At 46.2% G+C, this 288,358-nt stretch overlaps 2 protein-coding genes across 3 annotated transcripts in view; one reads left to right on the forward strand and one right to left on the reverse strand.

Moving 5' to 3' along the window:
• Positions 1-48,057: 48,057 nt before the first annotated feature.
• Positions 48,058-222,460, forward strand: ADGRD1 (adhesion G protein-coupled receptor D1). Of its 2 annotated transcripts, XM_065904023.1 has the most exons (26): positions 48,058-48,646; positions 48,732-48,768; positions 57,441-57,524; positions 59,696-59,791; positions 61,639-61,761; positions 76,316-76,495; positions 80,182-80,436; positions 83,649-83,713; positions 84,428-84,583; positions 87,968-88,027; positions 90,958-91,075; positions 92,308-92,418; positions 94,264-94,339; positions 106,371-106,512; positions 163,928-164,001; positions 168,009-168,132; positions 187,710-187,813; positions 189,414-189,525; positions 192,061-192,214; positions 197,844-197,910; positions 200,209-200,275; positions 211,845-211,936; positions 215,764-215,890; positions 217,147-217,188; positions 218,791-218,883; positions 220,270-222,460. In XM_065904023.1, exons 1-26 carry the CDS (start codon positions 48,581-48,583, stop codon positions 220,363-220,365), a joined length of 2,721 nt encoding a protein of 906 aa, XP_065760095.1. In that variant the 5' UTR covers positions 48,058-48,580; the 3' UTR covers positions 220,366-222,460. The 2 variants fall into 2 exon arrangements, with proteins under 2 accessions (XP_065760095.1, XP_065760096.1); XM_065904024.1 differs by lacking the exon at positions 59,696-59,791.
• A 53,464-nt stretch (positions 222,461-275,924) lies between these two features.
• The window catches only part of LOC136145470 (uncharacterized), a 15,860-nt gene continuing 3,426 nt past the window's right edge, over positions 275,925-288,358 (reverse strand). The window contains exons 2-4 of the mRNA XM_065903794.1: positions 277,352-277,708; positions 276,651-277,179; positions 275,925-275,939 (exon numbers count right to left, since the gene is read on the reverse strand). Coding sequence (XP_065759866.1) covers positions 275,925-275,939; positions 276,651-277,179; positions 277,352-277,708 — 901 coding nt within the window. The remainder of the gene's footprint in view (positions 275,940-276,650; positions 277,180-277,351; positions 277,709-288,358) is intronic.

Genomic DNA, 288,358 nt, shown 5'->3' on the forward strand with positions numbered 1-288,358 from the left:
GACAGGAAACACAGAAATGTATAAACGTGAACCCAAAACAACAAAGTAAATGGCAACGGGACCACACCTATCAATAACTACCTTAAATGTAAATGGGTTGAATGCCCCAACCAAAAGACAAAGACTGGCTGAATGGATACAAAAACAAGACCCCTATATATGCTGTCTACAAGAGACCCACCTCAAAACAAGAGACACATACAGACTAAAAGTGAAGGGCTGGAAAAAAATATTTCACGCAAATGGAGAACAAAAGAAAGCAGGAGTTGCAATACTCATATCAGATAAAATAGACTTTCAAATAAAGGATGTGAAAAGAGACAAAGAAGGACACTACATAATGATCAAAGGATCAATCCAAGAAGAAGATATAACAATTATAAATATATATGCACCCAACATAGGAGCACCGCAATATGTAAGGCAAATGCTAACAAGTATGAAAGAGGAAATTAACAGTAACACAATAATAGTGGGAGACTTTAATGCCCCACTCACAACTATGGATAGATCAACTAAACAGAAAATTAACAAGGAAACACAAACTTTAAATGACGCAATGGACCAGCTAGACCTAATTGATATCTATAGGATATTTCACCCCAATACAATCAAATTCACCTTTTTCTCAAGTGCACATGGAACCTTCTCCAGAATAGATCACATCCTGGGCCATAAATCTAGTCTTGGAAAATTCAAAAAAATTGAAATCATTCCAGTCATTTTTTCTGACCACAGTGCAGTAAGATTAGATCTCAATTACAGGAAAAAAATTGTTAAAAATTCAAACATATGGAGGCTAAATAACATGCTTCTGAATAACCAACAAATCATAGAAGAAATCAAAAAAGAAATGAAAATATGCATAGAAATGAATGAAAATGAAAGCACAACAACCCAAAACCTATGGGACACTGTAAAAGCAGTGCTAAGGGGAAGGTTCATAGCATTACAGGCTTACCTCAAGAAACAAGAAAAAAGTCAAATAAATAACCTAACTCTACACCTTATACAATTAGAGAAGGAAGAAATGAAGAACCCCAGGGTTAGTAGAAGGAAAGAAATCTTAAAAATTAGGGCAGAAATAAATGCAAAAGAAACTAAACAGACCATAGCAAAAATCAACAAAGCTAAAAGCTGGTTTTTTGAAAAAATAAACAAAATTGACAAACCATTAGCAAGACTCATTAAGAAACAAAGAGAGAAGAACCAAATTAACAAAATTAGAAAAGAAAATGGAGAGATCACAACAGACAACACTGAAATACAAAGGATCATAAGAGACTACTACCAGCAGCTCTATGTCAATAAAATGGACAACTTGGAAGAAATGGACAAGTTCTTAGAAAAGTATAACTTTCCAAAACTGAACCAGGAATAAATAGAAGTTCTTAACAGAGCCATCACAAGCAAGGAAATCGAAATGGTAATCAGAAACCTTCCAGCAAACAAAAGCCCAGGACCAAATGGCTTCACAGCTGAATTCTACCAAAAATTTAGAGAAGAGCTAACACCTATCTTACTCAAACCCTTCCAGAAAATTGCAGAAGAAGGTAAACTTCCAAACACATTCTATGAGGACACCATCACCCTAATTCCAAAACCAGACAAAGATACCACAAAAAAAGAAAACTACAGGCCAATATCACTGATGAACATAGATGCAAAAATCCTTAACAAAATTCTAGCAAACAGAATCCAACAACATATTAAAAAAACCATACAACATGACCAAGTGGGCTTTATCCCAGGAATGCAAGGATTCTTTAATATCCACAAATCAATCAATGTAATACACCACATTAACAAATTGAAAGATAAAAACCATATGATTATCTCAGTAGATGCAGAGAAAGCCTTTGACAAAATTCAACACCCGTTTATGATTAAAACTCTCCAGAAAGCAGGAATAGAAGGAACATACCTCAACATAATAAAAGCTATATATGACAAACCCACAGCAAGCATCACCCTCAATGGTGAAAAATTGAAAGCATTTCCCCTGAAATCAGGAACAAGACAAGGGTGCCCACTCTCACCACTACTACTCAACATAGTGTTGGAAGTTTTGGCCATAGCAATCAGAGCAGAAAAAGAAGTAAAAGGAATCCAGATAGGAAAAGAAGAAGTGAAACTCTCGCTGTTTGCAGATGACATGATCCTCTACATAGAAAACCCTAAAGACTCTACCAGAAAACTACTAGAGCTAATCAACGAATATAGTAAAGTTGCAGGATATAAAATTAACACACAGAAATCCCTTGCATTCCTATACACTAACAAGGAGAAAACAGAAAGAGAAATTAAAGAAACAATACCATTCACCATTGCAACAAAAAGAATAAAATACTTAGGAGTATATCTACCTAAAGAAACAGAAGACCTATACATAGAAAACTATAAAACACTGATGAAAGAAATCAAAGAGGACACAAACAGATGGAGAAACATACCGTGTTCATGGATTGGAAGAATCAATATTGTCAAAATGGCTATTTTACCCAAAGCAATCTATAGAGTCAATGCAATCTCTATCAAGCTACTGACAGTATTTTTCACAGAACTAGAACAAATAATTTCACAATTTGTATGGAAATACAAAAAACCTCGAATAGCCAAAGTAATCTTGAGAAAGAAGAATGGAACTTGAGGAATCAACCTGCCTGACTTCAGACTCTACTACAAAGCCACAGTCATCAAGACAGTATGGTACTGGCATAAAGACAGAAATATAGATCAATGGAACAGAATAGAAAGCCCAGAGATAAATTCATGAACATATGGACACCTTATCTTCAACAAAGGAGGCAAGGATATACAATGGAAGAAAGACAACCTCTTTAACAAGTGGTGCTGGGAAAACTGGTCAACCACTTGTAAAAGAATGAAACTAGAACACTTTCTAACACCATACACAAAAATAAACTCAAAATGGATTAAAGATCTAAATGTAAGAACAGAAACTATAAAACTCTTAGAGGAGAACATAGGCAAAACACTCTCCGACATGAATCACAGCAGGATCCTCTATGATCCACCTCCCAGAATATTGGAAATAAAAGCAAAAATAAACAAATGGGACCTAATGAGACTTAAAAGCTTTTGCACAACAAAGGAAACTATAAGCAAGGTGAAGACAGCCCTCAGATTGGGAGAAAATAATAGCAAATGAAGCTACAGACAAAGGATTAATCTCAAAAATATACAAGCAACTCCTGCAGCTCAATTCCAGAAAAATAAATGACCCAATCAAAAAATGGGACAAAGAACTAAACAGACATTTCTCCAAAGAAGACATACAGATGGGTAACAAACACATGAAAAGATGCTCAACATCACTCATTATCAGAGAAATGCAAATCAAAACCACAATGAGGTACCATTACACGCCAGTCAGGATGGCTGCTATCCAAAAGTCTACAAGCAATAAATGCTGGAGAGGGTGTGGAGAAAAGGAAACCCTCTTACACTGTTGGTGGGAATGCAAACTAGTACAGCCACTATGGAGAACAGTGTGGAGATGCCTTAAAAAACTGGAAATAGAACTGCCATATGACCCAGCAATCCCACTTCTGGGCATACACACTGAGGAAACCAGATCTGAAAGAGACACGTGCACCCCAATGTTCATCTCAGCACTGTTTATAATAGCCAGGACATGGAAGCAGCCTAGATGCCCATCAGCAGACGAATGGATAAGGAAGCTGTGGTACATATACACCATTACTCAGCTATTAAAAAGAGTTCATTTGAATCAGTTCTAATGAGATGGATGAAACTGGAGCCCATTATACAGAGTGAAGTAAGCCAGAAAGATAAAGAACATTACAGCATACTAACACATATATATGGAATTTAGAAAGATGGTAACGATAACCCTATATGCAAAACAGAAAAAGAGACACAGAGGTATAGAACAGACTTTTGAACTCTGTGGGAGAAGGCGTGGGTGGGATGTTTCAAGAGAACGGCATCAAAACATGTATATTATCTATGGTGAAACAGATCACCAGCCCAGGCTGGATGCATGAGACAAGTGCTCGGGCCTGGTGCACTGGGAAGACCCAGAGGGATCGGGTAGAGAGGGAGGTGCGTGGGGGGATCGGGATGGGGAACACATGTAACTCCATGGCTGATACATGTCAATGTATGACAAAACCCACTACAATATTGTAAAGTAATTAGCCTCCAACTAATAAAAATAAATGAAGAAAAAAAAAAAAGAAATATAACAGAGCTTTCCTGGTGGCTCAGTGATAAAGAATATACCTGTTGATGCAGGAGACATGAGTTCGATCCCTGGTCTGGGAAGATCCCACATGCCTTAGAACAACTAAGCAACCAAGCCACAACTATTGAATCTGTGCTCTAGAACCCGGGAGCTGCAACTACTGAAGCCCACAGCAAGAGAAGCCACCACAATGGGAAGCCTGCTCACCGCAACTAGAGAGCAGCCCCCGCTCACCGCAACTAGAGAAAAGTCCAAGCAGCAACCAAGACCCAGCACAACCAACATAAATAAATAAAATTAATTCTAAAAATATAACAATGTTTCCAATACTGTATTAAGAATAGGACTATAATACTGTGGGCCATAAAAATGTTATAATGACTCATTCATTAGTGTATAGGTTGAACTACCATAAAGCAATCACATTGATCACACTAGGTGACCATAAAGCATATTGTGGCTTCTTCATTATCAAAGCCGGAATTGTTATATCTGTAAATAAGTGCAATTCCTTTTTCACATTATCTTTTCATTTTCGATGTCAAGTGTTGGTAACACGTATCACATCTATAGTGTTTTGTACCAAACAAAGCAGCATTGTATACTGGCAGATGGACAATTCATTTCATAAACAGATGGTGTAACTTTAAGGTTAGTTCACACAGTCAGTACCATAAATGCATTTTCTCTTCCTTATGATTTTCTTAATAATATTTTCATTTCTCTAGCTTCTTTTATTATAAGAATACAGTATATAAAAAAAAGAATACAGTATATAATATGCATAACACACTATGCATTAATCAACTCTGTGTTTTTGGTAAGGTTTCTGGTCAACAGTAGGATATTAGTAGCTAAGTTTTTGAGCAGATTGAAGTTATATGAGATTTTCAACTGTATGGGATAGTGGGGTAGTGGGGAGGTGGAGGGTTGGCACGCCTGACAAGTGTCACCTGTGATTTTCTTTTCCTGTCATTTCCTTGTCTGGCTTCATTTTTTGTAGATTTTTTTTTGATGTGGATCATTCATAAAGTCTTAATTGAATTTGTCACAATATTGCTTCTGCTGGATATTTGGTTTCTTTGGTCAGCATGTGAGATCTTAGCTCCCTGACCAGAGATTGAACCTGCATCCCCTGCATTGGAAGAAGTCTTGACTACTGGACCACCAGGGAAGTCCCTCCTTTTCTGGCTTTGATATCAGAGTAATACTGACCTCATAAAATGAGTTTGGAAGTGTTTCCTCCTATTTTTTGGAAGTGTTTGAGAGAAATTGGTGTTAATTCTTCTTTAAGTGTTTGTAGAATTCACCGGGGAAGGCATCTGGCACTAGACTCTTCTCTGTTGGGAGAAAGGTCTAGTTTTACTTTTTTAATTGCTTTTTATTGGTATATAGTTGCTTTATAATGTTGTGTTAGTTTCTGCTGTATGTTGGAAGGTTTCTGATTACTGATTCAATTAATAACCTTTCTTATCATTCGTGTGTTCAGATCTTCTATTTCCTTTCTTTTTTAATAATAAATGTATTTGTTTATTTTTTTTGGTTGTGCTGGGTCTTTGCTGCTGTAGAGAAGCTTTCTCTACTTGCAGTGAGCAAGAACTACTCTTCATTGCTGTGGCTTCCCTTGTTGCAGAGCACAGGCTCTAGGCACATGGACTTCAGCAGTTGCAGACAAAGGCCCAGTAATTGCAGCTCATGGGCTCCAGAGTGTGGGGTCAGTAGTTCTGGCACATGGACTTGCTCTGTGATATGTGGAATCTTCCCGGACCGGGGATCGAACCCGTGTCCCCTGCGCCTGCAGATGGACTTGCATCCACTGTCCTACCAGGAAATTCCAGACCTTCTGCTTCTAAGTCACTTAGGGTATAGTTGAATGGGTTTCCCAGGTGTCTCAGCAGTAAAAAATCTGCCTGCCAATGCAGGAGACACAGGTTCGATCCCTGGGTCTGGAAGATCCCCTGGAGGAAGGCATGGAAACCCGGGTATTCCAGTATTCTTGCCTGGAGAATCTCATGGACAGAGGAGCCTGGCGGGCTACAGTCCATAGGGTCAAAAGAGTTGGACACAACTGAATTGACTTAGCATGAACGCATGCATAGTTGAATATAGAAATCCCTGGACTTCACCCCATACTTAGAATCTTCAGAGAATGGTCTGGTAATCTGTTCTTTTAAAAAGTCCCCCAGAATTTCCTTACCATCAATCAAGTTTGGAAAATCACTGAGATGGTTCTCTTCTATCCAGAATGATGAAGTCCTCATTTCATCAGTTTGCCAGGGGCTGTGTACACCGTCAGGCCTGGGCGTGGTGTCCTTATGGGATAAACCTGTTCAGGGCTGCAGCTCTGCCTGTTTCATAAACAGATTCAGATCCACCGTGTCTCCCAAGGCTGAGAAAAAATATTCTGTTAAATAAAAGGAAGGCCTTGCCAAAGATCTCTGTAAAGTTTAGAAGATCTATGTACCTACACTACTTAAAGCTGCCCCCAGCCGACCCCCTGCCCTAAGAGTGAAACCCAGCCTTCCCAGATTGGCCCTGCAGGCACATCCTGACTTTCCTGACTTGGCAGGTGCCTCCCTCCCCCAGCTCGCTCCCGCTCTGGTCTGGTCCCAGGTGCTCACATATGCCGGCCTCCTGGACACCCGGCGCCTTTGTTCTGTTGTTTTCTCTGCCTGGTCTGTGCTTCCTGGGAATCTCTCTCTCTCTCTCTCTTTAGTGGCTTAAAATAAATTTAGTCTCCTACGTTCTCGAGGTCAGAAGTCAAAGGTTAAGGGGTTTCCGGTCTTCTGGAGGCTTCAGGGGAGAAGATTTTCTTGACTTTCCAGCTTTAAGAGGCCGTCCGATTCCTTGGCTTGTGGCCGCCCCTCAAGGCCCCCTGACTTCTGCTGCTGTCCTCACCTCTCTGACTCTGATCCTCCTACTCCCTCTCAGGAGGACCGGGTGATGACACTGGGTCACGTGGGTGGCCCTGGACTTTCTTGCATCCGGAGCTTCTAGCTCAGTCCCTCTACCCTTCGAGGGTGAATCCCACAGGTTAAATCAGGGTGAGGATGCAGGACCTCTTTGGGAATCCTTACTCACTGGGGCACAGCGGGTGCCTCCACGGCTTGCACTGCACCCCCAACCTCCCCCCAGCAACTCCCAGCCCTGAAAGGCTTCACACTGGGCTCCTCGGATCCCCGTCTCGGGTCACGTGGCATCTCAGAGCGGCGCCCGGGTCACACTCTGCGCTCGGCCTGCTTGGGGGCTTTCACTGTGGTCCCTCCTTGTCTCCTTATTCATGTATCCGTTTAACGCTGTGTATTGAGCACCCGTGGCAGGGCCTGTTGCAGACCCTCAAGACCATCGGCAAGTAAAGCGGAAGCGCCAGGCCTAAGGGCCTGGTTTGGACTGTCAGGCGTCCAGCGACTCCCTCCAAGTCCCCACTGCCCTATCCCGCAGGCGCAGGGCCCTTCTTGTTCAGTTAGGAGTCGCTCAGGCAGGTTCTGGATGAATTCCCAGAAGAGCCACCAGGGGGCACTCATGCCCCACGTTTGTGGCCACACACGCGATTTTAAAAAAAACACACAACGATCCACGGTAATCACACCTCCAGTTTACATCCGGATAGCGGATGTGAATGAACCTCCTGTTATGAATGACCGCAGAAGGGATTTGTAAGTCATTAGGGAAAGGAGGCCACCTGGTGCGTAATCAAGCGGAACAAGTGCGGTTTGGCTGCCCGGGCTGGGCCAGAGGACCAGGCTCGCTCTGATGTCACTTTCCTTGGTTCTTGCCCAGGGATGTTTATTCGTTGCCAGGGGGCCTTGTTAGCGCTCCAGAGCACTGGGACTTGGGGATGGTGGTGGACAGGCTGGTGTGTCTTCTGAAACGCCAGGAAGAGGCACGGGTGACTGGAAACCCTTTACATATGTCTACTTGAGCCGATGGCCTCCTGGGAGGGAGGATGTGAAGCTCGGGGACCTGAATGCAAGCTGGTAAAGCGACCCTCCCGCCCCCACGCCCCACCGCCGCAGCAGTGATGCTGGTGGGCAGCCTGGTCAAGCCGAGGAGGCAGGCGCTGCACCTTTGATGCTCAATGTCACATCATGTCATGGTGGTGGGGAGGGGGTGGTTTAGGCAGATGATTATGCCCTTTGACCTGCACCCGGACATAATTTAGTGTTCTAAGCCTAAATGAGATTGAGTCTCTGGCAGACTAAGAGCTGAAAATAAAAAGTCCATCCAGAGAGCTAGACTTCGCAGCAGTGTTTGCTGGGGAGGGCTTAAGGGGGCGAGTTAATGTGGGGAGTTAACGTGGGAAGCACCAGGCGTCTTTTTGAAGCTGGAAGATGCTTTGAGGTGTCAAGGTGCTTTGTAGGACGACACAGCTCTCTCTGCCAAAGACTGCTGCTTTGGGGATTCCTAAGATCTTAGAGGATATTGGATGCTTGGGAAGAAGAAAGTGGTACAGTTTTAGCAAAAGGATTCAGAGATAGAAGTCACAGCTTTTTCCTTGTTTACCTGTGTTTTCTAAGGAGCCCAAGTATCACCTGGGAGCCTGTTCAGCCACTGACTCAGCAGGTCTGGAGTGACCCGAGGGTCTGCATTTCTCACCAGCTCCCAGCGGTTTCTGAGTCTGTGGTTCTCGGACCACACTTAGTGTTGAGACACAGTGAGGAGAGCATGTTGGGGAGATGATTTCACAAAGAATGTTGGCCAACCTCACTCCATTGGCCATCTACCCTTTTAATTCCCTTCTTTCATTCAAAAATGCTGAGTGCCCACCACATGTCCCAGGGACTGGAGGGGAATGGTGAGTAAACTTGAACTTGACCTCTAACTTTTTGGGGTTATTATTTTCATTTGGGAGACACAGAATCGCTGAGATGGGCGATTGCTAGCTTTCAAGGCCACAAGCAATAAAGCGCAGCAGAAGGCCATGGACATACGTGAGCTTGTGAGCTGGTTTCAGAAGTCAGGATGGAACCTTAGAGCTGATGTCTACAGGTTGAGTGGTGGTCTGCTGAAGGTGTCTTAGGCGGTAATGGGGGCTGAGGGAGCTGCGTGTGCAAAGCTCTGGGAAGGAGGGACTGGGGTCTCTTTGAAGAGAGGGAAGTTCCCCGAGGTTGGGACACAGTGAGAGGGGAATATCTGTAGCCAAGGCTGGAGGAGACAGCAGGACTTGGTGGGATGCTCTTCCTGTTGGACTAGGTGGTCCTGCCCAGGAAAATCAACAAAAGGCTACTGCATACTATGGTTTTTCCAGTAGTCAAGTACAGATGTGAGAGTTGAACCGTAAAGAAGGCTGAGTGTTGGAGAATTGATGTTTTTGAATTGTGGTGCTGGAGAAGACTCCTTAGAGTCCCTTGGACTGCAAGGAGATCAAATAAGTCAATCCTAAAGGAGATCAGTCCTGAATATTTATTGCAAGAACTAATGCTGAAGTTCCAATACTTTGGCCACTTGATACGAAGAGCCAACTCATTGGAACAGACCCTGATGCTGGAAAACATTGAGGGCAGCAGGAGTTGGTATCACCAACTAAATGGACATGAGTTTGAGCAGGCTCCAGAAGATAGTGAAGGACAGGAAAGCCTGGCATACTGCCGTTCTTGGGGTCGCAAAGAGTTAGACACAACTGAGCCACTGAGCAATAACAACAAGGCGTCCTGTCTCCACAGTAAGTGCAGCCTGTCTCTATCCGAAGGACTTACCCCTGCAAAATGTGAGCTCAGAACTCGCGGCCCAGGGAACGGAGAGGCGTGAAGGAATCTCCACATGAGGGCAGCAGACAAGCGGGTTTGCCTTCTACTCCCAGGACTGAATCTGCATTGCCTTCGAGTCCTCCTGCTGAGATTCTAGACATCTTGGCAGAAACCCTCACAGACAGTCCATATGCACTATATCCCCACTGTCCAACTTCACTTCTTGTCAATTTCCAGGTGAAAATGACAGATGGAGAGAATGAAGGGCACCTGCTTCCTCCGTCTCTCTTGTCTCATCTGGAGCGTGTGACGGACACCTCCCAGCGCCGCCGTGGATGTTAATCCCCATCCTGACACGTTGCAGGGGTCCCGGCGGACACACAGAAGCTTTGCCAGATGGTTAAAGTAATTAAATCCTGAATTAGCTCTGAGGGGGAGCAGAAGAAGCCATTCACTCGAGGGGTGTGGGTGGTTTGGGAGACAGGTGGCCAAGTAAGCATGTGCCGTGGTTCCTCCGGATCTCAGAGGCATGAGGCTGCCCATCGTTTCTAATTTGGGGAAAGAAGCAGCTGGCAAACAGCCCTCTAGAGAGAAGGAAGAAGGCAGTCTTCAGGTGAGACAACTTCCTGCTGGTGTCAATGTCACAGTGGTGAAGGGGACTGTTTGGGCCAGTGCGTGAGCATAGCTGTTTCCTTTCTTACACTTTGGGTGGAGACAGTGAGGGAGGCTCCGATTTCTCCATAATCTCAGCGCAGTGGGGGTCAGCCGGCTTCCCAAAGGGTGTGGTTGATCGAGGTGGACACCATCGTGTGAGCATCCCAGTGGTTCATCCTCTGGCATCTTAAAAAAAAGGCGTGAATGTTTCCTTGCACTGAAATCAGAGCCATCAGTTGGAGTCACACAACTCTCATCCTGTCCTGGGCTTGGCTCCGAGGGGTAAGGCAGGTGGCCACGAACATGTCGGTCCTGTCAGACACATGGTGCTGAGGCTGGGTGCCCGGGGAGTGACTGGCGGGCTGCGGAGGGCGGAGTGTTGCTGCTCCTGTCTCTCCTCTCCTCAGGGGCCCAGGGTTTGCTGTTCTGGCTTCCCGCGCATGTGGGTGTGGCTGATGGAAGTGAGTGGACCGAACGTGATGCTTCCACTCTTGACCTGGGAATCACCCCACAGCAGCAGCCGTTTCCTCGAGGGCCTGTCTGCTGGCTTGAGGGAGGTCAGTCGGGTGAATGTACCTGGGTCCCTGGTCACCACACAGAGAGAAGCTGCCTGCTGCGTACGACTGCCGTTTGGGGTCTGTGTGAGCGAGAAATGAATACTGTGTGTGGGCATTGGTGATTCTGGATTTGCTCATTCCTGAAGTTGGCCTTGTCTTCCCTGACACAGAACTAGGCTGTCTTTTGGGCTTCCAGGTGGCTCAGTGGTAAAGAATCCACCTGCAATGCAGGAGATCCACATTTGATCCCTGGGCCGGGAAGATCCCCTGGAGGAGGAAATGGCAACCCACTCCAGTATTCTTGCCCCTGGGAAGTCCCATGGACAGAGGAGCCTGGTGGGCTACAGTCCATGGGGTTGCAAAGAGTAAACCACAACAAGGCTGTCTTTCAGATCAGGGGCTGAGGGGTAGGAGGAGAACCAGCTGGTGGGGTGAGGGGTCATCCAAGCTGCCTCCGGACTCGTGTTGGTAACACCAATGCAGGGTGATCCATGTAACGAAACTGGAACAAAATTGGCCATCGAGGGGTCACCAAGGCTCGCTTCCATGGCTGCCATCTTCAGAGTGGTGATGTGAGCTCCCCTGACCTTTCTCCTAGTGGAATCAGGTCTTATCACTGACACTCAGAAATCAGACACTGCTCGTGGAATTCAGCACCGCCTTCACTGGCCCTTCTCTGCCAACGCTCACTTCGTGGCCAAATGATGACCAGGCCAGGCTGTTTGGACTGTCGTAAATTCACAAGCCCGTGTTTCTGCCAAGGGCGTGCCGCTTGGCCACAGCATCCCATCGAGTTGCAGGGAGGAGGGGTGGCCGGCTTGGCTGACAACAAAGTATGTGTAAACATTTTTCCCCTGCTGATATCAAGCGTATTAGTCAGGGGTCTTGGTGGCAAGCCAGAGACCGCCCCTGGCTCTCTTGTGCAAAAAGGAAAGTTTTGAAAAGGATGTTGAGGGTTCAGAGTCACTGGGGGGATGGAGGGTGGGGCTTGGAAAATAGAACTGACTGAAGGGGCTTGGGAAGGCTGGCTTGCAGGAAAGGCAGCAAGCCCAGGGTGTGGGCCTGCACTAGGCTTTGTTCCCCAGGACGAGGAGGCCAGGGAAGAAGACCACACTCAACAGATCCTGGGCCACGGGCTTCCCACAAACCTGCTGTGGTGGGGAAGTAGAGGATTTGTCCTCTTCAGGCTCCAGAGTAGGTATGATGTCGCCGCCTACCACATTCATGTATAATGACAAATTCCTCCAAAACAATTAAGAAATTTTCTTTCTGAGAAATACCGTATGACATCTGTTATATGCAGAATCGAAAAGAAATGATACAAATGAACTAATTTGTGAAACAGAAACAGACTCACAGACATAGAGAAGAAATTTATGGTTGCTGGGGTGAGTGGAGGGAAAGGATAGTTAGGGTGTTTGGGATGGATATGTACACATGGCTATATTTAAAATAGATAACCAACAAAGGGGCTTCCCAGTGGCTCAGTGGTAAAGAATATGCCTGCCAATGCAGGAGGTGCAGTTTTGATCCCTGGGTAGGGCAGATCTCCTGAAGGAGGGAATGGCAACCTATTCCAGTATTCTTGCCTGGAAAATCCCATGGATGGAGGAGCCTGGTGGGCTACAGTCCATGGGATCATGAAGAATCGGACATTACTGAACACACATACATATACACATACACACGCAATCAACAAGGACCTACCGTATAGCACAAGGAACTCTGCTCAATGTGATGTGGCAGGCTGGATGGGAGGGGAGTTTGGGGGAGAGTGGATACTTGTATATATATGGCTGAGTGGCTCTGCTGTCCACCTGAATCTATCACAGCATTGCTATATTCTCCAATATGAAATAAAAAGTTTAAAAAAACACACACAAGACATTTTTTCTTTCTTTTCCACGGAAAAGTCTAGATAAGAATTGGTGATGCTCTTCCATGAGGAGTTTCAGGGATGTAGGCCCTTACAACTTGAGGCTCAGAATTCTCTGTCTTCAAGCAAAGAGCGCAGAGAGGAACCCCAGAAAGGCTTGGCCTGGATGGGGGCAGGGGAATGTAGGACATGCGTCTCTTCTGATCATCAGAGTCACAGAATTGGTGATGTCACTCAAAGAGATGCTAGGAAACAGAAGCAAAAGGATGCAGGTGAACACTGTCAATTAAATAAATATGTGCAACCTAAAAGTTGAAAGTTAGATTAGGAGACAGTATCTCAGGTGACCCCAAGAGAGTTGACTCCAAGGAAGCCGGGGAGGAGACAGACTACATACAAGTTCTCAGGGAGGAGCAGGTTATCTGAACGCTAAAAGATTATTGTTAATTAAGAGAAAACTAAATCTCTCACAGGCTTCCCCAGTGGCTCAGTGGGCAAAGAATCTACCTGCAATGCAGGAGACACAAAAAAACTAAGATCATGGCATTGGGTCCCATTACTTCATGGCAAATAGATGGGGAAACAAAGGAAACAGTAACAGACTTTATTTTCTTGGGCTCCAAAGTCACTGCAGATGGTGACTGCAGTCATAAAGTTAAAAGACACTTGCTCCTTGAAAGAAGCTCTGACAAACCTAGACAACATATTAAAGAGCAGAGACATCACTTTGCGACAAAGGTCCATATAGTCAAAGCTGTAGTTTTTCCAGTAGTCATGTATGGATGTGAGAGTTGGACCTTCATAAAGTCTGAGTACTGAAGAATTAATGCTTTTGAACTGTGGTGTTGGAGAAAACTCTTGAGAGTCCCTGGGACTGCAAAAAGATCAAACCAGTCAATCCTAAAAGAAGTCAACATTGAATATTCATTGGAAGGACTGATGCTGAAGCTGAAGCTCCAATAATTTGGCCACCTGATGAGAAGAGCAGACTCATTGGAAGAGACCCTGATTCTGGTAAAGATTAATGGCAAGAGGAGAAGGGGCGACAGAGGATGAGATAGTTGGATGGCATCACCAGCTCAATGGACATGAGTTTGAGCAAGCTCCAGGAGATGGTGAAGGACAGGGAAGCCTGGTGCACTGCAGTTCATAGGGTTGCAAAGAGTCGGACATGACTGAGTGACTGAACTGAACTGAAATCTCTCACATGAAGAAATTTAGTGATCTTCTATTTATGGGAAGATGGAAACGTCTGGGCTTGCTGAAATCATTCCTTTCACATGCGTCTAGCTACCTGGGGCCAACCCGTCTTTCTTTATTGCTCACATACTAATTCCTTGTTTACTGTAAGAGATGGCAAATGTAGTGGTTGGCTGCCTCTCACATCCCCTCTAGCTCCTCAGTGCTTACTGGGGAAGAAGTAGCTGATGGCTTCCAAAGAGCCGGCTCAGTTTTACCTGGGCTCAGAAATTTACATTTGGAAAAGGCTTGTTTACTGGTAGAGCATAAGGCAGAAAACCTTTCATTTCACAACACCTTTAGGCCCTGCTCGAGGGGGCCCTCAGAGAAAGGATTAAAAAAACATGACCAGTATCAGCTCCTGGATTCCCAGGTGGTGCTAGTGGTAAAGAACCTACCTGCTAATATAGGCGGCTTAAGAGACTAAGAAGGCAATGGCACCCCTCCAGTCCTCTTGCCTGGAAAATCCCATGGACGGAGGAGCCTGGTAGGCTGCATACAGTCCATGGGGTGGCTAAGAGTCGGACATGACTGAGCGGCTTCACTTTCACTTTTCACTTTGATGCATTGGAGAAGGAAGTGGCAACCCACTCCAGTGTTCTTGCCTGGAGAATCCCAGGGACGGGGGAGCCTGGTGGGCTGCCGTCTATGGGGTCGCACAGAGTCGGACACGACTGAGGTGACTTAGCAGCAGCAGGAGCAAGAGACTAAGAGACCCCAGTTTGATCCCTGGGTCAGCAAGATCCCCTGAAGAAGGAAACGGCAACCCACTCCAGTATTCTTGCCTAGAGAATCCCAAGGACAGAGGAGCCTGGAGGGGCTACAGTGTCCGCAAAGAGTTGGAGCGACTTAGCACATATCAGCTCCTGGGGCCAGACATGAGCATGTGGTACCCTGGGCGTTAGAGGAGAGGGGGTGGGTACCAATGCTTATTGAGGCGCTTATCGGACATGAGGCATTTTGCTAATATAGTCTCACTTAATTCTTTGGAGTAAACATTCACTACATAGGCTGCCGTGGTGTTCCTCAGCTAGCAGGAAGCAAGAGCTGGGACTCACATCCAGGTCGACCACCGCAAAACCTTTCCATCACGACCCAATATAAGGGTCACTGGGCTCTGGCCTTCAACCTGTAATATACCTGCCTCTTTACCAGGAGGGTTTGGAATGAAAGTCTAGATTGGAATCAAGATAAGTCATAGGCAGTCAAAGTAAGCAGCAGGGGTCAGAGTTTGAATTTCCCCAGGGAGACACAATTTCGGGAAAATCCGGCAGGGGTGGAGGGATGTAGAAGGGAAAGGGGAGAGCCTGGCTCAAGTGTGGGCGGTTATCATCAAAAATTTCCCTAATTGCCAAAAAAATGAAGGACTGGGGGATGCCAAGGAAATAAAGTGCTAGTGTACTAGGCGTTGGCTTTTTTGGCAAAGTGGATTTGTCTGAAATCACTTTCAAAAGATATAAAAGGAATTGCCTCACACAATGTGATCACTCCAGACTAGCTTTTATCTGTTTCTTCAGAAACATTGCATTTGAAGGAGCCGCATTAGCTGAAGATGGTGGATTGTCTGTTAATTGCTTTCTATTATAAATCGCAGGAACATTTAACTCCATGGGGGGAAGGCGGAATGATGGAGAAAGCTAAAAGTAGAAATGGTCTTTTTCAGAGTTGACAGTTTTGTTTTCCTAGTGAGGATGGATGTTTTCACATTCACGGAACACCATTTTGTATCACTTAGGGTAATTACGGGAGCAGAAATTATAAAGCTGTAAGAATCTCAGATGCTTGATAGGTTGAAAGAAGTGTCTGAGGCAGGTCACTTGACCAGTTACTGGGCAAGGTCTGTTCATCAATACTCAGCTCTAATAAAAAAAGCATTCGATCTTGATCCTGGAGTGGGGGAGGAGAGACATTGTCTTGCCTCTCTTTTCTTTAGCATTTAAACATCTGTGATGGTCTTTGTCCCAAGTGGTAGTCTTTTCTTTGTCAAATCCCTATTGTTAATTTGTCAATAACCTCTCTTAAAGAGATTCAAACTGGTAGCCCTGGAGCCTTATTTGGCCTGCACACGTCTTTTTAGAATATGTGAATTAGTTGGCAATGTTGAAACATCAAAGACTTTTACATAAAATTTAGAATTTCCAGCTTCTCCAAAAAATCCATAAAAATCAGAAGATCTTGCAAACTTAAGCCTTCATTTCTACCTGGTAGAAAGAACTGTATCCTCAAGGTTCCCCAGGAAAAGTTGCATAGCTTCCAAAACAGGTGCCAATTACTTTAAAAAATATATTTATTTATTTGGCTAGGCCGAGTCTTAATTGCAGCCCTCGGTACCTTCAGTTGCAACATGTGGTATCCAGTTCCCTGACCAAAGGCTGAACCCAGGCCCCCTGCATTGGGAGCTTGGAGTCTTGGCCACTGGACCGCTGGGGAAGTCCCCATATATTTGTTTTATTTATTTTTTTATGAATTTTATGATTTTTTTTGTGCTGATTCCTTTTTGGCTGCCCAGAGGTCAACCACTGCATCTTCCTCCATCCATCCCTTCCCTCACCTTCCCAGCAATGTGTGGGCGTTCAGACTCCTCCATATCCAACACTGGGGGGTAGCCAGTCTGGGTGTGTGGAGTGGGAAGTCACGGTGGTTTTAATTTGCATCTTCCTAATGACTAATGGGGTTGAGCAATCCTTCATGGGCTCGTTGGCCCTTTGCATCTCTTGTGTTTTGAAGGGTCATCGTGCCAGAACAGGCTGTCTACCACAAGTTTTCCAGTTGTTTCCTGCCCTCCCAGAAGCATTTCGTCACATGCCCTCAGGGATACCAGTCCCAGCTGGGCAACTCCCATGCTTGGAGGGCTGACTTCAGCTCCATGGGGACCCGATGGAAATCAGACACCTTGATCCCTTGGGGTAGCATCTTTGGAGGTCAACCTCCTTTCATGTAGAGCCTAGGAGAGTTGGAGCCTTATCATGATTTTGCATCAGGTGACTTGAGACTTTGTGTCTGGCCTCGGGGCAGGGAGCGACTTAGAGAGATCACCGCACAGGTGAACAAGTACTTGGGGGTGGGGTACAATTGGCGAGCGGAGAGAACCCCCAGATGAACGACACAGATATCATCCCACCCGGTGTGCGCCCTCTTACTGAGTCGCTTCAGTTGTGTTGGACACTGTGCGAGACCCCAGGGACTGTAGCCTGCGGGTCTCCTCTCTTCACGGGCTTCTCCAGGCAAGAATACTGGAGTGGGTTGCCATGCCCCACTCCAGGGATCCTACCTAACACCGGGGCTCATTTATCCAGTGAAATCCTCTGCTGATCTCTCATCTAGAAAGCAGATAAAGAGTACCATTTTTCAGCATTTGGGAATGTGTATGTTTCAAGGCTACTTTCTCAATTCGTCCCACCTTCTCCTTCCCCCTCTGTGTCCGCAAGCCTGTTCTCTACGTCTGTCTCTGTTCCTGCCCTGCAGATAGGCTCATCAGTACCGTTTTTCTAGATTCCATACATATGGGATGGGGTCGGGGGCAGATGGAAGGAAGGTTCAAGCGGGAGGAGACATATGTATACTTATAGCTGATCCAAGTTGTTATATGGCAGAAACCAACTCAACCTTGTAAAGTGATTACCTCCAAATAAAAAGAAAAGAAAAAGATTAAAAAAAAAGAAAAAAGAATCGCCTTTGCCTGCCCCCACTGCCGTTACATCATCCTCCTTGTACAGAGGATATGTCATGAGCAGAGATGCTCTTAGATTGATGGCTGCTTATTTCTGGCTGCTCATCACACACCACCTTCCATGGTCTTTTCTTTCATTCCCGTGGGTCCACTTTGTCTTTCCAGCAGGACTGTGAATTCTTTGAGTCAGGAGTCATCTGTCGTATTAATCCGTGTTCCTTCTAGCACTTAACAGTGAGCCGTGTACCAGCCTCGTTTTCCACAGATGGCTGATTCCAACAAGTCCAACCAGGCAGTAAAAAGTAGGGACTGTGGTTTTCCAAACATAGACCAGTTTCTTACTAAAGAAGGCAGACACTGCACCAGGGCTGCTGACGTTGCCCAAACAAACAGTTATTCATCTGAAGAAGCTCGAGCTAAATATAGAAGTAAATAGAGGTCAGAAGCTTTGAGAACATATGGCATTCTTTCATCTGCTATTTTAAAGTCTTCGAATTGGTAAAGAATATTCTTTATTTTCTACTTCTGAGAGAAAGTAAGGGATGCGTTTGGTTTATGTGGTTTGGGAGGAGGTTTGTTTCTCTGCTGTTGATGGATCTCAGGTTCTTGAACATCATATGGGTGAATTTTATATATTTGGAAAACAAAAGATGAGTGAAGAAAAGAAGAATGCAACAAACTGTTTTTTTTAATTTTATTGAAGTATAGTTGATTTACAATGTTGTATTGATTTCTGCCGTACAACAAAGTGATTCAGTTATATACATGTGTACATTCTTTTTCATATTCTTGTCCATTATGGCTTATCACAGGATATTGAATATAGTTCCCTGTGCTATATAGTAGGACCTTGTTGTTTATTCATCCTATATATAATAGTTTACATCTGCTAATCCCAAACTCCCGATCTATCCCTCCCTCAGACCTCTCCTCCTTGGCAACCACAAATCTGTTCTCTAGGTTTGTGAGTCTGTTTCTGTTTCATAGATATGGTCATTTGTTTTATATTTTAGATTCCACATATAAGTGATATGGTGTTTGTCTTTCTCTTTCTGACTTACTTCACTTGGTACGATAATCTCTAGGTCCATCCATGTTGCTTCAAGTGACATTATTTTGTTCTTTTTCATGGCTGAGTAGTATTCCCTTGTGTGTGTGTGTGCGCGCGTCCGTGTATACCACATTTTCTTTATCCATTCACCTGTCAGCGGACATTTAAGTTGTTTCCATGTCTTGGCTATTGTAAACAGTGCTACTATAGACATTGGGGCACATGTATCTTCCCAAATTATAGTTTTGCTCAGATGTATGCCCATGAGCAGAATTGCTGGATGATATGGCAACTTGGAAAAGACCCTGATGCTGGGAGTGATTGGGGGCAGGAGGAGAAGGGGATGACAGAGGATGAGATGGCTGGATGACATCACCGACTCGATGGACATGAGTTTGAGTAAACTCCGGGAGTTGGTGATGGACAGGGAGGCCTGGCGTGCTGCGATTCATAGGGTCGCAAAGAGTCAGACACGACTGAGTGACTGAACTGAACTGAACTGATAGCAACTCTATTTTTAGTTTAGTTTTTTTTTTTTTTTTTTGAGGAATCTCTATACTGTTCTCTATAGTCAAGCTGGTTTCTCCAAATGAGAAATCCCCCTATGTGGTCTAGACTTCTATGACACAGGATTCAGTAAAGTCATATGTGGAGTCATTCTTGTAACGATATGAAATGTTATGTATGAGACTAGATGACCTTTTTGACTTCTGGCCCCTTTATTTCCAGAGGTACATTCTTTTCTGAGTTTGCTGCCTATGCTTCCAGAACATTTTCTATGCCTTTATGTACACTTATGTGTTCTGTGGCAAATTATGTCACCTGCCACTACAGTAAACAAAGGATTTGCAGTAATAAAGCCATCATCCATTGCAACCCTGAGGGGATTTAGGATGGAGAAAAGCAGAATGCTGGCCCTACACTGTTAAAATGCATATCAAAGGAATGATTTCAATAAGCCCAGACTCTTGCATCTTTGCATATGTAGAAAAATTCTAAAATCATTGACTTGAGATGTCTGTTTTTTGTGACTGGCAGTAATCTTTTTAAAAAATTTTATTTATTTGGCTGCATACAGGATCTTCATTGTGGTACATGGACTCTCTAGTTTGGTCTATGGGCTTAGTTGCTCCTAGACATGTGAGATCTCAGTTCCCCAGCCAGGAATTGAACTTGTGTCCTTTGCATTGCAAGGTGATTCATTGGACCACCAGGGAAGTCCCCTAGCACGAATCTTTTGATGTTTGGCTGCATTTTTCTCCTCAGCAAATCACCTATGTATCTTGGCCCCTCCCTGACTTCATTGGAGTAGTCTCTCAGAGCGATCTGACAGGCTACCATCCCAGGCTAAAGTCCTCAGTAAGGCCACCAAGTAAAATATAATTCTCAACTTTAAGGCTGTGAATGTTTTTTCATTCAGAAGTATCTAGAGAAAAATGATGGTATGTGTGTGTGCATGTACTTTACATAAATGCATGCAGGCTTGGTCGCTCACTCAGGTCCTACTCTCTGTGGTCTCATGGACTGTAGCCCCCCAGGTTCCTCTGTCCCTGGGGTTTCCTAGGCAAGAATACTGGAGTAGGTTGCCATTTGCTTCTCTGGGGGATCTTCCTGACCAGGGATTGAACCCATGTCCCCTGCATCTTCTGCATTGATAGGTGGATTCTTTACCACTGAGCTACCCGGGAAACCCACTTTACATACATAGTGTCAGTTCAGTTCAGTTCAGTCACTCAGTCGTGTCCGACTCTTTGTGACCCCTGGACTGTAGCATGCCCGGCTTATCTGTCCATCACCAACTCCTGGAGCTTACTCAAGCTCATGTCCATTGAGGTGGTGATGCCTTCCAACCATCTCATCCTCTGTCATCCCCTTCTACTGCCTTCAGTCTTTGCCGGTATCAGGGTTTTTTCCAGTGAGTTAGTTCTTCACATCAGGTGGCCAAACTATTGGAGCTTCAGCTTCAGCATCAGTCCTTCCAGTGGATATTCAGGACTGATTCCCTTTAAGATGGAATGGTTGGATCTCCTTGCAGTCGAGGGGACTCTCAAGAGTCTTCTCCAACACCACAGTTCAAAAGCATCAATTCTTCAGTGCTTAGCTTTCTTTATAGTCCAGCTCTCACATCCATACGTGACTACTGGAAAAAACATAGCTTTGATTAGACAGACCTTTATTGACAAAGTAATGTCTCTGCTTTTTAATGTGTTATCTAGGTTGGTCACAGCTTTCCTTCCAAGGAGCAAGCATCTTAATTTCATGGCTGCAGTCAGCATCTGCAGTGATTTTGGAGCCCGCCAAAATAAAGTCTCTCACTGTTTACATACAAGGGTATGGTTCTGCATCAATGGTTCTATAACTTTTTTTTCATGCAGTATTTCTTGGACATCTTCCTAGACTGGTACCTGTAGATCTTAATCATTCTAAAGATCTAAATCTTGAATCATTTATTTAGCTACTTCTAAAGCATTTGGGGTAATATGGGACCTCTAAAAATTCATATAATCTGACTTGCTTCCATTATCAGGGAATGAGTAATCTTGGATATTTTTAAGCTTCCTCAAAACCCCAATCATTTTGAGGATTTCCCCCTTAAACATCTGCAGCAAGTTCAGGGTTCCTTTTGGGAAAAATGGTAGAGTTCTCCTTACTTAACTCAGGTTTGACTGCTCGATGCTTGAAAGCCAATACTTGAGAGACAAGCGTTAGTTGGAAAGGCAAGTTTCCTTTATTCAGGAGACCAGCGACCTGTGTTAGTCACTCAGTGATGTCTGACTCTTTTGCGACCCCATGAACTATAGCTCACCAGGCTCCTCTATCCATGGAATTTCCCAGGCAAGAATCCTGGAGTGGGTTGCCATTTGCTTCTCCAGGGGATCTTCCCGACCCAGGGATCGAACCCATGTCTCCTGCATCTCCTGCATTGGTGGGCGGATTCTTTACCACTGGGCCACCTGGGAAGCAACCTGGGGAGGAGGCAAACTGGTGTCTAAAAGCCAAGATGGAAGATTCTGCTCAAACGGGAAAATTTTTAAAAGGAGAATCATTTGGGGAGCAGGGTCAGAGTTTCTGTTATCTTCTGCTGTGTGCAGGCTTTTTCTGATTGGTGGGTGGTGAGGCAACAGGGTGGGGCTCCAGGAATCTTGCGCTCAGCCTGAAGTTACTGTCCTCCACTTGGGTGGGGGCCTTAGTTCTTGTAGAAGAACTCAAAGACTTCGTTATATATCTTCCTTGATGAGGAACTGGGACCCAGCCCTGTTGCTTCTTGACCGCTCCTCCTCTCTGCAATCCCTTCCTCCCCTGATTAGCAATGGTTGGTTTGAATCTGCCCTTTGAAACTCAGCAAGGTCAAGGAGGCTGAATGAAGCCTATTTCCTACAAACGAGAAATAGGGAACACAGAAAGAATTTGTTCCTGGGAGGGTCCCACAGAGTCCTGCTCCCCTTCATTCTCCCCCGTGAGGCTCCTTTGTTCTCCTATATGTTTATTTCAGGAAGGGGACCCTTCCAGGGCCCAAGAGTGAGCTCTTTTCTAACACCCAGAAATGAATTGTTCAAGGATTCACATGTTGATAAAGCATGAGCCTATTGGGAAGGGGTGCCTTGATAGAGAGCAGCAGGGTAAAGTAACCCAGGAGGACTGCTCTGTCATGCGGCTCACAGGCTAAGGTTTTATGGTGATGGGGTTGGTTTCCAGCTTGTCTCTGGCTGATCACTCTGACTCAGGGCCCTTCCTGGTGGCACGTGCATTGCTCAGCCAAGATGGATTCCAGCGAGGAGGATTCTGGGAGGTTGGTTGGACATACGACCTGGCATCTCCCCTCTCCTTTCGGCCTTTCCTGAATTCTTTCAGATGGTGGTAGCTTGTTAGTTCCGTGTTCCTTACCAGGACCTCCTGTTTAAGATAACTCATGCAAGTGGTTACTGTGGTGCCTGGCCAGGGCTGGTGGTTTCAGCCGGTGGTTCCCCTAACATGTTGACTTGCCTAGATTAACTGCTTGCTATGCTCTCTCCCACTCCTTGTTAACCGAGGTTTAAATGGTCATGATTTCTCTGTGGTCTTTGTCAGAAACTGGTCTGAAGACAGAGTCACAGTGAGTCAGAGAGGGAACCCGGCCTGGAGCTGCTAGCATCTTCCCACAGGTCTTCTCCACAAGGACAGGGTCTCAGGACACAGCTGACACGGGGAGACAAAACTGCAGAACGCGATGCCATTCATGTTCCTGGATTTAGTTGTGTCTGCAGCCAGAAACCTCCACTGGCCATCTCTTCCTGTGGACCAGTAGTACATTTTCCTTTTGCTTTCATCAAATGGGTTGGCAGCAGGTATGGAACTCACTGGCAGAGCTTCTATGTCAGACTCTTTTTATTTGGGGTGTTTCATTTTCTGCTTGTAGCATCTTCCATGATGCCCTTTCTTCACTATTTCTCTCAACCTCGCAGAAGACCAAAAAGGTTAAATAGTCTGTATACAACTTTAATCGCTACAGTAAATTCCCTACATACAAACGCATTCCATTCTGAGAGCACCTTTATAAGTCCAATTTGTTCATAAGTTCGAAAAAGTTAGCCGAGGTACCCAACTGACACAATTGGCTGTAAGTAATGTACTGTAATAGGTTTATAATACGTTTCACACAAATAATGCATAAAAAAACACAAAAAATAAAAAAGTGATCTTTTTGGTTTGTTTCTTAAAGTTTCTACTTTGTATTGGCGTATAGCCCATAAACAATGTTGTAATAGTTTCAGGTGAACAGCCAAAGGACTCAGCCATACATATATATGTAACCATTCTCCCCCAAACACTCCTGCCACCCAGCCTGCCACGTACCATTGAGCAGAGTTCCATGTGCTATACAGTAGGTCCTTATTGGTTATCCATTTTTAATATTGTAGTGTGTACATGTTCATCCTAAACTCTCTAACTATCCCTTCCCTCCTATTCTTTGCTCCCTGCCCCCAACAGCCATAAGTTCATTATCTAAGTCTGTGAATCAAAGAAAACCGTTTTTTAATCTCACAGTACAGGACCTTGAAAAGCACAGTAGTACAGAACAACGGCTGGCATCCAGGGGCTGGTATCGAGTGAACAGACAAGAAAAGTTACTGAGTGGAGCGGGGAGAGGAGGTGAGAGATGGTAGAGCTGAAGGATCGTCAACAATAGGAGACGGAGGGCAAGTTGCAGTTTCACTCACGATTGACATTGATGGACTTTTCCATTTTGAAAGTTTGAAACTTGAAGGTTCTTATGTAGGGGACTTACTGAACTTGCTTGACTGCATCATGGTTACTATGGGTACTGTACATTAGCTCATATTTGGCTTAGGTAACATGGCCAAAAAGAAAAAAAAAAACCCTCAAAATCTAGCAAGAATTCTTTTCTCTGAAGCTATAGCGTAACCTATTTGGCAACACATTTTACTGGGAAAGTAACATATGGAGAAGTTTTGCCGCCTCCTCATTACATTTATGTTTCCTTGTATTTATCATTCTTGAATTCTTTCCAAAATTTACGTCTAATTGCTGCTATATCACATTTCCCCCCATCAAACAGAAAAAAATTGCCTGCCTTATAAATTGTTATAAACACGTTCACTGCACATTGATTTTGTTTTCTTGTTCCACAAGGACTCACAATTTAAAAATTCTTCGTAAGGCGCCTCGGACTTTATTTCAGGCAGAGCGAAGTGTGAGTGGTACTATTTCTCCTCTAATGAGAGTCCTGCTGGGCATATTGGCCAGCTATTTCCATGCTTTATTATTGTGGCAAATGGGGAGGGACAGTTGTTAAAAGGCTCAAGCAGGGATGGAATATGAAGGCTTTTTTTTTAATAGGTTAAAGAAAGAAGCATTCTCCTGAGAGGAAGATGCTATGAGACTGGGAAGGTTTCCAAAGTCTTTGAATCACTGCACATGAAATCACTGTGAAAAATTTAATCCCTTCAGTGGTGCATGTGAATGTGAGCCTGTATGTATATTTGAGAAAGAACAAAATTGAGGCAACCGTATGTTTTGTGTGTGTGTGGTTGTGATAACTACATATTTGTGCACTCATGAATAGAATACCCAGGTAGTAGTAACCTTGAAAATTGTGCACGTCATTTTTATGAAACATTTTTCTTTGGGGGTATTTCGGATGTAGAGACGCTGCGCAGTGTAGTGGTTAATAATGTGGGTGCCAGAATAAGACTTCCCTGGTTCCAGTCTTTATACCCCTACTCATAAACTGTTTGATCACCTCACCTCTTTGGGCTTCAGTTTCTCATCTGTAAAACACGGATAAAAAATAAATCTCCAGCACTCCACTCCATGGCATATTTTCAGAAAAGATAAAACTTCTAATTCAAAAAGATACATGCACCCCAATGTCCATTGCAGCACCATTTACAACAGCCAAGACATGCAAGCAAGCCAGGAGCCCACCAACAGATGATAGGTTTAAGAAGACGGAATATTACTCAGCCATAAAAAGAGTGAAATGTTGCCATTTGCAGCAACATGGATGAACCCAGAAAATATTATACTTAGTGAAGTAAGTCGGACAGAGAAAGACATTTTATAATGTCACTTACATGTTGAATCTAAAAATAATTGAAATGAATCTGTATACGAAACAGAAACAGACTCACAGACACAGAGAACAAACTCGTGATTACCAAAGGGGAAAGGGAGGGGAGGAATGATAAATTAGGAGTATGGGATTAACAGATACAAACTGCTATCCCTGAAACAGATGAGGGGCAAGAATTTACTGTATAGCAGAGGAATGATATTCAATATCTTATAATAACCTATAATGGTAAATAATCTGAAAAGAAATGGAATCACTTTTCTGTAGACCTGAAACTAACAAAATACTGTATATCAACTATCCCTCAATTTAAAAAAGAGCATATGTTTCATTAGGGTTGTTGTAAGAAGTCAATGAACTATTATAGGCAGGCACATAGAAGGAGGTCTGCACAGGGTTATTACTCCCTAAGCGTCTGCTTTGAGGAGGAGGATGAAGGTGATAATGAAGAAGATGCTGATGAAGGTGATAAGGATGAAGATGTTGATGAAGAAGATGATGTGACCTACCATGGTGGTGAGGAGGAGGGTGTCTATGATGATGATGGCTGCAAGAAAGGGATATGATCTAATCTACTTCTGCCAAGACTTTGCACTGTCTAGTAGTCCACTTGATGGAGGAGCTCCTTATGAGTGCTGAGAAAACAATGTCAAAGGAAACTAAGGATATGCTTGTTAAAAGTCTCAAAAAGGTCATTGTTTCAGATATATTTTCTCATTTTCCAAGATGAATGAAAACTTCATTATGCCACTGCCTCTTCTTCTGCTCTTAGATTCTGGGTTCCTCTGGATATCCAGTTCAGCAGTTGCACAGATTTGAGGAAAACAAGATTGGTTATAGACACAATCATGCTTTTGGAGCAGGGCCACATGCAAGGATTTTTTTTTCCTCCCTCTTTGATAATTGCTGTTTCTATAGGTCTAAGTAAGGTGTGTGACAATCTGCACACTTCAGGTCAATCTGTCTTTCTGATTTATAAGCAATGGTTTATTATTTTCCCACACAACACCCTTCGTGTTGCTTTAACATCTTGGAAGTAAGCTTCATTCTGAACTTTGAAATGATTTTTTGCAAATGATTTTGAGAGGATTTTCCTGACATCGTGAGTGTATAGATCACGACATTTTCGCCCTATGTTATACTCCAGTTTTCAAATGGACTTTGGCCAATCCACCATTTCTCATTACAGGATATAATTTGGAATCTAGATCAACTGCTCTCAGAAGAATATACTGTGGAGTAGTTTAATATGATTAATTTAGATAAATTAGAAACAATATGATTTTCCACATTGACAATTTTTATGTGTCATGTCTGATTGGAGAAGGGAATGGCAACCCACTCCAGTATTCCTACCTGGGAAATCCCGTGCACGGAGGAGCCTGGTGGGCTACAGTTCATGGGGTCGCAAAGAGTCAGACACGACTGAATGGCTGAGCACATGTCTGATAATCTCTGAGTACACAAACAAGGGAAATAAAGAAAAAGATAGTTCCTGCCATTATAGGAATCATTTAATAAAAAAGACAGAAAAGAAATGAAGTGCACAAATGATGCCCACGCAGCCTGCACAATAACATTAATAACAGGAATTGACTAGTTTGAAACAACCTGTAGGAGATTAGGTCCGGGATTCAGGTTATTGGACCTTTAATGATTGCAGAAAGAGTATATTTTTCTTCAGTGATGTGGAACAATTTGCGACTGTTAAATGTGAGACAAACAAATGAGTTCAGGGCATAAAAACTTTGTAATTTCAAAAATTCTTCATGTTCTGAGGCAATTTCTTAAATATGGCTTAGAGGCATCCAAAATTTAGGGTCAAGGAAATAAAAATCATTCAGACTGGGACACACGAGCTATTTAGACATCTGAGTTGTATGACCTGGGTTACCTTACTCTGTGGCAAATGTGAAAATGTCCAGTAATTAACATTAGTGGTTACTGGGCAGATGTTTTCTATTGCCCCTTGACCCCCTGAGGCTGAGGGGTTGGACACTATTTCAAAAGTACAATTTGAGCAGTGGATGCTCACACTCTTCTTGCCACATCCATCTCCCCTATACCCCAAATCTATAAATGTTACTGTGGCCTTCAGTCCTCAAAACCATCTCCCCATTAGCAAAATCATTCCAGTAACACCATCTTTGTAAACATTCTTTTTATTACTTTTCTCATGAGAGTAGTGTCAGACCCATTAAACAGTCAATGGCAGTCATCACTTTATTTTAGGAACACTGCTGAGTGAGATAACCCATCTTCTCTGAAATTTTTAGTGGGTTGTGAGTCTTCATGGGAAATGCGGTTGACCAGGAATGAAATGGAACGGCTGGAAGTATGTTCAAATCTTTTCTCCCAGGATTTACGAAAGATGTTAGGACCAGCAATACATAGAGCCCTCTTGGATATATTACCAGATAAATCCCAAGTAAATTTGTCTTTTTTGATTTTCAAAGATAAAATGATAAGAGTATCTTCTTTGGGGCAACGTGAGATTACCAAAAAAATAAAACAAATAAAAGCAAACAAAAAAAGCCAGTGAGCAAACGCCAAAACACCCTGATGAGGTTTCTGTTGGCCACAAAGGGAGAGTTAGTCAGTTCGCTTTCCTCTCCTCCTTGACATACCTAGTAGCCAAAATCACATCTAATCTACTGAATTCCAAGTCATTTCATTAAAGAACAGGGTTTGGTTGGGGTTTGAGCGCTCTGAGGTTGATATTGGGTCTAATCATGCTCTAGGGTCTCAGAAGAGAAGATTGAAGGAAGGTATCTCATATTCTGGAAAGGTCTCTGATAGCCGAGAAAGGAAGAGAAGCAGAGAGGGTGCTTCCTCCTTGTTTTTTTTCTAACGTTACTTTTAAGGAATTGACTGTAGTGTCAGCTGCCTGCTTTCCCGTTCTGTTCCAACTCAGTTGGCAAGGGAGGAACATTCCACGGACACTTAGCAAAACACCACATTGAAAACAAATAAATATGGGTGAGCCCCCTAAGAGGATCCTAGGGAGAGGTCTACGGGGCCATGAAAGGTTCTTTTGTTAACAACTCCTGCCGCTGGGGCCCAGGGAGGGACGCAGTGGGACCACTCCGCTGAAGAGGAGATTAATGCCCTTCAGAAAGCAAACTGAGCCCGAGGGTGCTTCCACCCCTTAAAATTACAAGCCAAAGAGTCAAGAAGGACATTTTTAGTTACACAAATAGTTCCTAAAGTGGTTCTTGTGGGCAGTGTGTGAATTCTCAAGAGCTCCACCAGCCCATGCTGTGGAGCAGACCATGGAGCTGTGATGCGTGATTCAATGCTGAGATGTGGGGATGCCAGGAGCTCTCGGGGGTCCCCATGTCCCTTCTTCTGCCTCATAGCAGAAGTTTGCTCTTGGGTCCCAGCTGGGAAGCTTTCACATTCTCTGATGTTCTCACAAGTCTCCTGGTGTCCAGGCCACTCCTTGAGGACTTCCAACATGGTGAAAGGGGGGAGGATGTGCTCTAGGCAATCTGCCTTCACACTGGGGCTCACAGCTCACATCAGTCACCACCGAAGGCCCACATGGGCCCTGGCAGAATGGGGGCCCCCTTGGAATCTGGTTGTCTTCCTGATTCTGGATTTCCTGTGGTCTCCCATGGTGGCTCAGAGGTAAAGAATCTGCCTGCAATGCAGGAGACCTGGGCTCAATCCCTAGGTGGGGAACATCCCCTGGAGAAGGGAGTGGCAACCCACTCCAGCATTCTCGCCTGGAAAATGGACAGAGGAGCTTGGTGGGCTACAGTCCACGGGGTTGCAAACAGTTGGACACAACTGAGAGAGTAAATAACAAACAAATAAAGTGGGTTCAGTATTGCCTCCCCCTTGATTCCAAGTCTCCTGCTGCCACCAGCCAGTTTCTGTTCAGGGTCCTTCTTGGTTTCACCATCTACTTGGTTGCTCAAATCAATAACCCAGGAGTCAGTGTTGACTTGTCAGAGTCTCTTCTTGGCCTTGTCCAATCCATCATCAACTCCCACCAGCTTTATTTCCAAAAGTACATCTTCATTCCCATTACCACCACCCTGTCCAAACCACCATTACCTCCTGGCTCAGTGTCCCCCAAAGCTTCTAAACTAGATTTCCTGTCTATGGCCTTACCACATTGGATGTGTCTGATCTCATGTAAACTAGGTGTCCTGCATCCAACGGTGCCCTACCCCCCAAGTGTTTAGCATCTACACAGCCTCTGGAGCAGTCTTTTAAAAATATCAAGTAGCCCATCTTCTGTCCTCTTCAAAACTTTCCAGTGGTTTCCCATTCTCTGTTGAATCCAGTCCAACCTCCTTTCCATGGTCTACAAGAGCTGTTCACGAACTAATCCCTGCATCTCCCACCTTCCTTTTGGACCATTCTACCCCTTCTTACTGTGTTCTAGCCATGTCAGTTTTTCTAATTCTCATGGATATCAGGTCACTTTTGCCTTTGGGAATTTGATCTTCTCTTCATCTGGCATGCTCTTCCCTCAAGAGTTGTACATGCCTGGTTCCATCAAATCATTCAGGGCTCAGCTCAAATATAACCTGTATAGCAAGGAAGGTTCTCCCGGATCATCACCTAGAGTCGTACCTCCATTCCCTCTCCCCAGTCTAGGACACCAAACAGTGTTTTATTGTATTTAGAATACTTTTCATAGTTTTCTTATTTTTTGTTTACTTGTGTCTTATGTGTTTCTTCTATCCACCCCCTCACCACCAGAATATATGTTCCTTCAGGGCAGACGTTTATTTTTCTTGTTCACTGTTCTATCTCCAGTAACTGGTGTGCAGTAGATGCTCAATAAATACTTAATAATAAACAAATCCTCTGAAAAGGTAGTGACAGAGGGACTGCAGATGATGAAGTGTTTTGTCCAGGGTCTTCTATGATGCTGGCTTTATGGGTAAATGTGAAGCTTATCCACATATCACTTCTCCTAGCTGAAGCTTCTGTGAGAGTGTTGATGCATTAAAAATCAGTGTTTTGGGCGAAGGGAGTTAGTGGATGCAAGAGAAAAGGCTGATGCTTAGCCTTATCTGAAGACTTCTTTAGCTTCCATAATCACATGAGCCAATCCCTCAAAGTAAATGAATTTTTCTCTCATGTCTCTCCATCTCAATACATATCTGTTGTTGTTCAGGGGCTCAGTCTTGTCTGACTCTTTGTGGCCCCAGGGACTGCAGCATGCCAGGCTTTCCTGTCCTTTGCCATCTCCTGGAGTTTGCTTAGACTCGTGTCCATCAAGTCGATGATGCCATCCAACCATCTCATCCTCTGTCATCCCCTTCTCCTCTTGCCTTCCATCTTTCCCAGCATCAGGATCTTTTCCAATGAGTCGGTTCCTCACATCAGGTGGCCAAAGTACTGGAGCTTCAGTTTCAGCATCAGCCCTTCCAATGACAATTCAGGATTGATTTACTATATATCCATACATATATACACTTATGTATGTAGAATATACACATGTATATTTATTTATTCAGTTTACCTAGAGAACACTGACCAATACACCTTCTCTCCCTCCATCCCACAAATTTGTATTCAGCTTGAATTCTATTTAATAGAGAGTAGACATGACCTGGGGAGAAGGAAATGGCAACCCACTCTAGTGTTCTTGCCTGGAGAATCCCAGGGACGGGGGAACCTGGTGGGCTGCCATCTCTGGGGTCGCACAGAGTTGGACACAACTGAAGCGACTTAGCAGCAGCAGCAGCAGAAGACATGACCTGGTCTTTGTGCTCTAGGAACTAATAATCTAATAAGAGAGTTAAGGACACAAACACTCAAAATTCAAGGCAGGGTTTAATTGTTGACACAAGACAGGTGTAGACATAATACTCTGAAGGTTCAGAGACGAGAGACAGACCTACAAGTGGTTGAGAGGATTAATTCAGGAGCCAGGCTGTCTGAGCTCAATTACCTGTTCCCCTTTTTATTACCTGTGTGATCTCTGGCAAGTTACTTAATGGCCTGTGCCTCACTTTCCTTACTTACAGAATATAGAAATAATCAGTATCTATCTCATGGAATGACCAGAAATAGTGGGAAAATAAAACATATAAGACAGCATCATAATAGTAGAAGCATTTTAATGTAGGACTGAGAACGGGGCATTTTATCCTAAAGTTGGGACAGTTTAAATTTGAGGTGAAGATTGGAAAGGAAGTTCCCAGTGGAGTCTTGTGAACAAAAGGAGCTGGAAAGTGTGAATGACAATGGCTGAAATATTCGATTTGATTGGAAAACAAGAAGGAGAAGAAGATAATATTGGGAAATGATGTGGGAGCGTAATAGAGAAGGACATATTAATAACCATCCTCTCTTTGGTGAGTAATTATATATCACCGAAGATCGTCAAGCAGAGAATTGTTGAAATGCCTTAAATTTCTGCAACAATTTACTGGTTCAGAAATCTTTGGTGACCTATGATATCTTAGCAAGGGCTTCCCTGGTGGCTCAGTTGTAAAGAATCCGCCTGCAATGCGAGAGACCTGGGTTTGATCCCTGGGTGGGGAAGATCCCCTAGAGGAGGGAATGGCAACCCACTCCAGTATTCTTGCCTGGAGAATCCCAAGGGCAGAGGAGCCTGACAGGCTACAGTCCTTGGGGTCATGAAGAGTCGACATGACTGAGCTTCTAAGCACAGCACAGTGTCTCAGCAAAACATTTTTTTCCTTTTGCTTTATTTGGGTTGATTTGACTTTCTTTTCTAGTCTTAACATGGCAGCTTAGTTTATTGATTTGGGATCTTTCTTTCTTTATTTTAACATACTCATTTCATGCTATAAATTTCCCTCTAATCACTGGGTTAGCTGTAGTCCACATTTTATATTGTGTTTTTCTTTTTGATCTGTTCAAAATATTTTCTAATTTCCTTTGACTGCCCCTCTTTTGCCTGTGGATTAGTTGGGAGTCTGCTGTTTAATTTCCAAGTGATTGGAAGGTTATCTGTTCCTTTTCTCTTACTGATTTCTAGTGATAAAGAATCTGCCTGCAAATGCAGGCGATGCTAGAGACAAGGCTTCAATTTCATTGTGTCCAGAGAGCATACTCTGTATGACTTCACTTATTAAAATTGGTCAAGATTTGTTTTATGACCTAGGATTTGGTCCATCTTGGTGAATACTTAATGTGCACTTGTGTATTTTGCTGTTATTGGGTGGAGTGTTCCATTAATGCCAATTAGATCCAGATGGTTGATCATGTTGCTTATTTCTTCTAAATCCCTTCTAACTTTCTGCCTCCTAGTTCTATCTGTTACTGAGAAAGTGTTGAAGTCTCCCCATCTTACTCTGGCTTTGTCTATTTCTCCTTTGAATTCGTCAGTTTTTTCTTCATGTGTTTTGAAGCTCTATAGTTAGATGTATACACATTTAGTATTGTTCTATCCTCTTGATGAATTGACCCTTTTATATATGTGATATTCCTCTTTATCTTTGTTAATTTTCTTTTGATGTCTATCTTGTTTGATATTAATATAACCAGCCCACCTTTTTTTTTTTTTGAAGGGAGTTAGTGTTTGCTTGCGTGTCTTTTTCCACTCTCTTACTTTTAACTTATTTATATCATTATGTGTGAGTAAGTTTCATAGAGCTAGCATATATTTAGGTCATCATATGAAATCTAATCTGACAGTTGTCTTTAAAATTGGTGTGTGCTCAGTCACTCAGTTCCGTTCGACTCTTTGTGACCCCGTGAACTGTAGGCCATCAGGCTCCTCCGTCCATGGAATTTGCCAGGCAAGAATACTGGAGTGGACTGCCATTCCCTACTCCAGGAGAACTTTCCAGGGATTGAAACTGCATTTCTAGCTTCTCCTGCATTTGCAGGCAGATTCTCTATCACTTGTACCACCTGGGAAGCCCAAAATTGATGTGTTGCGTATAATTTACCATTTTATTATTTTTTGTTTGTTTAATGCTTTTGTCTCTCTATTTCTTCTTTCCTGATTTCTTTTGGTTTGTTGGATTGTATCTTAGCATTTCATTTTATTTATTATTTTCCTTTTGACTATGCCTATTTGCTCTAGAGATTACAAAATGCATTCTCAACTCTTCACAATCTGTTTAGAATATTACTAATTCAATTTAAATATAGATGTTCTGTCCCTCTAATGTTCTTTCACCCCAAGTTTTTTTTTTTTTTTTTTGCCACATTGCATGCAGGATCTTAGTTCCTCGGCCAGGGATCAAAACTATGCCCCCTGAAGTTTTAATCACTGGACTGCCAGGAAAATCCTACTCCTCTCTCTTTATGCACAATTGTCTTACATATTACATTCACATATGTTAATGACTTCATCTGTCAATATTGTTGTTGCTATTATTTTTATATTATTTTGCTTTCAGCTGTTAACATGTTTAAAAGAACTTTCGGGAAAGGGAAGTATAGTATATGATATTTAACCATATATCCACTTTTCCTGTTATTCTTTCTCTATTTCTAGAGAATTGGGCCAACAGAGAGTAAGTGGAGACTGACAGTATAACCTAAATTTCTGATGACTTTGACTGAGTTCTGAATAAGGCTGTGTTATCTTCTGGACTTTTCACAGCTTTTTTTCCCTTTTGTTGAAATCTGTTTTCAGTTTGATTTTCTGTCCTTTCTAATGGAGGGCAGCCTGGTTGACGCAGTCTTAAAGGAGGAGGTTTTGGGGAAAGGGTACTATGATAATTATTTGGTTGTGGTTTAAGTTATTAACAGGCTAACAAATCACAAAATTGCGGGTGTAATTCAACTCGATTTCAAATCCAAATGTCTTTAAAATTTTTCTAGTTTAATTTCATTTGTAGGGTGTTTAAGAAAGTCTGGATTAGAATATTTGTTGTTGTAGTCTCTCCTGGAATAAATCCCTTGAAATGCAATTCTACCTTTGAAGGTTTTTATGGATCTTGACATTGTTATTCACTGAGACAGACAGTAGAGTATTAATTAATTGCCAGTTTCACTGCAGTGGTCCAGCATGATTTTCTAAAAGGGGCACAATGACTGGCCTTTTCTCTGCGGCTGATTTCACTTCTAAATAGCAAGTCATATTGTTTGCAGGAGGATATGTTAATTGCTCATATGATGATGGTGGTGATAATGACGTACAATTATTACTTAGTGATTCATTGGCGCTGGTCCCATCTGTTAATATCTAGAGTTGTTTATCCCTCAATTTCAGGTAGATGAACATGAACATGGATTTGTAGGTAGGTACCCATGACTGTTTAAGTGGCCGAGTTCCGAACAAAGTGGAAAACTCACTGTGGACTGAGAAATCACTTAAGATGAGTAATTATGATGAGGTCAAAATTAATTTGTCATTCTGTATCAGTTGGAGATTATTTTCAAGTACATGTAACTGAAACTAGACACCACTGGCTTAGCCAAATAGAGGGACAGGTATGATAGTTCATGATGTCATCAAAAGACCCAAGCTCCTGCTTACCCTCGTCTCTGCTGTTATTAGTCTACAGGACTTTGGGGACAGGTATATAATTTATATGTAGGAAAAAATCAGCCCCTTTAGAGTATAGTTCTATGAGCTTCGACAAACACATAGGGTCTTGTGTCCACCACCATAGCAAGATATGGAACAAGCTGAACACCCCCTACATTTTCTCTTGTGTCCCTTTAGAGCTAGCATCTCCTTTCACCCCTACCCTGACAACCAACGATCTATTTCCTGTCTCTACTATTTTATTTTTATAAGAATGCCATATCAATTAACTCATTCTTTCACTTGGGATAATGAATTAGAGCCTTACGCTGCTGTGTGTGTCAATATTTTTCCTTTTTAGAAGAGGTGATTTTGTGGATATCCCTTTTATGGATAGAATTTGTTGATCCATTCACTAGTTGAAGCACATTTGGGTTGATATGGTATCAACATCTGCATGCAGGCTTTTGTGTGACCATGTTTCATTTCTCTTGGGTACATACCTAGTAGTGAGATTGCTGGGTCATATGATGGGTATGTGTTTGCTGGTGGTGGTGGTTTAGTCACTAAGTCACGTCTGACTCTTGTGAATCCGTGAACTGTAGCCCACCAAGCAAGAATATTGGAGTGTGCAGCCATTTCCTTCTCCGGGGATTTTCCCGACCCAGGGATTGAGCCCTGGTCTTCTGGTCTTCTGCACTGCTGGCAGATTCTTTACTTATTGAACCACCAGGGAAGCTTCAGGGATGTGTTTAGATTTATACAAAACTGCAGACTTGTTCTTCAAATGGCTGGAACATTCTCAGCAGTAATGTCTGAGAGCTCCAGTTGGTTTACCTCCTCACCATCACTTGGCCTCGTAGTTTCTTTCCAATATTATATGGGTGTAACAGTATCTCCTATTTAAAAACTTTTAGTTTTTTAATTGTTGTTTTGTATTTGGCTGCATCAGGTCTTAGGTGCAGCATGCAGGGTCTTTGATCACCCTGTGGGATCTTTTGTTGCAGGGCAGGGACTCTCTCTAGTTGTGAGTGGTGCACTGATTCTGGAGTGTGGGGCTCAGTAGCTCTGATGCCTGGGATTAGTTGCTCTGCAGCATGTGGGATCTTAGTCCCCTGACCAAAGATTAAATCCATGTACCCTACGCAAAGGATGCTAATTTTCCATCAAAATGTGTCTTCCTTGGTGAAGTGTGTCCTCAAGACCCTTTATCCGTTTTGTACTGAGTTGTTTTATTGAGACTTGAGAGTTTTTTATGAAAATATGCATTTTGCAAATATTTTCATCTAGTCTTCTGTCTTCATTTTCTTACCACTGTCTTTCTGAGAGTTTAGGTTTAACGTTTAATTTAGTTGGATGAAGTCCAGTTTCTCAGTTTTTTCTTTCATGGTTTGTACTTTTTGTATCTTTTCCAGTAATTCTTTGCCTTACTCAAGGTCACAAATATTTCCCCCATATTTTCTTCTAGAATATTATATGTTTACATTTTATGTTTAGAATTATGATTCAATTTGAGCTAAGTTTTTGTTGCATGACAAGGCTTCAGTTGAGTCTTTTTTTTTTCTCTTAATGTGAATGTCCAACAGTCCCAGTCCCATATGTTGAAAAATCTATCCTTTCTCCACTGTGTTCCCCTTGTTGAAAATCAATTAATAATGAGTTTGGGTCTACTTCTGCATCCTCTTGTCTATTTCATCTATTTAAACATATAATTTTTTTCTAATGCTATGCTCTATTGATGACTGCAGGTTTATAGTAAGTCTTAAAGCTCTCCAATTTTGTACATATGTTCCAAAATAGTTTTGTCTAATCCAGTTTCCTTTGTCTTTCCATATTCATTTTAGAATCAGTGTTGATTTTATATATATATATATATATATATATATATATATATATATATATATATATATATTTAAAAAGTGGGATTTTTGTTGGGGTTGTAGAATTGAAATAGGAATTGGATTATTTGGAGAGAAAATAGACATTTTAGCACTATTCAAGAATACAGTGCATCTTTCCATTTATTTAGGTAGTCTTTGTACATATTTTGTTAATTTATATATATTTCATTTGGCAGCACTATATTATTAATGACATGTTTATATTTTAATTTCTAATCATTCCTTGTTAGCATATCAAAATACAATAAATTTTTTATGTTGACCTTGTTTCATGTGACTGTGGTAAGCTCACTTGTTAGTTCTAGTAATTTTTATACTCTAAAGTTCATTGATTTAAAGTGTACAATTCAGTATTTTTAGAGTATTGACAGAATCATGTAACCATTACCATTATCTAATTTTAGAACATTTTCATCACCTCCAATCCAGGTAGCTCTCTTTCCTTTGGATTTATATTCTAATTCCATTGATTACAAACCATACTTTATATGATTTCAGTATTTTATATTTGTTGAGGTTATTTTTATGCTCGACTTTGGTTAATGTTTTATGTGCATTTGAATATGATCTATTTTGGTTAATGCTTTATGTGCATGTAGAGGGATATCATTTCTCTGTTGTCAAGTGGAGTGTTTTGTAAATGTTATTATATACCCCAGCAACGTACGTTGATAGATCTGTTGGTGTTGGTCAGGTCTATATCCTTAGTGATTTTCTGCCTACTTATTTTATTGATTACTGAGAGAGGAGTCTCCAGATATAACTGAAGGTTTACCTCTTTCTTCTTTCACTTATACCAGTTTTTGTATTATGTATTTTGTGGTTCTTTTGTCCGTTGAATGCATATTTAGAATTGTTATGTGTTGTTGCTGAATCCATCCCTTTGTAATGTAATGACTCTCTTTATCTCTGATAAAATCCCCTGTTCGGAAATCTACTTTGTCTGATAATATAGCCACTTCAGTGTTCTTTTGTTTAGTGTTTGCAAGATATACCTTTTCTGTCTAATTTTTAACCTTGCTGTGTATTTATATTTAAAATGTGTTTCTTATAGACAGTATATTTTTTGATCTTTCTATTTTATCCAGTCTGAGAATCTCTGTCTTTTATTTGGTGTGTTTGGATCAACTAGATTCAATGTGGTGACTGAATAAAATCTACTCGCCTTGCCAGTTTTTTCTTTATTTTGCTAGTTATTTTCTATTTGTTGCATTCGTCCTTCCTTCTCTTTTTATCCCTCATTTTTGGTCTGCTTCTGGATGAATTCAGAATTTACTGTGATTCCATTTTGTGTATTATTGGAGTGTGTGTATGGTTGCCCAGTTGTGTCCAACCCTTTGTGACCACATGGGCTGTAGTGAGCCAAGCTCCTCTGTCCATGGAGTTCTCCAGGTGAGAATACTGGAGTGGGTTGTTATTCCCTTCTCCAGGGGATGTTCCCAACCCAGAGAATGAACCTGAGTCTCCTGCTTTGCAGGCAGATTCTTTACCATCTGAGTCACCAGGAACACCCTTTTGTATTATTATTAGCTTATTATTTGTATCTCTATAAAATTTTTTTCTAGTGGTTGTCCTAAGGTTTACTGCATTTTCTCCCAGTGGTTATCGAAGGATATATTTCTTACTAGGTTACATGCTACTGTTAACTTAAAAAATGCACAATGTTAGAGTTGTGAGTCAAGTTTCATTTGGGGGCAAAATGAGGACTGCAACCTGGGAGACAGCACCTCAGATAACTTTGAGAACCTGCCCCAAAGAGGCCAGTATATATGTGATTTTGGTGAAGTGGGAATACATGCAATCAAGCACATATTTCTCCAGAAGATTTCTGCTAGTCTGATGAATCTTTTGCTAGTCATGAGGAACAGTTGTCACCATGAAGGATTTTAACGCTTTTCTAAATATGAGGCAATATAAGAATTGGGCCCATACAACCTGCTCCTGAAAATATCTAACTATCTGAAGACCTGTCCTGCCAGATTTCCCAGAGCACAATGTGCCTCATTTCTGCTCTCCACTCTGAACTCCTTTCAGGGGCTGTTGAAGGTCAGCAGTTGCAGCAGCATATGACTTAATCCTATAGAGATAGATGGTAAGTGCCAATTTGTAGTTGACACTACCTTCCTATCATATTATACCCCTATGTGTAGGGCAGACCCTTCACAATTATATGCTCCCACTTTCTCCCTCCCTTCTTCTCTGATACTTCTCATACATCGTTCTTTTACACGTTATCAACTTACAGCATGTTCTACTCTTTTTTTGACAATTCAATTTTTACAGCAATTAAAAATAAGAAAAATATTCTTTCCTATTTACCTCAATTGTAACCATTTCTGGATATCTTGAGGGCTTCCCTGGTGGCTCAGCTGGTAAAGAATCTGCCTGCAATGTGGGAGACCTGGTTTCAATCCTCTAGGTCCATCCAACTCACTTTTTTAAAGTGCAAAATTCAATGACTTTTAATATCAAACCATGATTTGTGCAACCATCCCTGCTTTCTAATTTCAGGACAGTTTTATCATCTCTCAAAAGAAACGCTATACCCAGGATCAGTCACTCCTCACTCCCCTATTCTCAGTCTCTTCTTTCATTTTGAAAAATACTATCATTAGGTATAGAATTTTGAGTCACAGTTTCCCTCTTCCTATCATCCCAAACTCCAGATGTTTCACTTCATTGTCTTTTGACTCACATAGTTTCCGATAAGAAGTTTATTGTAATTCTTTATTTTGCTCCTCTGTATGTAATGTGTATTTTTCTCTTATTTCTCTTCTGATGTCACATGTCTAGGGGTGTGTGGTTTGTGTGTATGGTGTGTTTATCTGGTGTGTGAGGTGTGTGTGCATGTGTGTGTACATTTGGCATGAGGAATATGCACATGCAAATGTGTGTTCTGTATGTGTGTGCATGTGTGTGTAGGTGTACATGCATCTCTGTGTTGTGTATATGTCTGTGGCATGATGAATGTGCACATCCATATGTGTGTTGTGTGTGTGTGTGTGTGCATGTGTGTGTGTGCATTTGTGTGGTCTGTTTGGGATTTATCTTTTTTGGGACTGTCTGCACTTCTTTAATTTGTGGTTAAATGTACCCTATTATTTTCCAACATTCTTAGTTATTTGCTCTTCAAATATATTTTGTTGTCTCAGTTTCTCACTTCTACTTCTGGAATTTCAGTATACACATATGAGAATATTGTGACACTGTTCCTTCATGCTCTGGTTTTTAGAAGTTCCTTTTTTCACTTTGTGGTTTAGCTTGGATAATTTTAATCGACCCATCACAGGGTTCACTGATTCCTTCTCTGCCTGTATTGCATCTGCTTATGAGCTCTCAGAAGGAGTTGTTTGATCTGTTATATGTTTTTAGTGGCAGCATTTCTATTGATTCCTTCCTATAATTTTCATCTCTCTGCAGAATTTTCCCTTCTGTACATGAATACTGTCACACTTTCCCACTAAAGCATTTAACATATTAGTCAGAGCTATTATTTAAAACTTTCTGATGTAGTTTTGATGGTTTTATCTCTAGACATGGTTTTCCCTGCTTTTTTGTGTCATACTTTTAGAATAAATGCTGGGTATCAGGTGTAACACAGTGAGGACTGAGGTCAACAGTACTGCTGCTGGGAAAAGGGTACAGCTCTTTTCTGCGGGGCATTAATGTGTGTGTGTGCAGTAGTGGACACATGTGCTTATGCATGTGTGTAATGCATGCATGCATGTGTGCACACATGTATAAACATGCATATTAACTAATGACTGTGCACTACACATCTATGCATGTTATGTGTGTGTGCCTATGTGTGTGCATGCATGAGCACGTGTTTGCACATGTATGTTCATAATATATGCACACGTGTGAATGCATACATGCATGTACACACGTGCACACACATGTATACGTATGTGTCTGCACATGTTCACGTGTATGTGTGTATGTCTCTCTGTGCATGCATGAGTACAGGTTTGCTTGTGTGTGCATGCACACACATGCATGTATATGTGTGCACATGCTTGTCCACACACATATGTGTGTGCATATGCCTGTTTGCATGTATGTGCATGTTAAATCCATCTGATGGGGAGTGCAGCTGGCTTGGGTTCTGTCGCCATGGTTACCGTCAGCACTGCACTGGCTTCAGTCTCCTCTGGCATAGCCTTGCACTTGGGGTGGGGTTGGTTCAGCAGAGGGAGTTCCTCACTGTTCCTGCTCCACTTTCAGTTCCAGGCCTTTCTCCTCAGCCAAAACAGCTCCCCATGCTCTCACCTCTCCCGTTCCTAGGATGTTGAGTCCAGCTGGCCTGGAAGTGTGATGGTGGGAAGTCCATTTCCCTGGTCAGCCCCAGGCTCAGGTTGCCCAAGTCCCTGCATTGTGAGTGGGTGTCCTCAGTGGCTCTGCCCCTCTTTGGGTACAAGGGGACCTCTCTGCCCCTCTCTGGGGACAGAGAGTGGTGTCTCGCCTTCCTCCAGCCACGGAGGTTCTTCCCAGCACCCTGGGGTGCAGTGGCAGCTGTCCTTCCCCAGCGATGTCAGGATTTTGGTCCCTGGGGGCGAAGGTCCAGGCAGGTGTCATGCCTGCGCCATGGTGGCCACTCACTTCTCCTGTGAACCCTGCTGAGAGGCTGCCTCCCGGCTCGCACCACCACCAACTTCTTCTTAGCACCTGCTGGTCAGAGAGAAGGGCCTGGGCTGGGGTGTGAACTCCCCTCTGTCTGCAGCAACAAGGGGCTTTATGCTCTCATCTAGCTCACACCCTCCTTTCCAAATTCACTGCAGTTCTTTTGCTGAATTCTCCTTACCTGTGTGGGCCCCATTTCCTCATGCCGCCTCTCACTTGAGCCAAGACTCATGCACACCTCTCCTTAGAGGAGTCTGTCTTCCTCACATTTCAGGCCTGGTGGGCACCCTGACCTCTGCATGCTAGTGGACTCAAGAAATTCTCACTTTTGTAGATGTGGAGGCTGCTCTTGTGGTGAAGGGGGTAGTGCTCTTTCCAGCCTTCCATGTCCTTGGAGAAAAAGTTTGGGTTTCCATGCCCCCAGTCACAGGACAGCTGCTCTGTCTCTTCTCATCACTTCTGTGCTTGGGCCAGAGAAAAGGTCAAGGTCAGCAGGCTTCAGAAAGAGCAAAGATCAAGAGTGTTTTCTTGGAAGGCTGTGCCACAGGCATCTGCATATATCTCACTGTGTGTGGTCCCCTGATCACCCCAACTGAAAAGGCAGTGACCGTTTTTAACTGAGTTACAGGCACACTAATGCACTTATTATTATTATTCTTTGGCCATGCATGATCTTAGTTTCCCGACCAGGAATTGAACCCATGTCCTTGCAGTAGAAGCACAGACTCTTAACCACTGGGCCACCAGTGAAGTCCCCCCTGCCACCCCATGCACTTGGGATTCTGCCTGGGGAGAAGGGAGAGACTGGATTTGGGGCAGGCAGTTAGCCATGTCTTCTAGGCAGTCTTCTTAAAACCCTTCTCCCCAATCTCAACAATTTCTTAAGCTCTAACCCTCCCCTCCTCTTTGGAAATTGGATGAAAGCTATGGAACACTCTCTCCTCAAATGTTCACGTGTTTGCATTCAAACAGAATTGTGCATGTGACCTCAGGATGTTCAGTGACTCTATGAGGCTCTGCCTGCATGTCAGGACCTATGGGACCGTCACCCCTGAGGTTTAGTCTTTTTCTTAAAAAATTTTAAATTGGAGGATAATTGCTTTACAGTATTGCATCGGTGTCTGCCATACAACACAAATCTGCCGTAATTATATATACATATCTCCTCCCTCTCGTGCTTCCCTCCCCCCCCCCCCCCCCCACCTCTCTAGGTCATCACAGAGCACTGAGCTGAACTCCCTGTGTTATATATATAGCAGCTTCCCACTAGCTATCTATTTTACACGTGGTAGTCTAGATATTTCAGCGCTAATCTCCCAATTCATTCTACCCTCCCCGTTCCCTGTTTGTCCACAAGTCCGTTCTCTCTGTCTCTCCATTCGTTCCCCGAAAATAGGTTTGTCTGTACCATTTTTCTAGATTCCATATATATGCATTAATATATGGTATTTGTTTTTCTTTTTCAGACTTACTTCACTCTGTATAACAGGCTCTAGGTTCATCTCCCTCTGATGGTCAATCTTATCCTGGGTTGTCCAGAAGCAGAGCCTGGGGTTGACAATGTGTGTGTATAGTTTTCTTGGAGATGGATTTCAGGCATGAAGGTGTTTACAGGGAAATAAAACAGGGCGGTGAGAAAGTCAGTTCAAGGGGTTGTTACTGAGTTGCCAGCCCTGGAGTAGAAGAGAAGGAGGAGGTGTTATCTGCTGGGTCCTGAGCCCGCTGGGCGGGGCTGCTCCCTGTCAGTAAGCGCCCGGTTCTGGGTACTGATGCATGTGGCCACGTGGCCCCCCACCCCCACATCTCATCTGCCAGGTGGGAGGGGCCCCAGGCTGGCGAAGGCACACTGTGGGGAGTGAGGCTGGCAGGGGCTGCTATCAGGAAGATCATCCCAGTGCCTGGGACTAAGGAGTGAGGCTGACAGGACCAGCAGTGACGAGCAGGAGGGTCTGGGATGCCAGCAGCCAAGCTCCACCTCTCTCTCCGTCCTCCCTCCCCTCCTGCCCCTTCCTTTCTGTGCCTACAGGTCATTGAAAGACAAACGACTGCAGCTTCCCAGATCCATCCCTTTCGCCAGGACTCTTGCTCACAAGGGACAGAAGCCAAGCTCAAACTTCCTCCAGGGAAACGTGAATTGATTGGTGCCTCTCGGGGAAAACTGGCTTCAGCATCGCAGATCCAGGAGCTCAGCGGACACCATCGAATCTCTTAGTTCAGTCTGTCCATTCTTTCCACCATAGTAACTCTTTATAGTGGAAAAGCGGGTACGAGCGGCCTTAATTTAAGATCCTTCTGGGTTCTAGCAGCTCCAGGTGGGGTGGGAAGCCTGTTTCCTTCCAAGGTGCTGGTCTGGGAAGATTGGAGCCTAGTAGTAGGATGCATGACAATCACAGGCCTGGGGTGCAGAGGTGCTGCGGGGGGTTCCCCCCTCCCCCAACCACCTGCCCTCCTGACAGAAGCACGTGGGCTGATGGAGGACGCAGCCTCCAAAGGAAGACCACTCACTTGTAGCCACAGAAGGGGAAGGGGGAGGCTGGGCTGGCAGAAACAACACAGGCCCTTGGTACACCCAAGAGAGAGAATTCCCCAACTCCCTCCCACCATTTCTGCAGTACATTCATCTCTCAAACTCTAGCCCTGTGGATTTCTATGGTATCTGTGTGTTGCTTGTACCCCTAACACTGGCTGGGCATCACTGTTCTTCCTGGGGTGGGGGGCATCTCCACGGGACGCAGTGGGATGGAATCAGCACTGCCCAGGCAGCTCCTTACAAATGTGATGGTGTGTTGAAGGCTGTGTGGGCGGGGAGGTGCGGCTGAGGGAGGGGAGGACCAGGCCCCAAGAATTCATCACCCTGCCGGTGTCTGGGAGGCTCTAAAGGACTCTTCATGAACTCCACGCTGTCCTCCTGCTCAGCAGGAGGACACCTATCTAGTTGTGGGTGAATAATCCAGTTAAGCCCCTATTTTCAGTCGACTTTACACTTTGTTTCATCCCTGTAAAACTGTATTGAATAGAACCTAATTGGAATTTAAGCTTCCTTTGATTTGTTTCAGCTTTATCACAGTATAATCGACAAAATTGTAATATATTTAAGGTGTGCAACGTGATGATTCGATATACAGGTACACTGTGAAAGAACTCCCACAGCAGAGCTAATTAACACATCTGTCACCTCACATCTCACGTATTTATCTTTTTGGGGGGGAGTGAGAACATAAATTCTACTCTCTTAGAAATGTTAATTACACCATATAGTCTTTTCCACTAGAGTCACCATATTATATATTAGATCTTCATCGTATAATTGAAGGTTTACACTCTTTTACCAACCTCTGGTAAAAGGGTTCACAGGGATGGGATTCCAGATCCACACTCCATCAGTATCTTTTCTGAAATTCCCCCAGTGTGGGAAAGGATGCTTTACGTGGAGATGGGCTCATTTCAGCACCTGAACGGGAACCGAGAAAGGTTAAGAGATGTAAACGAGCACAAACCTGCTATCTGGGGTTGAGATGAAAAGCAAGTCCATGGGGAGTGAGAGCAGTTTCCGCTGACTTTGATTACATGAAAAGATGCTCAAGATCACTCATTATCAGAGAAGTGCAAATCAAAACAACAATGAGGTACCATTACACGCCAGTCAGGATGGCTGCTATCCAAAAGTCTACAAGCAATAAATGCTGGAGAGGGTGTGGAGAAAAGGAAGCCCTCTTACACTGTGGTGGGAATGCAAACTAGTACAGCCACTATGGAGAACAGTGTGGAGATTCCTTAAAAAACTGGAAATAGAACTGCCATATGACCCAGCAATCCCACTCCTGGGCATACACACTGAGGAATCCAGATCTGAAAGAGACACGTGCACCCCAATGTTCATTGCAGCACTGTTTATAATAACCAGGACATGGAAGAAACCTAGATGCCCATCAGCAGACGAATGGATAAGGAAGCTGTGGTACATATACACCATGGAATATTACTCAGCCGTTAAAAAGAATTCATTTGAATCAGTTCTAATGAGATGGACGAAACTGGAGCCCATTATACAGAGTGAAGTAAGCCAGAAAGATAAACAGCAATACAGTATACTAACTCATATATATGGAATTTAGAAAGATGGTAACAATAACCCTATATGCAAGACAGAAAAAGAGACACAGATGTATAGGACAGTCTTTTGGACTCTGGGAGAAGGCGAGAGTGGGGTGATCTGAGAGAACAATATCGAAACATGTATCAAGTGTGAAACAGATCACCAGTCCAGGTTGGATGCATGAGACAAGTGCTCGGGGCTGGTGCACTGGGAAGACCCAGAGGGATGGGATGGGGAGGGAGGTGGGAGGGGGGTTCAAGATGGGGAACACATGTAAATCCATGGCTGACTCATGTCAGTGTATGGCAAAAATCACTACAATATTGTGAAATAATTAGCCTCCAACTAATAAAAATAAATGAAAAAAAAAAAAAAAAAAGATGTGAATGAGCACAAACCTGCTATCTGGGATTGAGATGAAAAGCAGGTCCATGGGGAGTGAGGGCAGGTTCCGCTGACTTTGATTTCTACCCAGTTTTTATTGCTGTTATTGTACTGAGATGCCTCCTGTTATCTGATGGTGATTTTTAAAAAATGTTTATTGGAGTAGAGTTGACTCACAATATCATGTTGATTTCTGCTGTACAGCAAAGTAAATCAGTTGTACATATACACATACCCACTCTTCTTTAGATTCTTCCCCCATGTAGGTCATTACAGAGCACTGAGTTGAGTTCCGTGTGCTATACAGTAGGTCCTTGCTGGTTATCTATTTCATTTATAGTAGTGTATATATGTCAGTCCCAATCTCCCAATTTATCCCTCCCCCTTTCCACCCAGTAACCATAAGGTTGTTTTCTACATCTGTCCCTCTGTTTCTGTTTTGTAAATAAGTTCATTTGTACCATTTTTTTTAGGTTCCACATGTAAGTAACATCATATGATATATATATGTCTGACTTTCTTCACTCAGTATGACCCTGGGTGAAAAGTGATTTTTGGGTTGATGGTGATTTTTATGGTTAAGAGAAGAACACACCCAGTGTGGTTCAGTCTCAGTGATGGGGCAGGCCCATTTAATCAGCAATCTGCCTAATGTTTCATAAATTAAGAACTGGACTAAGGAAAGTCTGCATTGGCTCCCCCTCCTCTTGCATCTTTCTCTTTCTTCCAGAGGGTGGCGGTGGGAGGGAGAGAAAGCAGATGAAATGCAGAGATAAAGGCTGTAAGTTTCTGCTGAGGCCATCAGCCTAGGCTACAGGATAAAGGTGCAGTTACATCTGCACAGTGGCATCTGCCATTTTTTCAAGTGGGAAGAGATGGAGAAACGTGTGCTGGAATTTTCTGGAACCCTGCTGCCGCCATGCAGGGACGTTCAGGCTATCAGATCATCTGAGAGGTTGTGGGCTACAGGTGCAAGTTGAAAATAATCACTTCACAGTTTTGACATCACTTTTTTTTGTTCTCCCCCATGGAGACTGGAGGTCATTTTCTCATCCTCTTTAGGAAGTACTTGGACTCTGTTCCCATTTAAAGTCAGGACAAAGGAGTTAATAATATTAGTTAACATTTAATGAGTGCTATTTTCTACTTTATAATAATAATCACAGCTAACATTTATTGAGTGATATTTTTTTTCCTTGCAAAAAACAGCTAGCATTTATGGAGTGCTACATATTTTCCAAGCACTGCTTTGAAAGCCTTATATATGTCATCTCATTTCTTGTTACTTTGGAGCTGAAACTATGACCTCCATTTTACAGATGAGGAATTTGAAACAGAGAGGTTCAGTGACTTGCCTAAGAATACACAGCTAGTTAAGTGTTGGAGGTGGTACAGGGAGGTATGTACTAGTTAATTAAGTATGTGTTAGTTAGGGGCTTCCCTCGTGGCTCAGACAGTGAAGAATCTGCCTGCAACGCAGGAGACACCGGTTGGTATTTGTGCAGGTTAATGGTGTGTGTGTGTGTGGACATATATGCAGTATAGATTAAAGTTTTAGTTTCTAGTAAAGTAAGATGAGGCTGGCTAAGGTTCCCTGGATGCTGTGGTGGGGGAGAGATGTGGGGTTTGGTGTAATGGCCCAGTGCACCTTGTAAAGAGTTTCATTCATCTCTGAAAGGGTTAAAGAGAAAAGTGGCCAGCATCCTGTGGAGGGCACGAGCTGGGGATGGGTGCGGTTCTTTTTTTTTCTATCCCTAGATCACCTTACTTTTTCCTATGGGCAAAGAAGACTTAGCTCTAAGCAGAGTTTATCATCTGTTGTACGTTTTGTATTTATTAATATTTACTCTGACTTTGAGGGTGTTAAGGGAAGGCAGCTAAGGTATGTCCACACCCTGGCTCTGTCTGCTCTGCTTCAGAACTGCAGGTCCTGAAAATAATTCCCAGTTCTTCTTAACAGACCGGTGTTAGGACCCAGGAAGGATCCAGCAGCTGTGGGATATAAACAGAGGAGCAGAGCTGAACAAAGTTTGAGGAGAGAGCCTTACATCACTCACTGCCTCCACCCCGAGCTCCGGGGGGACAGACGGAGGTGTAAGCCTGAGTCACACCAGAAGAACTTAGGCAGTGACGCTCTGACCGAGAGCCCCAGGGAGCTCCAGACACAATTCCTCCCGCTTCCAGGAAAAAGGGCAACGTCCAACTCCGGACCTGAATGGAGACAAATGACGGTTCTTGACAGAAAAAGAAAACCGTGAGGGACCCACGATCGCCCGCTGAGCCTCGCCCCTGCAGTCCCAGCCCTGGATCGTGTCTCAGGAGTTTAGATCGGAAGCTGTTTTCTCCTCCACTCATCCCAGGGACAGTTGGTCGCTCCAATGTGCTTATTGATCACCGAAGACTCTCAAGTTTGGAGACAGGCAAGAAACACCTATTAAATCTCCACGACTCTGCCCTCACTCTTCAGTTCACAAACTCTAGCTGAACAGATGGTGTTCTTCTTTCTGGAACCTGTGACAATGTCCCTTTCCCAAAGAACTGAAAGTTAAAGGCAACTCTTTGTCACAGACCCTCAGGAATTCCACTCGGATCATATTTTCACCTCTGAAAAAAACCATGAAGAAGCTGCTGCCTCTTTGCTGCTGGCACTCCTGGCTGCTGTTATTTTATTGTGATTTTCAGGTAACGTCCCCGGGCGGTGCTGAGACGGTAACGGATTTCTGCTAGGAGGTTCCTTATGTCTCACAGTGTGATGTTTTGTGTGCAGGTGCACGGTGCCAACGCCAGGTCACAAGTCCACCCAGGTAAGGCAGCTTCCCTCATCTTCTGCTCACCACCTGTCCTCCCTGTCCAGTCCGGGGTCTGGAGGCAATTTGCTTGTGTGTCCCTGAGGCTGTTGGAGAGGGAGCCCTTCTTGGGCTCCTCTGGCCTCACCAGCTGTCCTGACACCTTGTCCCCTGGGTCACTCATCGTCCTCCACCTCTGACTTGGAGAAGCAGGTCTCTCTGTGCCCCGAGCCTCTCGCTTTGGGGCATCTGAACACCTGTGATTCAGGAAATGGGATGTTAGCAGGTGAAGCATCTTCTGTCCTTGACTCATGTCGTGCGTCTCCAGCGCAGATTCACGTGAGCTGCCTTAGAGCAGCTTTGGTCCCCATCCTTTTGCCCCTGCCCGCTTTTGTCCCCATCCCTCCGATGGGAGCTGGACTGCTCCAGCCCCTCCGAGGAAACCCCTCGCCCGCCCCCGGGTGGGTTCGCTTTCCCTTTGCCATCGTGAGTCCTGTCTGGACGCATCACCATGAGGCTTTCCTTGGGGAGGACGGAAGAGGCGAGAAACTTTTCCCTGCTCCTTCCCAGAGAAGGAGGCTGGTGGCACCATGGCGGGGTTGCACTTACTGGCCCTTGTTCCCATTTGCTGTTTGGCTGGTACATGCATGGTGGAGGGGACCTCACACTAAGATCCCCAAGTCTTTGCCTGGGAGCCGTGAGAGCAACACTGGCCTGGGGGTGAGCGTGCTTCTGGCCATGATTATTGTCTAGAGCAGCCTGCTGCCTCCACAACCCACCAGAGGTGTGAATCCAGGTCCCAGGAGACGGACCCTGGTCTGGTGGGAGCACCAGCGCGGTGCTGGGTGAAGGTGGACATGGGGTGGGAGTCTGTCCCCTTTGGAGTGATGCAGCCCTCACGGTGGGCGCTGGTGCATCCTGTCATCTCCCTGTCTCTGCCTGCAGGTCTCACAGGGCTTGCTGCTTCTTCTTTTCCTTTCTTTCTTTTTCTTCTTCGTCTTTTTTTTTTTTTTTTTTTTTTTTACAAAAGTTTATCCTTAAATGTACAACAAGTTCCAAGACAACACTTACTCCTGGCTATGGGTGGCAACAGACATTATGACAGAGAATCCAGATGTTTAAGCAGAAATGGGATTAAGGATTGTCATTGCCTCAGGCACCAGGGCCAGCAGATTTTTCGCCAGATTTCTTTATTCCACCTGTGGCCAGGGGCGTTTCCCTGGCAGCCTTTGCTGTTAGTTTCGGGTTTCTTCTGCTCCTCCTCCTGTTTCGGCTTGGATGTCTTATCTTCCTCATCCATCTCCTGCGCTTCTTTTTGGGCTGCTTCAGGGGCTTCTTCTTGCTACCTTTGCAGCTCAACGTAGCACCTGCTGCCCCTTTCCCAGGCCCTTCCAGGTTGTGCTGCTGTTTCTTTTTATCTGCACATTCAAGTTCAATTTTCTGTTGAAAAGGATGTGAAGGTGGTACATTTTCGCAGGCTCCCCTATCCTTGGCCAAAATGCTGAACGATCTGGGGATAAATAAATCATCTAGCATCACACTAGAGGGAGGCTGTGTGAGTCCTACCGCTAACCCATACCTCAGAGCTCACGCTGATTTCCCAGGAGATGAGGGGGTGGGGGTCTGGCCAGAAACATCAGGCAGAGCGAACAAAGCGGTCCTGGGACCCCAGCCCCGTCAAGGAGGAAAGAGAGCTGCAGGGGGTTCCCACATTGTGCCTTTGGCCACATCCACCCACATCCACTCACATCCACCCACATCCACTCACATCCACCCACATCCACTCACATCCACCCACATCCACTCGCATCCTCGGCTCTCAGCTTCAATGATCGGCTTGAACCTGGCCTTGGTTTTACAGAGAGACTGTTCCTCTCACATCCTAATTTAGTGTAAATGTTTTTCTGTTGGTCAACTAACTACCTTAGAGAAATCATACTAATACTGACGATCACAGACATGTTACTAAAAAGAAGCAATAGACATTGAAACCTGGGTGGGGAGAGTTCAAGTTCAAAAACCCAGATTTCTGACACATACATGTACACACACACACACACACACACACACACACACACGCACGCACACACGCACACACCAGGCCTTGTTTTAAGCAACCGGGATATGGTGCAAACAGAACAGTCTGCGCACTCAAGTTGCAGAGTCTGATAGAGGAGACAGGCAACAAATATACTAACAAACAAAAACTTTCAAATTATAGTGTAAGTGCCATGAGCAGACAAACAAGGGGGTTGGTAGAAAGAGTGGATGTTGGGTGATAAAAGGTGATCAGGGCAGGCCTCTCAGAGGGTGGGTCCCGTGGACTGAGGCTTGAAGGACAAGCTGGTTATACGCAGCAAGAGAGCAAGGAGACTTCTGGGCAGAGTGACTGGAGGGAGTCCTGCTGCGGAATGAACCCGGCGTGTCATGGGCCAGCAGGAGGGGACCATGGTTGGCACGGGATTGGCAGGGACCGGTTTTCCTCTGGGTGGTGTAGATTTCTGTCCAGTGAAGTCAGGGGAACCCGGGAGACATATTTTCCTCCACACATTCAAGGGGTGAGGGCTTCTCTCTACTGACACAGAGTAAGTAACAGGGAAAGGATGGAATAGAAAAATCTGGAAGAAAACCTGAAAAGGAAAAATGAAAGCTTTTGTTAACTTTCTTTCTGAATATTGATACCCCTCCCTCCCTCCCCGTCTCACCAAACTGGATCAATGAAACTTTAAATATGGATGAGAAATTATTCCTGAAGAACTGATTTTTTAAAAATGTGTTTTATTGAAGTATAGTTGATTCGCAGTGTCGTGTTAATTTTTGCTGTACTGCAAAGTGATTCAGTTATACATACATATATGTGTGTGTATATATATATATGTATATATATATATATATATATTCTTCATCATATTCTTTTCCATTATGGTTTATCACAGAATATTGAATATAGTTTCCTGTGCTATACAGTAGGATCTTGCTGTTTATCCTTTCTATGTGTAATAGTTTGCATTTGCTAACCTCAAACTCCCAATCCATCCCTTCCCTCACTACCCTCCTTCCTTGACAATCACAAGTCTGTTCTCTATGTTTGTGAGTCTGTTTCTGTTTCATAGGTAAGTTCATTTGTGTCATATTTTAGATTCCACATGTAGGTGATATCATATGGTATTCGTCTTTCTCTGTCTGACTTACTTCACTTAGTATGAGAGTCTCCTGCTACATCCATGTTGCTGCAGATGGCATTATTTCAGTCTTTTTCATGGTGGAATAGTATCCCACTGTTTATATATACCACATCTTCTTTATCCATTCATCTGTCAATAGACATTTAGGTTATTTCCATGTCTTGGCTATTGTAAATGGTGCTGCTGTGAAATAAGGGTGCATTCATCTTTTTGAATTAGAGTTTTCTCTGGATATACATCCAGGAGTGGTATTTCAGGATGGTATGGTAACTCCGTTTTTAGTTACTGGAGGAACCTCACGCTATTCTCCATAGTGACTGCACCAACTTACATTCCCACCAACAGTGTAGGAAGGTTCCTTTTTCTCCATGCCCTCGCCAGCATTTATTTAGTTGTAGACATTTTGATGATGGCCATTCTGACTGGTGTGAGGCGATACCTTATTGCAGTTGTGATTTGCATTTCTCTGATGTTTAAGTATCTTTTCCTGTGCCTGTTGGCCATCTGTGTGTCTGAAGAACTGTGTTATAGTTGTGGTGACATAGGCTGGAATTCTGTCTCTCTTAGTTTATTTTTTAGGACCTGGGAATGTTTTGAAAACCCTGTGTGAACCGTGTTACCCATCAGCTGTTGTCTTATAGACATTTAATCTGTTTATTTGGTGAAAACCAGGGTGACTGTACAACCCGAAAATTCCATATCACCTTCTTTTTGGGAAAATAGCTGAACTGTCTAATTCACAAAAGAATGAGACCCTTTTCTTCTGACACTTTTAGGGTCATAGATTGTTTACTCTTTAGGTTGTAAAAGGGAATCTATGTGTTCAGTTCAGTTCCTATATACGTCTTGTTAATACCACACAATGTTTTAATTAAGAAAAAAACTTAAATTGTTGACACTAGCATGTAGGGAGATTTCAATTTAAACAAATATGGATTTCTGACTTAAAAAAAAAGTTTATTTAGTCTTTATATATTTGGCTGTTCTGTGTCTTAGTTGTGGCATGCGGGATCTTTAGCTATGGCATGCAAACCCTTTGTTGTGGCCTGTGAGATCTAGTTCCCCAACCAGGAATTGAACGTGGACCCTCTGCATTTGGAGTGTGGAGTCTTAGCCACTGGACCACCAGGGAAGTCCCTCTGACTTCTTTTTGAAAGTGGGAGACCTGGCAATACTGGGCTTATCTTCCTACAGAGGTGGGATGATTGGCTTGGGAAGAAGTCACTTTCCTTGGACAGGACACTCATTTTCCTCCCCGCCCAGCCTCCCCCACCCTGAGACCTGGCAGTGGGGAACTCGGAGGTGGTCCAGGTGCTTGTTCCCGGCACCTTTTCTGATCACCTGTGCCTTCCAAGTTGGAAGCCACAGTAAACATCATCCCTGGCCTCCCTGCAGGTAATTCCTCATGCCCCTGGCCCTCATGGATATTTCAGTTTGCACCCCCTTCATGACTTCCTGGACAAACTCAGTGTTAATAGTTACATCTGGGCCATTTGGTGGGGAGCATGGCAGGCCTTCTCCTGATCACAGAAGCCTCCTCCGCTCCCTGCAACCAGTGATACTTCCCATCCCTGGGCACTGACTGGCAGGCGGATGGGTGGCATCTTTCTATGTGAACAAGACACGATCCCTTGATTCTATGAGCCTTCCTGCCCAGGATGGACATGGCCATTTGTCAGTGGAGCTAATAGGGAAAAAGATTTATTACCCACAGGCTTTACTTTATGAGAACGAAGATTCTGAAGATATAACATCTGTTCTTCGCTCAACAGATGTTATTTCCTTTTCCTATATTTTTTTCCCCAGATGAGTTGAATGTCAAGTCAATAATGTCTTCTCCTCTTCAAAATGAATATCCCACATTTTAGAAAAAAAAATCATGGTAGAAATGAAGATGAATATTTTTGATTTTTGCATTTCATATTCTTACTGTGGAGGTCCTGGAATAGAACCACTCATTTCCCAGAGGACATCAACTCCCTAACATGTACAAGAGAGTTAGGTGTGCACACAGCTGCCTCTCTTTGGCCCCTATTGTAGAACTAGCTAGGTTCTTGGCCTCCATTTTTGATGCATGTACGTAACCCTGAAGGGACAGCCTCACAGATGCAAACTGGAAAAAGAACCCAATGATCTGGACCTGGGCACATGTTTGGCATCCTGATGGAAATTGAGATGTTAGATGGAGTGCTTCAGTTTTCTCTGAAAGTTTCATATTGACATTATCTACAGTCATTTTAATTGTGAAAGCAAGACTTAAATGGTTGTTAAAGGAATACAGGTCCTAACATTCAATAAAACAGAAATGCAAATCTTGCATCTTACACCCCATTTCTCAATTTTGTCACCCCAAACTAATCTCAGTTTCTAGAGTACATAGCCAAGCACCCCCCTCTTTCTCTTTTCTCTGCCCTCTGAAACATTATATTTTACACAAAATAGTTCACAATATACATATTTTTCTCACCTTGATTTTTTTTAACTTAGCAATATGACTAAAGAATATTCTATGTCAGTACATGTAAATCAGCCTCATTATTTATCCTAGCTACACCCTAGATCATTATATAGATGTTCCATATTTATTTAGCCAGCCCTCTGTAAATGAGCATGTAGGCTGTTTGCAGGTTTTTGTTACTATTTTAAAAATTCTACAACAAATACCCTTGTACATAGGTCTTTCATCATATGCATGAGAATATGATAGATCTTTAGAATAAGTTTCTAGGAATTAAATTGCTAGGTCAAACATCATGTGAGCTTGAGATTTTGATAGATATTGCCCTCCAGAAAGGTGAACTCCCACCAGAAAAGGCTGTAGAACTTGCCTACTTCAGTATGTTGTTGTTCAGTCGGTAGGTCCTGTCTGACTCTTTGCCACCTCATGGACGGTAGCATACCAGGCTCCTCTGTCCTCCACTGTCTCCTGGAGTTTGCTCAGATCCATGTCCATTGAGTCAGTGATGCTATTTAACCAACTCATCCTTTGCCACCCCCTTCTCCTTTTGCCTTCAGTCTTCCCGGCATCAGGGTCTGTTCCAATGAGTTGGCTCTTTGCATCAGGTGGCCAAAGTATTGGAGCTTCAGCTTCAGTAACAGTCTTTTCTAATGAATATTCAGGGTTTGTTTCCTTTAGGATTGAATGGTTTGACCTCCTTGCAGTCCAAGGGATACTTAAGTCTTCTAATAAGTGTAACTTCTCATTTGCCAGTCTGATAAGTGAATAGGCTAGCTCGCTGTAGTTTTAACATGCTTTTTAAAATTATCAGCAAAGCTGAACTGCTTATATTTCTAAAAGTAATTTGCATTTTTTTCCTTGAACTGTCTATGTCTATTTTGTGTATAGTAGTATATATATTTTAATCCCAAATTTGTAATTTATCCCTTCCCCTACTTTCCCTTTGGTAACCATGCATTAATTCTCCATGTTTGTGAGTCTATTTCTGTTTTGTAAATAAATTAATTTGTATCATTTTTTTTTTAATTCCACATATAAGTGATATCATTTAGCATTTGTCTTTCTCTGCCTTGTTTACGTCACTTAGTAAGATAATCTCTAAGGTCCATCCATGTTGGTGCAAATGGCATTATCTCATTGTTTTTTATGGCTGAATGGTACTCCATTGTATATATGTACCACATCTTCTTTATCCATTCACCTGGTGATGGACACTTAAGTTGCTTCCATGTCTAGACTATTCTAAATAGTGTTGAAATGAACACTGGGGGTGCATGCATCTTTTTGAATTAGAGTTTTCTTTGGATGTATGCCCAGGAATGGGATTGCTGGGTCATACAGTGGTTCTATTTTCAGTTTTTTAAGGAACTTCCATACGGTTTTCCATAGTGACTGCACCAATTTATATTCCCACCAACAGTGTGGGAGGGTTCCATTTCCTCCACACTTTCCAGCATTTATTGTGTGTAGACTTTTTTATGATGGCCACTCTGGTTGGTGTAAAGTGGTACCTCACTGTATTTTTAATTTTTGATAATTAATGTTGTATTTTTGATAATTAGAGATTTTGAGCATATTCAGTAGATATTTTTTGATTTTTGAGTTTTCTTTATTAAGAATAGGTCAAGTCAGCCGGTGTCTCCTGCATTTCAGGCAGATTCTTTACCAGCTGAGCTACCAGGGAAGCCCGTCATTTATTCAAGGGTTCTTTTACATCCTTCAGTATGAATTGATTGTTTTCTTCATGAGAATGTTGTGTAGTTCTTATTCTTTTGTTCTTAAATGTCTTCTCTTTATTGATTGCATTTATAAGTTAAAACCTTTCTTCTATTTTTTAGCATTATTATATGAATACAAGAGAGTTATTCACATTTGCATATTTAATTTGTATCAGCCTCCTTACTAAATTCTTTTACCATTTGTAATAGTTTTTTACTTACTAAATTCTTTTCTTATTTGTAATAGTTTTCATTTTCATTATCAGGCATACATCATTTGAAAATAATGATCATATTATCTCTTTTTAAAAAATATTTTTTACAATGAACAACACAAAGATTACTTTGGTAATTTTAACTTTTCTGGGACCTGGCAGACATTGAAGGCAGTTGATTATTATTTAGTCATCTGGATCTTTATTTCCATTTCTGGGAACTGTTCACAGAGAATTAATCCAAAAGAAGATTCAAGTTAGGAGAACAGTTGAGTGTGTGATGGTGCAGCCTCTCCAGGGACTGTTACCCAAACTCCATTATGAGAGTTAGAGAGAAAAAAAATAAATGAAATAATTCGTATGATATTAAGTGAGAAGAGCGGAATAAAAAAGAACATGTCTGCACAAAATGATGTCTACTCAAAGCACAAGGACCCTAAAGGAGACTTTTAAAGGATTGATTTTTAGTATGGAGGAAGCAGAGCAATAATAGAAAGATCAAGACCAATTCAGGAGATGTGTATGGAGGACTGTATCTAAAACCAGTTGGCTGGGTGACTGCTGAGGTGGCATTGTATTCCATGTCTTAACAGATGGCTAGAAGTACAATTATTTTATAGATTATTGTTAGACTGAAATGAGGGCGTATTTGTAAAGAACCTCACATGATGTCTGCACAGTGTAGCTGCTGGCTTCCTCCTCTTTTTCAGCCTTATTTTTTCTCTCTTGTCCGATTGCATCAGCTATTTCTCTTAAAGCATAGGAACTAACGGTGGGATAATGGACATTCTTCTCTTTTTCTCTGAAATGTGTGGGCATGCTTTGTGTGTTGTGCCATTAGGCAGAATGGCTTTTATTTTCTTTTGGTTAAAAGGTATCTATTCCTATTTAGTATGTTTTATTCTGTAAAAATATTCATTTATTTTTAATTTATTGAGTTTTTGAAACCTGGGCGTGTGTGTTGAATATATTCAAATACCTTTTGAGTACCTCCACAGTCACTCTGATAATTAACTCTTCCCCCAATCCCTGATACAGGTAGTAAGTAGTTCCTTATGTCCAGCTCTTTCTTTGCTAATAGTGATGTAACATTTTTATTCTTTCTTCCCTCAAGGGTTTGAGGTCCTGGCTTCTGCTTCCCATTACTGGCCATTGGAAAATGTGGATGGGATCCACGAACTTCAGGAGACAACTGGAGGTAGACAGGGGTGGGAGCAGAAACTGGGGCCCCAGAAATGTGCATCTCTCAGGAATCAGGGGCAGTCCAGAGAGACAGGGAACAACAAGCAGCATGAGCTGTGAAGCCAGGATGACAGAGATGAATAGACATTTGTGTTGCTTCCCCTTAATAATTGTTATTGCAAAGCATTTTCACTAGAACTTTTGTATGTTTTAATGATTAAAAGACAGCATTTATGTTTTGAAATATTAAGATGTGTATTTTCTCCAACAACCTTAAAACAAAAGTTTTCAGCTTTAACCTGTACCTGGTGGATCAACCTCTGTATGAGTCAGGATGTATGTTTTCTAGGTAGACACAAGTGGCATAATCTGCATGCCTGCCAAAGCAGGGGCCCATTTGAACCTAGGGCCAAAGGTAGTGCCAGTGAAGACTAATGCCCTGTTTGTGGGGTCACAATCTGACTTAGCAAAGGTTCAGATTCGCTTACCCATCAGCTCTTCCATACTTCACTGACAGCCCCCCACCCTCCACCCCCATTCCTTGAGGAGATCAAACACCACCTAAGATGCTTCCAGTGGTCTGCAATGCCATGGAAAATAAAGTTTCTATCTGACTCAGTTCAGACTTTGACCAGAAGGAGAAACTCCAGACAGCCCTGAGTACTTTTTCCATTCCAATAAGTAGATTTTTTAAAGTGTAAGTTTTGAGTGATTCGGAATGCTCTGACATTTTAATTTTTATTCCTCTTGATTATGTCCAATGACTGATTACAGCAGGAGGTTTATGTACAATCCTAGCACATGCTCAAATTGTCTGTATTGGTTCTTTGTAATGGATTAAAAAAAAACCCCACATTGCTGCTTATTAAGCATCTCACACCAGCATACTGATTTGTTCCTTATTCCCAGGACTTCATGTGCTACCATAAATTGTCACCTCAGATTCTAAAATGTCTTCCTCAAACTTTGCAAATCAGGAAGTATTACAGTGGATGTCTCTACTGCTGGCATCCTTAGAGGCACTCAAAGAGCAGGGCCCTCCGGAAGGATGCTGTCCTCCTATGCAGGGCTAACCAAAGCCCTGCCTTCATCCGGCATTATCTCTTACTTGCCTGTGTGTTGGGCAGCAGTGGTGGCCATGATGAAAATTTACATTGAGCCATTGCGGTTTCATATATTCTCCAAATAGTCTGTGCTATAGGGATGGACTGTTCCTGTGGCAGTTCATTTTGTGACTATCTCGGGTCAAAAGAAATGGTTTCCCCTTGTCATAATCTAATTTTCTCTTCTCAGGCTTTTATTTTAAAGCCTTTGAAAGGAGATCATTCCAAGTGGAAAATGCATTGTCAAAATAGCTCCGTGTTTAGGACCTGGGTGATAACATTTCCGTAATTACTTTAAACAAGTGTTCAAATAATGATCCATATAGTTCTCTCCTCACCCTGTCAACTCATCTCGTTGTCATAGGTTATCAGATACAATTACATTGTGGTTGGATTTTGTTCACCCAAAATATTAATTTCCCATAAAACTCAAACTATATGGGTGTTTGTCCTGAAACACTCGAATAATGAAGGTTTCACTGCCCTTTTCCACTGGGTCTATTCTTTATGTTATAGTGCTCTGCTGGCATATTTCAATTTGATTACAGGTTTCTTAAGGCAAAAAGAGAAAGGAATAGAATCCATCAGCACGTTTCACTGCTGGGGACGGTTGAATGGTGTTGGAAATCATCGCGTGGATGCACTGCTTTGTTATTTGTCGCTGAGTAAAATCTCTGTTGTTTCGTCCATTTGTCGTAATAACATGTAGTTGTTTTCATGCTGTGCTTCTGTTTCATCAGTTCTCCTGACATCACAACCGTTAATCCTTTTTGTTAAGGCTACCTTGTGGCCGAGTTCAATTTCATATCTCTCAACTAAGTATCTGGATGGGAGTTGGGGCCAGCACATTGGGACCAAATACAGCCACCACAGCACCCTGGCTTTGGGACAGCATGGGGCTGCTGGAGGTGCCATAGTGTTGACTGAGTAAGTAAGGGGGAGGTGGGGCCAGGAGAGAGGACCCGAGATGTTCGTGGGACGACAGCACCCTTACGGATGTGTATTATGTTGAGAGATATGTCAGTTCCGTTTGTTTTCTGTGTCACTCATTCATTGTGCTTTTTTCTTTTGTTGTTTCACCCAGCATCACGAACCCACAACCTCACTGTGCTCCCTTCTCATAATTCTACCTTTGTTTATACCAATGACTCTGCCTACTCAAATTTCTCTGCAACCGTAGGTGAGCATGTGTTCCTTCTGTGTTAAGTTTGGATCTGCAATGAATTGAAAGGCCAGTCTGATCTGGTTCTATGTGAATTCACTATGTCTTGACTAGCAAATGAGTGAATATCCCCCCAAGAGCCAAAGATTCAGGGTATTTGATGGTAAGCACCTAAGACCATGACTTACTTCTAAAGGAAATATCACAGACTGAAGGATAGTAGAGGGTGGCTGTGCACTTTCAAGAAACCAGGGTCTTCCAAACCAGCTGCTTATTTTCAGAACAATACAGACATAAGATGAGATAGTTTCCAAAAAATAAACCTTGCTTGGATTTTTAAATGGATTATCTTCTTTTGGGAAGGAAAAACATGCCCTTGAAATGGAAAATTAAAGTCAATTTTAAAATACCTCATCAAAAATTTGATATCTTGCAAACGCTAAAATCAGCATTTCTTCTGTAGCTGGAATTTTTTTTTTTTTAAATCATTAGAAGCTGTTTTCTAAAAGACACACCCACAAGAGTCATGGGTAAATGATTATCTTATTTAATAACCTCCAAGGCCCACATGTTTCAGATTTTTCTTAGGCAGCACAGAACAGGACAGATAGTAGCAATTGGGCAACTTTCCGGTCAGTATGGAAAGTTGGCTCAGATAATTTAGGTCTTGCTCCTGACCTTTTTTTACAATATATAACTGATTGTTCTTTCTACTATGGGATGATTCACTTCCGAAATTAATTTTGCCAAGCAAATAGTCTGATTCAGGGGTTTACACAGCCTCATTCAATCCTGCAACTTCAAGTTGCCCATTTTAACTATGTAATATATAGATTCCCCACCCCCAGCAATAAACGAGATAGATTAAAAAAAAAAGAATTTAAAACAGTAAGGAAAGACGTTGAAGTCCTTCAGGTTGGTCTCCACATGTCAATGGTTGTTAGAGAATCTGCCCTGGGGTAGTGGTCTAGTCAAAGGGCTCCTAGTGCTTCTGTCCATCTTCAGCTGGACCACCAGCTCCGAGGGCAGGACGCAGCTGCCACAGGGCAGAGGAGGCCTCTGGGTGGCTTTGATCCCAGTCAACAATGTGTGACTTCTCAGCCTTGGCTTTTATAGTCTTCCCTTATCTATTCTGTAAACCATTTACATCACAATGACACCATCAGAGAGGTCTGCTATCGGACTGGGACAAACAGAATGATGGTGGAGCTGGCGTCCCCGCCAGGATGACTGGCCCTGTGATCAGGTCATTGGCAGGCTCTGCTGGGATGACTTGAAGTGTGGCTCTGAGTTTCCCTCCTAGAGCCTGAAAACGAATTCTCTTAAAATCATGGGTTCCCATGTGTCAGATCACGGGCTTTCAATGAGAGAATTCAGAACGAGAAAGAGTGCAGGTGTAGTTTTACATTTGAACTTGAACTCCAGGGTTTCACCTGGAAGGCCTCATGTGAAGATGACAGAGAAGGACTCATGAAGAGGTGGATGGCATGAAAATTTAGGACAGTAGGAGATTCTAATCATACGGCTCCTGGTATCTCAACTGTTGACAAATACAGTACTTATAGTGTGGTCATATTACACTGCATATTATACACTGGTGTGATATTAATTACTAGGATACAATATTAATAATATAGAATGTTATTTAATATTGACACTAATATATTGCTTATATATGAATTATGAAATGTTAAATACCATTAATATTAAATAATATCTGTAATGTCATTGAAAAGAAATATTTAATTATAAATAGAAATAATACAGCAAATTTAGATCAAAGTTGTTTGTAAGCCTGACACGTCTCCAGACTTTTCATCTCCTGCAATTATTAATCTACAATGTTTGCCATTCTTCTTACTTAGATATTGTAGAAGGAAAGGTCAACAAAGGCATTTACCTCAAGGAGGGAAAAGGAGTCACCTTTCTCTATTACAGAAAGAACAAAACTTCCTGCATCAGTAATCCGGCACAGTGTGGCCCTGAGGGTGAGTGATGCGCTCCATTCTTTTCTTTATTTCTTTTAAGTTCATTTTGTTGCCAGGTGGCATCTGTTCCTCTGGGCTGTGGCAGATGTGAAGACAAAGTTCCGCTGCACCATGCATGCATACAGACTTGAGGGGAGAAGTGGGGATGGGGATGCAGAGACTGGTCCTGGAGACGGAATTAAAACACCATTTCACAGAGGCATGAGAGCAAAGTATTTAATCTTGCAAAGCAAAAAGAAACAAACAACAACCAACCCCCCCAAGAAACAGACAAAAAAGAACCGTCCATAAAAAGCAGACATGGTGATGTTGCAGTGGAGTTTGGATGGGACCATGGTGTTTGTGGGCAGGAAATTGATGGTGTGGCTCACGGGACGTTATTTCTGGCTCCAGGATGTTGGCCATGGGACTGGGCGGGGCATGCCTTTTAAGACTCATGCCATGGGTTCGCTTCTTTTATATCCATGGAGATTGGAGGGGGCAGTGGTGAGAGCTGTCCCAACGAAAGGTTGTAGGCCTGTGGTTAAAATAATACCATGGGTGAAACACATAGGTACAAAAGAGAAGTTAAGAATCTGTTCCTTCTTCTTCTTCTTTTTTTTTTTTTTCTATGAAAAGTAATCGGCTCTCTAGGATCTGAGCTTCAGAAAATGAAGATTTGAGCCACATTTCAAAACATTTTGGGAAACTGTTCTCTGCCATCCAAATCACTTTCAAGCCTCCAAGTTCCCTTATCCTAAGCAACTGAAAATTTTTCTTTCTAGGAAAAAAAAAAAATATGTTTAATGCAAGCGGGTCTGAAAGCCCTAAGTCTTTTTGGACATCCAATGGGCTCATCAAAACTGCCCTGTGATGAATTCATTGTTTTCCACCTCGCTGGGCCCTATGGGTTACATTCCAGTAAAAGTAAACAGAGCTTAACAAGGTGATAACGTGTAGGAGGATACATTTTGGACTTTGCAGAACCCAGAATTTTGAGAAAGGGATTTGAGGTCTAAAACCACAGCCAGGTTTACAAATCCACAGTTCAAGCTGTTCCTGAATTCAAACAGCCCTATAAACACAGCAGAGTTGTTTATTTCTCTAAATTTAAAACAGCCCCGCCTCAGCTACAAGGACTAAGAGAAACAAGAGGGCAGCGGGTGCCTGCCTCACCCTTCCCCTGTCTTGGTCAGGAGGGCGGGGGAGGAGGAGCAGGGTGGGGGTGTGTTTCTGTCCAGTTTGTCTCTGGGTCTGAGACGGAACAGCCTCTCTTTGGAAGAAAGGTGTCTCTACAGCCCCAGCTATCAACTGGAATTGACTCAGGTGGGAGGGGAAGGCCCCAGGAATTCCAGTAGCTGGGCACCATCACAGATAACCAGCCTTTGAGTGATGACGATGATGGGACCAGTGGTGACTATGATAGTGACCAGCTACTGGAAATCAGAGCTATTGGAAAACTTTACCTGAATTCTGAGGTCGTAAACTAGAGACCTCTGAGCTCACTCACCCTGCCCTGTGGTTGGGCCTGGTTTTGCAGGCATGGAGTTAAAATTTTTTGATTAGCTGCCAACGTTGAAAAAGAGGACAATTTCACATAAAAATACAAATTCCCAGTTTCTCTTGAGAAATCTCCCTCCCTTATCCCGATCTTGTGGGGTTGAATGGAGGGGCCCTCTCTTGTGTTGGACATTGCCCTTCAGCTCATCACTGACTTCTGACCCTTTGATCATTGGACCTGCTGGACATAGTGCATGTTAATGGTTTGGGATCCAGGCCTGGGTTTCAGTGGTGTTCTAATCCTTTCTGTGGTGACCTTGGGCAACCACTTAACTTCTGAGTCCAAATTCCTTACCTGTAACACGGGTCAATCAAAGCCAGATTTTAGTTCCCTACTCATGGGGTTGTTCTGAAGACTGGTACGTGGCTGGTCCAACACCGAGAAGCCCCTGGGGTCCTATCCTGTATGGGTGCCTCCCAATGTGCCTCCTGTCCCCAGGATCTTGGTCCTCACTCTGTCTGCCTGCTCGGATGTGACCCTATGGCAGGGGCCGACATGGTTGGACCAGTTGTCATAATCACCCACAATCATGCATCATTTAGTTGGTACCAGTGTTCTTGGACAGCAAAGAGATCAAACCACTCAATCCTAAAGGAAATTGGTCCTGAATATTCATTGGAAGGACTGATGCTGAAGCTGAAACTCCAGTACTTTGGCCACCTGATGCGAAGAGTTGACCCACTGGAAAAGACCCTGATGCTGGGAAAGATTGAAGGCAGGAGAAGAAGGAGACAACAGAGGATGAGGTGGTTGCATGACATCACTGACTTGACGGACATGAGTTTGAGCAAGCTCCGGGAGTTGGTGATGGACCGGGAAGCCTGGCATGCTGCAGTCCATGGAATCACAAAGAGTTGGACACGACTGAGTGACTGAACTGAACTAAACTGAGTGTTCTAATCCCATTACATGTACTAACTAATTTCATCCTTCAAAAAAATGAGACAGACAAGAGCTCACGTGGTATAGAGAGCTGTAAACTTTGGCTTCATGTTTCCACCCTGTTGATACATTCTTATGTGTCCTGGTTAACCGAAGCCTTTGAAGGTATTTTTTTGGGTGGCCACTTTTCTAGAATATAGCCAGATATGTGGTGAAGCCAGGAAACCTCAAGTCAACTTTGGTCCCCTGAGACCATGCTAGCAGGCGTCTTAATGTGGCAGATGCTGAGGGAAGTTGGGTATTTCTTGCTCCATATACCTCCCTCAGTTTGGACTTCAGACAGGACCACTGAACATGGGTGTCATCCTAAGGATCACTGTAAGCATTTCTCCATTTTATTGACCATACCCTTTGCTCTGGGGGGGTTTCCCTGGGGCCTCAATGAGTTTGCATTTCTATGTTTAAGGAGAACAGGATTTGAACAGGAAAAGTCCATCCAACATTTTTCAAATCAAACTCCACATAGCTTTTGAAGTAGGTGAGATGATTTCAAGTGCGCTTTTAGTAATTAAACACATTTTTTTTTTTTTTGCTTTGCTGGGTCTTTGTTGTTGCTTGAAGTCTTTCTCTAGTTGCAGAGAGCAGGGGTTACTCGGTAGTTGCAGAGCTGGGATTATATATATATATGTATGTATGTTTGGCTGTGCTGTGTGGCTTGTGGGATCTTAGTTCCCTGACCAGAGATTGAACCCAGGCCCTGGAATGAAAGCACAGAGTCCTAACCACTGGACCACCAGGGAATTCCCTCAACACTTAAAGAGAGAAACACTTCCCACACCCAGTCGAGCAGGTCAATTGTTTTCATATTTGTGATTTCCCAATTCTCTTGTGGTCTCTGTTCATATTTTTTGGCTGATTTTTTTTTTTTTAAGACCGTTATAGGAGACAGGGTTGAGGTTTGAACTTTTCAAAAAAGGATAAAACATCTGAGCAATTTAGCTGTTCCCTCTCCGAGTTCTCAGCTAGAACGTGGGATCTTCCTTCTCTGCCAGCTGCTCACTCTGAGATTTGGATCCCATGACCTGCTTGTCTTAGGGCTTTTCTCCACCCGCTTGGCCAGTGTCTCTCGTTTCTCTGAGCTGACTGAGTGACCTGCCTTTTGGCAAACTGTGACTCCTGGGAAATTTCCTCATGGGCGTTGGGTGCAAATGCGAGAGAGGCTCTGGAGGATCCTTTGAGAGAGAAAGTCTATTTGAACATTAACCAGAGGAAGCACAGTCTGTGTTCTTTCAATACTGAGACAACTCTCCTCCACCTCCCACGGCCAGCAGGCACACAAGGCAGAAATCCACATGAGGAGGGAGTCCTCCTGGACTGTTCCAGCACCTTGTTTCACTCCCCTGTAAACCTTATTTTAATTTTATCGTTTTATTGGTTTTATCAACTGGGTCTTTGTTGAGGCACGTGGGCTTTCTACAGTTGCTTTGCACAGACTTAGTTACCCCTCAGCATGTGGGATCTTAGTTCCCCGACCAGGGATTGAATGCACATCCCTTGCATTGGAAGGTAGATTCTTAACCAGTTGGAAAGTGGATTCTTAACCACTGGACCACCAGGGAAGTCCTCCCTATAGACCTTGAGGACTCAGCTCCAGTGTGGCTTTTACAGAGATGAGTCCCACACCAGTTGCGTTCCTCTTTGCTCTCACAGGTCCCTGAATGTCCCCCTCTGTCCCTTGCATCTTTGGTGATGACCTGCTCATTATGTGTCCTCCTTCTTGGACATTTAGCTCTGCAAGTGCAGGGACTCTGTCTTAGTCACTGTTGTGTTTTCAGGGATGAATATCAGAATGATAGATGCTTGATCCCTATCAATTGAACAGATACATCGAGTCTGTCTGATGCTTAAATACCTTTGAATGCTTCCCCAGCGCATATTTGATGGACCGTCATTTGCATATCACTTGTGATGCGTCCTTCTCCATCCTGAATGGGCCAGTCCCGTTTTTGCACCCCTCTGACTTTTAGATACTTCTTTCTGATATTGTACTAAATTCCATTTTGAGTAATTACCTCTAATTCCACTTCAACTCCCAATCACCTTGGATGCCTGCCAGAAAGAACTTCTTCCTGTTTTACTTGTTAATTTTTCCTCCCTCTGGAAATGTACCCTTCTTTTTTTCCCTCTTGTGCATTAGAGCTTCCTCTGCTTATAAACACCAAGAACCTGCTACAGCTCTATAGCAGCAGCTGGAATATCTCAGCATCCACATTCTCTTCTCAGCATCGACAGAACTTTTTAGACCCTTTGCATTAGGTTACTAACTTCAACTTTGCATTAGGTCACTAACTTCAATGCCATCAACAAAATGGTAAAATATTCTGAATGGTGTTTCAGGAAAAAAATTTCCAGAAGGGCCCGACAGTTCAACACAGATTCAACTTCTGTCTTCCTTAGATGATTGGGGTTTTAGGGATGTTTGAAAGCCTGATGGAGCTTCAGAGAGAAGTATTCATTCACCACGTCCATTTCACAGATGGGGAGACTGAGGTCCAGAGAAGGCACAAGATAGCCTAGAGCCACAGGGTGATTTAGTGCCAAGTTTCTTGAAGTATTGTTTCCAGACCATCAGCAGAAGAGTCCATTGCAGAGACTGTTAAAAATGAAACTTCTCAGACTCTAGTCCAGGACCCACTGAATCCAAATCTCTGTGGACAGGGCCTGAAGATTTGAATTTTAACCCAGGCCCTCTGGGTGATTTTCATGGACTAAATCTCAAAACTACTCAAGGCTGACTCTAGTCCATAAATGTGTTTTGTTTGCTGGCATTACGTCGGTTCTCACAAATCTTCTATTTTAACAAGTTTTCTAAATTGTTTTTTGGCAGAATGTGTGTGCATACTAAGTTGTTTCAGTCATGTCCAACTCTTTGCAACTCTGTGAACTATAGCCTGCTAGGTTCTTCTGTCCGTGGGATTCTCCATGCAAGAATACTGGAGTGGGTTGTCATGCCCTCCTTCAGGGAAATCTTTCCAACCCAGGGATCGAACCCACATCTCTTCACATCTCCTACATTGGCAGGCAAGTTCTTTACCACTAGCACCACCTGGGAAGCTTTTGGCAGAATGGGTGGGTTCAAAAAGACTGTCTAACTGCATAAACAAAGCCTCTCTCACGGTACTTTAAATGTTTTTTTTAAATTAATACTCAACTCCCCTGAAAGATAAAATTCCATTAAAAAATCTCTACTTCTGCCTTCTCTTAAAAAAATCAGAAAATCCCACAGTGTTACCTGCCCACCTGCCATCAGTTGGTTAGAGCTAAGGTGACTGTCCAATGGTTTCCAGGTTTCTTGAGTCCCTTGGACTCTTGCAGCTTTCCTGGTGGCTCAGCTGGTAAAGAATCTGCCTGCAATGCGGGAGACCCTGGTTCATGATTCCTGGGTCAGGAAGAGATCCCCTGGAGAAGGGATAGGCTACTGACTCCAGTATTCTTGGGTTTCCCTGGTGGCTCAGCTGGTAAAGAATCCATCTCTGATGTGGGAGACCTGGGTTCAATCCCTGGGTTGGGAAGATCTCCTAGAGAAGGGAATGGCTACCCACTCCAGTATTCTGGCCTGGAGAATTCCATGGACTGTATAGTCCATGGGATCGCAAAGAGTCAGACACGACTGAGCGACTTTCACTTTCACTCTGGACTCAGCGCCCTGCTTGATGAGACTGAAGGGAAGTGTCCACTCACCTGTGGCTTTCTTAAAATAATATTGAGGAGAGAAATGGTGAGAGTGAAAGAGAGTCCTATAGCACCAGATATTTCTAGAAGAAATGAGAGAGCCTTCTGGGGAGGCAGGAAGCATACGCATGAGTAGCATTTCATATGCAGGGCTTGATCTGACAAAGAGTGTGTCTGCAAGTTGAAAAATATGGCCTGAGCCGCCTACAGGAAACATGCCGGCTCTCTTATGGAGTCAGTGCCCATGGAAAGACAGGCTTTGGAGTTTATGGCCTCTGTCGTGTATATTAAAGTCAGAGAAACACTATCCCTCTGGGTCTCGATCATCTTTTTCTCTGCATTTCATTGATCACTTCTCCTACCATTGCAAACTCAACTATGACTGAAAACGCAATTCCTCATCTTTCACTCAGTGTCTCTTCTGTTAACCAGGTTCTCCACCACTATGACATTTAGCTTTTTTTCTCTCCAAATTTTGTTCTTCGTTATATCATTTCTCCCACCCTATTTTGGTTATTACTTCCTTGTAATCATGGAGCTGAGGGGAAAAAAAAAATATCTAAGGAATAGTGTAGAAGCTTCAGCATCTTTACCACTTCTCTATGTCAAGTGAGAATCAAGTTAGGAAAGACAATGAATTTTGGGTCATAGACTTGATACCTTGTAACATTTCTACTTTAAGAGTAAGGTCTCTTGCATTTACTTAACCATGTACTGAATTGAACTGAACCATGTATATATAGCCTCACACTTTGCTCCTCAATTGTTCTGTGATTTTTAGGATGAATAAGAAAGTCTTAGGAGCCATTCTCTGTGTTTTTTAGCACCTGGGTCTCTGCACTCTTGAGAACAGGTAAGAATAGATCACTTGAAAGTTTTACCGAGGAAATTTACACAGCCAGACATAATTCTATCCTTACGGTCCTAAAGTGGACAAATAAATAAATAAATAAATAAAAATAGCATGTCATCCCCTTAACTCAGCTTATATAATATAGACTACGAAGGCAGCAAGGCAGGATGTATTTATGCCAAGGAAGTCCAAGGGTGGGTTATTTACTTTAATTGGTTGAGGTTGAATGATGCAATTATCTAAATTTCCAGTCAAGCTAGGATATTTTTAAGACAGCTTTTAAGATTATTAAATTTTTCTCACTTTTAAATTGCTTTTATGATATTTTTGGTTCTTCTTTTTTTTTTTAACCATATACACGTAGCACCTGAACTATTAAACTTGGGCTTCCTTGGTGGCTCATCTGGTAAAGAATCTGCCTGCCATGTGGGAGACCTGGGTTCGATCCCTGGGTTGGAAGATGCCCTGGAGATCCCCTGGACAAAAGAACAGCTACCCACTCTAGTACTCTAGCGTGCGTTCATGGAGAATTCCATGGACTGTATAGTCCACGGGGTCACAAAGAGTCGGACACGACTGAGTGACTTTCACTCACTCACTAGATTCAGTTGAAAAGGAAACTTATCATCTCCAAGAAATGAAACCCAATCATCATTTTCTTAAGTAGAAGAATCCTGTGTTGTTGAATTCCATGTGGGTACCATTGCCCACCAGAGGCTCTGAATTCGAGGTGTGGCATTTCTTTGTTAAAACAAGGATTAGCAATTGTTACTTACACACAAACGGACCTTCTTCTCATCACAATCAGAACTGAAAGATGACGGAGAAGGGATTAGCGTCTCATACTGTGATTCCTGGTGTATAAAGGCATGAAAGTGAAAGGGTTAGCTGCTCAATTGTGTCTGATTCTTTGCGGCCCCATGGACTGTAGCCCACCAGGCTCTTCTGCCCATGGAGTTCTCCAGGCAAGAATACTGGAGTGGATTGCCATGCCCTTCTTCAGAGGATCTTTCCCACCCAGGGGTCAAACTCAGGCCTCCTGCATTGCAGGCAGATTCTTTACTGTCTGAGCCACGCGGGAAGCCCATATAAAGGCATGCCGATATGCTAAATTCTCTTGGAGAATCTGTCCAAGACCAGAGTGACTGAAACTATCAACTCTTAGAAAGAAGAAGAGTAGGAAGAAATCATTGTATTGACCTGTACTCTGCTGAAATGGGGAAGTACAGATTGCATTTTAGGGTCTTAAGAAAAATCAGTTAGGAATCTGATTCGACGGCAGAAGCTTGCTAGTTGATTGCCACAAGGTGTCTGGGTCTTTTCCCAGCTTAGCCAGAAAACCCAAACCTCCCCATCACTGTCTCCCAGCCTGTGCTCTTTTAGAAGCACTCAATAGGAGGCCACTCCATAGAGATGCTCTGTTATCAGAACCCTGTACATTCCACTCCTCCTGCAGTGGCCACACAACACGGAAAACCCGCTTAGACTCCTACAGTTGGTAGATTCCCTTGATGTCTTCTATTCTTTCTACAAATAAAGAAACCAAGGCCCCAGTTCTGGAGACTCTCTTGACCAAAAACTGGGAGAACATCCAACTCCCATGCCTGAGATACGCTGTAATAAAATTGGACGTTGAACCAGCCAGATCAGATTAAAGGCCTTCCCGACCGAGCAAAATCTCTTTTATTTTCTTTTATGAGATCCTTTTTATTTTGAGATAATTGTAGATGAACAGGCAGTTATAAAAAATAATGCACAGTGATCCCATGTACTCTTTACCCATTTTGATGAAGTTGAGTGGTTAAGTTGAGGAACTTGAGATGGGGACTGTCCTGATTGTCTGTGTGGGGCCAGAGACATCACAGGAGTCCTTATAAAGACAGAGGGCAGAGGGGTAGAGTCAGAGATGTGGAGACGGTTTAAAGATGGGGGAGGAGCTATCTTCTTTACCCATTCATCTGTTGATGGACTTTTAGGTCGTTTCTATGTCCTGTCTATTGGAAATAGTGCTGCAATGAACCTGGGGGTACATGTATCCTTTTCAATTATAGACTTGTCCAGATATAGACCCAGGAGTAGAATTGTTGGATCCCATGGCAATTCGATTTTTAGTTTTTTGAGGAACCTCCATACTGTTCTCCATAGTGGCTGTACCAGTTTACATTCCCACCAACAGTGGAGGAGGGTTCCCTTTTTTTCCACACCCTTTCCAGCATTTGTTCTTTGTAGACTTTTTAGTGGGGGCCATTCTGACTGGTGTGAGATGGTGCCTCAGTGTAGTTTTGATTTGCATTTCTCTGATAATCAGCAATGTTGAGCATCTCTTCTTGTGCCTGTTGGGATGGCCTTGGTTTTGATGCCCTCAGCTCCCCACTCCAGAACGTTCTTGAGCCTGCTCTGCTGGCTCTGGGTGGTTCTCATGGAAACCTGCTTTCAGGCGGCTGTCATAGCTGACAGGTGTGGATGAGCTCATTTCATGCCATCACATTGTAGGTGGATGTCTGTCTCACACAGCCTCTGTCTTGAACCAAGTCCTCTTGGAAACAGAAAAGAATAGAGCATCTCCTTACTCCCTCTTCTCTGGTGGCTCAGATGATAAAGAATCTGCCTGCAATGTGGGAGACCCAGGTTCAATCCCTGGGCCAGGAAGATCCCCTGGAGAAGAGCATGGCTATTCCTGCCTGGAGAATCCCCATGGACAGAGGAGCCTGGTGGGCTACAGTCCATGGGGTTACAAAAAGCTGGACATGACTGAGTGACTAACACTCACTTTGCTCGCTCTGCTCACCCTGCAGCAGCTTCCCCAGCACCCTCCCCCCGAACCTGTCACCCGAAGTGGTGGTCAGGAAGGATGGAGGAAGCCATGTGTACATCCTTGTGGTGGACTTTGGTGGAATTCAGGGTCAGGAAGGGGACTCATCCTCTGTGGGCAGTCATAGTCAACTGAAAGTTTGTAAGCAGTGGGAATTCAACTCAGCTAGGCTTGGGAGATTATTGAGAGGCTCCAAGTAAGACTGTGTTCTGGTTCTCGACTGCTGCATAACAAGCACTCCCAAACTTAACAAGTGAAACACAATTTAGCATCACTTCTCACAGTTCTGGGGTTTGGCAGGGCTCTCTCATGGCTATAGCTGTGGCAGCCAGGGCTGGGTCCTCAGAAGGTGCCCCTGAGCTGGTTTCTCAACACCACTTTCTTCACTCACATCTCTGGCACCTCCGGCTCCTCTCTGTGGTTTCTTTCTCTACCAGCAGAGCCTGGACTTGTTCCGTGCTCCAAGAAGCCGAAAGCTGAAGCTTCTGGAGGATTAATGGCTGTCCCTGGAACCTGGCCAGGGCCACTTCTGTCATCTCCTCTTGGTCAGATCTGACAGAGGGCAGGTGGAGGCACTGGCCTAAGTCTTGGTGGATAATGGGAAGGTCACAAGGCATGAAAGCAGATGGGCTGGGAGATGGTGTGGCTTCTTCGGGAGATTCAGTCTGCCACAACGAACTGGGTCCAGGTGCTTAGATGACGTCACCGGAAGCTCGTATCTCCATCACTTTGGCTCTGTTCTCAGGAGGGCTTTCCAGGTGTGATAGCAATGTCGGCTCAGAGCCTCCAGGAGTCCCTTTTATCAGCTGATGCATGGCGATCCCTGAACCAGTCACTGTGATTCTGACTACTCCAGCCCGCGTGAGCCTGGGGCTGTGTAATCAGTCCCACCTGACCTAGAGGACACAGAGGTTGGAGGGGGGGGAGCGATTCTCCCCAAGAATGCTGTGCTGGGTGAGGAAGGATGGATGTCCAGGCTGCTACATCACTTGCGGGTCTCCTCGCCCTCCCCGCTGGCCACCGCTCTGGTTCACCTTGAGTTACGAACATGCAGGACATGGTGCCGAGTCTGTGGGTCTGGTCCTCTACCTGGAGAGATTCCCTACCCATTCCTACCTGCTGCTTCTGCCCCACTCACCACAGACACAGAGGTGATAATGCATAGCAAAACTTTCACATCTGTAGGCACTTTTCTCCTCCGTGGAATTCCTGAGAATCTTTGTTGTCTAATTCAGTGAGTGAGCCCTCTCCCGAAGAACGTCATCTCCAAGAGAGGATAGAGAGATGACAGGCGCAGATTCCAGAGCCAGACTGCCTGGTTCCAGTGCTGACTCCATCACTGGCTGTGTGGCTTTAGACAAGTTACTTTACCTCTCTGGGCTTCAGTTCTCTCACTTGTAAAATGGGGACCACATTAACCCCTACTTCCCAGGGTTGCTGGGAGGATTAAAAGAGTTAACTCATGTAAAATTCTTGGGACGTTTGATCTTGCACAATGTAAGTTCTTAAACAGTATAACTTACTTTTCTTTTTAAAGAGTTCTTTATATAGTAAGGACATTTATTTCTTGCCTGTTAAATGTTTTACAAATATTTTTTTCCTGGGTTGTCATTTTTCTTTTGACTTTGTCATGGCTTTAAGTTTTTTGGCTTGCAGAATTTTATAATATTTATGCACTCAAATGTATCCATCTTTTCTTGGGACAGCTGGAATTTTTTTTTTTTTTTTTTTTTGTCTTATCAAGAAAGAACTTTCCTCTGTTAACTTTTGGGATGGATGAGGATTTAATGCTCATAAGAAGAAGAAAAGTGCTGAGTCAATTTGTCAATACTGCACTTCTTTTTCCTTTAGACTTTTTCTTCTTTGTATTGACAATTCCAAGTGCAAGAAGCAAAGTTCCTGAGAGTACTTATATTAGAGGACTCATTGTGAATCTTTGAAGACTCAATGAAGACGTAAATTGATATTTAAATACAAGCTGTTCCTCAGAGAGAAATGATTATTTTGTCGGCCGAATGAACCAAAATGAAAAGCTTGGTTTATAGGAACCATCATCTGCTTCGATCTTCCCTTACCTAAGGCCAAATTGAATGTTTTATGTTTAATTTTTCTTCCTGGACAGAAAGACATTCCGCCAAGACAAGATTGAGCGAAAGGAATTTTTCAACGCAGCAAAGTGTTTGGGAAAAAATGGACTTTTGTGAATCCCACTGGGACATCGTTTCATAATAGAAGTTTCACAATGTGCTATGTTCGTGTCCCTATGAAATTGGTTGTTTCTGAGTGGAGAGGCAAAGCAGGGAGGCTTGGAGTTTCGTTTCCGGACTCTGTGCCCCTGCAGTGGACAGCAGACGGAAGCCCTGGGGGACCTCGGGCCCAGGACTCCCCTCCACCTGGTGCCTTTGCAAAGGCAAAGAGGAGCAGTGTCTGGGACAGCCCAGCCGCTCTCTGGACAACCTACCAAAGTCCTGTCATTTAATTGCAGTGACCCGTGTCCCAGGGCACTTTTGAGGACTTTTTTCTTTCCTCAATAGCACTGGGAACGTACTCCTGGTGACTTGAATCTCTGCTCTGCAGTCTCCCTGAGCCTCATCCATTATTTCAAGTTTCATTTTTTTTTTTTAAAAAAAATGCGATAATGTTTTATGAATTTTTTAGAGACACATGGTATTATGCTGTACATATTACTTTATTAGCTTTTAAAGCATATTTATTTATTTATTTTTGGCTGTGCTGGGTCTTCATTGCTGCACATGGGCTTTCTTTAGTTGCGGCAAAGTGGGGACAACTCTCTAGTTGCGGTGCGCGGGCTTCTCATTGAGGTGGCTTCTCTTGTTGCGGAGCTCAGGCTATAGGGTGCATGGGCTTTAGTACTTGCCGTGTGGGCTTAGTTGCTCTGTGGTATGTAGTGTCTTCCTGGACCAGGGGTTGAACCTGTGTCCCCTGCATCAGCAGGCAGATTCTTAACCACTGAACCACCAGGCAGTTCCAATCTTGGGCCTGTTTTGATCAACCCTGAGTACCTCCTCTCTCAGCATCTCTGAAGCCTGGACTAGGCTGAGGCGGGTGAGGCTGCCAGATTTATTTCCAGCTATTACAAGCTGTGCCCGGCAGGTTGCATGCATTCTCTCTATCTCACACTCACACAGTTTACTCACGTGCAAAGAAAGGGTAAATGCTACTGGAGTTGGAGAAGTGGAGTGGGGGTGATCGGGCTCCAAAAGGGCAATGACAGGAGCCTCTAGCTGGTCCCGCCTTTGTCCGGCCTCCCTGGGGAGCCTACCCCTCTCCCCTTCTCCTTGCTCCTCCCTTGTCTGCAAGGGAATCGTGGGTCAGGTCTTCACCATTAAGAGCTGGACTTGGCTGTCTTGGATGCCAGGGCCTCCATGGGCCCTGCTTTGTTGAAAATGAACAATTGTAAGTTTCATAACCTTTCAAAGTGGGCTTCCTCTTTGACTAAAAATGCTCTACTGGGAATCTATTGTAAAGGCATATAATCTGAGATGTGCGGAGAGGTTTAGTTTCCAGTTCGGTTTGGGAAATTAAAAGTTGGAGAAAACTTTAAGACTTAGTCACGGGGAGGTTGCTGTTTAAAAAAAATCTACGGGACTCCCCTGGTGGTACAGTGGATGAGATTCCTCCTGTCAATGCAGGGGACATGAGTTCAATCCCTGGTCTGGGAAGATTCCACATGCTGAGGGGCAACTAAGCCTGTGAGCTGCAACTACTGAAGCCTGCGAGCTTAGAGCTGGTGGCTGCAACAAGAGAAGCCACTGACATGAGAAGCCTGCACACCACAATGAAGACTAGCCCCCACTTGCCGCAACTAGAGAAGCCCTCGAACAGCAGTGAAGACCCAGTGCAACTAAAAATAAAATAAATTTACAGAATTTACAGTTCTTGCTTACTTATTTGTTGCTTTACTTATTGGTGCACCAAGCAGTTTGCAGGCTCTTAGTTCCCCAATCAGGGATTGAACCTGTGCCCTCCGCAGTGAGAGGAGAGAGTCCTAAGCACTAGGTCTCTAGGGAATTCCCTACAGTAACTGGTCAGAATGTCACGTTGTGCAGTTAAAAACAAAGATGACATCAAGGCATATTTATGAACATTGGAAGGGGTCTATGATACCACAAGTTTAAAAAATGTGGCTTATAAACCAGTATGTATAAATTGTTTCCTTTCTTTGTAAAATGTTTATGGAAGAGGTTTTGGAAGGACCTACCTTATTAGATGATGTCTGTGCATCAGATTTTTTGAATCTAATCAGTCAGTCTCTAGTTTAGGGACCTTTGGGCAAACCAGCCTCAGTTTTTTCATCTGCACAATGCGGGTGATAACCTCATTTTGTAATAGTAAATTTTTAAGAGGTATATGCTCAGTGTTTAGTCGTGTCTGACTCTTTGCAAACCCGTGGGCTGTAGCCCACCAGGCTCCTCCATCCATAGGATTTTCCAGGCAAGAATACTGGAGTGAGTTGCCATTTCTGTCTCCATATTTAAGCGGAGAGCATTTGTTTAAAACCCTTAGAAAAGTGTCTGGTACCCAGTGAGCTCTTAATAAATATTACCTGTTATTATTGTCTGTATTTTCCGCATTGAACATACATTGTCTCTAGAGTGAGAAAAAAATTACCTTTTGAATGAAAATCAAAAAGCAGGGAGACCGACCTGCCTCTGTGAGGTTAAATCCCATTCACTTTTCATTAATAATAACCGCACGTCTTTCCTGTCCTCAGGGGTCTCCTTCTCTTTTTTCTGGAAGACACAAGGAGAACAGTCCACATCAATCCCTTCTGCCTACGGAGGACAGGTCATTTCCAACGGGTTCAAAGTCTGCTCCAGTGGCGGCAAGGGCTCCGTGGAGCTATACTCGCATAACAAATCTGTGACGTGGGAGGCCAGCTTCAGCCCCCCAGGTAAGGGCGCCACTGGCCTGAGAGATGCTCTGGGATGTGGGGGCGGGGGGAAGGCGGGAGGAGGCCCGGTCCCCCACCGCCTCCACCTCCTGATAGGAAGCGGATGAACCTAAAGGATGTCGAGCTCTGGAGCCCGCTGTCTTCGGGGCATGCAAGCTCCTTCCTGGTCCAAGGGGCTGCTTGGGAAGACTTACTGGAAAGGGTGAGATAGCATCCTTTGCTTAGATGTCTGCCTGGTTAGTTAAGGGCCAGGATTCTGCAGCCAGGCGCTTGGACTCCCTCTGACTGCAGACAGTGTTACTGCGTCACGTTACTTAGCACACTGGAGCCTCAGTTTCCGCGCAGTGAAGATAATAGCGATACTTCGCTCACAGGCTGGAGTATAGCTCCCGGCCCAGTGCTTATTGTTTCTCTTTTTCCTGGCTTCCCCCCCTCTCTCCTGCATCTTCCATTTGCCTTCTCCTCCTCCTCTCCTCCTTTCCTTTCCTCCTTCTCTGGCCCTCCTCCTTCTTTTTAGTGGTGCAAACCTGTAAATGTTTCGACTTTGATATGAAAAAGCCTTTGGAAAAGAGGGGCTGCTGATTGAGGGAAAGAAAGGATGCTGGAGGAGAGGCTAGGGCACCAGGCAGGGAGGGGCCCTGGGATGCAGGAAGAATGCTCCAGGACCGGGGAAGGGTTGGGGGGCGGGGAGCTGGGTGTGTGCAGATGTGTCTGAGACCCTAGGTGGATGTCGGGAGGCCACATGGTTCTGTTCCACAGATTCCTGTTTTCTCTGGGCACAGTGTGATCCTAGCTGACTGGCCAGGAGGGCAGAGGTGTGGGGCAGGCAGCAGGGGGAGGCTGGAGGTCTGTGAACTAAGATGGGGAGAGGTGACCAGGGACTCAGAGCATCTTAAGGTAGCATGGAAGGGGCATCCAGTCCAGCCTGGAGTCTAAGAAGGGAATCTCGCAGGTGGAAGGCAAACTGAGAGTCTAGAATGGTCTCCTCTAGGAGGAACTGACATTCCTGACCTAGTTAAGGAAAATTCATTTTCTGGACCACTTCAAGGAGGGCTGTGTGTCTACATTTTTTTTTTTTTAAACATGGAGCCAAGCAGCCTGGGTCAGGTCTTGCTCTCTGCCAGCTGTGTGGACCCGAGTGCCTTACTCACCCACCCTGTGTCTCAGCATCCTCATCTGTATCGTCAGCACAGTGACAGTATTAGGTCAAAGGGCGACTGAGAGTGAAGTGAGTTAACACGCAAGGAACCTAGAAGAGAGCGGTGCCCAGGGAATACCAAATGCATTTACCTGATTCTGCTGATACTATAAGCTGGGGTCAGACTTGTACCTCTGGAAAAGCAGTAAATTCAGCATGCACAGACTTGGCAAGAACTTTGCATGTCTGCCCTCCCCGATCCTCAGGGCCAGAAATCGTCTCTGCCTCCCCTCTCCTTAGACGTGCAGGCCCTGCACCTTGTTCATAACTCTTATCACGTTCTAACTGCTGTCAGTCTCTTAGGTAACAGTCTGACCTCCCTGCCCCTTTGGGGCTGACACAGTATCAGGTACCTTGTAGGTTTCTTGAGTATGTTTTAAGGTCAAATCTGTTGAACCCTGATTGTTCATCTACCCAGAGAAATGGGGAGAATTGTAAATATTTCTGCCTGACATTGTGCTCTCATTTGTTCCTTGAAGGTATTTTCACACCCAAGGACAATACTTTTCTAAAAATTATGAAATGAAGAGAAACATTTTTATTTTTATTACTTAAAAAGACTTTATGTATCTATTTACTTTTGTCTGTGCTGGGTCTTTGCTGCTGCGTGTGGGCCTTTCTCTAGTTGCGGTGAGCAGGGATGTTGCTGGCCAAAAGCTTGGTCCTCTCTACCCACCAAAGTTGAATGCAAAAACAATATGAAAGTCGAGTTTCAAAGAAATAGAAAGGTGGCTTTAATTCTCAGCCAGCAGAGAGGGTAACACAGTAGGCTTATACCTCAAGAATTGTGGCCCCCCATTCCATGAAGAGTCTAGGGGGTTATATAAGGCAAGGGCTCACAGTCAGGAGTCAGTGATGAGGAACAAAGGTGATAGGATCTTGACTTCTTCCTCTTGCATTGTTTCCAAGACAGTCATAAACTGGCTTCAGTAACCCAGTCATTGAGTCTGGCAGTTGGGTGGCTCTGTGGCCTTCTTTATGATATGTAACTACAAGGGGAAGGGTGTTGTAAGGATAAACACCAGATAAGGGATGTATTTAGCATAGAGTCAAAGGAAAAAATGTGAATTGTAGCTTCTGCAGAGTTAGGAGGCAGAAAAGCGAACTTTGATACAGACATGCAGAGTTAAGAGCAACTGAAGTAAAAAATACTAGGAATATTCAGGCCTGCTCACTGTTCTCTTTATCTTCTTTGTTCTCAAGAAAGGGAAAGATAAAAACTCATTCCTCATTTTTTCCTTTTCACTGCAACAGGGGCTACTCTCTAGTTACAGTGTGTGAGCTTCTCATTGCGGTGGCTTCTCTTGTTGCAGAGCACGGACTCTAGGGCTCGTGGACTTCAATAGTTGCAGCATGTGGGTTCAGTAGTTTTGACCCAAGAGCTCTAGAATGCAGGCTTAATAGTTGTGGAGCATGGGCTCAGCTGCCCCATGCTATGTAGTATTTTCCCAGACCAGAGATGGAACCCATGTCCCCCTGCATTGGCAGGCGGGTTCTTTAACCACTGGACCACCAGGAAAGTCCTGACAGTGATACTTTGGACCTGTCTGGGATCCATGCTCTCTGGAGACTGAAGGTTAGAAAGTTGCCCAATTCTGAGCGAGAAGCCTTGGGTAACTGCTTTCAGCAGCAGGTCACTGGGTGCATCTGAACACCCACTACACAATGAAGTGAGACTCTGGGGCCAGCTGCTGTCAAAGTCTGGTGAAATTTCTCCTTGTGGGTGAATGTGGTTCTCATGCCAGAGCCGTGAGTCACCACCAAGGCTCCTGATGGAGGCTCTGGCGGAGCCAGGAGTGGTCTGTCCTCCCCTACGCTGCCATCACACACTCAAGGTCAGGGCGGAGGTGGGTACTGGTGACCTGAGGGCTGAATCAGGCTTTCAGGTAGGTCTCGCTGACCTCCCTGGGGGTGGCCTAGGATAAATTAAAAAATATTTTTGAACAAGTTATTTTTTTTAATAAGCTCTCCTTTTTTAAAAGTTTACTTTTTTTAATTATTTTTTTTGACATGTACACACTGGACCATTAGTTATTATTTCACTTAACTTAAAATGACAGAGGATATCTTTGAACAGGCTTCTGGGCTTTCGGGAGTGAGGGTAACTTCTTTTCTGAGCTCCTAAGACTGAGGGAAGTCAGATGTGTATTATGACGTATGTGTGTGTTTTAGTTGCTCTGTGGTGTCCGACTCTTTGTGACTCCATGGACTGTAGGCCAAAGGCTTCTCTATTCATGGAATTCTCCTGTCAAGAATACTGGAGTGGGTTACCATTCCCTTCTCCAGAGGATCTTCCCAACCCAGGGATCGAACCCAGGTCTCCTGAATTGCAGGCAGATTCTTTACCATCTGAGCCACCAGGGAAGCCCATATTATGACTTAGGACTCAACCAATGACCTACTATTATAAGGGAGAGAAATGTGTGTAAAATTCGGAGTGTGGAGCTAGAACTCACGTCTTCAGAAGGGTGTGTCTGCTCTTTCCCAGGCCACTACTGGACTCACGTCCTGTTTACATGGAAGTCCGAGGAGGGCCTGAAAGTCTACGTCAATGGGACCCTGAGGACCTCAGACCCAAGTGGAAAAGCGTCTCCCGCCTACGGGGAGTCCAATGACAACCTCGTGCTGGGGTCTAATCAGGACCAGGTCAAGAGCTACGAGAACAGAGCTTTTGACGAGTTCATCATCTGGGAACGGGCTCTGACCCCGGATGAGATCGCCATGTACTTCACAGCTGCCATTGGTCAGTGAGAGGGGCGGGGCTGCGGGCCGGGTGTGACGTCAGCTCTGGGGGGCGGGGACCTTCCTCTCTGCCGCCCCTTTACCGGCGGCAAATAGTTCTCTGCTCTCTGTTCTCTGTTCTCTGCTCTCTCCTGCTGGGGCTGTTGGTACTGCAGGCTGAATGCATCCTGATCAGTTTTTTCCTAGAACTCCTTCTCCCTAAGATGGAGGAATTCATAATTTACCTGAAACACACTGAGGCGAATATCAGGGAGTTTTTGAAGTTTGTGATGGATGGTTATGGAAAGCTTTGGGAAGCAAGTGTTCCCGGTCCATTTGATCCACAAATGTTTGCCGCATGCCTTCCGCGTGTCAGACTCACCCATGGACCCTCAGAGAGCCCCCTGCCCACCTCCCTTCCTGCTCAGCACAGAGTGGTGGATCAGATCAGGGGCCTGGTGGACCGGCAGACCTGGTTTCAAAGTCTCACTAAACCATGACGAACCGTGGGACTTGGGAAGTCACTTTGTTAAAAAATTGAGGTTAAACTCATGTAATGTGAATGTCACCATTTTACAGTACGCGATTCAGTGGTACTTCCTATGTCCACATGTTGTGCAACCATACTCCCCAGAGGAACCCATCCCGGAGGAGCAGTCCTCACCATTTCCTCCTCCCCTGCCCCTGGCAATCACTAACTTTCTTTCTCTGTGGATTTACCTATCCTGGATATTCCATATAAATGGAATCATATAGTATGTGGCCTTTCGTGGCTCAAGTGATGTCGCTAGAGAATCTCTGTTTTGGACTTTGCCTTCTTTTGTTTTGTTGTGGTGCCAGGATATGACTGCCATTCCCTCCAGGAGCACATTCCTCCCCCCCAACCCCCCACCCCACCCCAAGAGGGAAACAAGGAGCTTCTTTTTTCTGTCATCCACTACAACCGGGCTGGCCATCATTGTTGTTGGCCCACATTGACCATGAACCACTTACTGTGGGTGGGGATGTGGAATATTCTGATTGGCTTAAGCCTAGGTCACAGTCCACCCACTGAAATGGCAGTGAGGTCAGGGCTGCCCCCCACCAGTCCCCCCTCCAGAGCACAGTCAGGGACGCTGGTCTCAGAGCCAGCAAAACCAGCCTATATCCACAGCAGCCTCTGATGTCTCCATCTTTCACTGAGAAAGCAGAATTCATTCCCTTTCACAGAAGTGACACAAGACAAAATATACCGTCCTTTAGGAGGAAAAAGGATATCAATCGACGGCAGTTTATTGCCTAAGATTCTGAGATTTTTGTCACCTAGAGACCAAGATAGCATCTGTACTTGTGTTATTGAGAGTCTCAAATGACTCCTGCCTCCCCAGGAGCTTACTGTTTCAGTATCACCAGAAAGAGGCATTAATGTTCTGGCCCTTTTAGCTGTCACAGCAAAACCTGTCACCAGCACATGTCTGGGCTCAGGGACGTGGCCTGTCAGCCTCCCCATCCCCACCTCCACCCCACCCTCCACCCGCCTGCCGCCACAGTGCACTGTGTCTGGAAGTCCCTGCCACTGAGTCACGTGTGTGTGTTCACCCTCAGTCTTCACACTTGGGGAGGTCTCTTTGCGACTTTGGGAGACTGGAGAAGTGTTCTCTCAATGCTTGTGTGTCCTGGGGACTGCAGGCCTACCTTTACTCAACCAGAACTGGACTCCTAATCCCACATCACTTGGGGATTTGGTTCTGAAGACAGAGGCCATGATGGAAAGCCTGTATTGAAAAGTGTCCCTCAAAGACCCCTGAAGCCCTGGTGTGGGGCTCCTGGGCCATCGCTTAGTCTAGCCCAGCTGGGTTCAGGGCAGCTGTAATCAGACAGACAACTGGGGCTAAAATCTGCTGTGGTGCTGTGCCCAAGGACAGTGTAGAGCCTGTTCTTTGCATAAAGATCTGTCTGCACATGAAGCTGTGAGTGATCTAGGCTGCAGGTGCCCAAAGGGGGAGCATTTCCCTGGGTGACCTGTCTGGAGGGGGCCCTTCTCCTAATCCTTTAGCTGGTAACATACAGGCTGCTGCTGCTGCTGCTAAGTCGCATCAGTCGTGTCCGACTCTGTGCGACCCCATAGACGGCAGCCCACCAGGTTCCCCCATCCCTGGGATTCTCTAGGCAAGAACACTGGAGTGGGTTGCCATTTCCTCCTCCAATGCATGAAAGTGGAAAGTGAGTGAAGTCACTCAGTCGTGTCTGACTCTTTGTGACCCCATGGACTGCAGCCTACCAGGCTCCTCTGTCCATGGGATTTTCCAGGCAAGACTACTGGAGTGGGGTGCCATTGCCTTCTCCAGATAAACAGGCAGAAAACAGTAAATCATGGCACATGTTTTGTTCTGTTTCTTTTTGACTGTGCTGGGTCTTCATTGCTGTGCACAGACTCTCTCTGGTTGTGGCGAGTGGAGGCTACTCTTCCTTGCGGCGTGCAGGCTTCTCATTGCGGTGGTTTCTCTTGTTGTGGGGCAGGGGCTCTAGGCGAGAGGGCTTCAGGAGTTGCAGCTCGAGTGCTTAGTTGCCCTGTGGCATGGGGTATCTTCCCAGACCAGGGATTGAACCTGTGTCACTTGCATTGCAAGATGGATGCTTAACCACCGGACCACCAGGGAAGTCCATGGCTACATCTTTGGTTTTGGATGTCTTTCTGATTGTGGTCATTCATAACTGACCACATGGGGTCTTGAATAGAATCCTCGGGATGGGAGGGGCTCAAGAAGATGGTCTCCCCACCACTTGACTGGGTTCCAGTGTCATCTTGCTGAAAGGGAAGGGGCCAGGTTTCCTGTCTGTCCCAGCCCAGTGATTCACAACCTTCTGTATTTTATGTCTAACTAGTCCACAGTGCGATGGAAATCCATTTCTTTTGCTTCTTTATTTATTTGAAATTGGTGCAAGCTTGTATGAAATCATCTTTTTATATGATGTTTTGCCTGAAGGGTGTTTCCAAGCAATTTAGACTATAAATGGAAAAATAATTTGATCTGCGAAAATCCATACAGTCTCCCCATTTGGCTGATTTATTAGACCTTTATCTTTCCAGAAACATTCCTACTCACAGCGTTCTCAGGCTTTCTTAGTTTGTGCCTGAAACTGGTAGATTTTTGTAAAAAAAAAAAAACACCACAAAACAGGCTTTCCTGAGGGTGAATGAGGTGACCACGTTTCAGTCCTTAATTAAGTATTATTGGTTTTTTTTTTTTTCAGGAGAGCAGCTTTCACTGTCTTCAATATCACCCAGCTTCTCTGTGACACCCACAGCGAACACCATGGTGAGCAGATGCATTTACTCTTGCCCCCCATCTTGGTGATGTCTTTTTGCTTGGACTATGTGCCAGGAGAGTGGGAATCCCATTAGACCGACTGGCTCTGTCTTGGTAGCCAGTGTTAGCACTAATCCTTGATGCTCAGTGTGACTGAAGGGAAGACCCTTGGCTCCCCATGACCTGTAGCCTCAGGTGCCCACATGGAACAACGAAACTTACCAGGGACCACCCAACATGAGGCTGTTTCTTGCTGCACTTGGCGCCATGACTGGAGAGCGAGAAGGAGGTGGCCTGGACACTTAGCTTCTCTCTGCACCATCTTCTTCTGATGTTCGAGGAAATGATCCATTCCTTTAGAAAGTGTTCCCTTCTGATATGAGCATTTGTAATCAATCAACTTTCCTTCCATGAGAACTTTAATGAAATAGTGAGGGAACAGATTCTAGCACCACCTGTTGGGGTTCAAATCCCAGTTCTCTCATTTATTTCTGCATAAGCCTCTTCATGCTTAGTTTCATCTGTCAATCGCCTGTGTATTTCATGAGGTTGTTGTAAGGATGAAATGTTAATATATGTTAAATGGTCACAAGAGCATATAGGAAGTGCTATTGTCATGATTATTATGGTGTGAGAAGCATGAGGCCCAAAGGACAGACTGAACTTCTGTAGAAATCTTGGCTTTAGTTCTTAACAGGAACTCGTGTCACTGATTTCTTTCAGATGCCCACCGATGCCTACCATCCCATCATAACCAACTTGACAGAGGAGAGGAAAAACTTCCGGAGTCCTGGAATTGTTCTGAGTTACCTTCAAAATATGTCCCTCAGCTTACCCAATAAATCCCTCTCAGAGGAGACAGCATTCAACCTCACCAAGGTAAAGGCTATGTGATTTCTGTGCCCAGTGGATCAGGGATGACAAGCTGCCAGACCATGACCGACAAGTATGTCTTGTTTGACCTACACGGAGCTGAAAAAATCAGAAACTTTTATATAGAAGTCTGGATTTCAGAATTCTCATGAACAGCCAGATGGCGTGGACTACACACTGTGTAGTCAGCTCTACATAGCTCGGTGGAATTTCCTTCAGATGCGACTTGACTCTTCATCTCCTTTTCCCAGTGTCCAGCCTAGCTGGCCTGTCTCTCCATCTACCTGGCCCCTTCGCATGCCTCGTTGCTTCAGTCATGTCCAATTCTGTGACCCTATGGACTGCAACCCACCAGGCTCCTCTGTCCATGGGATTCTCCAGGCAAGAGTACTGGAGTGGGTTGCCATGCCCTCCTCCAGGGGATCTTCCTGACCCAGGGATTGAACCTGGGTCTCCAGCATTGCAGGAAAATTCTTTACTGTTTGAGCCACCAGGAAAACCCCACTTGACCCCTGTACGCATTTGAATTTGCAAATCTGGCTCTAAACTCTGCTACCTCCCTTGGCAACAGCTAGAATGCAGAGTTGGGTCTTTGGCAGATTTAGCCATAGGGTCGTAGTGTGACCCCCAATGCTGTGACGTATCTCAATGGGAATTTCCAAAGTTATTGAAAACACTTAGTGAATGTACCATGTATGGCACTAGAATGAAGGTACTTTCTCTTTACATTCTCCTTAAGGTCTTTCCAGGTCAAGGTAGAGGAGGATGCTGGGCTTGTATGGGCCTGATAACTTCAATCTCAGCACAGGGCTCTTGGCTGCTGATATCCAGAGAAAAGGAATGTGAGACTGTTACACCTCAAAAGTGTAGATAAGGGTTAAGAGCAGGAAGCATAGGGTCTGATTGCTGGGCTGAACATCTCTCTGCTGGTTACTTACTGTGCACCCTTGGTCACGTAACTTTATATCTCTGCCTCACTTTGTTCATCTGAGATATTTGGAGATAATAGTAGTACTTACTTTATTGGATTCTAAGAAGGTTCCTCGGAGAAGGCAATGGCACCCCACTCCAGTATTCTTGCCTGGAGAATCCCAGGGACGGGGGAGCCTGGTGGGATGCCATCTATGGGGTTGCACAGAGTCGGACACGACTGAAGTGACTTAGCAGTAGCAAGAAGGTTCCTATGTGCATAGTATGACTCTGGCACTTGATGAGTGCTTTTTAAGAGTTCTCAATCCTTCCTGGTTTCCTTGCTGAAGACAAACCCAAAGAAGTAGCCAAAGAATCATGGGAAAGTGTGTGTTTAGTAAACAAGACGTCTTGATATGCTAGGAGGTATTTGTGCCAATAGCTCTCCTGCCTCGGTGATAGAAGCAAGAGTAAGACTTGTCAGATTTTGTTCATTCATTCATAGAATGTGGTAAGTTCTGGGGATCCAGGATGACCAAGAACTGCTTCCTGCTTCCAAGAGGCTCAGGACTGAGAGGGTGAAGATGGACCATGGAGTCTGACAAGTGTCCTGAGCTGCAGGCACTCAGTGACTCTGGAGTCAGGCAAGCCCGGGTTTAACCCTCAGATCTGTGCTGTTTTCAAACCTCAGTTTCCCAGTCTGTGACATAGGGATACTTTGATGACCCAAGTCTGTCTCTGTTAGAATGGTTTTGGTTGCAAGTAAACAGTAATATGACCAAGTATTGTTAAAATAGGGGCATTTAATGGCTTCATTCTTCCAGTGAAGCCACTTTCCACTTTCACAAACTTCCAGGTTTGATTAATTCAGTCTTTCATTCACAGCAAGGATCTAAGTGGCAGAATTGCTGTTCTCTTGGCATTCTATTCTGTTTCCAAGTGACTGAAATGGCTCCAAACACCACACCTCATTGACAAAGACCAGGAGCTAAAGGAAAGGCAGGGGGCACTTCTGTCTTTACAGGGCAGGAAATTCTTTCCCGAGGTTCCCCTTGCAGGTCCCCTGACATGACCATGCCTAGACCAATCACTGGCCAAGGGAACGGAACTGGCTCAGTGGCTCAGCCAATCATATGGAGAAATGGGCGGGGCCAAGACAGCTTTGTATAAGTACTTCCAGGCTCCTTGCAGGAAGCACTTCTGGGTTCTTCAGTTGAGCTCAGTGGGTGGGAGTGAGGATACCCAGAGGGAGGGTCGAGGCCTCTCCATAGTCTTGGAGGGATGTCTATATGGGAACATAAAATTCCATGCAAGTCTACACAGGAAACTGTGTTAAAGCTGGGTGATTTACTCTTTCCTTTTAACTCCCCTGTTTCCTCTCAGATACATTGGACAGTATCAGAAGTAGCAAAATCAAATGCATTCAGGAGCCATATGAACAAAGTAAATGGATGATTAGGTCAGACAATAAGGAGGAGTAGAGACTGTGGCTCACCGGGAAGTTACCCACCCACGGGGAGTGGCAGTGAGCTACTTAAGAGCCTCCTGATTTTAACCATTATGTTTACTTCTTCTGATTTTGCAAGCAAAGCAAAAACCCAGAATTTTACAATGGAATCGCACCCATTAAAAAAAAAAAAAGGGGGGCAGCTAACAAATTTAAAAGCAGTTGTGTACAAACCAAATAAAAGACATTTATGAATCAGATGCAGCCTGTGGGTCATCAGTTTGAAACCTCTGGTGGGGGCCGTGTGGAATGGATACTTGACTCTGAGTGTCCTGTAGAGGAATCATGTGGATTTACCTCAAACCCCACCAGTTTGGATTGGATGAGAAATAAAAATCTTTGGCATCCATTATCCAATGTTCCACGATGTCCTGGCTCCTCACCACCAATAGCTGAACAAGAAAGTGAAAAGAAATTTCTTGTGCTGGGTAATAAGGTGGCCATTAGCCACATGTGGCTCTTAAACACTTGAATTGTGGCCAGTTCAAATCAAGGTGTAAAATACACACTGGAGCTCTAAAATTTAGTGTAACAGAAGAATGTAAAATATCAAATTGATTTTTATATTGATTGCATGTTGAAGTGATAATTTAGCTATATTTGGCTAAGTAAAATATATTATTAAAAAAGTAATTTCACCTATTTTCTTTTAACTTTTAAAAAGGCAGTCACTAGAAAATCTAAAACAAAAATTTGGCTTGCATTATATTTCTATTCAGATGAACTGCTCTAGATCAGGAGTCAGCGGCCTAAATACTTGCCACTGACTAATGAGTGTCACCTGGAGCAAATAAGATACCATCTATCAAAGGGCTTTGTAAATATAACCTGATGCACTGATGAGAGCTATTTTCGTTTACTGCTGTATATATGCAAAACCCAGTCTGTGGTTAATGGAGATGAGAAAATGGAAGGTCTTATGATTTTGAGGCTTAAGAATACATGCTAAGCAGTGTCATCTTGTCTGCCTTTAGACTTTCTTAAACACCGTGGGAGAGGTTCTTCGTTTGCCCAGCTGGACTGCTGTATCAGAGGTAAGAGAAAAGAACATTTTGGTCTTCAGAAGTACCTTGGGAACCATTTTGTCTTCCTTGAAGTGGCATAAATATGGCCTAGTTCACATCTAAAAGAGAAATGATGCATCTTTCAGTCATGAGATCTGGGATATTAGAGCTCATTTCGACAGGATATGTGATTAATTTTCAATGCTGTGTTTTCTCTATGGATCAAAGCTCTGCAACCATCAGTACATGGTGCTGTCCTCAACACAGAGCAGGGAAATGGTTGGATTTCTTCATGAGGAATGTAGGCTTGTTTATCATTTTAGTAGTTTTTTCTTTTTACCAGCACATTCTCCTTGAATGATAATAAAACATATTTGATTAAAGATCACTGTTTTAAGTGGAAAAAGTCCAATGTGTGACAATATACACTTCATGATTATGAGTGTAGAAATCAAAGCAGCTTCTCCTTTTCTCTGTACTCTAAAGAGTTAGGAGAATGAAATGCTTTTTCTTTTCTTTTTAAAAATAACATTCTTGATTTTACTTGTTTAAGAAATAAAACAAGTCAAGATGTTGTGGACTAGTTAGAAAATGCAGATAATAAATACATATAAAATAAAAATCACCTGAAATTCTCAGACTGAGTGGTAATGATTGTTCATATTCTTATATATATGTGAAAGTGAAAGTGAAGTCGCTCAGTTGTGTCGGACTCTTTGTGACCCCATGGACTGTATGTAGCCCACCAGGCTCTCCATCCATGGGATTTTCCAGGCAAGAATACTGGAGTGGGTTGCCATTTCCTTCTCCAGGGGATCATCCAGACCCAGGGATTGAACCCGGGTCTCCTGCATTGTAGGCAGACGCTTTTACCGTCTGAGCCACCAGGGAAGTCCTATAGATATATATATGTATTTCTTACAATCTAGTTTTCAGTTCTCTTATATGCATATAATAGAAATTTCTCTCTCTCTTTCTCTCTTTTTTGGCCACAGCATGTGGTTTGTGGAATATTAGTTCCCTGACCAGAGATTGAACCTGCACCCTTGGTAGTGAGAGCACAGAGTCTTAACCACTGGACTGCCAGGGAATTATATATAATTATATATAATTCTTATATGCATATATATTCTATAAATATGCTATCTGAATTTATCAGTTTCTCTTTAATTAGAATCTTTCCTAATGATATTAAGTATTTTTCAGCAATGCTGTATCAGTTAGGCTAGGTTAGGCTATGTCGCAGTAACAAATAGACCATACATCCCAGTGGCTCCATGCAGTGGACATTCAGTTCTCACCCATGCCAAATATGGTGTGAGTCTGGGAAGCCTCTTCTCTGCCCAGTGACCTGATTCCTAACTCTGCCCATTTTCTGAGGCTACTGTTTCAACATGTGACTTCCTCGGTTGCCCAGCAGGGGTGGAGAAGTGGGGAGGAGAAGTCTCGACTATCTTGCCTGGAAGGGATGCAAGCACACCATTATTTAAAGTATTCCTTCTCCTGAACTCCTATAATGTTTAAAACATATCTGCCAGTTTGTGGCAGAATGACCTCTGCTTCTCATTATGAGTGAGATTGCTCCAAGATTTACACCTGAACTTTTTATTTGAACAGTTTCAAATAGAATGGGATGGGACTTCACAGTGGCAAAGGAAGAGAAAAACAGTCATGAACTTAAGATCAACATAATATTCCCTAGAAACAAATTCTGTTTTAAAAGACACAGTCCTCCAAAGTTGATGATTTCCAGGGGGATGGAACTGCCACCCAGCAAGCCCCCAGAAGATGGCCAAGGAAGACCTGAGCAAATATACTTTCAGCATCATTTTATGTGACTTTTTCTGAATACTCTGCCACAAAATATGAATAATCATGAAACTATTCAGACTCAGGCAGGCTCTACTGTGCGCTAAAGGGAAGGTATGAATCAGCCACTCCCCAACAGAGCTGCATGCCAGAAACACAGATTTTCATGTGCTTAACTGTGCTTTGCTGATTGAAGTCAGGCCATGGGCCTGAAAGAAAATGTCTAAAATTGGCCTCCATATTCTATTTCCAGCTCATTAGACTCTCATGCAGCATATGTTTGTGAGAGAACGCCTGGGACACTTAGCAACAGATGGATGCTTTTTTCAGAAGGGCGGGAAGGAGAGAAGGGGTGTGATGGCAGAGATTCACACACCACACCCTCAGGGGAACTAAGATGCCCCCTCCCTGCTAGACATGTGTCTGAGGATGAGGGGCAATCAGCCCAGTCTGAGCTAGCTGCAGAGATACAGGGTGTCCTGGAGGGACTCCCTGCCTTCTTGGGGGCAGCACCCAATAGGATCGTCTCTGCTTTGGGGACTCAGAGTGGAGAGGCCCTTGGAAAAAAGAAGAGACACACTAGGCTTGTCAGGGAGGCCAGGGGTGACTTGGGGTGCTGGCAACTCCAAAGTACCCTCCACTTCGTGGAGATTAGGACAGAACTGCTATCTTCATCCTGGAGGGTGTTGGGAGCAACGAGCCCCTCCTCATGAAGCAGAAGAAGATGGAGTGGGGGGCGCAGATCAGAGAGATGCCAAGGTCCCCAGTGAGTTCAGAGTGGACCCAGGACCAGGTCTGGTCACTCTGTGTCTGAGTGTGGAAGCCTTGGAGCTGATGCTCTGGTGACTGGGGTCAACCTCAGCCAGTATCCATGTTGTGCGAGCTCCGCTGAGCTGGGTGACCTCCGTGGTCACATCCACGCCTGTGAAATGGGTCAGCAGTGTGACTGTTTCTCCTCTCATCTGGTCATCGTGAGGACAGAGCTTGGCAGGAACGTCACTCAGCCGATGCTGGGTGTCCTCCTTTGCAGGAATGTTGACAGTGAACTTGAAGCTTGATTTTGTGCGTTTGTACGTTTGATGCCTCCGACTCATGCACGTGCTGAGCGAGCTCCATCTTCACATCTCCTTCCTGTCATGGTGTTGTTTCAGGACAGTGCTGTGGTGCCGGGCTTGATAGACACCATTGACACCGTCATGAGCCACATAACTTACAACCTGCAGGCCAGCAAGCCCCAGGTCGCCATCGTGGGTTCCTCGTCCATGGCAGGTAGCTTGGCAGTGTGGGTGTGGGTGAGGATGGCTGTGCGGCAGGCGGGGGTGGGTGGAAGGGGGGGTGCAGACAATGCCACCTGCTTGTTGAATTTCGCTGCACTCCTGCATTTTCTTGTGTGCGCAGAGGTACACACAAACCTCACATGCCATCAGTGGAGATGCACCTCTTCATTGTCCTACACTACATTGCCTGATGCGCAGTGACATTTTGGAGGAAGACAGAGTTAGGTCGGAACACCCGTGCTCAGCTGGGATGTTGGCACAGGACCACGGGAGCCTTTGAGATTGCCGTAGGGGCCAGATTCATCTCGGGTGACAACTGTCTCAGTGCGGGACAGGAGATGAGCAGCAGAAGCCCCTGGAGTGTCTGTGGGTCCCAGGTTTCCTAGAGTCAGCTACAGGTTTCTCTAAGATATTGGTCACGTGGTCTCCTACAAGTGGACATCATGGTTCTTGATATTTTCCGAGTCTGTGTCTAGGGAGCATGTGTGCTTGCTAAGTTGCTCAATCATGTCCGACTCTTTGCCACCCCACGGACTACAGCCCGCCAGGCTCCACTGTCCATGGGAGTTTCCAGGCAAGAATATTGGAGTGGGTTGCCATTTACTCCTCCAGGGGTCTTCCTGACCCAGGGATCTGACCTGCATCTCCTGTGTTGGCAGGAGGGTTCTTTACCACTAGCGCCACCTGGGAAGCCTGGTACCCAAAACTTTATCATCAGAGCCACACTTCTGGAAAGGAAATGTCATTCACTCACTTGGGTTGGTTTTACTGGGAGTTTGTTGGACAAGGCAGGTCCCTTCATGCGGTGATGCTTTTGCCTCACTTAAGAAGATAAGTGTTGGGCATTTCATTTTCTTGTGTCTTGTGGGGTCCCTGGTGTGGAGGAGGAGCCCCTCAGCATGGGGATCTCCCTGCCAGATTGGATGCAGCCAGTGCTGAGGCATCTTAAGCTGAGGGGCTGCCCTGAGGGCAGAGGGGTCATATCAGGCCAGGAGCCCCCCCCACCCGCCCCCACGCAGGGGGTGGCAGTCAGACAGGCCCGCCAGATGGTCACAATGACTGTTCTGGACACTCGTTTTTTAGGTTCTTGTTTCCTAAAGGTAATTACTCTCCCCAGGAGAGCTCATTCTGTCAAAAAAAAAGCAAAGGCAGATGGGGTTTTACAGCCCAGTTTCCTGCCCTGGAGTTGACTGACTGCAACTTCCTCTCTCTGGCTCGTTTTAGACTTTTCAGTGGCCAAAGTGCTCCCCAAGACTATGAATTCCTCCCACTACCGCTTCCCAGCCCGGGGGCAGAACTACATCGAGATCCCTCATGAGGCTTTCCACAGCCAAGGTGAGTGCAGCTTGGGACCCTTGCAGAGGGACTCAGCCTGTGAGCTGTGACCGGGCAGAGGGGCTGCCCCAGCCCTCCTCCCTGGGCCGATGGGGCCAGGTTTCCATGATGGGAACACGGTGCATCTTTGATGCTCCTGATATATCTTCATAATGCCGACCACAATCCAGCCTTGTGCGCTGGGACTGGGGAGGCAGGCTGGCAATCTGCATTCTACACTTGCTCACTGGAGGATTCTTAGCGGACCATGAACTGATGTGGCCACCTCCCCTCCCCGCTGGGGTGGCCTCAGGCTGGGTGGCTGGGTGGGGGATTTTGTCTGCTCAGGAGCACGGGGTTCTCCTCCTGGGCAGGTTGATGTCAAGGATAGTGATGGGACAGCAGCCGAGGTGATCTCAATTACTCTCTAGGGGGCCTGGGTGGCTCTGGCCATTTTTGCTGTCGTGACTGTCCCCCTGCCCCTTGAAAGATGACTGTGCCTCTGCAGCTGTGTCACTGTCCCAGGGACCTTGGGCAGTCAAGGGAGTTGTGGATTCTCAGCACCCGGCCATCTGGCCAGAGGCCACGTTCTTCCCATTCTGCCTTCAAGATTGAGGACCAGTCTGGGTGGGGGAGGACAGTGGTCCTGTCTCCAGCTCGGAGCCCTCACTCCCCAGCCCTTGGGAGCTGACCTCTGCTCCCTGCACCCTCTAGTTTGCTTTGTGAAGGGTGCTCAGGGATGTCGGGGTATCCTGCTCTCAGGGGACTGTCCTCCCACACTCAGAGTGAACTATAGAAGGGAGAGACCCAGGGGCAATGCCAAGGTTGACCTAATTCATACCACTGCACGTGGGGTTTTATCTCATGTGGCTGCATGGCTGTTAGAAATCCCCAATTTTTCAGAATCAGCAAGATCACAGCTTCATGTGATCTGCCCACATGGAAGCTTCTCACACTTGGCAGTAGAACTAACTGGTCACAAGCACTGTCTCCGTGGCTAAAATTCCTGGGCTCAAATCCTGGTTCAGCCACTCAATGGGCAAGTTACTGAACCTGCCTGGCCTCCGTTTCCTCATCTGTGACTTAGGGGACAGTCTTAGTATCTTCTCCAATATTTTGTGGTGAGAATTAGAAGAGACTGCTCTTACACCAGTGCCTGGCCCATAGTAAATGTGATGTGAATTGTTACATACATTCCTGAAATTTCAACACACTCAACAGATATTCTGAAGAACTCAGGAAGCATTGTGGGACTTGCTCCTCCCAACCTCCTATTAAGCTAGTGGAGGGAGGTAACAGAATGGATGATTCCTGTTTCCAAGTTGGAATAGCACAGAGAGGTGGAACCCAGCAGAAGGAGTGGCAGGTGTCTGGGTGACTTGTAAATCCTGCATCCGCTGCCTCACTGGGGTGCTGAGATTGCTGTAAATACTGCAAACACAGATAGCCACTGAGATTCGCTCATGGCTGCAGTGCTATTGCCTGGCACTGCCATCCACAGCTCAACCGGGCTCTGCCTTCGGAGGCGCGTGGTGTTCCTGGAACGTCTGCCCGCCCACCCACTCACCCTCTGCCAAGAGCTGTAGCATCTATGTGTCCAGAGCTGGCTCAGGGGCGGAGCAGGGAGTGGTTGCCATGGTTGCATTCACAGTTGAAGGGTGGAGCGGAATCTGTACTCAAACTCTGTCCTCAAGGTCAGTTCTGCCCCTGAATGTCCCCCTCCTTGCCCTTGAGGAGCTGCTGGGTTCCTGGGTGTGAGGTCTACACTGTGTGTTGCTGGGCAAGCACTTTCGGTGGGGGTTTTGTGTTTCCCTGGTTTATCACTGGGGATGCTGAGAGCTGTCTGGTCGTCTGCTCTTTCCCCAGCCTGGACCACCATCGTGGGGCTTCTCTACCATTCGGTGCACTATTACTTGAGCAACATCCAGCCGGCCAACACCAAGTGAGTATCTGGGGGCCACAGAGCGTGGGGTGGGGAGGGGGTTCCTGTTTGCTGGGCATCAGACCACTGTGACACCCCCACCTCCCTGCCACCAGAGGCTCATGCAGTCTTGTCTCAGAGAACTTGTGCTTCACTGTTAAGAGCCAAAGAAGACGCAGGGATGCCTACCCTGGGGGTTCAGCAAGCCCTGGGGCATGGGCTGATAGTGCAGTGGTCAGGAGCACCGGCTGAGTGACCATGCCACCTGCAACTGTGTGACCTTGGGCAAGTCAGCTGACCCCTCTGAGCCTCAGTTTCCACTTCTGTAGAATGGAAAATGGGCAGCACATGCCTCCATCAGTCAAGACTGCGTTGGATAGATCAGCTTAGGCAGAAGGGAACTGAGGGCTCATGGGACTAGGAAGGATAGGAGCAGTCAGCTTCAGGCGTGGCTGGATCCAGGGACCCAGAAGATACTGCTTTGACCTCGTCTCTCCTCCATGTCAACTCATTTCCTGGCAAGCCCCTTCGTAGAGGCATTGCTGGCTCCTGTAGATTCAGACCCACATGGGTTTGGGTCCTGAGATCTCAAGCAGGAAAGTAATTGTCTTTCATGAGTGAAAAGTCAGTTTCATTCAAAATCTAGGGAAGACTGTGATTGGCCAGCTTGGGTCATGTGCCCATCCTGCCCCCCCCCCCCCCCCCCCCCCGGCCCAGTCATGGTGGGAGAGGATCCTGCTCTCTCATTGGCCAGGTCTGTTCACATGACCTTCTTGGATTTGGGGGTGGATCAGCTGTACTCAGACCACAGGGAGCGGCTGGTTCCTCCAGGAAAGATTAGGCTTGGGACCTGTTCTTCCCTTTCAAGGGGTCCCTTGGAGGGGACAGGGAGGCAGAGCCCAGGGCTGGGGCAGAGAAATTGCCAGTGAGGTATGAGCCCAAGAGCCCAAGGGACCCACGTCTACAGTTAGTGTTTGGAAGGCAAAGCCGTTTCTGTTGGCCGCAGACCCGCCCTAGGCAGGGGCCCTGCATAGGGCAGCAGGCAGGCTCTGGTCCATCTCTCTTCCCGGGAGTCTGGCACAGCGCCCGGCCCAGAGTGGAGGCTCTGAAAAGGTGCCTGGAGACAGAGCTGTTCATCTCAGAGGGAGCCGCACAGCGCCTCCACCCCTGGCCCCGATGAGGCCCCGCTTCCCTCCCCTGCCAGGACCAAGCCTGGAAAAGTTGATAGTATGAGAAAGGGTGTTCCTGCAAGCTCACTATCTCTGCTGATGGGAAGGCGCTGCGGGGGCGGGTTTCGGACACTGGTGCCCGCCGCTGGGTATTTAGAGTCCTGTGTGATGGAAAGCAGGCAGCTATTTTTAACTGCCTACAGATGAACGAGAAATGATAAATATACTTTCTAATGATGCAAATAGTCCTGTTATCGTATGCTCTCTCAGAGGAAGCCTCTTCTCCCACCTGATACCAGGGACCAGCTCTTGGTACAAAACCCTGCGCTGGGCCTGGGGGAAGCATGCAGTCGTAGTTTAGCTGACTTGGAGGGAAGCCCTGTTCTAGGCGTGATTGCCGGGGAGAGTCTGCACGTTGTCAGGTTCACTTATAACCTGGCACCCTGGGTGTGTTTTCCAGAATTCTTCAGGAAAGTCACAAAGGAAGCAACCCGCTTTCCTTGGAAATATGCCGTCTAGACTACTTGGGGGAAAATTCTCCAAACTCAAGATTATGAATGAATAGTGGACCCAGCCTTAGCCCCAATTTATGTATTTACCTCTCTCACTGCTGGAAGTTCAGACTGAAACAGACTTTTCAGTGAAATCCATAAAAACGTGTATTTCTGGGGATGGCCAAATCCTTCTGTGGGTTGGAGTAAGGGTGTGGGGAGGATGGTGTTTATACCACATCTGCAGCACCCCTCATCCTTGGGAAAGGGGACAAAGGCAGGACTGAGGGTTACAGATGGCCGTGGGTACTTTGATTCACAGTGACCAGAACCACACTCTTTCTGGGTGTTGGCAGAGTTTTGCATAAAGGTCCAGATGGTTAATACTCTTGGCTTTACCTGCTATACTGTTTCTGTCACATCTGCTGTGTGAAGGCAGCCCTGGACAATACATAAAGAAACAGGGGTGACTGAGTGCCAATAAATCTTTATTTATAAGGCCAGGCGGTGCCTATGGTTTGCACAACCTTGGTCGGCACTGTTATACCCGTGCTGGCAGCAGTGGATGGGGACAAGGCTAAGTCTGCCCTGCTGTGGGGAGTCGAACCCCGTGCTTAAAGCTTGACCACCAGGTGTGACTATCCTCCATCCTAAGCAGATCCCTGTCTCCAGGATCTGATGCCTGATGATCTGAGGTGGAGCTGATGTCATAATAATATAAAGTGCACAATAAATGTAATGCACTTGAATTATTCCAAGACCGTCCCTCAACACCTCTTGTTCATGGAAAAATTGTCTTCCACAAAACTGTTCCCTGGTGCCAAAAATATTGGGGACCACTGGTCCTACGGGCTTCAACCCTCCCATCCCTCTCCTGCTCTCGCTGCCCAGGAGTCTCCAGGCGGGACTCCCCGGAGCCTCAGGACCCAGAGCGCCACGATCTGCTCTCACATCCTCTGCAAGTTGTGGGCCGAGAGACTCACACAGGCAAAGAACCCCCCAACTCACAGCCCTCTACCCACTGACATTAATACCATGGACCTCTGAACTCTGCCAGCAGTGAATGCAAGTGTTCAGTTATTTTTCCGAAGTCAAAACAGAACGACTTTGCGATAATGACCACTTATTTTTCAGGTGTTGGGTCTTCAGGTCTAAGGTCAACCACGTGATGCAAAGATGTCTTGTTGTCAACATTAACCTTGGAAAGAATCACCCCATGGACTCATTAAGTGTGGTCCCTGTATTTGCTGTCTTAGCTGCTGTAGCACGAGGTGGCACAGGGGTGACACTTGCTGTGGTTCACATGCAGACTCGGAGCCAGGCTCCCGGCTTTTTACTCCCAGTCGGCCACCCTGCCCAGCTGGTGAACTTGGCACAAGCCTGGCGGTCTCTCTGCCCGCTTGCTTCTTTCTAAGATAGGATGGCTGTCCTGATTTCTGAGGATTTCTGTGAGCTCTGACTTAATGGTTTAAGTAAAGCTTGGTACCCTTGAACATGATATTTAAACTCTTCCTTTGTCATTTCATAAGATGCTTGGCTGTTCTCCCATTCTCTGCCTTTAAGATAATTATCAAATTCCACGCACAATTAGAAGCAGATTAGTGCGATCGCCTTGATAGTGTTCTGGTGTTCCCGCTTGCTTGCACAGCTGATGTCATTCCAGTTTAGTTTTGTGTGTTATCACCCTCACACTTTTATGTTTTTTGGGTGTGAGGTTGAAAGGATGCAGTGGAATCGTGACATCCTTTAAACCTCCCTGGGGTGTGGAGTCAGCACATGAGATTAATGGGATAGGAGGGGGTCAGGGGTGGATGGGCTCCTCCCCGCACCCATCCCCTGTTGACCACCCTGGGCCCCAGTGATGTCTGCCCTGGGGCAATGCCTGACCATGCACAGGTCCTGGATGGGGGCGTCCTTTGTCCCTTCATGGGCCTGGACACAAGGGATCCTCTGAGGTCCCTGTCCCTGGCCCCATAGTGATGAGAAATGTTTAGTTCTTACTGATTCTCATCTGCCATGTGGGCAGCTGGGACAGCTGTTCCTTCACACCAGTGATCCGAGCTGGACAGGGCGCAGAGTCACCTGCTCCTCCTCCATAGATGGGTCTGGGACTCAGAAAGGGTGGGACTCCTTGACTGCAGGCGTGGGACTCGGGCCTCTGCATGTCAGCCTCTCAGTGATGGACTCACTTGTGCTTCAGAAGGATATGTTCCAGGGGTTCGACTTGACTTTAATGTCTGCATCTCCTTTTATTTTTAATGCTATATGTTTTCATTTATTTTTGGCCATGCTATGAGGCATGTGGGAGCTCCCTGGCCAGGAATTGAACCCTCGCACCCTGCATTGGAAGCATGGAGTCTTAACTGCTGATCCTCCAGGGAATTCCCCTGTCTTCACGTCTTTGTAAAGCCAAGGCATCCAGGCAGAAGGAATGACAGGGTCGTGTAGCAGCCCGTGGTGTAGCCACTGATTCGGGCAGTCATCCTCAATGCTGACACCCCTGGGTGAAGGGTTGTGTGGGCACAGGGTTCTTCCCTGTTGCCCCACAGGCTACCTGTTAATCACTATGTGAGAAGGTCCTGGAGAGCAGAGACCACTTCAGTCAAGGGGTCATGCTCAGTCTCACGGACATTGGGGCAGGCTGGTGTCCTGCATCCCACAATGAGAAGCAGTGGCAAGAGTCATCCTGCCCCCAGATGCTCGGCCTGATGCTCCCCACGAGGGAACAGTCAAGGGCTGTTTTGCAAAACCTTGGTTTGGACTGTCACACGTCTATGCAGTGGAAGCAGTAACATGAGTAGGGGCTGTTCCAGATCAGAGGGGACTTGCGGGACATGGTGACTAAATGGATGCTGCCCCTTCCTTGACAGAAAAGCAGAGCTCTGACAGACACCCTGGGGACACTGAGGACGCTGAACTGTGGACCAGACACCAGATCACGGGTTGAAGCTGGGTCAGATTTCTGAGCGTGTTGATGGTTAGGGTGGTTATGTAGGAGGCAGTCTTTATTTTTAGAAGATACACTTAAAGTATTTAGAGGTGGAGTGTCATGATGTAGTTTCTAATGATTCAGCAAAAAGAAGGTGTGTGTGTGTGTGTGTGTGTGTGTGTGTGTGTGAGAGAGAGAGAGAGAGAGAGAGAGAGAGAGAGATGCCAGACAAAGCAAAAATGGCAGAATGGTAGGAGCTGGGAATCTAGGGGCACTGTTTCTAGCACATTTTCTGCTGGCGTGACTCATGCAGTGCAAGGTTTGGAGAGGAGGGTCCTGCTTGGGGCAAAGATTCTGGTTCTTGCCATTCTCTCTTGAGAGACCCCACTGAGCTACTTTATTATTTATTGGCTGTGCTGAGTTTTCGTTGCTGTGTGGGCTTTCTCTGTAGTTGCAGCACATGGGCTTCTTGTGGCGGTGGCTTCTCTTGTTGGGGAGCATGGGCTCAAGGCCACGGGAGTGCAGTCGTTGCTTGCAGCATGTGGGATCCTCCTGGATCAGGGATTGAACCTGTGTCTCCTGGGTTGGCAGGCAGATTCTTTATCACTGAACCACCAGGGAACTACTTCTTGATACCGAGAACTCAGCGACTAAGCCACCTGAGCACCATGGAGGTCATGTCCACCATTCTGGTGGGTGCTCTCTCCCTTTGTTTCCATCAGTCAGAGGCTTCTCATACCACTTGAGAATTCTCCCAAGTCTCTCCAAGGCTCTCACCCACATCTCCATGTGCAGCATCTTTCAGATCTTTCAGGAGGTTTAAGTTTCTTTTGCTTAGCATTTCCTGTCCCCTCTCTGCTCCCTCAAGCATCAGTGAGAATGCAGCTCTGATAGAAAGGATGGAGATAGACTCTAGAGTGAGTAGGACACCATGTTTGAGCAGGAACTTGCTAGCAACGGAGTTCATTTACTAGGGGATATTTCCAGTTTTATTTTTTTGTTTCAAATCTCCCTGTACAACTTGGTTTACCTGTTGTTCAGTCACTCAGTTCTGTCCGATTCTTTCTGACCCCGTGGACTGCAGCATGCTAAGCTTCCCTGTCCTTCACCATCTCCCAGAGTTTGCTCAAACTCATGTCCATTGATTTGGTGATGCCATCCAACCATCTCATCCTCTGTCACCCCCTTCTCCTCCTGTCCTCGATCTTTCCCAGCATCAAAATCTTTTCCAGTGAGTTGGCTCTTAGCATCAGGTAGCCAGAGTATTGGAACTTCTGCTTCAGCACCAGTCCTTCCAATGAATATTCAGAGTTGATCTCCTTTAGGATGGACTGGTTTGATCTCCTTGCTGTCCATGGGACTCTCAAGAGTCTTCTCCAACACCACAATCCAGAAACATCAGTTCTTTGGCACTCAGCCTTCTGGTTCACCTGTGGGGCCCTCATACTTGGAGTGGTCTTTTAATGAGACCTCCTTTTCTTGTTCCACACGTGCTGATTTCTCTTGCTTGAGGACCGAACTCATCTCTCCATGTGCTTGGGTGTCCTGCTGGCAGATTTCAGAGTTCCCAGATCTGCCCTAGAGATCCTGAAATCTTCCATCCTCTCTACGCTTTCTTTCTTTTTTTAATTTAAAAATTTTCGCGATGTTATGTTGGTTTCTGCTGTACCACAACTTGAGTCAGTCATACATACAGCCTCTCCCTATTGAGTCTCCCTCCCCTCCCCCATCCCATCCCACAGAGCCCCAGCCTGGGCTCCCTGCATTATATAGCAACTTCTCACCAGTTATCCATCCTACACATGACGGTGTATATATATTGATGCTCCTTTCTCCATTCATCCCACTATCTCCCTCCCCCATGGCGTCCATGTCCACAAATCCATTCTCTACATCTGTGTCCCCATTCCTTCCTGCAAATAGGCTCTTCAATACCATTTTTCTAGATTCCACATATATGCATTAATACATGAGATTTGTTTTTCTCTTTCTGACTTACTTTGCTCTGTATAACAGGTTCTAGTTTCATTCACCTCACTAGAACTAACTCAAATTCATTCTTTTTTATGGCTGAGTAATATTCCACTGTATATACGTACATCTTCTTTATCCATTCATCTGTTAATGGACATCTAGGTTGTTTCCATGTCCTGGCTATTGTAAATGGTGTGCAATGAACACTGGGGTACATGTGTCTTTTGGAATTGTGATTTCCTCAGGATATATGCCAGTAGTGGGATTCCTGGGCTGTATGATGGATTTATTCCTCGTTTTTTAAGGAATCTCCATACTGTTCTCCATAATGGCCGTATTCATTTACATTCCCAGCAACAGTGTAGGAGAGTTCCTTTTTCTCCACATCCTCTCCAGCATTTATTTTTTGTAGATTTTCCAATGATGGCCATTCTGACTGGTGTGAGATGATACCTCATTGTAGTTTTAGTTTGCATGTCTCTGATAATTAGGGATGTTGACAGTCTTTTCATGTGTTTATTGGCCATCTGTATGTCTTCTTTGGAGAAATGTCTGTTTAGGTCTTCTGTCCATCTTTTGATTGGACTCTCTGCTTTTCTGATATTGAGCTGTGTGAGCTGCTTATATACATTCTGGAGATTAATCCTTTGTCAGTTTCTTTTGGAGTTAGTTTCTCCCATTCTGAGGGTTGTCTGATCCTTGTTTATTGTTTCTTTTGTTGTGCAAAAGATTCCTCCTTGACCCACCCACCTGCTGCTGCTAAGTTGCTTCAGTCATGTCTGACCCTGTGCAACCCCATAGATGGCAGCCCACTAGGCTCCTCTGTCCCTGGGATTCTCCGGGCAAGAGCACTGGAGTGGATTGCCATTTCCTTCCCCTGACCCACCTCCTAGAGTCATGGAAATAAAACAGAAATAAACAAATGGGACCTCTCCATGTGTAATCGAAGGCACAGATGACCTGCAGAGAGGCTGTGGCTCAAAGGTGCTGAAACATGGGAGGCTGCAGGGCTGGACTTTGGCCTGTGTCAGTCAGGTCCCCAGGGGGACCAGATGGGTAATTTGGGGGAAGGTAGATGGAGAGGCCACGTGCCAGGCTGTGCTCAGGGTGTGTTCCCTACTATAAAGGATAGAGTAATAACAGGAGGGCTTCCCAGGCAGCTCAGTAAAGGGGGTAAAGAATCTGCCTGCCATTGCAGGAGACTCAGGTTTGATCCTTGGGTTGGGAAGATCCTCTGGGTGAGGGCATGACAACCACTCCAGTATTCTTGCCTGGAGAATCCCATGGACACGGAGCCTGGCGGGCTACAGTCCATGGGGTCACAAAAGAGTCCACACGACTTGATGACTAAATGACAACATAATAACAGGAAGTGTTCTCAGAAGGAGGGAGTGGGGCATGATGCTGCCCCTCTGGGCTGATGGCGCCTGGAGAACACGGGGTTCCTGGGGCAAAGTGCAGGGGTGTGGGGATGGGCACCATGCCCTTTGGTGGTTGTGACCCCACAAAAGCAGTGCTTTCTGGGTCTCACTCTCCTCTCCGACTGGCTCTGATTTCCTGTGGGTGCTGCCGTTGGCTGGACGCCCCAAAGCAGGGGGCAGGGCTGGTACAGGGGGCACACCCGTGTGGCCCCTACTCCCAGGACTGTCTTCTTTGCCATTTCTGCCCTGGCATCTAGAATGAGCCTGTTTTCTTATCCAGAAAGGCCCCCAAGCCCTGGTACAGTCAATTCCAAAGTGACAGATAATCCAGTCTCCAAGTGTTACTGCTCCCCAGATAACAGGTTAAAATAAAAATAATCAAGCCTGGATCAGATTTATGAAGACAAAGGAAAACCCTTATTAAAACTGGAGGTACCAGAGAGATTAAATGAAGTCATAAAACAGCCCTCTTTTTATTATGAAAAAAATCAAACATCTGTAAAAACAAGAGAGACGGTCATCACCGGGTTACAACCGGGACCACCCACGGCCATCTGAGCTTCCTCTGCCCACCCCGCTCCCTCACCCTGGCCCCACCAATTATTTTGAGGCAAATCTCTGACATCATGTAGTTTCATCTGTAAATATTTAGTCTCTATTTTTAAAAGACAAAGACTTTTAAAAATACAGAATAAACTCCATGCCATTATCCCATCTAAAAAGTAAACAGCAATTTCTTAGACCATCTGACGTCTTGTCGTTGTCGACTTGGGTGGTGGTGTTGGGATGGTGGGCTTCTCCTAGCTCAGCCACTGTGGACCCCGACCCGGGCCTCTCTGCAGGGCAAACCCAGCCAGAAGGAAAGGCCTCCCTGGCTGCATGAGAAGTGAGTCACTGGAGACCATCAGTGTAAACCCATCCGTATTGGGAAATTGTACTTTTCCACATTAAAAATGCTCCGAAAGGCGCAGTGTAGACTGTTGAGTCTGGTATCAGTTCCTGCCCTCAAAGGCAGTGTTTACTAGACTGCATTTGGCTGAATCCGTGTGTTCCCAGGGCCAAATCCAGGAATCCACTCTGGATTTGCACTGTGTTTGTGGAGAGAAGATTCTCCATAAATTTTCCATTTTTTGCATGTTTTTATTAAGATTTTGATCTACGTCATCATGGTCTGTCTGTGAGAAGATTAATTCACTGAACACATATTAGTTGAGAACCTACTGTGTTAGGCTTGGTTCTAAGGGCTTAGAGAGCTGTGAACAGAATGGGCAAGAAGCCAGCCCCCGATGGAGCTTACATCCTAGTGGGAGATGACAGCTGACCTGACGAACTGTTAGAAAATGGAGGTGGATGGGGAGAGGGGAGATGTGACAAATAACGATGTGTTTGTCGGGTCTTATGCTCATGGTTGTGATTTTATTGTTGGCTAATATATAGTCCTAATTTTTGCTAGACAAATGATTTCTATTATGTTTGGTGGAATTACATACATGCTGACTCCACAGAGAGAAGCATGGACTGTGAGGTGTTGGCAAGCCTTTCACTGTATCTCAGCGGATACTGCGCTGAGCTCAAAACATCTCAGCTCCCTGAAATCACAAGCGGAGAGGCGGTCGACCTGGGCAGCCTCATTGTTCTGCAAGAGAGCAGGCCTCTGTGTCACCGAGGACCACATCTTTCTATCTTTGGGTCTCAACTGGTCCCTGGTGACATCCAGTCAGTCTTAACTTTCCACAGCAGTGGCTGAACTCCCTGCCTTTTCAGTGGGGAAGGTATCACCTCCAGTAGGTGAAAATTGGTTTTGAGGGCAAGGAGTCTGAGATATTACAGTGGCTGTGGCTCTGCAAAGTTACCTAAAGCATATTGAAGTACATAAGCAGATTTACTCTATTTCTGTGGTACTATGATTTCATGGGATGGGCAGGTGTTGATGGAGTAATGGTGGGGTGTTAGGAAAAATGGGTCTAATAGGACTCTTTAGGGGGCCATAATGAAAAACAATGGCTGAGAACCACGAGCTAGAGTGGGACTTGCTTTTCAGTGTCTTTCACTTTTTTAAACCTGTGTGACTTATTCCATATGTGTCTTGTAGCTTGGGGCTTGCACAGTGATGCCTTTCCCGAGAATAATAATCAGATAGTAAATCAGTCGTGTTCTCTGAGTTTCCAGCAGCTCCTCAGCTTTCCAACCTTGGTGATATTCACAAACACGAGGAATCCTTGCCTCTGTTTTGCTACAGGGGATATTTTCTGTTGGAAATACCCTTAGGCAGGGTATTTCCATGAAGGCAGGGCTAGGGTTTTAAATCTTTTTTTTTTTTTTAAATTTGGACTATGCTTGGTCTACTTTGCAGCATGCAGGCTGTTTGTGGAGGCACGTGGACTTCTTTAGTTGAGGTGTGTGGGCTCAGTAGTTGCAGATTCTTAACCACTGGACCACTAGGGAAGTCCCGGGGGTTTTAAATCTTTATAGTGATATTTTTAAAAAACATCTCACATTGACAATTCCAGGAATAGTTCTGTGTGCTGCTGGGGACCTGCTCTTTTTTAGGGACTTGTGTTAGGGACTTGTTTAAAAAGCTGGGTCCCGTGGTGATGATGGTGGTGTTAGGGGGGAGATGCATGGGTCCCACTGGCTGTAGTTCAGGTCACCAGCTTTGAGTCTAGTTAACAGGTAAAACTGGTTGAGGAAGGAAGTAGATTGTGCACTCAGCTCCCAGGGATCTGCTTGATGTTATGAAGATGGTTCTGTGAGTATAAACACAGGGAAGGGACAGAATCCCCATGCAAAAGTCCAGATTAGGAAAGAAACCAGCAGATGACTGGGTGACCTGAGTCGGGGCTGAATGACTCCATGTTGCAGGCATCCTAGTGAAATGTCTGAAATTCAGAGTAAGGCAACAGACATTTGCTGATTACTGACCATATACCAGGCAGGGTGAGGGTGAGGGCTAGATAAGCAGTCACCAAGAAGACAGCGTTCAGAGAGGTGTTCATTCTTGGAGTCAATCATGTGCTGCAAGTGGCAAACCCTGAATGTGATCACCTTCTTAGGTCTTGCACCCCAAGTTCCTTGCTTCCCTCATCCTAGTCCTGGCCCTGAATGTCATTTCAGCTTCATAACTCCATGAGGCAAGTACTATGTATATCAGCCAAGATTCTCTTGATTGGGCACAAGCAACAGAAACCCAGGCATAAGCTGTTTTAAACAAAAGGGGAGTTTGTTGGATCATGTAAGCCGAAAGGTGCATGGACAGCTGGCTTCAGGAGCAGCTTGATCCAGCATCCAGGTGCTGTCACCCAACTCCATCTCTCAGCTTTTCCTGGGCATGGACTTCCTTCCCAGTCGGTCTCTCTGCTCATGATTATAAGCCACTGCTGGAACCTCATGGTTCTGGACTGACATCTAGCAGAGAGAAGTGAGGATCTCTGACCCAGCATTTCCATCTGAATCTTGTTACTTCTCTTCAGATCTTAATGAAACACGTGCTTGCATCTGAACAATCAGTATGATCTGAGGAATGCAGTGCACTAATTCACTCAAATTGTGATAGCAGGTTTTACTCTTGAGTTAAGGATGGAGGCCCTCTAAAGCATACGGGCTACAAGTCAGGAAGGGGTGGTCACTTGGAGGGAAGCTGAGGTGCCTTTATCAGGAGAGGGATGCAGGGCTACTGGGTGACAAGACAAGAGGTGTCCATCACATTACTGTTTGCCACAGTGGTTTATAATCTGGGCATTGAAAATTCCAACAGGTAAGTCACTTGTCCAAGGTCAAGTGAATGTATGGCTGAGATTTAATCTCATTGTTTTGATCTTTGTGTTCTTCCTCACTTCCTGGGTTACCCCCTCCTTCTACTAGACTATAGACTCTCTGAGGTCAAGGGCTCCATCTCACCTTTTGGTACCAGCACCAAGTCTTAGAGCAGAACGTGCTGTTTGATAGAAATCAAAACTCCACCCCCAAAAGATTTCAGCCTCAAAAGTCTCAGGATTAACATGAAATTTTAAACTCAAGGTTTTTTTTTTTAAACTTCTGTTTTGTAATGATTTTTCATTTGTTCCCAAGGATTGCTGAGGCAGCAAATTACAAAAACTGCTTGCTCTCTGCGACCAGCTATCTGATCTCCCTGGAGGTCTCCCCGACGCCGAAGCTCTCCCAGAATTTATCGGGCTCCCCTCTTATCACTGTCCACCTCCGGCACCATTTGGTGAGTTAGAGTGAATTTGTCCTCATTTCTGTTCTTTGATTTCCTTTTGCAACAAGGACTATTTGATTGTTTGTATAATTGTAGAAAGAATCTTGGATGGATTGGTGCTGGCCAGAATTAGGATTTTGGCATCCATTCTTGTGATTATTTTTGAACAGCAGTGGAAAGTCCCCTGGATAGCTCTGGGGTTGGACACACAGTATTAACTTTGTGTAAAAAGGCCTCTGAGCCCAGACTTTGCTTTCGTAGATGTGTGCACAGCAACTGTGGTTATTTCTGATTTACAATAAATGTTGTCTTTGGAGGAGGGGATACCTTGGCTAATTCTCACTTGTCTTAGATGGTAGCTATTAGCGAGACAGAGAGCTTGGTTCTTTCTGGGACACACTTTAGCATTTCGAAGAGAAGTTTCTATGCTTTCAGTTTTGAGCGATTTGTTTTGCCCCATTGTAACTGTGATTATCTCTGTCTTCACTTTATCTTTGTCTGTGATAAGAATGACAGGTGCATCAGGGACACAGATGTGCACCTGTCCTTTAAAAAGTGTGACTTTCCTTGTTCCAGGATTGTGCACTATGGTCGAAGCGTGCCATTTTGAAGCAATTTATTAAAGAATGCGATATATATATTAAATTTGTATTGAAGTTTAGTTGATTTACAATTTTGTATTCATTTCTGCTGTATAGCAAAGAGATTCGATATACATTATTTTCCATATTCTCTTCCATGATGGTTTATGATAGATGTTGAACAGAGTTCCCTGCCCTGTACAGTAGGACCTTGTTTATCCATTCTATGTGTAATAAGAACCCAGTCCACTTTTGATCCTTTGAAGTCCTACAAAGACCGTTACCGCCAGAATCTTCTGTTTTGTTCCATTTTATACTGTTCCATCCCATTCCGCCAACATTATCTGAAGACCTACTATGTGCCAACCCCTGTGTCTGTCTACCTGTGTTTTTGTCACCTCCTGAATGAGACAGCATTGAGGGGAGCTGATGAGTCAGAACAAGTTGCTCTCACTGCAGCTCCTGTCTCACCCTGCCACTCCCCAACCCTGGCTCCCCACGAAGGTCAAGCCCCTTCTTGGTCCCCTCAGAACCCAGCTCTGCCCAGTTGTCCACACTTTCTGGCCAGTGTCTGTCTGCTCTTGTGCTTCCCCAGGCAGATAGCCACCACCAGACAGTTCTTGCTCCATTCCCGCTTTCATACTGACCATCTTGCTGATTGGGATTGGAATGAAAACTGACCTTTTCCAGTCTTGTGGCCACTGCTGAGTTTTCCAAATTTGCTGGCATATTGAGTTCAGCACTTTCACAGCATCATCTTTTAGGATTTGAAATAGCTCAGCTGGAATTCCAGCACCTCCACTAGCTTTTTTCACAGTGATGCTTCCTAAGGCCCACTTGACCTAGCACTCCAGCATGTCTGACTCCAGGTGAGTGATCACACCATCATGGTTATCTGGGTCACTAAGATCTTTTTTGAATAGTTTTTCTGTGTATTCTTGCCACCTCTTCTTAATATCTTCTGTTTCTGTTAGGTCCATACTGTTTCTGTCTTTTATTGTGCCCATCTTTGCATGAAGTGTTCCCTTGGTATCTCTAATTTTCTTGAAGCTATCTCTAGTCTTTCCCATTCTCTTGTTGCCAAAGAATGTTCAAATTACTGCACAGTTGCACTCATCTCACATGCTAGCTCAAAGTAATGCTCAAAATTCTCCAAGCTAGGCTTCAGCAGTACATGAACCAAGAAATTCCAGATGTTCAAGTTGGATTTAGAAAAGGCAGAGGAACCAGAGACCAAATTGCCAACATCTGTTAGATCATAGAAAAAGCAAGAGAATTCCAGAAAAACATCTACTTCTGCTTCATTGACTACGCTAAAGCCTTTGACTGTGTGGGTCACAACAAACTGTGGAAAACTCTTAGAGATGAAAATACCAGACCACCTTATCTGCCTCCTGAGAAATCTGTGTGCAGGTCAAGAAGCAACAGTTAGAACTGGACATGGAACAATGGACTGCTTCCGAATTGCGAAAGGAGTACATCAAGGTTGTATATTGTCACCCTGCTTATTTAACTTATATGCAGAGTACATCATGTGAAATGCCAGGCTGGATGAAGCACAAGTTGGAATCAGGATTGCTGGTAGAAATATCAATAACCTCAGATATGCAGATGATACCACCCTTATGGCAGAAAGTGAAGAGGAACTAAAGAGCTTCTTGATGAAAGTGAAGTAGGAAAGTGAAAAAGCTGGTTGAAAACTCAACATTCAAAAAACTAAGATTAAGGCACCCGATCCCATCACTTCATGACAAGTAGATCGTAAACAATGGAAACAGTGACAGACTTTATTTTCTTGGGCTCCAAAATCACTGCAGATGGTGACTGCAGCCATGAAATCAAAAGACACTTGCTCCTTGGAAAAAAAGCTATGACCAACCTAGACAGCATATTAAAAAGCAAAGACATTATTTTGCCAACAAAGATCTGTCTAGTCAAAGCTATGGTTTTTCCAGTAGTCATGTATGGATGTGAGAGCTGGACCATAAAGAAAGCTGAGCACTGAAGAATTGATGCTTTTGAACTGTGGTGTTGGAGAAGACTCCTGAGAGTCCCTTGGACTGCAAAGAGATCCAACCAGTCCATCCTAAAGGAAATCAGTCCTGAATATTCATTGGAAGGACTGATGCTGAAGCTGGAGCTCGAATACTTTGGCCACCTGATGTGAAGAACTGACTCATTGGAAAAGCCTGTGGTGCTGGGAAAGATTGAAGGCAGGAGGAGAAAGGAAGAACAGAGGATGAGATGGTTAGATGATATCACCAACTCGATGAACATGAGTTTGATCGAATTCCGGGAGCTAGTGAAGGACAGAGAAGCCTTAGAGTCTGTGGCATCTCTAAGAGTCAGATACCACTGAGCGACTGAACTAAACTGACTGATCTCGCTGATTCCTCACTTCCTCTCTCATCACTCCTTCCTCCTCTACTCCACAGCCAACCTTTCTTCAGGAACCTTCCCTCCATCCCCCGCCACCCCCGCTGCCACCTGGCCCTCCCCCCTTCTCTTGTCCTCTTCATCCACCTGCAAGCAATCTTCACCTGAAAATGTTCCCCAACACCCCCCCCATCTCTCTCCTCTCTCTTTTTGAAAACCAGAGAACATTAAAAAAATTTTAAATTGTGGTAAAATACACATAACATAAAAGTTACCATCTTGACCATTTTTAAGTGCACAGTTCAGTGGTGTTAAGTATGTTTCACATTGCTGTGCATCCTTCACCACCATCCCTCCCCAGAACTCTCCTGCTTTCAAAAAACCAAAACTCTATCATTAAACACAAATTCCCCCTCCTCATCGTCAGTCCCTGGCACACAACCTTCTCCTTTCCACCTCTATGGCTTTGACTACTCTGGGGCCTTCGTGTAGGTAGAATCAGAGAGGATTTGTCTCTTCATGTCTGGCTTATTTCACTGAGCATCAAGTCCTCAAGGTTCATCCGTGTGATACCAAAAGTCAGAACAGAAAGAACAGAATGTCCTCCGTTTTTTGTTTGTTTGCTTTTTTTCTTCTATGGCCTCACTGTGAAACATTTGGAATCCTAGTTCCCAGACCAGGGATCAAACCTGCGCCCCCTGCAGTAGAAGTGCAGAAATTTAACCACTGGACTGCCAGGGAAGCCCCAGAATGTCCTTTTTAAGGCTGAATCCTAGTCTATGGTGTAGAGGGACCATGATTTGTTCGTCCATACATCCATCAGTGAACACTTGGGTTGCTCCCACCTTAAGGCTATTGTGCGTAATGCTGCCATGAACGTGTGTATATGCAAGCATTTCTCCCAGATCCTAGTTTCAGTCCTTTTGGGTATGTACTTGCAGAAATGGCATCACTGGATCCCATGTTTCAGAGATCTTATTGAACATCCACCTCCCCCTTCTCTTCTTCAAACTAGGTTGATTTTTACCATTTCCACTTTCTATACACATTTTCACACTGCAGAGATGGTCTCACATGTCTCCAGAGAAGCTTCCCAGGTGGTGCTAGTGGAAAAGAACCCGCCTGCCAATACAGGAGACATATGAGACTCGGGTTCCATCCCTGGGTTGGGAAGATTCTTCCTGTACTCTTGCCTGGAGAATCCCCATGGACAGAGGAGCCTGGTGGGCTATATTCCATGGGGTAACAGAGAGTCAGACATGACTGAAACGACTTAGCCTGCATGCAGCGCATCTCCAGAGTCCTCTGCTCGCCTGGGCTCAGTCAAAACCCACCCCACCCCCTGCAGCCCCCGAGGCTCCCACCCCCGGGTCTGCAGGCCATGTCTCCCTGCAGGAGGTGCCCCTTCTCTGGTATGAGCCCCTCCGCCGCTGCGCCACCTGCTCCAGCTCCTTGAACACAGGCGCTCCTTCAGCCCGCCTGCAGGAACTTTACTTCTCTGAATTCGTGGGGTTGCCTTGATTTCAGCCACCACCTCCGGACTGGTGTTTCTGGTGACACAAAACCCACCTCTCCCCATGGCCTCACTCCTGTTCCCTGGCAGGTTTCTCCATCCCAGGTGTGTGGGTGGACACGTTACCCCCAAGCCCGCACGTCCTCTGTGTCTGACCTCCTGTATCGCCTTCTCTCTGCTCAGAGTCTGGCGCCCTGGTGCCCTCCTGGTCTCTGGGTGGGACCAGCTGTGACCCTGTTTTCCGAGCATCCCTCACATCCTCCCTCCCGCTGCCCCACCCCTGGTTCGGAGTCTCACTGCTGGTTTGGTTCTGCCTGAGCTAGAAGCTTCCTGACTGTTCTCCCTGCTTTATTCTCCCCAAGTTCCCAGGCTTATCCTCCAGAAACACATGCCAGGTGGTCTTACTCAGCTATTTAAAATCTTTCAGTGACTCAGCTTTCCCTGAAGACGCATTTCAACTTCAGGCTGCATGGTCAGTCTTGGCTGGACCTTTCCAATGTGATTTTCTGCTTGAACCTCTGTCCAGAGGAGCAGAAACACTCGCTCTCCCATGAAGTCTGGGCCTGTTGGGCCTCTGACTTTGTGCGTGCCTCTCCTGTTATCTGGAAGGCCTCCCACATCTCCGGGGTCTAGTCCCACCCGTGTCAAGGTCACTGGAATCCGTACTGCTTCCTCCACAAAGCCCTCTCTGATCTCCCCGGGGAAGAACCCCTTCTCCCTCTTTAATTAAGTCCTTGCTCTGCACTAGTGCTGCCTCCGAGGATAACATCTTACTATTTATGCAAACTGACCATCTCTTCTTTTTTGACATTTGTGTTCAAGAAGTTTATCCAAGAGGGATTGTAAGCTTGACTTATATGGGAAAGGAAGGAAGGCTGAGTAGAAGGAGAAGGCGGCCTGTGATGCACTCTCAACAGAGACTGAAGGTGACCCTGTGGTGAGCTCTGAAGCTGGGATGGCCCTTCAGAATGGTCCCCTTGAAAGTTAGGGGTTCTCGCCTTTAGTCCAGTACATGACTGAGGGCCATATGGGAAGGGAGTGACCTTGGACAGGAAGCTCTTACCTACTGAAAGCAATTCTGGCAGTTGAGGACTCTCAGTAGCTTAACTCACAGCAGTTGTGGGTGTACAAAAAGTATATGTAAAAGGGCAGGGTAGCTAGAGAGGAGTGGGGATCAAAATAAGCTTTCAAACTGACCATCTCTTAAACCAGCCTGTGCCTTTGTGGGGAAGCTGCCCTGGACCCCATTTGGAACCATCTATTCCTTCCTCTTGATGCCTGGCATTGAGCTTTGGCTCAGAAAATATTTGTTGAACAAGTGCTGAGCTCAGAGGCAGCAGCACCATATAAGTAGCTCTGTCCTGATTTGTGTTATTTGTGTGTATTTGTGTGGCTCCTCTTTCTATGGAGAGGATGCTCACTCAGACCAGAGGCTCTTCGCCGGCTGCCATCCAGAGGAGGCAGCTAACGAGGCAGAATGAGCTCGGCGGGTTCAGCCTGTGTTGGAGATTTGGTTGTAGTGTGAAACAGAGGTATTTTTAGTGCTTCCAGTGTTGGGGCTTTTATGATCTGGCATGGAGGTATTGCAAGTCTGTAATCCAAGTGCATAAAAGCAGAGAAGGCTTGCTCTGAACGATTCTGGAAGTGATGTGTGTTTGAGGTTGAAGTGGCCCTAGGAAGGGGGGCTGTGAGTCTTGGTGGATGTTGGGGGGCGGGCTGAGCCGGGGCTGCAGGTACTGGGGAGTTGGGGGCTTGGGGACAAGGTCCTGAAGCTGAGACAGGAGGCTGAGCGGGCAGGGGAGATGGGGACAGAGGACTGAATGCAAGGCTTCTTGGTGTCCAGACCCCCTGTGAGTTCACAGGGCATGGATGTCCATGTGCACACACACACATCTCCAGGACACACACTGCCACGCAAATAATATGTGCACAACCAGATCCAGCACATATGCAGACACAGACACACACACACACACAGTACACACACTTACACGCACACACTCTGATATAGCATGCATACAGACACACATGCATACACACACACCCCAGTACACACACTCACATACAAATTGACACACAAGTGCAGACCCAGCGTATAAATAGACACACACATGCTCACACACACACATACCCACAGCTCTCACACCCACCATCCTTGTTAAATCAGGCTGGTGTGAACCTGGATTTGAAGAGTAGAAGGGATTTTGTTTAGTTATCTCGGTTCCCTCCCAGTCCCTGAGTAGGATGGTGTCCGAGACCCTTGGGCAGCCTCAGGACCTCACATCCTTCCCCTCTCTCACTTCTCCTCTCCTTCAAAACGGGCTGCCCCATGTTCCAATCCACAGAACCCTCTCCTCATTAGCTCCCAGCAAGTCAGCAAGGCCATAAACGGACCCCCACCCATCGTCAGGTTGTGGGGATGCCCTTGACATTCCCTGATGCCTGTGCATCTGAGGGGCTGTGGTTCTGGGGCCGCATCCCATAACACCCCCGTGATGCTGCCTGACCCAAACTACTTTTAGAGTGACTTTCATTCTAGAGTTTTCCCAGAGAGACTTGTCAACCAATGGGACGAAAACTCACATGTTGCCAGAGTCAGCTGTCCCTGCCGACTGGTGTCCTGCTCAGTCAATATCTTTTGTGATGTTTTGCCATCAATTTATTTCAAGCCACACAGTACTTTTAAAAATTTATTTTATATTGGAATACAGCTGATTAACAATGTGACTGCTTCAGGTGGGCAGCAAAGGGACTCAGCCATATACATGCATGTATCCATTCTCCCCCAAACTCCCCTCCCATCCAGGCTGCCACATCACAGTGAGCAGAGTTCCCTGTGCTATACAGTAGGTCTTTGTTGGTTATCCATTTTAAATACAGTGGTGTGTGCATGTCGATCCCAAACCCCCTAACTATCCCTTTCTCCCATCCTTCTCCACCCCCTTGCCCCCAGCAACTATAAGTTAATTCTCCAAGTCTGTGAGTCTGTTTCTGGTTTGTAAATGAGATCATTTGTGCAGTTTCTTTTTAGCTTTCCCATATAAGGGATTTCATGCAATACGTCTCCTTCTCTGTCTGACTTACTTCACACAGTATGAGAATCTCTAGGTCCATCCGTGTTGCTACAAATGGCATTATTTCATTCTCTTTAATGTCATGCCACTTGATTCTTTACATTAAAACAAGGTTCTCATTATTTTCTTCTTTTTTTAGGAAACCAACTCAAGTCATTTGCAGGTACAGTGAAATAAACCAGAATCCACTGCCCTGATATCAAGGGGCCTTGCTTGGAGACCCCAGTGCACATTAAGTGTTCTGTGTTGCCTGTGGGTGGGGACCTGGGTCAGGTAGACCATGATGGCCAGTGTGGCCTGGGCTCCTGCTCCACACCTTGTTCAGAGTCGATGTGTCGGGCATGCCTGGTACCTAGAGTGTGTATCATCAGGGCCCATGCTCAGACCATCACAGTGTCTTCTTACTTCACATTCCTTACTCCCCAAACCATCAAGCAGTCATCAAACCATCAAACATTCTGACCCATCCTTTGGCTGATGCCAGTTGTGCTGATTTGCAGGTCTCTGCTGACAGGTTCCTGCGGCTCCTCTGAGTGTCCTGTCTGAGGTGGGGAGCCTGCAGGGCTGTGACCCTTCCCAGCTCAGAGCATGTGGCCAGGCAGCTGGCAGCGGGGTACAGACTGTTGTGATGAACAGTCCAGTGGAGGGGGATGGAAATGGGGAGCAGATGGACACCACCCTCGAGAAGTTACTGAGGGCACCTCCTTGCTGTAGCCAATTTGTCCCTGGGGCAAGTGCCAGAGTCCCCTGCCTAAAAGAGGCTTCAGAAATGCAGAGCTCTGGCCAGTTAGAAATGCTCTTAGCTGCTAATCAGAACCTTTATTTGTGAATCGAGATGGAACGGTCACCTTTCCCTGGTCAAAGCAGATGTGTGCATGCACACTCAGTCACTTAGTCACGTCCAACTCTGTGACCCCATGGAGCGCGGCCCACCAGGCTCCTCTGTCCATGGGATTTCCCAGGCAAGAATACTGGAATGAGTTACCATTTCCTTCTCCAGGGAGTCTTCCCAACTCAGGGATCAAAACTGCATCTCTTGCGTCTCCAGTGAAGATGAGACCTTTGTTACCCTCAGAAAGAAGCAAAGACTGAGAGAAGCAGATTCTTTGGGAACTTTGAGAATTAGAAAACCAAAAGTCAGTATCGTGAAGCACTAAGTGCTGTCAGTTTCAATGGCTGTTGTCTGAAATTCACTCTTGGCCTTCATTCCATCTGACTGTCAGTCCCAAAGATAGGCTGTCCATCCATCCGGCTTGTCATAAAGTTTGGAATGGAATAAGTCCAATATTGGTGATGTTCCAGTAGCAGGACTCTGGGAAGTGGTCAAAATGGAGGTCCCTCTGTATATCTGATACCATCTCCTGGAGGACCAGCGACGGGGCTGTGGCCAGAGCCAGACTGTGCTGGGTCTGCCTGGCTCTGACCCGAGGCTGCTGTGTGCCTCTCAGCGAGAGCTGCTGCAGCCACGACGGGAGAGGAGGCCAAGCAGGATGGGGACCACGGTGACCAGCTCAGATACTGGGGAAAGTGTGGCTGCCATCGCAATTCACAGTGTGAGCCTCATGTGGAAGGGGCTGGTATTGCCCACCCGAAGTCATTTCAGGGTAAGAGAAGTGAGTAATCTAGAGGTAGTAAGAAAATCTGCATCACAAAACTACCACAGGTATAATTTGTCCTCCAAGATGATATTTATTCATTGGCTAATACACTGACTCAACAAATACAGCTGTGTGCTCCCCAGTGGGGTGCTAGCCTACCTACCTCTGTTTCATCTTTAGTAAGCCAGAATAATGACACCCACCTAGGAAGTAGTGCGTGTTCAGCTCATAGTCTGCAATGCAGGAACAGACTCCAGCTTTGGCTGACTGTAGTGAAGAGAGAGTTTTCCAGAAGGGCACCTTGCAGCTCGCAGGACTGGAGGAGCTCTGCTCAAGGGTGGTCTGGGTTGGGTAGGGACCCCATGTTCGTGCTGAGTGAGGATTGCCTCTCTGTGCGTGTCCCCTCGTCACCATGGGAGGCCCAGGAGAGAGCCAGAGGGAGGGTATACAAGTTGGTCTGCCTGGACCATGAGCCCGTCCTGGGCCAGAGGGTGGCAGGCAAGTGGGTGCAGTTCCCCCAGGATCACCTGTGGGGGGTCGTGCACCTTGACCGCTATAGCATCTAAATGATGGAGTGCAGCTTCCCAGCTGTGGACCGTGAGAGCAGAAGCCCTGATGAATTCTAGCATCTCAACTTCTATCTGAGTCTCGGGATGCCCAGGTGCTTGTGGACTAGGGCTCTGAAGGAAGCCCTGGACTCTGCCTTGTGGGGGCTGGGACCCTTGTGCCCTCAGGATTCTGTACCCTCTCAAGCCATCTGACTGCCTGGGCTGAGCTGTGCAGTGTGTGAACACGGCGCTGGGGCACCGGGGCATTTGGTCCCAAGGATGGACCTGAGGATATGGCTTCCTCGGGGGTAATGCCACAACTTCTGATGTTTTGAAAGGAAGCCATACATCTGGATTTAAAATTGCATCTCTGGATTTGTATTGTTGGCTGCTGCTGCTGCTGCTAAGTCGCTTCAGTTGTGTCTGACTCTGTGTGACCCCATAGACGGCAGCCCACCAGGCTTCCCCGTTCCTGGGATTCTCCAGGCAAGAACACTGAAGTGGGTTGCCATTTCTTTCTCCAATACATGAAAGTGAAAAGTGAAAGTGAAGACACTCAGTCGTGTCCGACTCTTCACGACCCTATGGACTGTGACCTACCAGGCTCCTCCGTCCACGGGATTTTCCAGGCAATAATGGAGTGGGTTGCCATTGCCTTCTCCATGTATTGTTGGCAGCTCATTCAAATTTGCTTTTAACATTTTCAACCAAAATACATACATCTGTGTGTTGAATTGGGTCAACTGATCACCAGTTAACAACCTCTATGATTTTTTTTTAAGATTTTTATTTGAAATGATTTTAGACTTAAAGAAAAAAAGGAAAAATTGCAAAATAAGACAGAGTTCCCACATACCTAGCTCATCCTAATGTTAATATTTTAAAGTACAATTCTTTTTTAAGAAATACACATTTTATTTTTGGCTGTGTTAGGTCTTCATTGCTGCACTTGGGCTTTCTTTAGGTGTGGCGAGTGGGGGCTACTCTCTCGCGTGCGAGGGCTTCTCATTGTGGTGGTGGCTTCTCTTGATGCAGAGCACAGGCTCTAGGCGCCCGGGCTTCAGTAGTGTCAGCACTCAGGCTCAGTAGTTGTGGCTGGAAGGTTCTAGAGCACGGGCTCAGTAGTTGCAGTTCAGGGACTTAGTTGCTCCAGGGCTTGTGGAATATTCCCGGACCAGGAATCAAACCTGTGTCCCCAACACGGGCAGGTGGATTCCTATTCACTGTACTACCAGGGCACTCCTAAAGTACAATTCTTGAAACCAGGAAATTAGCAGTGATATTAGCTGGTCTACAGTTGTGCTTTGGATCTTGTCAGTTTTTCCGCTTAGGACCTCACCTGTCCCCTCACCTTCCAGCCTGTTGCGGTTCCTTAGCTTCTTGGTCTTTCAGCATGTGGACACTTGAAGAGTCCAGGGTGGTCACTTTGAAGAGCATCCCTCAGTTTGGGATTATCTGATGTTTCTCACAATGGGGCTGCTTTTAGGTGTCTTGGACAAGAGCACCATACAAGTGAAGCTGTGCCTTCCTTGTTGCGTCACGTCAGCCTGTGTGAGTTTCCTGCGGCTGCCGTAACAAAATAGTCCAGCTTGGGGGTGGGGCAGGGAGCAGTTAGGTTAGACAGCAGACATTTATGGTCTCACATCTTGGAGGCTGGAAGTTGGAGATCAGGGTGTCAGCAGGGTTGGTTCCTCCTGACCTCTCTTACCTTGGCTTGTTGATGGCTCTCTTCTCTCTGGGTCTTCATGTGATCTCCTCTTCCTGTCGGTAACCTGATCGCCTCTTCTTATAAGGACACCAGTCATATGGGAATTCAGCCCACCCTAATGATCTCATTTACCTTTATTACCTCTTTAAGGCCCCATCTCTACACACAGCCACATCCTGTGGTCCTCGGGCCTAGGTGTCCAACACAGGGATTTTGGGGGCACAATTCAGCTCAAACATAGACATTCAAGATGGTATTCATTATCACCAGCGATGCTCGCTTTGATTGCTTGGTTGAGGTGGGTGTTTTCCTAGTTTATCCACTTTAAAGTTATCATTTTCCCTTTGCAAATCATAATCTCTTGTCAGAGGGGTACCATGAAACTACACAGTTGTCTGTTATCTCATGCTACTTTCTCCATGATTTTTAGCATCCAGTGATGGTTATTACCTGCCAAAGTTATTACAATAGTGTTTGCCAAAGGTTGATTTTCTATGCCCATCATTCTTTCTACATTTATTAATTGGAATTTTAATGCAAGGGCAACTCATTCAATTATTTATTCATATAAATATATTTTAGATATTTATTTTTGCTCAATAAGCTATAATCCAATACTATCATTACTTATTTCGTTGTTTAAATTGTCCCAGCTTTGACCTTTGGGGGCCTTTTCCAGTTGACTTCTGTGCCCTTTTGATATGTCCTCATCATTTTTGAGTCTTTCCTAACTTTCTAGCACTAGAGATCTTCTAGGTTCATGGAACCCACCATTTCTCCATGGAGCCCTGGTTCACTTTATTGGAGAGTAGCGTTTAGAAATCAGGATCTGGGTGCCAAGTGTGCTCATTTCTGTTGTTGTTCAGTTACTACGTCATGTCCAACTCTTTGCAGTCTCATGGGCTGGAACACACCAGGCTTTCCTGTCTCTTCCTTCCTTCACTTTCTCCCAGTGTTTGCTCAGATTCCTGTACATTGAGTCAGTGATACTATCTAACCATTTAATCCTCTGCCACCCCCTCCTCCTTTTGCTTTCAATCTTTCTCAGCATCAGGGTCTTTTCCACTGAGCTGGCTCTTCACATCAGGTGCCTGAAAGATTGGATCAGTCCTTCTTCCAGTGAATATTCAGGGTTGATTTCTTTTAGGATTGACTGACTGGTTTGAACTCCTTTCTGTCCAAGGAACTCTCAAGAGTCTTCTCCAACACCATAATTCAAAGGCATCAATTCTTTGATGCTCCTTCTTTATGGTCCAACTCTCATATCCATACATGACTACTGGAAAATCCATAACCTTTGTCAGCAAAGTGATGTTTTTGTTTTTTAATATGCTCTCTAGGTTTGTCATAGCATTTCTTCCAAGGAGCAAGTGTCTTTTAATTTCGTGGCTGCAGTCACTGTCTGTAGTGATTTTAGAGCCCAAGAAAATAATATCTGCCACTGTTTCCACTTTTTATCCATCTGTTTGCCATGAACTGATGGGTCCGGATGCTATGAACTTAGGTTTTTGAATGTTGAGTTTTAAGCCAGCTTTTTCACTCTCCTCTTTCACCCTCATCAAGAGGCTGTTTAGTTCCTCTTCACTTTCTACCATTAGAGTGGTATCATCTGCATATCTGAGATTGTTGATATTTCTCCTGGCAATCTAGATTCCAGCTTGTGATTCATCCATCTTGGCATTTCGCATGATGTACTTTGCATATGTTTATGTTGGGGTGTTATTGCTTCTTGATCCTCTGAACAGAATTTGGAAATGTATGTATGTACTTAAACAAGCAAACACATGCATCATATTATGTATTTATATTAACCCATCTGTATATTTTTCTAGATTCCATATTGAGCCTTTTCTCACTTCCTTCCTTCTCCAAAACTGGCTGTCATGATTCTCAGTGTTTTTACTGATTTGTGTAAGCCCCTCACACATACACAGTAGTTCTGGGATTGCTAACCCACCCCCTGTGGGAAACAGATGTACCAACTAGAGGACAGTATTTGTTTCTATTCTCTCTGTCATTTGCTTACACTATACAGTTGAAATTCTCTTTTATAAAGTTACTGAGGTTGGTTTCTTTCTTGCCTGTTCCCTTCAAGTGATTTAATCATTTGTGATATAGTTAGATTCATCTGTGGTTGTATTCTATGATGGCTGTGCCCCGTTCTGTCTGATGTTAGCTATTGATTTATTTGGGAAGTACGTGGAATGTTATCATAGTCCTAAGGGTTAGATCTACACAAGCAGGTGCACTCAGAGGAGTGACATTCTACTCTGCCCTACTCCTCCTCTGTTCCTTCCACTCCATTCCCACCCACACTCTCTAGGTAAGCAGTTCTCTTAGCTTCTGGTTTATCCTTCCTGTGTTCCATTTGTGCTGAACAAATAGGTACATGTATGTTTTCTCATATCTCCTTCTTCATTCCATGAAGGATAGCATTCCATAAAAACTCTTTTTTAAAAAAAATTTATTTTATAATGGAGTGTACTGATTTACAATGTTGTGTTAGCTTCAGGTATGCAGCAAAGTTATATATATATATATATATGCTCCAGGGGTTGGTGATGAACAGAGAAGCTTGGCATGCTGCAGTCCATGGGGTTGCAAAAAGTTGGACACGACTGAGCGACTGAATTGATATATGTGTATATATATATATATGTATATATGTATATATATATGCACATTCATATTCTTTTTCAGATTTTTTCCCCCATATCTGTCTGTTAATCTGTTAGCTGCTCAGTCGTGTCTGACTCTTGATGACCCCATGGACTACAGCCCACAAGGTTTCTCTGTCCATGGAATTTTCCAGGCAAGAATACTTATATTAGGTATAGTTTCTTGTGCTATACAGCAGGTCCTTGTTGATTATTTTATATATAATAGTGTGTATATGTTAATCCCAACCTCCTAATAGAAAAACTCTATTGAACTTTACAATTTTTACAAAAGATTTGTTTGTATATTTTTGGCTGCGTAGGGTCTTCCTTGCTGTGTGTGGGCTTTCTCTAGTTGTGGGAGTAGGGGCTACCCTTCGTTGATGTGTTTGGGCTTCTCATTGCAGTGGCTTCTTTTATTGCAGAGCACAGGCTCTAGGACGTGCTGGCTTCAGTAGTTGTAACACGGGGGCTTAGTTGCCCTGTGGCATGTGAAATCGTAGTTCCCGGATCAGGGATTGAACCTGTGTTCCCTGCATTGGCAGGCAGATTCTTAACCACCATGATCGCTTTTTCACTTCACAGTTTACCCTGGAAATAACTCTAAAACCAGTTCATAGAGATTGTCCACATCTTTTTTTTTTCCTTTCAGCTGCATAGTACTCTGTTGTGTGGCTTCATTCAACCATCGTGTGGTTATCAACTCCTGTCTTGCGTATGGGCATTTGAGTTGCTTCCAGTATTTTGTAAGCGGTTTGTCAGAGTGAAAGACCTTGTGCATTTTCCTGTTGTGAGAGGTATTGCCTCTATTCTAGGCTCTTGGGAAAGTGTGGGTCTACTTGCAAATAAACCCCAGGCTGCTCCCTCCGTCCCGTGTCGTGGCCTCTGGCTGTTCAGGGGCAGTGGGGTGATAAATAACAGAGACAATGGGAAGAGCTCAACCTCTACACATGAAGTCACTTTGAGAATGGATGCTGCCTGCCAGATTCCTTCTCCCCAGCTGCTCGTGTGAGCTGCATGTCTGTGTTTAATTAATTTCTAAAAACGCAGCATTATGAACTGTCAACCACAGGTGATATAGAATAGGTCTCACAGATTAAATATCTCACTCCAGTTAACATCCATATGACCCAGATGAATAGCAGTGTGGGGAGCAGCAGAGCCTAGAACTAGCCACCCCATAGAGACAGAGCGTTCCTGCCCTCCAGCACAGAGGCTCCAGGTGTCCCGGGTGGGAAGCAGGTGCAGATGGCTCTGCCTGTGCTGTGTGACCTGGGGCCTGGCTGGAGGGAGACGGGAGTTGGCTTCAAGGGGTATTCTATGTATGATGCAGGGAACCCAAAGCCAGGGCTTTGCGGCAACCTAGAGGGGTGGGATGGGGAAGGAGGTGGGAGTGGGATTTGAGAGGGAGGGGACATATGTCTACCTAATGCTGATTCATGTAGATGTATGGCCAAACCCATCACAATATTGTAAAGTAATTATCCTCTAATTAAAAAACCAACAAAAAACCACTGGCCTTCAGGTGTAGCTGGAGAAGCAACACCAGATACAACTGAGTGTTGCTGTGCTTTTTGAAAACATTTTTTTTTTCCTCTAAGAACACCACCCTTCCAGACTCCAGCAACTAAGGAGAGATGTTTGGATAAGCATCCCTTTATTCTAGAAGGCTCTGGGCAGGGGCTCCTGGTGACACTGTCTCTCCCTGGTTCTTGACACCTTCTTGTAGCCGGAGTGGTTAAGAAGGTGGTGGTGTGCACTAAGGGAGTGAGGTGTTGGGGGACCCAATCCTCCAAAAATACATGTTCTCTTTCTTGGTGGAGCTTGAATTCCAGCTTCTGCTGGACTTGCTGCAGCTGCTGGACATTTTGTAGAGGTTTACATTTTTAAAAATTTTTTCTTTTCTGAAATCAGGAAGGTGCCAGTTTGGAAACCAGAGAAAAAGAAAGGGTGGATTAAAATGCAATCCCCATTTTAATGGTGGGTTACTGTAGTTATTTTTAAAAAAGAAAGTTTTCTGAGTGAAGACTGTCATCCAGAGGCAAGGCGGAGAGGAATTTTTATCAAACCAACCGAGGACGATAATTGAGGCTTGTCTCAGCCAAGTGTTCTCCAGGGTTTTGGAGGTTTTTCTTTTGAAGGTTGCTTTTACATTTCTGAGGATGTTTTTGGAGGCATGCTTTTTTAAGTTAAACTGATTTGTCCAATGGGAAATGTTTTTTGTGGAGGCCCGTGCCAGTGGGCAGAGTTGGGGTGAGCGGGGCTCAGTGGAAATGTGGGAGCTGGGGAACTGTCCCCATCATCACTGAGAGACACGTGGCTTGGAGCTGCTGCACTTTATCCCAGCAGCGGGGACAAAGCTGCTTTTTCTGGCACAGAGCAGGGGCTCCATGGGGTCGCCAAGGGACAGTGGCCACAGGCCTGTCCTGGGGGTCTTGTAGAGGACACTTAGTTAAGCCCAGGCTTGCAAGAGGATGACCCACCAGAGGGCCCAGGTCTGTGTTTCTGGGACACGTAACCATGCCTTTCAGTCCACTTCCGGGTTCATCGGGTACCGTCAGTTAGTCTGAATGGTCAGGCTGCAGAGGGCAAGTTGGATCGGGGCATTCGTGAGCCCAGCTTGGCCTTTGACCCTGGGCACTGTGAGAGGACAGAGGACTCAGTCACCACCTCAGCCTGTTCCCGTGTCCCCTGGTTTTACTAAGCTTTCCGGTCTGAACAGGACAGATTTCCTCCCTGAAGAGTCTCGGGGGCACCTTGATCCTGATTGGGCACGTGTGTCTCATCAGCCAGGGCATTTGCATAGAGAACCTCTGGGGATGGACTCCAGGTGGGTCTCGAGTGACACCGAGCTCCGGCATTAACGTCCCCACCGCACAGAACTGTGGCTCAGGTGCGCGTGGGCACTTGAGATGGTCAGCATCACTTTGATGAGATGCGTGTCAGACAGGTCTTCTTGTGTGCTGAACTATTGAAGTGGGGCCTCACGTGCACTTGAGTAGCTTCCCTGGCCTCTACCCGTGCAGTGCTGGTAGCTGCCTCCCCCAAGTTGTGACAGCCAACTGCATCTCCAGATGGTGCCAGAGACCCTCAGAGACCCCCAAAGACTCCCTGGTGTGTTGCTGCAGCAGCAGCAATGGCCAGGTTGTTCTCAGCGCCATGTAATAGTCCACCCAGTTCATTTTTCCATGATGAGTGGATTTGGTCATTTCCCACTTTGTACTATTAAAAATAGTCACTTTTCTAAGGTTCTTAAATTTTAATATTCAGAACCAGATTGAAGAGAGAGACACAGAAGTGGGCTGATATTATTGTAAGAGGAATGAACTCTCCTGGCCGGGTCATAGCATGCAGCTGTTATTTCTCTAGGGTTTGTTGTGGAGGAGAAAATAGTTTTATTTTGAGTGAAACAAAAGTTTTATTTTCTTCCTAGGGTCATTCTTTGGTGCACTAGGGACCTAAGCTATTCCTGGTCTGCAGACTGCCTTGCATACTGTGGTGCCTACATATGACTATTAAAAAACACACATGTGCCCACACACATGTGCATACATGCATACAAACATGTAGACACACATGTGCACACACATACACATACATGCACACACCCACACATAGCTCAGTATCATTTAAAAGTCCCCCAGGATGAACACCAATATGAATGAGCTTCCTGCAGGGGTTTCTGGGTAAACGTTTTTGCCCTGCACACAGCTTCCTGTCATGGGGCCGCGCTTGTGTTGTGTCCACTTTTTAATGTTTGTTTTCATGCTAATAGCTATACAGTAATCATTTTCATGGTTGCATGATGGCCTATTTACTTATCATTCTTCCATTGTTGTCTATTCAGTTCATTGCATGTGTTCATGATCATTAACAACTCTATAATGGGCCTTCTGTGCTCTAGTTCAGTTATCTCTTTAGGGTAAGTCCTTAACAAGTAAAATTGCCCTGCTCAATGTCTACTCATTACTGTTCTTCTTTGAGAATTTCTTTTGGGATGTTTGAGCTAGATCTCCATTTCCTTCCCAAGGGATCAAATAGAATCAAGGAATCCAAATGTGAAAGCTGGGAGTTCAGATTTATTCAGAGCAAACTTCTCATTGCCTCCCAGTTTGAAAAGCAGATGTATTATTCAAGTAATAACGGACTTACAGAAAAGCACACACAGATGTGTGCAGTGTGACACTTTTGCAGAGCAAACACTCTCATGAAATCATCTCCTCCCATCAAAAAACTGAGCGTGACCAGCATCCCAGAGCACCCCTCTGGGATTCCCCCATCAGACCATTTGGGATATTACAAACAGTGCTTCTTGCGCATGTCTGGGCCATTTGGTGACTGTATACAGACATTTCTGCCTGGCACAAGCTTAGGAGAGGAACTGCTAGGTCATAGAGTATGCGTGTATTCCTTGAATAGACAAGTGCCAAACCAGTTCCCCAAAGTGGAGTGCTGGTTTCCACTCTCCCATCAGTGAGAATTCCAGCTGCCAGCACTTGGCGTTGTCTGCTGTTCCCAGGTTAACTATTCTGTTGGTTAACAGGGTCTCATTTTGGTTTTTGTTTGCTGTCCCCTAATGACTAATTCCTGGGTTGGGAAGATCCCCTGGAGAAGGAAATGGCAACGCACTCCAGTTCTTGCCCGGAGAATCCCCATGGACAGAGGAGCCTGACAGGCTACAGTCCATGGGGTCGCACAGTGTCATGTGACTGAGCGCACGCCCACACACACACACACACACACACACACACACATGCACACATGCACACATGCACAATGACTAATGTAGTCAATCACCTTTTTATACACTTATTGACCATCGTGATATGCTTTTTTGTCCATATTATTCAAGTCTTTTGCCTATTTTTCTATTGGATGTCTGCTTTGTCCCCCTTATGATTCCTTTAGGCCTTCTTTATATATTTTGAGTATGAGATATCCATTGAATATATGAATTGCAAATATCTTTTCTGACTGGATCTTGCCTTTTTACTCTTAAGCTGTCTCCTGGTGAACTGGAGTTTTAAGTTTTAGTGTGGTTGACTTCATCAAGCTCTCCTTTTATGCTTCATGCTTTTTGTGTCCTGGTCAAGGAATGTCGCCTTACCCAAGGACATGAAGATAGTCCTCTGAGCTACATGAAAGTTTTATTGTTTTCTCTCTCACCTTTAGATCTAGTCCTTCTGTAATGGTTTCTGTGTGCTGTGAAGGAGAGGTCAAGATTTATTTATTTTTCCCGGGTGGCTATCTAATTTACCTCGCTCTAGTTGTTGAAAAGATACGCCCCCTCCCACCCCTTTTTACACTGCGGTGTCACCTTTGTCATAAATCAGTTCACTGTTTACATGCAGTTCTGTTTCCGGACTCTGCCCCTACTTCATGCTGTATTCTGTGCCAATACCTCGCTCTCCTAACTGCTGCAGATTTCTGATAGATCCTGAGATGGGCTCAGGGCCCCCAGCTTGGTTCTTCTAAGGCTGCATTGACAACTTTTGGTGAGATACACATTTTAACATTTGATACACATTAACACACACATTTAATACACAAAAACACCCTTCAGAAAGCTTGTAACAATTTATATTGTCCCGAAGAGGCATATATTTCCCTGCATGATTGCAAATTCTCATGGCAAGAAGCCTCATGCTGTTCTGGTTGTATTTTTATTTGCAATTTTTTGATTGTGAGTGAGGCTAGACACCTTTTCCTATTGAATCAGCGATTTGCATTTTTATTGCTTCTATCCTTTGTTTCCTTATTGACTTCTAAAGGCTCTCTGCCTCTAGTGTTAACTCATTGTCTGTTATGTTTCATTTTGACTATTTTGGCCAAGTTAAACATTTTAAACTTGCAAGTTACACATTTTTAAATCCTCAAATGTATCCACCGTTTTCTCCAGGAGAAGGATGTGTTTAGTTTCCTACTGCTGATGTAACAGAACTCCACAAAACTAGTGGTTTAAAACTGCACAACCTAATGTACAGTATTTGTTTTTCTCTTTCTGACTTACTTCACTCTTATAACAGACACTAGGTCCATCCACAGCTCTACGAGTGACTCCGTTTTGTTTCTTTTTATGTCTGAGTTAATATTCCATTGTATTTATGTACCACATCTGCTTTATCTATGCAGGTGAACCTATTTGCAGGGCGAGAATTGAGACACAGATGCAGGGACACAGTGGGGCGGGGAGGAGAGGGTGGGGCAAATTGAGAGAGTAGCACTGACATATTTACACTGCCATGTGTGAAATAGACAGCTCGTGGGAACCTGCTGTAGAGCACGCGGAGCTCAGCCTGTTGCTCTGTGATGACCTAGATGGATGAGATAGAGGGGTGGGAGGGAGGTCCAAGAGGGAGGGGATATCTGTGTACATATAGTTGATCCACTTTGTTGTAAGGCAGAAACTGTTTAATAACACAACATGGTAAAGCAATCATTCTTCAATTAAAAAAACAGACAAATGAAATATAGACACATACACACTTCACCATCTTATAGCTCTGATATCGATCCCCTTGGACTGGAATCAAGATGCCAACAGGTCTGCATTCCTTCTGGAGGCTCCAGGGGAGCTCTGTTTCCATGCAGCTTCTAGAGATCCTGGCATTCTTTGGCTCATCTCTCCCTTCTGCCTCCAGAACTAGCAGCACGGCATGTTCAAACTTCTCTTTGACCTCGGCTTCCATTGTCACATCTCCTCTGTCTCTGCCCTTCCTCCTTCCCTCTTATAAGGACCCTGGGGATCATACCAGGTCTTTACAGAACATCTAGGATAACCTCCCCATCTCAAGAATTTTAACTTAACCGCACTTGCAAAGGGGTTCCCTGGTAGCTCAGGTGGTAAAGAACCTGCCTGCAATGCAGGAAACCTGGGTTCGATCCCTGGGTTGGCAAGATCCCCTGGAGGAGGAAATGGCAACCCACTCCAGTATTCATGCCTGGAGAATCCCGTGGACAGAGGAGCCGGATGGGCTGCAGTCCATGGGGTCACAAAGTGTCAGACATGACTGAGTGACCGAGCACACACCACCTGCAAAGCCCCTTCCCCTGTAAAATAACATTTCTAGACTCTGGGGATTGGAATATGATCTCTTTGGGGGAGCAGGCATTGTCTTGTCTACCACAAAGGGTAGTTTACGGAGCTAGTAAGTCAGTAGGGCTACTGAAACACTCAGGGAGGGTGACCAGGTTGCTGAGTTGGCATCCATCATTCTGGGGTGGGCAGACTTCTCTTAGCCATGAGATTTCTATGCCCAGACCTTTCATTCTGATTAGTGTAATGGGTCACAGAGGCAAATACATGCTCACCACACCTTGTCCCTCCTCCACAGAGGAGCCTGCTCAGCTGTGCCTCAGGGCTAGGACGCAGGATGTCAGCCTGCATCCCTAGGAACCGTGGTCCTCCCACTTCCATGGAACAGTGCTCACCCCCTTCTTTTGTGGCCAAACATGACTGCTGGATAATTTAGTGTGTATCACCTGCCGTGTGTCCCAATCACACTGAAAAGAAACAGAAGACCAGTAATCCTGCATTCGTGTAGAAGCCCATCACTTATCTAGCCAGTTTGCCAAACACAGAGCATCTCTTGTGTGCTATCAGTGTGGTCCTGGAGTGACCACAGGTACCAGGCTCCTCTCATCTCTCAATGAGTCTTAACAACGTAGCATCCTCCTGTAGGGCATTCTGGCTACACCTGGGCAGAGGGGATACTGCTTCTCATTCTGTGTTTTTGAAATCACTACACAGACACCCTGGGAACAAGGACTCGGCAAAGCTTTGGTCCTTACTGCCTGCAGTTCTAGTTAAACATGGATGGAAAGGCCTGTTTGAACTCCCTGTGTTTAGTTTTGTGGCTTTTCCTGAGAAAACTGCTGAGATTCAGTGCCTCCAGCTGGTTCGTGTCTTTCCAGTTCTTTCTCCTGGGCCTGCGCACTTCCCTCTCCACAGATCACTGGGCTGAGGCCTTTTAGAGCAGAGCCAGCTTTGGTGGGGGAGGAGTGAGTGGCAGGTGTTTGCCCAGCTCAGCTAAAACCCTGGGTTATCATCTTATTCCCTCCCTTCAGGCCTGGCTTACTATCTTCCAGGATCTGAGTCCATGGGTCCTGGTGGATTTTGTGGGATTGATGGAAACTCTGGGACTTGACTGGATGCACCTACATATTGGCCTGTTATTGGCATGACTTGTTCACAATCCAAGACACCATGCAGTCACATCACACATACATTCTTTTCAATTGATCACCCCTTTACCTGACTTCAGCTTCCATGTTCCCAACACCCAGGTTTATTCTCCTGTTATTTCTCATTCATTCTCATGATCTTTCGCAAAAGGTTGGGTCTTAGCAAACACCAGCCCTCCACCCTTAATTCAGTCCTTGTCTTCTATTAGGTCATTGGCTTCAGCCTAGACATCAAGCAGGGATGCTTCTAGGCCACATTTCCTCTCTCTGCCACTGACCTTGACTGGACCACCCAGGTCTACCACACAGAGCTCTGAGGCTTTGCAGCTTACGACGGGGGTGCCCACTCCCTGTGTCTCCAGAGACCTCAGGCTCTTCAGGCAAAGTGACCTGTCTTCCCTCCAGGGGCCAGGTCTGTGTGCCGAACAGTGGGCTTGCTTTTGTGCATGTGTGCTAAGTCGCTTCAGTCGTGTCCGACTCCGTGCGACCCCATGGACTGTAGCCCGCCAGGCTTCTCTGTCCATGGGATTGTCCAGGCAAGAATACTGGAGTGGGTTGCCATGCCTTCCTCCAGGGAATCTTCCAGACCCAGGGATCAAACCCAGATCTCTTATATCTCTCCTGCATTGGCAGGTGGGTTCTTTACCAATGGTACTACCTGGGAAGCCCCATGTCTTTTGCTCTTGCTCAAAAATCTACAAGATATTTGTCATCCTCCCACATCTGGGGTGTTGACCTGCTGTTCAAGTGATTCCTCTGTGAAAGACCACATGGGCAGGATGCCTTTGAGATAACCTGGACTGGCCTCTTTCCTGGTGCAGATTCCAGCAACCCCAACCCCACTGCCCTTTTAGGGCTATGCCATGGCATATGGGATCTTGGTTCCCTGACCAGGGATCAAACCTGTGCATGGTGCATTGGCAGTGTGGATGGAGTCTTAAGCACTGGACCACCAGGGAAGCCCCATGATTCACACCCCCTTGACCCTCAGAGAGAAGAGGTGATGTTTCCATCCAGATGCAGCCCTGAGCCCTTCAGACACAGCCACGAGAGCTTAGCCCAAGGAATCAGCACTAGCTCACAAGCTCTCACCTGCAGGGTTCTTGTCAGCTCCAGCCCTGCCCTCTGCCACTGGGCTGCTGCTCTCAGGCTGGCTGGAGCAGCCCTCCTGCCTGGGGTCCTGATCGAATTCATGAGTTCTTCTCTTGAAAGACAGTCTCATAAATCCACCCTTTATTGTTCAACTTTGGACAGAGGAGCCTGGCAGGCTACAGGCCATGGGGTCACAAATGGTCAGACACAACTGAGTGACTAACACTTTTGTAATTCCATTTAGACCCTCCACATGGAGGAGTCATTTAATGGATTCTGACACTGAAAGTTCAGCTTAGTGGTAGGTTCCACAACTCAGTTTGTTTTCCTGGAAATATATCTGATGCCTTGGCTGAAGCGTCCAGCCATCATCCTGTGACCTTTATTATGAGCAATGGCAGCCAGGTGGCTTATGAGGTACATGTGGAAGTTCCAACTACGAATCCCCCTGTTTTCCTCCAGGGAGGCAGCACTGACCCTGCCTCTCTGATAAAGCTTGGTGGGTTTTCACCAGTGATCGCTCTCCTTCCTCCCCTCCCTGTCCCAAGGCGGTTATGTTTGGTGGAGAAACACCGAGACTGTCCCAGGGCCACTTCATTAGTCTAATCACTCTCCTCCCCAATTAAATAAAGCTGTCATTAACACTTGTTTCTGAAATTCTTGATGAGTCTGTGGTTCCTCCCCTGGTGGCTCAGTGGTAAAGAGGCTGCTGGCAATGCAGGAGATGAGGGTTCAATCCCTGGGTCGGGAAGATCCCCTGGAGAAGGAAATGACAACCCACTTCAGTATTCTTGCCTGGGGAATTCCGTGGACAGAAAAACCTAGTGGGCTACAGTTCATGAGGCTGAAAGAGTCAGACAGGACTTAGCGACTAAGCCACCGCCTGTGGTTTGTGCAGAGAAACATGGTGAGATTTGCCTGCATTTATCACTCAGCCACTCAGGAGCCGAGCTGGCGATGCTGTTTTCTGTTTTGTTCGAGAGCCGGCGTTTGGGTGGGTCCCCTCTGAGCTCATCCAGTTGGGGCTGGGATGTGGTTTGGAGCAGCAGTGGCAGGGGTTGGGGGTGGTGGTGGTGGGGAGGAGTCTGAGGAAGCAGAGGTTTCCAGAGCTGGCCATGTCCTTGTCTGCCTTCCTGTCACGTGGGAATCCTGCAAACTGGCAATGCAGACACTCATTCGTTCATTCAGCAAACACTGATTTAGAGCCACGACTGTGCTCCGTGCCTCTGTGGGCTCTGGGGGGCACAGATGAACAGTACAGACTTGCCTGCATGTGGTGTTCTCTTCCCCACTGGGAGGTGGGGTGTGTGGTATTGGATTATTGGTCTTTTCTCTTTCGAGGTTAGCCTGGATACATGGAATTCTTATATGTGGCTGGGCTGAGCCAGAAGTGTGTGTCCTGATGAGGGGTCTAGACAGGCACTTCTTTGACGCGAAAGGGAGTGTGCACTCCTTTTCTCTAGCTATCAGGAGTTGGGGTGATGGGGGCTTGGGCTGCCACTCTGCCTGCCATGGGGAGGACAGACTGTGGGTGGGAGTGACCACAGAAGGGGAAGGGATGTGAACCTAGCCAGGGGCTGGCCCAGCTGCATGATGCCGGGTGGTGTTTCCATGGTTCCTGCATCTGTTTGGACAGGGGTGTGTGTGTGGCGGGGTGACAGCTGAGTCAGGTTGGGGCCTCGGTGAAGTGGGTGAGGGCTGGGGACACACACGGAGTCACCCAGTGCTGAAGAAAGTTCTGGGTGTGTTGATGACCTGGGGCATCCCCGCCTGCAATGTAGGAGATGCAGGAGACACAAGTTCCATCCCTGGGTTGGGAAGATCCCCTGGAGGAGGACATGGCAACCCGCTCTGCTATTCTTGCCTGGAGAATCTCATGGACAGAGGAGCCTGGTGGGCTATGGTCCGTGGGGTCACGGAGAGTCAGACATGAATGAGGGACACAGCGTGTTCTTGCCAGGACAGAGCCTGCCCTCTGCTGGCCCCACCACAGGGACAGCTCTGAACAGGAGCAAACAAGACCAGCCTGCTGCCTGTGTTCCCAGCTTGTGTCCCAAATCCATTCTTGTCCGGTCTCCACGGTCCTTGCCCAAGACTGCCATCTCCCCTTCAACTGCATGACTGTCTACCCACTGCCAGACTTGTCCCCTCTACACCCAGCATCCAGAGGAATACACTCAGTCCTCCATACCCATGGGTTCAACCAATCTTGGCATCAAGAATATTAGAAAAACAAATTCCAGAAAGTTCCAAAAGGCAAAACTTGAGCATATTGTGTGCTGGCAACTGTTTGCATAGCATTTACATTGAATTTGCAATGAATTATGCAGTACTTACATTGTATTAGGTGTTATAATGGGCTTCCCTGGTGGCTCAGTGGTAAAGAACACACCTGGCAATGCAGGAGATGCAGGTTCAGTCCCTGGGTTGGGAAGCTCCCCTGGAGAAGGGCATAGGTACCCACTCCAGTAATCTTGCCTGGGAAATCCCATGGACAGAGGAACCTGGTCAGTTACAGCCCGTGGAGTCACAAAAGAGTTGGTTATGACTTGGCAACTAAACAACAACAGCAACAGATGTTTTAAATATTCTGGAGATAATCTGAAGTGTGTTGGAGTGTGTGTATAGCTTACATGCAAATATTATACCATTTTAAATAAGTGACTCAAGCAAATTTTGGTGTTTGAAGGGCGTCCATGAGCCAGTCCGCTGCCGATACTGAGGGACGACTGTCTTTGAGGTGTCCATCACATTATGTGACTTCTGTGCTTAAAACCCTTTCCCGCCTTCTTTGCATTTTGAATAAGATCTAAGTCTGCAAATTCTTGTCTTTTCTCTCAGCCTCATTCTGTGCCAGCCTCCTGCCCCCTCTCTGCCTTGGCCACAGGGCCTTTGCACATGCTACATCTGCCCACGGCTTAGATCAGCTATGTTGTCATGCTCTGAGAGGCCTTTTTTCCCTGATCCACCTGGACCAGGTGGGGTCACTGTTGTGGTCCGTTCCCTGGTGGTACTTATACTCATCATGCAGTCATTTGATGAATGCTTGTCTTTCCCCCTAAATTGTACTCTTGTGCATTTTTACTTGTCATGCTGTGTGCAGCACATGGGTCTTTTTGATGACAAGGATCTTTTGATGGTGTGCAGCATAGTAGAATCTTTTGATGACAAGGACACTGAGCTTGGAAAAGTGGGATGACCTTCTCCTGGTGATCCAGCTGGGAAGTGCTGGCTACGGGTATTGAATCCAGGTCTGTAGCCACCCAAACTCTGCCTTAAAATGCAGCCTGGATTCTCTGTGGAATAAATACAAACTTCAGTCAACGTCTTTGACCTTGGTCCGTGTTTTATGTCGTGAACAAGACAAATACGCCACTCGAGACTTAGCTTTTCTACATGAAGTTGTTGCTGTGATGTTAACAGCTGGACCCAAAACATGATGTATGGTTGTTTAAAGATCTGAAAATAGAAACACTGCAATGGTCCATCACTTAATTGGTGTGACACTGTTATTATTTTGTTCTAAAGGAACTCATATTATGTAATGTTAATGGAAGTCAAAATAAAGGAAGAAAAATTTTCCTAGATATGGCCGTATTAATACCTTACACACACGCATGCATTTTATATTGTGGGAATTACAATGTAGAGAAGATTTTGTGCTCTCAGTTAATTATTTCCATTATATTTATAAAAGGCAAGATGATTGCTTGGAGATTCATTCACATCAAAACCAACAGAGAGAAAAATTATGACACTATTAAGTGCTCTTAATCTCCTTTTTGTTTATCTACTCTAAAAAAAAAAAAAAAAAAACCAACCAAAAATAAGCAAAGCTTTGAAAACACATCCGTGTCAGGGAAGCATGAAGCTGCTCCTGTCTCCAGCCTGCCCACGTGGGTGCTTGTTTGCACCATCTGTACACAGTGACCCAGCACCTGGGCCAGCCCTGCCTCCCTGCCAACTGAGTGGGTCCCCAGCTCATCCCAGGCAGCATCTTTGCTGTTTTATCTCAGAGTGAGGGTTGTGTTTATTGGAGAGTGTATGTATTTTCCAAACTAGACTTGACAAATCTAGTTTTTCTAGCAAATTGGGAATTTTTAATGAGAAATTTTCCACAATTTTGGAACACTATACAGGCCATGTAAAATACGCCTGGAGGCAGGGATGAGCCAGCTGCAGGACTGCAGTTCCCTCGTGTTGCTCACAGATAGTTTGCCCTGGAATGGTGGAAACACAACCAGGAGAGGGGCTCGCTGGTGAAGGTGGGGGGAAGGGCCTCAGTGGGCTCGGACCTTGGTGGGGCATGGATAAGGAATTCCAGAGCAGGCGAGGAGGGGTGGGCTCTGCCCGGGGGGTTACTCCTTTCTGTCCTGAGGGGATTAAGGATGCTCTGATGACACCAAGTCAGATGGAGGTGGAAGGGGAGCTGCTCAGCTCAGCTCCCTCCAGGGGTGAGGCTGGTTTCCGAGGAGGACGGGCATCACCCCTATGTAGCCCCTGTCTGCCTGCCGCCCTCCACTGTGATCATGACGCCAACAGCAGTAGCGGCTCCTGAGCACTCCCCTGAGGTGGGGGCTGGCTGGAGCTCCTCCCAGAGGGGTGAGCCCACCCCACTTCCTCCAGAAGGCACACCCCATCTCCTACCCTACCGAGGCCAGACAACCAGGGGACTGGTACTGGGATCCTGGGCAAATGTAATGAACTATCGCTCCGGGGGGCCAGCTCCAGAGTGGTCCAGTGGTGAGACACGTGGACACTCAACCCCTTCCCCTGCCCTGTGAGACCTGCCCCTGCCTCAGAGTCAGAGGTGATGGAGGGGCCGCCTTTCTCTAACTCTGTGACAAGAGCGGTGGCCCTGGCAACTGTGCCTGGGACTGACCCTTGATTTTGGGGTCAAGAGAAAACTGGGCGTGACTAGGGACCCCCCCACCCCACTGATGGGGCAGCAGCAGTGGGGACACACATCCTGTCTCCTTGTCCTGCAGATTTTCCCAGAGAAGCTGCTTTTGCATAAAACCTGATTTGTCACTATGTGCACACATGCATGCTAAGTCGCTTCAGTCATGTTTGTATGTAGCCCACCAGGCTCCTCTGTCCATGGGATTCTCCAGGCAAGAATGCTGGAGTGGGTTGCCATTTCCTCTCCAGGAGATCTTCCCCTTCACTGTGTATGGCACTCAAAGAAGGAGAAGAACAGGTGCAGGCTGAGCGTGTGAGGGGGGGTTGGATGCACCTCTGGGCCCTCATATGGGGGAGGAGCAGGGAGCACCCCAGTCCTTAGAGGGGGAGGAGGAGGCTCTAACCTCTTGTCAGGGACCTTGAGACAAAATTCACAAGGATGCACCCGTGAGGGAGAGGCCTATTTCTGGGGCTGGACAGATCAGGTTCCCCTAGGGGGGCCCCAGAGAGAGGCTGCTGGCTAATCTGGGGATCCTCTACCTTCTCCTCCACAAGGACAGTGGGCGGAGGCGGGGGTGGTCAGTGGAAGACTCAGGTCTTCCAGGGCCTCATCTCAGCTCCCATCCCAGCAGGATCCTCACAACAAACACAACTGCTCTGGTCTTCTGGACCAGGGACGTGGAGGGAGGGGTGGGAGCCATACACACAGGTTCCCCGGTTGGGACTGCGTGGGCATCACCCGGAAGGATTGTGACTCGAGCTGCTCAGGGCCCATGGAAGCCGTTCAGAGACAATGGAAAAGCAATGAAACAGGGAAACAAGTGTCACCCCTGCAGAGATGCCTGGAGGGAGACCTGGGCACATGAGACTTGAGGGGCTGGTTTTGTGTTTATCAGGAGGGAGTGGTCCCCAAGCACATCCCCACTGACAACAAGGTGGTGACATCTTAGCATGAGGAAGAGCATCCACCTGGTGAAGGTCAGCTCTGCCCGGGGTCTGGAGAGGGCTTCCTGCTTTAAAATAGTGAATTCGTTGCACACCCTTTAAGATTGAGAGATTTCTTGGGAAAAATCTGGGGTTCTGTCCATTTTCTCCCTTGGAATGTAAAGGATCAGAGATGGTGGCCCAAACTCACTTCTGAGCCACTGTCCCCTGGGCTCTGGGTCCCTGCAGAGGCCCACCCCCTGCAGAGGGACTGGACTGCTCTGGGCGTCACCCCTGGTCCTGCAGAAACCTACGTGAGACCCCTGAAGTGACTCTTCCTCCGCCAGGGGGAGGGTCTGTTGTGGCTCCATGGGTTTCCCAGGCTCTGGAAGAGATGGATGGGGTTTGTCGTCCCTCTAACAGGATTTGGAAGTGTTGATCATGAGACGTGGGTCTTCCCTGGTGGCTCAGACAGTCAAGAATCCACATGCAATGCGGGAGACCTGGGGTCGACCCCAGGATTGGGAAGATCCCTTGGAGGAGGGCATAGCAACCTGCTCCAGTACTCTTGCCTGGACAATCCCGTGGACCGAGGAGCCTGGCAGGCCCTAGCCCATGGGGTCGCAAAGTAGTCGGACACGACTGAGCGAGAGGCTGAGCACACACATCGAGAGACATGCGCAGCCGGAGTGGAGAAGGGGAGAAGGGCTTTGTCGCTGCCTCCTAGTTCTCCCCTCCCCCTCCTTCCTTCCCACCCTCCTCTTCCTTCCTCCTCCCCCTCCCTCCTGTTCCCCACCTTCTCCTCCTGCCTCTCTCCCTCCTCTCCTTCCTTCTTCTCCTCCTCCCCCTTCCTCCCTTATCTTCTCCTCTTCTTCCCCTCACCCCCTTCTCCCCCCACATCCTGTCTCTCCTCTCCCCCGCCCCATGGTCCTCTCCCTCCTTCCCCTTCCTCCTTCTCCCTCTGCCTTCTTCTCTGCTTCCGCCCCCTCATTCAGAAGGAGCTGATACTCACTCATTAAAAAGAACCTGCTTGTGAATCATGGATTTGATGTGTGGTTATGTATATTTCAGTTACTTAGTGGGTTTATATTATTTCTTAAGAGGAGGGTAAAGTCTTAAGCAGTAACGTCCATGACATCTTGTGCTTAGCACACATTTTTCAAATATACCTGGAGATACATCACTATTAAATAGAAAACGCTGACATTTCTCTTCCTTGTGTGGACCTGACATCACCTTGCAGTGCCCGTGGTAGATGGCTGGCCTCTTGGGAAGCTGTGGGCTGACTGGGGGCTCAGACAGCTCTGGACAATTCCCGATGTACCCCTGGATTTTGGGTAAACTCTGTGATTTGGGGTAAATCGCACACCTGTTGGAGTTTCTTGTCCACACTGCAGGGACCACAGTAGTAATGTCTGCTCCAGCCGTGTGGGACAGTTGGCAGGACCCATCACAGGTGAATGTTGCCGTGAACCTGCGAAGTTGTGTTCACACTTGGCTCTGAGCTTGCACAGTGGTGGCCCTCGGACCACCTTCAGCCCACAGATGACCCTGGCCCTGTTTCAAACAGTTTTGAAACCATTGCCAGTATCAAAATCAGGGGATTTTTAACCTTAACATCTTAACTTCCAGTTTCTCTCCAGAAACCCGAGCAGGTTCTGCTACCTGGCAGGATGGTGGGGCTGAGTGATGGCTGAGTGGTGGCTGCATTGTCCCACTGGCCTCCCCTGTGGACACCTGAGTTATGACCTCGGTCAGCAGGGTGGCCGTTCCTGGGACCGCCCTCCTGTGTTCTGGGTGGATGCTCCATGTGCTGTTACTGGGAGAGGGAGCGGGGAGCAGGGACTTCATGGAGCATAGGAAGTTGGGGGTGCTGGTCCCTGTGGGGGGTTGAGTTTGAGAATGCGGCCTTGGGATGAATTAAGGACCTGTCTGTTCTCCCTCATGTGAGAGCCCCCAGGGCCCAGACATCTTAGAGAGCGGGCTGTGCACACTGCACCCCGCCTCCGAGGCCCCAGGGCAGCCTGAAGTGTCCCACAGTCCTCTTTCTGGCCCTTGGCCCCTCCCCCACTTCCGTCTTGCTCAGGGGGGACCACACCGGGGCGGGGCAGGAGGCAGACAGGTTGCCCCCTTGGCTCATCAACCTGGATTCTGGAAACAGTTCTTCTCCTTGGGGCTGGTGGGAGTCCTGAGCCCCGGGCTATGAACTGAGTGATGAAGTCAGGGATGGAAGGGGAGGTGAGGACATATCAGCTCGGGCGGGAGTCTGAGGAAGCTGTTGGGGGTGGGAGTGTGTGCCCAGCAAAGGGCAGCCCAGCAGACAGAGGGTTTCCAGGTCAGTGTCAGGGGCCAGAACCCCTAACAGGCACGGGATGACAAATGGGGAGACCACGGGGAGGTGACTCAGAGGACACGGCCCATCTGAGGTCACCGCTGCAAGGCCAGAGGCTTGTGTGCAATCGCCTTATTTTCAAACATTGGCAGCTAACCCTCGCCTTCCCACCCTCCCAATTCCCATGTTCTGTTTTACTTTTCTCCGTTGCACATAACAGAGTCTAAATATTACATATTTCATACATTTGTCTTGTCTCCCTACACTAGAAAAGCAATCCCATGGAGGTGGGAAATAGACATTTTGCTCACTGCTGTGTCTCTCTCATAGCAGACACCTAATAAGTGTTTGTTGAATGAATGATGGATGTGTAGGTTGAAGAAAAAAAATCCATCGTAGTTTTTGACTTCATATGTTTTCCATTCAGAAAAAAAAAGTTCCCATTAATCACTTTCCAAACTAAAGACATTTTGTTTTTGAAGGAAATACCTGCCATGTATTAGGGGTTTCCCCCCACCTCATGCTGTCTGTGGGGCCCCTGGGGGGACAGCTCCTTGTTTATGGGGTGACCTAAGTGAGCAGGAGGACGGAATGCAGGTGAACAATGTCCTGAGCACGTGTTTGCTTCTGCAGCACAAACTCTGGAGTTTGCGTTTCTTCCAAGCGAGTTGGGGGCAGGATTCAGGTCACAGTTTGACATGATGGCTTCCGGTCAGATGGATAATTTGGTTTAGCCGAGGACATTTAAAAACTGGTCAGTTTCATGTAAGTTCCTGTCACAGGCCCTGTTGGGGAAAACTCAGAGGTTGGGGGATGGGGGCACCTCCCTTGGTGGTGACAATTGTCTGAGCTGAGTGGCCTCTGGCTCCTTACATGGAGGGGATGAGTTAGGGAGAGTTGGGGTTGGTGGTGGAGGTGTCTCCTCCCATTGGCCTACCTTCACTTCAGCTCTCTTGCCTGTCACTGCCTGTCTCCCTGGGAAGGTGGTTTTGTTATTCTTGCTCTCAGCTGGGGGCCTCCAGGTCTCCTGAGTCTACCCAAAGCCAAGCAGAGGGTGGAGTTGGGGGCGGCCTGGGGTGGGGACAGAGGCGCACAGGGGTCAACTGAGGCCTTACATCCCCAGAAGCAGCCAGGATGGTATTAATTCTTTGTTGTTGTTGTTCAGTCATTAAGTCGTGTCCGACTCTTGAGACCCCATGGAATGTAGCCCGCCAGGTTCCTCTGTCCATGGGATTCTCCAGGCAAGAATACTGGAGTGGGTTGCCATGCCCTCCTCCAGGGGATCTTCCTGACCCAGGGATCAAACCTGCGTCTCCTGCACTGCAGGCGGATTCTTCACCATCTGAGTTCTTTGCTGTTACATAAACCACTCCCGTCTGTTTTCATTCACTTCCACGACTCTGGGAAGGAGATGATGGAGCAGGTGTGCTGAGCTGGGTGGGTCAGGACCCGTCTCTCAGAGCAGGTGGGGGACTAGTGTCTGGACCCTCTGGAGGAATGATGGCCGCATGAGCCCAGCGCTGGTCCTGTGCTGCCCCACAGCCTGTGAGGACACGACACGGCCATGGGTATGTCTGTGCATGGTCACCTCAGGGCAGGCGTGTCGCTTTCTGCAGCCAAGGGTGCGGGTAACACTAGGGTTACAGGTGACGCTCCTGGAGGAGACCCGTGTGGGTATCAGCCACGTGCTCTCATGCCCGGGAGGTGACTGTACTTGGGAGCGGAGTACACGACCAGGGGCCACGTGTGGGGGAAAGGGATGTGGTCCACTCGGTTCTGTGGGAGGATGAGGATGGACTGGCTGGTTTGATGACACCACAGCCCTGGGTGCCACCAGCTTCTGCTCCCATTTGCTCCCTGGGAGGTGAAAGGCAAGAGACCCACAGACAGGAGGCGCTGGTGGTTCCCGTGAGCCCCCTCGCCACTTACCAGCCCTTGAACCCACACCTTGTTCGCTGGGTGAAGGGTCTTCCGGGGACCCTCTCCAGTGCTGCCAGCCCTGGTCAGCTGCTGGGATGGAAGCTGAGATGGCGGGGTCTGGTTAGCAGCCCTGATAAGAGAAGGGGCAGAGGCAGAGGGGATTTCAGCTGTGAGATGTGGAAATGGCCAGCACTGCCTTCATCACCAACTGCATCCTTCTGCTGAGTCAGGGTGGGAATTCTCGTCTTTATGGACAGAGGCTGGCATCAACAGGAGGGGTATTCCCACCATGTTCTGGGTGATGCTGTGCGTGCCCCACTTCTGTGCTTCATGGCAGGTGATGAATCAGTGCAAGAAGTTTTGGCTTCCTGTAACATGATGTCCTCATCAGTCCTCACCACCTCCCATAACAGTGGCTTGAACAGTGGGCTGTTTCTCTCTCGGGGGGTGGTGCTCCACTTGTCATCCCCACATCACACATCCGGGTGTGGGGAGATGGTGGGGCTGGGGGCTCGGTCAGCTCCTCTGCAGGAGGCTCCTGACACCTCCATGCAGCGTGTCCACCCATCAGCATTTAGTCACGGGGCAACTCCAGCTTCACAGGAGGGACGTGTGGGCGCTGATGGTGCTCAGTCAGAGATCCTTCCCCTGCACAGTGGAGAACAGATGTCCGTCTGTCACAGACCTCTGTCTTGCTCCCCACCTGGTGCTCAGGATTGTGCATCCTGTTTGCTGAGGGGGACGCAGGGTCAGTCCAAGACCAGTGACCTTTCTGAGACTGCATGGGGGCAGAGACAACCCTGGGTGGGGAGTCCCGGTCACCTGGGAGTCTCCCCTCCTCAGGGAGGGTGTTTCCCTCAGCTGTCCTGCAGCTGGGCGGGAAGGCACGGCCACCCATCCTCTGGGCTCGGAGTCCAGCTGTAGTTCTGGTGCAGCCCAGATGTGCCCAGGGCTCACCCGACCTGCCCGGATTTGAGCCCCAGACTTCCAGGAAGCGATGGGATGGGAGAGTGCTTGGGGTGCAGCCCTGGAGAGATGCTGGTGCTTTGGGCTCCTTGAACTTGTAGGGTGGAGCATTCCAGGCATCCCAGCTGACGTTCAGATCAGTGACTCACTCCACAATGATAATAGGTTGCTGATCCAGGAACTTTTTGTAGCTCACATCAAAGGTTCCTGTCCTCATTTGTGGGCAGGATGAAATCACTTTCAGATGTTGGTATGGCCCTCCTGCACTGCACAGGACAAACCCGAATTCAAGGGGCCCCAGCATCCAGAACCAGGTCTATAGTCCTGGGCCTGGGCAGCAGAACCTGCCTTCTCTCCTCCCCGAGACTGTGAAGGGACCCAGACCTTTTTTTCCACCTGCCCCCTCTTCTGCACTTCATCTTCCCGCTTCATCCCGGTACTCAGAGTGTAGTGGGGAAGCCAGCTGTCTTGTCCTCCAGATCCTCCATGAGGCTAAGCCAGGCCACTGCTTTCCCCACAGGCTGAGTGCAGGCTCTGAAGCTAACCCCCATGTTGAAGTCCCAGCTCTGTCATGGGTTACTGTGTAACCTTGAGCTGGTTGCTGGAGGTCTCTGTTCTCAGCTTCTCCCTGTGTCTAGTGAAATGCGTGATGCTGTCCGCAGACAGGCATGAGGGCTATGTGAGCCCCAGGTGTGAAGCAGGTGCAACAGGGCTGGCTTCTGAGTCAGTGGCTCTCAGGAGGGAGCAGCGGCCAGGTTCAGCCCTGATGCCTGCTCTCATCATCACTTGTTCACTTACGGTCCACCCTTGTGGTTTTGCATGTCTGCATCCCACACACTTGTCTGGCTTCATAAGCTTTTCTTTAACCTGCACATCTGCTCTTTCACTCTCATCGTGGTCCGAAATGCTGGGAACGAAATGCTCATCATAGTATTTTCTGTGTTAGATGTGAATGTAACCAAGACATAGCATTCATCCACGCACCCCCTCCAAAATGATCAGGTGCTCCTAGAGGGGTCAACCGAGCTGGCTTCTGGTGGCAGCTGGGTAGGGATGTTTGCCCTTCCTGCTGACCACATGGCATAACTCTGAGGCTGACCAGATGGCATAGCATGTGGAGGACACATGGCCTGTGGGTTGGGTGTGATGCCAGGGTCACCCCTGAGGACATCTGTGAGTGAAGGTGAGTCTGGTACCCAGCTCTGTTGGATGAGAGCAAGATGTGAGCCCCTCACCAAGGACTGGCTACATCTCTGCTTGGGGCTGGTGGTGAGACCAAAAGTCTGTCACCCAAAGGAGAGGTGTCTGGGGAGGTGGAGCAGGGGGAGGTTGCGCAGTGGGAGGTGCACCTGGAGGAGACCAGAGCCAGCCCTTGAAGCCTGAAGTAAGACAGACAGGGCTTATGAAGTTACCCTGGGTGGTGCAGGAAGGCATCCACCCACTGCTTCAGCTCTGTCTCGTCCCTGTGAAACTAGGCAAAGATGCTTCATTTGCAAGGTATTTGGAGCATGTATTGGATCCACGAGGTTCTAAGAATTTGTGCAGAAAGCTGGGAATTTAGCAAGTTCCCGTGGCCTCACTGGTAAAGAATCCGCCTGCCAATGCAGGAGATGCGGGTTGGATCCCTAGGTCAGGAAGATCTCCTGGAGCAGGAAATGGCAACCCACTCTGGTGCTCTGAGCCTGGGAAATTCCATGGACAGAGGAGTCTGGTGTGCTCCACTGCATGGAGTCACAAAATAGACAAGACTTAGCGACTAAACAACAACGTCTGGAACAGCACTGCACTTGTGGCTGTTGGTGGCCCGTTACGCAATAGAACAACAGACCTCTTGTCTTTTCCACAAGAATTATCACCATCATCACCACCATCACCACATCATCATCATCATCAATGCAGTTCTCAAGACTCACTGGCTGCGTTCGTGGCAGGAAGTGCTGTGAACTCGCGGACCAGGTGTTCTGGGGTTGCTCCAGCTACAGTTTGACTTGGATTTTCTAGTCCAGATTTTCGGAGGCCGTGAACCACTCCCATGGTCCTCCCCTTCTGATATTCACCATCCGTGTTTAGCTGGAGGAACAAGGATTCGGTCTTCTTGGTGAGGCTGTACCAGTGTAACATTGAGGATTCTGCCAATACACCCCAGGAAATGAGAATTCATTGTCTCTTTCAATAGATTCCAACAAAGGCTGCCGGCATACTTCACTGTCTCTTCTATGATTTGATTTGACACAGAACTTGGGTGTTTGTATTTAAATGATAAATTTCCATCGAGAGTCCTCTGCTGAAAGACTGGGAAATCTGAGTAACAACATAGACTTGTCTGAAGTGTAAGATCTTTGGGAAAGCAGTAAATGTCTGAATTTCTAAAGCTTCTTAACATTTCTTCACTAATAAGGAGCTATTTAAAGGAAGGCACTTCCCTGGTGGCTCAGTGGGGAAGAATCCACCTGCCAATGCAGTAGACATGGGTTTGATCATTGGGTCCTTCCTCTGGAGGAAGAAATGACAACCCACTCCAGTATTCTTGCCTGGGAAATCCCACGGACAGAAAAGCCTGGCGGGCTATAGTCCTTGGGTTTGAAAAAGAGTTGGACACGACTTAGTGAGTAAATAACATGTAAAGGAAGAGAGGGGCTTCTCTTTTCCAGGATGCTTGGGACAATGAAATGGTACTCACCTGAGAAGGGACTCAGGCTTGTTTCAAAGGATGTTTCCAAACCCATATCTCACCCCACAGTTTTTAATTCAATGGTTCACATTGAGGTCTCCTCCTCCTAACATCTCTGCAGAAATCTCATCTTTCGTAGCCCGACCTGGTGAGTGCTGATCTGAGAATTTCCAGATGACTTCTGGGGTCTGTTGGTATGGCCAAGAAAGACAAGGTGTCAGGAGGGGAGGGGGTCCCAACAGCTGAGGGAGGGGGTCCCAGGACCAGAGCTGCCCACACCATATGCTGGAAAAGCTTTGCCTGTAAGTGACGCCCTCTGGAGGTGGCCACCTCTGCCCAGATGCTCACATTCCATCTCTGGCCGCTCTGAGTCTCATCCCAGAAGCCAGCTCAAGGGCTGGAGGAGACAGGTGGGGCTGCAGCTGCAGGAGGGCCCAAGAGCCTGCGCTGAGTTCAGCTCTGGAAGGGCTGGGGTCCTGAGCTGTTCTGGGGGTGCTCCTGCCTGGCCTCCTGCCACTCCACCGACCACTGGAGTCACTCATTCATCTCTCTCGTCTGTGCCTGGACTCAGCACACCTTCGCTTGGGGCAGGAGCACTGGTCTTTGTGGAGGTAGAGTGACACCTCCTGTTCGCCATCACAGAAGAGGCAGCGGCACTTCCAGGGCTTTCCTCCTCTAGGGGCCGACGGATTTGTCTTTCAGTGAATGGTCAGGAGGTGAAGGTACATGGATTAGCTTAGACCCAGCTCACATGGAGCTGTCGAGAAAGAGGGAGAGCGAGGAGAGACCCACTAGAGTGAAGTCGGGGGAAACGGAGAGGTGTGAGGACAGATTCCGAGCATCCAAAATAATGGGAATCGAGGGCGCTATGCTTTCTTGGTGGCTTTATGGAATTGAGTCAGGAAGACGGTTCAGGAACTCTTTAGGGATCATAGGAGCCTCTGGAGGGGTGAAGGACAGTTGTGACATCACCCATTGGACCGGCTGATGGTCCAGCTGATCCTGTGTGGTGTGTTCAGGAGCCACGCCCCCGGCATCTCAGCCCTTGTTGGCAGCACAGAACTCCCCCGGAGGACACCCCACCAGCCGCACCGTCCCCTCACTTGCACAGAGCCTGGGCCTGTTCTCTCTCAGTATCAGGCACTGAGACCTCCCCTGTCGGGGGTAGGTTTTCCAGAACATCGTTTCCAGTCTTTCGTGCATTTACCTTTCTGACATTCTTCATGGCACCGCCGCTGTCACGGCAGAACCAAGAGTGTTCACCGACCGGATTCCCTCCTCACTGCCAACTGCTGGCTCTTTCTTTCGTTGTCCTGTGCACTCATATTTGCATCTTCCTTTTTGTCATATTTACGTCATGACAAATGAGAAGTGTTTTTTCTTTTTTTTTTTTTTCCCCCTTGGAAGTGCTTCTTGGTTCAATGCTGCTAAATTCTAACAAAGTACTATGCCAGATCAGGAAGATGTTTATCTTTAAGTAAGAGCCTTGTGTAGAAGCAAACATGGTGGTTTGGGAAAAAAAATCTCAAATGACTTTTATACCGTGAGAATGACAGGTGTTCATTTCACAAGTAATTGGTCATGTTCATATTTTAGGACCTTTGGGACCTGGCTTACAAAATCATTTTCTGTGAACTGTTCACATTGAAATCTTTAATTCTTTCCATTGAAATTCAAATGTTGTCTGGCAGAGACAGAGTGTCAGCGAGATGATTAATATCCCTGTGGATTGTGACACTGTTTTGCCAGTTTTGTATCTATTAAGCAAATTTATTTCATTGTTCCTGATGGTCTCATAGATGCATGATTCTTTGAATTTTCCTTTGAAGTGATACTAACATTTAATGATTGCTTCATTCATTAATGAGTTAGACAATATAGTTTACAGATATTCATTTTATATGGCTTCCCTGCTGGCTCAGATGGTAAAGAATATGCCTGACCATGCAAGAGACTTGGGTTGGGTCCCTGGGTCGGGAAGATCCCCTTAGGAGGAAATGGCAACCCACTCCAGCGTTCTTGCCTGGGAAATCCCATGAACAGAGGAGCCTGGTGGGCTACAGTCCATAGGGTTGCAGAGTTGGACATGACTTAGCCACTAAACAACAACAGTTCATTTTAATTCCACAACATCATATGGAAAAACTCAAATGAACTTTTTGGCCAACCCAGTTATCTGTTTGAGAGTCATGGTTTTACTCTTTTCAAAGGTAGTCTTTTAATATGTGGGAAGAGAACTTCAAGGGAAAGGTTTTACGCATTCTCTCTTGCCTTAAGAAAAGAATTTTTTTTGAAAAGGATTTTTTTGCATGTGTGAGCTTAAGGTCTGGGGAAATTTGGGTTAAACTGTATGACTTCCCTGATAGCTCAGTTGGTAAAGAATCCACCTGCAATCCAGGAGATCCTGGTTCGATCCCTGGGTCAGGAAGACTCCCTGGAGAAGGGATAGGCTACCCACTCCAGTATTCTTGGGTTTCCCTTGCGGCTCAACTGGTAAAGAATCCGCCTTCAGTGCGGGAGACCTGGGTTGAATCCCTGGGTTGGGAAGATCCCCTAGAGAAGGGAAAGGCTACCCACTCCAGTATTCTGGTCTGGAGAATTTCACGGACTGTATAATCCATGGGGTCACAAAGAGTCGGACACAACTGAGCGACTTTGACTGTCACTTTCATATATAATATATGAACTAACAAAATAGAATAGCAAACAGGAAAGTGGGAAGCAAAGATGATTAATAGGAATGTCTCACAGGGCACGCTGAGGAGAGTTCTTAGACTGTTCAAGAATGCAAATTGTGGGCTTCTAAACTCCTATTTTCTTTTCTAAGTAAAATTGCTCTTCATTCATGAAAAATAACATCATTTTAATGTGGTTTATTAGCGGGTTCAAGGCTGCAAACCTGATTTATTATTATTAACAGCCACAGAACCAGGCTGTAAAACAGATCAGAATTTTATAACTTTTAAACCCATCTTGTTATTTGCATAGAAATTAAAGTATTACACTCCCTGGTACCTTCCCATGTGACCCCCAGAGGCATACCTGTAATTGAAATTTCCTGATTATGTGCAAATCCTAAAAGTTTTTATGTTGAGAGTTCTGCTTTGTAGTTTGTGATATGAAAATTATATTTTCCCCTCCCATCTGAGGATGCATATACATGAGGCACCATTTACCTGTTTTAATTGAAAACTCTTCACAGAGTTACATTCGAGGTTATAGTTGAGTTTATAGTCTTGGAAGCTTTTCAGGCTGTCGGAAAACATTCCATGGATGAGAGCAAGAACTGATGTGGTCGATTTTTTTTTTCATTTATTTTTATTAGTTGGAGGCTAATTACTTTACAATATTGTAGTGGATTTTGTATGAATTAGCCATGGGTTTACATGTATGATGTGGTCAGTTGATTTAGGGACCACCGCCCTTCCTTTTCCCTTCATGGAGAACGTTGTCAGGGCAGGAGGGAAGGGCAGTAAGTTCATTTGAGGAAGATCAAACAGATCAGTGTTGAAGCTGTATTTTAAGTCTAGCTTCTTTTTTTCCCTTCTTGTATCACAGTTCAAATAACATTAAAGTTTGTGAAATATCTTTGAAAAATTCAACCCAGGTATCCAGGGAAAAAATTTATAACACAAATATTCTATGAGCAAGAGGCATGTGGGAAGAAAAATTTTCCAGAAGGAGACCTGGGGGCAAAAGCTGACCACTTTGATGTGGGTGTGGGGTGGACTCTGACGTGGAGGAGCGGGGCACGGAAGCCTGGGGACCGACCCTCTGCGGGGCCATCGCTTCCCTTTGTTCTGGCCCAGACCACACAAGAGATGCTTGTGCTTCAAAGTGGAAAGAACACACACATCTCAGGATGCAAAGAGGGGCGTTAATGTAGCAACCAGGGCCCCGGGAGATGGAAGGAGGCCCCGGGGAGGAAGTGAGGGAGCCTACGCAGCCTACGCCTGAGTCTGCCTGCATCTGTCTGTGCTGGGCTTGCCTGGGACGTGGTGACAAATAGTTGAGATCCAAGGTGCTGGGAGGAAGGGAGGATAATTACCAATCTGGTAGTATTGTCCCCAACACGGAGAGTAACAGTCTTTCACCTGTGATCCCCTTGGCTGGCTTACTGAAAAACTTCTGTGTTCCTCTGCAGATTTCAGCTAATCAAAATGAGGCTTAAATATTAAAACCCCGGGCTTAATGGTTGGGGACATTTTATCTCCTGCTTGAGTTGTGTTTATTCCAGCTAGAAAGCTTGGCTGGGTGATCACTGATCTGAGGCTAGTTTAACTTTTTTTTTTTTAATTGGGGTAGAGTTGTTTTGCAATGTGATGTTAGTTTCTGCTATATAACGAAGTGAATCAGCTCTATATATACATGTAACCCCTCCCTCTTGACCCTCTGTACAGACGCCCCATCCCACCCATCTAGGTCATCACAGAGCTGTGGGGCTGAGCTCCCTGCTATACATCAGACTGTACTGGATTATCCCACCAGCTATCTATTCACGTCTATCTATAGAGATGGCCATGTATAGAGATGGCCACTCTCAACCTCCCAATCCATCCCCCTGCTTTCCTCCACAACACTGGGTCCACACATCTGTTTTCTACATCTGCATCTCTATTCCTGCCCTGAAAATAGGTTTTTAAAACCATTTGTTTTGGAATAATGCTTGGTTCACCAGAACATCACTGAAATCAAGGTGCAGAACCATCTCACCACCCAAAACATCTCCTTTGGTTGTACTTCCTTCCCCTCACCATTCCTCACTCCTGGCAACCAACGATCTGTTTTCCATCTTTATGGTTTTGTAATTTTGAAAAGGGTGCCTAAATAGAAGCGTACAGATGTCGCCTTTTGAAATTGGCTTCCTTCACTCAAGCTAATGCCCATGAGATCCATGCAAACTGTCACGTGTATCATTAGCTTAAACCTTTTTGGCCGAATACTCATCTGGGGTCTAGATAAACTGCAGTGTGTTTAGCCAGTCACCCTCTGAGGGATGTTTTAGTTGTTACCCTTTTTTGATTATTACAAGTAAAGCCATTGTGAAGAATCATGTATGGGTTCTTGTGTGGAAGTAGTTTCTATTTCTCTGGGGTAGATTCCCAGGAGTACAATTGCAGGATCATGGGATAAGTATTTTCAATATTTCTTAAAACTTCCAAACTCTCTTTTAGAGTGGCTGTGCCATTTCACACTCCCACCAGCAATGTATGAGCGATTTAGTTTCTCTGCATCTTTGCCAGTGTTTGGTTCAGTCTTTTATTTTAGTTGTTCTCATTGTGGTCTGAATTTGAATTTCCCTGAAGGTTAGTGATGCTGAAAATCTTGTCTTCTGCTTATTTGCCATCTGTGTATCCTCTTCAGTGAAATGTCTGTTCATGCCTTTCCTCCCTTTTCTAACTGGATTCTTTGTTTTCTTTTTTTTTAAACAATTGAATTTTGAGAATCCTCTATGCATGCTTGATATGACTCCTCTGTCAGATGTGTGGTTTGTAAATATTTTCTCCTAGGCTGTAGTTCATCTTTTTATCCTCTTAACAGGGTCTTCCACAGAGTGTGAAGCTTTTAGTTTTTATGAAGCCCGATGTATTTATTTTTCAATTTTATGGAATGTATTTTTGGCGTCATAGCTCAGTACTCTTTAATGAACTCTAAGAACTGAAGATTTTCTCCTGTTATCTTCTAAATGTTTTATAGTTTTATGTTCTGCATTTAATGAAGGGCTTCTCTGGTGGCTCAGTGGTGAAGAATCCACCTGCCCGTGCAGGGGGACATGGGTTCTACCCCTGGTCCGGGAAGACCCCACATGCCACGGAGCAGCTAAGGCCCTGTGCCCCGGCTACTCAGCCTACACTCTAGAGGCCAGGGAAGTACGACTACTGAGCCCATGTGCAGCAACTACTGAAGCCCGCTTATCCTAGGCACCATGCTCTGCAACAAGGGCGGCCACTGCAAGGAGAGGCCGGCACACCGCCAACTTGAGAGTAACCCTCTTTGCCACAACTAGAGAAAAACCTGCACATCCGTGAAGACTCAGCACAGCCAAAAATAAATAGATAAATAAAAATTACCATTAAAAAAACCATTTAATGTAGGATCTATTTTCTGTTAATTTTTGAATAAGGTTGGGATTTAGGTTGGGTTCTTGATCAACTGATTGTCCTGTGGATGTCCAGTTGCTTTGGCATTATTTAGTGAAATAACTTGCCTTCCTTCATTTAATTACTTTTGCTCTTTTGTCAAACGCCAGTTCACTGGACTTGTGTGGAGCTGCCTCTGGGTCTCTGCTCTGTCCTACTCATCTACTTGCTGACTGTCAGGCTGTGTCTTTATAACTCATTTTCTTTCTGAAAATCCACCCTGTATATTACAGTGATGTCGTTAGCTCAGGCTCGTGGGCACATACAGAATGTATTTTGAGGCACTGTAAGAAAAATAATGGCATTTATCTCTTTTTTTAAAGCGTATATTTTCTCATGGGTAGAGATGATCCCAGAAAAACAAGGATTTCATGTTTTCCATTGAAGAGACATTTTTGCTACTTGAGTGAACTTGTCCTAATTCAGACAATTCATTAGGTGTCTTCCAGTCTCCCCTCCTAGATTAGAAAGGAGAGGGGAAAAAAGGGTCTTCTTTGGGATTTAAACCCTTCAGGGTCAAGGTGCCCTGTTTTAGGTATAGCTGGCCTGGCTCTGAGGTCTGTGAGGCACCGTTCCCTGGGGATTTTCTGGGGACAATTGCTGTCTCTGTGGTTAACTTGAGGGGGGAATAAGTGGGTGAGGAGGGAGGTGGGAATAAACATTAGGGATCTGAGATCAGGACAGTTGCCTTGGTTCTTTTATATTTGAATCAAACTGGAAGCAAACCTATGTAGTGACCCCAGACTCTTGAGAGCCACAAATAAATAAGATGTCTAACATCAAATAGTCCTGAGTGTGTGGCTCAGCATAAGGTTTTCCTTGTGTTTTAAAAGCAAGAATCTGGACTTCCCTGGTGGCCCAGTGGTTAAGAATCCACCTACCAATGCAGGGGACTCGAGTTCCATCCCACTCGAGTTCCATGTGGGGTCCGGGAAGATCCCATATGCCACGGGGCAGCTAAGCCCAAACACCTCAACTACTGAGCCTGCATGCCCTAGAGCCCATGCCCCGCAACAAGAGAACCCACCATAATCGGAAGCCTGGGGTCTGCAGCTAGAGAGTAACTCCTGCTCATCACAGCAACAACAAGGAACAAGAATCTTTGCAGCCCCTTCATGTGAAATAGGGGTGGAGACTTTTAGAAAGAACTCCAACCTCCAGGCTGACAAGAGCTCACAGCTGCCCTCATCCCCACACATTCCTGCCTCTTTCTACTTCTGTTTTCCGCCCTGCACTCTGCCTTCCCTGGGACCCGTCTCTCTGCTCTCTGAGACATCACAGCGGTAAATGCCATATGCAGGAACAGGCCTGGGGATGTGTATAGCTCATGTCAGCGCATTGTCCACTGAGACCTTCCTGATTCGTGTTACCTGGGCCATGGGGATGATGTGAGAACATTTTCTGTTCAATTTGAAGCAGGCTGTCTAATTCCAGATTCCCATGTAAGTTCGTGGTTTCTTTCCTTTTCCTTTTTTTTTTTTTGCTGGAAGCAGCAAAGCAATTTTCTCTCTGCATGTTTCCCTCACCTGCCTTGCAGGTTTACACACCGAATATAAACCGTGAATGTGAGAATCAAGAGGCCGGAGGCCTCACACTGAACCTGTGAGGTTTAACAGAGGAGAGAGGACTTGGGTCTGGAGATCACAGAGGATCACATTTAGAATTTAATTCCCTTCTGTCACCAAACCTGCCCCTGGGCCCAGAACTCCATGGGGGCAGTGAAGCCGGAAAAAGTCATTTCCTGCAGGCGTGGGACTCCGCCTTCCCCAGGCCTCTGGATGGAGTCCTTGGTGGGCATCCCTGACCTGCTCCCGATGGCCGTGGGTGTGCTCATATGTCCCGCACAGGCCCCGTCCCAGCGTCTCCAGCTGTGCTCAGTTGCATGTGGAGGGAAGAGGCAGGTCCTGAGGCTGGGGTCCATCTGAACTGAGGCCCAGCCGTCCTCTGAGGATGAGAACAAGTGTGTGTCAGCGCCTCTCAGGCCATCCGTGCATCAGGATGTGGTCAGGATGTGTCTGTCCACAGACAGGACAGACAAACTTAAGCCCACAGGAGCCTCTATTGGCTGGTGCGCCTGGAAGGGTTAGTGGAGATGGGGATTCAGGCAGCATTTGAATGGAGAGAGCCTGGGGGCCGTGGTTAAGGGCCTCTGATGAGCTGATCACACGCTGAGGGATCTTAGGAGGGTCTGAGTGCAGTGCCTGTGGGTCCTCAGTGCCCCAGGCACGGCCCACTCCTCTTGGGAGCCAGAAAGGGCAGAGCCCAGTGCAGATGGTGCTGGAGTCAGGTGCTGGAGCCGAAGAGCCTCCCTGATCCCTGCTCCATGCGGTCAAAGGTCTCAGTTTCTCAGCCCACCTGAACTTTCACCCTCAGCATTTGTGCAACTCAACCCACCAGGCTGCCTTGGTCTCCCCGTCCAGAGGTGAATCTCAGGGGTCTCTTTCGTGGGGCCCTGCCTTGCCCTGATCCTGCCAGTGCTGGGACCTGTCTTACCATCTTCAGGAGGGGCTGCCTCTGCTGTGCTGTGCTGCCTGTGATTCTGTGAGCGAAAGAAATACCTGCAAATTCCAGAAGGCTGAGGCTGGGTGAAGGGTGTCCCCTGTCATCCCCCACTTAACGTTACCTCTGTCATTCTTGTTTCCATAAAGTGGGGATACATTTCAGCCATGCAGAGGCCTGGCCCGTGGCTCATGAGATGAGCCTGGTCAGAGAAGAGGGTGAACAGCGTAGGGGGCTGCTCCAGACCTCCTGCTAACTAACAGCCGTGCACACAGGCCTGCAGCTCTGGGTGGGGGGCGGGGGTGCGCTAAGACCCCTGCCATTGCTTCTCTTGTCCATTGGCTCAGTCATGTCCAACTCTTTCAGACCCCATGGACTGCAGCACGCCAGGCTTCCCTATCCTTCACCGCCTACCGGAATTTGCTCAAGTTCACATCCCTTGAATTGGTGATACCATCTAACCATCTCATCCTCTGTCATCCCCTTCTTCTCCTGCCTTCAATCTTTTCCAGCATCAGGGTCTTTTCCAATAAGTCAGCTCTTTGCATCAGGTGGCCAGTCTTGGAGCTTCAGCTTCAGCATCAGTCCTTACAATGAGTATTCAGGGTTAATTTCCTTTAGGATTGACTGGTTTGATCTCCTTACTGTGTGAGGGACTCTCAAGAGTCTTCTCTAGTACCACAGTTCAAAAGCATAAATTCTTTGGTGCTCAGCCTCCTTTCTGGTCCACCATTTCTTTACTAAGCGTCAAATTAAGGGGCATAGTGCTCCATGTGGGTTGCTTGGCAGAGCGATAAACAAGTGTTCTTCCAACTAATGCATAAGTTAAACTATATAAAATTGGCCCTCCATATCTGTCAGTTCTACATCCATAGAAACAGCCAAACTCAGATGGAAAATATTGGAAAAAAATTTCAGAAAGTTCCAAAAAAGAATATCAATTTTCCATGCACTGACACCTATTTACATAGCATTTACATTGTATTGCTGCTGCTAAGTCACTTCAGTTGTGTCCAACTCTGTGTGACCCCATAGACGGCAGCCCACCAGGCTCCCCCGTCCCTGGGATTCTCCAGGCAAGAATACTGGGGTGGATTGCCATTTCCTTCTCCAGTGCATGAAAGTGAAAAGTGAAAGTGAAGTTGCTCAGTTGTGTCTGACTCCCAGCAACCCCACGGGCTGCAGCCCACCAGACTCCTCCATTCATGGAATTTTCCAGGCAAGAGTACTGGAGTGGGTTGCCATTGCCTTCTCCTTTACATTGTATTAGGGTTATACATAATCTACAGATGATCTAAAGTATATGGGAGCTGCATATTTTGAGGAATCCGTGCATCCAGGGGATAAATCCCACTTGATCATAGTGTATGATCCTTTTTATGTGTTCTGTTTAATGTGGGATTCTGTTTGCCAGTGTTTTGTTGAGGATTTTTGTGTCTATGTTAGTGATATTGGTCAGTAATTTTCTTTTTTTGTGTGTGATATCTTTGTCTGGTTTTGGTATCAAGATTATGGTGACCTCATAGACTGAACTTGAGAGTGTTCTTTTCTCTGCAGTTTTTGGAAGAGTTTGAGAAGGGTAGGTGTTATCTCTTTAAATGTTTGATGGAATTTGCCTGTGAAATCAACTGGTTCTGGACTTTGTAGGAAGATTTTTAATTACAGTTTCATTACATGTGATTTGTCTGCTTGTATCTCCTATTTCTTTTTGGTTCAGTCTTGGAAATTTGTACCTTTCTAAGAATTTGTCCATTTCTTCCAGGTTGTCCATTTTATTGGCCTATGCATGCTTGTAGTAGACTTTTATGATCCTTTGTATTTTTGTGATATCAGTTGCAATTTCTCCTTTTTCATCTCTAACTTTATTGATTTGAACTCTCTCTTTTCTCCATGGGTCTGGTTAAAGGTTTATCAATTTTGTTTATCTTCTCAAAGAATCAGCTTTTAGTTTCATTGATTTTTTTTAAAGATTTTTTTTTTCATATAGACCACTTTTACAGTCTTTATTGAATTTGTTACAATATTGCTTCTGTTTTATGTTTTTGTTTTTTGACCCCGAGGCATGTGGAATCTTAGCTCTCTGACTGGGGCCCAGACTCATGTCCGCTGCAATGGAAGGTAGATTCTTAACCACATGGCCATCAGAGAAGTCCTAGTTTCATTAATTTTTGCTAATGTTTTCTTCATTTCTGTTTCATTTTTGTGCCGACTTTTATGATTTCCTTCCTTCTACTAACTTTGGGTTTGGTTTGTTCTTCTTTCTCTAGTTGCTTTAGGTATAAATTTAGGTTGTTTATTTGAGACTTATTTCTTGAGGTAGGATTGAATTGTTATAAACTTCTCTCTTAAAATTGTTTTTGCTGCACCCCATAGGTTTTGGGTTGTTGTGTCTTTGTTGTCTTTTTTTTTTATGTATTATTTGATTAGATGCTCAACATCACTAATGTTGACTGGAAAAAATAGCCACAACCTAGAAGTTGAGAGTTATGTTTTATCTGGTGGGAAACTTTAGGACTTTCAAGCCTGGGAGACAGCATCTCAAGTGACCCCAAGAGAACTGTTCAGAGGAGGTGGTGGGAAGGAGTCAGGTTATATAGACGTTGGCAACAAGGGACAGGTAGGTTGAAAAACAGATATTGAGGAAAAGCAGATATCTCAAGTTAAGGAATTTAGCACTTTTCTATGTATGGGAATATGTAAGAGTCTGGGCTTACTGAAATCGTTCCTTTTGTATGCATCTCAGCTCTCCGGGGCCAGCATCCTGGTTTTTTTGTATCCCCAAGCTCCTCGGCTCACAGTAGGGAGTGGGTGCAGCTTGATGGCTGCCAAATCACAAGCCTCATTCTTCCTGGGTCCCCTCTGGGCTCAGAAGCTCACATTTGGAGGGCCGGAATTGCTGATAGCGGTAACATCCTTGTTTATTGATATGGTGGGAAACAGCCCATTTCTCACTAATTATTAGAGAAATGCAGATCAAAACTACAATGAGGTGTCACCTCACACTGGTCAGAATGGCCATCATCAAAAGTATCTACAAACAATAAATGCTGGAGAGGGTATGAAGAAAAGGGAACCCTCTTGTTCAGTTAATGGGAATGTAAGTTGATACAGCCACTATGGAGAACACTACGGAGGTTCCTTAAAAACATAAAAATAGAACTACCATATGACTCAGCAGTCCTACTACTGGGCATAAACCTGAGAGAACCCATAATTCAGAAAGACACTTGTATCCCAGTGTTCATTGCAGCACTATTCTCAATAGCTAAGACATGGAAAGAATATAAATGTCTATCAGCAGATGAATGAATAAAGAAGATGTGGTACATATATACAGTGGAATATTACTCAACCATAAAAGAAACAAAATCGGGTCATTTGTTGAAAGATGAATGAACCGAGGGTCTGTCATGAAGAGTGAAGTAAATCAGAACGAGAAAAACAAATCTCGTATATTAACACATACATGTGGAATCTAGAAAAATGGTGCAGATGAACCACTTCTTGCAGGGTAGAAATAGAGATGCGGACATAGAGAACGGACATGTGGACACAGTGGGGGATGGGGAGGATGGGACAAATGGACAGCGTAGCATTGACATTTATACACCATCAGGTGTGAAACGGACAGCTAGCAGGAAGCTGCTGCCTAGCAGAGGGAGCTCAGCTTGGTGTTCTGTGATGACATAGAGGGTGGGATGGGGTTGGGAGGGAGGTCCATGAGGGGAGGGGATATATGTATACATATAGGCAACTCACATTGTTATATAGCAGAAACTAACACAGCATCGTAAAGCAACCCTACCTGCTCCCCACCCCCTCCACGTATACTGTCCTGTCTGCCTGGGAGATGATAAAGGAAGGCCCTGACCTTGCTTGTGACCAGTTCCACAGCAACTGGGATAGGAATGAGCAGAACCTGCCTCCTGGTTAGAGGGCAGTCTGGCAAGTTATGCTCTCATCTCATTTAAAGGGCCTCTGTTCTTTAGTCACTCAGTCGTGTCTGACCCTTTGCAACCCCATGGACTGCAGCATGCCTCTATCTGACCACAAACAAACAAAAAGTCCTCTCTCTGACCACAAACAAAAAACCAAAACAGCCCCCAAAGAAACAGATGCCCAGTGGCACAGAACAAAAGCCCAAAACGATATAGAAAGTGATATGGGTGTGATATAGCTTTTGAATTTTATTGTTTTATTGTTTATCTCTTAATATTAAGAACTTCATGAGGGTGCTGGTGGGATAATGTGTCTTACAGACAGGTATCAATAGCGTGAAGCCCTGGCTGAATCACTGACATTTTCAGATGCTCTCCTGAGATTTTAAGCAAATGATCTTTTCTAATATATAAAGTGGGAGTAATGATTCCTACTTCAGAGTGTGTTATGAATGAAAATTGTAAGTACTCATCTCCCATGTTCAATCCATAATAGGCACTCAGTGAATAGACTCTATACTGATTATTCTATGGTTAGAATTTTCAATGATTTTCGATAAAGCCAATCTAAGATTTAAAAAAAAGTATATGGGAGGATGTGTGTAGGTTATATGCAAAAGCCATACCATTTTGTATAAGGCACTTGCGTGTCCATGGATTTGGGTGTCCTCGGGGGTCCTAGAACAAGTCCCCCATGAATACCCAGGGGCAACTGTCCTTGAATGAAAAGCAACCAAGTTTCTAAATGAGGAACATTCATAGACTGCTGTGGGGTAGATTTTTTGTCTTCTAAAGTGTGTCTCTCAGATGGAGACCTCTTGCCGAACCTGCAGCAGACGGTGAACACCTGATTAATCCCACTTGCTTTTCCCCAAATGGAAAACCCTTGTGGTTGTTTGCGGGAGTATCAGACCCCATAGGAGACGTTCCTCGGGGCCCATGTAGCCTTTCTCCATGGGACTTAAGTGCTTAGGAAGAGATGTCTGGTGAAGAATCAGATTTTCCCTGTGGACCACAGGGCTCTGCAAGGTCCTCAGCCTCAGGGCCCAGAGAGGAGGAGGTCAAGGTGGCTGCTGCTTCTCCCCACTCCCGATGGGGACCCCTGTTTCCTGGGTCCTGGGATGATTGATCGGGATGGTTTTCATGATGGCCGGACAGCATCTCCCACATCTCTCTGGGAAAGTGAGCCATGACCTGGCCGACCCGCCCTCCTTTCTCAGGCAGCACACACACCCTTCCTTCCTACTGTGCTCCTGGGAACTGTCTGGTCTTTCCTGGAGGCGTGCTGAGAGCCTTTGTTCCATTTTGGCTGCAGATTCCAAACAGAAGGAGGGGATCTGCTTTTCCCACTGCAGGAGCCCAGCCGGGAGGAACCCAGACGGGGTTTCCTGTTTCGGGTGTGATCCTGGCCCCGGATCCCGGGGAGCGCTGTCTGCTCTCCACCCTGCCGACCACACAGGAGCTTGGCTTCTGGGTTGCGCCTGATTTTTAAATTCCCCTTGAAGAGTGATTTAGGTCCAGAGTCAGAGGGTCAGGGCTCCAGTCTCTGTGCCGCTCCCACGTGGAAATACTTCCTTGTGCTCAGAGCAGGGCTGGCGATGAGAGAAGGGGTGGCTCCTCTTCCTGGGGAAGCCCTCAGGGCCTCGGACGACATTGCTGGCTTGCTCCTCCTAGTCCTGGCTGCCCTAACATTTATTCCATTACACAAGCATCACACAAATGCATTCCTTGTTTAAAAATGGCACATAGTGAACAAGTGGGACCTAATTAAACTTAAAAGCTTTTGCGCGGCAAAGGAAGCCATGACCAAATGGAAAGACCACCTACTGAAGGAGAAAAGGTATTTGCAAATGATGTGGCTGATAGGGGGTTAATATCCAATGTATACAAACAGCTCACACAATTTGACATTAAAAAAAACAACTGATTTAAAAATAGGCAGAAGAACTGAGTAGATATTTTTCCAAAGGGGAAATTCAGATGGTCAACAGGCATGTGAAAAGATGCCTAACATCTCAAGTCAGCAGAGAAATGTAGATCCAAACCTTGAGGAGCTGTCACGTCACACCCGTCAGAAAATGGCCATCATCAAAAAATATCACAAATACCCAATGAGCATGTGGAGGAAAGGGAATACACTGTTGGTGAGAATGGAAATTAGTGCAGTCACTGGGGAAAATAGTATGTTGTTGTTTTTTAGTCACTAAGTTGTGTCTGACTCTTTGCAACCCCATGGACTGCAGCACACCAGGCCTTCCTGTCTCTCACCGTCTCCCAGAGTTCACCCAAGTTCATGTTCATTGAATCAGAAAATAGTACAGAGATTCCTTAAAAAACTGAAAGTGAGAACTGCCATATATATGACCCAGAAATTCCACTCCTGGGTGATGTCTGAAAAAGAACCCTCAGAGCACTAATTTGAAAAGATACACACACCCCAATGTTCACAGCAGCATTTACAATCTCCAGGGTATGGAAGTGTTTATTAACGAATGGATAAAGGAAATGTAGTATATATACACAGTGGAACATGTTCAGTTCAGTCGCTGAGTTGTTTCCAACTCTTTGCGACCCCATGAACCACAGCACACCAGGCCTCCCTGTCCATCACCAACTCCCGGAGTTTAGCCAAACTCGTCCATTGAGTTGGTAATGCCATCTAACCACCTCACCCTCTGTCATCCCCTTCTCCTCCTGCCCTCAATCTTTCCCAGCATCAGGGTCTTTTCCAATGAGTCAGCTCTTCGCATCAGGTGGCCAAAAATTGGAGTTTCAGCTTCAACATTAGTCCTTCCAATGAACGCCCAGTACTGATTTCCTTTAGGATGGACTGGTTGGATCTCCTTGCAGTCCAAGGGACTCTCAAGAGTCTTCTCCAACACCACAGCTCAAAAGCATCAATTCTTCAGTGCTCAGCTTTCTTTGTAGTCCAACTCTCACATCCATACATGACCACTGGAAAAACCATAGCCTTGACTAGATGGACCTTTGTTGACAAAGTAATGTCTCTGCTTTTTAATATGCTGTCTAGGTTGGTCATAACTTTCCTTCCAAGGAGTAAGCGTCTTTTAATTTCATGGCTGCAGTCACCATCTGCAGTGATTTTGGAGCCCCCCAAAATAGTCAGCCACTGTTTCTCCATCTATTTGCCATGAAGTGATGGGATCTGATGCCATGATCTTAGTTTTCTGAATGTTGAGCTTTAAGCCAACTTTTTCACTCTCCTCTTTCACTTTCATCAAGAGGCTCTTTAGTTCCTCTTCACTTTCTGCCATAAGGGTGGTGTCATCTGCATATCTGAGGTTATTGATATTTCTCCCGGGAGTCTTGATTCCAGCTTGTGCTTCATCCAGCCCAGTGTTTCTCATGATGTACTCTGCATATAAGTTAAATAAGCAGGGTGACAATATATAGCCTTGATGTACTCCTTTTCCTATTTGGAACCAGTCTGTTGTTCCATGTCCAGTTCTAACTGTTGCTTCCTGACCTGCATACAGGTTTCTCAAGAGGCAGGTCAGGTGGTCTGGTATTGCCATCTCTTTCAGAATTTTCCACAGTTTATTGTGATCCACACAGTCAAAGGCTTTGGCATAGTCAATAAAGCAGAAATAGGTGTTTTTCTGGAACTCTTTTGCCTTTTTGATGATCCAACGGATGTTGGCAATTTGGTCTCTGGTTCCTCTGCCTTTTCTAAAACCAGCTTGAACATCTGGAAGTTCATGGTTCACGTATTGCTGAAGCCTGGCTTGGAGAATTTTGAGCATTACTTTATTAGCGTGTAAGATGAGTGCAATTGTGTGGTAGTTTGAGCATTCTTTGGGATTGCCTTTGTTTGGGATTGAAATGAAAACTGACCTTTTCCAGTACTGTGGCCACTGCTGAGTTTTCCAAATCTGCTGACATATTGAGTGCAGCACTTTCACAGCATCATCTTTTAGGATTTGAAATAGCTCAACTGGAATTCCAGTTCCACTAGCTTTATTCACATCCACTAGCTTTGTTCGTAGTGATGCTTCATAAGGCCCACTTGACTTCACATTCCAGGATGTCTGGCTGTAGGTGAGTGATCACATCATCGTGATTATCTGGGTCGTGAAGATCTTTGGAATACTTACTCAGCCATAAAAAAGAATGAAATTTTGCCATCTGCAGCAACATGGATGGAGGGCATGATGCTAAGTGGAATAAGTCAGACAGAGGAAGACAAATACTGTGTGATATCACTTACAGGTGGAACCTAAAAGCATACAACAAACTAGTAAATATAACAAAAGAGAAGCAGACTCACAGATATAGAGAACAAACTAGTGATCACCAGCGGGGAGAGGGAAGCAGAGAAGAGTACATAGTGGTGTCCTGAGGAGGTCTGATGTTACTCAGGGTCAAGGAAGCTTTGCTGATTCTGAGTGGGGCTCACCACCAGGTTCTTATTTGTATTTTTGACTTTATTTGTATATCGACTTCACATGTTGCTGTTTCCCCAGCTTCTGTGGTTCTGAATGGCTGCAGCCACAGGGCTGTCTGTGTCTGAGCACAAAGGCCACGACAGACTGAGACAGGAGGAGGGGACAGAAGAGGAAGCCTCTTGCTAGCTTTTAGTGGTTCTCAAGTTCGTGTGAGAATCTGAAGGACTTGTGAAAACCCAGAGGCTGTTCCCACCCCCAGAGTTTTCGATTCCGTGGTAGGGCCCTGGGATGCTGAAGCTGCTGTGGGGACCACACTCTTTTTTTTTTTTTTAAAAGATTATACTCCATTTACAGTTACTATAAAATATTGGCTATATTCCGTGTGTTGTACAGTTTATCCTTGTAGATTGTGTTTGTGTGTTAGTTGCTCAGTCATGTCCGACTCTTTGTGACCTCACGGGCTGTAGCCCACCCGACTTCTCTGTCCGTGGAATTTTCCAGGCAAGAATACTGGAGCGGGTTGCCACTTTCTACTCCAGGGGTCTTCCTGACTTAGGGATCAAACCTGCATCTCTTGTGTCTCCTGCATTAGCAGGCAGATTCTTTAGCACTTGTGCCACCTGGAAAGCCCATCCTTGTAGCTTATTTTATTTTTATTTATAATTTTATTTTATTTTTTTGTCTTAAAAAAATTTTTTTCTCCTTGTAGCTTATTTTATTCATGTTAAGTTGTTCAGTCACTAAGTCATGTCCAACTCTCTGCCACCTCATGGACTGCAGCACGCCAGGCTTCCCTGTCCTTCACCATCTCCCAGAGTTTGCTCAAATTCATGTCCATTAAGTAAGTGTTACTCTAACCATTTCATCCTCTACTGCCCTCTTCTCCTTTTGCCTGCAGACTTTCCCATCATCAGGCTCTTTTCCAATGAGTCAGCTCTTTGCCACAGGCAGTCAAAGTATTGGAGCCTCAGCTTCAGCATCAGTTCTTCCAATGAATATTCAGAGTTGATTTCCTTTAAGATTGCCTGGTTTGATCTCCTTGCTGTCCAAGGGACTCTTGAGAGTCTTCTTCAGCACCATAGTTTGAAGGCACTTATTCTTTGGTGCTCGGCCTTCTTTATAGTCCAACTCTCACATCTGTACATGACTACTGGAAAAACTATGGCTTTCACTATATGAACCTTTGTTAGCAAAGTGATATATTTGCTTTTTAATGCATTGTCTAGGTTTGTCATAGCTTTCCTTCCAAGGAGTAAGTGTCTTTTAATTTCATGGCTGCAGTCATCGTCATCGTCCACACTGATTTTGGAGCCCTAGAAAATAAAATCTGTCACTGTCTCCACTTTTTCTCCTCCTATTTGCCATGAAGTGATGGGACCAGATGCCATGATCTTAGTTTTTGAATGTTCAGTTTTAAACTAATTGCCCCTCCTCCCTTTCCTCTACCCACTGGTAACCACTAAACTTGTTCTCTTTATCTATGAGTCTGTCTCTTTTTTGTTATATTCACTTTGTTGTTGTTATTCAGTCACTCAGTCGTGTCCAACTCTTTGCAACCCCATGGACTGCAGCATTCCAGACTTCCCTGTCCTTTACCATCTCCCAGAGGTTGCTCAAACTCATGGCTATTGAGTCAGTGATGCCATCCAACCATCTTGTCCTCTTTGTCCCTTTCTCCTCTTGCTGTCAATCTTTCTCAGCATCAGGGTCTTTTCTAATGAGTCAGCTCGTCGCATCAGGTGGCCAAAGCTTTAGAGCTTCATCATCAGTCCTTCCAGTGAATATTCAGGATTTATTTCCTTTAGAATTGACTGGTTTGATCTCCTTGCAATCCAAGGGGCTCTCAAGAGTCTTCTCCAACATCACAGTTCAAAAACATCAGTTCTTCGGCACTCAGCCTCCTTTATGGTCCAACTGTCACATCCATACATGACTACTGGAAAAACCATAGCTTTGATTATATGGACCTTTGTTAGCAAAGTAACGTCTCTGCTTTTTAATATGTTGTCTAGGTTTGTCATAGCTTTTCTTCTAAGAAGCAAGTGTCTTTTAATTTCATGGCTGTAGTCACCATCTGCAGCGATTTTGGAACCCAAGAAAATAAAGCCTCTCACTCTCATTGTTTCCCCATCTATTTGCCATGAAGTGATGGGACCAGATGTCATGATCTTCGGTTTTTGAATGTTGAGTTTTAAATCAGCTTTTTCACTCCCCTCTTTCACTTTCATCAAGTGGTTCTTTAGTTCCTCTTCACTTTCTGCCATAAGGGTGGTGTCATCTGCATATCTGAGGTTGTTAATATATCTTCCTGCAATCTTGATTCCAGCTTGTGCTTCATCCAGCCCAGTATTTCGCATGATGTACTCTGCATACAAGTTAAATAAACAGGGTGACAATATACAGCCATGATGTACTCTTTTCAAAATTTTAACCAGTCTGTTGTTTCATGTCTGGTTCTGACTGTTGCTTCTTGACCTGCATACAGGTTTCTCAGGAGGTAGGTAAGGTTGTCTGGTATTCCCATCTCTTGAAGAATTTTCCACAGTTTGTTGTGACCCACACAGTCAAAGCCTTTAGCATAGTCAATGAAGTAGAAGTAGATGTTCTTCTGGGATTCTCTTGTTTTTTCTACAGTCCAACAGGTGTTGGCTATTTGATCTCTGGTTCTTGATTTATCGACTGGGAATTGATTAGATACCATTTATTCTGGTTTCCTATGAAGCTGCTGGCTTCCTGAGCTCCCTGGCAAGATTCTTGGAGCAGCCTCTGTGTGTTGCTGAGGGCAGAGCAGCTGATACTAGATACCCCAAGCTGGCATCCAGGAGTAGCCTGGGGGAGTGAGAATCCTAGGGACAGGGTTGTTGATGGATCTGTCCACTTGTTCTTTGGTTCAATAAGTGTTTAGCAAGCACCTGCTGTGTGCCAGACACTAGGGTAGGCACAGGGGGTATGAGGAAATGAGACAAACCCAGGTTCTCTGTGGGCATGTTCTAGAGAGGAAGCCAGCAAACAAGGAAGCAAGTAAATACGTAACATGCTGCGTGGAGATCAGTACTATGAAAAATGCAGTAAGGGGAAGGGGTAGGTTGAAATTGATTTGAATGGGCAGGCGGGTCTCCTGAGGAGAGACCTGAAGGCAGGGAGGGTTGTCTTGGGGGTAGAGCTTTCTAGCAGAAGGGCCCAGCAAGTGCAGAGGACCTGAGGCAGGAGCCCTGGTTTATGGGCAGAGGAGCGCCGTGTGAGAGATGGGGCTGGGTGACCCACCTTCTCTGCCCACCGGGGTTTGTGTGTCCATAACCTGGGGTCTTGGGTGCTGCGAGGGTTTGGCTGTCACATCAGTGTTGGCGACTTGTCTTCTTGGCTGTATCATGAGCTGTGTCCATCCTCTCTCATTTCAGACTCAAAGGCAGTACATTGAGGCCACCAATGAGAGCAACCGAATCTTCCTGTATTGCGCCTTCCTGGACTTCAGGTACTGTCTGCGTGGGAGGGTCCCCAGGCGAGGAGGGGATGGAGGGAGTGGGGAGAGTAGGGAGGGAGGTGGCCAGGATGTCCATGCTCGGTCACACACCCGACCAGATTATGATGTACCTTTATTGTTTTTTGCTCTTTATATTCTCCTTTTCTTACTCCATTTGGATTTTTCTGTGTATTTTTGATGCCATTTTTTCCTCTGCTATTGACTCCTGGTGTCTACTTCCTTTTAATTTTTTGGTAGTGGCTGCCCTAGAAAGCTTAGAATATATATCTTTAATTCATCTGTGTCTACCCGCCAATAATATTATACCACCTTACATGTACTCGGAGACAATACAAAAATCATTTCATAACTCTTCTTGTCCGTAATTAGCACTATTCTTATTATACATTTTATCTTTACAGATGTCGTAAATGTACAGTATGTGGGGAGTATTGTTGCTCCAGGTAATTCATTGTCTTCTAAAGAAATTTAAATTAAGAAACTAATAATTTCGGGGACTTCCCTGGTGATCGAGGAGCTAAGACTCTGAGCTCCCAATGCAGGGGCTACAGGTTCAATCCCCGGTCAGAGGACTAGATCCTACATGCTGCAACTAAGACCCAGAGCAGTCAAATAAATAAATAAAAATAAATATTGAAAACATAATAATTTCCCTTCATGTTTTCAATCTCCAGCTATTTTATTTCTTTGTGTAGAAAACACTTTCTGTCTGGTATGTTCCTGTAACTCTTCTTGTAGTGTGAGTCTGCTGGCAGCAAGTCCTGTTCTTATTTTTCTGAGAACATGCACTTTTATTTTTGAAAGATGGTCTCATTGAGCTTAGAATTCTAGGTCGTTTTTTCGCTAGACTTATACTTTACAGATGATAGCAGCAATATATTAAAGCATTATTCTTTTAAAAAATAAAACATTATTTTAAAAAGCACATGTCCTGTTGGACCTTCAGATCTTATTCTGATTTCCTTTCCTAGAGCCTGCAGTAACACAGTGGGGAGATTTTTGTGTGTATTTTTCAGTAACTTATGCATGTTTTATATTTATGTTCCCAGGAAATATATGGTTGTTTAGTTCCATGTTTCTTGCATTATTCCACCATCCTTTCTTGTGTGTGTTCTGCCCACATCTCCAGAATACACATAATATGTAGCATTTTCATATTTATATATACACATTCCATTTATGCATGTGGGTGAATGGTTTTCTGCTCAGATGCCAACTTCCTCGGTCACAGGGAGAGACACATATTTTCCTGTTATTTGACATCGCTTGGCCTGGCTTCCATGGCAGATTTATTGACGCACAAGCTGGGGAGCAAGGCTTCTTCTTTCCACGGGCTCCCTGGGATGCAGCTCTTTACACGCAGGCAGAGATGACACTACACGGGGCTCATGTCCCCTGGCTAATGAAGACATTGTCACGCCTTCATGGCTCTGTTTAGGAAAATGTGACTTTTATGGTTGGTTTTTAATTCATCGCCACTCTTGGCTTCAGTGCAAGGTGCACTTTGCACCCCTGTGATCACGCTCCCCAAATTCTGTGCCTGCTAGTTTTCTGGTCACCCTCTAATTCAAGTATGGCATTCGTATATTCAGTAGACAAAGGTCACATACAGCCCAGCAGCGGCTTTCCCTGAGGAATGGGAGCCAGTTAACCCTAACAGGTGGCATGGTAGTGGAGGGCCTGCCCATCTCTAAGGCCCTTTTATTCTGACCTTAGCGGGGGGTGGCGGCTCTAAACTGGTAGGTTCCATTGGTCCTGGCTGTGCTGTCTGGTCTCTGCTAAATGCCCCCACCTCGCTTGTCATGAACCTCACTTCCAACGCCCCTGTCCCCGTGTCATCAGGCTCAGCACCACCCTGAGTCCCTGCCCGATGACCCTTTCAACCCCACCTGCCCTCAGGTTGCCTGCTGCCCAAGGCTCACCCAGAGTTATGATCACACTTCCTCCTGGGGACACCGTCTGCCTCAGGGTTGAAGATAAGATGCTGTCCGTGTGTGTTTCGTTCACTGGGCATGAGCAGGAGCAGGCAGGACTGTCTTTATCCATCACCCTCTGGGACGGCCGCATTCCTCATCCACGGCTGATGTTGTCATGAAAACTGGACATAAAGCAAAGCGAAACTAGAGTCTTTAAGCTGCTTCAGCTTTATAAAAGCTTTCCCCAAGGGCCCCTGCCTTTGGCCAAAGCAAAGATTTGTCTTTGCTGATCACTCCGAGTCGCAGTTTCTGGGAAGAACCATTTAAGCATCTCTCTCTCTTTGTTTTTGGATTTGAAAATATAGAGTGGTACAGAGAAGAAAATTGTAATTGTTAATATTCTCACCGCAAGAATGAACCACAGTTAACATTTGAGCACCCTTGCTTCAAGTAATTTTTGTCTTGGTTTATACTTGAAGAAATGATGCAAGTAACAAGTCAAAATGTTATTGTTTAAAGAATTAGAACATTATAAAGAAAAGCAAACATGTAAAAGATGTTTACATCTTATCCTAGTCTTTTACCCTCTCTGTGGGGAGTTTTCCGAATAACTTATGTATAGTGTGTAGTTATATTCATAGAAAATATTTGATCTTCTTTTGTGTCATGCCCTTGCTTCATTATTATGCATTCAACATTGGATGTTATGTTTGTGTGTTTTATCCACATGAATACATGTTGCTTTTTACTAGTGTTTATGCCGTATCCGGGTCCCTGAGGGGGACATTACTGTGAAAGTGTTAGTTGATCAATGTGTCCAACTCTTTGCAACCCCATGGACTGCAGCCTGCCAGGCTCCTCTGTCCATGGGATTCTCCAGGCAAGATTACTGGATTGGGTAGCCATTCCCTTCTCCAGGGGATCTTCCTGACCCAGGGGTCAAACCCGAGTCTCTTGCATTGCAGGCAGATTCTTTACTGTCAACACCAGGGCGGTGGACCTTAGGTAACTTTAAAGTGTTCTCTAATATCACGCATCATTCAGTAAATACCCCAGACGTGTCCCTGTGCTCATGGCTTAGAATTCTCTAGGTGGGGTTGCTGGGTTGCAGTACCCGCACACTCCATTTTTATGAAATTTTCACTGAAGTATAGTTGATTTGCAATGTTGTGCTAATTTATTCTGTACAGCAAAGTGACTCAGTTACATATACATATCCATTCTTTTTCACATTCTTTTCCATTGTGGTTCATCACAGGATATTGAATATAACTCCCTGTGCTATATGATAGGACCTTGTCTATCCATTTTGCTTTGTGTCTGTGAGTCCTTTCTGTGTCTCAGAGACGTTCATTTGTATCATATTTTAGATTCCACATGTAAGTGACATATGGTATTTATCTTTCTCTTTCTGACTTCTTTAGTGTGATCATCTCTAGGCTCATCCATGTTGCTGCAAATGGCATTATTTCATTCATTTCAATGGCTCAGTAATATCCCACCGTGTACATGCACCACATCTTCTTTATCCATTTATCTGTCGGCGGACATTTAGGTAGTTCCCATGTCTTAGTTATTGTAAATAGTGCTGCCGTGAACATTGGGGCGCATGTATCTTTTCAAATTAGAGTTTTGTTTGAGTAACATGCCCTACAAAGGAAACTATAAGCAACAAGAAAAGACAACCACAGAATGGGAGAAAATACTTGCAAATGATGTGACCGACAGCAGTTAATATCCAAAATATACAGACCATTCATACAACTCAGTAACAGAAACAGACAAACACAACACAATCGAAAAATGGCACAAGACCAGCGTAGACATTTCTCCAAAGAAGACCTTCAGGTGGCCGAGAGACACTTCATGTTTATTGGATGTCAGACCAGGTGTTTTCCAAAGTGATTGTGTCAACAAGGGTACACAGCTTTCCCCTCCCAGAAGGAAACAGGTACTTGTTTCCTTGTGGCCTAATCAACAAGACCCAACTGAGCCATCAGCCTGATAAGTGGGAACAGTTTCTCAGCCCCCGGGGCAAGGCTGGGCGGTTGCTTCCCGCTGACCTTTCCTTCTGTGTCTCAGCTCCGGAGAAGGCATCTGGTCGAACCAGGGCTGTGCGCTCACGGAAGGGAACCTCAGCTTCTCCGTCTGCCGCTGCACGCACCTCACCAACTTTGCTATCCTGATGCAGGTGGTCCCGCTGGAGGTAAGCGCCAGGCAGGGAGGGGCTCCTGGGCTGCGAGGAGGCGCCGTTTCTCCATCAGCCCACAGTGGAGGCTGGGTGCAGGTCTTCGTCGTCAGCGCCTCGGGGTGTTGGTTGCAGCGGGGCAGATGGGAAGGGAAGCCCAGTGGGTGGAGACATCTGCGAAGCTCCACTTCTTTGGTGAAACCCCCTTTGCTCTAGGTTTCCCCGGGCAGCATCTGTGCAGACCCTGGGTCCCTCTCGAGGATTCACGTGTAGCCTGGGAGGTGGTCATTGCAGCATTTTCTGCCTTTGGATCACTGGGTTTTGAAACCCTTCCTGTGCCATGGGTGTATCCAGGAGAATATGGTCCTCTGCTATAAGCAGTGTGCCTGGATGTCCAGAGAAGGTGTTGCCAGTGGTGACATGCAGGAGCATCTATGTCCAGGGTGGCCACACCATGTTCTCTGAGCATTTCTGCCATGACATAGGAAACCCTGGGCTTCGGACCTGTTTCTAAGGGACTTGACTTCCAGCTCCAGCAGGAGTGAATCCCAAGGTGGGGGAGGAGATTCCCAGCTGACTCCTGGGTCCTCCTCTCCAAAGGGGGCCAAGATGTCTACCCTCATGTTAAGGATGGGAGAGGCCCCTCCTGGCTGGGTTTCTCTGCTTCAGAATATTTCATCTTTATTACCTATTTGGTTTGGTCAGCACTAAGGACTGGAGATTAATTTCTTTGGTTCAAGGCAAGCATAGCTTTTAAGAGGAGAGAAAAATGGCCTTTAAAAATGCAGATGCCCTAAGTATAGCCAAGTAACAAAATTGGAAATTGACATTGGTACAACCTGTAGAGTTTTTTCAGACTTCTCTAGTTCTCTACACAGCAGTTTTATCATGTGTAGTTTCGTGTACATGTCCAACCAAGACATAAAATTGTTCCATCACCACAGGCTCCCCTGGGCTACCCCTCTAATTTCCCCATCTTCCATCCCAAACCCCTGGCAACCACTAATCTATTCTGTCTCTAATTTTGTTACTTCAAGAATGCTATATAAATGGAATAAGACAATATTTAGCCTCTACAGGTTGACTTCTTTACTCTGCACAATACCCTTGGAATCCATTCCAGTCGTATCAGTAGTTCATTTTTCAAAATTGCTGAGTAGTTTTCCATGGTATAAATGTACCACAGTTTGTTTGACCATTCACCTAGTTTGTTGACTGCTTTTTGTCATGAAAGGGCATTAAATTTTGTCACATACTTTTTCAGCATCAGCTGAAAGCATGTGGTTTTTTGCCCCTTAATTCTGTTAATGTGGACAGTTTTTTGTTGTTGTTGTTTTTAAAATATTGATAGTTCTTTATTCAGTCCAACTACAAGTCTTTTGTTGAATAAGTGATTTGCAAATATTTTCTCCCCAACTAATTTTTTGTTATTGTTGCTATCCTTTTTGCTGCTTGCCTTTTTTCTTTGAGGTAACACTGGTTTATAACATTATATCTTTCATGGGCAACATTATTTTCTACTTATGTATACATTGCATTGACAAAGGGGCAAAAGCAATTCAGAGAAAGAATTCTTTCTTTGAGAAAGAATAGTCTTTTCAACAAATGTTGTGGGAGCATCCATAGGCAAAAAGATGCATGTTCCTATACAAAAGAATGAACCTCAACCAAAACCTCCCAGTTCATACAAATGTTAATTTGAAAGAGATCATGGACAAATATAAAATGTGAAACTATAGAACTTTTAGACAAAAAAAAATAGGAGACATCTTTAGAACCTAAACCTGGGTGAAGAGTTCTTAGGTTTAATACCAAAAAAGGAAAAATTGGTGAATTAGACCTCGGATAATTAAATGCCTTTTTGAAAGACTTCTCCTTTTTGAAAGACTGTTAAGAAGATACAGAGATTTTGAAGTGGAAACAAAAGGCCTTGATAATCATGGATAGTTTTGCAAAAACAGGAATCTTCAACCTGGCCTTCCAGATACCTTAAAGAACCATCTGTCTATTTGTATGTCAGAGCTTAAAATCTACTAAAAAATATTATCTCAGGACTTCCCTGGTGCTGTGGATAAGAATCTGCTTGCCAATGCAGGAGGCGCAGGTTTGATCCCTGGTCCATATGTCTGATCCCTGGGAAGATTCTAGACGTTGCAGAGCAGCTAAACCTGTGGGCCATGACTACTGAGCCTGCACTCTAGGGCCAGGGAGCCACAAATGCTGAGCCGGCATGCCGCAACTCCTGAAGCAGGCGTGCTCTCGATCCCATGGTCCGTAACAAGGGAAGCCACCATAACGAGAAGCCCACTTGCTGCAACTAGAGAAAACACTCAGGCAGCAACCAAGACCCACTGCAGCCAAAAAGAATAAAATTAATTCATTAATAAAAAAGAATATTATCTCAAAGTGCTTCTTCCTACCTACCCTCCCCCCTACTTCCATCCCCCACACTTGTGTTTATATAAGAACAAGACAGATGTTAGGTGGGCCAAATCTGAGACTTACTAAAAGTTTATCTTGCCCTGTGACAGAGCAATTCTACAGACAGGAATGAACACATGACAAGAGTTATGTGCAGACGTGTTTGTCGCATCTTTACTTATAACTCAGATCTGGAAATCGCCCCAATGTCCACCAACTCTATGCTAGATAAAATCTTGTATAGTCATAGATGGAATAATTACAACATTGATAATGATATGGCATGAACTTTGTGTCCCCCTAAAATTCACACATTGGAATCCTAACACGTAATGTGATGGTCATGGACAGGATTAGTCCCCTTATGAAAGAAACCCAAGAAAGCTCTTTTGCCCCCTTCCACTACGTGAGAACACAGAGAGAATTTGGCAGTCCACAGTCTGTGGGCCCTCAGCAGAACCTGACTGTGTTGGCACTCTGATCTCAGACTTCCAGCCTCCAGAACTGTGAGAAATAAATTTCTGCTGTTTATAAGGCAAAAAAAACAATAAAAAAAGAAAAAAAGCAGATGCCCTGGGGTGGGATTCTCTGAACCATGATGGGTCCCTGTGTGTGATGGCTTCCCTGACTTCTTAGGGCCCCAAAGGAAATTGAGTTTTCCTGGTGGGGGCGGGAGAGCAGTGAGGTGATGGGACACCTCCTGGGATCTCCTAAGAAGCAGAGCAGGCTGGGCACCTAGAGACAAGCTTGGTTTCATCCATACTGTGTTTTGGAAATTGAAAATTTTATTTATGACTGAATTTTGGAAGATTTTGGGTGATACTGGGACAGAGTTCTCAGAATAGTGAGGCTAGAGCTGAGTAGGGACCTCTTCTTCCTCCTTCTTCCTCCTTCGTCAGCAGAGCTGAACCCTGCTGGGAAGTGAGATGCCAGCACAGGGTGAGTCTCTTAGGCTGTATGACCTGCCCTGGTACACACTCCAGCAAATCCACCTCCAGTAACAGAGACCCATTCTCTTGGGGCACATCCATTCTTGGGTCTGTCTGTTTATGCACAGACACTATTCTCCTGAGGTTTTGTAGTCCGGTTGCTGTGTATGTTGGGTGTCAGTAAATATTTGATAAGCCCACGATTGTATCAGTTTTGTTAGGGAAGGAGAGATTTCTATAGCAACATCCAGGCTGCAAGCGGTGTTTACCTAAGGATCGAATTCTCCTCCACCATCATTCGACAAATACCCATCAGGGACCTAAGGTGTCAGGCCTGGAGTTTCATTTGTAAACAAGAAAAACCATGCATTTCTGCTTTGGAGTAGTTTATATTCTAGTGGGAAAGACAGCTCATAAACAAATTAGCAACTAAATAGGTAATTTCAAAGAGCAATAAGTTTAGGAAGACCCTTGGGGAGAAGGATGGAAGAGATGGCAGGTGGGGAGGAGGGAGGTGGTGGGGAGGAGGCAGGTGTCTCTGAGGAAGTGACAATTGAGCGACCAGAAGAGGCTCATCTCTAGAAGGCCTGGGAGAGGAATATTCCAGGTTAAGAACCAGCAAGTGCAGAGGACAGGAGGCAGGAATAGATGAGGTTGGTGAATCATGGAGGTAGGGCAGTGAGCATGGGGATCTTTCTGTTTGCAAAGCACATCATGGATTTTCCAAGCAGACTGTGAATTACTTATGGAGACTCCAGAAAGGACTTCCAGGTGATCCCTCGGAGGACGTGGAGGGGGGCCCGACACCCCCTGCACAGTCCATGTGTGTACATGCCCGACACTGTCTATCTGGACAGATGACCCCATTTGTTCTTGTGATGAAGCATCAAGCGAGAGTTGGGTAAGCAGACTTTTCAGCAACCCCATCAGACAGTTGCTAAGAGTCTCTGGGTTTTGCCTGGGAATCCTGACAACACATGAAATGAAACCCAGGTCTGATGCATCTGGGTCTTTTGGGTAGTGAGCTTTTAGAGGTTCAGAGCAGGCGGTTCTATCATAGGCCTGAGGGGCATGAGCCCACCTCTCTGCCCAGCACCCTTCATGGTGAATCTTTGTCCAGGCAGGTATGAGCCCCAAACAGTCCCAGTGGGAATGTTTTTTAAAGATGTGACATTTAGGGATGAGTTGATTGGTACTCCTTCCTTTCTGTTTCCATCCTTCCCACATGCTCGGTCAAAACCCTTTCTCTTGTTGACCTGCAGTTATTTGATCCTAAATCACGGAGCATGCTGGGTTGGGGAGCCAATGGGAGCTGGGGAGACCAGCCAGGGGCAATTGTTAGTGATTTAAAGAAATAAGATGACAAAAAAGCTTTGGAAGTGGAGAGGTCCCTATTTGCAGGACCCAAGCATCAACTACCCTGACTGCAAGAGATGGACCCAATCTAGTGGTCCGTCCCCTCGGTTCCTTTCTCTGCCTCCCTTGCTTGTCCTGGTCCCCGGGTTCTGCTACCACTCGTGTCTCTTAGCGTGTCAGGCCCCAGAAAATGAGGAGCACGGCCTCCATGAGGCTCACTCCTCCCCCTCTGTCCTCCACGCCGGCCCCTTTGTTCTTCCTCCTGCCAAGGCCGTGGCCCTCATGGCTCACTCAGCATCCCTCTGGTGTCACGGAGAAAATCCAGCCACTCTCTTTAACCCCTGGAAGAGGCATCATGCTGCCTCTACGCAGAACCTATGTGGTCCTGTGGCCAAGCCCCCTTCCTTGACAAGTGGAGGCCCAGAGGGCAGGGTGGCTGGGCCTGTTATTCCTCCACTCATCAGTGAGTTGCTGAGTTCCAGGTGACCCCAGGCTTTGTAGGCCTTATTCTGAAAAATTCAGTGCTCGAGATCTTGAGTGGGGATGGAGACACAGCATGTGAAGGCAGTCATGGTAGGGTAAGGTGGGAAGACAGAGGTGTGCCCGCGGGGCCTCCTGAGCCGGGGGTGATGGGTAGAAACCTCGGGGGGTGAGGGGAGAACCATGCAGACGTGAGAGAAGGGACTCCAGGTGGAGGAGCAGCGGATGCAAAGGCCTGAGCAGGCGCGGCAAGGGGCTGGCGCGGCTCCCAGGAAAGGTGCCAGGGGCTTCAGACCTGAATGTCCGGGGGGCTGAGAATGGTGCAAGTGGGGGCCTTCATGAAGGGTGGGGATGAGGTGAATTGAGACCCCTCACCCAGCTCACTGGGCAGTCACTGTGGATGCAAACCCATGCTGCCCCCTCTTCGATTGAGAAAAACTGGAGATTGGTTTTGTGCAAAATCTCTTGATTATTTAGATGTGTCGTTATCCTTTCTAGGCCACATGTCAGAGGTATATCTGTGGCCTGGCCCAGGCCGATGCCCACAGACCAGCAGCCTGGACTGTATGTGCTCAGGGACCACTGGGTCTTGTGAAGATGCTGACCTAGGCTCTGCAGGTCCGGGTGGGGCCTGAGTAGTGCTCAGACTGTCCTGACTCCAGACAGCTCTCTGAATAGACCCTGGGTGCAGCCTTCTCGTCTGTAAAGGTCAGGTCAAGCTTGTGCTCACGTCCTGTGAAAATGGCCAGGCTGATCATGACAGATATAAAGGGCAGGCTAGGGTTAGTCTGATTCCAAATGTGTGCTCACTAGAGGGTGGAGATGTGATCTTGGTTGGGGTCTGAAAGGAGGGAGTCGGACAGATCCCCGCCAGAAAGTAAGACGCAAAGGAAGCTAGAGAGACTGCCGTTTGGGGAGAGGAGTTCCAGGGACACAGGAAACAAACAAGACAGTGAGCCGAGGGCGGGGCAGACCCAGAGTCAGCAGGGCTACTGTTCTGCCCACAGGTGTCTTCAGGGTGCTCCCCTGACAAGGCAGTTCTGGAGTCCTTGGAGGCAGCTGTGGTCCAGCGGTGGGTCACACAGCTGGGTCCTGCTGATGACAGAAAGGACAGGACAGGCACCGCTTTGGGGTCTGTTGCCTCCTTCGGGCCTCACCATGTGGGTGGGGGGCGGGGGACTGTCACCATCACCATCACAGATGAGGGCTTGGGGATTTGCCCGAGGTCACCTGAGGACAGAGTCTGGAACTGAGCTCTGCTCTCTGATTCCAAAGCTTAGGCTGGTGGCCATGCCCATGGATGGCCCACAAGCAGAACTTCCTCCTCTGCATCCTTTATATGCGTGTGTGCGTGCTAAGTCACTTCAGTCATGTCGGACTATGTGATCCCATGGACTGTAGCCCACCAGGCTCCTCTGTTCATGGGATTCTCCAGGCAAGAATACGGGGGTGGGTTGCCATGCCCTCCTCCAGGGGATCTTCCCTAGCTAGGGATCAAACCCGCATCTCTTATGTCTCCTGCATTGGCAGGCAGATTCTTTACCACTAGGGCCACCTGGGAAGCCCCGATCCTTTACATACCAAGGACTAAATCTGATTTCCTGTGTGATGTGGGTGGGTCTGCAGAGCAGTGGGAGTGGGCAGGGGCTCCCAACGCTCAGCAGGAAGTTGTGTTTGTGCCTGTGGGTGGAAGAGGATGGAAGGGAGGAGCTCGGTCCAGGAAAATAAGAAACTGGGGTCACAGAGCATCTGTGATTACAGATCCATCCCTACTCAGCGGCGATGCCAGATTTAGACAGCCTGTGGGTGTCTTCGTGGAAGCAAATCATATCTACTCATTGCCAGGAAAGGTCGATTTGAAAATGGTTTAAAATTATCCATGCTAAAAATGAACATTTTCATGAACATTTAAAAAAAAACAAGGCAGTTATCACAAGTAGATGCCAGATCCGTGGTGCTTTTAGAGAATTAGTTAAAAAAAAAAGCACAGATGCTTTTATTTTCCTGATGTTGAGGCTGAATCTTCCTAAGCTTTGCCTCCCGGCCCTGGTCTCCGGTTCTTGGACAGGTTCTCTACTCCGAGCTTACATCCACCTGTCAGCCCTTCTCTCTGTCCATCTCTCCTGGCTCCTCTCCCACCCAGCTTCCTCCTTGGTGGTCAGCTCTTGGAAGACCTTTCCGCCCCGAGTGAGTCAAATAAGAGTCAAGAGAGATGGGGCTGAACCACGGCCTGTGTGATACACTCCCATTGATGCACTTGTGTGGAATGATCCCAAATGAGTGAGTAACAATTTACAGCTTGGCGGAGCAGTTGCTAAAGACTGAGAGCGTATCATTGAGGGCCCCTTCCTGACTCCCAGTGCCATGTGGCTGAACAAGTGCGTGGGTGAGGGAGTCACTTCCACACGGGAGAGGAGCTTAGGGAAACACAGAGTGTTCTCCCTGGACGCTGGAATGCTGAGCGCATGTGGGTTTAGTCTGGAACCCCGATTGCCAGGCACAGGGACCACAGGTGGGCAAGTACAGATGCTAGAACCTCCCTCCTCTCCAAGCACTGACCAGCAGGGGGCGCCGGGGACCGAGGAACAGAGGCATCCACTGTCTGGCTGCTCAGATGGACTGGTCCAGGCAGGATCTGGGGATGCGTGCAGGTGGGTTTCTTGTCGAAGCGATAGTAACCTCAGTGTCAGACTTATGAATGGAATTTATAGACAGGGAAATCAGAACAGGCAGGATTTGGAGGAGGTGAGAACAGAGAGTCTCTGGAACAAAGGCTGAAGGTATCTCTTGCCTTAGGGGGAATTCAGTCCTTCCTGTGTCTGGGATCCTCACCCGAGGTTTGCATTTCAGAGCACAGGCTTGCTGTCTAATGTGGGAAAGCTGTGCTATGACATGGTGATGCCCAGGGTGAGGTGGTGGTGGGCACAGCCCAGAACCGGCAGGAGCACTGGCGGCCCACGCAGCACAGCTCAGGCTTTCTCCAGGGCGCTGGCCCCTGGCTCCCTCGTGGGCTCTTTCAGAGCAGCCTGAGTGTGGGCATCTATCCTGGGTGGGGGCAGGAGCTCTGTGCCAGGACAGGTGCCCGTGGGAGAGCTGGACCCCAGGGGCCCCCTCACCTTCCCATCAGCCAGGGAGCCTGGGGAAGGAGCAGTTCCCTAAGACAGGGTCACAGCCCATGGTCTGCAGGCTGACTTTGGCCCGTAGACCTGTTTTGGTTAGCCCTTTTGTCCATGACAGTTAAAGTTTAGTCGCTCAGTCATGTCCAACTCTTTGAGATCCCATGGAATGTAGCCCGCGAAGCTCCTCTGTCCATGGGGTTATCCAAGCAAAAATACTAGAATGGGTTGCCATGCCCTTCTCCAGGGGATCTTCCCGACTCAGGGATCGAACCCAGGTCTCTCGCATTGCAGGCAGATTCTTTACTGTCTGAGCCATCAGGGAAGCCCCCCATTTGTCACTATTTCTTTAAAAAAAAAGTTATTTCATTGAAGTATAGTTGATTTACAATACTGTGTTAATTTCTACTGTACAGCAAAGTGACTCAGTTAAGCACATATACATATTCATTTTCATAATGGTTTATCACAGAATATTGACTATATTTCCCTGTGCTATACAGTGGGCCTTGCTGTTCATCCATCCCATATGTAATTGTTTGACCTGCTAACCCCAAACTCACAGTCCTTCCCTCCCCCACCTCCCTTCCCCCTTGGCAGCCACAAGCCTATTGTCTATGTCTGTGAGTCTGTTTCTGTTTCATAGATAAGTTCTTTTGTATCATAGTATAGGTTCCACATTTAAGTGATATCACATGATATTTGTCTTTGCTGATTTGTCTTGGCTATTGGAAATAGTGCTGTAGTGAACTTAGGGGTGCATGTACCTTTTTGAATTATAGTTTTCTCTAGATATATGCCTGAGAGTGGGATCGCTAGATCATATGGTAGCTCTGTTTTTAGTGTTTTGAGGAATCTTCATACTGTTCTCCATAATGGCTCTACCAATTTACATCCCAGTGTAGGAGGGTTCCTTTTTCTCCACATCCTCTCCAGCATTTGTTATTTGTAGACTTTTTAATGATGGCCTTTTTGTCATTTGTCGATACTTCAGAATTCAGTTATTATCTAAAATTTTGGATTTCTGGTTTTCTTTTTTAAAAAAAAAAAAAGGGAAAGAAGATCTGACCACAAAGAGCTTCCACTCCTGAGCAAGCAGCCATGGCACCTGCAGGCAGGGGTCTGCACCGCAGCTCTCCACAGCCCCCACCACTCCCTATCGCTTCACACTAGGGGTCATTCATCCTCATGTTTGCCTTGTGTTTTTAGGAAGGCAGTAAAATGCTGCTTATTCTTTTCTAGGGTAGGGGAATGACATATCCACTAAGAGGAACTTTCGGAAAAGAAATGAAGATAAAGATGTTTCTTTTTGGAAGAATAGTCTCGCTTGTTTATTATGTATGCAAGCTCCCAGATGGTCTCATGAATTTATATAAGCTGCCTCTCTGAGGGCAGTGGTGTTTGTGGTCTCTGACTCAGAGGAATCCATGTCCTGAAGCAAACTCCAGGTTTTTCTGGGCATTTCTAAATCTAGCCACTGGTGGGGAAGGAAGGGCATAGCTCGGGCACGCCACGCCTTCCTGAGACTGGAGCTGCAGTGGTGGGGGGGCATCTGCTTTCACCGGAGCCCCTCCCGTCTCTCAGGGCCCATGTCCACTCTGGGCCAATGGTTAGAGGATCGCCTGGGCTGCAGTCACCTGAGGCCATCCCCCCTGCTCTGGCTGCCAGGGAGGGCACAGGGTGGGTGTGGGGTGGAGCCTAATTACAAGGCAGCCCTGGGGCTGGTGAACTGCCCCCTCTCTGAGCTGTATCTGTGGTCCTGGTGGGTGTATCAGAGACAGGCTGGGCCAGGATTTAGTTAGTGCTGGCAGGGGGCTCAGTTCACCATGAGGAAGTGATGTCTCCAAGTGTGCACACCACTTACTCTGATGAGTGCCTACTGTATACAGCTCTGTCTCTAAGCAGTGGCCCCATTCTGTCTCTTGGTCAGTTGAATGCTTGGTCCATCCAACGCTCTGCATGGCTTTGGGCATGTGCCTTCTCCGAACCTCAGCTTACCTGCCTGTGACATGAGTGGGGACCCTCTCCTTGTGGAGTTGTAGTAGGGAGTCAGATGCATCTCAGCCCTGAGAACTGAACTCCAGGCACCCAGTTGTGAGAACTGAGTTCTGAGCTCCCAGCCCAAGTACTGAGCTCCAGCACTGAGTCATGAGTACTGAGCTCTGAGCACCCAGCCCCAGGCACTCAGGCTGACTGAGGCTGCAGTGATGTCAGCAGTGGCACCCGCCTGGGATGTGGCCAGTGGAGCCGTGTCAGAGAGGAGTAAGCAGGGGACTGGGGTTCCCTGAGCCTGGGGACCCCAGAGCTCCCTACACGGCAGTGTCGGAGCATGTGTCCCAGCGTCACCCTTCTCCTTTCATTCTTTGAAAGGACAGCAGGGTCCCGTGCTCTGGGCACAGAGTCGGGACTACTGTTTCCCTGTTAGTGGGGGTCTTATGGGAGGAGGCAGCTGCAAAGTCTCCTGTTTTGCCCTTTTCTCTCCCAGGGTGTAATACCTCACCCTGTGGGTTTCCACAGAAGGGAGCTGTCCTAAACGCCTTTCTCTTATGGATCCAGAAAGTCCCCCTACATCACTCCTCAGTTCCCTGGTCTGTTTAGTTATGTAGCCAAAGGAGGAGCTGACAGGCTCCCACTGGGTCCTGGCTCATCCTCTGGGCTCTGATTTGCACACCTCCTCTCTGTGCGTGTGTGTTAGTCGCTCAGTCGTGTCCGACTCTTTGCAACCCCATGAACTGCAGCCCACCAGGCTCCTCTGTCCTTGGGAGTCTCCGGGCAAGAATACTGGAGTGGGTAGCCATTCCCTTCTCCACGGCATCTTCCAAACTGGGGATCGAACCCAGGTGTCCTGCATTGCAGGCAGATTCTTGACCATCTGAACCACCAGGGAAGCCCGCCTGCTCTCTCCTTTTTGCTAATTCACCAGCCAAGCCCTTCCAGGCTATGTGTGGACCAGCAACTTCCTCTTCTGACCCTGCACCCTCCATGGAGCCTGAGAGCCTGGGATGGTGCTGAGCTGGGCACTGGGGACCTGCGGAGAGTGCCTCCCTTCTCCCTTCTCCCTCCTCCCCTCCCCCGCCTCTCCCATCTCTCCCTCCTCCCTCCCCACTCCCATCTCTCCCCCTCCTCCCTCCTCCCCTCCCCTACCCACTCCCATCTCTCCCCCTCCTCCCTCCCTCCAGGGCTCCCGGGGCCCTTTCCTTGAGTCCTCACCTTGCTGCCCCTGGGGTGGGCATGCTGGCTGAGCTCTGGAGCTGGGCCACTGCCTGTCACCCCTCTCTCCCCCCCAGAACCCCAGGTATGCAGGCACTGGGCCCACCTAGGGAAGAGTTGCAGGAGGAGGAATCAGACATTCAGGGAGCTCAGCTTGTCCATGAGCCTGACCCTGCTGTCCTGGGGACAGTGCCTCGCTGTGGGGTCAGCATCCCCTCCTGGAAAATTTAATTATCCTCCTGTCCTTCAACCAGACCCAGGCTACTACCTTAGAGGAAAAACAGCCCTTGCTTTATTTATCCTAGACTTTTCTGAGAAACCTCTGCTCTGGAGCTGCAGGGGAAGCTGACAGTGAGATCCCGAGGGCTCCTGTCTCCGAACCCCCCTCAGGAGAGAGAGTTCGCTCCCTGGGGGAAAGGGATGACGAGGATAGTGGCCAGGAGTGAGGATGCAGGGGTTGAGTCAGGGTGGAGCCGGGGGCATCTCCATCTCGAGGTACAACGACTGCTCTGCCGCCCTCCTGCCAGAGGGAGGTGGGGGAGGGAGAGACACAGAAGGCAGGGCAGAGAGGCCATGGGTTCTGTAGCCATTCAAGTTGGTTGGCTCTGGGCTGGAGGGCTGAGCTGGGAACTGAAGTGCGTTCTGACCCAGATCAGGTGCACTGTGCATTTTTTGTCATAAACATCATGGGTCTCTGCGTGGTGATGGGAAAGGAGACCCTCTTGGAGAAGCTGCCTCCCCCCATGTCAGGGGTGAGGGGCCCTGAAGGAGACCAAGGGTTCTTTGCAGGACTGAGATGAAGCCAGGGCCAATTTCTCAGGCTATGTTTGGTGGAAAGATGCTACGCTACTTGGGAAAATGCGATAAATAGCACAGAAAGTGGAGGTGAACACGCGGGCCCTATCCCCTTTCGTGTCTCCCAGTCCCCTGCCCAGAGCAGGGCTGACTCTGTCACCTCAGACAGTCCCCGTGTCACCCTCTGTTCCTTAAATACAGGATTGCATGCTGTAAAAACCGTCTGTGCTTTTGAGAGATGTATCAGTACATCCTGGTGACTGCTTCATCTCTGTCTGTGCGGACCTGCCTCATTCATTTTCACCACTGGGTACCCCCCTTCCCCCACCCCCAGCCCCGGGATTTCTCTAGGCCTCTGTGGATCCACGTCAGGTGACAACAGTCTTTGGCTGCTGCAAACAATAAATATCTGTGAGCAGACACCCTTCCCGTCACTGCAAGTGCGTCTGTAGGACAAATCACCGCAGTAGACTTGCTGGGTAGAGCAGCGCAAGGTTTGAACTTCCCGTAGGTGCTTGAAGCCACCATTTATGGGGAGGTCTGCTCCAGCCCCGCCTCTGTGGCTGGTGTGTGGGCTCCATGTCACCCCATCGTCCACATGCCTCCGGCAACAGTTGCTCTGTGCGCTTTGCAATTTCCGTCTCGAGTTCCCCCCATCCGTCCCCACCCCCACGTGTAAAGCTGGAGCTCACACCGCTTCCAGTTAGCATCTTGGGAGCTGGCAGCCTCCCAGCCATGCTGGCAGGCTCAGGGGCAGAGGCATGGGCTCCCTGACTCCCACGGCCTAGCTGCCCAGGGCTGGATGCAGGAGAGATCCAATCCCCAGGACCCTAGGCATGTCTGGATCCTGGGCCTTTGCTCTCAGACCCACCCCTTCCCCTGCTGGACTCAGCACCCTAGGGCTGACCAGTGCTGGCTGCCCCTTGGGGCTCTGGCAGGAGATGGGAGGGGTGAGGCCAAGTACCGTCCTCTCTCCCTGAGCCTCAGGCAGCTTTCCTGGCAATGGCCTTGTCTCTGCAGCCTCCTGCTGGCAGCTCCTCTGGCCCGTGGCCCTGGCTTCCCCAGGTGACCTTTGACCAGGGCAGGTGGCTTCCGGCTGTGATTAATTAATACCTGGGTCACACCATCATTCCTGTGGCATCTCTGTTCCCCTTTGCAAACATTGCCCTGAATTAAATTTCTGATTTTTTTTTTGAAAAGCTAAAGTAGTTATTGTCTTCCCAGTCAGCCTCAGACTGGTACACAGTGGTATAACTGAGTGGAGATGGTTAAGACAGCCCCAGGGGCCTGGTCTGGGTAACAAGGGAGTGAAATGGCTCAGTCCTAGTCCCCGGCTGACTCTTCTGATGAGGTGACTAGCCTAAGGAAGGCAGGTCGATGACATCTTTTTACAGACATAGGACCCAAGTCTTCGTGCATCCGGTGGGGAGAAACCCCACCAGTGCACCCCTCTAGGCCATGATGATACCCCTGAAGCAGCCAAGAAGCTCGGGGCTCTGGTCTCATCTCCACCACTGGAACGTAGTGAAAGTCACCTACAGTCTGGACTCTGTGCAGAGGGTGTTTTTAGTGAAACCCACAGCTGGTTAAGCCCAGACACTGTTGTCAAATCTCCGCTGCCCAGTGAGTCACATGCCCCTCCTGTCCAGGGCTGAAGGAAGGCACGTGGTTTAGCCAGGGTCAGAGCGGACCAGGGGAAGGGCAGGCTCCAGCAGAGCCTGGGTCCCAGCAGAAGGGAGACCAGAAGGCAGGACGGAGCTGGTCTTGCAAAGAGCCGGAGGTGGGGTGGTGGAGGCAGGGGAAACTGACAGAACACAGGGTCCAGGAGAGTGAGGGGCCGAGAGCATCTGCATCCAGGCTGACCCTGCGAGTGGGCTGCACACTCTCCGATTGTCCCCACTTGTCCTTCACTCTGTTCGGCCACAGGTTCCCTTGACAACTGGCTTCCTGCCGAGCCCAGCCAGTGAGAGGCAGGCGTGGAGTTAAACCCGGCTGCTCTCTGTTCAGATGCTCCTGTGCTGCCCATGGCCCCTCCGTGGTTGCTGCTCCCACTGTACCACCCTCCTTCCTTGACCCCAGCTCAGGGGGCAGACCTGTTGTGTTTCCAGCTCTGCCAGTGGTCCTGGCTCTGCTCACATCACCCCCTCCCATTGTCCTTCCCACCCCACAAGGGCAGGGTTCTTGCTGTGGCTGTTCTCTGGGGACCCTCACCGTCATCTCCTTTTCCAGGGGTTCCCATATGTTGTCACCCACTTCCTATGTTCAGTCCCCTCCGTTGAATTCCTGGGAAGGCCTTCCTTTCCTGTGTGGACCCTCCTGAAAGAGTGAGTGAGTAAGGCGGTGAGGCAGAGATGCTGGCGGGACAGAGCACTGGGGGCCTTGCAGACCCAGGCAGGAACGAAGATTTCATTCTGGGTGCAAGGGTGCCCAGGAGGTGGGTGAGCTCAGACCCGCATCTGCTGAGTGGAGACTTGGCTGAAGATGTGAGGCAGTCCAAGAAGTAGAGCAGGTTAAGACAGAGGCTCTGGAAACTGAGGCTAAGAAGAGATATATGCCTACGTGTGAGCAGAGGAGCCAACAGGACTGGGTGGGGATGAGCTCTGAGGGGAGAGGGAGGACCTGGAATGACTCTCACGTCTAGGTCCCCCCTCCTGTCCCCCACAATCACCTCCAGCGAAGCCTCTGATTATTTCCATCAAAGCCTGATCAAGCTCAGAACTTATTTATTCACTCATGCATTTATCAGTACCTGTTTGTGCCTTTGTTCATTATCTGCTTTCCCTACTGCAGGTTAAGCCCCAGGCTTGGCACTCAGCGGGTGCCACTTAATACATGCTTGCTTGCTGTCGATGGGGGTCCAGGCCATCTGGGGGCAGTCCAGTACTGCCTCGCCAGCTGTGCAGTGATGGCCAGTCACATTTATTCAACATGAGAACCAGGATGCCCACTCAGCCTCCTTTGCTGGTTTGGTGCCTGTATACAGTAGATGCCAATAAAGGCACTTCTGTTCTCCCTATCTTAACCATCCAGTCTGCTGTGAATGCTTCATGGCCCCAGGTGAATCTGATCTTTGGTTCATCTCTCAAACATCTAGAGTTTGCCAGTCCTTGTCAGATGCTGGGGATCTGGACAGGAGCAAGACAGACAACCCTTGTCTCCATGGACCTCACCACTAGAGTGCACCCTGCTTCCGATCCAGGAGGTTCTCTCCTGTCCTTTCTGCTTCCAGTTGCATGTTGGGGCCAGTGTGAAGCCCGCTTTCCCTCCTATCCAACTTCACAAGGCACAGGCTGTTGGCAGCTTACAGTGGAGCCATGTTTAACACAAGTTCACTTAACACGCTGGCAAACCAGTGGGCTGAACATGTGTTAAAGTTATCAAGCTCTTATATAAAAAGAGAGGGGGAGTAAACCCTTCAGGCAAGCAGAATCTCTCAGATTATCCCACCACCAACACACACACCATTCTGCTCTGTGGATTTGACAGCTGTTTTAAACCAGAAAAATCTGAAGACCCCAGCTTCTGCGGGCAGCTCCCTCCTGTGGTCTGCCTCAGTGTTACTCAGACCACCATGCAGAAGAATGATGAGGTTACCTGCACAGACCATGGTTTGTAGGGGACCTGAGAGGTTTTCAAAGGTCCTTCTGATCACCTCTCATTTTCCCCTCATAAGCTTGCTTTATCATGCAAGTGCCATGTAAAGTATGACCTTCTGATGTATTAATAGCTTGCCTTATGCTCTGTATGAGCATTTTGAGACTGGCTAACCAGGATGATAGTTCTGCTCAGGGGAGGGGCTTTATCTCATTTTTAAAGTGTTCCCTATTGTGGTTGGCTTAAAGCTGACTTTGGTTGGTTTGGTAAAAGTTGTGATGAAGAGTTGGTTGATGGTGAGTTTTGATTAATGGTAAGGTTGGTTGATGGGTTGAATTGGTTGATAATAGAGTTGGCTGATGGTGGGGTTAATTGACAGTGGGATTGGTTGATGGTGAGATTAGTTGATGGTGGGGTTGGTTGCTGGTGAGATTGACAGATGACGTGGGGTTGGTTGATGGTGTAGGATTGGTTGATAATAAAGTTGTTGATGGTGAGGTTGGCTGATGGTGGGGTGGGTTGATGGTTGAATTGGTTGATAATAGGGTTGGTTGAGGGCTTCTGTGGCAACTCAGATGGTAAAAAATTTTACTGCAATGCAGGAGATCCAGGTTCAATCCCTGGGTCAAGAAGATCTCCTGGAGAAGGGAATGGCTACCCACTTCATGATTATTGCCTGGAGAATTCCATGGACAGAAGAGCCTGGTTGCAATGAATTCTTTGCATGGGGTTGCAAAGAATCAGACTGAGCAAGTAACACTTGAGCTTTTTCACAGGGTTGGTTGACAGTGAGGCTGCAGGGCATATGGCATAGGACTGGGTAGCTGTGGGTATGAGGCTAGGGCTGGACTCCCATTTGTCAGAAGCACTAGGGAGAGTCTGTGTACAGAAAGCAGGTAAAGATTTCAGTGAGTGTGGCTGGCCAGGTATAGCCCTCACATCTGGAAGCTTTTATGCTGTGCAGTGAACCTCACATGAGCCCACAGGAAGCTCACTAGAGCTCTGTGAATCGAGGAGGTAAAGTTTCATTATTTCTCTAAGAGGTATACACACAATGATGTACATTAAATACATCTTTTATGGTGAATCAGTGGGGGAGTCAGGGGAAGAGACTCGAGGCCTCCTTCTACCCTGAAACCTTCAGCAAATGAACCCTCATTCTCAGCAGTACCTGCTGTTCTCAGAGCTGTGGGTGATCAGGCAGCGGAAGTTTCAGGAACGTGATCTCTATCCTCAAAGAGCCCCCCATCTCTCTGGGAGAGAGAAGACTCCCCCCATGCAATGTGACCGGTGTCAGAGAGTGGGGTGCTTACACTGTGGGGATGGGAGATGTTTGGGCAGTAGAGCGATGAACAGGGAGGGAGACGAGCTGAGACCTCAGGATGCAGAGGACTCCATGCGCAGAAGTTGCGCTCCGGGGCCAGACTAAGGAGGGGACTTCCCAGTGGCAATGGGGTGAGCATGTCACCAGAGCCAGCCTACCTTGTTGATACAGACATGCGACTATGTTTCATTTGCTGGCATTTCCACTGGTCATTTAAGTTAATTTCAATTTAGTGAGTGCTGCCGAGGTCGACCTTGGTTTCCAAGAACAGTTGATGGCCTGCTGATGTCAATAAACTCTGGTAACCAACACTTCACACCTTCTCTAGGCAAGGATCATTGTAACGGTGACAAGACACTTTTAATGTCTTATGAGACATCAAGGAAAGATGATATATGCAGTATAATGTTAGTGATTCCTCTTTGGGTTTTCATTTCTGTTTCTCAAAAGCATCACTTGAAGTAACAGCACTTCCAAAGACATACTCTCTTCCCCTCCCCCAAAGAGTTTGAGAAATGCCAAGTTTGACACAGCTCTCTCTCTCAATATGTATATTCACCTGTAGGATTTCTCAGAAGCCTTAGATTGCTTATATTCACCAAAACATCTTTAAAGGCAGATAGAGAGTGCAACTTTTCTGAAACTTATCTAAAACCAGAAGCGTCATTTCACAGAAGACCAGTGACAACATCTCACAGGAATTAGAGTGTTGAGTGATACCGTGTGGGAGCGTGGCTCCAGGAATATATTTCCTTTTGCCTTCCTAGGGGATCTGATGACTCGGAGCACTGTGTGTTCCATCTGCAGATGGGGAAGTTTAGGATCCAAGATCTTGGGATGTTGCCGAGAAGGAAGGCTGCTGCAGGAACCCACTAATGGCCCCACCCGCCTCGGAAGCTTGCTGTGCTGCAAAGATAGGAGTTACTCACAAGGGCCCTGGCTTGACCTCTAGGGCTGCTGGGTCCAGGCTTCGGCCTCCCCCACCTCCCTTCAGCCAGAGATCTGAAATGTTTCCTGACCCCGGGGATGAGTTGAGTGACTCAGATCTGAAGGAAGTAGACCCCATTAAGTGATGAGTCCTCAGGCACAGACCTGCTGGCTCCCAAATTGTTCCTTGCGATCCACTTACGTTTCCTGGTGGGGCCTCTTGTGCCTGTAGCATTTCCTTCATCTTGGCCAACAGCCCTTTTACAGATCTCAGTTTTTCCTCCTTTTGTTTCTGGTTAGGTCCCAGGTGGCTCAGTGGTAAAGAATCTGCCTGCCAATGCAGGAGATGCAGGTTCATTCCCTGGGTTGGAAAGATTCTCTGGAGGAGGGCATGGCAACCCACTCCAGTATTCTTGCCTGGAGAATCCCCATGGACAGACAGCCTGGTTGACTACTGTCCATGGGGTCACAAAGAGTCACGTGACTGAAGTGACTTAGCATGTATGCTCAGGTCCCAAAGAATAGGGAAGATGGTGGTTTAGCTGGAGGTCAAGGCTCTGGCTGTCCTTGATGTCCAAGGCTGGACACAAATGCAGAACGAACTCCAAAGACCAGGCTGGGTCTTTGATGCTGGCGGAGGAGCCATGAGCCCCAGGAGGAAGTGCACTGCAGCGACTTCTGTGGGAAGCTGGTCTTCCAGTTGTGTGGCTTAGGGAGCATGGAATTTCTTGGATCGCAGGTTCAAATGTGTGTGACCTTGAGATGCTAGCTCCTGGAGTCTTGGATTGGTCTCTTAAGTGAGCTGTGGTTTCTGTCACCATCCTTTGTGACTTTGCATCCACTTAATCCACTGAGTTTGTTTATGCTCTATTTGACATCAGGGATAATAGCAAACTCTGAGCATTTTACATGTGTAAATTCATTCCTAGGTCATTGGCTGGGGACAAGGGCATGTTGCGACTTGAACCAGGGCTTATGCGTCAGGCTGTTAAGCAAACACTACATCACCTGGGCAGCTGTGGATGTCACGTTCTAGACAGGGAGGCACGGAGCAGGCAGGCTCAATGGGAATGGGTGGGAGAGGGGTAGGCAGTAGAGGCACAGAAACTGATGGTGGAGGAATCTGAGTGATTGGTGGAGCCCTTTGGCGCATCTGAAATGTACAGAACCAAGGGCTAACATCAAAGGACTCGCCCTCTTGATGGCAACAGCGGGGCATCTGGCAGAGGCAGGGACTGGCGGTCATCACCAACTCAGAACGGCCCGATGACTACCTGGTGCTTAACTGTGCATTAGCCCGGGACCCTTTCCAGCCGGAACCCTCCGGCCCCCGCACCACCCCCCGCCCCCAATCAGGCTCGGGCGGCACAGACTGGGCTCCGCCAGTCCCCCTGTAGGACCTAGACTAGAGGGCTGACCACCTCCGCTCTGCTTCCCGCACAGCTCACGCGCGGACACCAGGTGGCGCTCTCGTCCATCAGCTACATCGGTTGCTCGCTGTCCGTGCTCTGCCTGGCCATCACGCTGGTCACCTTCGCCGTGCTCTCGTGAGTCATCTTCTGCCCTGCCCCGGGGCCCAGAGGTTGGGCAGCTTCGTGCGAATGTCAGTGCCACCCCTGCCCACCTCGATTTCCCTTCTGGCACTGTACTGGGGTGGGGGGCTGGGGCGGCAAATGCGGACCTCTGTTTAGATTCTGCACACGGTGTGTGACAGGGAGGTGGTTGTTCCTCAAGTACCTTTTGTTTTGAAATCTGGGGTGTGGGGGGCCTGTGGGGTGCTGGAAAAGACAGAGGAGAGAGGAGGGGCTGTCGAATTGGAGGGCACCTGGCTTGAGCTAAGCTGGAAAGTTCTGGAAAGTTCCCCAGCCCAAAGGGCTTTCTGGCCTTTGACCAGGAAAGAGCCAGAACAGAGGACCACCCCTCGCCCCCAACCCAAAATATTATCAAAGCAGCCAGATCCTTGTGGGGCTGGGCTGCGGGAAGCCCCAGGGGTAAGAACCCTGGAGGGCCCCTTCTGGCTGAAGTCACATCAGTCTGGTCTGAGCTTGAGGGGATCCCTCCAACCCCCACCACCGAGTGGATACTGGCAGCAAAGTCTGCCCATGGCACTTTCAGGACTGGGACAGAAAAATAAGATCAGAGTCAAGAGTCTGGGCAGTCAGCCGGGAAGATGGGTTTGCACACTCCCCTCAGGGCTGTTGGACCTCCGAGGAGGGCGTGTTACTCACACCTGGATGGGCCTCAGTCTCGAGGGGTGCTCAGGTGCTTCCTCTGCTCATGGGGTTCCTCCTGGAAGTTGGCACCCCTCCTCACCTGCCCTGTTCCCTGAGGACACCGGTCACCTGGGTGACTCTGTCTAGGGGCATCCCGGGTTTGGTTGGTCCGGGGGCTGCAACCACAATGGCAGGGGAGGCTGTTAGCTTCCCGGGCCCCTGCTGCAGCCCACCAGGGACCTGGGCACTCTGGGGGGCGGGGCGGGGGTTCCCACTGTACACAGGAACTTCTGGTGGGATCTGAGCCAGGTGAGAGGAGATGGAGGTGGGTTTGGAGGGGCCCCAGTGTTACGCTCAGGATGTTCTTGCTTTGATTCTCTTGTTCCCCAACTATTTGCTCAGCAAGTCCAAACCCATCACCCCCCACCCCCACTCCAACCCACTCAGGCCTATAGTCATCTCTGAGGACGCAGTTGCACCCAAGATAGTAAAAGCATGCATGATTAGGGGTGGGGGTGGGGAGGCAGATGACAAGTGAGGATGAGAAGGCCTGAACACACACCTCCACAGCCATCCGAGCCCTGAGGGCAGTTCAGAGGGGAAGTGGGGCTCCCTCAGGCTCAGGAAGGACTTTACTGCAGAGTAATAGCTGGTACAAAGACCCCGAGGATGGAGCGGGCTGGGGATCTTGGAGAACCAGAAAAGGGGGTCTGTGATCAGAGGAAGGAAAGAGCTGAGTCTGAGTGATGGGCAAGGGTCAGGTCCTGCAGGGCCTGTGGAATGAGCTGGGTCATTTCCAAGAGTAATAGGGAGCCATTGAGGGTTCATAACCAGACATGGCAGCACCCAGGCAGGCTTATTAAGACCTCCTTGGTGGTCCTTGGAGGAGCAGTAGGGGGCAGCCACAGTTGAGCTGGTGCCTGTCTGCCCCCAGCTCGGTCAGCACCATCCGGAACCAGCGTTACCACATCCACGCCAACCTGTCCTGCGCCGTCCTGGTGGCCCAGGTCCTGCTGCTCATCAGCTTCCGCTTCGAGCCCGGCACGGTGAGTGGGTCGCCTGGGTCCTGATGTGTCCACAGTGGGCCTCCCTCCCGTCCCCTCCTCCCTCCACCAGGGGGACATCAGCAGGGGTGGCACCTGCTGGTTTCAACTCAGAATTCAGACCATCAGATAGCCAGGCTGTGGTTCCTCTGGGAGAGACAGGGAAGATGACTGGCATGGGCTGGCCTTCCTGCTCACATCAGTCTTGGTAATGAAGACAGGTACAGCCATGACTCTGTGCTGGGCGCTGTGCTGGGGGCTTACATAGATCCACTCAGTTAATCCTCATAACAAGCCCAGGAAGTGATGCCACAAAGGCAGGATTGAGGCACAGAGGGTTACAGTGACTCGCCCAGTTAAGTGCCGACCAAAGTCTGACCTCGTGCAGTCTTGCTGCAGACACTGCTCTCCATTTCTGCTCGGACCGCACACAGCCACACCCCTCCTCTGCCTGCCCAGGGCAGGTGCTCTCCACAAAGGGACTGTGAAGACCTAGATCCACATTTCTGTACCCTTTGAATCAGGCAGGGAATTCTCTGGGGAACTAGGAGGTCTTAGATCTCACAGAAAGTCAAATCCTGAGAGCAGAATGACCCAGGCTTGGATGATGTGGGTTATAAGCCTGGTTGATGGGAAGAAGCAGATATGGGCTTGCTCTACACTAGGACAGAAGGAGAACTGAGCAGTATGAATCAGTGGTCCTGGGATACAATCACACTTGGCTAAAGGAAGATGAACTCTTTATCCCCCTAAGTGAGGGTTAGCAGAGCCTGTTATCCTCATACCCAGCAGGGTTCTCAGTCCACCTGCCTGTCCTGGAGCTTCTGCCTAAGGAGAGATCCACTCTCCTCTGCTCACAGGTTTAGGGGTTCATCCAAGCATCTAAGAAGTTCTTGGCTGTGCCGTGGACAGATGAGCCTGCACCAGCCTCATTCTCTCCTAGTGAATGCCTTTCAAACTCCACTGTGGATCATCACATGGGATTTTCTTAAAATGTAGATTCGGGTTCAGCAGGATCTATAGTTCCTGTTTCCATCCAGCATCTGGGTGATGCTGATGCTGTTGGCCCAAGTCACACTGAGAGGAGTGAACTCCCATGGTGTGATGGCAGCAGGAGGGAAAGTGGTCCAGGCATTCATGGTCCAGATCGTGACCCTAGGGGCTGGGAGCCTTCTCCCTCTCAGAGCCCATGTATGTGAAATCCCAGGCAGGGCTCCAGTGGGTGGATCTGCTTGAGTGATCCACCCACTGGATGACCTCTGAGACAGACAGGAAAGGTGACTGTGGTGGCTGGTCTCATCAGAGCCTCTGTGTATGTGTATAGGGGGTGAAGGGGAATTCCCAGATGAAAGGGGAAGCTGGTCCTAAAAGGTACAGAGCCATGAGTACTGGGGCCACAAAAATAATAGATATGTCCTATATTTATATCTAACTTTGACACCTGATGACAAGAAACACAGCATTTTAGCAACTTGTTCCTTTTTCTTCCCCTAAGAAGTAACTGTCCAGGGGGCCTTGGGAGGACAGGACATAGAGCCCACACAGAGATGGTCGTTCTTGTTTTCATCTTTGTTTTCCTCCCCGACTCCTGGTTCCCTGGCCCTTTGATCTGAGCTTAGGGATGGGTGGGTGTGAATTTACAGAGAGCATAGGGGCTAGGGAATGGGGGGGGGGGGGGCAGTGTGCGAAATTTCTGATCGAGGTCCTGGGGAGAATCTGAGGCCACATGGCTGAGCCTGAAGCTGTGGCCATGACACCAGGAGCAGGAGGGACCAGATGCCCCGTGATGCTCTGAACAGAGGAGAGGAGCACATCTGCCCTGGCCGGCTAGTCAGAGAGAAGGCAGGTGGGCATTCTGGATGTCAGTGCCCCGAAGAGCCAAGAAAAGCAGACATTACAGGTCGTTTGTACATCTCTGTGTGTTACACACCTGTTTGAGAGTAAACTCCAGGGAAGTAGCTGTGTCACTCAGGTCGTTCAGCTCCAGGTAGGTAACCAACACCTTGAAGTGGAGAACTAAAACAGACACGTCACATGCTGATTTCTCTCTTCCCCTCAACTCCATTCCCCTCATACACTGCTCTGCAACACCTCCCCGCTCCAGAGCCAAGCTTACTTCATAAGCTCCAGGCTAGGGTCCTTAGGTCGGGAGCTATGAGGGAAACCCGCTTGTTGATGGCTCCGCCCACTCTGGAGCGCTGGCCAGCTCCCTGGCCAGTCACATGTCCGCCCCCAACCAATCCTGTGGCAGGGATGGGGATATTTATGCTGATTGGCTGGGCCAGTCCCCTGCCCTCTCGTGAACCAATCACTGTGCCTGGGGGAGGTTCTGATTGGCTACTGCTTGAGTCACGTGTTCCACTCAAATCACCCCTCCCACGCCCCCGGAAAAGCAAAATGAGACACTCCAGAAAGAAATGAAACCACGTGACCATAGGGCACCCCCAGAAAATCTGTGGAGGGAGGTTGAGACAACAGCGAACACCCACTGCTCACACCCTGAGAGAACTTATTTTCTATGCGTTGCTTTGCTCCTAGGCCCCGTGCCAGGTGATGGCCATGCTTCTGCACTACTTCTTCCTGAGCGCCTTTGCGTGGATGCTGGTAGAAGGGTTGCATCTCTACAGCATGGTGATCAAGGTCTTTGGCTCAGAAGATAGCAAGCACCGCTACTACTATGGGATAGGATGGGGTAGGTGGGGATGGGATGGGGAGGTGGGGATGGAATGGGGCCGTGGGCAGAGGTGGGTTGCGATTGCATCTTCACTTGAAACACTTTGAAGAAGCCAGGTGCTCTTAGTGTTGAACTTCCCCACACTGTTTTTCAAAAAAGTCAGTTCCCATGGGGAGTGCTTTGGAGTGTTCTGTTCTAATGGTCGGGTTCCCTTCTGTCTAGGAAAGATCTCAGAGTCATGCTCCTGAGCCAGTGTGGGAACAGTGGCCTGCTTCTCTTGGATTGATACCCAGCTTTAGTGTGGGGCGCTGGGCAGGGGAGGTAGCCTCTAATGCCACAGTGTATGGGTGCCCTGGGGGTAGGGCGGTCGGGTCCCTGTGTTCCCAGCCAGTCACACCCTGGGTGGACTCTGTAGACTGTGGGTTGTGGTTGGAGGCAGAAAGGAATTCCCGATCTCTGGGTTGCTGTTACCTGGAATAGAGTTTTTGCAATGTGGTGTTAAGGACAATGAGATATGCAGGCAGTCTGCCCCAGGGAGGTATTGTGGCTTTGGATTGGGCCCCAGGGGAGGGAGTCTGTCTTGTTAGCCAAGCCTGCCTGGAGTGGAGCAGATTGTAGCCCAGGTGTCCTAGTCTGTCTGTTTTACTCTCTATTTTTAGTAGGTTTTCTTGAATAAATTCTTCTTAATTTGCAGCAAGCCCTTAGGAACATTTACAGAGACTTTATATATGCTTGTGTTTTTTTAAAAGCTAACTTTCATCAGTTATGGTGGCCCTTTATCCTGGGAGTTACCTTCCCATTGACGTGACTCCTTTGCTGAACTTCCTCCTTGCCCATCTCGAGGTGGAGCCCCAGAACATAGGAGACCCTGCTTCCTGCCAGAGTAATGGACACCTGGCATTCTTGCATTTGCTATAAAGCATTAGTCCATCATCAGGGACCTGCTACTCCTTTCTAGTTTTCTTGCAATAGATTTAATTTTCACAGTTCTCGTGGTGCAGGGAACAGACAAACATTTTATTTTGTGCTTTGAGCTGGCTAACGAAATGGGGGGAGAGGAGACTCATGGGCCCCACTCAAGCATGACCGTCTCCTTCCATCCAGCTGTGACTCCCTGAAAGAGGCGGGTTGCTCCTGCCTCTGACTTCTGTCTTCATTTAGTAAGTGTTTACAGGATGATGTGTGATCAACCACCTGTGATGACTAGTTTTTTTTATGGAAATGGCCATACAGTTTAGATTTGTATGTACGTGTCCGTGTGTTGCACACCCCATAGCCACAGCAAGGACGGTTGAAATGAATTAAGTGTGGAATTTGTCTCTGCAGTGACAGGAGCCATCTATGCTGGTTCAGGGTAGAGGTGGGGGTCACAATCCAATCCAGCCATGAAGGATGGCTTCTTTAGCCTGCAATGTATTAGAGGAAAAACAATGAAATATTTGCCAATACATAAAAATGGAGTTTTACATAAAATTACGGGTTCTTTTGAGAAATGAGGAGATCTGGAAACCCTGAGTTTCCATTCCTACTTGACAGCAGTGGCTGTGACTGTGTGGTTTCTGATCCCAGTGTCTTCCCTGTGGGTGTTCTTAGGCCTGCACAGCCTCCATCAGAGACTCCTTCCAAATAGAGGGCTGGGATGGGTTCTAGCAGGCCTGCCACCTCTGTCTCCAGTCTGCGTCCCCTTAACTGATTTCATCAGGGCTCAGAACTGCACCCTTCCTTCAGATTGGTTAGACTTAGCTCTGGGCCTGAGTACAGACAGTCTGCCGGTGGCTGGACTCTCTCTACCCGCAGTTATTAACTAGGAGGGAGCTAGAGGCTGACCCAGGGCCCTGGGAGGTCACACTATAGGAAGGATCCCCCAGAGAGAGGCCACTTCCCTAGAGATTTTCAGCCTGCTCTTACAGCGACCTTCAAACGGTATCATTTTTTGAAACTCAGGGATTGTGGTTTTAGCTGACTTGGAATTGGAGGTGTCCCATGAACAACCTACCCGAGGTTTTGCCATACATATGTCAGGCCCTATGCTTGAACTTGTAAGGTGGGTGAAATGTAATCTCTGTCCTCAAGGAGTTCACCTGGGAACTGGGAGAGGAGGTGAGTGATAAACAATTGAGTGTTTGTTTATGTGTTGGTGCAGGAGACATGAATCTCTGACCACAAATTCAGAAGTGGTCAGAGAATCAATCATAAACTCAGAAGCGAAAGAAATCCAGCTTGCTTCATTTTTGTCTGTTATGACTTCATTTCTTTTGTGAGTGTCCACTCATCTAGGCTTCCCTGGTGATTCAGATGGTAAAGAATCTGCCTGCAGTGCAGGAGATCCCAGGTTTGATCCCTGGGTTGGGAAGATCTCCTGGAGGAGGGCATGGCAACCCACTCCAGTATTCTTGCCTGGAGAATCCCATGGACAGAGGAGCCTGGTGGGCTATAGTCCCTAGGGTGGCAAAAAGTCAGACATGATTGAGTAACTAACACTTTCACTTTCACTCATCTAGGGTTGAAAACTTCATTGTAGTTCATTTTAGACCCTGCCTTTCTCTGAAATCATGCTGGTATCCCAGGGAAGTGACATAGTACCAAGATCTTGGGAGGTGTGTGAGTCAGGACAGGCTAGATCATGCTGCCATAACAAGCTGCTTCCAACTCACATCAGTTGAAAACAGCAACGTTTATCTCCTGTGTACCCTGTGTGTCCTCAGTGGGCTGGTGGCCACAGAGGGGCTCTGCTCAGGGCAGTCCCTCAGCAGCCCAGGGTGATGGGGAAGTTGCTGCCTTGAGCCATAGCTGGTTGCTGTGAGAGAGAAGATGGTCCGGGTGGATATCACCCTGGAAATTAAACACTTGACCGATAGAGGCATGTGTCCCTTCTGTTCACAACTCACAGCCCAGAAGGAGTTGATGATCCAACAGCTTTGGATATGGAAGTGCAAACCTCTCACGTGCCCAGAGCGAGGCATCCAGAATACCGCCTCAGTGACTTCTATCAGAGGGTGGACCACTTGTCTCCTGGCCCTGTTATCTCTCTGCCCCTTTCTGCTGAGACATCCCTACCCCTGTGTTGGATTTCATATTATCCATCCTCTCCATATGTTGCTGTGTGTGTCCAGGTTAATATTTCATAGCAATGCTCCTTATGGTCACTCCTTACATCACCCCTCCCCACTTCCCTGGATTTTAGGAGGCAACAGCCAGTGTGGTTACTCTGAAAGGTCACCACATTCCAAAGAGAACACTTCTTTCTTTAAAAGATTTATTTATTTACTTATTTTTGGCTGTACTGGGTCTTTTTTGCTGCGTGGGCTTTTCTCTAGTTGCAGAGAGTGGGGACTACTCTCTAGTTCCGGTGCATGGGCTTCTCATTGCAGCGGCTTCTCCTGTTTCAGAGCACAAGCTATAGGGCACATGGGCTCAGTAGCTGCAGCTTCCAAGTTCCAGAGCACAGGCTCAATAGTTGTGGTGGACGGGCTTAGTTGCACCATGGCATGTGGGCTCTTCCTGGACCAGGGATTGAACCCATGTCTCTTGCATTGGCAGGTGGATTCTTTACCACTGAGCCACCAGGGAAGTCCAAAGTAAGCACTTCTTGAGCTCCATACAGTCAACATCCAGAGGACAGGGCCAGAGGGACTTCAAGTTGTTTGCAGAAGCAGGTCACGTGTCTGTGTGGGTTAATGAGGTGTGAATTTCAGATGAAGGCAACAGTGGAAAAGACATCTGAGTTTGTTAGTAATAGTGGAGGTTATTGTTCAGAGATGGGCTTTGTACATCAATGCCTCCTTGATCATGTCCATGGCCTCAGCTCGTGTGGTCCTCATAGTAGCCTGATGTCGCCTCCGTTTCCAGAGTGAGAACCTGGCGACCCAGAGAGGTTCAGCTGAGCCCTTGAGGCTGCACAGCTGGTCCAGGGTGGCCCTGGGGATAGAACCATGTGTCGTTTGGCTCCAAAACCTAGGCTCTTCCTGCTGACTGATGTCTGCATCCTCCTCCCACACTTCTCTTCCTGCCGCCTGTGAATTTTCCTTCTTAACAACACCCTCACCTGATCCCTGTGGCTCCTGCAGTGTGTTTCAGAGAAAGCAGAGAGTGGAACTTGCCCTCTTCTCATACCCTTCTGGTCACCTTTCGTGGCCTGTCCTCTGCAGGACACAGAGGATGGTGCTGGGGAAGCCATGACCAAGGACTGTCAGTGTTGCTTTGGGGATCATGGGAGAAACACATCACAACACAGTTGTGAAGGCAGAAAAAGAAGCTTTGAGTCTTCCATTTAAATTTGGGCAGTAAAGAGATGGCAGCCTCTGACTTGGGCCCCCGCCATGGCCAGGATCAGTGGCGAGAGGTGTGGCGGCTCCAGGTGAAGCCTCAACCACTGAGTTTGGAAATTCATCCTCTCTGGCCCCTCCAATTCTTCCTGCCTTTCAGAACCCACCCAAATGGGGCCCTGGGGCCTCTGCCAGGGCCCCATGTGCACCTGCCAGGCTGTCCTGTGGACCCAGTGCTCCCGCAGGGCCTACTTCTCCTGCACCCTGAGGCTTGGGCTTCCTTGGGAAGGTGGAAGCGGGGGGACCTTGGTGCACCATGCCAAGGTCCCTTACCATCTTAGGTCCCGTGTATTCCTCCCACCCTAAGTGAGCCAGGCAGTGGGGGTTCCCTGTGACATCTGAGGAAACTGAGGCCCTCAGTGAGTGGGCAGCAGGGTGGGGGCCTGGTCCCAGGACCCCGCTTGTCTCCTGTAACTCTGGGTCCATCAAGGCAGGAAGCCTGCAGCCAGCGGCTCCAACATCTGGAAAGGCTTTGGCTTCTAGGAGGTCGTGCATACAGGTGGGGAACCCAGTGTGGTAGCAGGTCAGCGGTGAGAGGCGCACCTCCTCCTGGTCCCAACACCTCTCCCCAGAGGCTGCTCTTCTCCTGTGAAAGCCTGATGACTGTCTTGTGCAGACGTCCTGTGATGCAGACTATTTTGACATCAAGACAAAGTGTTTGAGAGATGGGATGATTCTCCAGAAACCCCTTTTCAAGATAATTTAAAATTGATCCTCAGAAAGGCAGGTGTGGGACTGACTGAGCCACCAGACATCCCAGGAGGGCTGTGGCTTTGAGGTGCCCAGGCCTGGAGTGAGAGGGAGCAGGCTCCCTCTGGGTCCTGGAGCAGGTCTCCCATGGGTGGGACAGACTCAGCTCGGGGGCGGGCAACAGAGAGCCACTTGTTGTAATGTATTCCCCCACCTTTTGTTCCTTGGAATCTGCCAAGTGCAGTTTCCTGGTCAGGAGCCCTTTCTCCTGGAGGGGAGGGTCAGTGGGTGGAAGGGGCCCCTTGCTGTCTCTCCCCCGTCCCTTCCTTGCAGGGAAGCAGAGGGAGACCCTGTGCTCACAGCACTGATCAGTCAGAGGCCCTGGGTATGCACGGCTGCTTTCTGAGCAGCCAGAAGCGGTTTTCAGATATAGAATAGATTCATAACGGATCTGCCCTAAAATGCACATGTGTGTTATCTCTTTGTTTAGACTCTTAAGTCCTTGGATCCTAGAGGCTGTTCTGTGCCCTCAGCACTCAGCACACAGTTTTTTGTATCCATCAGGTATAAAATGAATAAATGCATCAAAAGAGACTGGCGCTAATACGGTACTCTGCTCTCATTTTTTGCAGGTTTTCCTCTTCTGATCTGTATCATTTCAATAGTCTTTGCCATGGACAGTTATGGAACAAGTAAGAAGTAAGTGAAAGGGTGATCCTGTGTTGGCAGGACTCCCGTGGGGAAGGTTCCCATGGCCCCGGCTCATTGGCTTCCTGTGTTCTTCTGGGGGAGGGGTCTGTCCAAGGCTGGCATCTTCCAGCCCTGACAGTTTCTTAAAAAAAAGTGTTTTGGGCTTTCTCCTACCTTGAAACTAGCAACGAGGGGGTCCTCGTGCCTCCAGGACTGTGTGGCCGGTACAAGTTTCTAATGGGAACTTTCCATCCCTACAGTTTTCCTAGACATGCTGTCTGGTCACCCGTGGAGCCCAGTTTTGTGTTGGTCAGCAAGTGCCTAGTTCATAAGAAGTCTCATTGACTTACAGTCAAGTGAACACAAGACTGTGTGCTTGTAGACCAGTGTGCGCCCGCAGGGGGCCCCAAGGTTCTCGCGGGGGCGGCAGCAGATGGGACCCTGTATGTTCTAGACCTCATGCCACTGTTTTGAAACTGCAGCTGGTGGGTCCAGAGTTGAATCAAGAAGAGGCTGGGTTGGTGCTGGGCAGCCAGGCCAGGTGTTCAGGTTCTAGAAAGTTGATTTCCTTTCCTCCCAAAGAGAAAAAGGCTTTAGCTCAACCGTCTTTAGGAGGCTGCCGCCTCTCGAAAGAAGACACCATGGAGAGAGTTTAAGAAGAGAGAGGGAGTTAAACTTGGTCATGACTTCAGCCTGAGATAATTTCTCAACTGAGTTGCTAAACTGGGAGGAATTTGGCTTATTCCACTTTAGGGCAACAATTTCCTGGAGATGAGGCTTTTAAAGAAAGTGCTGTCTGAGTGCATACTGAAAGAAGAATGATTAAACAACCATTGTTCTGGCCCATCCCTTGCAAGCCTGTGTGGTATCTGAAGTCAAGGCGCAAATTAAAAGAAGAAACTTCATCTCAGACACATCTCGTTGGCATTTGTTCAGTTTCTTTCCATCTGGGAGTGCAGATGCTGGCCGCCCACAGCGCGTGGCTCAGCTCCAGGGTCTGAGTCTGATATAAGCCTCTCACCCACACACGTGCCTGAGAGCGAGGCAGCCTTGGCAAATGTCCGGAGGGTCACTGAGTGTCTGGTGGGGATGGGGGATCTGAAGATGCTTGTCCACTTAACACTCTGCATGACAGCGGTGGAAAGCACGGGCTTCCTCCTGCAGAGTCATCACCCTCTCAGGGAGCCTGGGCCGGAGCTGCCCCTCTGCAGAGGGACCACTGTACTCACCGTGTGTTTCCATGAGAGATGCCGCATCCTCAGACAGGAGGCTCTTCTCTCCAGGGTCTGGATTCCAGACAGGAACGAGCCTCTTACAGGCCCTGTCTCATGTCTGGGACACTTCATGTCTCCTGATCCAGGAGGTCTCAGGGGGAGGACTGGGGTCAGAAAGGCAGGTGCAGGAGCATGGGCTTGGGTCCCCTAACCTCCCTGGGCCTCAGCCTCCTCCTCTGCAGGGCGAGCATCATCACAGCGCCTGCCTCGGAGGGTGCTATGGAGTCACAGGGGATGATGTGCCTCTGGGTTTGCAGAGCTGGGGGCAGGGGCCATGCTCCTTGAGTAGGTGTGAGTGAGTGACCAGGTGACATCCACGTCCTGAGTCAGTGAGGATGCGTCGTGGGCCTGACCAGATCCCAGCGGGTGTGCCAGGCCCCTGGGGCTGCCCCCAGATCCAGGGAGGGATGTGTCTAAGGGACATCCGGGCTGTTGGCAGTTCTGAAGCTCTGGAGAGAAATGAGGTAGTAGAGGGCCTGGCGGTCCTGCCTGAGCCCCTGGAATCACGTATCGGAAGCCAGGAGGAATTTCACAACCTTAAAACTGGACCCTACATCCCAGACAAGGCTTCTCTGGAAGTCAGAGCCGTGGCTGGGATCCACTGGGACCATTCCTCTCGGTTGAGGGGGCACTGCTAGGAGGGGCAGATAGCTGATGAGCCGATGAAGATGGTCAGCCCTGTGTCACATGATGCCTCCTCACTCCTCCAATAGGCAAAGACCTATTTATTTATCATAATAAAATGAAAGCCTCTGTTGGATTTTGGCTAGACTCTGCAGAGATGGTGAAGTTTTTCACTAACTAGGTGACCTGTAAAAGCCTTCTTTTTCCTGAGCCAGTCTGCAGACCTAGAACGTTCTTCCCAAGAGTGGAATGCTCTTGAGATCGTGAGCAGGATACAGGCACGTCTGTTGGGATTGACGGTATTATGGTCACCATGCCCACATTGTCCCTGTCCTCTTGTGGATGCAGGGCCCCTGCGCTGGAGTGGGTGGGGCGATGCATTGATGTAACCTTCTGTGTCCCTCCACAGTTGCTGGCTGTCACTCGGGAATGGCGCCATCTGGGCCTTTGTGGCCCCTGCCCTGTTCATCATCGTGGTATGTTCTCTGTCTTGCGGGTGCGGAGCTGGGTGGGGCTGGGGGTAGTGGAGTAGAGGAAGCACTGGGCTATGTGGAGATGGGGCTGGGATCCCCGGGAGTAATGTCCGAGGCTGTGGCAACACCAATTCTATTACAGCCCCTCTTGTGGCCCCTGACCCAGAGCCTCATTACTCCAAAAGATACTTGGCAAGGTTGGCCATGTTTTCAGATTTAATGCAGACCAGGTTAAGGCCCTTGGTGCTTTTCCCGCCAAAGCAACCAGTATGGGTGTGCACCCAGGTGGGGCAGTGCAGACCCAGCTGGTTCTTTTCCTTCTCGCTGTTCTTTCATAATTTCCTCACATGCACATCTCCATGGTCAAGGAGATGCAGGATCCAAGGCTGCGTTAGGAAGTTTTAGTCAAAGCTCCCTGGGAACCACAGGTAACAGAACTCCTGTGATTATGAAGGACCTACTCAGAGAGGTTGACAGAAATCGGGATTTATAAACTCATAGTCAGGAATGCTTGTCATGGCTGCTGGGTTCAGGATTCAGACATGGCCATCTCCACGTGTTTCTGGCTTCTCACATCTCAGCTCTATTTTCCTGTAAGTCGGCTCCATTCTTAGGCTGCCCCAGATGCTGGTAAGGAACTCTTAGGACCACACAAAATTTCAGTATCCATCTTGGGGGGAAAAAACTCCTTTACTTTTCTTGCTATTGTTCTGCTGACATGTCCCACAAAATCCTATGATTGATTCTCATCATTTCTAATGAGCTTGACTTGGAACTCTGCCCACCATTGACCCCCTCTCTCACTGAAGTCAGAGGAGCAACATGCTCTGATTGACCAGAGGAATGGAGTGTTCTGATTGGGAAGCAGAATGTTCTGACTGGCCTGAGGAACAGACTGTCCTGATTGATCAGCCCTCCCTGTGGCCAGAGGAATGAAATGCTTTGATTGGCCAAAGTTCTGAAATGCTCTGATTGGCTAGACCTAGGTCACATTTCTAACCCTGGGTCCTTGTACTTAGTTTCTGGTGAAGTTATTTAACATTAATGATAAAGGCTGAAATTTATAGAGATCTTTTAAGAAAGATGTTTTTACATTAAATGTCTCTTTTCCTTGCCCTTGAAATAGCTACTTGAAGAGACAGTGATTTCTGTTTTATAGAGGAGCAGATTGAATGATAAACTCCTGGCCCTGATTGCAGCTGTATTGCTTTAGGTGTTCCCTTCCTCTCCTCCTCCCCTTCTCCTTGCCATCTTCCTCTTGGTATTCTCCTCCTCCTTCTCCCCAGGTGCTAGTAAACCAGCTTGAGCTCTCTTGAGCAGAAAAGGCTCAGTCCTGGGAAGCACGAGGGAATCAAACATGGCTGGTTCTGGGCACTCAGTGATGTCAGCTGGTATCTCCTACTCAGCGCTGCCGCTGAGTAGGCCCCGCTGCCTCCTTGCTGTCTCCATCTGGATCAGGCAGGCTTTCCTGGGGAGGACAGCTCCTAATGGAGCTGGCACCCTGACAACACTCTTCAGCTCAAGGTGGGGAGGGAGGCACTCCTCCCAGCAGTCCCCACAGAAGTCCCAGGGCAGATTCTGATTGGTTCCTGTGGGTCAGGTGCCTGTCCCAGAGCCAATCACGGAGACTGAGATGGAGACAGATGATTGTTCGGGCCTGAACCACATGGCTGCCCAGGGGTCACCCCCCTGAACTCCAGGGCCTGGAGGTGGGGGTTCTCAGGAAGCCCTGTGAGAAGGGGGCTTTGGGGAGAGGGGAACAGCATCCTTGCACCCTGCTCAGTATTTGGGGTCTGGTCAGGGGTGAGGCATCCCCATGCTGTCCCAGTCTGAGCATCTCTCCCCACAGGTGTTGGGGGCTGATACCAGGAAACCTCCCCCACAACCCTCTTGCCCACCCTGAGCATCCACAAAACACTCTTCACACTCTGGGCTGAGACTCCAGAGGATGCTCTCCACACACCCCCAGGGTGGGGTCAAGGCTGTGTTTATTACCTCTCCAAAGGCTGCTGTCTTTGAAGCACCCTGGGTGACCCTGATACTGAAGGCGTGGGAGGGGACTCCAGCCGGAGACAATTGTGCATTTGGTGTCCTCATTCATCGCCTCCCAATCCTGATGACAAACCCAGCTTCCCATGTCACCAGTGATGGCGGTGAGAGGATGGACTTCAAGAGGGTCTGTGGACGGCATTGAAGCCCACCACCCTGCTCCCCTCCCCCACGGGGATATTTCCTAAATATTGTGAAGCCAGCCCCCCTTTCTCTCACCCCCTGCTCCCTTCCCCAGCTGCTGAGTTGAAACCTTCTTTTGACTTTGTTGCATATTCACTGACAGGGACTGAAGCCCTGGGCCCTGGTGGTTAATTAGAAATGTGTCCAAGGGAAGATTCCTGAAGATGTGGCTTCCTGCTTCTTAATTAAAATTCCATTCAGGCATCCTCATGCTACATGAGGTGCAGCAGCATCTTCTTGGTAAAGGGTTTCTGGAAGGGCAGAGCGGGGACCTCATTGTGGTGTCCTCGTCTGTTTGGGACCCGAGGGAGGGCGGGTGGTGCCAGCCCCGCACACGATCCCCTCGTTCTGGCTGCACTGACTCGCTCCCTTCCATGCTCATCTCCTTCCAGGTGATGTGGGCTCTGGGGCGTCCACAGGTACAAGCAGGAGATGGGGAGTAGGGGGGTGCTGCAAGCCTCCTGGATCCCCAGTGGTCCCAGCGCTCAAGCGTCTGTGCCAGAGGAGAGGCGGGGCTGTGCTCCCAGCTCTGTGGGGCTTCAGGGCCCCTGGGCTCTCTGTAAGATCCACATGGGGCCCTGGTGGGAGAAGTGGGCATCAACCAATCCTGATACTGTGCCCCTCCTGCCCGGGGTGGGGAGGGGTGATCTGTATGGATGTGGACCAGACTCAGAAGAGGAGGGCCCAGGAGTGCATCCCCAATTCCCTCAAGCAGGACAGTGGGGGGCAGGGGCTGCTCCATCCCCCACAGACCACACTCCTGTCTGCAGTGCCCGTGCTGCCCTGGCCACAGACTCCCTGGGTTCCGATGCTGTCCCTCTGCCCTCAGCTCCTCTGTCTCGCAGGAGCCAGGGTCCCACACACCCCATCTCTGATTGCTGGCTCCCTTGTGCTTGGGGCTTTTCTTTCTTTATCCATCATGGATGGTCAGAATCATGTAGCAGGGTCACCTCCATGAGGGAAGGGGGCACAGCTGTCTCTGCAAGGCCAGGGTGATGCACACCTGCTCTGTGAAGGCGGTCTCCTTCCAAGAAGGGCCGCCAGGTTGGGGAAGGGACGGGACTGTCGTCTCAGGTGTCCATCCTCTGCAGGAACTCTGAGCTCCGAGCACAGACCAGGGTTCTTCATTTAATTGCTTTCAGCTATGGGAGGTGGCACGTTATTGTGGTGATGGGTCCCTGAGCCTTCAGTCCAGGCTGTCCCCTGTCCCAGGGCTGTGTGAAGACTGTCTACAGTCATATTACACCCAGCCTCTCACAGGATGACAGAGGCCCCTGTGAGCGACCCGGCGGGCACTCTCGTCTCCTGCTCCTGGGGTCAGGGAAGACCCTTCACTTTGTCACCCAAATGGAGACACAGCTGACTGACTCCAGTCCCCCCGACAATTAAAGCCTCCAGGTCAGAGCATGGATGGTGGTTGGGGGTGGAAGGGAAGCAGTTGAATGTGTAAGTCCCCCATCCCTGCTCTCTCTCTCTCTGTGCTGACCTCACCCCTCAGGTCTGGAAGGCCCGGCAGCATCACCCCCTCCCAGTCTCCCTGGGTGATCTGAGTGTTTCATCTGACTTCAGTCAGTGACAGTGGGGGATCCAAGGCTTCCCTGCCTGGATCCTTCCCCCCACCCACCGCAGTGTGGGGTCTGGCTGCAGCAGGGTCCCTGCACCCCAGGTCCTCCAGGATCACTGGAGCCCCACTGTCCATCCTGGGGGGTATTACCTCCAGCCCCACCCTAGCCGCTCTCCTTGACATCAGTCATCAACACCTGAGGACTGCAGTTCTCAAACTTGTTAGCAAGGAAATTACTGGGGAGCTTGGGAGCAGTTCCCACCTTAGAGGTTCTAGATTTACTGGATGTGGGCTCTAGGACTTTTCAGAGCTCCAGGGGATTCCACCATGGAGCCAGCTTGAGGTCTGAGGAGGGCCAGGGAAAGTCAGGGAGCCTTGGATGATGAGGAGGGCGGTGTAGACCTAGACCTGTTCGGCGACTTCACAGTCGAGTGCAGGGTCTGCCAGCGGTGGCCCACGTGGTAAATCCTGTGTAGGAGCACAGGCAATTACTTACAAGTCATCTGCAGCAGCTGTCACACTGAAGCCATTGAGTTGAGTTGTTTCAGTAGAGACTGTGAAGCCTAGAAAGCCAAAACTATTTGCTACTTGGACCTTGAGAGAAAAATCATGCAGACCCTGGGCTGGGGGACGCAGTGGAGGGGTCCGGAGACCCAGCCTCTCTGACCCTCAGGGCTCATGCTGGCTGGGGTTGGGTGCGTCTCATGTCCCTTGTCTCCTCTGAGGACCTGAGGTTGTGTGTGTTGAGTTGTTCTCCATTGTTCAAGGGCCCCCTGAAGACAGCAGTTTTCAGGATCACAGATACGGCCTGGCTCCATTGTGTAAAGTGTGCACAGCTCTGTCTGGGTGCGGGTTCACATGAGTACGTCTGTGGGAAAGAAACATCTGGATGGATGCAATGGGATAGGGTTCCCTCCAGAGGGAGTCCTATCTGGGGGCTACCTGCTTGCATAGCCCATGCATATAAAAAACACCCGGCAATTTTAAACTAAAACACTTTGGCAAGGTGCAGGTTCATGTTGGGGCATGTGGTTTCTGTGTGTCCCGGTGAGGTTGATCTTGGAGGGGCAAGGACCTGGGGGACAGAAATTGTCATGGTGAGGCCTGCTGGGCCCATGACGGGGCCCGGGGAAGGGCAGATCCAAGCCCCTTCTGGGAACAGCTCACCCTTCACCCCACTGGCAGATACTGACCCCCCCTCCCAACTGTCCCTTCACAAACCATCCTACCTGATTATGAGGGGACATGGATGTCATTCCATGGATGTCCTTCAGTGAGCCTGAGTACAGATATACCTATGGGGCCAGCAGGACTTACAGAAACAGGGACACAACTTGAGCCTCCTAAAGGGCTTGTTCCATGCCGGCCCCACTGGGGAGAGAGCCTCCAAGCCAGGGAAGAGAAAAGACTGAAGCTTTAAAGTCCTTCTCTCACATGAAACAATGGCCTGGTTCAAAACTGGGAAAGGAGTACATCAAGGCTGTATATTGTCATGCTGCTTATTTAACTTATATGCAGAGTACATTAGGTGAAATGTCAGGTTTCATGAGGCACACGCTGGAATCAATAACCTCAGATACACAGATGATACCATCCTTATGGCAGAAAGTGAGGAAGAACTAAAAAGCCTCTTGATGAAGGTGAAAGAAGAGAGTGAAAAAGCTGGCTTAAAAATCAACATTCACAAAGCTAAGGTCATGGCATCTGGTCCCATCACTTCATGGCAAATAGATGGGGAAAAAGTGGAAACAGTGGCAGATAATATCTTCTTGGCCTCCAAAAATCACTGTGGACAGTGACTGTAGCCATGAAATTAAAAGACTCTTGCTCCTTGGAAGAAAAGCTATGACAAACCTAGACAATGTATTAAAAAACAGACATCACTTTGCTGACAAACTTTTGTATAGTCAAAGCTGTGGTTTTTCCAGTAGTCATGTATGGATGTGAGAGTTGGCCCATAAAGAAGGCTGAGTGCCAAAGAATTGATGCTTTCGAACTGTGGTGTTGGAGAAGACTCTTGAGAGTCCCCTGGACTGCAGATCAAGCCACTCAATCCTAAAAGAAATCAACACTGAATATTCATTAGAAGGGCTGATGCTGAAGCTGAAGTTCCAGTACTTTGGGCACCTGATGTGAAGAACTGACTCATTAGAAAAGACCCTGATGCTGGGAAAGATTGAGGGCAAGAGAAGAGGGTGATAGAGGATGAGATGGTTGGATGGCGTCACTGACTCAATGGACATGAGTTTGAGGCAACTCTGGGAAAAGGACAGGGAAGCCTGGCATGCTGCAGTCCATGGGGTTGAAAAGAGTTGGACACAATTGAGCAACTGAACAACAACCACCTCTCACCTAGGAAGAAGCAAACCAGAGTGGTTATGTGACTCTACAAATACAGGTGTGTAAAGATACATAAATACAGATACAGTTGTTGTTTAGTCACTAAGTCATATCCGACTCTTTGTGACCGTGTGAACTCTAGCCCACCAGGTTCCTCTGCCCATTGGATTTCCAGGCAAGAATACTGGAGTGGGTTGCCATTTCCTTCTCCAGGGGATCTTCCCAACCCAGGGGTTGAACCCAGGTCTCCTGCACTGGCAGGCAGATTCTATACCACTGAGCCACCAGGGAAGCCCCATGGATACAGTTACCAACTCCTCCTAAATACAGATACAGAAATGGGTGCAATTAGTTATAGGCATATAAATACAGAGTCCTAAATGCCTATAGGGACATAGAAACAAGTAGAGATACAAACCGTACTGTTTACTATGTCTATACGTGTCTCTATACTTTCATTGGGAGATCGTGGCCACATCCCAGTGAGTTTTCATGAATACCTGAGTAGCCCAGAGTCAGGTTAAGAAACACAGCATGGTCTGAACCCCAGAAGCCCTGCCCCATCGTTCCCTCCTCCCAGCAGAAGGCCCCCGTGGTCTTGAGTGTATATCCTCCCCCTTCCTTTTTATCTGCCGAAATGCAGCTTGTGAATTATTGGTTTGATGTTCTGTCATAAGTAGCTTGTTGGCTGTTCTAATGCAGAGACACTTAGTTGATGAGATACATGATATTCACGTTATAGACGCCTCACTCCAGGGCCTTTCCCAGTTTCCTGCCAGGCACAATCCAGGGCGAGTGAAATGCAGTGGGGGACCGGGCCTGCTTCTGCTTTGTATTTTCATGAAAATACGAAGATTTGTTTCGCCTGCAGCTGCCGTCTCCCACTTAAGTGCGTTGATGCGGGATCAGAGGTTCACTGCGCCTTCTCTCATATTGCTGTGGCGGACGTGACTGTCTTACCAACTCAGAGGAAGCATGCACGCCAGATGAAATCAGACAGGCCTACACTGAAAGAGAGAGAGGGGAAATAAATAAGCCCCAGCAGAAGCTTTGGAGAGATGGGCACGAAGATGAATTATAACAGCCAATCATGCGGCAGCTTAACCATTATTGAAATGCTTCCTTCCGGGTCTTAAATACAGAGACCAGGAAATAACACAAGATCTGAAATTAGATCAGTCACTTGTAGCGTTTCTATGTCTGTGAAACGATTTGCAGTAATCTGATCATCCGTTTAGCGACCACATCAAGGAGTCTGTGAACCATAGCCTGAATCGTCTGGCTTCACACCTGAGAAGTCTGGGGCAGGGTCCCAGTTCAGCCTCCAAGCCAGCAGAGGGAGGGGGTGGTTGTGATGTGACCTCTGGGCTACGTGGGTTGTTCAGGCTCCTCCCCTTGCGTCCTTCTCCCAGGTTCTGGGCTTTGTGGCTTCTCCATCCTCTCCCCCAAATTATTGGGACACTTCATGGTTAAGCATGTTTTCCTCCTGAGACCAAAGACATCACTGAGACATTCACAGGAAAAAGGATTTATGTTAGTCCCCTTTTATAATTTAAGTAATTTGATTTTTGAACATTAACACACATGGCTAAAAATTTGAAAGCAAAGCTCAATAATATATATGAATAGTCTCTGCCCACATCTCTCTTTCAGTTCTCTGATTTCCACCCACCTCCCCAAAGAAATGCCCCTGGTGCTAACTTCTTGTGTATTCTAGGAGTGCTACACAGATATCAGTTCAGTTCAGTTCAGTCACTCAGTCGTGTCCGACTCTTTGCGACCCCATGAATTGCAGCATGCCAGGCCTCCCTGTCCATCACAAACTCCCGGAGTTTACTCAAACTCATGCCCATCGAGTCGGTTATGCCATCCAGCTATCTCATCCTCTGTCGTCCCCTTCTCCTCCTGCCCCCAATCACTCCCAGCATCAGGGTCTTTTCCAACAAGTCAACTCTTCACATGAGGTGGCCAAAGTATTGGAGTTTCAACTTCAGCATCAGTCCTTCCAATGAACACCCAGGACTGATCTCCTTTAGGATGGACTGGTTGGATCTCCATGCAGTCCAAGAGACTCTCAAGGGTCTTCTCCAACACCACAGTTCAAAAGCATCAATTTTTCGGCGCTCAAATTTCCTCGCAGTCCAACTCTCATATCCATACATGGCCACTGGAAAAACCATAGCCTTGACCAGACGGACCTTTGTTGGCAAAGTAATGTCTCTGCTTTTTAATATGCTATCTAGCTTGGTCATAACTTTCCTTCCTAGGAGTAAGCATCTTCTAATTTCATGGCTGCAATCACCATCTGTAGTGATTTTGGAGCCCCAAAAAATAAAGTCTGACACTGTCTTCACTGTCTCCCCATCTATTTCCATATAGATGAATATAAATATACATTCACTTTGTTCTATGCATTTTCTGCATGGAAAGTGCTACCTTGGTCCATAATGCATCCAGGGAGCAGGCTGCCCATGGTAGCCCCCCAGCCTGCTCCTTGTCAGAAACAATTCAGGTTGTTTCCAGTCTTCTTGTTACAAACAAGGCTTCAGCTTTGGCCAGTGTGTGAGGAACCTAGGATATAAATTCCCAAAGTGAGAGAGGCAGCACTTGCTGGATGGCAGACAGAGGACCACGCTAAGCATTCTTCCCCCAGAATGCAAGGAATTTACTGGAGGAAGTATAGGTGGGAGAAACCCAAACGTATCAGAAGTCTAGAAATCAACCAAAGGCATAGAGACTGAAAAGCGTTTGATCACGAAAATCATGCATCTTAGTGACAGAAGCAGAGTCTGTGCTTTTGATTCGCCACTCCAGCTGATAGTCTCAACTCTGTGACACAGCTTGTCACCTCCGGAGATGACTGTGCAGTATCCACCTGACCTCAGAAGAGGCTGTTTGCAGACTTCCCTGAACCTCAGTGTCTGGAATTAAAATTCACCTTCTTTCCTGTTTTTTAATGGTTATTTTTGGCTGCATTGGTCTTTGTTGCTGCCCGTGGGCTTCTCTCTAGTTGAGGTGTGCATGCTTAGTTGCTCCGTTGCCTGTGATGTGGGATCTTAGTTCCCCAACCAGGGATCAAACTCACGCCCCCTATCTTGGCGTCACTGGTCACTGTCCAGTGACTGTGTCACTGTCCCACTTGAATGGTCTGCCCCCACGTTTTTCACATCCGTGCTGTCCCACCTCTCTCTTGTCTGCTGAGTGTGGCTTTCCTGTGGGTGTTGCCTGGTTAGCCAGTGTGGAGTGGGGAGGGCACTGGCATTGTGGATATTCCTGTTTGCCAGCTTCTTCCATCTTCCCTGACCTTGGGAGATGTCCACCTTTAACCTCACTTTACAGGTGAGAGAATGGGAGTGAGTGAGAGGGCCTGACCATGTGGAGCCAAGCTGCCAGGCGTGGAGGTAGTCAGTGAAGATGGGGGTCCCACTGACAGCATCTGTTAGTTGTCTGCTATAAAGGTTAATGGACTTCTCAGGTGGTTCAGTGGTAAAGAATCTCCCTGCCAATGCAGGAGACACAGATGTGGGTTTGATCCCTGGGTGGGGAAAATCCCCTGGAGGAGGAAATGGCCACCCACTCCAGTATTCTTGCCTGGAGACTCCCATGGACAGAGGAGCTTGGCAGGCTGCAGTCCATGGGGTCGCAAAGAGTCAGACACCAATGTACGACAGACACACACACACATGCATAAAGGCTAATAAACCCTTATTCACTTACTGTGATGGTGTGAGCAAGGGGCTGAATGGGCAGAAGGGCCAGCTTCCCAGTGCTCCATCCCAAAGAACAGTGCAGGCAGGGATGCTCACTGATGGAGAGGCTGCTGCTGAGTCCTGGACCAGGAAGCCAGGGAGGAGGAGGTAGGAGGAGGGCTGGGAGTGGAGAAGGTGCGGGTCACTGAGGCAGAGTGGGGAGACATGTCTGCAAGACTCCTGAGATAAGGGGTATCAGCAGAGGTACTTTGGAAAGGTACCAGGCTGAACCCCCTAAGAAGGCACTGAATGCAGGTATTCAGGCCAGGAATGCAGATATATGTGTGGCATGGTCGGTCAGAGTGGGAGGGGCCTGAATCCCTGCCTGCAACTTCCTTCAGACCTTAAGATGCCCTGCTGTGCCCCAGGTCGAGGATGAGGAGGGCCACTTTCCCTATGAGGCTTGCCAGGGAAAGTCTTTGTTCTTGCCTGTGGTCGGGCCTGGAAGTTCACACATGGCCAGGAGCCTGACTTCTCAGTGATTCTGTAAATGACCTCTGAGCTTTTCAAATACAAAGAAGTCCCCAGCCACAGCACAACCCTGGATTCCAGCTGGCGTGGATCCTGTAACGGAAAGAAATCTAGAGGGAGGGGTCACTTCTGCTGTCGCCTTCCTGGTCAGACTCCTGTTCAGGACCCTGGAGAGCTGCCCACGGGAGAGGACAGGTTGTGATGGAACCACTGCCACCGACCCTTGCAGCCCCCCAGCCCTCAGCCCCCAAGGGGAGCTTCCCAGCCCCCCAAACCCCAAGGGGACCTTGTCTAGCAAGGAGGGAGCACTGGGCAGAAGATGAAGAATCTTCTACCATGGCCTCTGTGGATCCTGCAGCTGGGAGCCTGGAGTGGGGCCAGGAGGTGAGAGTCAGACTGTCCTGGGGCTTTGGAGGTGTGATTTCCTATCTTTCCAACACTCAGACTGCACTGTGGGTGTTAATACTTACTAAGTGGAAAAACTGAGGTTCAGAGGACTTCAGTGTCACCCCCAGGGAATACATGGTGAAAGGAAGTTGGAACCAGTTCTGTCTGATTCTGAAGTTCACAACCTCCTTGCCTCAGTGCTGAGTGGAGCAGTGCTTGCTTTCTTTCTTTTAATATTTATTTATTAATTTTTGGCTGCACTGGGTCTTCATCGCTGCACGCAGGCTTTCTCCAATTGCAGCGAGCAGGTGGCTACTCTTTGTTGCCATGCGTGGTCTTCTCCCTGCAGTGACCTCTCTTGTTGTGGAACACGGGCTCCAGGGTGTGCAGGCTTTACTGGTGCGTAGGCTCAGCAGGCTCGCAGGCTCCAGAGTGTAGTCTCATTAGTTGTGGTCCACAGGCTTCGTTACCCCATGGCATGTGGGATCCTCCTGGACGAGGGATCAAACTCGTGTCCCCCGAATTGCAAGGTGGATTCCCAACCACTGGGTCACCAGGGAAGCCTGAGAGGTGCTTTCTTTGATGTGCTTCTGAGGACTAGCCCTGGGATGTTGGGCTGTCTTTTCTCAGTAGCATAAATATGTGCTCCCGGAAGCAGTCTTGCAGGGGATCTGCGTAGCTGAAAGTTCAAAGACACTGTTAAATTTCTCCCAGAGGTGCCATCTGTTTGCTTGAGAAGCCTGGCTGGGGAGTGGGTGCCGCCAGGTGGACTCAGACGTCCTGCAGGTGCGCTCCGGTGCTTACCTTGTCTCCTGTGCTCCTCGTGCAGGTCAACATTGGCATCCTCATCGCGGTGACCAGGGTCATTTCACAGATCAGCGCCGAGAACTACAAGATACATGGAGATCCCAGCGCCCTCAAGTAAGCTGGACCCGGGGCTGTCAGTCATGCCCCCCCACTGGCCACTGCTGCTCCGGGGGTGGCAGGAGGACAGGTCATATTCTTGGGCTCGCTCTGTGTCCACTTGACGTCACAGGGAGCACAGAACTCACGCCGTCATCCATCTCAACCAGGAGCAGCTCCCTTGCCCAGCTCGCTGCCCTATCTGTGAAATAGGGGGTTTATTAGATGTCCTCCAGAGACAGCTTCACCCCTAAAGTTAGAGGAGCTTGTGGTGGGATACAGAGGAGGGTTCTCAAGCCTGACTGTCCTGCTGCATCGGTCGTGGCTCAGCCCTTACTATCTGCTGAGACCTTGTGAGCTGTTGAACCCCATAGCACCCTGCTTTGCTGATCTGTGTGGTGGGGGTGATAGCGGCCATCTCAAAGGTTGTCCTGACCTGGGCTGGGGCTGATCCATCCACAGAAGGAACACGTGTCTCCACACTCACATTTGCTGCCTTCTGGGGCTTCCTTCACCCCATTATTGGGGATCTGCTGCTTGCAAGTGTCAGAAAACCCAAGACAAGATGACTCAAGCAAAGGGCATATCTATCAACACAGGCAACCACGAGTCCAGGAGAGAGTCTAGAATGGCTTAGTCCAGGACCCAGTCTGCCTGCATTTCTCTGCCCCACATCACCTGTTGGTTTCACCCTGAGGTGAACTGTGCCTCCTGGTGACAAAATGGCTGCCAAAGAAGTTTCAAGTCCATGGGAAAGTGTGTCTCTTTCCCTCAAAATCAGACAGAGGTCCTGAGCCTCCAGGCAGACTCAGACCAGGCCATATGCCCATCCATGAATCAGTTACAGTGGATGGAAGTCAGCAGTTAACCCAGGCCTGAGTCACATGGTCCATCCGGGTTCTGGGGTGCAGGCAGCGTCTCTAAACCACAGGGCCAGGAAGTGGGAGAGGTGGCTCCTTGCAGGGAATTTAGGGGCTGTTACACAAATAAGGCACGATTCCCGGGTGGTGCTAGTGTTAAAGAACCGGTCTGTCAATGCAGGAGAAGTAAGAGATGTGAGTTTGATCCCTTGGTCAGGAATATCCTCTGGAGGAGGAAATGGCAACTCACTCCAGTGTTCTTGCCTAAGAATCCCATGGACAGAAGAGCCTGGCAGGCTATTGTCCATAGGGTCACAAGGAGTCGGAAATGACTGAAGTGACTTAGAAACAGGACACAGTTACCAGGCAGCTGGCTTTCTGTAAGTTACTTTAGCTACACTACATCTTTTCTGATCTGAAAGGGAAAAGAGTAAATATATCTGCGGCAAATCGATAAGACAATTATTCTGTAATGAATTCTAAACACTGTAAATTAACCTGACAAGTGGCTCTGGCTTCTCGGACTTTTTCAGCCCCTGGAAACCTTGGAGATGCTCCTGAGTCAGGGTCACTTCCACTCCTCTTCCATCAGCGAGAACAGGCAGCGCTGCTCCATGAGGCAGCCTGTCCCCAGCCAAAGGGCCTGGCCAGGGAGGAGCCTGACCCTCCCTCACCCCAACCTCAGTCCCTAGGCCCTCCACTCCATAGACAGGGCCCTGGTCTGTCTCCAGCACGGACTCTTGCTGCCCCTCTGACTCGGTACCCAGGGGACCACTGGCCTAGCTGTGCCCAGAGCAGCCTCGGTCTCAGTTCACACCCACCCCTCTCTCTGGCCCCTGTCCCCTCTTCACGCACTGTGGCCCAGGAGGCAGCTGAGTCCACGACCTGGCTGCTCTCTGTGGGGACCTGGTCTCGGAGTGGAGGCTGACACATGGGAAATGGGGCCGTGATGGGTGTTTCAGCCTTTCTGAGGAACCATGACGGGGGCAATGCCACTGTGTCCTGTGTCCTTCAGGTGACACAACGGCCCTGGTCCAACCTTCTGGAGAGAGTCCAGCTGGTCTCTCTGGACAGACCCCTGACTCTGATGTCACTCAGCACGGACTCCTCTTCACGTGGTGCAGCTGGACCCTGGGTAGCTCCCTCACTCCCTTCTTAGTGTCATTAGAGTGACCGTTCCGTCCCTGGGCTGGTGAAGCAGGAACCCTGGAAGCTGGGCGAGAAGATGCAACACAGCCTCCTCAGGACACTTCCGGCTCTGTCTCTTGGATTCAATCTAAGCCTCTCCTTCCTGCCCATCAGCTCAATGCTCAGTGCCTAATGGGGTCAGATGCTTCCTCGGGAGCCCTAATGGGCTGCCTTCCACCTGCTTTCTCATCTCTATTTATTGGTCATGATTTCAGACTCCCCAGAAAGCAGCAGAGAACATTCAGTTTTCCCAGTGAGATCAGGGACTGGTGGTGTGGAGGGAGATGTGAACGACGTGGAGACTTGGGTGGTTAGAGGACGCGGGAGGTGGAGCCCCATGCAGGCCCCGCCCCCCGGGGGGAAGCCAGTTGTGGCGGGGGGGCCACATCAAGGAGTCACGTAGTTGCTTTCTTGCGTGCCTGCCTGGTGCGTGCGTATGGACAGCGTCCCCTTGCCCAGGCCTTCGACTCTGCAGGGACCCTGCTCCTTCCGCCTTTGACGAGGAGACCTGGCAGCTTGGTTTACGAGTCCTCAGAGAGAACCTACTAGAGGAGTTTCTCCCAAGATCTCATCATTTATTGCTCTATTTTTTAAAGTAAAAATGAACCATCTCTTTGAAAGTAGCACATTTGATACCGATTTGTCGGCGGCTGCTCCTTTCAATTACAGATTTTTCAGGATCTAAAGGTTGAACCTAAATCATTCATGATATTTTATTTCCCAGATTCAGGTGTTTTAACTGTATTAACATTATGAAAACACACGGCGGCAGCTTCCCTGAGAGCTGACATGCGGGAACAGCCCTTGGTTTCTCAGGGATTTGCCGCCAGGAGCTGTCACTGCCGGGAACTCGGCCTTCTGACCCGGAAGTGCCTTGGGGCTGTTACACCGGCTCCCGGAAGAGGCTGGATCCAAGTGCCCCACGTCTGCAGGCTCATCTATGTGCCCTTCCTTCATCCGTTCAGTGACCACTTCCTGAGAGCTCGCAGGTCCTGGCGCCTTGCTGCGCTTTGGGGCTGCGGAGATGCAAAGTCCAGCCTCCAGAGAACTCACCCTCCAGTGAGCGAGACCGTGTCAGCCACTGCGCTGAAGGACGAAGGGTGTGTGGGTTGCTGACCTGGGCAGCACGGCGCCCATCAGCCTCCAGACTTTCTAAAAAGCTCACATGCAGAGCCTCCCTCCATCCCCATCCCCATGGAAAGCTGAGCTGTTTCAGGAGTCAGGTAGACGGGGCTTCAGTTAGCATGTGATTTGCAGGGCATATCGGAGACAACCAGGACTTGGACAACCTAATGGGCACTGCCTCAACACCAGCTCTGTTCTGGGCTCTCCAGACCCTGAGGGACTGAGATCCGTCTTCTTGAGGAACTCACATTCCAAGGGGGGAGCCTCAGAGCTGATGCTGCAGGTGCCCCAGCCCTGGGTGTGTCGACCACCTTACCCAGCCCCACAGCTCTGCTTCCCTCTGTGGCACCTGGAATCAGCATTTCCGTCAGCATCACCACCGGCTGGGTCAGGGCGGTCATCCCGAGTTTGCCCAGTGGACGTGCTGGCTCCCAAATGCCCCGAGCAGGTTGCAGTCCAACCAGAGCTGAGCTGTCAGCTTGGCCCAGGGCTGGCCTGGCGCCAACCTTGTCTTATACATTTGGGGTGGTCAGCTTCTCACCCAGGGTCTCCTGAAGGGAAGAGCCAGGTCTCACTCCCAGCAGCGGCTCTGTCTGCTCCCATCTGGAAACCTTGCATCTGGACACCCCCTGCCTGCCCATCACCCAGAGTCCATCCCTGTTTCTCTGGCAGGTTGACCGCAAAAGCTGTGGCCGTGCTGCTGCCCATCCTGGGAACCTCGTGGGTCTTTGGCGTGCTTGCTGTCAACAACCAGGCCATGGTCTTCCAGTACATGTTTGCCATACTCAACTCCTTACAGGTGAGGGCCCAATGGGACTGTCAGCCTGGGAGCTGTCAGCTTTGTGAATAGATGCTGGGTGCAGGTTGCCATGGCAGCAGGAGGCAAACACTCTGATCTGTTTCCTCCACACACATTCACCTTGTGAACCCAAAGGGTGGGAGCATCCCTGAGGACAGAGGCATGGATGAGACACACACCAGGGTCTCTGAGCAAACAGGGCGTGGAGGACCCCATTTACAACAGGGTTGCCTCATTTTTCAGGGCAGTACCTGTGGGAGATACATCTAGCCTGAATGGAAGATGGTCAGCATGTGGGTGGCTCCCAAAAGGGAGCTGGGCATGGAGGGGTGGTGAAGAGGGAGTTACCTCAGGTTCTGAGTTCTCATCCGCCTTCTGCATAGAGGGACAGAAAAGGTAACAGCCTGGAAACGGGAGATCTGAGATGCCCAGAGTTGGAGTCCCCAGACCCACAAGCCCCTGGTGGAAGGATGGAGGCGGATGCTCACTGCCATCCATAGCCTACACAGCCGAGCTGCAGGCTGAATCCTGGCAAACGTCACTGCGGCCCAGCCCAGCCCTCACCGTGATGTCCTTGCTGCCCCTGGGTCTTCACGACCAGCAGCTGTGTTGCACTTTTAATCTGTAATAAGCCCCTATACACAGCTTCCTTTTGGTTGTCATGGTGACAGGGTATAGGTTGTCGTTGCAGCAGCCCTTGCACACCACAGGTCCTGGGTTCCTCCTTTATCCTCTGTGTCCCCGTCTCCTCTTCCATAAAATGGGAACAGTAATAGGACTCACTTCATGGGGCTGCTTTTAGCACTCAATGAGATGAAGTGTTTGCCTCATGCTGACACAGAGGAGCAGCCTCTAGATGTTTGGGGACATCCTCGTCTTGCATCTGTTTTCATTGTCATCATCATCCTTGGTCTGCCGGTGAGAACACAAGGGCTCTTAGCTGGTAGGCTTGTGCCCTCCCGCTTGTCCTCCCCAGCAAATTTGCTCCTCTTCCAGGTTCAGCCAATCTGGGCATGTACCTGTCTCTGTGTCTTGGTCATGGTGTCTGTCTGCATCTAGGTTAGATTACAGGACACCCTTCCATCCTCATGGTTTCATGGTGAAGCATCACAGCTTGCTCCCATCCTCTCCAACACCAAGCCATGCCGATGCCACTCTCAGAGTCCATGGGTGACATTGGAAAGAACCCTCAGAAAGTGTTTGTAACAAAAATGCAAGCGGCTCTAATTCTGTGTTTTCTTCCCTTTCCTTCCCAGGGATTCTTCATCTTCCTCTTTCACTGTCTCCTGAATTCAGAGGTATGTCTGCTCCACTTCCTGCCAACATGAAGCGGGTTTTTCATTTCTGAAAGGCACAGAGAGCAGGAAAGGTGTGGCCTCATCTGCCTGGTTTCTGGGACTGTAACCCTGAATGAGCCTTGGTATCTGTAACAGGTTGTGTGCAGGGGGCTGCTTTCCATCAGTCCTTCCTCCCTCATCCTGGTTGCTAAGCAACATACACATATCCTCCCTCACTGATGTCACCCAGGGACTGCTGGCCGCATGGAGGACCAGGAGAGATGGAGACAGTGTGGAGTAACTGAGTTGGAGATTCAGGACCTTGTTTGGCATCTGGTATATTAGGGAGAGTGAGATGCAGATGGGCTCCCAGCAAACCCTCCCCCAAGGTATACAGGAAGCTGGCCTGGGGTGTAAGGAAGACCCTTGACTACAGAGATTGGAGGGGGGCTTTTGTGATGCAGCTTCCAAGGGCTCTGGGGCACCTGGAGTGGGCTCATTCCTCTTGGTGCAGTCTGGGCCATTGCACCTGCCATGTACTTGGCCACGGGGATGGTGCAGGCTGCTCTGGAGCCCGTCTCTCAGGACTAGTAATCCATAGGAAAAGTTTTACCCTTACACTGTGGGTTTGCTGCCATGTTCCTCGGCATTTGAGCCAGGTGGCACTGGTGGTAAAGAGCCCACTTGCCACTGCAGGAGACATGAGACCTGGGTTCGATCCCAAGGTCGGGAAGATCCCCTGTAGGAGGGTATGGCAACCCAGTCCAGCATTCTTGCCTGGAGAATCCCATGGACAGAGGAACCTGGTGGGCTACAGTCCATGGGGTTGCAAAGAGTTGGTTATCACTGAAGTGACTCAGCACGCGTGCACACACACACACACACACACACACACACACACACAGACAACAGGCTGGAATTATGGGCACATGCCTCTGGAATGATGATTGAGAATAGGGTGGGAACATGTCCTGCTCTTTCAGGAGATTCTGCCCATTTGCATAGGAGAGGTCAGGCAGAGAGGAAGGAGATGTGGGGCGGGGCACACAGGGTGAGTTGCCCAGGATGATGGCAGCCAATGGAGGAGGGAGGTCACATGATTGCAAAGACCAAGGAGCAGCCCTTGGTCTGCTGACCAAGTCAGCAGCAGAGGCTGACTGATCGACTTGGCAGAGGGGGCAGGAAGGAGAGCAGCCTCAGAACCACATACAGCCTGTTCCACACCTGCATTTGTTCATTTACTGCTCTGGGTGAAGTCTGTGCCCCTCACACGCCCTGCTCCCTTGCTGTTCATTGTTGAGCATGTCTTGTCTCTTCACCCAGAGCTGTGAGGTCAGCAAAGACCAGGAGATCCAGCTTTCTCCCCGTGCAGGGCTGGGTATGGTGGGGGTTGGTGGGGAGGGGGGCACAGTCTGTATCTGCCAAACGAATCAGTGACACAGCGCAGCTCTGGAACCTCTAACCGTTTGGACCCGATACCTCCGAATCCAGTCTTGCCCCACATGTGGTGTTCTGGGCCTGGCGTCAGCACAAATTCCTCAGGACCTCTTAGAGTGACCTCTTATTGTTGCTTTTTCCACTTCTGAAATTGCTTCCACTGAGCCTTCCATTCTGCCTTTGAAGGTGAGAGCCGCTTTCAAGCATAAAACCAAGGTCTGGTCCCTCACAAGCAGCTCTAGCCGCCAAGCCAACGTGAAGCCCTTCAGCTCGGACATTGTGAGTGCATGTGGTGTCTTGTCTACACCCCTCCTGCGCCGGCCCATCCTTCTCCGAGTGCCTTCCATCCTCAGCCCGCCTTGACCCAGGGCTCTTGTTCCTTGTCCTCATTGCCTGGAAAGCCAGTCCACGCCGGCCGGGGACTTGCTCCAGCTTCACTGAGCTGCACACAGCTCCCGCCTTGCTGAGAACCAAGGGGTCCTGAGCCTGCGTCTTTCAAGTCCTGAGCCCCGGCCCCTCTGCTTCCTCCTTCCCTAAGCTCATTGTCTGCACCGTCTGCGTTGGGCAAATGGCAGGTCGAGGTGACGGAGCCTTGGCTCAGGTGCTGGTGCTTGTTGGTCGACCCTTGCACACCCGACATAGGCCTGCAGGTGGCACAAGCTGATGTCACACCCCAACAAGGTCCCATCCTCGTGAAATCACCTGAACCTCTCTCCTGCACTTTCCAGGACCAGTACTTCTTATGTTGACTCAGGGAGATGGAAGGTCAATTGACCAAGAAGCAGACACTGGACACGCTGGTGTCCCACAGAGGCACAGAAGTCCCCTGGCACAGCCTGGCCTTTACATCAGGGCTCCTCCCCCTACAGATGCCTAAAAAATTGAGCTTGAATGATCAGGGGTCTGAACAAGCCATACACTTTTCAGTGCTGGGCTTGGATGTGTGGTTCCTCGTCCTCTGCCCTGCAGACCCCCGGGCATGCCCCCCAGGCAGCCTGGAGCAGCTGGTGTCCTGCATTCTCACTGCAGTGCAGCTGCCTACCTGTCAGGTCCTTGCTCAGGGATCCCGTCTCAGGAAGTCCTTCCTAGACAGCACTGAACAAAGGTGCTCCCTCCCTATTCCAGCATCCTTTGCCTGCCTGCCAGTCCCGGGAGTTGTTCAGTTTATTCATTTGCTTGATGGCCATTGTCCGCCTCCCCCATCAGAATGTATGCTCCATGAGAGCAATGGTCTGGTCAGCTTGGCTCCCTGGAGCGACCTCAGAGCCTCCCTCAGTCCCTGGTGCATGGCCTGCTCCATAAGTCAACACAGAGGGAATGAGCAAATAAGTGGATGGATGAATACAAGTGCGAATGGATGAATACATGTGTGAATGAATGAATACATGTGCAAATGAATGAATGAATGAAGAAAGGACAGATTGATGAGTGAATGACTGCAGGGTTGAGTGCACCCCAGAAGCTGGGAGCTACGATCAGGCAAATGCTTGCCAAGAAGGTGGAGAAAAGTGCTCATTTTTCTGGTGAGCAGTGCCGCTTCCTCTCACTAGGGAGGATTCTCAAGCAGCTTTCTGGCCCAAGGCTTTGCTCTTCGCACTCCCGGGGCGCCATGGGTTTCTTGTCTCAGAGCAGAGTCTTCACTCCTTGCTCCTTCGTGGTTTGCAGATGAATGGGACCCGGCCTGCTACAGGCTCCACCAGGCTCAGCCCTTGGGACAAGAGCAGCCACTCCGGACACCGCGTGGACCTGTCTGCCGTGTGAGCAGAGAGGCTGACGACCCGGCCGGCCTGCTGCTCAGAACCCCTCCACCTGCTGCAAACAGGACACAAGCAACGCTCTGCCTTTGCCTCTGGGACCCTCTCCTCATTACCGTCTGGACCCGGGGGTCACAGCCCCGAGAGAGCTGTCCTCACCTGTGACCTGCCCACGTGACAGAGTCCACCACCCTGCTTGCAGCCTGATACACAGAGGCGGAGGGTGGGACCTGGGGGCACAGACTTCTCCTTCATCCCTGCCAGCACACACAGCACAGGGCCCTCCACACTGGGCGCACAGCGGCCGTAGCACCGGGTGAGAAGTTTAACCTCTGCCTGGTGATGGGGACTTTGGACCAAAGTGCTGGTGTCTGCAGGGGAGGGTCGAGTGGAGGCGGCTGCCCATGTTTCCACCTGCCGACTCCACCCAAGAACAGCGTCCCCAATGCCAGGCATCTGCCGAAGAGTGACTCTTTCTGCAGGGTGGTGCCAGCCTGGGCCAGCCCCACATCTGCTCGCATGGCCGCACTGGGCCTCTGCTGATGCCCAGGGCTGTGGGGTGGAGACGCTGGCCGCCCAGCCCCTGTCTGTGCGTGGGGATCTCGCCAAGGCAAAGAGCTCCACAGAGGGTGGGGCCTTCTGCTCTGAAAGCATCTCAGCCCCTTCCTCGTGAGTGTTGGCTCTTCAGATTCAAAGTCAGCCTTAAAATCCACGCCCCTCCTCCTTTCCTGGCACCTGAGCCTTCTCTGTGTACAGACTTCCCTGGTAGGCCAGAAGAGCCACCGTTTTCCAAGGCATAACATCCCTAGGATTTCTTCCTCATCACTTGCAAATGCTTTTCTGGTTTTCCAAAGAGTGGATCACAGTGGAGAGTAGCACGGTACGGTACGTGACTGCACGTTGCTGCAAAGACGCCTTGACAGAGCCAAGTGGCAGGCTGCTCTTGAGTGCGGGGGAGAATCAAGAACCCCCCGTCCTGACCAACCTAGGGAGGGAGGGGGTGGCATCGGCTGTGTCTTCTGAGTTGATGTTTATTTATAGACCTAGACCTGGACTCAGCCCCCTAGGGGACGCAATGATCCTTACGACCCCATGTTTGGGCGAGATCCCGTGGAACGCTAGGGTTTGTGATCCTAGATGTGAATCGAAATGCCATGGAATTGTTGGGAAACAGACTACGAAAGGTTGCACTGTGAGTGCTTGTGAAATGTATGGGTAAGAAATTCCAACCTGTTTTTGATACTGGAAAATCTTCCTTGAAAACTGTGACGGCGATAGCATTAAAGCCCCTGCCCCCCGACGACCGTCCCACCCTGTCTCCTCACCTCTGCTGTGTCTCCTGGTGAGTGTCTATGTGGTTTTGTAGACCTTTTCCCATCTTCCTCTGCACCTTCATAAAGGAACTCCTGCCCCTGATGCCCTGATGACGATGAGTGTTAACAGTCATCTTCAAGCATCTCCTGCTGTGTTGAGGGTGGGGTTAACCTCTGTCCTTCCACAGGGAGGAGGGGTCCCCAGATGTACCAGCCTCGGCACCTTTGACAGCTCCCTGTGTGGTGCCATGGATGTGCCTTGGGGGGGTGAACCTGGCTGATGCTGGCAAAGACCCCGGTGTTTGGTGAAAAGTATGGCTGGCCCCCGCTCTAAGTGTCTTGTGATTCCAGAAGCCAGGTCACCTGTAACTTGGCATTATATCCTTGTGCCCAACAACACCTAGAAGTGAGAACACTGTATTCTTAAGATTTACACTTGGATTTTTTTTTTTCTTATTTAGTTTCTGGTGAAGCAAATCAAATAAGGAACTGTCTGTATTTTACATAGAATTCTTTGTTTTTTTAAAAAAATCTGCATATTCACCCTACATAGCTAATATATCAGGAGAAGTAATGAACAACTTTTTATCTCTAAAGAATGAGAGTAGTGCACTTTATTTATAGGCTATATATTTTGGCTTCTGCGGTACTCTATTATCTACACATAATTTGGCCAAAGATAAGCAATTGGGAAGAATTGTGTGTTTAAAGTAGTTTATAGCACAGGAAAGGTGATGAATGCCACTTTATAGTGAATATATGTTGTGACTTTTATGAAATAAACTCTTAATGTCCTTTAAGTAAAATGTGGTTCGTAACATCTTTTGCTGGTGGAAGGCAAGCAAGATTGTGTGTCTCTTGACAAAAATCTATCGGGAAACACACGTGGATAAAATTCTATCCTGGAATTCACTAGACAGACTTCTATTCAGTGCTTTCTATGTCCTCAGCACAGTCTGGCTCTGGGGACTCTGCCTTGGACGATGCCCCACCCTATCCAGCAGCCTCCCGGGTAGGCAAGAACGACAGACAGTGGAATTTTTGCAGCCCTGTGTTCCTCAGGTTACTGTACTGTGCAGAATATTGGTGCTGCTTTTTTTTTTTTTAACTTACCAACTTGTTTTATTTTAGCTAATATATCAAAAATATTTCAACACAATATTGAAGAATTATCGAGCTATTTTATATTCTTATATACCAAGTCTTTAAACATGGTTTATTATTTTTTATTAAAGATTTTTATACAGTTTTTAAAGTTAATACTCCATTTACAGTTATTAAAAAAATATTGGCTATATTCCCCATGTTGTACAGTACAACTTTGTAGTTGATCTTACACCCAACAGTTTGTACCTCCCATTCCCCCACACCTATACTGCCCAACCTCCACTGGTGACCACTAGTTTGTTCTCTGTATCTGTGAGTCTGCTGCTTTTTTGTTATAATCACTAGTTTGTTGTGAACCCCTAGTGGCTCAGACAGTAAACAATCTGCCTGCAATGCAGGAGACCTGGGTTTGATCCCTGGGTTGGGAAGATCCTCTGGAGAAGGGCATGGCAACCCACTCCAGTATTCTTGCCTGAAAATCCATGACAGAGGAGGCTGGTGGGCTCAGTCCATGGGATCGCATAGAATTGGACATGACTGAGCATGCACGTACGGCATAGTTTGTTGTGTAGATCACACACACACACACATACACACACATATATACTGGTGCTTCTTCATGGGAGGTTCAGAGATCCTCCCAGCTATAGTTATTCATTTGCTTTGTCATGCTGCTCTTGGTTCTTGTTACATGTGATCTACTTGGTCCTACATCCTGTCTGCTGTGCAGATAAACTTGATGTACTGATGTACTGTAGGGACTTCCCTGGTGGTCCAGTGCTTAAGAATTCACCCTGCAATGCAGGGGAAGTGGGTTTGATCCCTGGCTGGGGAACTAAGATCTCACATGCTGTGGAGCAGCCAAGCCCTTGTGATGCAACTACTGAGCCTGTGCACTCTGGAACCTATGTGCCCCAGCTAGAGAGTCCATGTGCCACAACGGAAGGTCCCATGTGCTGCAGCTAAAACGAAACACAGTCAAATAAATAACAAAAATTAAGTTGATGTACTCTCTAACTTTTCCATATTACTAGGTATTATTCATAATTATAATGTATATACATAAACATTTAATTGCATACTATATTTTACCAAAACTTTGCACTATTTTGCAATGCAATGATTGCTATGCTTCTACAGCCTTCCAGGCTCCTCATGGAATTCTCCAGGCAAAAATACTGGAGTGGGTAGCTATTCTCTTCTTCAGGGGATCTTACCAACCGAGGGATCAAACCCAGGTCTCCTACATTGCAGATGGATTCTTTACCAGCTGAGCCACCAAGGACCCCTCTATATTATGTACAAGATATATAATAAGTATTTAGTTATATTCATTTTATACATGCATTTAATGTATTTTATATCTATTTTATATCTTTTATATCTATTTTATCTATAAATTGATGAATATTAGTGTCTTTGAGGTCTTTCTGCTTATGACTTTTTTCTTATATTCATTACTATCCAGGTTAAAATTTCAAAATTGGGTTTTTGCTTCAAAAAGAGTAAATAATTCCATCACTCTTGAAACATTTTGCCAAAATATTGAGAGTCATTTCTCACTGCCAATGATAGCTTATTAATATTTCATTTTCCAAATGTTTTTACCAGCAAAGGGCATTATCAGTGTTTTTATCACCAACTTAGTATGTGTGAAATGTCATGATTTGCATTTCTCTGCTCACTTCTGGGGCTGAGGTATCTGGCACATGTGGGCTTGCTTTTTCCTCTTTCTCGTAGAAGCGGGGGATGAACGCGCTGACTCTACAGGGGACAGGTTTCCCTTCTTTGTGGTACTTCCTCGCTGTGCTCTGAGAGCATCTCAGTAAAGGTGCTCCGACGGCTGGGGTGAAGGGGGCTTGTTGAGGGTCGGAGTCCGATGATGCCCTCGCAGCCCGATGATGCCCCCGCAGCAGCTGTACTGCGCGAGCGGGAGCCGGAGCCTCCCGCTCGCGGTTTAGGTCCATCTTGGAGACCGGTCAGCGCCCGGGGCGCCATTCCAGCTCTCTTGGGGTGCTGGAGCAGGCGGGTGCAGGCCGGGTGGGGTGCCGTGGCTGCCTCTCCTGTCGCAGATGTTCCTCCTCCATCAGTCACGAGGCCTGAGTGTAGTGGGTGGCGCAGGGCGCCCCAAAAAGGATGCCTCGAGGTGGAGCCCCATCGCAGGCCTGGAGCGATTCTGATGCCCTCCGGGTCCCTGCGTCCCTTCCACCAGAGCCCACAGACGTGCCTTTCGCAGCAGTGTTCTCAGGCCGCCTTTCCTGCAGAGATGTCTCAGAGCTTGGAGTCCAGACACAGAGGACTGTTTTTCTGGGCTGCGATTGGCCTTTAAACTCTTTTTTCACCATATTTGGGGAGTTTGGGTGTGAGTCCTGGGCTGTAGGGCGTGGGTGGGGGGCGCGGTAGGTAGAGGTGGTGCTCTGTGCTCATTATTGGCTAGTTTCCTGCTTCCGGTCTTTTTTTCTAACTTTATTATTATTTTTAATTGAGGTACAGTTGACATACAATATTATAATATTGTTAGGTGTACTACATAATGACTTGATATTTGTATACATTGCAAGATCACCACCACAAGTCTGATTAATATCTATCATCATATGTAGCTACAGAATTTCTTTTCTTTGTGATGAGAACTTCCAAGATCTATTCTCAAAAACTTTCAAATATTCTAATAGAACATTATTAACTACAGTTACCATGTTGTATGTTATTTCCCTAGGACTTGCTTATTTTATAACTGGAACTTTGTGCCTTTTTAATCCCCTTCATCCATTTCACCTACTCCCAACACCCTACCCTGCCGCCCCCATCCCTGTCTCTGGCACTATCAATATACTCCCTGTTTCAATGAGTTTGGCTTTTTTAGATTCTTCTGGTAAGTGAGATCATATAATTCTTATCTTTCTCCGCCTGACTTACTTCACATGGAAAAATGCCCTCTGGGGACATTCATGTGGTCTCAAACTGCAGGACTTCCTTCTTTAGGCAGCTGAGTAATATTCACTGTGTGTAATATATATTCACATGTATCTATCTGCCTATATGCCACATTTATTTATCCATTCATTCCTTGACATTGATTCTGTATTATTATTAATGCAACTTAATTGAATTCATTTGCTAGTTCCAACAATTTTTGGTGGAATATTTAGGGTTTTCTAAAAATCCTAATTTCATTTTTTCCTTTATGATTTGGATGATTTTTATTTTTTATTTTTTTGCCTTAATTTTCTGGCTGGGATTTCCAGTGTTATTTAACTCCTGTGTTGAATAAGAGTGGTAGGAGTCGGCATCCTTATCTTGTTTCTCGTCTTAGAGGAAAAGATTTCAACCTTTCATTATTGAGTATGTTATTTGTGGGCTTGTCAAGTATGGCTTTTATTATGTTAAGTTTTTAATCATGATTGAATATTGTATTTTGCCAAAGAGTTTTCTGCATCTATTGAGATGGTAATATGATTTTATCTTTTATCCTATTAATATGGTTTATCCTACTACTGATTGAATATGTGGAACTATCCTTGCATCCCAGGGATAAATCATGGTGTATTATTTTTTTTTTTAAGATTCTGTTGAATTCAGTTTGCTAGTATTTTGTTGAAAATTTTTCCATCTGTATTTATCAGAGATACTGGCCTGTGGTTTTCTTTTCTTGTAGTGTCCTTGTCTGGCTTTGATATCTTAGTAATACTGGCCTTATACAATGAGTTTGAAAGTGTTCCCTCTTTTTCAATTTGTTAGAAGAGTTTGAGAAAGATGGTGTTAGTTTTTCTTTATATTCTTGGTAGAATTCACCAGTGAACCATCTGGTCTTGGGCTTTTCTCTTTTGGAAGGTTTTTGATTATTGATTCAATCTCATTATTTAATATTAGTTGGATTTTTTGTACTTTCATGATTCAGTGTTGGTAGGTTGTATCTTTCTGGGAATTTATTCATTATTCTAGGTTTTCCAATTTGTGGCATATGATTGTTTATAATACACTCTTACAAGTCTGTGGTGTTCTGTAGTATTTATGTGGTATTAGTTGTAATGTGCCCTCTTTAATTTCCAGTTTTGTTTGAGCCCTCTATCTTTTTCTTTTTTGGTGATGCCGTCTCTCAGCTGTAAATGTTCTGAGGCTTTCTCAGGCCTGTTCTATGGACACACCTACTCCATACATCTTATTCCCTCTTGTGATAGAATTCTTAAGCTCACAGACCTTCTCTCCATCCTGCAAAGCTCCGGGCTGAGTACTGAACTTCCTTTTGCTGTCCCAAGGGTGGTGCTGATTGCTCAGATTTGTGGGGTTTCTCCCAGGCTCACTTAGTCAGGCCAAATTTCTGCATATGCTCATAGCCATCTTTCAAAAGCCTACTCTTGGGGCAGCTGGTAGTGTGCAGAGGCAACTGCCGCATGGTGGTGGTTGTGTGTGTGTTTGTGAGAGAGAGAGAGAGAGAGAGATTCATGGAGCACTGAGGGTTCCTGTGGGCCAGCTTGAGGATTAAGGTCCAACCTCCTGATGGAGTCTATAATGTGTTGGAGTCTGTGTCTTTTTCATGCAAGAGCCCTGTCTGCTGTTCTCCCAGCCTGCTCCCTGCCCCCTGGTAAGGCAGCACGCCCCAGCATTTTGCATGGGATGAAAGAGATGTGAGTCTTTGGCAGCGTCAACAGTTGGGGAAGCCAGGTGCTCACTCATACTGTCTCGTTTTACCCTGTGGGAGAAATCAGACTCCAGGAAGATCTCTCTTGGCCCCAAGTTGTGCAGGGAATGAGTAATGTGGGTAAAGTGAAACTGCTTTTCTACATTTTCAGAGCGTCCAACTTCAGATTGCTTTGCTCTGACAGTACCTGGAACCTCTCCACTGGACTTCTGGATTTCCACAAGGCTTTCTCATCTGTCAGTGGTTGTCTAAACTGATGATCTTTGGAGGGAAGGTGGTAGAAAACTCTTTGTCTGCCATGATGATGTCTCTCCAGAGCAAATGCTTTATTTTGATAAAGTGAAATATGTTAATTTTATCTTTTGTCAATTATGCTTTTGGTGTTATGCCTAAGAAATATTTAACAAATATTAGTTTGAAAAGATTTCCTCCTATATTTTCTCCTAGGCATGCTATATATATTTTTTATTTTATTGAAGTATATTTGATTTACAGTTTTGTATTGATTTCTTCTGTACAGCAAAGTGACTCAGTTATATGTATATATACATATACAGAAACATATTCTTCTCCATTATGATTTGTCACAGGGTATTAAATATAGTCTATTCATTTTAATCAGTTTTCTTTTTATGGCTGAGTAATATTCCATTGTATATATGTACCACATATTCTTTATCTGTTCATCTGTCAGTGGACATCTAGGTTGCTTCCTTGTGTTGGGTGTTGTGAAGAGTGCTGCTATGAACATAGGGGTGAATGTGTCTTTTCAGATTACAGTTTTATCTGGATATTTACTCAGAAATGGGATTGGTGGATCATATGGTAGCTCTATTTTTAGTTTTTTAAAGTACCTCCACACTGTTCTCCGTAGTGGCTGCACCAATTTACATTCCCACCAACAGCGTAGGAGAGTTCCCTTTTCTCCATGCCCTCTTCAGCATTTGTTATTTGTAGACTGTTTGATGATGGTCGTTCTGACTGGTATGAGGTGATGGATACCTCACTGATTTACATTTCACTAGTAATTAGTGACGTTGAGCATTTTTCATGTGCCTATCGGCCATTTGTATGTCTCCTTTGGAGAAAGCAGACATGTTATAGTTGAAAATTTAAGTATACAGTCCTTTAAAGATTAAATTTGTATAAGGTTTGAAGTTTGAGTCAAGACTCATTCTTTTGCCCATCAATATTCTTGTGGACATCCAGTTGGGCCAGTCTCCTTCATATGAGGCTCTGTCCTTTTGCCATTGAGTTGTCTTTGCTCCTTTGTCAAAGATCAGTTGACTGTGTGTGTGTGGTTTTCATCCTGGGATCTCTTTCTCTTGTCTGTTCCATTGTCCATGTGTCTACTTTTTTCCTACCAATACTACACTGTCTTTATTACTATAGCTTTTTAGGAAGTCTTCAAATCAGGAAGTGGTGTGAGTGAGAAGCCATTTCCTTTTCCAGGGGATATTCCCAACCCTGGGATCAAACCCGGGTGTCCTGCATTGTGGGTAGATTCTTTACTATCTGAGCCACCAGAGAAGCCCTCTTAACATTAACAATGGTTATTTTACATTTCCTGTCAACAACTGTGTAATAATATGTGGTCTAGTTCTGATGCTTCTTTTGTTGTTTTACTTGCCTTACAATTTTTTTCTTGTTATTGAAAGCTAAACATCTTTGCACTGGGTATTAGAAACTGAGGTAAATAGGTCTTTAGTGTAAGGATTTATGTTAATCTGACTAGAAGCTGAACCATGTTGAATGTTCACTATAGCTTAGGTGCCTGAGCTTCAATTCCTTCTTTACTCTTGACTTTGAACTTTCCCTGTGGACAGTACTCCTCGTAGGGCCTGTATCTTACAGCACTTTCAACCTAACGTATTAATATACTGGCTCTTTTTTGCTGTGATGTTAATGCATGAGGTAGGAAACATGTTCCCTAACATTATGATAAATCTCCATCTTTTAGAGCGTCTATGTCTAGGGAGGTGACTCTCACAACTGTTTCTCTAGTGATAAAGCGTTTCTTCCCTCTCTGGGGAGATAGGAAGCCCAGAGTGGGCTGGGAATTCAAGAATGCTCTTCCCCCCCAGACGGAAAAAGGCTTTGATAAAGCACTTCCTGTGAAAAGCAGGGTAGTTGTTGATAATATGACGGGAGTGAGCTATGACTCCTTGTTTTCTAGCTGCCATTTTTTTTTCTGTCACTTAACCAAGTGCACATTGGCTGTGGTGAAGATGCTGTCTCTCCTCCAACCCCCTGACCTCTTTATCGCCTCCCTGCAGACTCAGAGACCTTAGACCAAAGAGTCCAGCATGCAGAGTCTGCATCCTGCAAAGCCAGCCACAGCTGGGCCCCCCTCCATGTCCCCAAGCAGCAGGAAGGGCCCTGTGTACCTCTTGCTTGGGGCTGAGGGAGGGAGGGCTGAGGGGAATTGTAGTCCACGGGGCGGGAACACCACTCAGATGCTGCCCTGTCATCTCCCCAAGCCCATTCCTCCAGCTTGACAGCCATTCTTGGAGGAGACTTCATCACGAAGAGTAATGGACCAAATGGAGTCTGTCCAGATAAACGAGTTAATGGCCTGACGGCTGCATCTGTGTAGCTTGTTCACATAATTGGATATTCTGGAGCTTCCTCTGTTTCAAGCTGTGTTTGTCGATTAAACAGCAAGCATCCCTGGCCCCAGGTTCTATTCCTGGTTTTACAGATTCCCTGGGGTGAGAGAGCTTTCCTGAGTGTATTGACTTTCTCCCTTCTCTCCCTGCTGGATCCTATAGATAGATGCCGTGCTGTGTTTAGTCGCTCAGTCATGTCCGACTCTTTGTGACCCCATGGACTGTAGCCTGCCAGCCTCCTCTGTCCATGGGTGTTCTCCAGCAAGAATGCTGGAGGGGGTTGCCATGCCCTCCTCCAGGGGATCTTCTTAACCCAGGGATCGAATCCAGGTCTCCTGCATTGCAGGCGGATTCTTTACCAACTGAGCCACCAGGGAAGCCCTATAGATGGATACTGGGCAGGTTCTTTCCACATGGGATGGGGAACATGGGACACACAGAATGCTCACACCTGGCCCTGATGGAAGAGTTACTCTGACTTTCCCAGCACTCATCCCAGGACACAGGCTGTGGGTGCCATGGCTTTGTGTGAAGCTGGTCCCCAAATATGGAGGTGGTTGAGAAGGTTGGGAGAGTAGAGTCAGATAAGGACAGTGGCTTTAGCCAGAATGTGGATGTGGGGGCTGGAGCTCAAGCAGCCATCTTGGAACATGAGGAAGAATCAGCTATTGGGGAATTCCTAGAAACAAGACAGAGGCGTTTCCTTCCCTATGACCATGAACAATACTGCCAGCCCTGGCCACACTTCTCTAGGCTTGGGTTTTGTGAGGGAGAATAGCTTCTGTCTTGTGTGAGTGCCTGTGGCCTGTGGTTTGTAGTTACTCACAGCTGTCTTGCCCCACCCGATGCAGCCGCAGTGGGTGCATTTCTTCCTTCTGTGCTGTGCTGACTGGACAGAGCAGCTGCCGTCCAGCTCCTCAGAGAACAACGTGCTCACGAGTCCGCTGGGGCCACTGACACTGCAGATACTGATGCTGGGGCCTGGGATTCTGCATTTCCGGCCTCCCAGGGGATGCCAGGTGTATGCAACTCCCTGACCACACCTGGGGCCTAGAACTCCTCTGCCTCACGCCTCAACCCCAGTGTTCTCACCGTCTCACCCAGAGTAGCTCCTGCCCAGCTCTGCCCACAGGAGCAGCTGCTGGAGAGGAGATCAACAGAGAGGGTTTTCATGTCATGGGTCAATGGGGAACAGGGGCTCTGCAGTGATGTGGGTCCTGGAGGAAACCCATCACCTCCCCTCACCTAGCTGCTACTGCAAGCTTCATTCCACAGCAGGAAACTGGGCCATCATGATATGGGTCCAGAGGATGAGTTCATATTTGAAGTAGGTTTTCTGAGCCTTTTCTGGGTTTTCAGAGTGGTTTCCCTTCTACCTTTCAAAGGTTGGTTAGAAGTTGAAGGCTGCAGCTTAGGATCCCTATTATTCCATTCATTCACATCTAAAGATTCTCAGTCCCCTCCCAGCTGCTGGTCAGCCTGGACCCAGAAGGTCACTCTCCCTCCAGCCCCTCCCACCCTCCCTGTGGCCTCTGCACAAATTCTCACTCTAAGCACTGCTGGGGGAAGTGCAGCGCCTGGACAAGAGAGCAGGGCTGCAGGGACTGTCACCACAGCCTCCGGCTGGGGGCTCCCGGTCCCCAGACTTTCTCTCATTACCACACTGCTCCATGGGGAATGGGTCTGGGCTTCACCAGCTTATGGTGAGTCCTCAGACCTCCCACTCCTACTGTGCTGGCCAGCTGAAAGACTGCTGCTGCTTTGTGTGTGAAATCTCCATATCACTTTTTTTTGAGCAATGAATCAAGCTTTAGGGAGCTCATCTATTTATTTGTTTGCATTTATGAATTTTTAAAGAGTATTTTCTTGAGTCAAAAGTTTCAAGATCAGGCATTATGGGGAAAAAATGAGCCAGTGAATATTAGACTCCAGGTACACTAATATATTTAAATTAATTTCCAACTCTAATCAATTTTCATAGCTGTAATCAGTGCTAAAATAATTTTTTTTTGGTTCTGTTGTATCATTGTCATTGTCATCTTTTATATCCATCCCCAAGCATCCAAGAGCTAACAACTCTGTTTGGATGATAAGCATTTAAAAATGTTTTCTTTTTTATTATAAAAATGCATAATCATTGTAGAAAGTGTGTTAATTATTGATGAGCAAAAGGAAGGAAAATAATCACCTATTAATATGATTCTAAAAAGCCTCTTGATGAAAGTGAAAGAGGAGAGTGAAAAAGTTGGCTTAAAGTTTAACATCCGGAAAACTAAGATCATGGCATCTGGTCCCATCACTTCATGGCAAATAGATGAAGAGACAGTGGAAACAGTGTCAGACTTTATTTTTGGGGGCTCCAAAATCACTGCAGATGATGACTGCAGCCATGAAATTAAAAGACACTTACTCCTTGGAAGGAAAGTTATGACCAACCTAGATAGCATATTAAAAAGCAGAGACTTTACTTTGCCAACAAAGGTCCGTCTAGTCAAGGCTATGGTTTTTCCCGTGGTCATGTATGGATGTGAGAGTTGGACTGTGAAGAAAGCTGAGCACCGAAGAATTGATGTTTTTGAACTGTGCTGTTGGAGAAGACTCTTGAGAGTCCCTTGGACTGCAAGGAGATCCAACCAGTCCATCCTAAAGGAGATCAGTCCTGGGTGTTCATTGGAAGGACTGATGCTGAAGCTGAAACTCCAATACTTTGGCCACCTCATGCGAAGAGCTGACTCATTGGAAAAGACCCTGATGCTGGGAGGGATTGGGGGCAGGAGGAGGAGGGGATGACGAGGATGAGATGGCTGGATGGCCTCACTGACTCGATGGACACGGGTTTGAGTAAACTCCTGGAGTTGGTGATGGACAGGAAGGCCTGGCGTACTGCGATTCATGGGGTGGCAAAGAGTCAGACACAACTGAGTGACTGAACTGAACTGAACTGAATATGATTCTGCCAGTGAGACAACAGTGATAAACATTCTGTGGTTTTTCAGGTTGTGTGTATGAGTTTGAGTGTGTACACACATACTTCTGTGTGCATCTATCTCAATGACAATGGGTTCTGATTACACACATTTTATTGTACCTGCTTTTCCATAACAATTAAATGTATCAATAGAATATAGCTTTTTAATGACATCAAATCATTCTTCTGCAGCAGGAATTGTCCTCTGTATCCCAGAGTCCCATGAGGAGTCTTTAAAAGTAACTGGACCCCCAGGTTCTCCCTGGAGACTCTGATGGCAGTGGGGCCTGCTGTCTTATCTTATGGATAACCAGGTTCTTATATTTAAGCAATTACATGCTGTTGGAGTCTTAGGATATTTTTGCCATTATAAGTTTATACGAGATATAATTGCCATTGTGAAATATCTGTAGATGTACCTTTGCATACATCAGTTATCGTGGATAAATTCTGGAAGTTGGATCACTGGGTCAAAAGTTTTCACCCTCTATTGTGTACCAACTTGTCACTCCTGCTTCGGAGAGAAGAGAACCGGGGACCCCGTGTGGCAGGAAGGGCTGAGCCATCTGCCCACAGCTTAGCCAGCCTGGGAAAGATGAGAAACCCCGGTGGGAACAACTCCTAGAAATAAGATCTAAGATACGGATACAGACACCCCCATAGCACTGCGTCCACATGAGGTGGGCTAGGTACTCCTGTGGTGACAGGTTTGTCCTCAGGTGGAGAAAGTGCCCAGACTGACGGTCTGCACCCGCCCTCCGTGCTGCCTGGGAGAATCTGCATCCGCAGTCACGGAGCAGGAAACCCAAGTGACAATGGCTGAGCCCACACAGCGCTCAGACCTCCACCCACCTCCAAAAAGGTCTGAGGCTCAGCCTTTCATGACCCCCCTTGTCGAGCTCCTTCTCAGGACAATGACTGGCGGCAGCAGCTGCTGCCTGGGTCTTGGGGTGACTGTGGAGCACTCATGTCAGTCCCTGATTGACTTGAGGCATGGGTGAAAACGGGCTGTGATTTTTAGTTAAAACTGAGAGGCGGGGGTTGCGTGTGACAGCTGCAGACCTGTGTGTGCATCCCTCAAAAGTAGCTCTTAAAATCGACTGGGAGTCTCAGGCAGCAGACGAAGGTTCCTTCACAACCACGTTTAGCTTGTCTATTGCAAGGGCTTAGCTGCTGTCTGGTTATCTTGCATTTCAGGGTTCGGAGCTGGAACCCAAATTTCCTATATAGCATACTCTTCCTGCATGGATTAAGATGTATTTATTATTTGACTCTGGTACATCTATTTTATTAGTTCTAATGTGCTTAATCTTATTTAAAGCTTTATTTGTATCTTATTTTTGCGTCAATGTTCTCTCCTCAAGTCGTAGAATCTTACTGTAGTTTTTTGTCCATTAATTTCACCTCTGGGTTCTCAAATGGTTTTCAAAACCAATAAACATGGTTCAAGAGTGTTTTTACTCAAGTGTTCTCACTTCTGAGTGGAGAAGTCACCATTTATAAACATTATATTTAAAATTAGATCAATAAGACTGGAAGGAGGGATACAACACTATTTGATTAAGTTAAATACTCAAAAAATAAAACATTTATTGGCACTATATAAGCCTAAGAGAGGACTTGCATGTTTAAAGACATACACTGCAGTGATTTGGGAAAGACTGAATTTAAAAAAAAACCAACAAACATTCAGAATCACATTCGAACTTTACATAGAACCACTCCACGTCCGCCACTGATGGGTCAGTTTCCAGGTTTATAAGTTAACACAAGTGGTTTCCGTGGGTTACCACAGGGATGTCACACACTCCCTGGCTGGAGAGAACCCACAAAAACTACCCTGCAGACTCTGGGAACTGGCTGGAGGTTGGCGTGTGGGAAGACGCAGCCCAGCTGAGAGCTGGCTGGGTGTCAGGAGCACCAGGTCCTCACCCTGGTGTGTGAGGCAGGTGTGACTTCACCCTTTATCTCTGTGAGGAAACAGAGCCCAAGGCCTGGGAAGGATGGGACGGGTCTGTGCTAACACCTCTAAGGGCACTGTGATCAGTGTGGTGGGTGCAGAATTGGGGGTGGGGGAAGGATAGTGATCAGTGGGTATGGCATGGCCCCTGTCCAGGGGTCTGGGGTCATTGCTACAGCCTCTGGACCTTATTGAAGATGAAGCCTCGCTCATCATCCAATACATGTTCATTGAGTACCTGCACATGGTAGGGAAAGTTCTAGACATTGAGGAGGAGACCCTGAACAGGTCAGACCTAGAGATGATGTCCTAGTGGACAAGGCCAATGGTGATCAAGTGATGGAACCATGGACATGGTGACACCAGGTGGTGATGTGTGTTCTGAGGACCAGGGTGCAGGGCAATGTGATAGACTGTGTGTGTGTATGTGTGTGTGTGTGTGTGTAAATGTGAAGAGTTTGTGTGGATTTGTAAGTGGGTGGGGTATGTGTGGATGTGAGTGGGTATGTGTGAGTGTGCAGGGATGCATATATATCTCTATGTATGAAGGTGTGCATATATGCATAAGTGTGTAAACATAATACAGGTGTGTTTATATGTGTGAGTATGTTTTGGGCTTCCCAGGTGGCGCTAGTGGTAAAGAACACGCCTGGGAATGCAGGAGAAGAGACGTGGGTTCCATTCCTGGGTTGAGAAGATCCTTTGGAGAAGGGCTTAACAACTCTCTCCAGTATTCTTGCCTGGAAAATCCCATGGACAGAGGAGCCTGGTGGGCTACAGTCCATAGGGTCACAAAGAGTTGGACACGACTGAAGTGACTTAGCACACAGCATGCGTCTACACACACTACTTCTAAGGTAGAACAGGGGTCAGTGAAAGCCTTTCTGAGGACTGACAGTTAAGGTGAAGTCTTTGGGAAAACGATGGAAGAAGGAACAGCAAGTTGAGAGGAGCTGAACGGGAGCAGGTTAAGTCTCAGAGGATAAGATGCAGGAGACAAGGCGGGCGGGGCAAGGTCACAAATGGAACTGGGGGACATCAACTAAGAAATGTACTAGGGATCAACTCTCCAGGACTTATAAGATTCTGGGTGTGGGACGTGACACTAATGGGGAAACCACGAATGAAGCCCGAACCTCTGCCCTGAACACAAAGGCAGCTTTGCTGTCAAGATGGAGATCATATGAAAGAAAATCATCCCAGGACAGGGTACATGCCAGCAAAATCCTGATGGTCACATGGTCGGACGCTTCCTCAGCAGCCCCAGGATAAAGGGCTGTGAATATTTCTAGAATTTCAATAGCCCCAAGCTCCAGATCCCCAGCGGGTCTTTTCAAGTCTGCCTGAGAGCTTCAGAGAATTCTTTTTATCTACCAGCGATGGATTATTCACATAGCTTCCAATAGGCATTCTTCATTTCTGTGTAATAGGTCCAGACACTCCCCAGAAATTATTTCATTAGTGGCCTCATTTTCAGCCTCACATGACTTTATCAAGTTTTCTCTTAGGAATTAAAATGTCATGTCTCCTCTCCACCTGATGGTGACTTCATTGCAGAGTTTAGTTAGCTTTGCTGCAGTGCTTCGTGGGGTTGCTGATCGTGTGCATGTAACCACAGACAGTTTTTCCCAACGTGACCTTTGTACATTCCCGGGAATTGTTGAAGGCATTCCCCTGGAAACGTGAAACTTTTCTCTCCAAACATGCACAGCACAGGGACCAGGGGCCAGGGAGGGGACATTCTACTGCTGGGAAACAGAGGGGCTCGGGGTGTGGACATGGTGGGGGCTGAGTGAAGACTCGCGGGTCCTGGGAAGTCAAAGGAGGGGTGGGGCAGCAGGTCAGACTGAGAGGAGGTGGAGAGAGCTATCTGCCCCAGGACTGGATCCTCTGAGGTGTGCAGCATGAATGGGCCACATCAGATCTGACCTTAGAGATGTCCCTCTGGTGGCCTGGGAGGGGGGCGCTGCTGAGTTTGTTAAACAGGAAATTTTCCAGGGAAGTGATGGTAAAGTGCGGAACCACGGGCTGGGAGACTCCCAGGTGCTTAACCTGGCTGCATCTTTCCCCGTATCCCTAAGAAACAGTGCTGTGCCGCTTGTAAGGCAATTAACCCCCAAACCATGAGCTGTTTCCTTGAATAAAGGACAAGCTCATTACTGTGTTATTTTTGTCTTTTGCTGAAAGGGATGTCACAATCATCACCCCATCCTAAATGTTTTCCCTAGAAGTTTGCAAAGTTGTGTCACAAACGTGCCACTGTTTTCACGACCGCTCCTCAGGGTGGGAACTTCTAGGTGACAGGGCAGCAGACTTCACAGTCACTTTCCTCACGGTGTCCCATTAGCTGGAGTGTTCATAGCGTTGTCACACTCAGAGCTCTCGTTAGGGAGGACAGTGTCATTCCCACAAGAAGGCTTCAGAGTCAGGGCAGAACCAGATCCCCTGGTGAAGGCTCCTGTGTTCTGCTATGGATCACCTGGCCCGGCAGCATGGCTGCACTCTGACAACCAAACTCAGACATGCTGGTGGGAACCCTTGGGCTCCGGTCTAGTTCCTGTAAACTCGGGGGGCACAGAGGTCACCCCAGAAACCTGGAACAGAAACTCACATGGGCAGAGGCTGGAGGCGGAGGAGAGGGCGCATCCTTTCTGGGGCTGGTAAGGCAAGGGGCATCGCAGAACGGGAAGCTGGCTCCCCAGGCTGACTGTAGGGTATAGAGTGCAGTCCTCGGGGGACTTGAGGCTCTTATTCCTGAAGTGAGGATCCCTGCAGGACGCCGATCCAAGCCAAGTTGCTGGGAAGGCTGTTCAGCCCGAGCCTGGGTCTCACTGACTGAGCATGTGCTTAGGAACCTGGTTGACAGGTGTCATCTGCTCCAGGTGAAGGTCCCAGGATAAGCATCCACTCTCCACGTGAAACTGACAAAGGCAACCCATGCTGGGTAACTGAAGCATTGGACCTGCGTTCCCCTTCCCAGACCAGATCTCAGAGACAGACTCAAAGGCAGGTCTCCCGGATCAGCCCAGGACCCTTTCCTGCAACTGTGAGCCCATTTCAGGCAAAATCCCTTACATCAGTGAAGGACAGGAACACAGACCCCCTGGGATGTGTCCACTAGTGCACTGATTATTTAGAACTGTCTGCATGGAAGAAACAGCAAATGCAGGGAGGGCTTTTGCTGGACCCCCTTATCTGCCTAAAGTCAGGTCCTTCCAGGAACTCAGCTGTCACAGATCCCCTCCTGGAAGGCCCACCAACGGGGTGGTTGACTCTTGTCACAGGAGAGGAAATAGCTCATCCAGCAACGCTTGTCACAAGCTATCCTACCTTCCATCTGTTCTTCCAAAGTCCCCGCCATCTTTCCTAAAGTACCCTTCACTCTCCCCTGAGAGGCCTACATCTCCTTCCCTTTTCCTTTCTAAGATCATTTTTAGTCTTTATTCTAAGTCAGCTTGGGAGAATTACTCATTTTCCTGGGTGTCTACCATGTGTGTTGAGGTGCATATGTTAATAAAGTTCTGTTTGATTTCCTCTTGTTAAACTGTCTTTCATTATAGGATTCTCAGTCAAGGAGAACACAGGAGGGTAGAAGGAAAATATTTGTTCTCTTTACATCGGCAAGCTTAACAAGCTAGCCCTTTGTCACGTGGAGCTCTCCTGGCTGATGCTGACTCTTCTGTTTTTAGTTAGGCTTGTTGATTAAGGGCAAGGCTCCCTTTGCTGATGGCTGTGCAATAGTAATTAGTATTGAGGCTGCGAAGAGCTTTATTTGGGAGTCGCAGATTCAGGTAAAACCAAACAGAGTTCCAGGAAAGAGAAAGAGTCACGAGTTCATAAAAGTCAAAGCCAGGAGGTTGCTCAAGAATTGTGATTCACTGTGATTCAAGAAAGGACATATTTGTGCCCTAAGGGATAGGCTGTCATGAGCTACTTTAGGGTAATAGCCTGATAAATATCTTGAGTTTCTGGCACATATTATGGATGCCTGCATTAAGACAGTAAGTGATCAAATAAACCTTAATTATTTCAAACTGGTTCATAATACTTTTCAGGTCTACTACATTCTTCTACTCCTCTGTACATTCATCCTATTAATTTCTGAGAATTCAATATTGAAACGTCAACTAAAAAATCTTAAGTTATCTACTTAAACAGTTGTAATATATAGTGGAGCTATATGTAACTTTGTTCTGTATCTTCCAAGTCGCTTGTAAATGTGTGATCATTTTTCATAACTTACAAAATAAAAAAAAAAAAGATTAAAAAGACAGTAAGTGGTCAAAAGATCAGATTCCATCTGGGCTGAAACATACATAAGTCATACATCCTTAATGGCCTCCCAGCTCCATTTTAGGGAGCTCTCTTAGAAAGTCATGTGCCATGGTATAGGGAAACAGGTGGTTATGTGAGAGTTATGCTTTTGGAGAGCTTACGGCCACATTTGAGCAACAGGGATCCATCTAGGAAGTGAGCTGTAAATGGCATTCAAAACAGAAGTTCATGGATCATCACTGGGCTTCCCAGGTGGCACCAGTGATAAAGAGCCCACCTGCCAATGCAGGTGACATAAGAGGCACAGCTTTGATCCCTGAGTCAGGAAGGTTCCCTGGAGGAGAAAATGGTAACCCACTCTAGTATCCTTGCCCGGGAAATCTTACGGACAGAGGTGAGCTACAGTCCATGGGGTTGCAAAATCTCAGAGATGACTTAGCGAGTAAAATGACAACCATCTTGAGATGCTATAATAATGTCAAGAACCATTTTGTTTTGTAAGACTGTCTTTATATTAAAAATATTTCAGAATTTTAAAGATCTGTAGCTTGTTGGGGAAATTTGGTTAAAGCTTGTATGTGAGTAATGACATTTTCAAGTTCCAGTGAGGGAAAAAAATAGATACCAAATGGCAAACCTAGCCCATCCTGCTTTTTAAAAGGAATAATTTTCAGAGGTTGTGTTGAGAGTTGTGTGAATATGTGCTTCAGTTGAGGGAAGTCCTGTGGTACAACATGCTGTCCACCTTGGAGGGACCGAATCTATTTTCTGTGCCTCCTGGGAGGAGAGGAAAATGTCTGACAGATGCATAAACAGGTTTTCCTAGGTTATAGTTAGGACAATTTTGACGTCTCTGATAAACTCAGGAGGCTTTCTTTGGGCCTCCAATAGCATTGCTTTCCCCATTTTATCATTCTTTCTAATGAGTTAATTCATATGTGTGATTCAAAATTTATTTTCACATTAAAGATCTGATTCATTAGAACGGAATTGACAATGAAAATTGATTATCTTTGTGACACACACAGTTTTAATGTAATAAAAAGAATTATGACTGATAACATACTAGGACATATCCAAATTTTGAGAGTTTCCTGTAATTTCTAGAACATTTATGTTAATAACATTTATCCATACAGTACAACCTAAGAAGATTTATCATCCTTTATTTGACAATGCTTTCCTTGTCATTTAACCTACCAAATAAGCCTGATTAGTTTAATGTCTCTTTTATAAAAAGAGAAAATAAATCTTTTGAGGTAATCCAGAGACCCCTCTGGAAAACCTCAAAGTTATTTTCAAGTTAATAAGACTTCAGTTAGAATGTGATTTGTGAGGGGCTTTTAAAAAATATCAAAAGTTTTAAAAACATTTGATCAAATAGGATCTTAGGTCACTGAAAAACAATATTTAGTTATCCATTTACTCAAAGTGACAAAGATGTCACAGGCAAATACCGAAAATTAAATATTTGTAAAGAGTCTTACCTACAAGTTGTAGAATCTTTGTTTTTCTATACAGATTACATCAAAAGTAAAACCTTTGCCCACAATTTCTCATTAAGAGTAGACCAATAATCTAAAACACTTTGTTCTTCTAACAGAGAGAAAAAAATATATTTTTATACCAGCTTTTGATATTGAGTCATTTACTCAATTAAGTTCATTCCAATCTCAACCAGTTCTGACCACACTTGAAATTCTCTTCCAAAGATTTCTTTTTAATAAACCTTCTTTTACCTAAAACACACATTCTACTTTCCTTGTATATATAGATTTTCCTTTCCTTTCTCCCTCCCTCTCTCCGTACCTCTCTCTCTATATATATAACTTTAATCACACATATTAGAAAATTTAAACCCCAAGAAACTTTTGATTTCCAGTGAGAACTAAAAGGGAAGCAATTTTCTTTTATGTTAGTATTCTATAGGTTGGCAAGTTTATATGTTTGATAATTTCTTGAAATATGCTTTCTCATAGAAAAATTTCACTGTAGCACTAAACATGTTACTAAGTGCCCCAAATGCTTTTTTTTCCTCTGCAAAACTGCCTATGTTTATCTGCCTGTGTTCAGTAATTAATATTTTGGTATCACATATTATTTAGGAATGGGCTACATATTGAATGACTTTAACTTAACTCGTTATTTAACTTAATTTAGCAAAATTCTAAGGGTGAAGTTACCAAAGAGATTTGGGAAGCTATTTTAAGTTGATATTTAAGTCGATATATCACAAAATATAATTATTCTTAAAACGTTCACCTAAAACTGTTATTCAATTCATGTTAGTTTATGTTCTTACGAAACACAAGTAGATGTTTTTCTGGAATTCCCTTGCTTTTGCTATGATCCAGTGAATGTTGGCAATTTGATCTCCGGTTCCTCTGCCTTTTCTAAACCCAGCTTATACATCTGGAAGTTCTCAACTCAAGTACTGCTGAGGCCTAACTTGAAGGATTTTGAGCATAACCTTACTAGCATGGGAAGTGAGTGCAATTGTCCAGTAGTCATGTACAGATGTGAGTGTTGGACAATGAAGAAGGCAGAGTGCTGAAGAATTAATGCTTTCAAACAGTGGTGCTGGAGAAGAAGACTCTTCAGAGTCCCTTGGACAACAAGAAAATCAAACTAGTCAATCTTGAAGGAAATCAACCCTGAATATTCATTGGAAGGACTGATACTGAAGCTCCAATTCTCTGGCCACCTGATGCAAAGAACAGACTCACTGGAAAAGACCCTGATGCTGGGAAAGATGGAAGGCAGAGGAGAAGAGGGCAACAGAGGATGAGGTGGTTGAATGGCATCACTAATTCAACAGACGTGAATGTGGGCAAACTCTGGGAGATGGTGAGATGTCAACAGGGAAGCCTGGTGTGCTGCAGTTCATGCGGTCACAAAGAGTCAGACACGACTGAAGGGCTGAACAACAACAATTTATTAAAGTATTTTTCTGTACAAATTTCATAACAGAGATAATATAATATTACTTGACTTTTAGTAAACCTAGATACAATAAAAGTGTTATACTTAATGTTGCTAACTCTGAAGAAATGTTTATATTAATTAAACCAACAGACTTAAACTAGCTATAATATTGAATACTTTCCCAGATAAAGTGAGCCCCAAACTCATTTGGGTTGCTTTTTTTAATATATTTCTGAGAAGTTTATATAAGTGCTTGTTGGTTTAATCCAATTAGAGCTATTTTACAAATTAATTTTGGCAATACCATTTTGGAGTTATAAAAACACCATTTTAAAAACATACATGCATAAACATACATCCATACAAGTATACACAGAAATCTCATAGTTTTCATTTTAAAAACTTAAGTCATGAATCAGGTACAATACAAAACTCATTAGTTTATATAAATAACAGTTGAAATAAGTAAGTCCACCTGCTCAGATGGCTAAAGTCTTTCATTATGTGTGGAGAAGACTTTAAGATCTGTATTTGTCCTTGACAAAGAATTTTAAGAAGGCTATTTGGGCGAGAGAGTCTTTTTAACAGTCTCTATATAAAATCACCTAGTTCCTTTTCTTTTTTCTTCCAATCTTGGGAGTTGGAGGTGGTCTAACTAAGAGTTCCCAGAGAGGTTACAAGCCTTTTGAGACAAATAGGGGAGGTTTTGGGGTTGTTGAAAAAGAATCTGTGGATTTTAACTGCCTTGAACTGCATGTCCAGTTTTGCAAAGATTTATAAGGTATAACTTAAATGATAAATATGTTGATCCACCCATCCGACTACATTATACCTGATTTAAAAGGGACAGTCATTACAAATGGTGGGCAGTATGGCTAGTCTTCTGCAAGGGCTCAACCTTAGTGTTAGAACAAGAAAGGTCAGAGAGAGAGATGAATTGCAAGGAGAGCCTTGTGGGGACACTTAGAGGAACAGGAAGGAGCAGAGGGAGCCAGAGAGAGAGCTCTCAGAAACCTCACAGGATTTTTCCAACTGGGAAATCCTTTGAGATAATAGTAAGTTAGTTTCTTTGAGGAAAGTAATAGTCAATTCATTTGGGGGCCTCAAAATAGCAATTGCAATATGCTTCCCATACTAGTCTTTTCCTATAGGATTTTTTCCCCCCAATTGAGCATGCAAATAGACTAATTTAGAAATCTCAAACGAGCCCCAAGTAAACCAAAAGAGTTTCAAGTTGTTGTGGGTAATTTCAGTCCAACATCTGAGAAATATGCAAGAGGAAGTTTTCAGATGAGCTGGAATTCTGGATGATGACTGTCTGTCAGCCCTTAGACATTGAACTCCTCATAAGAGTACTCACAAAATGAAGGATTTCCTTCCCAGATAAAGCCAACACCAGATAAACCCCCAGTAACTCAGAATCTTGACCAAAATGGGAAGTTAGAAATGCGAGAGGACTTACTCCCAAGACCCAGGGCTGCCGAGGAGATGATTGAATGATGATGAGGACCTGTCAGAGGTGCCTTACTCATGTTCATGGTGGTGTTGGAGGTAGAGGTCTGGATCCCCCTTCTGACACCATGTAGTGCTGAAAGTTAATTGGTATCAAAGCTACAAAGAATAATAAGATTTGCAGTTTGGGAGACACAAATTTGGATAAATGGAAAGAGTGTTCCAGAGAAGAGAGAGAGTCAGAGGCTTATAAAGGCAAAAGCCACAATGTCGTTCAGGAATTATGATTGATTCTGGTGCAATAAAGGAAATACTCTTTAAAGAATATGTTGTCACAAGTTACTTTAGGAAAAGAATCCAATTAAGTAGGTAGAGTTATTTTAAAGTAAGGGTCTGAGAGTATCTTGAGTTTCTGGAAGATTGGTTTTGGATGCCTGCATTAAGACAAGACATGTGGATTCGATCCCTGGATGAGGAAGGTCCCCTGGAATAGAAAGTGGCAACCAGCTCCAGTATTCTTGCCATGGAAAATTCCATGGACAGAGGAGCCTGGCAGGCTACAGTCTATGGGGTCGCCAAGAGTTGGACATGACTGAGCAATTTAGCACACATGCACACTAAGATAGTAGTGGTCAAAACGGCAGATTCTACCCAGGCTGAGATGTGCGTAAGGCACACGTCCTTAATAGTCTCCTGGCTCTCAGCAACACCAACTCCATTTTCACTTCCTCTCACATGTTGGAGGCACTGTTGCTTTGGGAGCAGACACACCTCCTCTTCCTAGAATCTAAAGAGTGAGTCCCCTTTCTCTGGGTAGAAACTTCAGTGCTCACGACCAGATGAGAATTCCAGATAACAAAATCTAATTGAAGAGGGGCGAGTGGGGGTCAGTGGTCACAGTGAAAGTCCTGCCCAAGTCTAAGACACACCCTTTGACTTCAGACACCTTCTGACAGTCAAGGCTTCTGAGGGCACCCCACTCAGGCGAGGACTCTCATGTAAGGAACCCCCAGTGGAGGACTCTGCAGGTGCAGACCCAGAAGAGCAGTCCCTGGGGTCTGAGCCCAAGGGCTTGACAGGTGCAGCAGCCATGAGCCATGGGCCAGCCGACAGACAGATGGATAGGGCCCCTGCTCTCTCCCTCAGACCATTTCTCTGCCTGCGGGATGGAGCTGACGTGTCTCTAGAGAACAGAGTTGGACCTGCTCCTGCACCCACAGTCAGAGGACCCTGGGTCCCCACAGCGCCCTATCCTCTGTTCCCCCAGGTACACTCAGGGCAGGAAGCAGGTTTCATCCACTGTTCAGGCCTGCGTGAGTCACCAGGTGAGTGGCTTTGCAGGAAATGCAGCCCTGAGGGTGGGTCTGAGCCCCTAGGGGCCCTTCAAACCCTACTTACTCCGGGTGTCACCTGAGCTGCACCCAGGGATGAAGGACAGGTGAGTTTCCTGCTCTGTGGCTGGCGCTGCAGGTTTGAGCTGCAGAAGGGGCAGTTTGAACTCCAGACAGGAATAATGGAGCTCTTTTGTGGAGAGGGGCTCAGAGGTTTCCAGAATACAGAGCAGACCTCCTGCCTCTGCCCAGCCTGAGACTGGAACCACAAGGTGACTGGGTCCCTAAATCCCAGCGCCCATGGACTCCATGTCAAGGATCAGTAGAGACCAGACTGCAGGTGAGGATTCAGTCCTGTCCTGCAACATAAATGTCGATGCAGCAGTTGGAGGCTGGCAGCATGCAAAATGCAAACACACCATCTAGCAGATGCTTCTTTCCCCTCTAATCCCCATCTGAGCTGTCAAACAGGCCCCTGACACCTGACTTGAAGGGGCGATGAGGTGTTTGCTCTGCCTCTGAGGCTGCAGGAGGGAAGTACGGGGAAGTCTGTAGGGAGAGGCAGCAACTGGTGCAGGAGTCCTGGGATACCTCCCTGTTCAGAGGGAGCAGCTGGGAGGCAGTGTACAGGGGCTCTGCTGGGGGCCAAGATTCAGAATAGGCAGGAATCTGGGGGTAGAGGATGGAGCAGAGCCACCTGCAAAGATGCGCTGGGATGAGAGGTGAGGATGGCTGACTGGGGCCCATGGGGAAGGTGTTTTTCACAATCCCGTGAAGGGACTGCTTCATGGGTGGTGAGCTCCCCGTCACTGGGGGCATACAAGCAGAGATGGAGGAACTGATCTGCAGCTCAGTCCTTGGGGAGAAGCTGGACTAACAAGGTTGCTTCCCATCAGGTTCACTGATGATCAGTCTTGGAATGTTTAGGAAGCTTTAGCATTTTACTGTTTGGCTCCTCCTTGCAGAGTCTGACTCAGGGTCTGGGATGGGGCCTGAGGACCCCCTTGCCTCTATAGGTCCTCTCAGGTCCGAGAATCTTGATTCCTGGGGTGTAAGAGCCCAGGCCTGAGACTGGCCTTGGACCCTGCCTCATGCAGAGAGGGTTCCGGGAGGGCAGGGTCTCCATCCTGGTGCTTGGAACAGCTCTGGCTCCAGGCAGATTCTCATGCAGTGTGTATTGACATATTGGGCTCGATGCTCTGGGAACTTCCTCTCCACGGGTGCAAAGTGTTTCCCGCCTGCCTTCTGCCTGGGGTTGCCCATGACAGCCTCTGCCTTGGTGGTGGGTCTGATTTGCAATGCAAATAAATTTTAAGCAAGGTGTAATGAGTCTCAGAGCCCTTGGTCAGCTGCTGTATCTTGCATTATTTAATGGCAAGGGCTATCTGTGAGCAAGTCCACGCATTATCTAAGAAAAATATGAGTCATTATTTTAAAATACTTTATTTTTTTAAGTGTAGTTTTAGGTCCACAGCAAAATTGAGGGGAAGGTACAGAGCTTTCCCATATACCCCCTGCCCACCTCTCATACACAGCCACCCCCAGTAGCAAAGCCCCCTACCACAGTCCATAGTTTATATTACATTTCGTTCTTGTGGGTTTGGATAAGTATAATGACATGTGTGCATCATTAGAGCATCATACAGAACTCTACCCTAGGAATCCTCTGCACTTTGCTTGTTTATCCCTTCCTCCCACCTCAACCCCTGGCAATGACTGATATTTTTAGTCTTGCCACAATTTTGCCTCTTCCAGAATGTCATATAGTTGGACTCATACAGTAGGCAGCATTTGCAGATGGCTTCTTTCACTTAGGAAAGTGCAATTAAGGTTCTTCCATATATCTTCTGGACTTGAGAGCTCATTTATTTTTTCCAGCTTTAATGAAATATAATCAACATATCAATTTGTGCAGGTTTAAGGTGTACTTGGTATTCTTGCCTGGAGAATCCCCATGGCAGAGGAGCCTGGTGGGCTACAGTTCATGGGGTTGCAAAGAGTCAGACACAACTGAAGCGACTTAGTGTGCATGTATGCATGAGCATTGTGGGTTTTAAGTTTTCAAAGGTGTACTTACAACCTGCTGATTTAAAGCACCTATATACTGCAAAAGCTAAAACTTCTATCACATCACATAATTACTGTTTCTTTTTTTGAGGTGAGAACATTTAAGATTTACTTTCTTAGCAAATTTTAATTATATAGAGATCTGGTCCCATCACTTCATGGCAAATAGATGGGGAAACAGTGGAAACAGTGGCTGACTTCATTTTTCTGGGCTTCAAAATCACTGCAGATGGTGATTGCAGCCATGAAATTAAAAGATCCTTACTCCTTGGAAGAAAAGTTATGACCAACATAGATAGCATTTTGAAAAGCAGAGACATTACTTTGTTAACAAAGGTCCGTCTAGTCAAGGCTATAGTTTTTCCAGTAGTCATGTATGGATGTGAGAGTTGGACTATAAAAAAAGCTGACCACTGAAGAATTGATGTTTTTGAACTGTGGTGTTGGAGAAGACTCTTGAGAGTCCTTTGGACTGCAAGGAGGTCCAACCAGTCCATCCTAAAGGAGATCAGTCCTGGGTGTTCATTGGAAAGACTGATGTTGAAGCTGAAACTACAATACTTTGGCCACCTGATGCGAAGAGCTGACTCATTTAAGAAGATCTGATGCTGGGAAAGATTGAGGGCAGGAGGAGAAGGCGACGACAGAGGATGAGATGGTTGGATGGCATCACCGACTCAATGGACATGGGTTTGGGTGGACTCCGGGAGTTGGTGATGGACAGGGAGGCCTGGCGTGCTGCAGTTCACGGGGTCCCAAACAGTTGGACACAACTGAGTGACTGAGCTGAACTGAATACAGTATTATTAACTATGCTGCTAAGTCGCTTCAGTCGTGTCCAACTCTGTGCGACCCATAGACAGCAACCTACCAGGCTCCTCTGTCCCTGAGATTTTCCAGGCAAGTATACTGGAGTGGGTTGCCATTTCCTTCTCCAGTTATTAACTATAAGACGTGCTTATTTTACATTAGATCCCCAGAACTTACTGATCTTATATCTGGCAGTTTATAGCCTCTCACCAATATCTCCCCATCCCTGAACCCCTAGTACTCACCATTCTGCTGTCTGCTTTTATGATTTTTTGTTTTTTTTTTGAGTCCATGTATAAGTGATATCATACAATATTCATCTTTCTCTATCTGAATTTTTTCATTTTGAGTAATCCCCTCAAGGTCCATTCATATTGTTGCAAATAACAGGATTTCCTCTTTTCTCATGCCTGAATAATATTCATATATATATATATATATATATATATATATATATATATATATATAATGTCTGTCTATTTATCTATCTATCTATATATCTATTTATCTGTCTATAATATTTGGGCTTCCCAGGTGGTGCTAGTGGTAAAAAAAAAAAAAAAACCAAAAAACCCACCAAAAACTTGCCTGCCAGTGCAGGAGATGTAAGAGACTAGGGTTCTATCCCTGGGTCAGGAAAATCCCCTGAAGGAGGGTATGGCAACCCACTCCAGTATTCTTGCCTGGAGAATCCCATGGACAGAGGAGCCTGGTGGGCTATGGTTCATAGGGTCACGAAGAGTCAGACACAACTAAAGTGACTTAGCATATGCCTGTCTACCTATCTAATCTTCTTTATCCATTCATCCACTGATGGCCCCTAAGATTGTTTCCATGTCTTGGTTACTGTGAAAGCTGCTGGCAAGCACATAGGAGTGCAGATATCTCTCTGAAATCCTGTTTTCATTTCCTCTGGACATATTCCCAGAAGTGGAATTACTGGATCACATGAAATTTCTATTTTGAATTTTTTGTGGAAACTCCATGCTGTTTTCCATAATGGCTTTACCAATTTACATTCTTACCAATAGGCCACCATGGGTCCCTTTTCTCTAAGTCTTCACTGACACTTGATATCTCTAGTCTTTTTGATAATGGTTATTCAAACAGGTGTGAGGTGATATCTCATTGTGTTTTATTTGCAGTTCCCTGATGATTAGTGAGGTTGAGCAAATTTTCACATACCTGTTGGCCATTTAGATGTCTTCTTTTAAAACTGTTTATCCAGTTCCAAGCCTGTTTTTAAGTTGAATACATATATATATTTGTTTTTGTGTTGTTTGAATTCTTTATACATTTTGTATATTAACCCCTTATCAGATGTATGTTTGTCAGTATTTTCTCCTGCTCTATAGGTTGCCTTTTCATTTTGCTGATTTTTTCTTTTGCTCTTTCTTTTTAGTTCCACTTATTAATTTTTGCTTCTGTTGCCTGTGATTTTAATGTAATATCCAAAGCATTGTTGCCAGGACCAATGTCAAGGAACTTCTTCCCTATGTTTTCTTCTAGGAGTTTTATAATTTCAGGTACTATGCTTAAGTCTTTATTTTTTTTTTCTTTTTAAAAAATTTGTTTATTTATTTTTAAATTTATTTCAATTGGAGGCTAATTACTTTACAATATTGTGGTGGTTTTTGCCATACAATCACATGAATCAGCCATGGGTGTACACGTGTTCCCCATCCTGAACCCCCCTCCTGCCTCCCTCCCCATCCCATCCCTCAGGGTCATCCCAGTGCACCAGCCCTGAGCGCCCTGTCTCATCGAACCTGAACTGGTGATCTATTCCTCATATGATAATATATGTCTCAATGCTATTCTCTCAAATCATCCCACCTAATCAGTTTCAAGCTATGTTTGTGAGTAGTGTAGGTTAGGGTTCTAATTTCACTCTTTTGCAAGTAGTTACCCAGTTTTCGCAATGCTGTTTATTAAAGAGACAATCCTCTCCCCATTGAGTAATCCTGGCCCCCATGTCAAAGATCAGTTGACCTGTATATGCAAGGGTTTATTTCTGGGCTCTCAATGTTGCTTCGTTGGTTGATGTATTTAATTTTATGCCAGCATCATGAAACTTTGATTACTGTAACTTTGTATTGCAGCTTGAAATAGGAAGTTTGTTGCCTCCAACTTTGTTCTTTTCTTGGTATTGCTTTGGCTATTTGAAGTTTTTTGCAGCTCTGTACAAATTTTAGGGTTTTTTTATTTCCATGAAAAATGCCATTGGAATTTTATAGGGATTTAATTGAATCTATAGATAATATATGATAATTTTAGCTTAGAATGGACATTTTAACAATATTAATTCTTCTAATTCATGAACACAAGGTATTTTTTCCATCTGTTTGTGTCTTCTTAATTTCTTTCACCAAATTCTTGTAGTTTTTATTGTGATTTCACCTCCTTGCTTAAAGTTATTCCTAAGTATTTTGCTATTTTTGATGGTATTGTGAATGGAATGATTTATTTCCTTTTAAGATATTTCATTTTTAGTGTATAGAAACACAACTGATTTCCGTGTGTTGATTTTGTATCTTGCAACCTTACTAAATTCTTTGATTAGTTCTAAATAGTTTTTGTTGGAGTCTTTCAGACTTTCTACACATAAAATCATATCATTTACAAGCAGAAATCTTACTTCTTCTTCTGTGATTTGGATGTCTTTATTTCATTACCTGATTCCTTTGGTTAGGATTTCCACTAATAGATTGAATAAGAATGGTGAGGGTGTGCACCCTTGTCTTGTTCCTGTCTTAGACGAAAAGCTTTTGACCTTTCACCACTGAATATGATATTAGCTGTGGGCTTGCCATATATAAATTTTATTAGTTGAGGCACTGCTGCTGCTGCTGCTAAGTCGGTTCAGTTGTGTCTGACTCTGTGCGACCCCATAGACGGCAGCCCACCAGGCTCCTCCATCCCTGGGATTCTCCAGGCAAGAATACTGGAGTGGGTTGCCACTTCCTTCTCCAATGCATCAAAGTGAAAAGTGAAAGTGAAGTCACTCAGTCATGTCCGACTCTTAGCGACCCCATGGACTGCAGCCTACCAGGCTCCTCTGTCCATGGGATTTTCCAGGCAAGAGTACTGGAGTGGGGTGCCATTGCCTTCTCTGTAGTTGAGGCACATCGATGTCCAATTCACTGAAGATTTTTTAAAATCAGCAAAGGATACTGTATTTTGCCAAATGTGTGTTCTGCATATATTGAGATGATCATATGAATTTCATCTTCCATTCTGTTAATGCAATGTATCACATTTACTGATTTTTATATGTTGAACCATCCTTGCATTCCAGGGATGAATCACAGTTGATCATGATGTACAATCCTTTTAATCGTGCTATTGAATTAAATTTGCTAATATTTTTGTGAGAATTTTACATCTAAATCCATCAAGGATACTGGTCTAGAGTTTTCTTGTGGTGTCCTTACTTGGCTTACAGTTCAGTTCAGTTCAGTCACTCAGTCGTGTCTGACTCTTTGCCACCCCATGAATTGCAGCACTCCAGGCCTCCCTGTCCATCACCAACTCCTGGAGTTTACTCAAACTCATGCCCATCGAGTCAGTGATGCCATCCAGCCATCTCATCCTCTGTCGTCCCCTCCTCCTCCTGCCCCCAATCCCTCCCAGCATCAGGGTCTTTTCCAACGAGTCAGCTCTTCCCATGAGGTGGCCAAAGTATTGGAGTTTCAGCTTCAGCATCATCCTTCCAAAGAACACCCAGGACTGATCTCCTTTAGGATGGACTGGTTGGATCTCCTTGCAGCCCAAGGGACTCTCAAGAGTCTTCTCCAACACCACAGTTTAAAAGCATCAATTTTTCGGTGCTCAACTTTCTTCACAGTCCAACTCTCACATCCGCATATGACCACGGGAAAAACCATAGCCTTGACTAGATGGGCCTTTGTTGACAAAGTAATGTCTCTGCTTTTTAATATGCTATCTAGGTTGGTCATAACTTTCCTTCCAAGTAGTAAGCGTCTTTTAATTTCATGGCTGCAATCACCATCTGCAGTGATTTGGGAGCCCAAAAAAATAAAGTCTGATACTGTTTCCACTGTCTCCCCATCTATTTCCCATGAGGTGATGGGACCAGATGCCATGATCTTAGTTTTCTGAATGTTGAGCTTTAAGCCAACTTTTTCACTCTCTTTCACTTTCATCAAGAGGCTTTTTAGTTCCTCTTCACTCTCTGCCATCTGCAGAGAGTGTCATCTGCATATCTGAGGTTATTGATATTTCTCCCAGCAATCTTGATTCTAGCTTGTGCTTCTTCCAGCCCAGCATTTCTCATGATGTACTCTGCACAGAAGTTAAATAAGCAGGGTTACAATATACAGCATTGACGTACTCCTTTTCCTATTTGGAACCAGTCTGTTGTTCCATGTCCAGTTCTAACTGTTGCTTCCTGACCTGCATACAGGTTTCTCAAGAGGCAGGTCAGGTGGTCTGGTACTCCCATCTCTTTCAAAAGTTTCCACAGTGTATTGTGATCTACACAGTCGAAGGCTTTGGCGTAGTCAATAAAGCAGAAATAGATGTTTTTCTGGAACTCTCTTGCTTTTTCAATGATCCAGCAGATGTTGGCAATTTGATCTCTGGTTCCTCTGCCTTTTCTAAAACCAGCTTGAACATCTGGAAGTTCACGGTTCATGTATTGCTGAAGCCTGGCTTGGAGAATTTTGAGCATTACTTTACTAGCGTGAGAGATGAGTGCAATTGTGCGGTAGTTTGAGCATTCTTTGGGATTGCCTTTCTTAGGGATTGGGATGAAAACGGACCTTTTCCAGTCCTGTGGCCACTGCTGAGTTTTCCAAATTTGCTGGCATATTGAGTGCAACACTTTCACAGCATCATCTTTCAGGATTTGAAATAGCTCAACTGGAATTCCATCACATCTACTAGCTTTGTTCGTAGTGATGCTTTCTAAGGCCCACTTGACTTCACATTCCAGGATGTCTGGCTCTAGGTCAGTGATCACACCACTGTGATTATCTGGGTCATGAAGGTCCTTTTTGTACAGTTCATCTGTGTATTCTTGCCACCTCTTCTTAATATCTTCTGCTTCTGTTAGGTCCATACCATTTCTGTCCTTTATCGAACCCATCTTTGCCTGAAATATTCCCTTGATATCTCTAATTTTCTTGAAGAGATCTCTACTCTTTCCCATTCTGTTGTTTTCCTCTATTTAGTATGAGAAGGCAAAATGATAGGATACTGAAAGAGGAACTCCCCAGGTCAGTAGGTGCCCAATATGCTAATGGAGATCAATGGAGAAATAACTCCAGAAAGAATGAAGGGATGGAGCCAAGGCAAAGGCAATACCCAGTTATGGATGTGACTGGTGATAGAAGCAAGGTCTGATGCTGTAAACAGCAATATTGCATAGGAACCTGGAATGTTAGGGCCATGAATCAAGGCAAATTGGAAGTGATCAAACAGGAGACGGCAAGAGTGAATGTCGACATTCCAGGAATCAGCGAACTAAAATGGACTGGAATGGGTGAATTTAACTCAGATGACCATTATATCTACTACTGTGGGCAGAAATCCCTTAGAAGAAATGGAGTAGCCATCATGGTCAACAAAAGAGTCTGAAATGCAGTACTTGGATGCAATCTCAAAAACGACGGAATGATCTCTGTTCATTTCCAAGGCAAACCATTCAATATCATGGTAATCCAAGCCTATGCCCCAACCAGTAACGCTGAAGAAGCTGAAGTTGATGGTTCTATGAAGACCTACAAGACGTTTTTGAACTAACACCCAAAAAAGATGTCCTTTTCATTATAGGGGACTGGAATGCAAAAGTAGGAAGTCAAGAAACACCTGGAGTAACAGGCAAATTTGGCCTTGGAGTACGGAATGAAGCAAGGCAAAGGCTAATAGAGTTTTGCCAAGAGAACACACTGGTCATAGCAAACACCCTCTTTCAACAACACAAGAGAAGACTCTACACATGGACATCACCAGATGGTCAAAACCGAAATCAGATTGATTATATTCTTTGCAGCCAAAGATGGAGAAGCTCTATACAGTTAGCAAAAACAAGACCAGGAGCTGACTGTGGCTCAGATCATGAACTCCTTATTGCCAAACTCAGACTTAAACTGAAGAGAGTAGGGAAAACCACTAGACCATTCAGGTATGACCTAAATCAAATCCCTTATGACTATACAGTGGAATTCAGAAATAGATTTAAGGGACTAGATCTGATAGACAGAGAGTCTGATGAACTATGGACGGAGGTTCGTGACATTGTACAGGAGATAGGGATCAAGATCATCCCCATAGAAAAGAAATGCAAAAAGGCAAAATGGTTGTCTGAGGCGGCCTTACAAATAGCTGTGAGAAGAAGAGAAGCAAAAAGCAAAGGAGAAAAGGAAAGATATTCCCATTTGAATGTAGAGTTCCAAAGAATAGCCAGGAGAGATAAGAAAGCCTTCCACAGCGATACTTGGCTTTAATATCAGGATAATCTTGGTCTTGTAAAAAGAGTTTGAGAATGCTTCTCTCTCTTCTATTTTTTGGATGGGTTTAAGAAAGATTGTCACTAATTATTCTCTAAATGTTTTGTAGAATTCGCCAGCGAATCCATCTGGTTCTAGCTTATTGTGTTTGGGGAGGTTCTTGATTACTGATTGAATCTTCTTACCCATTATTGGTCTATTCAAATTTTCTTATTCTTTCTTATTCAATCTTAGTAGGTTGTGTATTTATAAGAACTTGTTTATTTTTTCTTAGGTTATCCAGTTTATTGGTCTTTGATTATTCATACAATCTTTTGTATTTCTTTGGTATCTTTGGTAATGTCTCCTCTTTCACTTCTGATTTTATTTGTTTGAGATCTCGCTTTTTTTTCCGTCTTAATCTAATTAGTTTTGTTAATTTTATTTATCTTTGTTAATTTTTATTGCTGGAAAAAGACAAAAGAGATGGACATCTTATGCCATTGCAATGTGGACATCAACCTTTAGCTCATTTCTCTTTACCACTGAATAACATTCCATTTTCTGTATTTAACACAGTTTGCTTATCAGTTCACCTACTGAAGAGCATTTTTGTTGCTTCCTAGTTTTGGCAATTATTAATAAAGCTGCTATAAATATCTTTGTGCAGGTTTTTGTATGGACATAAGTTTTCATCTCCTTTGGGTAAACACTAAGGAGTTTCATTGATTGATCATATGGCAAGAATATCTTTAGTTTTGTAAAAAAAAAAAAAAACCAACAAACTGTCTTCTGAAGTGTGTACTACTTTGCATCCCCACCAGCAATGTATAAGAATTCCTGTTGCTCCACATCATCTCTGGTATTGTCACTGTTCTAGACTTTGGCCACTCCAATAGGCATGTAGTGGTACCTCATTGCTTTAATTTGCATTTATCTGATGACATATGACATGGAGCATTTGTATATCCTTATTTGCCACCTGTATATCTTCTTTGGTGGGACATACAAATCTGGGTCCCTGGACCATTTTTTAATTGAGTTTCTTATCTTCTTATTATTGAGTTTTAATAGTTCTTTGTATATTTTGGATAACGGTCCTCTGTAAGTTGTGGCCTATCTTTAAAATCACTTGATAGTATCTTTTACAGAGCAGAAGTTTTAAATTTTGTCAGTTATTTCATCCATGAATCATGTCTTTAATATCATATCTAAAATGTCATCATCATACTTAAGGTTATTTAGTTTTTTCCCTAAGTTATCTTCTGGGAGTTTTGTAGCTTAACAGTTTATATTTTGGATTATGCTCCATTTTGAGTAAACTTCTGTGAAATGCATAAGATCTATGTCTAAACTCAGTTCGTTTTTCATATACCATTTTCTAGTACCATTTGTTGAAGACTTTCTTTGCTCCATTGTATTGCCTTTGCTTCTTGTCAAAGGTAGGTTGATTCTATTTATGTGAATCTATTTCTGGGCTCTCTATTTTGTTCCACTGATCCATTTGTCTATTCTTTTACCAATATCACATTGTCCTAATACAGTGCAATAGGTCCCTTACATACAAACCTTTAAGCTGTGAACTTTTGTTGTGCTTTCACACCAAAGAGATTCACGATGAAGGAAACTTCAAGGGGATTTTCTTTATTTGAGGAGGATTATTAATTTCTAAGGCAAAAGATTCAAATGCAGAACAACACACAAAGGTTGCAGCAGCCTTCCAGAACAATTCAGCGTTACCATGTCATCTATGATGAGAAAAAAAGAGCTACTACCCAGACATCACTGGATTGTTTTTTCAAGAGGGTAAATAGAATTGAATCCAGCAAAGAACCAGAACCTGTGCCATCAATGCCAGGTGTGTGTGAAACTGCAGCTTGCCCTCCACCTCCTATTGCTGACCATCCTTCCGCTCTACCATCCCCCACCTCCTCCCCCTCCTCCAATCCGTAACTTTTCTTGCTGTTCACTCAATGCCAGCGCTTGTATGCCAGCTGCTTGCTGTACTATGCTCCTGTATTTTTCAAGGTACTTTTCTGTAATATTAAAAACGCTTTCTTTATTTTTTGTGTTTTTTTGCTTTTTAGGTATTACTGTGTGTAAACCTATTACAGTACAGTACTATATAGCCGATCGTGTTAGTTGGGTCCCTAGGCTGTCTTTGCTGAACTCATGAACACATTGGACTTATGAATGTGCTCTTGAGATGGAATTTGTTCATATGTATGGGACTTACTCTAATTTATATTAAGTCTTGAAATTGGGTAACATCAATCCTCTAACTCTGTTCTTCAATATCGTGTGGGTTCTTTTGCTTCTCCATGTAAATCTTAGAATCAGTTTGTCAATAATGATAATTTGCTTGAATTTTCCATGAGATTGAATTTAATCTATAGATTAATTTGGGAAAAAAGAAGTAACATCTTGACAATATTGAATCTCCCTCTTTATGAAGATGGAATGAGTATCTTTCCATTTATTTAGTTATCTGATATTCATCAGAGATTTTTAGCTTTGCTCATGTATATCTTGTTATATTTTGTTAGATTTATACCTAAGTGCTCAGTTTGGGGCTTGCTAATGTAAATGGTATTGTGTATCAAATTCCACTTGTTAAAAGTGGGTTATTTTATGAAAAGTAAAAAAGCATTAGCAAAGGCAATCATATAGATATGGTATGCAGAATGTGAGGGTTGGTCTAACTTTGAGGAAGATGGAGATGTGATCTTCTTATCCCAGACCCCAGCCAATTGTCAATTGTGCTAGACACATCCACAGGGTCAACACACCCCTAATTATTTCATCACTACACTAACCTGCCCTTCCTCTTGACTATCTCACTCCCAGACTCTTCCTCCCAGCAGGAGCCACAACTCCATTGGTAGGCTCTGGGTCCCTATCTCCTCCCTTCCTCTGTCTCCCTGGTACTCTCCTCCTCCTCATTCTTCTCCTCCTTACTTCTCTCCTCCCTTCTTCTTTCTCCTTTTCCCTGCTACCCCAGGTCTTTAACAGGTCCCATTGCTATAGTCTTTCTCCACAAAGGTTTTCCCCCTTTGCCTTTCCCATAGGATGATATTTAATGGTAACAAGTCAAAGCCACCACGAACCGAAGGACTGGCAAGTGGGGGAGGGGAGAGAGAGAAGGAAGGGTGATAGAGACGAAGGGAGGGAAAAAGGGATAGAAATACAGGGGGAGAGAGGGACTCAAAGCCTTTGGACAGAAATGACACTCCATTCCCTCCACATTGATTTGGCTGAAGCAAGGTGAAGCTTGAGTGCTTCTGAGTTGAGCAGGGAATACGTGGTCCTTTCCCAGGTATGAGAAGCTAATAAAAACAGTGGAGTCTGTTTCTTATAATAGAGTGTCTTTGACTACCTCAGAGAATGGCTTATTTTTCCTTTTACTGAAATTCAATTACAAATCACAAGTGCACAACCCAGTAGATTTCCATCTGGGTGAGCACACCTGGGTGATCTGCACTCAGCTCAGAAAACAACCTTAAGTAGAAGACCCCTCCTGTCCCCTCCCACTCAGCACTTGCTTTGGTCTGGAATCCAGCAGATGGCAACTGTAATCAGAGAAACCACTATTCAGTGTGTCTGGAAAATATAATTAAAAGCAACAAATTAGACATATGGAAGGACCTGTGTTGATAGAACTGTGGCTCTGGAATAGAAGGGTCTTCTGGATCTGTGCCTGAGATGGGTTGGTTCTAATTACAAATCCCAGTGGGCTCTGTTTTCATTTGCCCTTTCATTGTCTATGGTTCTGGCTCTCTTTTCATTGCTTCATGTCACCCTTTTATTCATAAGGAATCAATCCACCAGAAAAACCAATTAAAAACTAGAAGAAATTAAAGGCATTTACTGTTACCATGTGAACATGTCTATAGCATTGGGAACAAGCAGCTTAAAGCCTACTCACATTAAAATTAAACAAATACTTCACATTCAGTGTTCATTTCCTTGGTCATATTTTGTGTTGTTTCTATGGAAACATGCAACATTTACGCTAAAAGCAGCACTCTTCATGGTTTATGTACTTTTATGCCCAGTTCTGGATACTTCCACTAACATCTGAGTACTTCTTCAGTAAGGTTTGTCTCTGATGTATGGCATGCAGTGTCTAATGCAGCATCATTTTAAGCAAGTTTCATGGCAGGGAAACAGAAGTTTTGCTTCAGGGGCATCTGCACTATATCTTTGGGGAGCAGAACAATGTGTCCCAAGATTCCTTCTGGTGAATGGTTTTGCATCTTTGCAGAAAATAGAAGCAGACTTTTCAATGGCCTGCCTCCAGGGGAATTCAGCATCTGTCCCAGTTCTCATTCAACCAGCAAGAACAGACCTGAATTCCAATGGACAGTGGTGAGCTCAGACAGCTTATGATCAGAGATTGGAAAGAAAAATCCAAACCATCACCTCCACTTTTCAGCCAAGTGATACAATTAGATAATTAGATATTTCCCCTGTTGCCTCAAAAAGTAGAAACTATCAGGAGTGAGGCAGTACTCAGTAGAATCTATGGAAACAGGGGGCCAGCTAGCTGTGGGGTCTTGGTGGCAGCACAGTTCACCGCAGGGAAGGAGCTGGTGGCAGTGAGATCTGTGATTATGAGAGATTCAGACAGTGGATCTGTCACTGGGAAGCTCTGGTCGACTGGTAGAAAGTGTGTGAGATACAGACATGAAGCTGCTCCACCTTGGTCATCAGAGTCCAGTTCTATGAGTCACTCAGTGTGGATACGTGGCTCTTCTGAGCATGCTTGTAGCATCTAGAGACCCATGTCTTTCATACAACAAGGCTGTTAAATGCAAACTGTCTCCCTTACCCATTGCCCAGTTGGAGACACATGGATCTGGTCCATCACTGCAGGAAGACTGTCCATGGTGGGTGCATGAGCGATGCTGGGTCCTCATACTGCAGTGCAGTGGCTCCCTAAGGTATGATGTCAAGGGAAGCTTTGACTATTTATGATTATATTCCATGCACTGACTTTAGAATTTAACTTCTGAAAAAGATATGACTCACCTATTACATTGAAAAAGTGTAAAGTTTTTCTAAAGGGACCGACTGCCTGAGGGAACCCTCTATAATTCTAGGGTCAGAACTGGAGCCTCAGGCCAAGTGATTAGGAACAGGAAGAACGTCTTGGCAGAAACAGTTGACACATTTGTAAAGGAGACTTCTATTAGCTCCATGTTTGAGGATGAAAGGGCATGTTATAACTAACACAGTGCATTTACTATAGGCCAGCACTGTCCAAATTAAATCCACACAGAAGCCTGCTCTGCAGATAAGGACACGGAGACACAGAGAGATTAAGCAACTTCCTTGGTGCCTCCTAGCTTATAGATCAACAGAGTGAGTGTAGAACCCAGTGTCTGTCTCCAAAATCTGTGACTTGACCACGATGCACCTGCTAATAGGAGCAGAACTCCAAGTTATTGATTTAAATGTGATCAAACCAGTTGGTCACCTTGGCCTGTCAAAATAGAGACTTCTCCCCAGACACTTAAGAGTGAAAAGTTATTGGAGTCTAAGTCTCAGTGGAGGTCACTTTCTAGGAAGCAGCTCCCTTAGACAGGATCCCTCTTCCCGCATCTACCTCTGGGACCCTGGGTTGGCGCACTCAGCTGCCCCTGGAGGTGCAGAGACTCCCGCTCACAGCACTGTTTCTGTTGGATGAGTCACACCCTCCCAGAGGCACCCTGGACCCTGCGCCCACATCTGCCTCAGCTCTGCATCCGCAGTTCTCCCACTGCTCACAGCTAAGGAGGCGTCTGAGCCCAGGATAGTTCCCAATGGTCTCTCTCCTCTCTCATCCTGGGGATCTCTGCCCAACCTCTCATCTACCACGTCTCTGTATGGACATGCTTAGGGGCTGATATCCAGGCATCTATGTAAAAATTTCTTAAAACTTCCTTTTATGTTAACATTTGACCTGTAATTGAATCTATTCCCTCACTTTGGCCAAGGTGGGCCATAGGAAAGATCATCCAGTCCAGCCTCCAACTTGAGTTGTCATCTTTGGGTTCTGGTAAAGGAAGACATGCTGAAACCAGCCCCAGAGAAACCGCCTGGGCACATTGTAAGAACAGAGATGACTCAGGTGCCTCCCACGCTCATTTCATCTGTGATAAAATGACTTCTATGAGGCTCCTTTATATTTTTATTATATCTGACCTTTATGTTAGTGGCAACTGGAAAGTTGATCACAGCTCAGCTAGTGAGGGCACCAGCGCCAGGCCTAGGGCCTGTATTCATAGTCTCAGATAAGGAAATGGAGACATGGAGATGTGATTTCATGTGTATGAGAGCTCCTTTAAAGGGATGGGGCTGTGAGTTCGGGGTTAGATGCTGTGGATTCCAATCCAGACCCTTCTGCAGTAAAAATGATTGTCAGGTGGTCAAGACTGCAGAGCAGGAAGACTCTGAGGTCACCTCTTCCCATAAGCACCAAAATTACAACTCTTTGCAGAGTAACTATTGATGAGAGCAATCTGAGGACTAGAAGAAAATATTTTCCACAACTAAAGACATAAAGAAGGAACCACCACAACATGGGTAGGAGGGGAGAACCACAGTATAGTAAAGACCCATACCCCCAGGTGGGTAACCAACAAATAGGAAGATATTCACAATTGCCAATATTCTCTTTACGGAGTGAGGGGTCTGAGCTGGGGCTCTCCAGCCCAGGGGTCCTGCATTGGGACCATGAGACACCAGAATATCTGGCTTTTGGAAGGCCATCAGGGCTTATAGGTAGGAGAGCTGGAAGATATAGGAAACAGAGACTCCACTCTTAAAAGCTTACACAAAGTCTTACATGTACTGAATTTCAGAACAGAGGCAGTAATTTGAAAGGAGCCCGGATCAGACCCACCTGCTAATCTTGGAGAACCTCCCGGAGAGGCAAGAAGCAACTGGAACTCCCATTGGAGACACAGTTGCTGGTGTCAGCCATTTGGGGAAGTTTGTTTTACCATAAGGACACTGAAGCTGGCAAGAGACATTTTAGGGTCCTCTCTCTAGTCTTCAAGCCCACCAAGCCAGTTGGCACAATTGCTAGGAGACCCTTGACTGGCGGGGACTCAGCCCCACTCCCTCGTAGGGTAGCACCAGCTCAGGGATCTTCCACGCCCCACTAGACACAGCCCTGTCATCAGCAGGCCAGCCCTGGGACATCCCTCCAGGCCAAGCAGCCTGCCAGCCCAGGCAGCATCCTTGGACACTGGTGAGCCAGCCCCAGACTCAGGAATCACTGCATACCACAGCCAGACACCCTGGGATTCAGCCCTGCCCGTCAGTGGGTCATTGGGTCGTCCCGAGGACTCCCAGTACTGGACAGACAGTCATGCAAGGACATGGCCCTGCCCACCAATGCTGTCAGATTCCACACCAGGCAGGGCCTGGCAGCTAGTTGGGTCAGGATCAGTCCCACCGATCAATGTGCCCACAGTAGTCAGCTCCGCCAAACAGAAGGGCTCACACAGTCCTCATGAAGGGCTCTCTTAGAGCACAGTTCTAGTCCTAGAGGGGAGTATGCTGCTGGTTCTCGTAGGATATCTCCCATGTAAGGCCATTTCTCCAGAAATGGGAAGTGCACCCAACCTACATAATACACAGAAATGAAAACAGAGAATTAGACAAGATGAGGTGAGAGAAGAAAGTGTTTCAAAGGAAGGAATATGATAAGACCCTAAGAGAAGAACTAAGTAAAGTGTAGATAAGCAATTTACCTGATAAAGAGTTCAAGGTAATGATTATAAAGATGCTCAGTCAACTCAGGAGAAGAAAGCATGAACACTGTGAAAAGTTTAACAAAGAGTTAAAAAACATAAAAAAGTGCAAAACAGAACCAAAGAATATAATAACTGAAATTAAAAGTACACTAGAGGCAATCAACAGTAGATTAGATAATATGGAGGAAAAGATCAGTAAACTGGAAGGGAGAGTAATGAAAACTGAACAGAAAAAAGAATATTTAAAAATAAGGATAGTTTAAGATACCTCTGTGACAACATCAAGTATACTAACATTTTCATTATAGGAGTCCCAAAAGGTGAAGAAAAAGAGGAAAGGGCAGAGATCTAGTTTGCAGAAATAATAGCTGAAAACTTTCCTAACATAGGAAAGGAAAATTACATCCAATTCAGGAAGTAACAGAGTATCAAACAAGATCAACCCAACAAGATCAATTACCAAGACACACCATAACTTAAAATGGTAAAAATTAAGGATGAAGGGAGAATCTTAGAAGTAGCAAGAGGAAGCAACTATGCAAGGAAGCTTCCATAAGGCTGCAGAAATGCTGCAGACCGGAAGAGAGTGCATGATATACATAAAGTGATGAAAGGAAGGGAAAAACCCTACTAGTAAGAATATTCTACCAGGAAGGGCTATCATCAGATTTGAAGGAGAGAGAAGAGTTTTACAGATAAGCAAACTAAGAGTTCAGTACTATGGACTCAGCTTTACAAGAAATGTTAAAGGGGGCTTCTCTAAGTGTAAAAGTCCACAACAAGAAATATGAAAATTATAAAAGGAAAAATCTCATTGGTAAAGGCAGATATGCAGTAAAAATAGTAGATCAACCATTTGGCTATCATAAAGATTAAAAGACAAAAGTAGTAAAATCACCCATATTCACTTAAAAATACACAGAAGAAAAATACATAAAATATGAAATAAAAAACATTAACCATGAAGGGGGAAGTAAAATTGCAGGTTTGTTAGAATGCATTTGAACTGAAGAGATCATCAACTTAAAATAATCACAAACAAACAAAAAAATAATCACAAACATATATAGGTTGTTATAAGTAAACTTTGTGGTAACCACAAACCAAAAATCAATAACAGATACACACACATAAAAGAAAGGAGTCCAAACATAAAACTAAGGTAGTCATGAATTCACAGGGAATGAGAGGGGAAAAAAAGCAGAAAAAAACAAAAAGGAACTACAAAATGACCTACCCAAAATTAACAAAGTGAAGAGGAAGGAATACTTCCAAACTCTTTCTGTGAGGCCAGCATCACCCTGATAGCAAAGCCAGAAAAGATACCACAAAAAAGGAAAATCACAAGCCAATATCCCTGATAAACATAGACACAAAAACCTTCAAATCAGCAAATGAAACTCAAGAACACATTAAAAGGATCACACACCATAATTAAGTGGGATTTATCCCAGGATGCAAGGAGAGTTCAACATACAAAATCAGTGTAACACATCACATTAACAGAACAAAAGGATGAAGTAATACATGATAATCTCAATTGATGCAGAAAAAGCATTTGATAAAATACAACACACTTCCATGACAAAAACACTTATGGAACTTGAAACAAAAGAAAACTTCCTCAACATAATATAGACTATACATGAAAATCCACAGCTAACATCATACTCAATGGTGAAAGAGTGAAAGCTTTCCTCTAAGATCAGGAACAAGATAAATCACCTGCTTTAGCTATTTCTATTAAATATAATATTGCAGGGTATAGCCAGAGAAATTAGAGAAGAAAAAGAAATAACAGGCATTGTAATTGGAAAGGAAGAAGTAATGTTGCCTCTATTCACAGGCAACATGATCTTACATATAGAAAACTCTGAAGTCTCCAAAACCAAAAACAACTATTAGAACAAATAAACAAACTCAGGAAAGTTGCAGGATATAAAATCAAAATGCAAAAATCACTTGTGTTTCAATAGGCTAACAATAAGCAATCCAACAAGGAAATTAAGAAAACAGTTACTTTTAAACTGTCATCAAAAGAATAAAATATTTAGGAATAAACTTAACCAAGGAGTCAAAAGACCTATACACTGAAAACTACAAATTGTTACTGAAAGAAAATAAATAAAGTGTTAATAAATGGAAAGATGTCTGTGTTCATGGTCTGGATAACAATGTTGCTTGGATGTCAATGTTATTCAAAGTTACCTGCAAATTCAATACAATCACTATCAAATCCCAAAGACTTTTTTTCTGTAGAAAGAAAAAATATAGTCCTATATTTCACGCACACTTACAAGGCTCCCAGAATAGCCAAAATAACGTTGAAAAAAATGAACAAATTTGAAGGACTCACACTTCTTTATTTCAAAACTTACTGAAAAGACACAATAATCAAAATTGCATGGTACTGACATAAAGACAGAATTACAGACCAATAGAATAGAAGAGACTCATTAATACATTCTCACATGCATGGTCAAATGATTTTCGACGAGAGTGGCAAGACCATTCAATGGGGGAAAGACAGTCTTTTCAACAAATGGTGTTGGGAAAACTGGATATACACATGCAAAGGAATGAAGTTGAACCCTTATATTTCACAATATTCAAAAATTAACCAAAACTGGATCAAGTACCTAAATGCAGTAAGTAAGACTGTACAACTCTTAGAAGAAAACTTAGGAGAAGATTCACGATATTGCATTGATCAGTGATTTGTTGGATGCAACAGCTAAAGTGGGGGGGAGCTGGGGGAAAAAAAGTTGGACTTCAACAAATCAAAAACCTTTGGGCATCAAAGGATTCTCTTAAGGAAGTAAAAAACAACCCACAGATTGGGAGTGATATCTTTATGTCTTATCTGGTAAGAGAATAATACCCAGAGTATATAAAGAATTCTTACAATTCAACAACAACAAAAAAGAACCCAATTACAGACTCAGATGTAGAAAACAGATGTTTGGGCATGGAGGGAAAAGGTGGGTGTGAGATGAATTGGGAGAATGGGATTGACGTAAATACACTATTTTACCATGTATTAAATAGATAGCTAGTGGGAACATACTGTATAGAACAGGGAGCTCACTTCAGTGTTCTGTGATAACCTAGATGGGTGGGATAGCAGGGTGGGAGGGAGGTCCAAGATGGAGCGTATATATGTATGAAGAAGTGAAGTCGATCAGTAGTGTCCAACTCTTTGCAACCCCATGGACTGTAGCCTAACACGCTCCTCCATCCAAGGAATTTTCCAGGCAAGAGTACTACAGAGGGTTGCCTTTTCCTTCTCCGGGGGATCTTCCCGACCCAGGGATCTAACCCAGGTATCCCGCATTGCAGGCAGACGCTTTACCATCTGAGCCACCAGTGAAGTCCATATATATGTATACATATGGCTGATTCACTTTGTTGTATAGCAGAAATCAATACAACATTGTAAAGCAATTGCACCTCAATAAAAAATAAAAATAAACATACACATGCATACAAATACACACCCCTCCCCCACATACCCGGTTTGTTCTGCTTCTCTGGAAACCCTGACTAATACATGTATCAAGGCCCTATAAAATAACCTCTTACTTGAGATGTCCAAAGACAATAGAAGCAATTTTCTTCTTACTTGAAAATAAATGGACAAAGGACTTGTGTAGACATATCTTCAAAGAAGATACACAAGTGGCTAACAAGCACATAAAAAGATATTCAACATCACAAATCATCAGGTAAATGTATATGAATATTACAATATACCAGACAGGTCACAGCCATTAGGACTGCTACTATAAAAAAAAAGGAAAATATCAATTGTTGGCAGGGAGATGGAGAGACTGGAATCTGTGTGCATTGCTGATGGAATGTACAAGGGTGCAGCTGCTGAAGAAGCAGTCTGGAAGTTACTGAAAGAATTAAAGAATTTTCAGGGCAGCAGTGGAGAAACAGATACAAACAGACCTATGGATGTCGGGGGGAGGAGAGGAGGGGGTAGGGGAGATGTGTGGAGAGAGTAACGTAGAAATTTACGATACCACATGTAAAGTAGATAGCCAATGGGAATTTTCTGCATGACTCAGGGAACTCAAACAGGGACTCTGTGACAGGCTGAAGGGTGGGATGCGGAGGGATATGGGAGGGAGGTCCAGGAGGGAGGGGACATGGGTGTACCTATGGCTGATTCTTGTTGATGTGTGACAGGAAACCACAAAATTCTGTAAAGCAACTATCCTTCAATTAAAACATTAAAAAAAAAAAGAATTATCATATGATTCAATAACTCTGTCCCTAGGAATTGGATATATACTCAATGTTCAAGGCAAGACAATTCATAAGAACTGATGGCAAAGCCCCCGATGTCTCCCCCAGCATCACCCCAGCCCCATGGGACCCTATCACCAAATGCCCCTGAGCCTTGATGGGGCAGGTCTACGGTGTTCTCTGGACCTCCCATCTGCCCCAGGGGGTCATCCCTGCAGCAGCGCCCCATCCCCTGGGGTTGTGTCTCCCTGGGGGACCAGCCTCCCACCCCTGGAAAGCAACCATGTCCCAAGTAAGGAGATAGAGCACTTTCCAAAATTAGCCTCCTCTGCCAGAGGTGTCTCACTCAAACAGCCATCTCTCATAATTGCTCGCTTGGGGATCTGATCAGGTATTTCCTTCACAAGAGCCTATGGATATGATGTTAAAAGAAAATATTACATTTCTGTGCTCTTTTTGCCAAAGGCACCAAATCTCATTTCTTATTACTTCTCTGCTGGCAGGTTTGTGTTTGCTTTTCCTCTTTATTGCTGGTCTCAGGGGAACCAGTGAAGTTGGAGGGGAGTGAGATTCGCACTTTCCCGCTCTGCCACGCGGCTCATCAACACTGTGCTCATAGCAGACTCTGGTCCCAAGTCCAGACTCAGATGGTGGAGGGCTTTCAGGGGACGACCATGAGGGTACCAATGGGGGCTCCGGGAACTGGAGTGCGTGCGCCCCTTGTGACCCCCTCTGTCCCCCAGAGCCACACCCCACCCTCTTTCACCCCCTGCACCCCCACGAGATGACCTGGGGGCTGGGTCACCCAGGCTGCCTTGCCTCCTGCCTTCTGTTCTGGGCCCCGCACTGGGAGGCTCCCGGGAGATCCGAGGGTGTGTGGAGAGAGAGGGTGGGGCATTTGGGACCCACGTCTCCCTGCTGGGGGCTGCGCTGCTGGCAGGACCTGTGATCCACAGCCCGCGGCCCCTCTCCCTGTGACCATCTCCCACCACATCGTCCCCTCCTCCCCTTCGGGAGGGGGTGGACACAACCTCCCACTGTTGTTCCTCTCCGAGTGTCCCAGCTTCAGTTTGTTTATCTGTACAGAGTTCCTGCTTTTAAATTTCCTCATCCACAATTGAGAGGAATTCTCTTCCTGTCAGGACTCAGGCTGACAGAGCCTTGAATTATTAATAAACAACAAGAAAATACAAGTGTTTCATCCCCTCCCTCATCTGACAAACCATCAACCTCCCCTTAATTAGAACAAGCAAGCGATCTCCACGTCTGTGTCTGACTTTGCCCTTGGACTAACGTTCGGGACCAGAGCACAAGGTCAGACACTGCCCACCTCTCAATCCACTGCGCCCACAGCGCGGCCCTTGAGCCCGGCCCTTCCTGCAGGTGGTGGGCAGCTGAAGGCAGGAGAGGTGCAGAGGGGAGGGCTGGGGAGTCTGGGGCAGGAACTCCTGGGACAGGTGGGTCCTGGGAACAGTGTAGAGAGATCAGCAGGTCAGCAGAGAATCCGTGTCGAGAAAGGACGTCTGTTCTCCAAAGGATGGAGGCTCCTGCAGGGGCAGCCTGTTCCATGAAAGGGGAGCTCCCAGCCTGGCTATGAACCTCGGAGCTGGGAAGAAGCAAGCATTTCGTGGGATTTCTTCCCCAACACACGGGCCGGCCCGCTGCCACTTGTGGCTTTCATTCATGCCAGCAAAAGCACGGGCTTCTCCTGGCTCCGCAGGGGTCACGTGTCCCCTGACTGGTGGGTGGTGAGCTGGCGGGTACTTCCCAGGCATGTTCTTGTCCCCAGGCAGCTCCAGCAGCCTCGCTCTCAGCTAAGAGACGGGCCTGTGGTCTAGAAGGTGGGGGAGGGCTCCGTCCCCACTTGGAACTGATGCATCACTTTGCTGCTTGTCAAAGAGATTTGTTGAGGAAGCAAAAATAAATGAAACAGTTGAAAAGTATGTTGAATGAAATAGGAAGCACATGGAGGAAGAAGCCAAAGTGTCCCTTTAGGTCCCACCCAGTAAGCACCCTGTTGATATTTTTCCAGATTTTAAAAAGTTTCATATATTAATGTCATACATATATTTGGAAAGAAATTGGGTCACTGGGTACCAAAAATTCTTATTTTAATTTCATATTCTGACATGGGCTTTATCCCAGTGAGCAAAGGTCAATAGTATCTTTTAAAAGAGAAATATATGTTGTTTATGGTTTCCTTTACTGTGCAAAAGCTTGTAAGTTTAATTAGTTCCCATTCATTTATTTTTATTTGTTTTCATTACTCTAGCAGGTGGGTCAAAGAGATCTTACTATGGTTTTTGTCAAAGAGTGTTTTTCCTGTGTTATCCTCTAGGAATGTTAGAATGTCCGGCCTTACATTTAGGTCTTTAATCCATTCTGAGTTTATTTCTGTGTATGGTGCTAGGTGGTGTTCTAACTCCACTCTTTTACATGTAGCTGCCCAGTTTTCCAGAACCACTTATTGAAGAGACTGTCTTTTCTCTAATGTGTATTCTTGTCTCCAGATCAGTGCTCTGTGAGGACCTAGATGGGCGGGATTGTGGGGGATAGGAGGGAGGTCCAAGCGGGAGGGGATATACGCATACATACAGCTGATTTCCCTCATTGTATGGCAGAAGCTAACACAACACTGTAAAGCAATTACACTCCACGTTTTTTGAAAAAAGGAAGTGTGACATTTCACTGGGTGGTTGCACCTCTTCTTGTAAAACCCATGTTTCTCTTACTGGAGCTTTATTTGTGGTCCACATGCCTCCAGCATAAACGTTGTTGGTGGAAACTCCTGTACACTTGTCCTGTGAGCTGGTCCTTGTGGGAACTTATTCATTTGCCAACTTGAAGACTTGATACCTGTCATCAAACTACCCCAGAGAAGAGCTCTCCATCAGACCCTTCCCCAACCTGGGGGAGACGGGAGGGTGACATTCTCTGGATCCTTGTCGGCGAAAGTTATTACAGTGGTTTTACTCTTTGCTAAACCCAGTGAACACAAAGTATTTTCTTTCACTTGTGTGACTCTGATCATAAGAGATGCAGGATTTTTTGGCAGCTGGCTTGTTTATATGCATATCTTATTTTTTATATCATTTTTATGCTCTCTCTTTTCTCATAGAAATCTTCCTCTTATTGATTTGAATAGACTCAATACAGTGAGACATGAACTTGTTGTTTATCATATTCTCATATTTTCTTCAAATATCTTCCTTCAGTCCATGTGCTATGTGTATTTCCTGTGTGGGTATACCCCAATGGGTAATTTTTTCTCTCTTTTTTCTGATGTGTCTTCTTACAATGTGGATGACTACCCACTATCTCATGCATACATTCTAAGTCGATTGACACCATCTTAAATAAGTGTTTCTGTTCTGAACTTCTGTTCTGAACTGTTCTTCCCTAGTTGTGTCCATTTAGAGAGTGTTTCTCTAATATCTCAAGGGTGTCTACTATGACAGGAGATGACTCTAATTCCTCAGGTATTTTCTCTTACCTGGAATATCACCCCGATTCCCAGGCGAGTCTTCACAAACTTGGGGTGTCTCCATAATTCCTCAGGTTTGTCTATCTTGACCTGAGAGTGTCTCCCTTAGCACAGGTGTGTCTAAACTCTCCTAATTTGTCCCTAATTCCCACGTGTGCCCTAATTCCCAGATGAGGATGTCTCTCTCACTTCCTACACTTGTCTATCCTGGCTTGAGATTTCTGCCTAAATCCTAATGTTTGTCTACTCTGAACAGGTATGTCTGCCTAATTCCAAATGTATGTCTACTGACCTAGAATATCTTCCTAATTCCCAACATGTGCATTTTGACATGGGGATTCACCCCAGTTCAGCAAGTATGTCCACAGTCACCTGGGACATCTCTCAGATTCCCAAAGTGTATCTTCTCTGACTTGGATGGTCTTCCCTCCTCCCCAGGTATGTAAAATAGACCTGGGACAGCTCCTTAATACCTAAAGTGTGTTTGTACTTACATGAAATATCTCCCTAATTCCCATCTTGTTTCATATGAGTTAGGATGGATTCCCAATTCCCCAGTTGTGTCTACCTTGACCTGGTATGTCTCCCTAAGAGTCTAGTTGTCTACTCTGACTTGGTAGGTCCCTATATTTCCCAAAGTGTCCACTCTTACTTCAGGTGCCTTCATAATTCACCCCTCATAATTCAAGTGTATTTCTACACTTACTTGGAATGTCTGATTCCCCATGTGAATCTTCCTTGACCTGGGCCATCCTTATAACTACACACGTTTGTCTACTCTTACTTGGGAGTTCTTAATTACATTGTCTACACTGACATGACAGCTTTCTCTAATTTACCAGCTCTGTCTATACTGATATCCCTCATTCCCAAGGTGTACTTATTCATATCTAGGGTGTCTCCTAATTCTCTAGATGTATCTATGCTGACTTGCTATGTCTACACCTTGTATGCTAAGGCATACACCTTGACTTGGGATGTCACACTTATTCTCAGGGATGTCTACCTTGATCCAGAATGTTGCTTCAGTTCCTTTGTGTGCCCACCCTGATCTCTGAAATCTATTTTTTCAGAGTATGTCATCTGTGGCTTGTTATGTCTCACCAATTCCCCAAGTGTGTCCTCCCTGATAAAGAATGTTTCCTGTGCTCCCCTGAGACATCACCCATGACCAGGGATGCCAACTTAATTTCCCAGGTGTAACTACTCTGAGCTGAATTCTCTCCCTGATTCACAAGTTATATCTATCTTTTCCTGGAAGTTGTCATTATTTTCCCATGTCTCTACTCTAACTTCAGACGTCTCTTTAAATCCCCAAGTGTGTCTTTTCTGCTCAGGGATGTCACCCTAGTTCCTAGGTGGGTCTATACTAACTCGAGATATTCCTTCATTCCTCAGGTTTATCTACACTGAACTGGTATATCTCCCTGGTTCCCAAGCTTGTTTACACTGATGTGGAATGTCACACTTATTCTCCATGAGCTTCTACCCTAACCTTTGCTATCTTTCTATTTCTTAAGGCTTTCCAACTCTGCCTTGGAGTATCACCCTAACTCCCTAGTTACATCTACTCTGTTCTGAGTGGCCGCCCTAATTCCTTAGGTGTGATTGCTTTGGATATCTTTGGATATCCTTGGATATCTTTCTAATACCATGGGCTTGTCCGCTCTCACCTTTGATGTCTCTTTTAGTTTCCCAGGCATGCCTTCTTTATTGTAGGATGTCTCCTTAGTTCCCCACATGTGTCTTTTCTGACTCATAGTGACACCCTGCTTCACTGAATGTCTCTCTAATACTGTATGTGTGTCTATTATCAAAAGAAAATTCATAGAGCTTTCTTTGATATGAATATTTCATTGAGTGAGAAACAAACTCAGAGGAACAGGAAAACATCCAAACTGAAGGTAGCTAAGACTGTCGGCTCTTGGCAGTGCAGCCCAGCTCATAAGGCGTGAACATGCAAGGTCACTGTTTTCCTTTGTGCTTCGTTACTGGAAACTTAAGTTGGCTTCTCAGGTGGCGCAATGGTAAAGAATCCACCAGTCAGTGGAGGACACTGAAGAGACACAGCTTCAATCCCTGGGTGGGGAAGATGCCCTGGAGGAGGAAATGGCAACCCAGTATTGGGTTTGTCTACTCTGAACCAACAGTATTCTTGCCTGGGAAATTCAATGGACTAAAGAGTCTGTGTGTTCTTACTAAAGAGTCCAGCATTCTTGCCTGGGAAATTCAATGGACTAAAGAGTCTGGTGGGCTACAGTCCGTGGGGTCGCAAAAAGTCAGATCTGATGGAGCAATTGAACATGCGCACACTAGAGACTCACATTCCTTTTATTACAGGAACTCACTTGACTGTAGCTGATTAGCTTGAAAACTGTAATGGCGTGCTGACATGAAGAAGCTTATGTTTTGTTTAAAATCAGAGTCAGCATTTTGGTAATTAGGACACTTTAAAGTTTTGGTTAGGCAATTATGAGTCTTTGGTCTTTGGGTATATTCAAACTGCATCCTCTATTTTTTCTTTCCCTCTTTTCTTTCTTTCCTTTTTTAAAAAACAACTCCCCCACCCCACCACTGCTTTTGATCATTCTCTTCACTGAATCAAAAGTGGCCAACTATTTTGCATTATTTTTGGCCACCACTTGTTCCTTTTCCTGTGGACATCTGAAGACCATGAATCAGAATCTCAGTAGGTTTTTCTGATGATTCTTTTTTCTTAGTTAAAAAATTATTTTATATTGGAGTATAGTCGATTGCCAATGTTGTGTTAATTTCAGGTGTATAACAATCTTCGGATGATACTTGCTCATATAGCTATGGTTGCTCAATTCACACAGAGATCATTTGATTAGTCAATGGCTGCTGAAAACCACTGAAGATACATGAGAAAATGCAATACATAAGGGACATTTTTAATACGATTAATAGGAGGATAATATCAAGTGTTTGGAAAAATCCCCAAACCAAGGTGCCCATTTGCCCAAATTTAACCAATTAAAAAGATCAAAAGGGGTTTTCATCAGGTTCAGTTTTTGCTTTTACAAGTCAAGCTATATTATTTGCATAATGTTTAACTGGGTTTCAATTTTCTTTCTGAGTTATTTAAATAGGCAAGACATATTGTATTAATATTAGTAATAATGTATATTTCTTCTTGTCCAGATAATAAATAGTCTAGTGGTAACCCACTCCAATATTCTTGCTTGGAACATCCCATGGACAGAGAAGTCTGGCAGGCTCCAGTCCATGGGGTCACAAACAGCTGGACATATCTGATTGACTGAACACTCATGCCATTGTCTAATAAAACTGGCTAAAGAGCTCATAGATCCTTGTTGTAATTATAGGGGTTCTACTATAGATAAGGTCTGTTAGATAAGGTAATGAGTGTCAATTGGACAGCCCTGGGGAATTTTGGAGACATAACCTGTAAAGGTAGGCCTCCTGGGCAACTAGGTCAAAATCTCAGATCAGACTAGACACATTTGGTGAATTAGGCAGAAATACTATGTCAGGGCAGACACACTAGGGGAACAAGGCATGCCTCCCATGTAGGAATAGCAATATTTGGAATTTAGAGAGAATTAAAAGTCAGGGTGGACATAATTGGGATGTAGGCATAATTCTAGGTCATAATAAACCTTGGGAACTATGGAGACATCCAAAGCGAATGTAGACATAACTGGGAAATCTCCATTAAGTGTAGACAAACCTGTAGAATTGAAGTGACACCCAGGTAATAGTTGTCACACTTGGGAAAAAGACAGACATTTCAGGTAGGGGTACACACACCTGAGTTATTAAGCAGGATACCTTGGTGTATATAATCTGAACCTGATAAGTAGGGAGGCATCCTTGATGATATACCAAATCGAATGCAGAGAATAGCAAGGAGAGATAAGAAAGTCTTCTTAAATGAACAACACAAAGAAATGAAGGTAAATAATAGACTGTAAAAGATTAGAGATCTCTTCAAGAAAATTGGAGATATCAAAGTAGTATTTCATGCAAGGATGGGCACGATAAAGGACAGAAACGGTAAGGACCTAACCGAAGCAGAAGAGATTAAGAAGAAGTGGCAACAATATACAGAAGAGCTATGCAAAAACAGTCTTAATAACCTGGATAACCACAATGGTGTGGGCCCTCACCTAGAGCCAGATATCCTTGAATATAAAGCCAAGTGGGCCTTAGGAAGCATTAATATGAACAAAGCTAGTGGAGGTGATGGAATTCCAGCTGAGCTATTTAAAATCCTAAAATAAGATGCTGTTAAAGTGCTGCACTAAGTATGTCAGCAAATTTGGAAAACTTAGTAGTGGCCACAGGACTGGAAAAGGTTAGTTTTCATTCCAACCTCAAAGAAGGGTAATGCCAAAAAATGTTCGAACTACCATACAATAGAGCTCATTTTACATACGAGCAAGGTTATGCTCAAAACCCTTCAAGGGGCTTCAGCAGTACATGAACCTAGAAATTCCAGATGTACAAGCTGGATTTAGACAAGGCAGAGGAACCAGAGATCAAATTGCCAGCATTCATTAGATCATAGAATAAGCAAAAGAATTCCAGAAAAACACCTACTTCTGCTTCATTGACTTTGCTAAAGCCTTTGACTGTATGGATCACAGCAAACTGTGGAAATTTCTTAAAAAGGTGGGAATTCCAGACCACCTTACCTGCCTCCTGAGAAAGCTGTATGTATGTTGAGAATCAACAGTTAGAACCAGACATGGAACAACTAAACTGGTTCAAAATTGGGAAAGGAATACAAAAAGACAGTATACTGGCACACTTTCTATTTAATTTCTATGCAGAGTACATCATGCAAAATGCCAGGCTGGATGAAGTAAAAGCTGGAATCAAGACTGCTGGGAGAAATATCAACAACCTCAGATAAGCCAATGATACCACTCTAATGGCAGAAAGTGAAGAAGAACTAAAGATTCTCTTGATGAGGTTGAAAAAGAGTGAAAAAGCTGGCTTGAAACTCAACTTTCAAAAAACTAAGATTATAGCATCTGGTCCCATCACTTCATGGCAAATAACAAGGGGGAAAAGTGGAAGCAGTGACAGATTTTATTTTCTTTGGCTCCAGAATCACTTCAGATGGTGATTGCAGCCATGAAATTAAAAGACACTTGCTCCTTGGAAGGGAAGCTGTGACATACCTAGACAGTATTAAAAAGCAGAGACATCACTTTACTGACAAGGCTTGTACAGTCAAAGGTAGTAGTCATGTATGAATGTGAGAGTTGGAGTATAAAGAAGGCTGAGTGCTGAAGAATTGATGCTTTTAAACTGTGGTGCTGGAGAAGACTCTTGAGAGTCCCTTGGAGCAAGGAGATAAAACCATTCACGTCTAAAGGAAATCAGTCCTGAATATTCACTGGAAGGACTGATGCTGAAGCCCCAGTACTTTGGCCACCTGATGTGAAGAGTTGACTTATTGGAAAAGATGCTGATATTGGGAAAGATAGAAGGCAAAGAAAGAAAGTGGTGGCAGAGAATGAGATGGTTGGATGGCATCACTGACTCATGGACATGAACTTGAGCAAACTCCAGGAAACAGTGGAGGACAGAAGAACCTGGCATGCTGCAGTCCATGGTGTCACAAAGAGCTGGGCACTACTTAGAAACTGAACGGCAGTCCTCGAGCAGAGTAGAGACAGCCGGGCACTTAGGGAGATACTCAAGTTTAAAGTATACATTAGCGGTGTTCACATGATGGAATGTTCCCCAATGTGTCTGGCCCCAGTGTCTATGTCTCCAGGATGAGCCACAGCTGTACTAGCTCTTTAGGAGACTCTCCAAGACCAGCAGATAAACTTCATATTCCCTGTGGAATTTTCAATTATTGAAATTGTACTGAAAGAAAAGCATAAAATGGTAATGAATTTTGAGGAGGAGGGCAATTCTTTTGGGTCAAGGTGATGCTGGTAAAGCTGGTGGTGAAGATGGTCTTCCATCTCTCTGTGAATGTAATTCAAGAAGTCCTGAAATTTACAAGCAATCTGAGGACTCATGCGCCTGTAAACTAAAATAACCCAATGTTTAAATGGTTAAATAAAATATACATCAAACAACTAAAGAAAAAGTAGAAAAACTTGAGGAAACATAGAGACTTCAGGTCAGTGTAGAAATACTTGAGGAATGAAGGTGACATACTGGGTCATGGTAGCTTCCCCTGGGGAAAGAGAGATCGTGTGTCAGGTTGTACACTCCTAGGGTTTTAGGGAGACATCCAAATTCACAGTAAATGTAAGTGAAAGATAAATGATATATCTCAGGTTGTGATTAAAAAATAAACAACCCTAAACTTGAGGGCGACATCCTATGTAAGAGTAGACACTCCTAGGGAACTGGGGAGTCAGAGTAGAAATGAAACACTGGGGAAGCAGTGGTATTTTCAGTTTGCATTAGATTCCCCATGAGACCGTAGAGGCACCCCTGGCCTGTAGGGGAAGGGAAATGCTGGCAAAGTTCCTGTTATCCATTTCAGTGCATCCAAATGTGTATTTTCCCCCACAGATAATACAATAGAATAATAATAATAGAATCTTCCCTCAGGAAGGCTAGACTTCTACAAAGTCTCCTTTGTCTGTGGGTTTCTGCCCAAGTGAGTGACAACGTAGGTATTAGGGTAGACGTTGCTGATGAAAGAGCGAAACACCTCAAGCCAAAGTGGGGACACTTGGGGGATTAGACAACTCAGTTTAGTGTAGGTATACCTGGGAAATCAGGGAGATACCCCATGTCAGGTAAACACACTTGGGTAACTAATGAGATACCTTGATTCAGGGTAGAAACACCTGGGTAGTTAGAGAGATGTCATAGTTGGTGTTAGAGACGTCACAGTTAGAGTTAGAGACGTCACAGTTGGAGTTAGAGACGTCACCGTTGGAGTTAGAGACGTCACAGTTGGTGTTAGAGACGTCACAGTTGGTGTTAGAGAGACGTCATAGTTGGTGTTAGAGACGTCACAGTTGGTGTTACAGATGTCACAGCTGGTGTTAGAGATGTCACAGTTGGTATTAGAGACGTCACAGCTGGTGTTAGAGATGTCACAGTTGGAGCTAGAGACGTCACAGCTGGTGTTAGAGACGTCACAGCTGGTGTTAGAGATGTCACAGTTGGAGCTAGAGACGTCACAGTTGGTGTTAGAGACGTCACAGTTGGAGCTAGAGATGTCACAGCTGGTGTTAGAGATGTCACAGCTGGAGTTAGAGACATCACAGCTGGTGTTAGAGACGTCACAGCTGGTGTTAGAGACGTCACAGTTGGAGCTAGAGACGTCACAGTTGGTGTTAGAGACGTCACAGTTGGTGTTAGAGACGTCACAGTTGGAGTTAGAGACGTCACAGTTGGTGTTAGAGACATCACAGTTGGAGTTAGAGACGTCACAGCTGGAGCTAGAGACGTCACAGCTGGTGTTAGAGACGTCACAGTTGGTGTTAGAGACGTCACAGGTGGTGTTAGAGACGTCACAGGTGGTGTTAGAGACGTCACAGTTGGTGTTAGAGACGTCACAGTTGGAGTTAGAGACATCACAGTTGGTGTTAGAGATGTCACAGTTGGTGTTAGAGAATCACAGTTGGCGTTAGAGATGTCACAGTTGGTGTTAGAGAATCACAGTTGGCGTTAGAGATGTCACAGTTGGCGTTAGAGATGTCATAGTTGGTGTTAGAGATGTCACAGTTGGAGTTAGAGACGTCACAGTTGGTGTTAGAGACGTCACAGTTGGAGTTAGAGACGTCACAGTTGGTGTTAGAGACGTCACAGCTGGTGTTAGAGACGTCACAGTTGGAGCTAGAGATGTCACAGCTGGTGTTAGAGACGTCACAGTTGGAGTTAGAGACGTCACAGTTGGTGTTAGAGACGTCACAGTTGGAGTTAGAGACGTCACAGTTGGAGTTAGAGACGTCACAGCTGGTGTTAGAGACGTCACAGTTGGAGCTAGAGACGTCACAGTTGGAGTTAGAGACGTCACAGTTGGAGTTAGAGACGTCACAGTTGGTGTTAGAGACGTCACAGTTGGTGTTAGAGAATCACAGTTGGAGTTAGAGACGTCACAGTTGGTGTTAGAGACGTTACAGTTGGAGTTAGAGACGTCACAGTTGGTGTTAGAGATGTCACAGTTGGTGTTAGAGAATCACAGTTGGCGTTAGAGAATCACAGTTGGCGTTAGAGACGTCACAGTTGGAGTTAGAGACGTCACAGCTGGTATTAGAGACGTCACAGTTGGTGTTAGAGACGTCACAGTTGGAGCTAGAGACGTCACAGCTGGTGTTAGAGACGTCACAGTTGGTGTTAGAGATGTCACAGTTGGAGTTAGAGACGTCACAGTTGGCGTTAGAGATGTCACAGTTGGAGTTAGAGACATCACAGTTGGTGTTAGAGACATCACAGTTGGTGTTACAGATGTCACAGCTGGTGTTAGAGACGTCACAGTTGGTGTTAGAGATGTCACAGTTGGAGTTAGACACACCTGGGCAGTTAAACAGGCACAATAGTTCAAGGTGGGGCTTCCCTGGTGACTCAGTGTAAAGAATCCGCCTGCAATGCAGGAGCCGCAGGAGACTCAGTTTCAATCACTGGTTTGGAAAGATCCTCTGGAGGAGGGCGTGACAACCCCCTCTAGTATTCTTGCCTGGAGAGTCCCATGGACAGAGGAGCCTGGTGGGCTATGATCCATTGGGTTGCAAAGAGTCAGACATGACTAAGTGACTTAGCATGCGCATAACTGGGGAATTAGTGTGACATCTAAGGTCAGATTAGAGGCATGTGAATTAGGGAGATTTCCTTCTTCTAGGGTTTTATGTGGACATAGAAGGTCAAGATAGACATACCTGCGAAACCAGGGAGACATCCCAACTCTGGGAAGACACACATGGGGAATCAGACTTCACAGGTCAATGTGAATACACCTGCAAAATTAGGAACACATCCAAGTTCAGGTTATACATACCTGGGGTTCTAGGAGGACATCCCTGTTCAGTGTAATTGGACAATTACACATCTGTGTAATTGGACAAATACCCCAGTTATGAACAGACAGACCTCAGTGGTTAGGAAGACATGTAAGATTGGTGTGGCCACACCTCTAGAAACAGGAAGGCATCTCAGGTCAGGGTGGACATACATGAGGTGTTAGGTAAACAGAACAAACCAAGAGCACACACCAGAGGGGAACTAGGGAAAATATTTTATTTTCTTTTTTTCCAGGTTATTTTAGACATATCTGAAATCTTAGAAAGTTATTCAGAGCATCTTGGCAGCATAAGACATTGGTCCTTCTTGTCCCTCTTTTAAAACATCTAATCAGGCATCCATCACAAACAAAAGTGCTTCTAGGAGGTGTGGGATATAGCATCATACACCAAAGGATCCAGGAGGAGTGTCATCCAACTGTGCATCACGTATGCGCTGTGAAATCAGCAGGAGCTAGCTAACCGGTCCAAGGTGTCTCAGCTGCTGTTGGGGAAAACCTAGAGAGCATCACCTTGGGCAGAAACCCACAGACAAGGGAGACTTCATAGAAATCTAGCCTTCCTGAGGGGATTCCAGAATGTCTTTGGGGAAAAATACAAGTTTGGATGCACCAAAAAGGATATTGAGGAAATTTGCCAGCACTTCCTCTCCTAAAATGACACTGTAGGGTTAAACTAGTTGGAGGTGATGTCTTCCATTGGGAAAGGGAAATCGGTGAGCAAGTGATAGGCTTCTAGCTGCTGCCTGATGCTGCTGGAGAAATTTGTTTCTCTCCAGTAGCACCCAGAGTACTGAGGCAAGACCTTGTGACTGGGGACAGAAGGAGATCTGGGAGAGGCAGATAAGCATGTCAAAAGGTGCTAAAGGGGTGCAGTTCCTGCTGACTGCACTCAGCACGTCCACCCTCCAGTCTCTGGAAGAACCTCACTTGAGGATCCTCCAACACCTTGAGTACTGAGTGCACACACACACACACATCTCCCCCACTCTGCCACTGGCTCCTTATGCATGTTCTCAAGTGTGGCAGCAAGAACAAACTCCAGTACACAAAGTGCTTTCAGAAAAAAGACCAGGGTTTGAAGGCAAGGGAAAATCACAAATGTGAGCTTTAGCTCCACCTTCTGGGAAACAAAACAGGCTTCCAGGGACCTGTCTGGTGAGTTGTTGTTTAGTAGCTTAGTCATGTCCGATTCTTTGTGACCCCATGGACTGCAGCATGCCAGGTTTCTCTGTTCATCACCAACTTCTGGAGTCCCTCTAAACCCATGTCCTTTGAGTCAGCGATGCCATCCAACCATCTCATCCTCTGTTGTTCCCTTCTCCTCCTGCCTTCGATCTTTCCCAGCATCAGGTCTTTTCAAAAGAGTCAACTCTTCTCATCAGGTGGCCAAAGTATTGGAGTTTCAGCATGAACATCAGTCCTTCCAATGAATATTCAGAACTGATTTCCTTTAGGATTGACTGGTTGGATCTCCTTGCAGACCAAGAGACTCTCAAGAGTCTTCTCCAATACTACAGTTCAAAAGCATCATTTCTACAGAGTTCAGCTTTCTTTATAGCCCAACTCTCACATCCATACATGACTACTGGAAAAACCATAACTTTGACTATACTGACCTTTGTGGTCAAAGTAATGTCTCTGTTTTTTAATATATAGTCTAGGTTTGTTATAACATTTCTTTCAATGATCAAGCATCTTTTAATTTCATGGCTGCAGTCATTGCAGTGATTTTGGAGCCCAAGAAAATAAATTATTTCACTGTTTCCATTGTTTCCCCATCTATTTGCCATGAAGTGACGGGACTGGATGCCATGATCTTTGTTTTTTGACTGTTGAGTTTTAAGTCAGCTTTTTCACTCTCCTCTTTGACCTTCATCAATAGGCTCTTTAGTTCTTCTCTCCTTTCTTTCACGAGGGTGTCATCTGTATATCTGAGGTTATTGATATTTCTCCTGGCAATCTTGATTTCAGCTTGTGCTTCATTCAGCCCAGCATAAAAGCTAAGAAAAGATGTAAAAGCTTAAGAATTCAGACATAAGAGGGAACAAGAAGAGTGGGGTAAGTATATCCACATACTCATGGTGGGGGGAAAAGCCCAGATTTCCCCAGAATTTCAGGTGTGATTAAGTATTTTCCACTGGGTGGTAACTAGAAAAGGTTTGAAGAAGTATCTACTATTCCAGATGTGAGAGAAGTAGCACAAAAATGCAGTTAACGTGAAGAATCAAGGAAACATGTCATCATCAAAAAGCAACAATAATCCTTCAAGAACAAATGTGGTTTTGAGAATGTCAATGTTCTACCAGAAAACACAGAAAGACAATTCAACAAAATCAGAAAAACAACACACAAACAGAATGAGAAATTTAGCAAAAAGAAATCATAAAAGAAATGAATTCTGGAACTGAAGAATTCAATGAGTGAAATGAAAAATGCAATAGATAGTAGATAGTAGTAGATAAAATGGAAGATAGAACTGGTGAGCTAGAGCATAACAATTTTGAAATAGCCCAATCAGAGGAGAAAAAAGAATGAAAAAGAGTGAAGAAGGTCTATGTGATCTATAGGACTCCAGCAAATATTAGAAAAATTGCAGTCAGAAAAGGAAGAGTATGAGAAGAGGTAGAAAATTTACTTTAAGAAATAATAGCTGAAGCTTCCCAAATCCAGGGAGAGACTGTTAGCTTCACCATCCTACTATCTCAATGCCAAAAGACTTCTCTAAGACACATTACCTTTGACTTTTGACAGTTTTATTGTAAAGAGAAAATCTAAAAGCAACCAGAGAAAAATGATTGTAACCTATAAAGGAACCCTCGATGGGCAATCATCAGATTTTTCAGAAAAACCCTACATGCAAGAAGAGAGTGGAATAAAATATTAAAAATGTTAAAAGAAAAAAGAGAGAGAAAACAAAAATATATATTAAAATAAATGAAAATGCAAAGTCTAGGAGAGAAGTTTATAGCAACAAATTCATATGTTCAAAAAAAGACCTCAAGCAAACCAGCTTTACATCTCAAGGAATTCTAAAAATAAAACACACTACTAAGCCCAAAGTTAGCAGAAAGAAGGAAACAACAAACATAGAATGGAAATAAATAAATTAGAGATTAGGAGAAAGCAGAGACCTAAGAACTGTTTTTTAAAAATAAAATTGACAAAACTGTAGCTAGACTAAGAAAAAAGAAGATTCAAAATATAAAATCATAAATTTTTGATTTTATGATTTTGCTGCTGATATTACAGAAAGGCATGATCCTATAGAACAATTATATAGAAGGAACAGCTGATAATAAAGAAATACATGATACTACAGAACAATTTTATAGAAGTAACATATCTCAACATAATAAAGGCTGTATATAACAAATCCACAGCTAACAGCATACTCAATGGTGAAAGACTGAAAGTGTTTCCTCTAGGATCAGGAAAATGACTAGACAGTTCTTATTCAATGCAGTACTGGAAGTCCTAGCTAGAGCAATTAGGCAAGACAATGAAATAAAAGGCATCCAAGTCATAAAGGAATAAATAAGACTGTCATTATTTGTAGACGCTGTAACCATATATATATAGAACATCCTCAATATTTAACCCCCAAAATTAGAACTAATCAATGAATTCAGTAAAGTTGCAGGATACAATATCAGATGCAGAAGTCAACTGTGTCTTTATATGCTAATGACAAAACATCTAAAAAAGAAACAGAACTATCCCATTCACAGTAGCAGTAGACACAGCTGGGGGTGTGGGGAATATCCCAGGACAGTGTACACATAAGCATGGTATTAGGAAGATAGCCGAAGACCGGATGGATGCAACTGAGATATTAGAAAGAGACCCCTTGCCAGAGTTAACTAGGGAAACATATCATATCAGAGTAGATACACATGCAGTGATATAGGGTGACATCCTGAGTCAATGGAGACCCACCTGGGGAGTCAGGGAGACTTTCCAAGTCAGTGTAGACTCGCTTGAGGAAATAGGGGGGCATCCCAAGAAAATGTAGACACAGGTGGAGAATTAAGGAGATATACTGGTTAAAGGGTAAACACACCTAGGAATTAGGAAGAATACTCAGGTCAGTGATGATGTACCTGGGGAAGAAAGGCGAAAGTAGATCAGAGCAGACGAACTTGGGGTACTAGGGCTATGAGGTCAGGGCAGATACAACAGGAGTTTGGTGTTACCCCAGGAAAGAGTAAACATAACTAGGGAACTAGCGACATGTGCCATGTCAGGTTGGAAACACCCTCGAGTGAGGAAGTCTCTCAAGTTCAGGGTAGACACACCTGGGAATTAGGGATACCTCATAGGGCAGAATTCACACACTTGAACAGGGAGACAGCCAAGATCATTGTAGACACACCTGGGAATTAGGGTGGCATCTCATGTTAAGGTAAACATAGCTCAGTAATTATGGAAATATCCCAGGTCTGTGTATATGCAACTTGGGAATTAAGGAGACATTCAAGGTCAGGGTAGACACATCTGGGAAACTGAGACATCCAGGTCAGTGGTAGATATTCAAGCACTCAGGTGTTTCAGAAGCAACCAATGTCAGTGTAAACACACAATGGGACTTAGGAACATCTGACATGCGTACAGACATACCTGAAAAACTAGTGAAACACCTCAGGTCAGAATACCCGCATCTAGGAAATAAAGGAGATACCGCAGGTCAGATTAGAAAAAACTGGATTATTATTCAGACTGTTACTAAGACAGCATTGGTCAGAGTTGACACAGTTGGGTATTTGGGAAGACATCCCAGGTCAGAGTAGACAGACCTGGGTTGTTTAAAGAGAAATCAGGTTAGAAAAGACACTCATGAGGATATAGAGACACATCCTAGGTCATAGCCTGGAGTAGGAAATAGCAACCCACTCCACTATTCTTGCCTGGAAAATTCCATGGACAGAGGAGCATGGAAGGCTCCACGGGGTCTCAAAGAACCAGATACAACTGAACAGCTGAGCACACCCAGGTCATAGCAGAGAAGTCTGGGGAGGTAAGGAGTTTTCGCACCCAGTGAATGAACATCATCATGGGCCATAATCCCATGATTAAGACAGAGCTGGGTATGGAATTCGAAGGGGATTCTGAGGGTGAGAGAGAAGACTCTGCTCCCTGGAGGAGGGTGGGGAGATCCTCAATGATGTACAATCAGCGCCCACAGCATCAGTGTCAGGGTTGGGGGGACCAGCCACCTCCTATGAACCTCGGGTCCTGAGTCATGATGGTGGCAAAGATAATCAAGTTACTAAAGGAGGAAAAGAAATCGCTGTGGTACAGAGGCTATTCCACCGCATTTAGAGAAGGTGGTAGTAAAACCTCTTGTCTGACTTTGCACCATGATCACTGGTGCTTCTAGCCTCACAGAACTAGTATTTTGTCATGGCTGAAACTCCATGGTGAACAAGACAAACAGTGTACCAGGCATGGTCCGGTTAGGGTCATGAAGGTGACTCAAGATACTTCAAATGAAGGAAATGCAGTCCAAGTGGATTGTATCTGGTGGTGGATGGACTCAGAAAACAAACAAGGGGGAGTGAGACAAACTGGAGTTTAGTGATTACAGGAAGTCATAACCACTTGTCGCCATCTTGGGATGCAGAGAGAAAGATGCAGGGAAAGCTGCAACCTTAGGAAAGACGAAGATGCTGGCAGGAAGCCAACCAAATTTACTGAGGTGGCAAAAACAGAGAGAAGTGGGTGTTCTGGTTTCTCCCTTTCCCATCTTCCTGTATCCAGGCAACTTGTCCCATTGGCCAATGGGACACAAGACTGGAAACACAAGACAATGTGGCCAGTGAAACTTCATCCCTGGGAAACAAAGGAGAGCAGAATCACGGAATAACAGGTCTGTGGGCAAAACTGAATGACCCACACACTCACGTATCTCCATGGTCTTGGCAAAGTGAGCAGACTTTCCTGTGGCTTCAGAATACTGTCTTGAAATGCATTCCACTGATCTCTAACCTCATTCAGATCACCTTGATACTTTTAAAATGTGGATCTCCAGGGCAGCACCTCTCCTGAGTCAGACTCCATGGGCAGGATCCTAGGGTCTGCATGTTAACAAGCCTCCAGGTGACCACCACACTGACATTTCAGAGCAACTGCTTCAGAGTTGCATTCTCCAACTTGCCTGATGTACCTGGAACTGTTCTGAAATGTGCAGACCCTGCATCCCTACCCTTGGAGATATGGATTCAGGACATCTGGGAAGACATCAGGAGCCTGTACTTTAAACAAACGTGTCCCCCATTCTGATTGTGCAGAAAACTGGGGAAGCTGCTTTAGAAGACTGCCCTTAGATGGTGCTAAACATCTTCAATCAGAGACAAGAGGACATACCATCAGTTTCTTGGGGCTGTGATAACAGGTAACATCACAGCAGGTCCTTGAGATCTGGGGGCTGTGCTGCTGCAGCGGGCCAGGTCAGAGCATCACCTTCCTCCTGGGCAACATTTGCCACTGGTGCCCCTGGGGTGCTGGATGAGCAAGGACTGTGTCCTGGAAACCCTTTTCCAGGTTACTTGCAGGAGCTCAGTTATAGGAACAACAGAGTAGCTAGCAGGGAGCTGAGACACACTTGACTGTTCAGATTGAATAATATCCTTTCTGAAATTCCACTCACAGCCTCTGTTGAGCTGCAACACTAGCCCCTGAAATTAGTCTGAAATTAGTCCTGAAATTAGTCTCCCAGCTCACCAGACGGCATTGATCCTTTCTCTCACCGATTTTTTCTCTTCTGTTTTCAGTGTTTTACTCCACTTAAAAAAAATTAATTGTCTAAAAGTTGCAAGATTGAGGATTGCTAATAGAAATGAAAGGCATCAATTAATCCAGCTCCCAGAGGTGAGCACCATTAGAAGACATACACAAAGCCAACAGACATAGGAAAAGATGCTCAACACCATTAATCCTCAGGGAATTGTAAATCAAAATCACAGTAAAATACCACCTCACACTTGTCAGGATGGCTGTTATCAAAAGTCAAGAGATTACAAGTGTTGGTGAGAAGTGGAGAAAAGGGAACCCTTGTGAACTGTTGGTGGAAATGGAAATTGGTGCAGCCACTATGGAAAACAGTATGGAGGTTCCTCAAAAAATTAAACATAGAAATACCATTTGATCTACTAAGATCCACCAATATAATTTCTGAGTATATATCCAAAGGTAATAAAATCACTATTATCTGCAAAAGAGATATTTGCACCCTCCATGTTCATAGCAGCAGTATCCACATTAGCTGAGATATGGAAACTACTTAAATGTCTGTCCACAGATGAATGGATAAAGAAAATTTATATATTTTACTATATAATATATATATATATATATATATATATAGTGAAATGTTAGCATTTAAAAAAAAAAAGAAATCTTGCCATTTACAACAACATGAATGAACCCAGAGGACATTATGCTAAGGGAAATAAGCCAGACACAGAAAGTCAAAATTACATAATCTCACTTCTATTATTATTTTTAAAAAGCAGTACTTCTAATAACAGAGGTAGCATGGTAGGTGCCAGAGGCTGGGGGGAGGTAGTCATAGGGAGTTATTATTTAATGGGCAGAGCTTCAATTTGCAAGATGAAAAGAGCTCTGGAGATGGGTGGTAGTGATGGTTGCAAAATAATATGAAGGTACTTAATACCATGGAACTGTACACTTAAAACAGTTAAGATAGTAATTTTATATTCTATATATTTTACTACAGTAAAAAAATTGAAAAAAATAGGTTGATGCATAGTTTTTCAGTTATTCTATATATACATCAAACAGAATATAAGAATGTGTGTGATCTGTGTATATGTGTGTACATATGTAACATGTATGCATATATAATCTTTCAGTGCACTGGGATGACCTCACTACTTTCAGTAACTATTGCTCAGTATTTCATGGCATGATTTTGCTGTAATTTATTTCACAGAATTCCTATTGGTAGAATTGCTTGCTTTTGCTTTTTTGTTCAACTTCATTTCTCTTGCAGTTCTGCCATGAATAATTCTAAAAATACTCATTTGTGTAGCTCTAAGAGAGATGCTATCCAGGACTGGCTGACAGCAGGCTCGGGAATTAGATGCATGGTTTCAAACTCTGACTCACATACTTATTAGCTCTGGGACCATGCACAAATTACTTAACCTCTCTGTGTCTCAGATTTTCATCTTTTATGGGGGATGATTAGAAATAGTGTTACATAATGAGGGTAATGTGAGATTAAATTATCAGCATCCATAAGGCATTTTACAACACTGCCTGCTTCATAGTAAATATTCACTAAGTATTAACTATGGTTTTGTCACTTGTGAGAAATTTTCTGGTAAATAACTACCAGTAGAATCATTGCATAGAACCAGATGTATATTTAAAATATAATATTCATTGCCAAACAAACAAACAAAAAATCAGTCCATCAACTTGTACCTTGTACTTGTACCTCTCCCCCTACTCCCTTGACAATCTGCAAATTTTCGCTAATCTGAGACACTTTTTAATCACCCCATTTTGCACCATGATGCCTGCCTGTTGACTACTATGTGAACTATGAGCTGGAGAAAAATATCAGGTGGCTATCACAGCCATCTAAGTGAGAGGTGATGGTGGCTTAAATAAAGGTGCGGAGGGGAGAGAAAAAGCAATGGAATGATATAGGAAATGTTCTGGAAGGTGATTTGGCAGCATTTAATGTTGGACTAGCTGTGGTAGTGAGAAGAAGACTCAGGGGTGACCCCCAGATTTCAGACACGAGAAACTTGGGGGTCACTTCATAGCCCTTAGAAGGCTTTGGAGGAACCAGAAATGGAAAGGGATAGAGGTAAGGTTTCAGTCTGATGAATTGGAGAGGTGGTTTTACATTACATTACAGTGGATAAAGTGTATACTCTGAGTACCAGAGAATTAAATGAGGTAGTTTATGCAATATGCAATATGCTTATGGCTCAGTAAGTGATCACTAATGTCATCATGGTTAAGGGAGCTTTCCTGGAGGAGACGTCAAGTAGTCCACTGGATACACAATTGTAAGGCTCTAAGGTGGAGATGTAGCAGTTTGTGATATACTGGTATTGAGGCCATGGGAGGGCATCAGGGGTGGCAAACTAAGCCCTAGTAGGTAAATCTAGCTGTCTGTCTAATGTAAATCTGGCTGTCTGTCTAATGTAAATCAAGTTTTATTGGCACACAGTCATGCCTATTTATTTATGTACCACCTATGGCTGCTTTCATTCTACAAAGGCAGAGATGAATAATCACAACAGAGATTGTATTGCCTGCACAACCTAAAATAGTTACTATCTAGCCCTTTATAAAGAAAGTTTACCAATAGCTGGATTATAGTTCTGAGCAAGAATGTACAATGGAGAAAAGAGGGGCAAGTCTAGGACTCGAGGGGCTTCAGTATTTAGACGGAGCACTTAGATGCTGTCAAGGGGCAGTTCAGACGGAGTGTCCAGGGGATGGGAGGAAAGCTAGGAAAACCTAAAGATAGAAATCAAGCAATGGGAGGATTTCAATAAGAGAGGGGCCAGCACACCCCTCTGCACCACGTCATTTCATCATTCTTCTTCTGATGATGAAATCTCTCTGCAACT

Source organism: Muntiacus reevesi, chromosome 13 (assembly GCF_963930625.1).
Source record: "Muntiacus reevesi chromosome 13, mMunRee1.1, whole genome shotgun sequence".
Classification (NCBI taxonomy): domain Eukaryota; kingdom Metazoa; phylum Chordata; class Mammalia; order Artiodactyla; family Cervidae; genus Muntiacus; species Muntiacus reevesi.

Bases quoted from the DNA above. Each gene is read 5' to 3' on its own strand.
- ADGRD1 (XM_065904023.1), top strand. From the start codon at position 48,581: ATGAAGAAGCTGCTGCCTCTTTGCTGCTGGCACTCCTGGCTGCTGTTA. The intron at 84,584-87,967 runs GTAAAGGCTATG...GTCTGCCTTTAG, and splicing joins CAGCATTCAACCTCACCAAG to ACTTTCTTAAACACCGTGGG. The intron at 215,891-217,146 runs GTGAGGGCCCAA...TTTCCTTCCCAG, and splicing joins CCATACTCAACTCCTTACAG to GGATTCTTCATCTTCCTCTT.